This window comes from Falco punctatus (genome assembly GCF_963210335.1).
Source record: "Falco punctatus genome assembly, chromosome: 5".
In the NCBI taxonomy this organism is placed as follows: domain Eukaryota; kingdom Metazoa; phylum Chordata; class Aves; order Falconiformes; family Falconidae; genus Falco; species Falco punctatus.
This window is the reverse complement of record NC_137584.1, coordinates 4492909-4781266: the sequence shown is the minus strand read 5'-3', so window position 1 is coordinate 4781266 and position 288358 is coordinate 4492909. Positions and strand designations below refer to the sequence as shown.

At 40.8% G+C, this 288358-nt stretch overlaps 2 protein-coding genes and 1 long non-coding RNA gene across 8 annotated transcripts; 2 read left to right on the top strand and 1 right to left on the bottom strand.

Annotated features, from left to right (window-relative positions):
- Positions 1–51290: 51290 nt before the first annotated feature.
- MAP3K7 (mitogen-activated protein kinase kinase kinase 7) lies at positions 51291–99638 on the bottom strand. 6 transcript variants are annotated; one of them, XM_080389356.1, is made up of 18 exons: positions 98970–99638; positions 87869–87979; positions 86216–86281; positions 85280–85325; positions 84486–84624; positions 83200–83324; positions 79607–79735; positions 77355–77485; positions 76863–76944; positions 75541–75692; positions 74740–74899; positions 72362–72400; positions 72119–72199; positions 65741–65805; positions 59991–60099; positions 57102–57163; positions 56438–56553; positions 51291–54409 (listed from the first exon to the last, which is right to left on the bottom strand). In XM_080389356.1, exons 1-18 carry the CDS (start codon positions 99057–99059, stop codon positions 54229–54231), a joined length of 1884 nt encoding a protein of 627 aa, XP_080245482.1. In that variant the 5' UTR covers positions 99060–99638; the 3' UTR covers positions 51291–54228. The 6 variants fall into 6 exon arrangements, with proteins under 6 accessions (XP_080245482.1, XP_080245481.1, XP_080245483.1 ...); XM_080389355.1 differs by having other exon boundaries at positions 65741–65808; positions 98970–99637; XM_080389357.1 differs by lacking the exon at positions 72362–72400 and having other exon boundaries at positions 65741–65808; positions 98970–99635.
- LOC308064659 lies at positions 68443–71115 on the top strand. Its single transcript, XR_013928471.1, has 2 exons — positions 68443–69497; positions 70566–71115. It is a non-coding gene; the product is annotated as an uncharacterized lncRNA (long non-coding RNA).
- Positions 99639–104437: 4799 nt separating the features above from the next.
- LOC308064656 (uncharacterized protein) lies at positions 104438–254789 on the top strand. The gene is made up of 11 exons (XM_080389434.1): positions 104438–104518; positions 115715–116005; positions 132235–152240; positions 153581–153671; positions 167937–167976; positions 196018–196059; positions 197298–197421; positions 197538–204666; positions 244081–244143; positions 245669–246861; positions 251583–254789. The coding sequence occupies exons 5-8, from the start codon at positions 167944–167946 to the stop codon at positions 197663–197665; spliced, it is 327 nt and encodes a 108-aa protein (XP_080245560.1). The 5' UTR covers positions 104438–104518; positions 115715–116005; positions 132235–152240; positions 153581–153671; positions 167937–167943; the 3' UTR covers positions 197666–204666; positions 244081–244143; positions 245669–246861; positions 251583–254789.
- The last annotated feature ends 33569 nt before the right edge of the window (positions 254790–288358 follow it).

Genomic DNA, 288358 nt, shown 5'->3' with positions numbered 1-288358 from the left:
CTGAGAAGACAGACCAAGATGGCAGGAGGGAAACCGTGCGGTTGACAACAGTGGCATAACGCTTTTGGAGGCTTGGGTCTGCTAGGGTTCTTGCTTGGCAGCTGTATGGAGAGGTGAACCTTCTTTCTCCATGCCTTTAGTTTTTAGGGGTCAGATAGCTTAAACAGTATTTCTGGCTTTGGAGCTATAGGCGTGCAGTTTTGCCAGTGTCCAGGTACCTGTTTTGAAACAGATGCATCACAAAGGTTTTCCTGTCTCCTTGCTGGAAGTCCTCTATCAGCTTGGTGCTGCTGACAGATGTCATCTCATTCCTCTTCTCCCCTTCCTCCTCCTCTTGCTGCTGCTGCTGACCAGGAGTCTCACCCTCTTTCTGACACCCACTGCGTCGCTGCTTGTCAGGCTGACCGTGGAGCTTAAACAGCTACCTGATCTCTCAGAAAATGTCCTTTGCTTCTGACATTCATTTCCTTGTTTTGAGAACTGCTTCAGCTCAGTGAGAGATCCAAGAAGCACCGGTGCTGCAGGATGGGAATCAGTGCAACTGCATGACCAGGATGTAGAGGTGTTGAGAGGATGAAGTGGGGCATCACCTCCTGGCAGCAGTGACCCGGTCTGACAGCAACTCAGTCATGGTGCCCTACAAGAGCTCAACCACCTCTGTGGCCCATCACCAGGGGAGAGCTGGGCTGGCTGTTCAGGTTGCTGAGTGCTGTACAGCTCTAGCCCAAACTGAGATTTTCCAGAAGAACCAGAAGGATTTGTGAGTATTTTTGTAAACAGCCACATCAAGACACCACACCATATACCATAGCTATTAGAAAACAAGAAAGATGCTTTGGACAATTTAAAAATGAGTGAGAGGATACCCTTCACATCTGCAAAGGCATTATAAGGTAATCTGTCATGCAAGGTATGCTCGCTTTTGTGTTAGGCCAATCTTTCCGGAGAGGAATACAGAAACCTAGTGATAAAACAACTAAAGTAATGGGAGACTTCTTGATGGAAAGTTGACAAAAAGGCTAGGCTTGTTCAGTTAGACAGGAGGTGAATAAAAGGAGACAGAGAGGAGCATCGCATGGCACACAAACAATGCATATAGCACTGCCTGAGTTAAAAATGAAGTGAAACTGAAAGATAACCATTTCCAGTAAATTGTAAATACTTTTTCCACAATTTGTCAATTTCATTGCCTCAAGACATGAAGAAAGTTAAAGGCACTATTAAGCATTTAGACATTTACATCAATAAAAGAATACATACCGTCATTCTGTGTAGGATAACTGGAAAATCTAAGGAGAGAAATACATCGCAGATGATAAGCCACTTCCTTTTCCTGTTGCAGGTAAATTGGAAAGTGTTTTGGAGACCACAACTACTTAATAAGATCCTGGCACCTTTCTCAGAAACATCTAGAATTGGCCAGTCTCAGGCAGGACACAAAAAGCTTTAACCTTCTATGGAAATGCTCCTATTCCTAGCACAATAAAGAAATCCCATGTGAGCACAAGTGCAGGGAATGTCGGGAGCTCATTTTTCTGAGACGAAGAACCAGGGATGTTTGAAGGAATGGGTAATGGTGTGACCCCATATGCCCATCTCTGTCTCCAAAAACGGCGATCGTGAGGTGCAGTGACAGCCTCTGAGCAGCCATATAAAGGCATTCAGGGCAGAGTGCAAGACCCCTCCCCTCTTCTTCTCAGCTTTAACCCAGGAAATATTCAGCAAATCATGTAACCCAGAATTATAACAGATTGTCTCAACAAATGGCACTGCAGGGCTGTGTGATGTGAGGGTCTTCTGGCATGTATCGCCACAGAGGTTAAAAGAAGAACAGCACCCACCCGTGAACAGCATGAGCCGGGAAACTGAAATTAAGAAGGCTGCTTTGTGTTAGATTAACAGCTCTTAATGGCTTTTTGATCTGCCATTCTCTATGAATTTATAGTAAAGAACTGACTTGTTTTGGATCCATAAATAATCATAAACAAATGTTGGACCAGACAATCTTGCTCCTCCACGCAGAGGAGGATTTTGCAAACCTTTCAGAAACATCACGTCTTGTTGCATTTGGGTACAGCAATTAAAGTTGCCTCGAGGCAGCTTTAACTTGTGTGACCGACACTTACAAAGCGAATCACAGTAGGTTTTACTGACCTTGGCAAAATCAGAGGTCATATTTTCACAGATATAAGCCTTTTTAGACATATTCCCCTGGCGTATTCACTGTGAAAAGGTTTCTTTCTGTTACCTCTACAGAATGTAATGCATGTCCTCACCTTCATTCTTCTCTCTTCAAAGTATTAGTGAGGCTATCGAGAAGAAAATTAAGTTCCTTTTAGAACATTTCAGTACAATTATTCAGGGCAAGATTCTCTGCCACGCTCTCGGGTATTTTTATATTTATGAGTTCTCTTTAAGGCTTTAATGGGGCAGCAGCCACAGCAAGATGAACCAAATAGGACTCTTAAAGAGAGACGTGGTACATTAGGGGCAGATTCTCCTTCTTATTAGCCTTATAATTTTTAATCCTCTAAGCAGTGGCAGTGATTGCAATGTGACTTGTATCTGAGTGAGATACAATGTAGGTTGAATCCACCTTTCAGAGTCTGACCCTTCCCTGTTCCCCTAGAACAGCTCAGACCAAATGGCAGTCATTTCCTGCTGCAGAACAAGGGTGGACAAGGAAGGTTATTGGATCAGCATATCTTCATTTTCTCCATAAAGGAAGCATCACTGCTGACATTTCAAGTAAAATAACGAAGAAGACAAAACACAGAAAAAGAGTGATGTCCAGAAGGTTTGCAAAAGCCTAATACCAAATATTCTGTTTGCCTTTGTGTGTTCTGTGAGTTGCTCCTTTTAGTGCCAAGTAAAAGAGCAGGCAATGCCAAGGTGGAATGGAGTAGGACCATAACTGTGTGTGGGCTTTTATAAGTTTATGGTAAATCTGAAGCAGCTGATGGAGATTAGCTTTCAGTGAAAAACATTCAGTTATGTCACATATAGCACAGCCCGAGATCAGCTCCTATGGCTCAAATGATGCAGCATGAGAGGATTTTGCCCAGGCTGAAGCCCCAGCTAGCTCAGTACCCTGTCTCTAACAGTGACTGACAGCGGATGGGAAAATGGTTTTGGGGTGACAGTGATACAGGTATAATCCCAGCTCCTTACAACCTCTAACCTAGAAACTTCCTGAGCCAGAGGTGGCATCTTTGTGCATAACAGCTCAGGGTGGCCTTTTCCTGTGACTGTCCAATTGCTTTCTGGAACCCATGCAATCTTTTGGGATTTATAGCATCCTGTGGTAATTAATTCCTCAGTATAACCTTTGCGTTGTGTAAAAGTGCCACCTTTGTTTTGAAGCTATCTGGTAGGTTCAGATTTTGATGCAGTGTACATCCTGTTGTATAGGAAGAGTGAATTATCATTCCCTATCCATCTGCTCCATGCCATTCAAGGTTTCCTAGATGCCTGTCATCTCCCTGTTCATCTCCCTTTAGGTGAAAGACTCCTAGGTTGTTTACTTGCTTCTCGAATCTTTTTTTCCATACTTTTAATCGCTTGTGTTGCATGTCTGTTATTTTCGTAACTGTACCGTATGTTTTTTAAGATGGATGGGAGGACTGGAACTCCACAGAGGGTTCAAGGTATGGGAATAACAAGGACTTTTGGTCTCTGCTCCTTTCCTAATAGTTCCCGAGATGCCATTTGCTCTTTTGGTGCTGCTAAACCCTCAGCTAACATGTTTGTAGAAAAGGCTGTTGTAATGCCAGCCTTTTACAGGGCTAACAGGCAGCTCACAACCACCTCTTTTTGTTTCTTTTAACTTTAATCCATGAAAGAAGAACTTTCCTCCTAGTTTAGCATCTTTAAAAACCCTTTGTAATGGATACTGTGAAACCTTGCTGAAAATCCACTCCTACTTTATCAACCAAATGAGCTGCATTTTACATGCTTGTTACCTCCTTTAGAAAACTCTGGTAAATTTGTGAGATACGGCTACCATACTTTTCCATGTGTCTACTTGTTCTATGCTTTTTTTTAAAGTTTCTATTGATTTGTCCAGTGCAGCTGATGGTGTTACTGATAGGGCAGCTCCCTGTTTGCCCTGTCTTTACTTCATGAAGCCACATGCCAACCAGTGATGTCCGAAACATCAGGAAGAGAAGCCTGGAAGATAGAGTCTTTCTGAAATGTCCAAGGGATGCAAAGATTGCTACAGAGACATTTTCAGGCCTCCTTCCTGGAACTGCCATCTGCTAGCAGATATGTGAGCATCAGTTGCTATGGTAGCACACAAAATACTATGTCCAAACCTTGGAAACACAGAGTACAGGTCTAGAGCTGGGCTGTGGACCAAGAATCTCTGAGAGTTTTATCCCCTTCCTGGCCTATGCAAAGAAATCTTTTTACTGCTGTATAGTCTCACGGCTGTTCAGTGGCAGATATTGTCATCCTGGCTGGGGATGACAATATGTAGAGCTTCTTGTAAAACAAGCCTTACTTTTGTTTTGCAAATCTCCCAGAGGAGAGGCCTATATGGAGGAGCAATGGGCTGCAGTGAGACATTTCGGCTGTTTCCCAGTAAACTTATGCAACAACCATTGTGCTTGTGCAGCCTGTTGCAAAAAAAGGATGCCATCCCCAGAATGTTGGCTGAATATTGATTCAGCAATCGGGGAGAAAAAAGGAATGAAATAAAAGGCCATTGTAGCTGGTACTGCATATAAATAGCTGGGAGGTTAATTTATGTTATCTATGGAAATCTGGAATACTGGGAATGCTCTAACGCTTATCCCAGCTAGACTATTAGTGCTGTTCAAGTTCTTATATGCATGCATCAACATGTTATCTAAATGTCGCTAAGCCCTCTTTAAAAGCAGTCAGGCAAGGCTTTAAACAGACTAGAAAGGGGACTGTGAAAAAAAAGTATAATTTTCTGTATCTATTTATAAACCTAAAAGGATGCATGTAATACAAGTGCACGTAAGAAACACTTTTATTTACCAAACAGTAGAGAAAAACTGCAATAAAAGGAGGAGAAAAAAAAATAACATCCCTCCTCCAAAAGAAGAACAGTGCAGGGTGTTTTTTTAAAAAACACATATATAGTTCTTTCCTTTTTATTTTTCTTTTTTTTTCTTTCTTTTTTTTCCCCTGCTGGAAGGGTGTACATATGGCTGACGGAATCTCTCTGAACCAAAGAAAACAGTTCAGACCAATTTATGTTCAACACAAATTTACCTTGTACAAAACACACACTCCCCTCGCTCATTTGATTATGCAAATGAATTAAGAAAAGAAAAAAAGCAAATGGAATCTATATCTCATCTCTTACAGGGATGATAACCACAGCACTTCTACGAGGGGCACCATGATTTGCTCTCAAGCCTTCTCCTTTAACAGCTTGTGGGAAAGGTGTGACAAGGAGATCCAATAGTGAAATGGCTGTGCTACATCAGCTAAAAATACTCCCTGGTCAAAGCAAAGAGCGGATGAGAACGTGCCAGAGGTGGGGAGGGAGGCGAGCCTGCAACGTGTATAAACAAATGCCCTCGTGACAACCGGAATGTATACAAAGTTATTGTCAGAGATTTCCTACACCTTCAGGGGCTCATTCTTCTGCTGAGATGCACAAACATAGATGCTGTTCTGACAGAGTATCTCAAAGAGTGTAAAAGCAAAAGCCACTGCTAAATATAGATGGCTGTCACATGTTGCCTTTAGTCACATTTCAATTCATTGTAAACTGCAGCATGCCTCACACCACGCTTCTTTTAACCTTGGTGATGAGTTTGAGGCATTTTGTGTTTGTGCACATCCCTTCCCCCCCCTAATTTGGAAGTGCAAATGTAGATGCACAGTCAATAAACAGGCAGTTTTGATGGTCCTGTTGAGCTTTAAAATGTACAGGCATGTCTGAAACAACATGGAAAGTGCTGGTGGAAGGGGGAGTGAGTGGATGAGTCACTTCTAAAGCAAAGCAGGCAAACTGGAGAGAAAAAAAAAGAAAAAGATCTGTGTCTTGACTCAGTGCCCAAACTCTTAAGCTGATGCTTCACCGCAGACTCTGAAGTTCAGCTTATTTTTCTTCTCATTTGTTCTCTTATTTTTATGTCTTACATAATGCAGCTTTGATTCATAGAAATCTATTTATATAGTCTAGGATTTGGGCCAAACTCTAAGTCCTAACTCTGTCTTTCCTCAGGCAAAATGGCCATTGTGGTTAACGATATGAATGAGGATTGCTAGGACTGTGTGTTCGGAGCTGGATTCCTGGGGGACTATGCTTGATCGCCCCGCAACTTCTTATATTCTCGCTAGAGCAGTGATTTAACGTGAGGAACTCTAGGCTGTACTGCAGCTGGAGGACAAATTGCCCAATGAGAATGACAAAATATCCCGGCTTTTACTGGTGAAGCCAGTACGAGCCTGTGCTCCCTCCACATGCCCAAGGGCCACCAGTCAGATCTTTGGGTCCCAGCTTTTTGCCTTATTCCCTTCCTCCACCTCAGTCCTGCAGCAAGACAGATGTGGAAGCCACCCTCAAGCTGCTTGCCGGGAAAGCCCTGGCCTGAGGGTGGGGATGAACTGTCCCTTCCCATGGCTCCAACACGGGATGCTTGCTGCGGAGGAGGAATGGCTGGACCGTGAGGCACCGGCACCAGCCCAGCTGCAATATGTCTTTCCAAGGGCTGCAGCCGACTGGTACGATTGAGGGCAGTTTGCAACTGAGGAACTGAATCTTGGGAGTGGGGAGAAGGAGCTGGCTTCTCCTGGGGCTGCTTTGCTTGAGGTGGTTGGGTGTGAGCTGTGCTAGGTCCATCTGAGGAGCTGGAAGAGCCAAGCTGACCTTTTATCTGACAAGCTGGCAGCGAGGAGACGGTTGCCAGAGAGCGAGCTCCCTGCTGACATCAAGAGTTATTCTTGGGGCTAGATGGAAAACAGTGAGAGATAATGCTCTTTGCTGTAATGATGAGGCTGATTTCAAATACTTTGCATGAAAATAGCAACCCAAAGCCAACTAAGTAGGTCAGAGGAGCAGAACTGAGGGAGGTTGCTTCTCTGTGGTACTGTGACCAGGGCCTGGAGTTTCTGCTCTCTAATGAAGTGTGAACCCCAGAAGAAGCTCCTCTAGGGGCCAGACATGTCCAGGAATATTCTTAGCGGTCTGCTAATACCTCAGCTCGCAGTCCAGCATTTCTTCCAGTGCAAATGCTCTTATAATCCTGTTTTTTTAGTGGATGCTTGTGAGAATGCAGCATCTTTGATACTGCTGCCTCTTGGTCATATCTGATGACGCCACGTTCATATTTTAGCCAGACTAAAGGAGATCACTGTAATGATTTGGGGGAATCAGGGGAAATGTTTTCAGTTTATACTAGAGTACATACACACATATTTATATATAGCGTACTCTCTCTCTACATTTTTGTCTTGTGACTACTTTGCCACAGTTCAGAATGCAAAAGCCATAGGTAAAGTGCTACAGTTTTTGGCAATACCAGAGTAATGAAATAGCCAAACAAGCACTCCTTAGCCCTTCGCTCCCTCAGCTATTAATCTTTGAATGTTGGAGATAAATGTCTTTTGTAAATCCCACTCATTGCTAACATTAGTACTATGCATATGTACTTCCTTTGACAAGTAACCCTACTAGTGAAATCTGTAAGGCAGCAAACTTTAAACGGTTTTCTTTTAAGCATGGATAATTAGAAATTGGGGGCATCTGTCTCTGCTCCCCACTCTGCACCCACGCTCACTTTTCTTTAAGGTGTTCCAGATTGGTGACTTACAAAGAGCCTTGAAACGTTTGACATCCTTTCTCCTAATTATGAACTCCATTATCAACTCTCTCTCTGCCTGAGTGGCTTTTCCTTTCTCTCCTTTTCTCTTTCATTTTGCAGCGCAAACTCTGCCTATGTGGCTCGAGCTACGCTCCTTTTCACTTACAGCCCAGTAAATTAAGCTGACCCACAGGGTCCAGGACAACCCTGAAAGACTTGAGCCTGTTGGCTCAGCTGCTGCCTGGCCCCCTGCCAGCTCTCGGGGACCGTCACACAACGGAGAGCAAAGCTGCTCTTGTACGATGCCATCCCATGCCAAGAAATCTGAGGACCCCACTTGCGTGGGAGAAATCCTCCCTTTTTCCCTAGAAAGATGCTGCTCCTCAGGAGCCTGTTTCCTCCAGGTTGAAGCTTGTTTCTGGTTATATTGCCGGGATGGAAACAGATCATCCAGCCCAGTGTGCAGAGCTACTTTTTCCATCAGTTACTCTTCATCAGGGAGAAGAGTGCATTTTCTCCCTCTGCTTGTCTCCCAGGGTTTAACGTAACAAGAGGGAGAGTGATAACATTAAAGATACCTCAAGCCAGTGTCACTTGGCTCCTGCTGTGCTGGAGCACAGGGGCTCCAGAGGACACTCCAGATCTGAAATCTGTTAAGGTCCCCAAAATGCCTTCTAGATTTGCCTTTCTTTCTCCACTAACTCCAGCGGACCCTTGGGAAACTGGCCTTCAAAGTCGGCCTAGAGAGGAGGCAAAATTCTAAAAGGTAAAAAACATCTTTGCTTATATTAAGCTACAGTGTGAATTTATTTTTTTTTCAAAGTACAATGATGGCAATGCTGATACACAGAATTTAGGAAATAAATGTTTCCAGGCTGAGATTTTTATAAGTCAGCCATAACACCCTTGCAAATACTACCACAGTTGCCAAGCTATACACTTCTAAACCCAGAAGTTAATGAGAGACATTGTCACTGAAAGACCTTTGATGGTAACAACACTAACAGGTGAACAGTAATGAAAATAATAGCTTCTTGCAAATAAAGGATGGGTAATGTCTTTCCACGGTAGCCCCATACCACACTGAGCACACAACGCAGTCATGGCATCTGCACTTTTCAGTGATTTTATGAAAAGCAGTTTGCAATTCACTGACTACGTTACATTTTGATTTCTGAATGGATATTGCAAGGGATTCAGGTACCTCTAAACTGAGGAAAATCATGAGAAAATTATGTTTCCTTAAGTTTACTTGACTCCTCACTGTAATAATTTTTCTTCTTAACAAGCTTCAGCCCATGTGATCAATGAAGAATGCATGTAACAGCTCAGCGGTGTGGACCGTTTCATCAGCCGGGCAGCTCTTCTGTCCTGCCCTGGCCAGTGAGCTCCCTGCAGCCCTGACACACATGGAGGTGCTGTGGTGGCCTGGAAGGGACCTGCATGCCACAAGGACCTGCACGCCCCAAGTCAGCCCTTTGCCAGCTCTTTCTAAAACATGTATCGCAAGGGAAGCACCATTGGAACAACGCAAAATTACTTCACCTGATCCTGGAGGTGGATGGAAGAAGTATCCAACAACATGAATTTTCCAGAGTTGAGTGAAGAGGAGAAAGCAGGTAAGCTGCGGTGGACTCACCCATGCCGCCAGGTACTGCAAGAGCACACCTGGGGCCCGATACCCCTTAGAGTACGTCTGCCTGCCCCAAATGGTGACCCAAATGCATTTTCAACACATATTCACAAAGCAAATATAATTTATAAAAAAATATAAATAAAATTCTTCCTTTCAGCCTTGGCATTTCAGGGCTTGAATAAAGTTGCTTCCTGATACGTGATTTGCCAATCTTTTAAACACAAAACATGCTTGCCAGATGGGCAAAGCAATGGCTGTAAAACAGTTGCACCGCACAAAAGAGGTGGCAGTTTAGTAGTAGTGATGGAGGGCTGCAAAAAGCCCTGCCTCCTTCAGACTCAGCAGTACCTGAGAGCAACACCAAACATCTGCAGCTGCCGCCTCCTTCACCCCAAAGCATGACAATAGTCCCAGGCGATTTTTTCTTTTGCTATTAGCAAATCTGGTTGGTCCTATGGGCTGCTGCAACTGGATGCTTATGTGACACCTCTTAGTGTGAGCACAAGCTCGTAAAGAAAACAGCATGCCTGAACTGGAGATATTTTTGTGAAGCTGTGACTTATGTTTTCTTTTCTCAGTATGCTTTCCCCTTTGTCTTCCACTGCTGTTGCATTTTTGTTTTACCCTGCAGTAATCTCTGCAAGCTCATCTGTGGTCCTAGTAAATTTTTTTTCCCCGACAAGGAGGAGTCTGTTAGTGCTTCAAGGAGGAGAGAAAGTGTTAAGTAGCTTTTGGGCTAGGTAGAGAAATCCCTGCTGGGTATTTAACCTACATTAGTTTTCGATTTACAGGAGTGTTCCTGTCTAAATCTGCTGTTAAAGATGAAAACAAAGTAACTCAGGTAATTCCACAGGATTTAGCTGAATTACTGAAGGGGCTATAGTAACAACATTTGTAGAGCCTTTTCATAGAGATCACAGTGTCTTGAAACAGGGAGGAGATTACTGGAGAAGTTTAATTTCCTCAGAGCTGACAGTCTTACCTTTCCCCAGTTAGCAGCTCATTTTAATTGAAAAGGAAGATGTTCGCTGTCCTAAGCTCAGCATTTGACTGACAAATTCAACACCACGTGGGTAATATTAGTCCCTGGCAGCCCTAGGCAGGTTGATGAGAGAAGCAAATTCTGCAAAACAGGGAAACAAAGGCAAGTGGCAAGCCACACAATGCATTTTTTGTCTGCACGTATGTGAAGTTCATTGTCAGAAGCCATCCTTTCCTCCAACTGTAGGAGAAGGCTGCGATTGTGGAAATTCCCAACAATGGTTTTGAAGTAACAGGGGCTCTATCGCATCTAGGCAGAAGTACTGGATGTTCAAACAGACAAAAGGGAAGGCCCTCTAAAGCCCAAGAAACTGGAACAAGGAAGGATAAACACGTGTTCTCTTTATAAAGCCAGCTACTGAGCAACTCTGCTTCCCTTGTAACTCCCAGCTTTTTAAACTCTGCTGCCAGATCTGCTGAACCTTAAATTCAGCATTAGGTGCTGCATCTTGTAACAAGGAATGGGTTAAAGGCAGGGCAATCTTTTAAAATTCTGCTGAAGGATTTTGCCTAGAAATTGTCTGCTTAGGAACATCTTTTCATGCTATGGTCCTGTCTGTGCTTTCAGTGTGAGTCTGTAGTTTCACATCTAGGCTGTACTTAGAGAACATCTCTAGGCCCATGCATAAGTAGTTACAGAAATAGCTGAGAGTGGACAAAGCAGTTGCTTTGGTGTGTCAGGTAACTGTTGGGCAAGTTACCCAAAAGAAAAGCTGACTTCTTTCCTGAGAAAGGTGTAACAGTCCTTCTGGCTTAAGGATTTTCAGATATTAGTGAAAACACTTTTTTTTTTTACTTATTTTTTTCTGATGACCTAAGTAATTAACATTTTCTCTTTAAATAAACATGCCAAGTTTATGCCTTGCAGATTTCTTGTTCATACTCCATCTACATTTAACCTTTCCTGGCTGTCTGCATAGCTTCTTAGCATCCAGCATCTTAATGTTTTCATTGCAGCAGGAGCTTTGCTGCAATGGTCATTTCCTTAACCCATCGCTTGGACCACTCCATCATCACTTTTTGTTTGCTGGTTCCTTTCTCTCTGTGGTGATCACATTCTTATGCTGGCTCTCACCTCTTCGTGATATGAGGTGGAAATAATTTTTCTTCACTTGCAAGCTCTATTAGAGCTATCCCCACCCTGCCCTTAAACCTTTATCCACCATCAGGAGGCTGGCTTCCACCTCCATCAACCACAAGCAAGGACCTCTGCTATTTTCTCCTCGGGCTTGGGAGGAACTCCTCATTAAAAATGCGCAATGCTCTCTCCCTTTCCTCCAACCCCTGTTTTCAGAACGGCTCTGCTTTGAACACTGCAGGCCAAAATCTTGTCAGTAGTTCGCTGGACCTGCAAAATGGCTAAAATTGCCCTATGCTCTTTTGTGTCTCTGTCTCTGGGTCAAGATTTTCACGTTTGTGTTGTAAGCCAGAGCCATGTTCTTGTGTGTTGCCTAGTACAGTGGGGATCCCAAATGTGTGACAATGAACCGCCAGTGACTCACTGTATGGGAGCATGCTTGGGCAGAAGGAGAGGAAGGGAGGGGAAGGTACACAGGGATTTTAAGCTCCTCTCCCTCCCTTTAGACACTCCCTTTGATACACCTCAGCACCATCCCTCCAGCAGAGTGCCGTGTAAACCTCGCAGACCTTTACTTCAACCTCCAGCTCTGGCCTGGCTTTCTCCAGGAATGCAGGAAACTACACAGGATGCTTTCAGATATTGCATTACTGTCTGGAGCCGAGGCAGTGCTTTCGAGTGGAAAACCCAAGTCAGCCTCAAAGAATTGGGAATTTGGTTGGAAGCCAACTCCTTCTGTGCAGCTCTGCTTTTCACATCGCCCTGCCCTCCCTCTTCCTCTAGACTTAGTCCTGAGGAGAGTTAGGTTCTTGCTTTCTCCAAGAGTTTTACTATTCTGAACAGTGCAGCGTTTTACCCGGCAGGTGCGTCCTCCCTCCGTGACCATCCCCAAGAGGAGTAGCAGCGCAAGCAGGAGATAAGAACGTTGTGAAGGACAGTTTATAAATGACTTTAGTGAGGCAGAGTGATGTGTCAGTCTGGCAGAGAGCCCATTAAAGAGGAAGCACTGCTCTTGAATGCGTTCAGCTGGGGTTTCTGAGAACTCCTTTATACCCACTCATTATCCATTTCACATTCTGGAAGTGGATGGTTATGTTTGCCTATGTGACGCAGATCTTAATAGTTTTCTGCAGTACTACATCATTTAGCTCTCAGCTAATACAAAACCAAGCTAGTAATTAACATTAAATGCTGAGAAATGGATCTGATGTGATGAACACTCAGCACATAATGAGAACGCTGTGATTTCTTACTTGGAAGCCATTGTGGTCTTACAACGTAACCAGTTGTTACAGATGCCCAAACAGAGCCAGGATTAACAATAGGATCTGGTTACACTTGCAAACCTAATTGTTGCTAGTCTGGTAGAAGTTATGCTGTCGGGCTCCACTTCGACGGATAACAGCTCTGGCATCTATTGTCATTTCATAATGGTGTAATGCTATTTATGCCACAGAAATCCCAGCTGAGCCATGAATTACACGCAGATCAGGCACATCACAGAAAATGCAGCTGTGTCGGGGGACGAGGCTTGCAAGCAACTGCTCTGCAAGGCCAACTCGTACACTGTGGAGTGGGACAATGTAAGTCAACCATAACAATTATTAATAAAATGATTTGTTAGAACAGCCATTAAAGGGCCAGCAGAACTGGAACCCGAGTATGTCAGACACTGCAAAACCAGCAGCTGGTTCCTGCTGGACAAACAGACAGACAAAGCCAAGCCTTAGCAAGGGGTAGGCTGGACACCTTGCCCTTGATGCCACTAAGAAGAGGGATGCCAGGAGAAGGTAAATATGCCACAGCCTTTCTGGCTCCTGATGCTGTCCTGGAACTGGTGGTGGTAGTGACTGGGAGGGCTCCTGTGGGACCACAGCCTCCTCGGGGTCAAGGACGAGGGGACCAAATGTCCTGGGATGAGCCCTGAATACAAGAGCATGTTCCCAGTATCCTGGTTTTTCAGATTGAGGGGAGAGGCCCCAGTTTCTCGCCCCATGCAACCTTGCTGCAGAGCCCCAGCCCTCTCCATGCTGGGGGGTCCAGGCCCCTTAAAAAGCACCCAGGGAAAACCTGTGATAGAGAAATACATGGAGAGGCTGTCCTCCACTGTGGGATGGTGACCTTCCCCTCTCGACAGAGCCTTTGCCTCCCCCAGTTTAGCTGCTACTGCTGCATTTCTCTGTCAGGAGGGAGGAACTCATTGGGGCAGTGGAGATGCCCAAGAGCCATGGGGAGGAGAGGATCTGCCCCCCACCCACAGGGTGCCCTGTCACCCTGTGTCTCTCTGGCCTGGATCCTCAGTGCTTGTGGCAGGGGAGGAAAGGAGACACAAAGAAATGTTTAAGAAAAGAGGGAGAGTAAAGTGGCCTCAGTTGCCAAAATGTCTTCATCTAGCTCTGGACTGAGGCAGAAATGAGATGTAATGTTCAAGCACAGCAAATAATGTGACGGCAGCAAATACAAGACTAATTGCATGCTTCTTGTGTGCTTTGTGCTTTGGCTTTCGGTTTTGGGTGGGGTCTTTTGTAGGGTTGTATCTCCAGCTGGGAAGGCACAATCCAAGTGGAAATGAAAGATGGGTGGGAGGAGGGGTTAAGAAATGAGAATAGGGAAGAAACAGGTGAGGAGAAAAGAAGAGAGTGAGCCCAAGGTGAAGAGATCACAAGCAATTTACACAGATTTGAAACAAAGAGCTGATCAGCCCAGGCCAGCGAAAAGCCAGCCTGTACTACGGAAAATTTTGAGTGTGCTGTATCAGACTTTAACCTCACCCTGACCAAAACATTCCACGTCCATATCAGGCAGATAATAATGAAACTTCCTATAAAAGTTCACAGACAGCAATGCCTTGGAAAATACATTGATGTGAATCCTACGAGTGTAAAAATAGGTAGAGCGCTGACAGGTATTCACTTGGTTTACCTTGTAAAATTCAGTGTTGCATTGATTCTACTAAAATTGGAACTTGTCTCAAACCTGAAGTCTGGATCACAAAACTTGCCTCCTTGGTGAGCGTGAAGGAATTCTTTGCAAATGGTAATTAACTTGTGGCTTACCACAAAGTGCCTTATTTTCTCTTTTTCTGATAAAAGTACATTTTTTAAACTGCTGTAAACTGAATTGAATAGAAACTTTTCTACCAGATACAGGGTGCTGAACATTGAACATGCTACTTGATGGCCATCTCTCTTGGGTTTAAGCCTTTGCTTTGTGTGTTTTTAAGATTTTGTGTTGCTTAGAATAGCCTGCAGTTGAATCAGCAGGCATTTATAATATATCCACAGTCCTCGACCAAATTAATCCCAAAAGACACAGAAACAGGTTGTCAAGGGGGATTCTTCATGTACCGTTTCAGTCAGTCCTTCTTTTCTCTGTGCTTTTGTTTTTCAGTTTTTAGTGTAAAAATATTACATTTGTGATCTCTCTTGTTTGTATGCTGGTGATTTCATTTCCCAGATTTGTTCGGTTCCCCTTGAGCTATTGGATCCAAAATGCACAAAAGAAAAATAAAAATATTTGAGTCTAGTGGGGTAGGGCCAGCTTTGGGCTTGCAGTATTAATGAATGGGGAAAGGATAATCTCTGACAATGTGTCTTCCTGCACATTCTGCGATGGCATATATTAATTTTTAATCTATTAATTTTCTAAATTATTCATGTCAGAGAAATAGAATAAAGAGAGGAAAAGCAATGGCAGTCAGTACCTAAAAACTGAGTTCCTGCGCAGCTAATGGTTTCTTTCCCTCTTGGTATCCTCTATTTCTCCTTCTCTCCACCCTGGTACTCTTGCAGGCACAGCTGTGAATGGGCATAGGTTACCTGGCAGCAGCAGAGGTGCCCATACCTGATGCTCTTGAGGCTGAGCTTTGCAGACATCCCAGTACTGGTGCCAATGCCAACTTTGGGAGCCTCCACCCCATCTTCAGCCACTCTTTCCCCCCCTGCAGGGCTCCTTCCTCTCAGCTGTGCTTGCAGAACTGCTTGTGGGTCCACGCTGTAAAGTCGTCTTCTGTAAAGGCATCTCTTCTGTTTAAAAGAAAGAAGAAAATGTGTATTTTTGGGGTTCCTAGGCCTAGAAGCAGACAGTTCACCAACAGTTGTGTTGATACAGATGAAGAGAGGGTTTGCTGTGGTGTGAGGGTGGAAGATGGGGTAAGGCCGCCTCGTGCCAGTATTGCTACCGAAGCCCCTGCATTGCTACAGCATAGCCCAAGCCCATTCCTGCATGAGAGGTGTAAAGCACCCAGAATCAGGGGGGAAACAGCCTTCGAGATGTGCGGCTTTCCTGAATATTTCTTGGTAGGTGTCTTATGGCTTAGATGCCTCCACAGTGTAAACGAGTGTGTTGACCACGTGCTGACTCGTTGTGTATACATATGTCCAAAGAGTGGACTGAGGATTTTGGGTGTCAACCAAAATTCAGCTAAAAGTACTCCCAGAATGGATGCAGTGCATGGGCAGAGCTGTGATTTTGTAAATCAGATCAAGATATATTTTGACAACACCTTGTCTTAATAGTGTCAGTAGTGCACATGTGTGCAGATAACACTGTACAGACCTGGCCTCTGGCTTCTTCAGCCTCTGCTCTATCTGTCAGATGGGAGTTGATTTTACCTCAAGATGCTGTACAGATCAAAAGCAGCTAGTTAAATATGCCTACGGATTTTCAGACCTGCAACTGTATCTCTCTGTGTATTGGGGCGACACACAGCACGACTGATGCTGATCTTGATTGTGCCTTTTTTGCATTACCGACAAACAAATGAAAAAGCCACGACTGGCATCCTCTAAGGTATTGCTGTCTGTGTGCCATCTCCCCGCTTGATTTCTTCAGATCGGTAAGACTGTAAGAGCAATCCTCTGCAGGAGCTTTTGTTTTAAATTAAAGATGCTACGAGACTGTCATGAGGCATCATGAAAAATTTGATGCTTTCACCCTGAAAGTGCACAGTGCAACGGCTACATGCATTGCTGATGTTTGTGTAGGCACTGTGTAAGGTCCTTGAGGGCAAGCAGGGAGGCACTGCTTTGTTCTCTCACCTGTGCTGAATAAAGAATGTTATCAGTGCGCCGATAAATCCTGCCACAGAGTTTTGTTACATTTGGAAGGAAAATAACATGATGTGTTACAAAGCCCAGTAGGTGATAAGAAAAGTAAAAGGTTTGCTTTGCTTTGTTTTGAATAGGAGTTGTTTTGTGTGTAGGCATCTGCACAAGGGGATACAGCACCGATGAGGACAGCCAGGTGTGGAGACCGATAGCTGTGTTTAAAGACCCGAATTCCAACACCTTGCTCTGTGCTTATTTCTTGAGCCATCTTCAGCATAAGTCTGCAGGTAAAACACTGTCTAACAAACAGTGTCCCTCCTGGAACACTCGAGGCCATTTTACTTCATTGCCCAGGTGCCCAGCTGTCAAAGCAGTGTGCGATTCAGCTAGCATCTCTAGGGGTGAAACTTAAAGGAAACCTGGCCTTATGTTGCCCTCCACAGCACCCACTCTTGGAAAGAAGGACGGTGCTCTGCAACACCCTCTTCCCGAGCTGCCTCTGAGTCTTCCTGCGTGCAGCCACGAAGCTGTGAGCAAACGGTGTGACAAGACTGATCATACCCTCATGCACCTTCTGGCGGTTGGCCTATACAGAACCACTCGGGCCCAAGGCAGAAGGTGTATCCTGGTGTACGGCCTGGCTGGAGCCCGGTGTCCTCCTTGCCCTACCAAAAAAGTAAGTATAGGATTGCTGCTTTGGAAAAGACGTCTGCGACAGCCAGCACTACGCAGAGATTGCTGCTGAGGGTAACAGGGGGTTTTGGATCAAATCATGCCACAGGAAACGGGAAGATCTGAGGAGAGCGCAGCACCAGTCTAGGGAGGAGAACGGCCCCAGGGGTGAAGTAAGGGTGTGAGGAGGCAGCTCTGCCACAGGTATAAGGTGCTACACACAGCACCTAAGCCTGGCCCTATGGATAGCCCTGGGAGGGGTGAATGTCCCAGCTGGCACATCTGCAGGGTTGTATCCCTTCTTCTGACACAGCCAGACCAATACCCGCATGGAGACCCCCAACAGCTGGGGCCAAGCCTCTGCCTTGGCTTGGTGGCCTCCTTGTCAGGATCAAGATGGCTTCTGACCGTCTTGAGAAGTTCAGGTACACTGGACAGAGTAAATGACATCCCGGCTGTTGCTGAGGAGGCCCAGAAGAGTTACATTTGGAGAAGGTCTCCTGAAAGTCACATATTTAAACAATGAGCCACACCTGGACTGTTGAGAAAGACCCCGGGGAACAGCAACCCAGGCAATCCTGAGGACGCTTGGCAGCAACTTTACTGCCAGATCTTAGCTCTGCACCACCTTGTGCAAGGCCATGAATGCGTAGCCACAGTTGCCCCCCACACCCCCTCAGTGCATCAGAGAGGGGTCATACCGGCTGGTCGCACCACTGCGAGCCTGATGGCTCTGCCTAGGCAGCCCTGCCTGCGGGGCACTGGCCTCAGAGCCAGGCAAGTGAGCTGGCAGTGGTTCGCCAGGTTGGTAAAGGACAACATGAGAAATGAGAACAGGACCCAAGGGAAGACCATCAGGCTATTTTCTGGATTTTACACCCCTTTATTTTTCTTTTGGTAGGGTAAACTTTCCTGCCTCGGTTCTTTTATAGATGATGGTAACAGATCCACAATACCAAGAAGATGGATGTATAGCTCATAATCTGGATTTGAGACCTGACGTGGTAAAGTCAAGAAAGGGCTAGTGGCTGTAATGTTTTGTTTATCACACTTCTGCAAACCCCAAGTACATGCCAAAAGGGCAGACTACATTTTTTTTTCTTATTTTTAAGGCTTTGGCCACATTACAGTTTTATGCTTTCTGTGTTTCTGCACTAACTTATTCCAGCCATAAGCCAGTGACGGTTTGGGCACTTTTAATCAGAGGGGATTCCAGATGGCTGTCGTAATAGAGAGTGACCAGCCTTTCAGTGTGTGGTCTGTGCTTAATCTGAGCTGGTCCAAATAAAAAAGCGATACGGAAATACCTCTGTATCTGTGGATTCTCCAGTGAGAAAGTCTGGAACTTTTGTAAAAGTTTAATTTTATTTTTAGTCATTAATGGCACAAAGCTTTTAAATGTGGACCATTTTTCAGGTTTACCCCTTGCCAGTAGCCTCTCTGCAGGAAACCGTTAGAATTTTCTTGCATTTGAGAACAGCAGTTTTGGCATTTGACAATTGCAAAATATTTTTGCACTCTACAACATCTGCTTGTTATTTTGATTTAGGGTCTTGGGCAAACTCTTATTTCTCACATTGTCTTCCATCTCATCTGCATGAAAAGCAATTGAGGTTCATGATAGGTTCCCTGAATTTAACAGGTCTGAGCATGGTAGAAGTAGCTTCTAGAGATTTTCAGAGTTCCTGGTACAGGGCAGACCAGTCTGCCTGTAGCCCCCTGCGTTTGATCAAAACATGGATGGTGTTATTACCCTCCTTTTCTAAAAGGTGCCTTTTTGCTCACCCATATCCACCTACTTTAGCACCATGATGAGTGGGAAGCTGTGAGCTGCAGGGGTTTGAACACCTGACATGTCTGGAGTTCCAGGGGTTGGGTGTGAGAAGTGCAGGCACCTCAAGTACGGGACAAGCGGCAGAGTGACTCTTTGGGTCAGGTTGTTTGGTCAACCATACCCCTGGTCTGATAGCAGCTAAGGTATCCTAAGGGCTTGCACCATGGTGGTGGCCTTCAGGAAGGACCTCACCAAACCTTGTGGGCACTGCCTCAACCTCCTGGGGCCTCTGCTGTGAGCATAATGGAAGATAACAATGCTTCCGTACCTTACGGAGGTATTGCATTTGTGTTTGTAAGGTTTTCTGCAATGGAAGATAATTATCTAAGCAAGGGAAACCAAGTACCTAATGTAAGTAGACGAATTTTCTCATTTGCTTTGCCTCATGTCTGGCTGGAGTAACTCCAATCACCAGTCGTAATTCCCCATCTCCTTAAAAAATCAATACTCCACTAAATCATTGTCTTTTTTAACTCCAGACATGAGCATTTTATTGCACAAGGACATCTACCTCAAATCCAGGCATTCTTTCGCCCTGAATGCCCATGAATTTTAGGGGCCAACATCTGATAATGTTGAGAATAGCATAAATGAGTCACATTAGGTATTTTGGCTTACAGGTTCTTAAAAACACTGATAAGCTCGAAAGAAATATTCTGTCAAATGCAGCACAGAGCGTACACTGATACGGCATAAACACACCATCTACTCTCCCTGGAAATATGACATGACAATTTACTGGTCTAGCATAAGGTCTTTTCACATAACCAGTCAGCCCACACCATATGGGAGTCACCTGCCTGTATCTTAATTACATTTTATAGTCTGGCACCAGAGCCACCCTCACCGTGCGTCAGTAAGCAGCCCATTTTCTAGTGCTGTCAGACCTATAGAAAGGAGAAGAAAATAATTGTTAATGTTCTGGCAGAAAGGCTAGGAGAGTGATGGGGACTTGTGGGTTTATTGCTGGTAGGTTTCCAGCCCTCAGGGTGGGTGTAGCCAGGTACACTCCCAGGTACGCTGCCTCCAGATGGGGCAGGGTGGGAGACCAGGGCATCAGTGTGAGAGCCAGAAATGCATCAGGACTTGTGAGCTTGAGCTGGGTTATCATCTGCCCATGTGGCCACCACAGATGCTCAACGCAGAGCGATCTGAAAATCACTGTAGGACTGCCACGACTAAAGGTTTGAACTTAGCAGCACTAATCACTGCCAGCGTTGGTCCAGCAGCCCGCTTAGAGGCTGAATGAAGTGTCCTTCCTGTAAGCTACGGGACATGTCAGGACAATGGCTTGTTTGCATTTTGATCCGCTCTTTTATGTGAAGATGACAAATTTATTGAGTCAAACTGTGAAGCTTTTGTTCGGGGGGGGGGGGATGGGGGGGTGTCTCTACTTGACTTGAGGGGAGCTTTGCCAGAATAATTCCTGAATGAAAAAGGAGGCAGGGCTTCAGGTTTTGATGGAGGGTTTTAACTGACGTTTTAAGTTGAAACACATTTGTGAGGGGACTCTGACCGAAAGAAAGTTTTTGTGGCAAATGTAGCAATTTGGGATTCAAAAGAAGTTGCAGAATTATTGCCATGTGTGCTGAATCTTATTCCATGCAGGAATCCTTCAGATAGACTTTAACTAGTAGAGTGGGTGAGATTAATAATGATTTGAATAATTTATATCACTGACATTTTTGTGGGGGTTTTGCACTTCCTACAGATGTCTCAGTTGGACTTTTAGCCACGACATCTAACAATTTTGAATACATGATTACAAATGCTTAACTTACAACAAGTATGTAATGCTTTTTCATGCTATTCACCCATTAGTAGACATCCAGAATAATAAAAGCTGATCAGGGCATAAGGTCTCCTTTCATAAGATCTCCTGTGCAAATATCTTATGAAAACAAAGGCATAATGAAGGTACTATTATTTTCTCTTCACATCACTTGCACATGCCACAGAGATGGAAAGGAGGAAAATTTTACCAAATAAGGAGAAAAGGAAAGCTTTTAAGTGGGTCCTGAGTGGGTTTCTTTCCCAAATGGAGCTTATTTGTCACTTCATTAACACAGAAAAAGAGAGCGAAGGTGGGATCTCAGGGCAACCCTGCCTGGAGGCACACCTCAGATTAGAACGCCAGGTTACAGCTTTGTGGCTATGTCTACCAGCGGCAGGGGTGGAAGCCGTGGCACCTGTGAAGACTTGGCCTGGAGAGGTGAGGACAAAGCCTGAGCCAGCTGCTGACGCTGTGCAGTGCCCACCAGTAACCCACCTGAGAGCACCACATCAGTGCTCCAGGTCTCTCGCTCTTGCTCGGGGCCTCCTGCTCACAGAGTCTGTGTCCTCACAGGCATGTTGTGTTCACGTCTTACTGCCCACCAGATCTTTGAAAGAGGGATGGGTTTTTTTCCGTTACAGGGGTGTTAGTGTCTCACCGTGTTATGCCATGGTTCTCTTTTAGTGCTTACAAATCCAGCTGCAATGTGAGTAAATCTGCGTGCTGCTGTTGCTGAGAGGGTTAGCAGTGAATCTGGAGTCAAAAAGGTAAAGGTGAGATGCGGGCTGCGTAAGAGATATTTCAGGCATCAGAAAAGACCTAGGTGTATGAAGCCTCCTGCATCCCTGCAAGAGAGCCCTTGTCCCTTGCCGTCCTCCCCATGTCTTTGAGGGGAGGGGGACTGGGTAAGACCACATCGAAAAGCTGAGTGAAAATGAGAAAACGTCATTAAAATTATTCAGTGGACCTCAGTAAAAATGTACTGAGCAGTCCTGGCTGAGAGAGACATTTTTCACACTGTAATGGCCACATGGCTCCCTAAGTGGAAGAAGGAAGGTCATTTGCTTCACAGAAGAAAAAAAAAAGTCTATGAGATCATTTATAACATTACTCACAACCATTATCTATCCCAAATAATTCTTATGCCTTGTCTGTGATATTGGCTGCCTCGCAGTGCTCTGAGTCTCTCTTAACATAAAACCCTTTCTTATTCCTTAATGGCATACCAGCTGAAATATTTAAAGCATTTGCAGACAAATTATCTAATTGTATCCGAGATGCAGGAAGGCCCCGGGGAATGCGAACTGCTGCCACAGTCACATTTACCTGCCCTGGGGGAGGCTGTTGTTTCAGTAAAAACCCTGTCAAATACAGGTTGGTTAATAAGAAAATGCTTTTCCATAAAACAGAGCGTATTTAGACTCACGTCCCGCACTGACGCACTCTTTGGGGTGGTAAAAGCTTCCTGAGCTCTCCCACCGCCCGCTGGCCCGCTGCGCCCCGCTGGCAGTGCCCAGCCCACCTCCAACCACCCCCGGGGTCCTCCTTTGCCTGAAGAAGGGGGGGGGGGGGGGGGGGGGGGGCATGGACCGGGTTGTCCCCCAAGGAGCTTCCATGCTCAAAGCTGGCCCTGAGTGCGTGATTACATACAGGTGCAGAAGAAGGACCCACACGCTTGTTCAGGGTCAGGCAATGGAAGAAGACCAGATCCTTGTTGCCCCCGAGCTGTGCAGTTTCTTGCTGGGTTTGTACTCGTCCCCACGGGAGACTAGCCTCAACCCTCATGTGTGTGAGAATGGCTTTTCATGTGTGACCCCAGGGGATACCCCTGGCCTCCAGCCCACCGTGATGGCTGATCTACAGAACATTTTGAATAGTTTCTTGCCTGTGCACAGTTTTTAGTGGTTGGGCTAGCAGTTAAGGAGTGATGCCCGGTCCACCGCATGAGGGGCAGGTAAGGACTGGTCATGATCTCTTGAATATTTTTTTCCTCACTCACTGCCTTTATTTGCCTGTAAGTCTTGCCCTGCACTTTCCAAAAAACATTTGTTTTGACTCTGAGTCCAGGCTGCAGAGCTGGATTGATGCATTGCAGGGACCTGGGGGAGTATCTGCATTCCCCCCCCCCCCCCTCCCCCCCCCCCCAAATCATCACGTTTTCTTCAAGAATCTGGCGCAGTTGCTTCCTCTGACTGGGGCTAGCGAGTGGGTCTTATTTACCATTTGCTGGGAACATGAGAAATGGCGATGTGCCTGTGTGTGGTAGGGCATCCAAAAAGAAAAATGCTTTTTGGTGTGTCCCAGTGCTGAAGAAATTACAGCTATTGCTCAGGATCTCTGCAAACAAACTGTGAACCCTGTTTGTTCCCTAGCATGTTCAAAATAACCACCACACTAGTAAGACATTATTTGAATAGCAGACAACTGTGGAAATGTTTGGCAAGAAAATGTGTGGGAGATAACAAAGCAATTGCAAACTTTGGCTGCCACGAAGCAGAGTGTTTGAAAATCCTGCCCAGAAAGTCCTGAAGGGAAAATGTTACTTGTGGTGCCCCAGATTATTTCATATGAGACATTAATATTTTAGCTGGTAATGACTATTGCTTTTCCCGTGCTACTGACGGTGCCCTAAACTGACACAAGGGCAAAAATAAATTGTTTTGCCCAGCTCTTATAACTGCAAACCAGCATGCCCAGCTCTTATAACTGCAAACCAGCATTCCCTGTTGCCCAGAGTAAAAGTGGTTGAATGACCTACTCTAAGAAACATGACTCCAACTATTTAGTGGCAGCCATCTCAGATCACAGCAGTGCAGCCTCAATTAAAAAAAAGAAATAAGTTGAGAGGTGAGTGGAGAGCAGCTGAGAACACCGTGAATGAACATGGGTTTGTCCTAAACCTGGGTTAAGACTCACAGCCAAAGAATAAAGGAACTGGGGGTGGGGGGTGGAACATGTTGTTCTCATTATCTGCCAGTGGTTGCACATCTGCACTAAAAGTCAACAAAAGGGCATTTTTTGTACAATTGCACATTGTGTAATAAGATAAGAATAAAACTAATTCACATTTATCTAGAATGTCTCAGAATGGTTGTAGTCCCTGTAGACATAGCTGACTTTATAAAATGTGAAAGTCTGAGTCACACCAGCAGATTGTACATGGCAAAGGAAACTAATCTGATGTAATAGAAATGTTTACAAGCCCCATAACCCTTCTCCCTCCACCCTCCTCTGCTTCAAAAAGCCACAGAAGGCCATGGATCAAAGCGATGCAGTGGCAGCATACTCAACACTGAAACAATAACAGCCCTGACTTCCTCAGACGTCAATAGTACAAGTTACCAGAGGATTTTTGCATTCACTGAAGAATGAGGTAATATAATCATATGCATCAAAGGCTGGAAATGGAGCTATAATACCACCAACTCTTATCACTAAAATATTGCTAAACACGATTAAACACGGTTCAGTCAAGCTGACTACCCAGTGGGATCAAAAAGGCAGCAAACAGTTCAGAAATGTGTACTCAGTTAATGCTTACCAGATGCAATCAATTTAGACTAATAGTGAGCTCCAGTCCTTAATTTATATCTTTATGAAATGAGTACTCCTTTTATGTCTAATAGGTCTAATAGGTTTCCTGCCTCTATTTTTTTCTTTCTTTTCCAAGGAACACACCACCTTTGTTTTCTTGAACTCTTCGTCACTCCTTAAGCAAGCCGGAGGTTCCTTCCAGAAAGCAAATTTGCTATTGCTTCCTGAGCAGATCTCAGGTTTGGTAAGGGTAAATGTGATGACACAACACATTTAAGGTTTTGTAAGACATGTGAAGTCACTGCGCAAGACACTGAAAATAAATGAGAAGTGCAAAGTCAAAAGAGCCCATACTGAACAGATTAAATGTTGCCTGTAAAAGAGAATTTTTCACCCTGGGGGATGGATCCTTGCAGGGTTCCATGTGTTTCCTTTCTGGTCCTAGTGGAAGATCTGGAAATAACAAAAAACTGGTGAAGAAGCATTAGGGATAGGTCAGCTAGAAAAATTGATCTGGATTACTTGTTAAAAGAAGGTCAGTTAAACAATATACATTTTGACAGCCAGATGAAAGACCATGAAGCTAGGGATAGATAAAGGCAGCTTACCTACAGGAATGGGAGCTTTATTCTAGAAAGTGGTGGTTTAGCAAAGGATTTAGGTGAATAGGCTGGTGACCAAGCCTATAGGAGCTCTCAGGATAATTCATAGCATGGAGGCTGATTTGAATCTCAAAGAAGAGCAGCAATATAGTTAGCTGCCCTACTAACATGCTGGAGAAAGCCCAGACAAAAGCAACAAGAGTGATCAGAAGTCTAGTAAATGTGAACTTGGGGGAAAAACTGAAAGATGAGACTGTCTAGTCCAGAAAACAGAAGATGGCAACGGCCTTCAAATATGTAAAAGGTAGCTGCAACAGAGAGTGTAATAAAGTGTTGTCCATATCTGCTGGCAGTAGCACAGCAAGTAACATGCTTAAATTGCAGCAAGGAAGATTTATGTTGCCATCAGAAACAGTTTCTGATGATAAGGACCACTGACCACTAGAACATATTGCAGATTACCATAGGATTAGGAACTGATTAGGCTGGTGGCTTCCAACCTTTATTTTGCACCAAACCTCAACTAAGAGAACTGGCAGGGTTTTGCCTCCCATTGTTACATTGCAAAATTGTTTTGTCTCAAAACAAAAAGCCTTACAGGCTTTTGAATACTGGGAATAATGATGGCGATGAAGATGACACACAGAAAAGACATGACACAGGGAATGCACCAGCTCTATTAAAAAGAAATGAAAAGTCAGCTTGGGAGTTAGCCACCTCTTGTAATGGTCTTTAAGAGTGGGAGGGTGCTGGAAGACTGGCTGGGACGTGACTGGGGTGTGCAGGAGCTCATATGGTAGTGGAGGCTGGGAGGCTGTGCAAGAGGAGTCATTGCAGAAAACTGCGATGAATCAGTTTTCAAGCAAGCAAGAAATAACTGGGGTTTGGGATGAGTGGAGATGAAGGGGAACTAAGGACTCTTGTGGGTGGTCATGGGATTACTGGCATGACACAGGGCTGGGAGCAGAGAGGTCTGATGTGAGGGGCATGAGATGATAGTAAGGCAGAGGGCACAGCTGGAGGCATTTGCTGCTGGGTTGCGGCAGCTTTTCCTTCTCCCTTCTGCCACAGCTACGGTGACCCCACAGTGTACACCTCGCTGGTGGGACTCCCAACAGAAGTGGCCATGCACCTCTGAGGGAGGCTCAGACCCAGTCTCAAGGTGACAGTACTCAAGCAGACCTTTTTATGATTGCAAATACCTACTGAGCAGCCTTTGTCAGATATATTGCCCTTGCCAAGCCAAAAGTGATGCAGAGTGCTGACAGAGGGGGTTGTCTTTCTGTTTTCTGTGCTGTTTAAACTGTACCTGTCTAAAGCCTAAAAGTTGCGCACTGACGTAAATATGCATGTGAAAATGGGGAGGTCCTGCTCTGCTGCCCATTGAGGGGCTGTGCAGATAGTGCCCTCAGTCATTCTTTTCCCAAAAGCCTGGGGACCTGTCCTCACTCCTACAGCCCCAACAGAAATCTCTTATTGCTCATGTTTGGGAACTAGAGTCACGATCTCAAATGTTGTCACAGTAGCTGGGTAGAGAAATGCCAGGCCTCCCACTATGTATGTGTGGGTAGCACCTTTGATTAGCTCAGAATACTTTCTAATAGGAGTTAACCTTTGTGACATCCTTGGGAGACTGGCCTACTGTGATTAATCTTGAACATCGCTATCTTAGAAATAGGAAAATCATTACCAAAACTTGTTCGACATCATCCTCTAAATCATTGCTTAAGCCTGGAAAAGAGTATGCTCTTTCTTTTTCTTTCTTTGCCCACTCCCCCCACGCCCTCCACGAGCTGCTCTAGCAATTAAAATGCATTAGTAGATAAAGGGAAGAAGTTAATTGTTAATTTGGAAATGCGACTCCGTAACAGTATCTGCATGTTAAAGGTGGCCTTACTGGTATCATAAGCCCTGATGGGACTGGATGCATCTCTACATCCTCTCAGTTCCCGGTCCAGCGAGAACTTGAAATGTGTCTGGCTGAAGTCACAAGGCTCCAGTGCTTCCCCAGTGCTGTATATTCTGTAATTCCTCTTGGAGGGAGTCTCAGCCCATGCTCAGCACCCTGGGATTAAGAAATGCTCAGAAGTGTAAAAACACAAATCACAAAACAAGCTCAGTGAAGTTTGAAGAGCAGTTTTTGAACACCCCGATGTGGACGGTAAACCACAACAACAGTAACAGGAAAAGCAGCACCACAAACGAAAACGCAGTACTCCATTTGAAACTGAATTCATTTAATAAACTAGAAGAAATTCTCAGCAATGAAAAACTCCAGCACCACCACCCTGACCACATAAGATACATAAGAATTAACAGACTTGTGGGCACACCTCAAGCAAGCTTAAAACAGCATCCTCCTCCAAAACAGTCTCCACACTAGCAAGGTGATCTCACTGTCTGGTAGAAATAACACTCATCAGCCAACTGTAATCAATCAGTTTCACAGGAGTGCTTGCTATAATAAAAACGGAGGTTGGTAAAATGTACAGGACGTTTGTGCCAGACCACTGTCTTCTGACCTCGATGAACAAACTGAAGATATTTCTCACAGAAAACAGTTTTAGGTTACAGATCAGGTAATAACTTGGGAACTTCATCAAAGGACAAATCATAGTTCAGCAAACCCTCCAGAAAACGTCTGCAGTGATGCTTTAGATTTGGTAGCAAAATCCCTCTTGGGGTCTAGCTTTTGCAGAGGAGTCCAGGAAATAAGTTTTATTCTTAGGTCCAGGAAATGAGTTTTATTCTTGCTGGTGCCCTGGAATAACAGCTTCAGAAGGTGAACGATCTGTGTTGGAGAGGCAGATCATAAAGGGGATGAAGGTCTAATTGCTGCAGTAGGTAGCAGGCAACCGTGAACCCCTTTCTGATGCTTGGGCACAGGACTAATTGATTGAGCAGGGGAAACATCTAACTTCTCTGATAACGGGCAAGACTACATGTAGACACACAAGTGTCATATCAGCAAATAGTAAATTACAACATTACTTACTCACTGTGTGAGAACTAATTTTTCCGTGATTTGTGTCAAGCCAGTTGATGGGTGGAATTGGAAAGTCAATTAAAAGTACACAATTCAGATCTCTTACCATCATTTGCTATTAATAAAAGAAACCCAACTGTTTCAAATGTGCTAGGTGTTTTGTGGGGAAGGTTGAATAGATGAGGCATCAAAACAAGTTTTGTACTTACATCTAACGGACGTACTAAATAAAGGAAGTAGTAACTGTAGTTTATGAACGGACAGTCTGTTTCTGGTCACTGTGAACTATATATTCAAAGACATATAAGTGCTTAAAGACACAGATGAGCACTCTGGTGTTTCTCAAAGCATCTCACTGGAAATCAGTGACAGTTGTGTGAAGTGGGAACGCTACCTGCTTGAGTTGCAGTTTGGAAAATCTCACCCACATCCTTCATGTTTCTAAAATGAGTGTGTCTTGACCTTGCCCACCTGTTTCTAATCACAGGCTGGAAGAGGAAATGAGCTTTGCTGCTTCTTCCACTCCCCAGTGATTTCTTAACTGTGAATGAACAAGTCCAAATGAAGAAAGTGCTCTTTTCACACCCATTAGCTAAACTGAAACCAAAAGTCACTGCATGACTTTTCTGCATAACAGAAACCAAAAGTCTCTGCATTTAAAAAGGGTAAATACTGAACAGAAAAAATATTGATAATGCGATGCATGATGTTCCATACCAATCTTAAGAGTTAAGATGGTTTCCTCTTTTTTCCTGTGACTTTGAAGCTTGTCTTGAAAGTCAATGTTTTCAAACTGGCAAATCAAGGGCAGAAATTGCTGGAGCTGAAAGAAAGGTTTGTCTGAAGTCTCTTCCTTCTCTGTGTGACCTCTTCTGCTGGGCCACACAGATACTCTCCACCCAAGAAAAGGGCATCATGGCACTAGGCCTTCTCCCAGTGTATAAGATGTAGTGGAGAGTGCAGATGGAAAGGATAAAAAGGATGACCGATGAAGAAAAGGAAGGGTTCGTGAGGTGCTGGGAAGCTGGGTGTGTTGTCCGAGGCCACAAAAGAAATTTGTGGCGGGCAGGTGAGCCAGCCACTGGCACTAGTGGAGGGTGTGTGCTGTTTTCAGTGCCTCTTCCTTGAGAAGCTGCCAAGGCAATGATATGTGGATTATCAACTGTCATCCATGTCCCTTCACAGTGACATTATCATTCATCAACTGCTGGTAGAGTACATCCACAAGTGACTCGGCACAGAAAAAAATGATCTTTTGTGCTAAATGACATTCTGCCGTATTTTGCACAAAGCAGGGGGTATGAGGACATCTAGCAAAAAGTGAAGTAACTGGAAGTCACCTAGTAATACCATCAGGTTACATTTGATACTTAGCCGAACCCATCCCTCTCAGATTCTCAGATTATGGACTAATTCAGCTCTACCCAGGCACACACAAGCTGCCAGCCTGTGTCAGCATTTGCAAGATTGGTGCTGAACATGGTAAGCAACTCTAGTCTTCATGGTGGAGGTAATTTGGCAGAAGAGACAGTAAATTATCTCATAGTAGCCAATTAGGAAGGATTCTGTTTTGACAGCAGCTCTGCTACCAAGAGGGAACACTATGAATCTTGATGCAAGCGCAGACTACAAGTTAATAGCCCTAAAGGAGTTCTGCCATGTTCAGAATGCTTGTTAGCATAACTAGTCTTGGGCAGTTGTTATCGTTAAGTGGGGAAGAAAAGGCAGAGAGTTACCTGCCTTTGCTAAGACCACTGAGGTAGGTAGCGTTCCAACCAAATTCCTGTAACTTGTTTGCAGAGATGCACTGGGTCTCTTTGTATTGTCCTCACACATACTCCACAGCATCATACTCCAGCACCCCCCACCCGCCCCCTGCCAAGGCTGGGGAGTGGGTGGATGCCACAGGTGAACTTTGCAAATTAGTGAACGTCAGGGATTATTTAAATTCTACCAGGTTTGGGAAGGGGAAACAGGGAATGAAAGAAAACCACTATATGCTTTCACCAGAGGAGTAGGGCAGTGCCTACGAATGGAAAATGGTGGGGTTTCTTTTGCAACATTCATAAATCTGGACTCCCTTCCCTTACTCCCCACACCCTCCTGGGAGCTTCTGCTGAATTGTAGCTCCCTTGACATGGCCCTCAGAGCGGTGTGTGGCTTTCAGCCACAGTATTTCTAGCTCTCTTTGGGATACAAACTTTGGGTTTCATTCAAGAAAGCACTTAGGCATGTGTAATTCCTTAAATTTCAATGTGACTATTCATGAGCATAGAGTTAGCACATATTTAATTGCCTTCCTGAATACGGGCCAAAATAGACAGGATCCCAGGAGTGCACGGGAAAGAAACTTAGTTTTCATTGCTTTAATAGAGATAGCTGCTCCACTTATAAGCATTTGCAAATGGTTTGGGAAGGTTTGGGAATTCTTGCTAGCACATCTCTAGAGGGTAAAGCAGGCAACCAACCCTACTGCAAATGAGATGAGGAAGGCTTGTGTCTGCACCACCCCAAGGGGGAGGACTCACATGAGTATTGATACTTTTTCTCATTTTTTGTATGTCTGCCCAACAAGTCCTCAGCTCCAACGTTCTCCCCATTCATTTGTGAATTTATCAGGTTTTATTAATGTCCTTTGGGAAAGAGCTCTGGATCTAGAGTATTCAATCGTGCAGGTAAAAACAGAAAAGAAAACTTTTAAAGTGTCTCATTTTTAAGACTCGGCTTTCCATTTTAAAAATAACTGGAAGGTGATGAGGAGAAAAACACGCTTTTCATGTTAACTCTGACATGGTAACAAGTTAGAGGTACAACACCAGTAACGATGATACATTGCCTTAGCACTCAAATTGCCACCTAGATCCCACAGACCTCCACTGCGTTCAACTGAAATTGCTATTGAGTGTGAAAAAACACCAAAATCTTTAGTATTTACCACCAATTCTTGACCAAATACGCTCTTCCCTTTTCAACACCAGCTCTAAAACATAGTGTGGGTTGTCAGTGAGCAGCAGCAGTTTGCATTTGGCTTTTCAGTTGTAAATAGCGAGCATCTGGAACTGTGCTTTAAGTTCAGAAACGAAGCATTTTGCCCCAGATCTACATTCATTTATCCACATGTGAGTAATTATGGTGGATATCTCCACATCTGTGATGAGATTCATCTCACCTTAAAATAGACATCTCTTACACATCTTTTAATGGTAGCTTGGCCTGCAGCAGTCATGACCCATATCCACACATGCCAAGCCAGCTGAACCATGCTGAAGATTAGCAGACTGACCGCTGCTTAGAGGGTTTGGGGTTGAGTCACGTGTGGGTGGGGGTAAGGCTTTCTCTTTCACAACCAGTGTTATATTCACTGAGTGCCTGGGCAAGATGGGGGAGGAAGGAGGCTAATCAAACAGCATGTGTGTCCTGCCTGTGGCAGCATCAGATGTGACTGTTCAGCATGCTGGAGTTGAGGGGGGGTGTCTGGCCTCTGCAGTGGGCGAGTGGCTGTTGAAGCCTGGAGAGGGCACATGGATGGTGCCTTGGTAGCTTGAGGCCCCTGGGGTGTAGGATAGTCCTCTTTTTGTGGAGAGAGGCACAGCTGAGCCCTGAGATGGGGCTGGTACTTTCCTACAGCGCTGCAGAGTGCTAGGGACTCTGGGGAATGGCTGGGATGTGATGGGGGCTTGGTGCAGTGCCTGTGTGCTGCCCCGTCCCACACCTCCTTCCGCCCTCTCTGCAGCTGAGCTGCTCTTCTTGGCATAAATGCTCCTTCACCGAAAGGATCCCAGGCCATTCCCAATTTTGCAATGGGAAGAGATGCTTTGGGCCGTAGGGTGAAGACAGATTAAGCCATGGTCCTTCCCTGACGTGTAGGAAATGGTGTCAGTGTGCACAGGAGCGTGTGTCTGATGATGCTACACAGCAAAGTACATTGCTGATACTGCAATACTCTTCTCCACCCAAGGCAGCACGTGAATGCCTCCCGGATTTAGGCGAGAGAATTGCTTTTGAAAGACACATGAGAGAACTCCAAAGTTAATTTCTGTTTTGGCTGTCCTCAGGAGGGTAGCCTGGGAAAGGCAAAACACAAGGGCTTACTCGCATTTACACACAAGTACTTTTGTATGTGGTATGTGAGGGTGCTGATCATGCTTGGAGACAGGGAACAGAAAGTTTGCCCAGGAAAAATGCAATTCTAAAGCAAAGCTGAACCTGTACGAAGAAAACGCACTACAACCGAAAGGACTGTTTTCAAATTAGTGAACCTTGACGGTACACTTTGGTGGTTTTTAGTTTTTTGGGTTTTTTTGTTTTTTTTTTTAAATAATCTTATTTCTAAATATAAAGCCATGCTTACAGTGGCATCTAGTGGCTATTTTGTTTGTGGAGCTCTCTTCCCCAGCGGCTGTGAGTATAGGACTAGGAGAAATTTGTGACACCAGTTGTGTTTTTGTCCAAGACTGACTTTTTCAGAAGCACTTTTCTTGTGTGTACCTTTTTTTTTTCTCAGAATATTGTCTTAAAGATCAATGCTGAAGTCAGGGGAGTCCCAGACTTTAGGGTGAATGTCGGGTTAGAGCACCATAAAAAAAAATCCAGGTGAAGTTCTGGACTCAAATCTTCATTTTATTTCAGAATAGAAAATGAATTTGAGAAGGCAAAAATTTGGGGTGGTTCAGATTGACAAAAGCTGGAGGCAGCTCAGACCCAAGCTCTCATTTCATGTGAACTTTTAATGTTTCAGCAAATGGGAAAACCAAAGAGCAAGTGAGCTGGGTTCCAACCGTGCCTCGCTTTGTGCTGGCTGGTGGGACGGAGTCAGAGCATCTGCTGAGAGATGGGCCATGCCCTCTCCTGCTAGTGAGTGCCCTGAGGGGGACACTGACAGCCACGTTGCTGAGCTGCTAAGCGCTCCTCCTCTCAAGAAACTGAACTGGCAAAAGAGTGGTTTCCCACAAGACAGCAAGAAAAAAGAGGGAGGTCAGCACCGATGGCAGCTGCAAGGCCGTGCCAGAGAAAGTGCAGCTCTGCGGCCTTGCCTCCTGCCCCTTTCCTTCGCCTGCAGCCACCTGACACGGCGGACAAACACCCTCATCGCTCTCTTAGCCGCCTGCCCGCGTCGCCCCAGTGCAGGCTTCCCCTTCCTCTTCTCAGGGCTTCACCAGCGACCCCAGCTCTGCCTGCTCCCGTCACCCCAGCGCTCCTCAGCCCTCTAGCCTGTCAGCACCCCCACACTGGCGGCCCCCGTGACATGCTGCAGCCCAGCTCCTCGCTGCTCACAGCTCCCAGCAGCTCTTCACTTCCCTCTCGACCGGCTCCCCAGCTGCATCTCTCCCCTTCCCACGCTGTGGACACCACCGATAGGAATTTTAGCTCGATACTGAGATTTTCTAGTGCAGACTCCTCTCTGTTTCATCTGCCATTGTGCTAGCTGGTGTCTCCACCTTCACTGAACCCTACACCAGGAGCTGCAGCTCATTTTCACCTACTTTGGCCCATGCCTATCTCTTCCTCTACCGGATTCCCTGCTGCCCCTTTCTGCAGAGCTCAGCAGGTTTTGCTATGAAAAACAGAGCGCTCTGCTGTGACCTATCTCTTCCATTTGGCCCACTCTTTCCTTTAGTCACCACCACAGCTTTGACTAACGATGTTATTCTGGGGATTACGGCCTCTCCTGCGAAGTTCAGGCGCAACAGCCATGCTTCCGCTACAAAACTCAACAGGCCAAGGGAAAGGGCCTCAGCGGTGGCACGTCATTGTCCACACAGTTAATTAGCAGGGTTGTGGCACACTAACACTCTCTCATCAGTGCTGAGACATAGTCCAGGACTGCTCCCAAGGGGCTGCAGCAGCTGGATGGGGTTACCTGCATGGTGTGAGCGGGTGGGTGTCAGCCCTAAAAACCAGTCTCAGACCCATTTTATCTACCAAGGTAGCTGTAATCAGCATGATCAAAACTGTTATGACGAATGACTTATTGGCCAGAAGATGACACCAGTCCTCACTGAATAGCACTCTGGTCCTTCCTTCTCAGCAAGCAAGGGCTGTACTGGTGGGGCTGTGCACCTCCTGTGAGACCTGCCCTTCCCTGCAGTGCCTGTCGGGAAGGTGTGACAGATGTGAGGAAGCACTCAGATAAATTCATGGCAGAAAGACCCACCAAGGAGCTTCAGACCCTTCATGCTTTCTTCAGAGATTCCCCAAGCTCCAGGTGACTGAGGTGAGAGGAGCAATTGGGTGAGGAGGATCACCTCATACCTGCTCTGCTTCTGACGTGGTTCCCTAAGCATCCCCCACCAGCTGCACTCAGGGACGGGCTGGATGTGTCCTGGGTGGCTGTTCCTCTTTGCTTGCCTTGTATGCAGTAACAAAAGCAAGTTCAAGGGCCACAGCTCTAAGGATGGCGTTTTCTTCAGCGTGAGGACAGACTGATTTACATACTGAATTGCTGTGTTAAAACAATTCAGGCAACAACATGGGGGAAGACCTAGAGGACTCATGTGCTACAAAAACCCAAGGGACTTTTTTCTTATGTGCGCATACCTTATACTGTAATGTATGAAATATTGTAGCTAGTAAGTCCCATTTACCTGTGATGTTAATACATCCACATCCTGTACCACTTTATCTTTTGACATTTTAAAGCTGCCTTTTTTTTTTTAATGGAAGCAATAATTTTCTTGAGTATATTATCATGAATTTAAACACCTAAAAGCTCAGCTATAGTCTAATTGTGACATTGATATTGGTAATATGAAATCTGCTTTTGCAATGCAAATGTCTGTCTATTAGCAGATTCTTGTAAATTTGATTTTGAGTTTGGAGCAGCAGCTGTTTATTCAGTTCGCAGGTTTCTTGCGGTTTGTGGCTTCTTGTGGTTTAAACATCTGCAGGGTGTAGACACTGAGAGTACTGGATTGTTTATGGTGATCTTTGAAGCAGCATTGCAGATTTGTTATGAATTTTTGCCAGGCCAGCAGAAACATATTAGACTTTCCTTATGCAAAGTCCCATGTGCGGAGTAACCTCGCTAATCCAGTGCTTTGGGACCATGCCACCACGCAGGTCAGTGAGAGTTTATATTGCTACCACGTGGCAGTTGATCACACCCTTTCTTCAGATCTATTATTTGGAGGATTGTCTTTTCCCTGAAATAGACCATTCAGGCGCAGAGCAAAAAAAAACCCAAACCAAGCTATTTTAAAGTGCTTACATCAAAAGCCCATGTAAAGAGGGCTGGCCAAGGCAGCAGGTTAGTGGTCATCTCAGTGACTCATGAATTAGCTCTGTAAAGGTGACACTGCACCGGGAGAGCATGAATGGGCCCTCCTACTTGGAAACCCATCTCTTACAACAACAATCTCCTGCCAGAAACAGTGAGGCAGAGATCCTCTCACCTCTTCTGTGTACTTTTGCTCGTAATTTCATGCTGGTTCCACCACTGCCTGTTTTCCATTTGAGTAGTCAGCAAAACGACTTTCCAGGAGCCCAGTCAATTCGTGCCACACTCCCTTGCATGAGCTACAGGGAAAATGCGCTGGTTATCCCAGACTCAGAGAGCAAGTGGCCAGACTTGTCCTAACGACTCCTGAGTTCTGAGTACTGATTGCGGAGTGGTCCACTAGATTGTTATCACCTTTATAGGGAAGGAGCGGAAGCTTAGTTGAAATACATTGGGCAAAAGAGATATAATTGTTGAAACAATATTGCACTGTGGAGGAATAGGAAAATTAATTTCACAGGCCCTTTCCACCTAATTCTTGATGACACGCAGTCTTCCTTAGGTACATGGCAAAACGGAGCCCTCTAGGGTAAGTGCCGTATAGGAAGATGACAGTTTTGCAGTTGGTTTCATTTTGTACTTCAGCAGCTATGAAGGTTCATGAAAAACAATGATTTATGTTGCAGCCTCCAGCTCAAGGGAAATCCAAGAGGCTCACCCAAGCCCAGGACACTTTGCCAGCAGAAAGATCTCAGACTCTATGTCTTGTTTCTCTAAGCATCCTTAGAGAAAGGCTGGAAGGGCTGGCAAACCTTTGTAACGGCTCAGTGGCCATTCTCATGCTCCCTAAAATGGGGTATGGATGGATGGAGATGAATGAATGCTGGGGAGTGGACACCCCTCTTACCCAGGTCCCATGCTGGCCTTCACTTTTTGCACTCCTAGAAGTGTGTTACAGCTGCTGAAGCCCCATGTAAAGGTGCTGCTTCTCCTTTCCCCATCGTTACCCACCATCACACGCTGCTCCCACTCCCGGTACTCCACTCCCCAGTACTGCCAGCCATTGTGTCCTATTTGGCTACTTTTTATGTAATTATCATGTCTTTTTCTTGCCCTGCTCTTGGACCCCTTCAATAAATAAGCAAGCCCACGCTGCTTGGCTTGTGTGTGCTGCAGGGGGGTGAGGAGCACAGAAAGGCAGGAGGAGGAGAGCAGCTGTGGTGTCAGTGCTGGGAGGAGGAAAGAGGTGAGGGAGGGAAAGGGAAAACTGGAAGGAGTGGGATTGACTGCGATATTTAAAAATACAAGGAGATCTTTGTACCTAGCAAGTTAAGTGGCTTCTGGTTTATGTAGGGTCTTGTCCTTGCTGTTGACTGAACGCAAGGCTCAGACCGGCTCCGGTCCTGTGATGGCAGCCCCGAGGACAGGAGGATGCAACAAGTCCCTCAGCACCCAGTCGGATGGATGTCCTTCAGACCGGGCACGAGTGACCCCAGCCAGCAGCAGCTCTCCTGCCGCTGCCTCACCAGCCCTCCCGTGGCACCCGTCTCCGAGGCACCACATCTTCCGGGCTCTGCAGCCTCATGCCCTTTTCTCAGTAAGGATTTACTGTTGTGTCAAGTCTAATGATACTCCTTTCATTCCCCCTGCCATTTTGCTAAAGCACACGGCCGTAGCTCAGGTAAATTACAGGTCCGCAGCAGAAATTACTGGGTGTAACTCCCTGGCCTGAGTTAAAAGGATGATAGAGCCAGTGACTTCAGAGCTTCCTCCTGAGCCTGAGAAACCATGAATCGCCTTGTGAAGCCTGTGGTTTTGCACAGTACTGCAAAGTCATCTTCTTTTTTCAGTCCCTTTTGTTTACCACCCCAACGGCAGAGCTTTTACTGGCCTGGGCAGCTGCGCAGCTGAAGGACCATATATAACTGTATGTTCTCTGGTCTTTCCTTCTAATCCCAAAGTACCACAGACAGCAGGAAATTCTTGTTCAGAAATCACTGTCAGGGAGACACTGTAAAGCATTTTCATTTCAATAGGATTTTCCATTTCTTCTTTTTCATCTCTCATGCCAGAAAACTAGAAACAAGCGGTTTTGCCTTGGGTGCCAGCCTGTGGTTGCTCCTCTGCCATGCGCAGCAGCTTGGCCTCCTGCTGCCACTGGGACCGAGCTTTCTGTGCAGCGCCTGACTCCAGGCCATGAAATGTGAGGTGAGAGAGTGCAGCTGTTTGGGTGAGAAAGGCACCACAACTCTTGGATTGCTCTGCTTGTTAGTAATGGACTAGAGCAAGGGTAACAGTAGCAAAATTCATTTCTCTTTCTTTCCTAATCAGATGCCATGGTAGCATCAGGGATAGCTATGTGAAAACTTCCTCTCAGACCTCACTGCTGACCTGGAGTATGCTTTAGATTTCATTTTTTTTAATTCCTCTGAAAGTTTCATCCAGTTTTGAACTGGTTTAACCTGGGGGCCATCCCTATGTCAATGTGCCCCTCTGCTATCTGCGGGGGTGTCTGGTGAGTGCTGTGGCTAAACACGTCATGCTTCACCTTCTGCAAGGATACTTCACTCTGCCTGCCCAGACTACATCTCCTATCATTTCTCCCGGTCCCATCTGACTGAATTTCTGAGGTGCATCCTGGTAACCACACAAGCACAGAGGGGCTGCAGGCATGGGAGCGTGGCTGACGGGAGCAGGGAGGGCTACGCTGGGCAGAGCTTATGGTGAGATCCGGCTGGAAGAGAAGGCAAAGGGAGCACTCACCCACAGGGAAAAGTATTTTCAAGAGCTACCATCTGGCACGGTGCCCTTACCTTCCCCCGATGGCAACAGCCTGTTTTCATCAGAGAGCTGTGAAGGCTTCATCTTGGGTCACCAAATGCCATCAGTCTCCAAAAATACTTTCCTGCTTCTAACACAAACCTGGTTATTGGGTCAAGCATATTCAATACCCAGTAACCAACACAAGAGTCTGGCTGTGACAGATGCTGATTGTGAAAGGTTTCTCCTGATAAAGAGTTGCTCAATTAGTCAATTAGTTGCTCTAAAGGAACAGAGAATGATAAAAGACCAGATTTTGGGGTACTGGTTGCCACCTCTGGAGTGGCAGAAATCAGAAAGTGTAAAACACAGCACACAGGTGAGTTACACAGTGTTGCCAGACAGTGTCCTGGTCTCTGGACCAGAGAGGGGAGGTCGGAGCGTGACTGTCTTGTCTTTCACACAGGCTTTTCCATCCCAGCAGGCTCAATGTTTCTAACACATATGCTCCTTTTCATCCAAATACTCCCTTTTTGGGGAAAAAAAAACCAACAAAAACAACCAAACAAAAAACAAACAAAACTTTAAAAAGGATTGGCCAAAACCCAACCAACAACAACCAAAGAAACTAGCAAGTCAAACTCCATGAGCTCCCTCCGGACAACGTTTCTGTTGCCTCTTGAACTTGAGAGACTCATTCCCCATGGTGGTGGGGCAGCACTCTAATGCCTAGCTAGGTAGCAATGATGCCACATGCAAATTAGTGTCATCCACTGTTTTACAAAGATTGGTTCATCAGATGCTCATACAGACGTTGTAGCTCCAGAGCATTTACAAGAGGCAAAGAGTGACTTAACAGCTCCCAATTAGCTTGTAGAAAAGAATACATGGTGCTTAAGATATGCCAAAAGAACAGCATGCAACTCGTCTGAAAAAGCAGTGCTGCTACTCCTTGTGATGCTTTAGCCTCCTGCGGTGCCAGATGTAGCTAGTGTTTTACTGTTTCTTTCTTCAAATAGCAGTGCTCAGGGGGGATAAACTTTACTTAACCTAATTAATTTTAATCACAGCTTTCAAATCTCATACTGTGCAAAGAATTACAAATTGGAATACATTAATAGTAGGCATGGTTTATGCTGCAAGCTAATCGGGAAGTGCACATTTACATTTTCTGCATGAGTTTGCAATTACCATTAAAATAAAATTCAGTTATGTCCTTTTAAATTACTAAAATGTGAAGAACAGATTGAGCTGGTCCCATTTGTTGTAGAAAATGACTTCAAAATGGCCTACATTTCAAAGAATTAAATGATTCTTACTGAATAAGAGGGTTTAGAAAATGATTTCCAGTTGTCTAGAGTTAAGCTGCTTCCAGGCATTCTGGTTTAAACAATCTTCCTTTTAAAATAATGGATTGCTTAATGTTTCCTACCTGCTTCAGTACAGGTTCATGAAAGGAACAAAGAGAGTTCTCTCACAAAGCCTCAGCTACGTCTTCCTTTAAGAGTAAACCACAGAAGTAACAGCTCAGCGACCACATCCAAAACCTAACTCCAAGGTATCACAGCACTAAGGTACCACAGCACCGAGCATCAGTCCAGAAAATTTCCTTCCTAGTGGGGAGGTTTCTCCTCCTGTTGTGAATAATGGGGTGGGGGTGGGCAGGGAGATTTCAAAAATATCCCCAAATACTCAAATGTAGCAGATCTAGGGTTTCACTACAAACACAAAACTCCTCTGTGTGTCGCTGAAACTGTAATTCTGGTAGGACCAGGCTAAAGATTTTTGTACCCACTGATTTAAGAGCCTTTGTCCCATTTAAAAAGAATAAATGTATCCACTTGGAAGATTGATCCCTTCAGCCACTGATGGTGACTGGGACCTATTCCCCAGTGCCTGACTGTGGGATTGCTGGACCACTCTTCAGCAATGCCTGCTTTGGTATTGGGAAGGTTAGGTGCCAAATTTCTGTGGTCTGCGTCACCCCAAGTCTAGGGGCTTACTTTTCAGGGGTGCAGTGACTACAGAAGGGGTAAAAATAAGGTGGCCTTGGCCTTGCTGATATGTGCTGAAAGAGCTGATCTTTTCATTTTACAGGACTGTGCTGCCAGATCAAAATGATTTGGCCAATTAGTGCTCATCTTCAAAAGAAACTCAGTCTTTTAGGAAACTAAGTACCATTGACTTCAGCGGAAACCTATGCTTCAAGGTGCCAAACACCCTTCTGAGCATGCAGCTCAGACACATAAGTCATCTGGCTTTTCTGAGAAAGTGTTATCTCACTCAAAATGGCCTTGTTTGCCAGAAAAGTTGAATTGTTCCCGAAAGGAGCGTAGCCCTCAGGAGTGTATTCTGTGTTGGACAGTGCCCCAAATTTGTTTTAATATGAAGTTTTACATCACAATGTCAGTGTTCAAGAGAGTACAGCAGTGTTTGTATTTATTTTCCGGTGTAAACCTGCTGTAACTTCACTTTTTTTTAAAAAAAATTCAAGATCATGTAAAGCAAACAGTGCAAAATCAAGAGGAAAACCACAGTCTCATCATAGTTTGTACAGACACAGAAATAGCTTACTGTTTTGTATAGCAAAGAGGTCAAAATGATGCCTTTTGGGAAAACACAAGCAGATGTGTCTATTATAGATGATAACCTTTAGCTAAGTTGTAAACTTCATGCTTATTAAATAATTGATAGTACATCAAAGCTTCAGGAAAGCCATGTTTAACATGCTGAGTTTAAATAAAATGGCTTGTGATAACGATTTCTTGTAAAACATAATACAAAGTACAAATATTGACAGACACCAACAGGATGAAATATTTTATTAAACAGATTATTATAAGTAAAATAGCTCTGAACCTCACTAAAATCTCTGGAAGAGGAAAATTACCAATGAAATATCACTTCAAACTTGTATTCACAACAGAAGGCTTGTTGAGGGTTTCTTCTCTTTAAAAATGAAGCTTAAATGCTCTGTAGAGTGCTCGTAACCACAGAATGATATAAGCAACTTTAAGGAAATGGTGAGCTGATTCTTAACTGATGGAAATCACCGGAGCTCTGCTAGAGTAAGTGGAAATCTACTCAATGGACAATTTTAATTTTAAACATGATGCAGAGTGCAGGTCCACCAAAAGAGTTTCCATATACTTTCTTTAAATTGCAATGAGAAGAGAAAAATTTACTTTTCCACTCCTCCTGTTTCCACAGGTGACTGTGAGACTACATGTTCATTTGGCAGAAGGAAATGCAAAAATATACCTTGTTTTCCTTTATGGCACCCTCAGGTAAATCGCTGGTAAGTTTAGGAAGGTTGCAGTGCTGCAAAAAAATAGTCAGAGGGAGCATGTAGTTAGACACAGAGATGCCTCATCTCTAAGTGATTCATCTGCATCTTTTATGCCAGCCAGGAGGATGAGAGTGGTGCAAATGCCACACCTGCCTTCAAAAGAGCCTTGCCACTGCAAATTGCGAGCATCCTTTGGCTGCTTGAGTAATTTCAAAAGCTACTCCAGTAATTAATCTGGGTGATTTTGGCACTGTGTTTTTTTTCAAATGTGGAAAATCCTAAAGCAAAAGTTACGTCCAAGGTATTTATTAAAAATAAATAAAGGCTAATTTCAGATGCTTGTAAGATTACTTCTTCTTAACTGCTATAATCCAACTTCTTTTTTGAGTCCAAGCTTGTCCAGCTGCCATCAAGGTCAGTCTGGGTTTTCAGTAGGTTCTTTGTAGTAGCTGCAAAGCCCAGCCTCTACCCAAGCGCACATTTTCTTTTCTCTTAATTATTAGTGATGTCTAATTTCAGACACAAAGCCATTTTGCACCCATTAGAGAGGCTTTGTGCATTTAATGGGCTCCACGTGATGTTCCTTCCCAACAATTCTGGACCAGGAGGAAAACACTGCAATTCCCATTTCCAAGCCGTTAAGCAGCTTTCAGCACCACCAGCTGACTACTTACTGCATTTTAATTAGCTCAGGAACGTTCCCAGGCCGCTGCGTCAAATGAAATGTGCGCACAACTGAGGACTCACTCATTGGCGATCACATTTTTAAGTTACCGGCCTGCAGAGTTCTCTCTGCAGAGCAGAGCCGCTTCTTCAAAAGCAGCGATGCTCCTCTAGGGGCAGGGAACAAAAAGTAACACCCCACCCCCCCTGCTTTATCCCCCCGATATTTTTGCATGGTCACAGCTTTCAGTAGTACCAAATCTAATGCTCTGTGGGAAATGGCAAAACAAATAGTCTTGGTAAGTGCAGTGTCCTCGGTGCTCTGACATATTAATGCAAGGGGAAAATTGCCTTGCACAAAAGAGATTATAAGGGCTATTTGGCACCATTTTTCTGTTGCCAGGTCTTTTTTCAGGCTCTCATTGCAGAGACCCTCTATGGAGCAGAGCACCGTGGTTTGAAGGGCTCCGTGAGCAACAGAGATCAGAAAAAGCTTTCTCCTGCTGCTCAGCCCTGCTTCAGCAGAAGTTTCTCTCACCTCCAAGAAACCCAGGTTATAGCATGATGTAATTTAGCCCCTGCTGGCAGTCTCAGTATTGTTTAATTAACTTTTTCAAATTTATTGTGGTTTCTTGCAGATCCAGCGTAAACGCTGTGTCTTGGCTACTGCAAAGCTGACACTGAGAAACTTTGCAGAAAAGCTACATGTATTTATTACCACATACATAGTGAAAATATATTGCTTTTGGCTATTAGTATGCACAATAAAAAAATGGAACAACACATTTTTCTTTTTCACTTTGCTTGAATTTAGAGGCTGTTGTGTCTGTTCTGTATTTATTTCTAGATATATTTATTTCTATATATATATTGGCAAATAAGGTCAATAACTGGGTAGTTTAAAACCCATCTGTGCATATGTCTAGTCTTACAACAGAGATTACAAGTATGGGATGACTATGTAAGATCTCTGTACTTGCTTGAACTTCAGTAATGAAGAATATGGGAAAAAGAAACCTGAGCTGGGCATGAAGAAGCCACTGATCAAAAAATTTGAATCATAATTTCGGGAACTGGTGGTGCAGATCTCTGGCATGTTCCACTGGACAGGCATTGGCCTTGGCTGGCTCCCTGGATGGGGCTGGGCAAGAGTCCCCAGGGCAAGTAACAGCACCCCAAGTTAAGCAATTATAGAAATTTCAGCAAGACTCAAAAAGGCGATTCTCCCTGCAAGAGATGACAAATGGTATGCTGAGAGCAAACAGAGAACACAGTGCCATTCTGTAGTGTTGTGGGTTTTGGCTGTACCCTCCTGAATTCAGCTGTATTTTCTGGATCATTGGAAGAAACTCTGGTATTAATTTTTGGGTTTTTTTTTTAGAGTAAGGAGAGCTTGGCCCCGTTTCTCAAGCTAAGTAGGCTACAATTCTCTCAAAATGATGGGCCTCCAGGGAGCCAGGAATAACTGAGCTAAATCAAGAGACCAGCGAAATTTATTGGTTTGTAGAGCTTTAAAGGTTTTTCTCCAGATATAAGTGAAACATGCATTTATATATTTTTTCTCTGCTTTCTTACTGGCGTCACAAGTAATTAATGCATTTTTATTCGCGGCTTTGCAGTCACTGCTGGGTTCATAAACGGAAGATGGTCTTGCACTTCCTGTGTTCTAAATGGTAGAAAAGAAAGAATTTGAGCTTGGTGAGAAACTTTTTCTTTTTATGAGTACTGCATGTGGAGATGCAGCTTTAGGCACATTCTTTCCTAACTGCACAGCATTTTAATGTAATTAAGCAGTCACTTGTAAGGACCATCATGAAGTTTATAACATAAATAGGTTTCTGTTAACCTCTTACTTAACAAAAAATGATACCATAATTTTAAAATGCTTTTACAGAACTTTAAACAAGCAACAATGCGTTTGGTTTAGAATATTTTACTCTTTCCCTGAATGACAGCGTTATTTAGAGCATTAACAGAAATTTGCCTCTTAGATTGTTTTATTTCATTAATAATTATGACCTTGGGCAAGATTAAGCAGAGTCAGCTGGTTTGCAGCAAGCCCAAAATCCACAGCCTTTTATTAAAGCCTTTTATATGTAGGAGACACATTATCTCATACCAAGATGTAGTTTCACCACCCTGCTATGCATACCCAAAAGATGTACCCATTCATTCATTGCTATCCCGCTTTCACAACAGCGGCTAACCTGGTTTGTAATTGGTTTACTTCCATTTGTGTAAGTCTTATCAACTTAGCAGCAAACAGCAGGTAAAAATAAATTTTGTAAAGCACCCAATCCTTGCTAACTAAAAGGATGTACTCCAGCCAAGCTAGATCCAGGAAACCTCTCCTGAATTGTGCTGCTTAACTGATATATAACCAGGGACAGAATCACTGCAGCCCATTACATAAATTACTGGTTGGACAGGCAGGGAACTTGGATCTTATTCCCAAACTAGGTATGGACCTTCTGGAAGGTCAGTTACGCTCCCTCGGCCCTCTATTTTCCTGTAGTCATGCTTTTTGAAAGTGATTTGAAGCCTTCAGGTGAGAAATACTCTGCAAGTGCTATATATCAGTAATACAAGTAGGCCCAATGACCACAACTTGTTGCCTTAAAGGCTTCCCGTGGGGCCAGCATCACCCACAGAGACTGTTCTGCAGCGTTTCGCTCGTGTTTTCACCCTATAAATTGTTGCAAGATGGGCTTTAGTCACTGGTTTATCATTAGAAGCCTGGGCTGAGACTTGTGCATCTAAATACTGGTGAAAACCCCATCATTGCCGTAAATTTTCATATTATCTACGCTCTGTACATTGCCATATAAGCTATTGCCTCCTGGTTGCTGCAATGACGTTTTTCACAAGACACTGCTGCCCGTGAGACCAGATGACAGTGCTAACGATCCATGTCCTTGTTCTCTGCTTCCCTTACTTACGCCTCTTGTTTCTCCACACTCAATTACAGAAAGGAATTGAGGTTAATATTCCTGTCCTTGAAATTAAATCTTTCCTTGCCCCACAGTGCAATTAATGAAAACAGTTTGGATACAGAGCCTTTCATCTCTAGGCCACTGTTTATTTTGTAGGGGTTGACAATGACTCACACCATTTCTTTGTCTGCTGGGTGGCAAACAGAGGTGAATCAGCGACGTTAGCCTAGATTGTAGGCATTCCCCTTACAAAACCACTGCCACCAGTTAACACCTTTACTACTCTTTGAGATGAAGAACTGTGGTGGCTACAAGACTTCTTGTGTCACAGGTCCTCTGGCAGCCTGTCTGCAGACACACAAAGGGTACATATGGCCTGTGCTGCTCTTGATACTACTAATTCTAGGGATAATCAGAGAAACCTGGCTATTATACATCAAACATTAGCCTTGGTCCAAATAATAGGGCAAGTTATGCTATGCACTCTTACTGAGAAAACTGCAGGTCAATTATACATTTGGCTATTAAATGATTTTAAGGTCCAGAACATGTTCAGCAGCACAAACACAACAGGAAAGTCGAAATGGGGGTAGGTGTCAGCTCTGGTTTTCCCCACGAGCAGATGCTGAACAAACAGGGAGTTCTTAGGATATTCACAGACGCCAAAAGGCACCTGAGAGCAACCTCTTGCAGATCCACCTGTGCAGTCTGTGGGGAGGGTGACTAGCAAGGCAGAGATGCGTGTTCTGCATCACCCACTTCAGAAGCCCAGATTAGGCTCACGGCTTGAATTACTGTGGAGGAACACATCTCTCCCTCGCCTGTAAAGCAAGTGGGAGAAAGTGAATACTGCTACCGCCCCTCCAGTTACCGGCTCTGAGACTGAGCTCTGAGAAAGTGGTTAGTATGGGAGGAATAGCCATATACTGAGTAGGGACAGCACCATCCCTCTGCAGCCCTGATCCTTGTTATAGTGAAGGCTGCATAACTTCAAGCTCACAGCAACAGGAACTTCTTCGATTTGCTGCTGCCCTGCCTGATGGGATAGGCTTTCCAACCCCGACAAGCACACTCAGCTCTTGGAAATAAGGAGAAACTTGTAGTTTTCTTTCCCACGTCTCTTCAGAGCAAAACAAAAAAGATCCCGAGTTACGGCTTGCTTACAATCATATTGAAATTTTTTGAACTCTGCTGTGCCTGCAAGAAAAAGGAGCCGGCATTAGTGCATTACCATCGCTCACAGAACAACGATTAGGCCTGAGCAGATACCATGGGGAACATTAGTCCAAGTAAATACCAGTCACTGGATCAAAAAGGTTCAGGAGAGCTCAAAGTGCTTAGCGTTCATCATCTGATTCTTAAGGGATTTGTATTTACGCCAAGTGAATAAGTGAGCAGCATAGCCTGGATTCATTGCCATGCCGCACAGCAACATTTTTATACAACTGACTGCCATAACACTGATGTTGCATTCAATTTTTGACTGGCTTGCGGAGGCAGCCACATCTCTTGATGTACTCAGGCTGGACCGCAGGGCAGGCGACGGAGTTGGTAGCATTGAGATTTGAGAAAACTGTTGTGATGATCTTGCAAAAATCTCCACAACAGAGTGCTGCTGTGGTGGCTTCAATACAGATGAATAAATGCCTCGCCTGAATGCTTCTGTATTTAAGGCATATTTTAGAGCTACCACACGCTTGTCCGCTGGTGCAGCAGGAGGGACACTGAAACAGAACATAATCAGTCAGCACTTTTAAACTTCTTTTAAGCACTTTTAAAAACATTCAGTTCATTCATCCTGCAAGCAAAACAGGCTCTTGAGACCTGGCAGCGCTGGCTGACAGAGGGCTACTACAGAGAATTCTATATTACAAAGCCAGCACGGACAGCTCTTTTGTTTTAATATGTGATCTTAACCTCAGATTTCTTAAATATTAATTTATAGATTACTTTCTAATTGATTCTAGTGTATTTTTTTTGGGGGGGTATATAAATAATTATGAGAAATGCTGTCTTTTGGTGCCAGAAGCCAATTCAAACAATGAAACCTTAAGCAGCAAGCTGCTTATCATGCTAAACCATTTACAAGAAACTCAGCCATCGCAGCTGCTGCTGTGACATTAGTGAGACTTTCCTGGAAAATGTGGAAGAAGAAGATACCCTCTTCCTACCCCTGCCTGCACTGTCACTGATCAAGGACTGTATAGTCCTGGGAGCCTGATACTTGCTGAAGAGCAAAGAGCGTGATACTGTCTGTAGCTGACAGAAAGGGTCTCAGCCAGGCAGCGTTTGCTGGAATAGTAACAACCTCTCAAGACCAACAGAGCTGGAAAAAGCAATTTGGAACACCACCTCCCTCCTGCAGGTGTGAGAATAATAGACCAACCATTTGCTTCTCTGTCCAGCCAGTTTTAGACAGCAGGATTAAGGTGCCAAACTGACTGCAAATTCATTTTTCTCACTGCCTTAATTTTTCCTGCAAATTTTTGAAGTTTCAGCATTTCGTTTGATTTCAGAACGGGACTCTGCAGATTCACTTTCTGTGAACCCAAAGCTCTGCCTTTCCCCAGCAACTTCAATACCTAGACTAGAAATAACCACTCAGGCAAGTGAAGATGCATTGCTGCTTAAAAACTTGTAACATCAACACCTGCCATCAAACTGATGCTCTCCCTATTAAAAGATATTCTGAAAATGATTCACTTAACTGTTAGAAAATCCGCTCCCAAATAAATCAAGGCTAAACTTCTCTAGAGTTCTCTTCTTTGTAGTTAGGTTTTATGAGTTTCTTTAGCAACCATTTCATCTCTGCAGAAAAGCCTCATTGGCAGAGACTAAATTTGTAGGAGCTGAACAGAATACAGAAAAGCTGTGTGCAACTGGTTACATCAACTAGCTCCTCTTCAGGCTCTGAGACTGGGCATCAGGGAAGGAAAAAACCCAAAATCTAAGCTCTCAAACAATTAAACCGAGTTAGATTCCTAATGTCCATCCCTTTTTGCGCCTTCCGTGATTTATCACAATAGGACTATACTAAAGAGAGATCAAGTTCTTAGCCGGAGGTCCCACTCCAGTACTTGGATAAAAGGTTACGCTTTATGGAGGGGCAAACTCATCTCTCCCTCCACCTGGCTCAAGTCACTGACTTGGAGAAAAGAGGTTGCTGCTGCCGGTAGCCCTAACGCGAGTACACTGGCTCCTTCCACTCTTGGAAAGGGGCAGCCCTTTCAGCTACGCCTGCTCAAAGCCAGTGAAGGCTGAAGTTTCCCAGGAGGTGCAGGTTACCCATATAATAGAAACTGCTGAGACTGAAAACTCAGTTTGGCCTGTAGCGCTTTTTTTGGGGTGTGGTGGGGGTGGGGTTTGTGGCACGCCATAATATGCAAAACAAGCAACAAACCAGCCGCGTTCAGATTCCCAGCTGTGCTGGTAAGGCATTTTCTCCTTTCTGGTCTCAAAAGTCAGAGCACTCAGCAAAGCAACCGTGCAGGCTTCCACCACAGCCCTCGTTCCACCACGTGGTTCTTTTGGTAGCTTGCTCACAGGAGGGCTTGTGCCAAGGCTGTGGGTGTGTTTCCCTCATCAAGAAATGTGGGATACAGTGTGCTTAATGACCCTCACCCTAGTTTTTTTATTTTGTCCCCCCCCAACTACAAATCCCTCCCCAGCCATCCCTTGGTACCTAGCATTTTTGATGAGCATAAAAAGCTCACCTTAAACCTCACACTTTGCTACAGCTTCGGTGTCTGCCAGCACTCAAGGACACCTGGAGCAGCGGCTAAAGATCTCTAATGAGCAAGAGCAGCACAGCCCCCACCAGAAGCCTGCTCACATTCAGCCATGGTGCAGTGCTCTGATGTAAAGCACAGCTGCACTGACCAAAACGGCTCCTTGTCCCGTCCCTGCCTCTCAGGTCCCACCAGAGCACTTTATTGACAGAAGCAATTTGTGCCCAGCAGCCCCCCAGACCCCAGGCAGCCCTCAGAGGACGAGCTAAATTAGCTTCACCTCCTACCTCATGAACGATTCCCAGCTATGCTCCAGCCACTCTGCTAAAGATGATGCAAGAAGCTTTAATAAGACTCTGATTTGCACATACCAGGTTTAACTCTTTGGAGACAGCTGTTCAAAGACTCCTTTGGTGATGGGCACAGGCAGGCTCCTCTGGGGGCTTGAAGAACAAAGATGTTCTCAGGAACGCTTCTGCAGCGACAGCTTGGCAAATATAGACATCCTCAGCTGATAAGACAATTTATTCCCTCTTTTAGCCTAATCTTTGTAACTTTGCCCATTTTTAGAAGGGAGTCTGAGCAATCTTACACATATATTGTATAGATACCAGCAATGCTGCATAAAAGGCTCAGTGCAAACAGCTCTTCTTTCCTTAAGGAGCTTTTTGGCCATGTCTTTTCACACCGCAGTAGACACCAGGACAGTCATGGTGGCTTTGCACATCACTCAAAGGCAGCCCAGCAGGTGAAGTCTGTGTTTCTGCCCCTCATGAAAAAGGAGAGGAACAGACTCAGACAGAGCTCTTGGGCCTATCCACCTCATCATATGATCTTCGAGTCCCCTCAACTAGGGATTTTTTCCGATTTTCTGATATAAACTAACAGCATGCCCTATCCCCCATGCCGAGCCCATGGGTTATGTGAATGGAAATCACTTCTTGGTCCTCTGCCTAAATACCACGGGAGAACAGCCTACGTGCAGCTGCTCCACAGCCTCTCCCGCGCAACAGCAGTGGGGGGGAAGAGCACGGCCAGGAAAAGGGAAGACCATTGCATTTCCACCAGTCTGCATGTCAGCGTTAGCTGATTTTATTTATGCAGGGAGCACCCACCGCTTAAGGGCAGGAAAAGGTCTGAAGGAAGCCAAAACGCGCAGTTCAGCCTGTGCGCTGCTAGGGAGCTGGTCAGGGTGCCCTCCATCAGCCCCCACCACCCCCCCATCTCCCCCAGCACTGGCAAAGAGCTCACACCAAGGAGCCAGGGGCTCCGCTCCACCAGCTTCCAGGTCTGCCTCTCCCCGGCCTTTTGCTTCACAAGGCTGGACATGCTTTGAACTGCCTCCAGTGCAAGGATCTGCTCCTCTCCTCCCACCCACAAAAGGCAACAGTCCCCAGGTGCAGGAGTAGCTGGGCTGCCTTTACGCACGTCAGAAGTGGGGTATCGACAAAGCACATGGCATTATGTGAACACAAGCCTATTTTATCCTTTGGAGTACCTCAGCTTTTTAGCTGTTTGGTGTCAAGCACGCAGCTAGGAATAAAAACTTTCTCATTAATGCTTGTTTAGATTAAACCCCTAGGATTAGCGGTGCTCTTTAAGCATTTTAAGACAGCATTTTACTAATAATTAAGAATTTAAAATATTTGGTCTGAATTCAGTTTTGCTTTTTCATTAAGTACCCCTCCATGACCAGTCAGGATCTAGGTTTGAAGTCAAAAAACATTTGTAGCAAATCTCTCCAAGTGCAGCCAGAGATCTGAATTGTCCCTGCAAGTAGAAAAGGGTTACATGGGAATAGAAAATAACTGATGCACTCTCACATACTCACCTCTACTTACCTGCCTCTATAGAACTTGATCCTCAAAGGCTTAAGAGCACCAGTCATCTAGCGACATTATTAAAATAAATAAAAGCTAACTACAGGAAGGTCAGATTTTAGGAAAAAAAAAGACACCTATCAATTCTGACTTGATCTATGCAGCTCTCTACACCTATACGCACTGTACGCAACAGTGTGTATGTGTGCATATACATGTACACGGGCTTACTTTGATAAGATCCTCCTCTTCAACTAGTTTGCCACAGGGAAATCTGTATTTTGAGGGACTGAATGTGCCGCACTTTTTTTTGCCCTTATCCTTTCCAACTTCCCTGCAGGTTTGAGCAGGGCACCTGGAACAGCAGAGTTGTTCAAAGCAGCTCAGATCAGATCCGAAGCACAATTCCGTGCTCTTCACAGGCAGGGAGACAGTTAAGGGGGACTGTCTCTGTCTGGGGTATGGTAACGGAAACTCTCAAGCAGTAAAATCCATTACGAACAAAACAGAGAAGTTCAGTCTGGACAAATTCCCATTCCCTGGAACAACAAAAGATGAGCACTTATCTTTTTGTGGAACATCCGTACAGAAGATATGGCATTCTTAAAATATCTTGATACTCAGTTATGAGTAGGACTATTCATCCTACACCCTGCTTCTGCACACAGGAAGGGAAGAGCTAATAGCAGAAGAATTTTCTTTTGGTGGTGGGAACAACTGCATGATGATTATCCCCCACCCTGTGTGGGATTCCACTGGAGATAAAGGATGCCCTGGCAAGCGTTGCGGCATTACTACATGTTTGTGGAAGTCTCTCAGCTTTTATTAATTAGATTCCTGACAACGCAATAAAACCCTGTAGCAGAAAGCCACACTGCTCATTCCTGAATCATATGAAATCATTCACCATTTTATGTACAAGTTTTGAATTACAATCTTCAACTTCTCATCAGAAAGAAAACAAACCAAAAAGCCTAAAAGCAGCATTTTTGGCAGAACTGCACAGTGTACAGAAGCATACTTTCAATTACACAATATCTTACAGAACACGTACTGCAACAAAAAGCAGAGCTTGTTACCTTTTCTGAGAAGGCAGTGCCCAGACAAAACTAGAAGTTTTACCTCCAGAATTAGAGGAACAGCTTTAACTGCACAAAAGAGTACACGAAAAAAATTCCTGAACACTCCAGATCGCTTAACAGAAAAATAAAAGTACATTTGTAAACATCTTGAAAATGAGAGCCTTATGAAAATAATAAAGGTCACTGAAAGTCAAGCTGTTAAATTCTTCTTAGCCCAAACAGCTATATTCTACCCTTATAGTCTGGTGGGATTTTTGGTGGTTTTCTGTTGTGGGTGGTTTGTTTTTTTTTTTTTTTTTTTTTTCTTTTTTTTTTTTTTAGAAATGATACACAGATTTTGCCACACAGAACACTTCACTGAGAAATCGGGGCAAATATTTTAAAAATTTTTGGTGGAATTAAGAATGGCACAATTTAAAGGCAAAAGGCCAAACTCCGAATTCCCTCTGAAAATTACAAGAGCAATATAACCTAACTGTCGAATAGAGCCCAGTTCAACAGCGCACGGTAGCACAGTACTACTTTTACAATTTGAGACTCTTTCTGACGTAAACCCTGAAAAGTCATAAGCAACTGTTAAAACAGACTTTTGTATTATGTACCATTAAGTTAGCATTGCATTCATTTTCATTATTCAAACTTTGCCACAAAGTGACTTTTCATATGCAATACTGATTGACCTTAAGTGTATCTGCTTTACGCCAAGACAAACTGTAAAAAATGTCCTGGGAAATGATTTTGTGTATGCAATTATCAACCACATACCTGAAGCCGAGCGTTAGTATTTATGCTGCAATACTTCCTGCCTCAGCAGACGTGATCACCGAGCGTGCCCGTTTTGGTAGGCGGACAGACGTTTGTGAGCAGCAATGCTTTGAATAACTTGTGCTATTCCTAATACTACAGTTATTTTCTTTGCCAATTACATTTTGCTATAAATATGCATGCCCTTAAGTTGATCCCAATATCAGTTTCAGCTAACTAATCAAATTATCTGCTAAGGTTTTGAGAATGATAACCCTTCCTTTATTTAAATGAAATGAGGGAAGGGTTTTTAACTCCCAAAGGTTTGCCAACAATACATTTGTTTTCAAGACAGGATGACACTGCTCAGTAAACTGTTCATCATCTTTGATCACAGATAGGCACAACAGTATTAATGTTTTTTTTTTTAATCAGGTAAGCAGGAAGGGGAAGTGAAAATACCGTTGAGGTTTTCATCCTTAATGTTTTTCCAAGTTCTGCTCATGGGCTCTTACGAATACTTAGTAATTTGAAGTCAGCACAAGTCAAATTTCAGATTACTTATATTTTGAGGGCTCAGCAGCTAAACTTCAGTTTTCTATTTTCCTTTTGCGAAAGGGTGTTATTAAAACCCTGGCCACAACTGACTACACCAAGAGCTTACAGAAGGAATAGTTTCTCATTATATTTAAAAGTGCCTCATTTTTGTACCAGTTAAAAGTTAATTCATAATCCAAATAATCAATCTGCAATGTAAACAAGTAGTTATTTTCTCCCATGTAATAATGGTAAATAACGACACCGATCATTAGATATTCTGCTTGAGTTCATTAAATGCAATTCTTCAGTTACAAAGGCAGCAGGCATTCTGTGATGGACTTCCTTTGAACTATGTTCAAATGAGTGGACTAACTGAGATTCCTGACGGAGATCTAAGCCATTCTCCTCATTTTCTTAATAGCTTCTGCTATTTGCATACTCAACTCCATTTCATAATTTGCTATTTAAAATAAATTCATTTCCCCAAACCCTTCTCTCCCTATCTAAACCAAACTCATTTACATTTATGGTAAATGCTTTTCAGCAAGTAGTTGTAAGAAAAAAATAATCCAAGAAGTGGTGTAACGGGAGCAAGTATTTAAAGTTTTCTATTAATTTGCTTTCTGAATTTCCTTCCAAAGGTACTACACAGGGACAAAAGCTTTAAAGGTTTAAAAACACACTTTCACACATTTTTGCTTCTCTATTTTATACAAAGGACCAACTTTGCATAGTGAATCACCTTTTTAACTTTTGCCTGGTAACTAAATGAAGCTGCATGTCCTTCCCCCCAAGAAAGTAAAGAAAATACAGCCTTTAACTTCAAATATTTTATGAATGCAAGATTACAAGAAATATATTAGTCAAAATGCAGGGCTATCAAGCACTGAATCAAGGATGCTGGCATCAGTTTGCCTTCCATTTTGAATGTGGAAAAAAATATACTACGTCTACAGGTAAAAGGCATCACTAACGCATCATGAATTACTCTGGTCAGCCAACATCACCTTGGTGCATGTTTAAGTCCTGAAAATAATCATTATATTGATAGTCTGAGATGAGACACTGGAACAAAACCATTCTTAAACAGGAAACTTTTTGTTTTGCTCTTATCGAGGTAACATCAAAAACTAAAACCCAGATCTTACAATTTAGCAGCCACTTTAACACTTGTTAGGCTAGCCTTCACACAAGGAGCATGCATACAGCCACTGTTCTTGCTTTAAATCGAGGGCTGTTGGTTAATTCAAGCCACTGTTTTCTCACCTTAGTTGATTAACCTGTTGAACTGGATGTTCACCATAGGAAAAAGAAAATTAAATGATGTTAAGTGTAGCAGACAAATACAGATCACACCAAGAAGATAACACTCATGAGCTGTCATAATAAGGGATAATAATAACAATAAAAAAAATATCAGTCTTTTCTGTGCATATTTTTCATTTGGAAGGTCCCAGGAAATCATGATGTGCCTGGCCGTTTCTGTTGCTGATTTCTGATGACCTCTAATTGTTTTTTGCATTGCTGATAGTAAGTTGAGAGACTTTTGTTTTCATCTAACAGCTTTTTGTGTTCTTGTACCAGACGGGATGTGTTTTGCTGGTCTTTTTCATCCTGGTCCAGTTCTGCTATTAGTTCTTGTCTAAAAAAAAAAAAAAAGTTGTCATTTGTAATCTACTTCTATTTATGTACAGATGACTTCACGTGTTTCAAATCAGTATTTGATTATCAGTCTGAACTCATGGCTGGTGACATTTTGTGCAAAAAAAAAAAAAAAAGCTGACAAAAAAGCAGTCTTATTCTTTAGTGTAGTCTGGGGAAAAATTCTCTTCCAAATCAAATCCACATTTAAACTTTAAAATAGCTGCAAGCCCTAGCCTCAATCTCTGAAATTGTCCTTTATATGTCTTTCAGATGTAGTTCTATAGGTCACAGTCAAACATCTAAGGATGTATAGAAAATTTCAGAAATATATTCAACTCTAACTTTGCTTAGCTATATTTACATTTGAAAACACAAAAGGCAACTTAAAAGACAAAACTGCAATAATTTTGATAGCTTTTTAGTGAAGTGCTGTCTTCTATTTGGACTTGAATTTCTTAAAGCAGTGGAAAAGCAGAATCAAGCAAATTATTTTTGTAACTGTCATTTCACTTAATTTATGCCATAAGTGTTCAGTATGTTTTTTTAGCAACAATTTTAGAGGAACAAACACACTGATAAACTTGCTATAAATTATCTGGCAAAACTGATGTAGCAGTTTGTTTTACTATTTGTTTATGAGGTGACAAGAAGGCAAGCTGCCAGCAATATTTTAGCAACAAAATAGTAGAGGAGAAAGTTCATGTTAATTAATTGTTGCCATATGGTTTGTAACTACAGTTAAAGAAAACTTAATTATTCTATAAAGGTTGAACCAATAACTACCTTAACCAGCATTAAATTCATCAATCACAATACTATTTTTTGTTTTAACACATATGGGCAATTATGTTCTAAGAAGAAAGTTTCAGAGAAATGTGTATGCAGACTTCCAGAAAAAAAGCTAAATTAGGAATCTAAAGGTACAGAATTAACAGTTTTGAAACAGATACACATTTTTATATAATTTATTGATCCTTAGAGACAACAAAAATAAAACCAAAATTAAGATCTTCATGCTAGCTTCAGTATCTTCTAATGCAGCCTAACAATTCGAATTGCATTTGGAAAAAAAAACTGTTCGCAGAATGTCACGACAAAACCGAATAGATGATAGGTCAATCTTACAGTACTTTTTTCCCCTGTTCTTTATGCTGTTTCTAATATATGAGAGGTTTACATACACAGTTCTATCATTAGCTATTCCACAAACACCAAGGCAAGATCCTCAGCTTGCCTGCAGCGGCTCAGACACAGGCTGGTTACCTGGTCTAGCACAGGAGTATATACGACCTCTCAGAACTGCTCCCCAGCATCAGCAAACTGAAATGCTAAGCAGCAGAACACAACAAAACGTATTGCAAACTGAAGTTCTGAATCAGCAATAACTTTGGCTCTAATCCAACAATACACGCAGTTGTTTCACTTATATGCGTACACACGCAAGAGGAAAGAGTCTATTTCTAGCGCACAAGGGTAAGAAGGTACTCAATGGCTTTCGAGTATCAGGCCCTAAACCCCTGGCAGAAAAACAGAGGACGTGTGTTGATAAAACTGTAGTAATTGCAATGATTGACAGAAGTCAGATATAAGACAAAAGCTAACCGTAAAATGAGTTAACAGTGACATATTATTCAAGATTCTATGACCCATTATCCAAGTGATTATCTACAAATTAAAATCTTTAACTGGACAGCACTGAAAATAAAATTCCAAGGTTTTTCAACAGTCCAGGTCTTTCATTTGAGATGACAGAAACTAACATTACTAGTTTGTTACACACACAGATGGGCCACACACATGAAAGTAGGACTTGTCTAGAAGAGTCTTGATATTGATTAGATTTCTCAATTACCTGCTCTAAATATCTCACCTGTACTGAGAAGCCCAGTATTTCTGAGATTAAAGCTGGAAAATAATTATGCCCTATGAAATGTTACTTCAGAAAGCCAGAAATAATAGTCACAGGTAACAGACTCTGTTTAAGAGAAACATACAGAACATAAAAGGTTAAATACATTTCACTTACTTCCTCTGCAACAGCAATGCAATTTCTGTCTGAACTTTCATATACTCTTGTGCCATTTTGCAGTGCTGTTCAAACACAGCCATAGATTCTTTGGAGTTTGGGCACGGTGCTAGAGGCTGAAAATAAATCAGACATGTTAAAAACTAATGAACTGATATCTTAGCATATAGTGTGTTACAGTGTCTCTGCAGTGTATTTATAACATCTTTTAAAAACCAGTAAGCTTTTAAAAATAAGCATTAAACCATGCCCTGGAAAATGTTAGTGCACTGATGCCAAAGTTGTCTCAAACCTCAAATCTGCAGTTATTAATCTGACACTCTCTCTGTCACAAAAATCCAAGTAGTGTTTAATTCCTCACACAACAAATAAAGTGTATACAACAATATAATTCAATAACACTCCAAGAAATAACGTCTTATTTTGACAGTCAAACTCAGCTTATATTTGGTTTTAGGGATCATGTTTCCCAGGGCTTGTTTTTAATAGCTTGATCAAATTTGAGTCAACCAATCTCAGATTACATAATATATTTTTTTTAGCCTTGGTCAAAAGCTAGACAAGAATATAAACACAGGTAAATACGTAGCACTATATTTTGCAGCCCAAAATTTATACGTTAGAATGAAATGCAGGATAAAGGATCTAATAAAGCACTTATTACCTGTAACTGATGATCTAATGTAAGATATGCCATTGGGATGGAGTTATCTGACCCATTGGTCTCTGTAACAATACCAAGAAAATTTTAATGTGTTTTCAGAGTTAATTCTATTCTTACAGGACAAAAACAAGAATTCTAAATCATTTCACAATACACAATCTGAATGTGGAAAGGCAAATGGAAACAGCAGCGTTCCAATCCCAAGGCAGATGAATCATTTTGTTTTTCTAATAAAGTTAAGAACTTCAAAAGTATGGTCTATCACACTAAGAAGAAATAAAGATTAAGGTTATCATCTTACACTCCTAGAAGCCATATAACAGCATACAGATTTTAAAAATACTATATTTGTACAGTTTGCAATCACGTTCTCTATTTATAAAAAAATTGCCATTTCATTCTTGTTTATGAAGGATCAGCCAGCCAGCCCATGCATCTAATGATTTTAAAATTAGAAGCTGTGCAAACCAGCTCTGCCAAAATAAAATAAGCACAACCTCCTGCTCAGTTTTGAAACCTGTTCCCAGTGAGGTCTGTAAGTATCTTCCTCACAACATGCTCTAGGGCATCTTCTCTGCTCTGTAGAGATGCTTCGTGGGTAGCATAGAACCCAATAACCGATCTGTCCCCTGGGCCTGGCTGTTCTCTTCTTACACTGCAGTCACTCTGGATTTCTCTAGTGCTTTCATTCCAGATTTAACATGTTCTGAATTCTTACGGATTCTATCTTTTGGTAGCCCACAGCTGGGGATGACAAGGTTACTGTTAAGCTTTAAGAGACACAGGAGTAAAGACACATGGAGAAACTACTGATTTTATAGCTGCATTATTGCTACTAGAGGATTATATGGAGGAGGGTAGGTGGGAAAAAAAAGGGGCTGCTTACCCATACCCCAAAAGCACCTGCCACAGAGTAGTCGTGGTAGAGAAACTAAGGTGTTGCCCTCAAAGACTATGCTATCTCCAAGAGCAGCTTCAAAAGGAAACAGAAATAAGAGGGTGGGAATGGAGAAAAAGTGGTTAAGTGTATGCTTGTAAGGAAACTGGAAGGTGGTAAAGAAAAAAAAAAAGATAAAAAAAGAAAAACAACCCTAAAACCAGAGACTTAAATCACCACAGTATCTTAAATGAGAACAATATAAAAAGTCCTTCCCTAAATTAGACTACTGCCATATACGGAATACTGCTACAGCAAAGGAATTATTGCAATGTTTCAAATACATCAATGCATGCAAAATACTTCAGATGACATTCCTGAGCATTTCAGCACTGTGTCACAGAATGGTAACTTTTCCTGAGATTGACCAGATTTGGCTGCATCTTCGTTTTATCATTTTGGCTCATCAACTTAAAAATGTACCCTCTTTAACAGAAAACTAAAATTATTTATGTCGTTAGAAATTCAAACAACTCTTTGTTCATGGACTGCATAAACCTAACATGAAAAAACATACATGTGGTACATACCGTATTTACCTAAGTATAAGGTGAGGGGTTTCTGTGGGCCAGAAAAGAGACCTGACTTCACTGCTGGGCTGCATTTAAGGCCAAAGACTTGGGACAAACTGCCTTTGCACTGGCATATGATCCGCAACTTCAGTTCCCAACGAACTGTTAATTGGGTAAGAACTTGCTTTGGCGTGAGGCAGAGACTCCCATAAATGCTCACTGCCTAAAGCCAACTTAGGACCCATGCTGCACAAAAGAGTGCACAGGGTGGGCTGTGGCAGTGGGCCAGGGTTTTGGGAAGTTACGAGTGACAAGGTAAACAGTGTGATCAGCAAAGTGACAATGGACAGAAAGAAGAAAGTACAGAAGCAAAATACAAGAGCACGTAGCCCTCCTCCCACTAAAACGGGGTGGGGTGTTGGGGAGGTACACATCTTACACACAGAATCACCTTATATTTGGTAAAATACAGGTGTGCATATATATATATATACACACATATGTATACTTGTATATATACATATATATACTTGTGCAAGAGTCAGTCCACGTGTGAGTTTCCATTTTGCAGTTGGTTGCAGGAAAAGAATGAGAAAGTCTGATCAGCCAAAGATGAAACAGATCACAAGAAAAAGATTTCAGAATTTGAGGCACCATGAGGTACCAGCTTGAGACTAAGTTTCAGATTCAACATGTATATTTTGGTAACAAAAACATAATTCCTATTTATATTCGAAAAAGGAATTTGCGGGGATCCCTTGTTTTCACGCAGTCTAGTACTGGTTCCTTTTATAATAGAGTGCATTATGACTTTAAAAACTGAATTCAACTACTAAGTTATGTTCATTCTTAATCCTAGTTCATAACAAAAGAACAGTGATACAACAGTAGAAGTATTTACAACACTTCTGCAGACATATTCTAGTTCATTTAAAAACAGTAAGACTGTGTGCACATGTACATTCTGCATAAGCAAAATTAAAAACAGATAAAAATAGAATTAACTTATGCCAGCTGATACTCACCTACATAGCATTTCATTCAAAAAAGTCAGAGCAATGAAAGCTCTAACTGTGCATTCATAATACAAATGCACAAGACTAAAAAGCTCCAAGATGTCTATTCTTCTAATTCCCCCAAAACATACTACAGTCAAAAACTGGTGGTAAAAGATCGACATTAAATACTATCACTGTATATGTACAGTACTTTCTTACAAGCTGAACGCTTACAGGTTTATGTAACTTATTACAATCTATAAAAAATTTTCTTAAAGCCAGTGTGCAAAACAAAGCAGTAATGTAATGATTTAATTTAAGCAGAACTAAAATGGACTGTGACTTTCACGGCTTAACTTTGTTAATGTCTAAGCACATACCCCACATCATAATCAAATAAATATATTTTTTACAGGCAAAAAGTTAACTAACAAAGGGTTACCTGCATCATCAGGTGTCCATGGATTACGAGCTGGCTTTTCAGAGGTTGGTCCCGAGGTAGTGATCATTCTCACACTAGGACTAGATGATCTACTGCTGTTTCTACTCTCCTGAAGGGATAAAAGAAAATAAATTAAAATAACAAGAAAAAAATACAGAGGATTTTTTTGAAGGGTTGACTTAAAAAAAAGGTAAAGAAACCTCAACCTATAATCCTCCCTCCTCCCAAACCTTTTACCCTGAAAGCTCTCCAGATAGTTTGATAAACTTTACATGCATTGCAGGGATAATTTCATCCCCATTTCTACTCCACCTTTACCATATAAAAAGAAATGGATATAACTTGGCTATTCAGCGTAATAAAAAGCAGTGCCGAACAATGTGTTCATGATCTTTTATATAGAAGCGTGAACACATTGCCTAGTAATTTTCACACCACCATTCTGTGATATCTAGCAGCTTCATAACGTAAGGAAGAAATACAGTTTGTCTCCAATGTTTAATCAATGAATGGAACTACATTCAATTAAAGAAATGCAGTTCAGTAACTGTGCTAAACTGTGGCGTATTAATCTACAGTTTTCTTCTGGTTCTTACATTGATGCAGAGGTTATGTTGTTCATCTTCAGAAAACATGAAAAAAGTATTCAAATATATCGGATCAATCAATTAAAGCAAAGCAATTAGAAAATGAGCACATTCTCTGTCACAAAGCAAATTAAGAACTAAAACAAAATTCTGTAGTAAGTTCCTTTATATACAGCTTGACTCCTCTAATTCTTTTGTTTGCCAAAGCGCAAAACCATAATACAGACTTCATTACTCTACTGAGCTTCTTTTTCAGAATTATTATTTACAATATATATTTTCTTATACCTCATATACCCCTTCACTGACATAAAATTAACACAGTAAAGGACTTAAGACTATAAACCTCAGCAAGTTTCGCAGGAAAAAAATGAAGTAAAAAGAAAAGATCCTATTGCAACTCTACTATTTTCAATATGGTGTATTTATCATGAAAAGTTTTAATTAAATGTCCCTATTTTTCAAAAGAAGTATTCAAATATGCATTACCTAGAAACCATATTTCTTCATGACTAATTTCCAAATATCCTGCCTTAATTTAATTTTTAAAAGGCAGATTTCAGTCAAGTAACAATCCAAAGAGTAACAAGATTCTACACACTGAAACATCCATTATGTCAACTGTATTATATTTGTCCTGTAATTTTTATTAACCATTTAGTGTTTTTATGTTAGCCTGAAACAGGGCAATAAACTAGTGCAGAAATAATCCAACGGATAATATTATCAGGATGATGGCATCAGACATTTTGAAAAAGCTTTTGTTTTCAAGTCTTTGTTGATATTAAGCAAGGTTTAAGTTGTCAAGCTTATTGCTTGCTGTCAGTGTCCTCAGATATGAATGATAAACACACTAGGCTGATGTGAAAGGTCAGAAGACAGTGCAAGTACTTTTAACAGTGTTTAAGTCCTTTAAGCAAAAAGAGGTTTGTTGAGTATCCACAGCTGATAGCAAAGGGTACCTGAGAAGGACTCTAGTTACAGTAACTTCTCAATGCTGTACTAGATTGCTTGCTGTACCAGATCATTTTGATCCATCAACAGAAAAAAATAAAAGTATTCCTTGATAACATTGTTTAGACAGAATACTAGAAATAGGAATGAATGCTTCGGATATGAATCCTGTCTAAAGCATTGCGAGGTCCAAGGGAAGTTCCCAAAACTGAAGACCCATTAAATTACAGCAATTGAGTGCATGTTAAGCGAGATGCCTTAGGTCTCCTGGACACCAGCCCCTCTGACAGGTAAGGCAGTGATGACTGACTGTTCTTCAGCATCAGTTTCTGCTCCCCTTTCACAGGTACTCATCCTTGCTTTCTCCAGGTATCTCAGTACACTCAACAGAACTGTTATCAGGTTACTTTCAAATCATCTCTGCCAGGTGGCCAAACCCACAGGGCATTGTTAGCTTCTCAGCTTCCATTTCTCAAAGACTTTCAGTCTTGAAAAGGTGGTGTGCTCTGAGGAATAATCCTCCCCCTCAAGTTTAATTTAAATGGGCAACCCAATTTAAAGAAATCATTGTTACTAGCCTTTTAAAGAAATTTAAAGAAGAGAATTTAAAGAAAGCATTGTTATTACAGATGAGGAGACAGCCTCATTTGCAGATGTTTACCTTGCTGTGAAAAAAACAAACACAAAGTGTGTATGTGACCAATTTAACAATCTCATGGACAGAATGATTCATCTGTATAGTATCAGATGCCCCAAATTATCACACTTTGCTTGCATGCATGTGAGCACATGCATTCTGACCTTGCTCCTCAACTGTTCAATACAGTACATGTTTTTCTTTAATATAATAAATTTTTTTCCACTTCAAAGTAAACTGTGAGAGTTATGGAGACCCAGCACAGTTACTACTACTAAAAAAAAAAAAAAAAAAAAGTTTAAAGGGTAGTTTTGATATTACGATAGCACTGTGAAGGACGGTGTACCAGAACAACCGGACCACTAGAAGGTACAAAACCAAGGACATGGATACTTTACTAGGCATCTGATCACAACCTGCAGTTTGAGTGATAATGCCAAGTACGTTTCTCAGCATCTGTATAAAATATCTGTAAATACTATCCAGTGTAAACAGCAGGTTCGCTGTATTCCTTCAAGCCCACAAAAGTTTTTATGGCTGCAATTCAGAGCCTGCACATCTGTTTGTGTTACAAAGGTGCCTAAGCAAGAGCAGTAGTGCTGGACAGATGGCACAGTACAATGTTTTAAAATGCATGTACAGGGAAATGGGAAGGCAGAAGAAACAATTCAGTGTAAAAAAAATTATGTGGAAAAATGACTAGAGCATCACAGTTATATAGATGGAAACAAACTGTACAGAGAGGGCTGCATTAGTGCTGCTCATGTCACTGGGAGTAAGGTCCAGTCTAAGGTCACTAAACATTAGAGAAATCTGTGAAAAAACAGGATTTAAATAGATGTTCTCAACACCAAACCACTCCAACAGCTGATCCAATGACACAAAACCTTTGGCTTAGCATATTTACCTATGTAAACTGTTGATGTAAAAGGGTCAGTTGAGTAGTAAAATCATCGGCAAAGCACTATTACTGTCTGCTGTTGGTAACGTCAGTAAAAGCAATACTGGAAAATCCTTAAGTGTCTCAACAACATCAAACCAGAAATCACTAAACATACAAACCCCCACAAAAAATTCTGCTAGAAGTACAACACAGAAATAAAATATACACACAATCATAAAACACACAACAAGTTCAGATTAAAACAGACCAGTGGTTAAGCAGGTAGACGAAAGTCTTGGTTTATGCGTTCAGGTAAACGCTCCAAAGTGCAGTATATTTACTATTATCAAGTCCAGTGTTTTCCTCCACCTCAACAAAAATTCCATTATGAACTGGAAAAGCTTTCCTGATTAAGAGAATAGTTATAGCAGAATCATTTTCTATTGACACCGTGGCAATTTTCAGGAAAACCACGTTTAATAAAAAGATTTCTGATCAGCTTTAGTGTGCCAGTCAAGCAATTAAAAGACGCCAAGCGGCACCACGGCAATCCTTCAGCTTTGAGCAGGACAGGGGTGACGAGGCGTGCAGTGCCACGGACGTTAGTGAAGAAGCCTGCGCAGCAGGGTGGGTGTAAAGGAGGACGGAATGCGGGAAAGAAGGATGTTTGCAATGAAGGGAGGGAGGGGGAAGAGGTTTTTCACATTAGAAACTATAACCTATATATGGTACGGTGCATATGGGGATATATGATATAACTGACCAGAGCTACAATAGTCACAGATGTTTCTTTTGCTTTGGCTAGCAGATTACTTATATAGATAGCAGTTCAAGATTTTTAATAAAAAATTAAGGCAGTGAGGTCCAGAGCTATAGAAACGCATAAAGAATAATCTCAAGTCTTTTGCCATAATGACATTGCGTTTGCTTTCTGAATTATTTTGTGGTTTGGTTTTTTTTATATATAAACATACAGATATCAAAAGTTAGCATTAGTTTCAGCAGACTTTTCTTCCTCTTCTCACACCAAAAATGGGATGAAAATTCATTATTAATTTATATGGACAGTGCAAAAGTTTATTCCAAAATGCAATTTTAATGCCTCTTAAAATATTATGTTTTCCAGATTTTATCATAATGTATCCAAAACTGCAGGACAGAAGCAGGTAATTGTAATTCTTCCACTTAGACTTCAATACGCGAACTATCAGAAGCACGTAAGTGTGATTCTGGTACTTCTGTAGATCCTTATCAGAAATTGGTAAAGTAAATACCCCCCCCCCTTTCCTGTATCCTCCTGGTCACAAGGACAATTTAGCTAGAACATCCATACAAGCAGTAAAACAGGTTTCAAAGAAAGATTATTGTAATAGTTATTAAGATATGAAGTAAGTGCTGAAATTATGTATTTTTAAATATTAGCCATTACTTAAAAGGAACACAATGAAAAATTCTGAATAAAAAAGCTACAATTAAATACATTCATACATCGATCAGTGCACTTTGGTATAACCGATGTACTGTTGCTTAATTTCCTCCCCCCCCCCCCAAGTCTTGCATTAATTTTAGTTCTACAATTAACCAAACAGCCTGATCTATTTCTTTACTAAATTTTGCAGATTCAGTTCTTTCTAACAAACCTGTCTTCTCTGAAGATATTAAAATACATTTCTCATTTGTTATTTTCTGATAGATGCACATAGTAAATTTAACTAAAAATACCTGGGGGACTGCCGAGGTTTCTGTGGCTATCACACTCCACAGAATTAAAGAAGGATGAAATGCTGATCTCACTGATAACTACACACCCCAAAAATTACCACCAACTTTAGATAATCGGAGTGGGTTGTTTAATATGGAAACCTGATTAACCTGACATATAAGCTAAGCTCCAGCTTCCTACATCCAAATAATAGGGATCTCAAAATTGCCAATTCACACTAACAACCAAATAATCCTGTGAATTACTGAAACTGACAACAAAGCAATTAAAACTACAAAATAAACACATCTGAACGAAGCATTAGCTATACTGCTCTCATTTAACATGTTGTTAGTTTAATTTGGTTTTAGTTTAAATTCAATTTAGAATACCACTGCGTCTATTACCATGGTCGTTACAATACCAGATAAGAAGCAATGTTATTATAAAATATCTTACTGAGATAGTCTTTTTGTACACAACACTGTGTGACAACATCCTCCTGTAAACCTTTCACAAGAAATGGAGGGATATTACTGTAAGTTACTATTCAGGGTTCACAGATTAAAGATAAATAATACTACTGAACATGCTTTTTATTTTTATGCAGAAAGTGAATCTGTGGTGTGTATAACTGCTTCAGATGATCATAAATAGTAATTACAATTGTTTTCTACATATAGAAAGGTGAAAAGGCTTTCCTGCATAACATCTGTCCTCAGCCAAATTAAGTGATACACAAAACCTGCGTACATAAAAATGTAAATGCTGCTTAATCTATATAGAAAACACTTCTCATCTGGAGCTCATTCATAGATTGCCCTCATGGAATCTCCTTTAAATGCAATACAAATGACACTACAGTCTGCCAAGCTTCCACATCATTTCTATGAAAGCATCAAAGGTGAAGATTTCCAGACCGGTTTCCCTGTACAGATTTGGTGTTGACTTTACTGAAAGATAAAGAAGAGACAAGAAAGATGTTACCTGACTGGACTCTGTTCCAGCAACACTAAGATCTTGAATGGATCTGCGCCTCTGCTGTCCGTTTCCTGCTGGGAAAAAAAACAAAACAAAAACAAACCAGTGAAATCTATTCAGAACAAAATAAGAAGGGTGCGACTGTTGCAGAGGAGCTTGGAATTTGTACAAATCCACAGAGAGAAAGGGAGAGGGAGAGAGAGAGACAGCTGCAGAATTTTAACTCAAAACACGCTGGCCTGTCAACAAAAAGTATACCCTAATACAATAACCACTCCTACCACATGAATAGCTGCTGCACTCTACTCCACCATCTTCTGTCACATGTATTTGGTCTGGCTTAGTACTCGGGGCAGGAGCTGATGACGACATCTATTTCAAGTGCGTTACGTTATGGGGATTTCTAAAAGCTAGACCGCGAAGATAACAGGCTGCCAGCTTTAACCTGTTGCTCTTTGGCATGGCTCAAGGAACACAGCACGGACTTCTGCCCGTGTGCTGCTCCCCTCACGAAAATTAAGTGAAAAACTCTTTCTTCTGGTCTTTGTCTCCTTCAGATGAGCAAAACTATGTCCTATTCTCATGCTTTGAGAAGTGTGAAAAGGGGACTGTTCAGCTAAATCACATCTCACCATCAACCTCTGAGCACAATGCTGTAATCTTTTCCTCTTCTCCTTCCACCTGTTAGCAATTATCCACCAGTGACAGCTATATAAAACAGTTTAAATTTTAACACTGACACGCAATCAAAGGCATTTCCAGGAAACAGTCTCCTTAAAAATAAAAGGAGATTATGCAACAGAATCTCCCTGGCTACTTTGATTTTTATTATGGTGATTGTTCATATTGCCTCTTGAGAGCAGGTCAGCTGTCCAAAAGGAAACACCAAAACGTCCCGAGGAACAGCTGACAATGCTCAAAATTCTTGCTCTTAGCTCTGCATTACGTAACTTTTCTACCAGAGGGGAGCATCTGAAACATGTCCTGCAGCCGCGGCAGCCCCTCGCCCAGCGATCCGGCACGCAATGACCAACCCAGTTCACTCAAAGCCCTGCAACAGGCATCACATTTTTAACCTTTTAGATACTTCTTATTCAGCATCATTTCCACAAGACTCCACAGCCTAGCTTGACAGGTGTTTTGATTTGTAACAGTTACTACAAAAATGTAAGACTACTTAAAATTAATCAATACATTTAATGGTATCATACTTTAAATTTTAAAATACAAGTACTATTACATGTAGAAACACATTACCACAAAACAGCAATAAAAAATTCTCAGTGTCACTTTACTGATCTGTCATGACATTTTATAGTCTAAAATGGGAATATATTCTTTGTTCTGACTATAAATGACTTTGAATTGCAACTTTTCTGTGGTCTTGATCTTTTGCTTCTAAAATTCAGGGAAAGTACACACTTAACCTAAGCAACAATGGCTATATTATGTTTAATACTTCAATATTTGCGATCGTGTGAATGACAAACCTATGTCAAAATTTCTGGACTTGTTCGTTTGCAGTGAACTCTTTCACTACCTAATCAGTTCACAAACAAGATTATATATGTAATAGAATTCTGTGCTGTGGATACTTCAACTGGCTGCCACAACTCATCTCAATATTCAAGATATGGAAGATACACCCATGGCCAATACAAAATTATGTGCACGTTTCACTCAACAACACTAAGTTATAAAATTAGCTCAGCTGAAATAGACTTGCAAAAATATTTGAAATTCTCATTTCAGATTAGAAACATTTGTGAATTTAAAGAACCCAGCACATGTGTTACTGAAATATTAGAACATGGCTGCCAAAATGTTAAAATAATCAGGGTGGGGTGCAAGAAAGAAAAGAAAATGCCTTGGGGGGAGTAAGAAGGGCCAAAACTACTGTGTTGTAATAAATGAACACCTTTAAATGAAGAATCTTAAGTTAGTAGCATGAGGGAAGAGCAAGCTCTACTAGGCAATGCCATTTTAATTAGTATAATTACTGCAGACTTCTGGCAAATAGCTTAGACAAAGCAGAAACAGACTACGAATCAACAAATACTTATTGCTCCAGATTCAAGATAAATATCAGTTTAAAAACATACAAGATATAGTCTTTATTTGAAATTATCACTCCTACTTCTCTATGCTTTCCTGTCACAGTTTTGATCTTGTCCTAACGTCTATGTCCATTTAAAACTGATTTCTTCTCATTATAAAACCTAAGCTTTGTAAATGCACAGGAGTTAATATACAGTAGCTTGATGCACTCTGTCAGGATTTCAGTGGTTTACAGGATTTTAAGATTAAAAATCAAACATTACAAACATACTTCCTGGCCTCAAAAAATAAAACATTCCACACGCTGTTGTTTGTTTTCTAAAATGAAATTCAAAAGTAACAGGAAACTTCCATCACGTCCTGCCCCACATGCTCCAGCAAAAACAAATTCTACAATTTACGAAGGCTTTGACCACCCCCCTGCCAAACATCCAGACCAGCTACGAACTCTTCTCCTTGCCCTTTAGCAGACACTTGCGTCTCCTTTTACACTTTCTTATTTGCGCACAGTACTCTCTCTTCCTTACATACCTACAAGACCCAAATCTCTCTCGGAGCGCAGGACAATCCGTGAATGTAACAGTGTTAGAAGACATTTTAAAGAAGTTAAAACACTGATCAGAATTCCAGAAGAATGAAGTGATCTGGGGAAACAAGGGTAGGATTTCTGTCTTATATTGTTTTTAAAAGTACACGGAAAAATCACAATACCTAAAGCATCTATCATTCCTATCCACTTTCTAAAGACACTCAACAAAATGCGTCTATCCCAAGTACTCATTTATCCAGTGTCAATGCTGTGAAAATCTTAATGCTGTAGCACAGTTTCAGATGACAAAACTACAAAGCCTAACGCAGGTGTGCTATATGCATGAGATGTCTAATGTTGCCAGTGAAGAAAACGTTGTACTTGAAGGTACATTTCCCAGATGCTGCTTGACTGGTTTGTATTGAAAAGGTGTTCAGATTATTTTTCTTGATATATTACAAACTATACCTAGATGTTTGTTTGTTTCTTTAAACATAGCTACTTAAAAGCCTTTTGTATTCACTAGGGTTTTCATTTTTAATATACATCTAAGTAAAATGTTGGTGCTTCTTACCTATACTATATATTATATATAGTATATATTGAAAATAAAAAATAGATACTCCACTTGCCTAGCTGGCTGCAGGATACCACCACTGAAAACAACCTGGCAAATGAGTTACGTGAAAAAGGAGTCAGAAACTGAAAAGTGGATCAACTAAGTTTTGTCAGTGAGTAACACAAAATGCCATCTGAAATGAACGGAAGTTCTATTCACCCTTATTTAAGCTTATTTAGAAAGAGGAGCAAATACATGTTAGAAACTTGCCCTTCTGCCAACATTTTACCTTCAACTGACAACTTTGTGTTTTGCGACCTCAGTAGCATAATCATTTCATGGACGAAAAGCAGCTGAGGCAACACGTTACAAAACCCCGCAATGAGAGCAGATGTAGTACTCATACTTCTAAAATAGCCCTGCCCCAAAGCAGCTGACTCATGGTAACATGCCTGCATGGTGCCCACCCGCTCCTGGAGCAGCTGCTTCACCATGTGCTCAGCAGAACTTCAGGCAGCGGCACAAACTGGGCTGGCACTCGCGCTGCCCCAAGGACGGAGACGGGCTGCTCGCCCCACCGACAGACACGGCCGGCCAAGGAAGTTTGGAGGAGCTGGGTACGTGGCAGAAGTGCTAAGAAATCTAACGGGGTGGGATTGAGACAAAGGTTCCAGTTTGGGGGTCTTGGAAGTATAACTAGAAGGAGAAAAGCGTGTTAAGAGACCAGGACTGAAAGCCTTGTGCTGAGAAAGTAGGGCAAAGAAAGAGGAGAGAGACAGGCTATGTTATATTGTCTTTAAAAGAATAACTGAGCAAGGTCCTTTTGAATAACTGCTTTAAGTATACAGAGAAATACGATTAGTTTACTGGGCAGATGATCGCATCCCTATCATTTCATGATTAATTGCTTTTTTTCTGAATTTGGGATTCTTATGGGAGAGTTGTTCTGACAACCACAAAACTTCTAATAAATATCCTAGATCTATTTGGAAACAATTCACATCTTTTTTCCATAGTGCCAATGCTGTCTTTTAGCTTAAGTAGTTCTCGCTTCCTAATCTTTAACTGCAGATTCATTTCTCAGTTTTCATATTGTGGGCTAAAAAAGCCGTGCTTTCAGATCCTTCTTTATACTCTCCATACATACCATCCTAGAGGAGCTCTTACCATTATTTCAGAGTGCATAAACGTTTCTTGTATATTTGTACATTTCTGCCTAGATTAGTAACTTGGATCTTCTGATTAAACCTCAACAAAAGCCTGTAAATATACTTTTTTATATATATAAAAGATATAAAAATAGCGCTAGTGCTTCCTTATCTTTCCTGGAAATGAACCCTAACATTTCACAATTTTTCACAACTGCATCACGTTAGTGGCTCATACTACCTGGGATTGATCTGCATGGATCTGCTGTGGTCCCATGTAATTTTACTAAAAAACCCTGTTGCTGGTGTATGGCCCTCAGTGCACGACCCTGGATTTTACTCTATTTTTCCCTAGTCACAACAAAATTCACCCTTTGTGATACTCTAATCCTGCTCTTTATGAAGTTCCCTCTGATAACATATTAACAGTGAATTTCATTACTGCTTATTTAAGACTTAAATACCTTAAAGAGTAAATGTTGAGAAAATCATTAATACGCTCGCTCCAACATCCTGTACCTTCTTTCATTTCTACAGGTTGCTATTTCTCTTGTATTTATTCCAAATTCACCTTGGAATTCCCATCCTGTCAAGCTCAATTAAAATAGTCCAGGTGAAGAATATCTAATGGACTTTCCCTGACTGAGTATGTAAACCCAACAGACTGGTACAATCTATTTTGTGACAACGACACGGCATTTTCACTGACTCTTTAGTTATTCTCTAATGAAAGTGTCAAGGTTTCTTTGAAGCCTCAGTGCTGTCACACGCAGACAGCGTGCACAGACAGGAGGCACTCAGTTAGCTGCAAGCTTATGTACCAGGCTCTCATCATCTGTCAACGTTGCAAAACTCAACAGATCTCCACTTTCTCTTTCCTTGCTCTCTCAGGATTTCATTTATGTATGGCAGGCCAGGACTGTTACAAGATTAGTGGAAGGCTACACTAGTAAACTTTCTTGCTGATTTGCTAGCCTCAATGCCAAACAGGTTTTCTCTTCATGGGTAGTGCTATTATTCTTTAGAATCTGCTTTTCGACGTTCTGTATTTTTATATGTAAACTTCAATAAAGTTATGTGAAACTTTTGCACAAAATTATTTTTTTGCATTCAACTTTTAAATACCGATGTCAAGCTTTACAAGGAAACTTCCTCAGATGACACAAATTTAGAGTAGGTGTTCCATGTTTTTTAACGGATCTCTAGATTAGACGATATTACTTGCATCTCCTGCCTCTTACAAATCATTCTGAAGCAACTTGCGTACCGCTGATGGTATACCGATTACAGTTTGGGAGCGATTATACTTATTTTTAGGCTTTGAGAAGCACAAAAAGAAAGAAGGAAATCCACTTTGGTTGCAAAAAAAGGAGTGGGAAAGAAAAATGATATGCTGATAACTAAATATAGACTTGGGATAGATGAGAACTATTCATTAAAGTCCCAACTGAAATTACCAGCTATGGTGCCTCATTATACTGATTTTTCTTCCTGTCAGAAGACTCTCCTAATAATTTTAGTTTACATTAATTTAAACACAACAGAAATACCTCATGCAGACACATTTTGCTCTAGAAAAAGCGTAGTCAAATGTAAGAATAACATAGATTGTTATTTTTTAATCACAAGTATCATGTAAATCTGAAGTTCTGTATATAATATATTTAAGTTTTTTTCTCTACTAATATTTTATTAGATAAAAAATGAGTGCTCAAACACAACAAAGATCAGGGCAAGATAATTAACTAGACAGAAATTTTTCAACTTACTTCCATTTTCACCAGATGAGGTATTGTAATAAAAGACTGCATATATAGTTTTGCTCTACAAGAAAACTCTGAACATCATGATCATAAAAGGAAAAAATCCTTTATCAGTAAAAGTAAATTCAATCTAGATTATCAAATCCTTTACTGATAAAAAAGTAAGCTTGCAATAAAATACCATGCTCTTCTCTACAGAGACATGAAAAAAATATTGGAATAATTTCTAGTTCTGTCCTAGAGCAACTGGAGCAAGAAGTATTTTTAGCAGTCTGATCATTATTCCGGCATCTTAACCAATTGACCCGTTCACCTGGTCTGCGATACCTGGTATGATGATCTCAGGAACATCCAGAATGTTGCCAAATGAAGCAGTTTTACGATGGCCTCGTTTAGGCTTGGAATAGGCTGAAAAAATACACATATACAATACACATGCAAAACACTAAAATAGCAATAGCAAAATTATTAAATTCCTAATATTGCATTTTTCATAAACTTGGTTAAACTATAGTTCATGCAAAAATGTGTCATGCAGAATAAACTGCATTGCCTTCCACTCATGCTTACACATAGTAAAGCAACTGTTAAAAAGCAAAAAATGCAGAACTAGCCATCATTACAACACCATATAATTAGTTATAGTTAGCAACACAAAAGTCAAACACAGAAAGCAGCATAGCAACAAAGAAGGGAAAACCAAATGTAATTATCCAAAAAGAGAACAAAAGAAATTATTTCAGATCACCTGTATATTCAAAATAAATTCTCGATTGCCTGAAACTATGTAACATTTTCTTTCTAGCGTTGGGTACAAACTATTCTATAAACCAGATTACTCATTGTACTTCTGTTTCTTTAAATCACCTCCTTTTAAAGGAAATCTCGTCCATCTCTGTAAAAATGCTTACTCTTACTACATTTGACAAATGTCGCTGCCTTCTGTTCTTTTGTCCTATTAGTGAAGATTTTTTGTTTTGCAAACTGGATATCACTATCAACCTTGTACTTTTTGAATGATGTTCAAGAAATACTATAAGCTTTGGAATAAAATTCAATAATACATTTTTTATTTTACTGCTTGTGTAGTTTAAGGTAAATAGTTCCTATTTAGCAAAAGGTCTGAATGCATCTCCCAAAGGTAAAACACTGTAGCATATCCATCTCAAACTTAGTAAGTAATGGTGATGTGCATTATGTGATTTACTCTTACACTTAATCTAGCAACAGATGGAACAAGAAGACTAAACAACTCTTGATGTGATTTACTCTCAACAGCCCAATTCTCACCCAGCCACATAATTTTTTTAAGTTCACAACATGTCATTTCCGTCACACAGTCAACAAGATTAAAAAACAAGCAAAATGAATATAGTGCTGTTTCAGCTCTTTTTGAAAAAGTAACAATCAGATGGGTTTGATCTCACTTCTTTTTAGTGGTTCTTACTGCCTAAAGCGATTCCTTAAAAACCCACCCCACTCCCTTCCCCTAACTATTACAGTCAATATACACTTTCTTTCAAGAAAAAGAAATCCTACGGTCATTTCAAAAAAAGAGTAATCTTAGAATATTCTGAAACGATGATTACTATTCAGAGCAAGGTACTTAAGGAAGACAAACCAGAAAAATTAAAAACTCACACAAAGGAGGGCCAGGTTATCTCCACTAACATCAAAAACTTACATTGACTTTGGAGTGTCAGTGTCCAAAGTGAGTCCTGACACATTTAAAAATAAAACCAGCACGTTGTTATTATCAAATCAGTACACAGCTGCCTTCTGTGTTAGGAAACCTTTAGAGATATTCAGGGTGAGATGGGCTACACAATTATCCAGTCAAAGACTGACAATACAAAGGACAGACCTTGGAATAAGGCTTTAAAATAAGAACATAAGAGCAAAAAGTGTTTAGGGCAAAATAAATATTATTTCATGAGTAACTTCAGTATTTAGTAAAACAAGATCCTGGAGTGATCGTAATACAATGAAGAACAAAAACTAAATAGTCATGGTACACAAGAAAGCCAGAATATGATGCATATTTCCTTACTAATTACAGCTACTCAATTACCCTAATTTTCAGAAATAGTTGAAAAATACTAGAACAGCTAAATAACCTTGGACTAACCAAAGAAATTTTGTTTGATTATTTAAATCTGTGGTTATATATCATAACAAGTTTCACATATGAAACTTAAAACCTGAAGTTTGCATAGGTTAACAAACAATATCTTTGATGAAGAAAAGAGACAAGAAAGTGTTTGCCAAGTATAGACATGTTTATTAATTTGTTTTTCTGGAAGAATAAAGATTGCTTTCGTCATAAAATTATTAATACTTACACATAAATTCCAATTCACTCAAGGATTTAATATTTAGACACGAAAGTTTATAGCTACCTGAATGAAACCTGGCAAAACACCTGTACTTTTTTTTTTTAAGACAGCAATGCTTTGTTAATCTGATAAATAAAATCTACCTATGTTTCCCTTTCTGAAATCTGACAAAGTTTATTTTAAAACTTATTTGAGAACATGCTGAATTTTAAACCCACGTCGTAATTTCAAAATATTATAGGAATAACCTGGAAGGAAGTGTGATTTTAGAAGTATGCTACCAGAGACGGAGTAACATTATTTCAGATGCAAAGGAGAAAGTTGTGCATTTGGAATAGGAATATTTTTGAAAAGGTAAAAGCATAATTCAACAAAGGTAGTCTCTTCCATAATGTTAAAAGTACCCAATTACAATGCTCAACCTTGTTGAGTGTACAACTGCGAATGAAGCCGTTTTCCCCCACAATTCATACAAGGACAATAAAGACTACATGGGAAGTTAAAGTACTTTCATACGGCTAACGGCATTAACGTTTTGTAAGACTATGCATGTTTTACATCCTCCTTCCTTCCAATTCCTTAGGCTATCCCCCATACATCCTTTAATTTTACCTGTGATGGAAGCTATTCTTGCTTCAATTTCAGACATGTCAGCACTCATCCTTTTGGCTTCTCCTGAAACGAGGGCTGACTGTGGTCGCACGCGAACATCTGACAAGCTCTCTACGCTGCTCCCACGAGATGGGGGTAAACTCAAACGACCAGGATCACCCTGTTGCAACAATCACATTTTTGAAAAGAAAAAAAATCCTGCAGAAGCCCCTCCATGACATGCACAGTATGTAGGTTAAAATATGTTTCTATAACATGCCTCTAAAAAGTGACAGGATTTAAAATCTATAAATCAATAAATGGTAATAATTTAGCTATTATTGGCATACAAGAACCAAATATTTGCAACTTTCAAGAGAATCTAACCTTACACAGATAAAAATTGAGTAGAATTAGGCCAACGCTGTCACAAGAGAATCTTGTATTTTTTCACCCTACTTGAAAAAAAATAGTATTTCAAAAATTCATGTAAATTTTTAATCCTTTCATGTCATACTAATATTTTGGTTCTAAATTAAGGCAGCTATTTTCAAATATACTTTTTTTCACCTAATGAATCCCTTCAAATAAAATCAACTATTCTTTTGTTTCATTGCAGGTCTTATTAGAGCCTTCCAGTTTACCTTTTTGTAATCACTGAATATTTTTCCATCACCTTTCATGTTCTTTTCCTGTAACTAACTGGCTCCAATTTTGTACTATTTTTGAAAGAAGAGCATAATTTTTCATAGCAGTCACATCACTTTGGTTGATCTTTGTCCATTTCATTATTATGGCTCCAAAATGCATGCGTTGGCTTACCGGCTGCTTGGCTGTATTTTTCATTTGCTGTGCCAATTTTGACTCTAAACGTTTAATAGTGTCATTGGTAGAAGCTCCTTGGAAGTCACCTGGTTCCACATTAGCATCACTCTTGTTACTTGTGTTTGTAGAAGTGATGTCCATGAATGAACCTAGAAATAAGTAACAAGGAAACACATTTGAAAAATTTCATTAAAAGTACTAGAGTGCATCTCTTCACTTGAGCATTCTCAGAAATCTAACTGCTTTAAAGCAACACTTCTGAAAACTTTTAATGAAAGGCAAGCTGCAAGATTGCAACAGATCCCTTAATGTAAAAAGTGAAAAAGAATACACAATTGAAGTACTATGATGACATTCTAAAGTCAATCTTTAGCTTGCTCTGAAACTGTTGGGGTAGATTTTTATTAGCACCATGAGGAGCAACCTCATTCACAATTAATGACAAAGTCCATCATTAACCATAGAGGAATATATTCACAGTTTAAACAGATAGATCATATCTTCAAATCACCGGCTGAGGGGTGGAGAACAGCTAGTACAGTAAAATGCCACAGCTGAAAAGATTTTTGTAACATACAGGTCACAAAGTTGCAAAGCAGCCAAGGAAACTTTATCCAAAATAACAGCAATTTGTTTGGAGATAGTAAACAAACCAACCAAGCAGCAGAAGGTGAAGACACTCAAGATTAAGAACTACTTAAGTGGGAAAACTGTACTTTAAAAAAATGAGCAGACTGAATAATCTTAATTTTCCGTTATTAAAAGAATTTCTCTGAGGCCAAGACTACCTGAAAGCCTAGCCCACATTTTGTTCCATTCATCTTTCTAGAGATTTCCTTGATCACTGTATTTATTGAATCTTAACACAAAACAACTGTTTTTTTTAATTAATTTTAACAAAGGTTAAATTGTGGAGATCAAAACCAAAAGCAGATGCGGATTTCAAGGTAAGTAAAAAATTTTTAAATACCAACTCTTTAACACTACATAGGACTGAAAAGAGTGTCAATTGCTAGCAGCCTTTATTGGGAAAAAAGGAGGAGACTTTAAACCTAGACACTGTTATTATATGCTTGTTCTCCATTAAAGGTACACTTCAGCAAAAACCATTTGGCTGAGAATACTAAATATTATGTGGTATGAGGTCTCCACAAAAACAAAACAAAACAAACAAAAAACCCCCAAAACCTGCCAATACTTAAGATTTTGGAAAGGTTACCGTTCGCAATTTGAGTTCAAAATCTGTATGAGAATGTGCTTTATAACCCATCTGCACCACTTCATGTTGCCATTCTTTTCTCTTACTTATACAAGTGTACCTGTACTAGTGGCAGAGTTGCTTTGCCCTTCATCTGAATACTGGCAAGGATACTGCAGAGGTTCATCAGCTCCTGGAAAGTACTGTGAAAAAAAGCGCAATTAATTTGATTAAGAAGTAATTAACAATTGTTTTAAAATTATGTAAATAAGACTTCATAAAATAATTTATAAATACTAATTATATATAATGTTTATGGTAATGTATTTAGAAGATAAATAAATGCACTTATTTTTAGTAATACATTAAAATACATCTATAAATATTTTTATTAATTTCCCCAAATCTGTTATGAGTTAGTATACATCTGCCATAAGGAGAGGAACAATTTCCCTTCTCTACTGTAATAATCTGAAAATTTTTATCAACAAGAGAAAAGGAGAAAACATGCAAGCCTGCCTTTAGAGTGTGATAAAACACATACCCTTCATAATTCAATTTCCCAACTTAATAGCTTAAGGAATAATTAAGATATAAAAATACATTTTTATACCCGCATCAAGTGTGTCATTATTTTAACAATTTCTTCCATGGATGGTCGCTGTGAGGGATCCTTGGACCAACAACGGGTCATTAAACTCTCAATTGGTTTAGGTAAGTTTTTGATCAGTGGTGGCCGAGTACCTATAATTGAAATTAGAAAAAATCCTTAATTTGTTAAAACAGACTATAAGATGACTGACAGCAACTGATTTCTCTCTGGTATTTTGCTAAATAAATACAGGAAAATGTATAGTTAATTCTAGTCTGAAAAAAATGGCTTGTACTTAATTTTCTCTCTTACCAGCAAAAATCTGACAAAAAAAGTTCCTTTGCACTACATAGAAGTTACAATTACATACAAACAAGTAGAAAGAAAATGAAACTTTTCCTTCAGTAGTGGTCTGAAGTTCACTGACTGACCAAATACAACACATTATAATGGCTAATGAATATTACCACTTTCTGAAGAATAAAGCTTTAGGCCAAACTAGGAAGTAATTAGCAACAGTCTTTGGTTCCTAATGCTGTACTTACAAGAAGACCGGGTGGTGGTGGTGGAAGTATTTTTGAGGGCAGATTTTGCTCTTAAGAACTTCCTGAAAAATTATTAAGCACTGGAAACACCAATTTCAGGTGACTTTTTCATGGTCTATACATGTTTTTAATTACACATTTTACTTCAATTGTATCACTATTCATCCATTCTTTTGGTTCCAGTTTCTACTCTTTACTATTTCAACAACGAATACAGTTAACAGACATACAATTGTGTTTAATTTACGAGATGTAGTGACATTTTGCACAGAAAGCAGCAAGTATTTAAAAGCCTATTAAGCATAACAAGTAATACATCAAGTAAGAGTGCCACAATGGTTTCAAGTGAGATGAAGCGCACTAACATTTCCTTCCTATGAAAGGGAGGGTGGGGGATGGGGGGGGCGGGGGGAGGGGGCACACAGGGGAGAAAAGAAGAAGGGCAAAAAGAAAAAGAGATAAGTTTTTAAAACCAAACCAGGGACAGACAGGGAATCTGTCTTCCCCTAAAGGATACTTCTGCACCTTACTGAGGCTTTCTGATTTATGACTATTACATTTACACTTACTTTGACAATCAATGCTTTCATGAGAGGCACTCATCGCTCCTAATCTCAATGACTTATGTCCTTGAAAAACTGAAATGGAGAATCTCTCCATTCAAAAATGCCATTTGCAAACACTTTGTGTGTTATTATGACTGTAATGCTCATCCATCCTATCACTGTCCGCCTCTCTCTCCTCTTCGTTGAATAGGATGCCTGTGCTCACCTTAAGCTTGTATCATTTAGTACTGAAGCAATGACACTCTGGCAAAGTACTGGCTTTCACTGCTTGTTTGTTAATTACATCTTCCAAACAAGTTCGTGCTTTCTTTGATGTTGTCTTTCACAAACGGCAGAAACTCTTTGCAGACATTCACTGAACTACTTCACTATCATTACTTTATTCTTCTTAAAACTCTGCTTTGCCATGGTACCTAAAAACACACTGTTAAAAAAGTTACACTACTGGCATGAAGACACTACAGTCTATTATTTGGACCAATGTTGTACCACTGCTTTCTTTTGTCCATTTGAATCCAATCACTGTCTCCTGTTTATACTCTAAGCTCCTGAGAATCTGTTCTGTATAGTACCTAGGAGAGCTGAGTCCTGCTCCATTCCTGTAGGCATCTAGATATAAAACAATTCAAACAGCAGAACAAAACCACAAAAACCTTAACCCCAGCAGCAAAGACAAAACAACAGATGAAAAGCAAAGCAACATTTTTAATGCCTAGTAGTCCTGCAGGAATTTCACAGTTTCTAGCATTTCTAAAGACTTAAACTTACTTAAACTCACACATTTACTGTAGGCGCCCAATAAAAGACAACTTGGCTAATCATTACTCATCCAGAGGATGGGTTGTGGGTTTTTTTGTAGCACAATTCAGATCACTTTTAAAATGGAGTGTCATAACTAAATGAACATGGCCCTTTTCCCTTGTTTGTTCATATGCTAGTTACATGTAGCAGGAAATGCAAGCACTGTAGCAGCCAAGTAACATAAAACCCACGTGACATGAAAGCAGCAGTGTCTAACTCTTAAGTCCTCATGATAAAAATGCATATTTAATGAAGTATAAACCAGAAAAACTAGTTATTTAAAGCTCACAGTTAAAAATGCTTAGCAAATTTACAGGTCAAACAGACAACTTCAAATGTAATAAAAGTATTTTCAACTCACCATTGTGAACTGCCCACATTATGCGGAAAGCTGGACCACCAATCTCATCAAAAGGTTTCCTACGGGTGATTACCTCCCAGAGAATAATACCCCAACTGAAAACGTCACATTTTTCACTGTAATTGCTACCTGGAAGAAAGCCATTAATATGTCTCTTTTCTATATACCACATTACAAGAAGTACAGTTTGAGCTGACAAATAACTCTGTATGCTTCCTTTCATTTCACAATTGTTTTGCTGAGAAAAAACAGTTTTCTAAAGCTGGCTGATTCACACTAACTTAAGTCTGAAATCATTTGACAGGAGAATTGTTAAGAATGCCTCCCTCTGGAAATCAATCCGTTTCACTCAGAGTCATCCTTAAATGATAAAATGCCTTAGTTTTCTTATATAATTTAAACTTAATAAATTGTGGTTTATAAGATCTCTTGCATTCAGGATTTAACTGACTATGCTTGCTTCCTCCAAATATTTTTCAACTCATTTCTTCCATGCGTCACAATATGCCAGCCAGTAACATCTCTGTCATACCTACTGCTCATTTATTATTTACAGAACTTTATTATTTAGCAGAACTAGTAAAATAGCATATGAACACATCAGCAGATTCCTCAATTCCTCACCGCTTTATTTCCTCTCCATTTATTACTCTTACTCTTTCTGTCAGGTCATTACTTAAAGTTCTTTGACCATAAGTTCAGTATTTCTAAGACTCCTGTTAAAGGTGCAGAAGACACGTAGGTGATACAGAATAATGAATAAAAATGTTCAGAGACTGAAAAGAATGTATGCTCTGTAACCATAACTCACACAAATACTAAAAATACACGTGAATAGCTAATGACATGATCATCAATATGTGCGTATAAATAATAGAAATCTGTCTTCAAACAAGGATCAAAATTGGCATCCAGTGGCCAAGAGATTTCTTTTTGTTAATATGTAAACAGAAAGCATTGACACAAATAATTTCATAAAATGGTGGGATTAGAGAAGCGTAGTTTCATGTAGATACCCATCATATAGCATCCAGTTTCAACAGGCTCCACTCTAACTACAAGCCACCTTCCTCTGCCCCCATACCTCCAACAAACTGCACAAGAGAAGCAGCATATTCTCAGGCTAGTTCTTACAGACCCACCAGTCTGCAAGGGAGACAGGCTGCAGCACAAACCACAAGTCATCTTTAACTGAAGACACTAATCCGGACTTCTCCTAGGCACAGATTTTACAAAACTAAGAACCTGGCATCTCCAAAACTCTTTACACCTGTGTCAAAATAGCTGATGTGGCTAATGAGTTCAAAAGGTACTGAAGGGGAGTAACAAAATCAACTTCACCAGTCAGGTGTTTAAAAGGTGCTGGGAAAAAAAAAAAAAGCATCTGTAAACAATGGCAGATTGTTAAGGGAAGCAAAACAGTCTCTCTCATCTATGCAGCCGCAGCATTTCTGTGACCCACAGCCTATGACAAGGAAGTAGTGTTATTTTCTGGATTGAGCAAGGAAATCCTATTTTCTAGCTGAGAAGTCTTGGACTAATTCTGAAAACTGAGAGTGCAAAAAGAATGATACAGTATTGTGTATTGTTTCATTATGTAAAAGACCAAGGTAGGATATACACAGTCTGTCCTCAATTTATCCAATTATCCCCAAGCAGTTTTAAAACAGTTTCTTCTAAAGGGAGTTCTCAAATTAGAGCACTTGCTCTCTTTCACTTTATTCTGATCTAAATGACACTGTTTTTATTTAGACTGTTTGATCTGTACAAGGCTCTCAATACCCTATAATGCTAAAATGGGGGGAAAATGTTAATATTAGGGCAGCTACTTCAATGAGCACTCTGCCATCTACAGATAGTTCTAGGGCCTTTATGGCTCTCATCTGAAAGCATCAGTACTAGAACAGTACTAAAATGTTAGCATTTATTCCATTGTTGAATTCTGATGCAGTTGCATAACCAAACAAATTTTTAACAATTTTGACATTAGACATGAGTATTTTAGTAGTTTAATGACTGCTTCAAGAGCGATTTGATATGCCGCACCATAAAAGCTCACAGATTCCTTCCTTTCATTGATACTTGTTCTGGTGTAAAGATTTGTGTCGTTATCAGTAAATGCTTTCAGATAAAAGTACATAAAACCAACTGTAAACTGAAGGCTTTTGCTGCTGTCCAGCACTAAATTTGTAATACAAGATTTCTTTGTTCTGCTTTGTTGAATTCGTGCACCAGAGGAATTAGAATATGCACTGCAAATCCCTAGTATAATATACTTATTTCAAAATCCATTTTAGATTAAGGCTTTCCACTCAAAAAAATCTAACTTTAACAATGACTGTCCAATTGATTATTTCTAAAAGAAAAATATATCTCTTATTTATACAGTTTCATTTAAGAATAAATAAATGTCAAGAAAAGAAGCATTCCTAGCTAGATTTAAAGAAATAGAGCAGGTGCCTCAATACAGAGTGACAAAATGGAAAGTTTCTAGGCACCAGAATGAAACAGATCACCCTTAGGTGGGTCCCCTGAACAATATATCGGAGAAGATGGTACCTTCAAAACAAAAGCTCCAAAGGCAGCGTTCAGGAGAAAACCTGTTAAAACTGTAGATGGACACATATAATTTGCTGCTCCTCTCTACAATAAGGACACTAAGAGTGGCCACTTGGATCCAGAATCTGGGAAACCACTGCTGCACAGAGGTACTTGCCAAATCTCTCAAAGCCAGGACGCCTGCTTCCTAAAGCAGGGACATGACTTCTCCAGACCACTCTGCTAACTACAATGATAATTTAAGGTACTGAATGGCTAAAAGGTGCTTAATTTTCAATCAAATATTGACTGGATTATTTCTCTGATAATCATGCAGCAATTATATCTAATTATCAAGTGTCCTCAGTCTTTCCCAGCTACGCTCCAAGAAATAGCTTGTTCTCCTACTTAACTAAATTAACTGTTAATAACAAGTCCCTCAGTATGTAGGAAGAAGGAAGTGCATCAAACCTCTAGATTACACAAAAAGCAGATGAAGATGGAGTTACAAGAAAGTGGGGACTGGAAATGAAGGCAATTATGTTCAATTTATAGACACTAACAGGGGAATTCTAAAGATACAAGCTGATCAGAATAGCGAGTGAAAGTAATGACAATCAATTTAAATGTCAGAAGAGTTTGAAATGACTTAAGAGTCTCGGAAACAGCACAATCATGGGGAAATAGCCCTCTGGCTGCATTTTAATTACTTATAAAATGAACAGCGGTTGTCTAAAGGTACTCCTTATGTAAATCTCAACAATGACACAAATAAAGATTCCATATCTTCATGTAATTAACTGTCTAATACTATCACGATGGTCAGTTCAGTGCTCCACTTCAAAACTCAGCATAACTAGATCAATACATAATCATACAGATTTTGAAATAAATGCTAGATTTCCAGCAAGACTCTTTCAGCTGTTACTTCAAACGTTCATACACTGATTGAAATCAAGTAAGATTACATGATGCTCTTATTTCCTATATCAAATTAATTCACCGTTGCATCCCTAGGAAGAACATATAACATTGACACTGTAAATTATAGTTACCTTCAAAAACTTCAGGTGCCATCCAAGCAGCACTTCCCTTATTGTTGGTCATGTGTGTTTGAATATCACAGGCTGTACCAAAGTCACAGATTTTTAGAACTGTCCCCCCAGCTACCAAGAGCAAACTGTCAAAGAAAAAAACAAAATAAAAAATAAAACTGTAGGATGAAATAGTCTGGTAATAAACCACTGTTGTTGGGTGGATTTTTTTTTTATTATTATTTTTTTTAAACCCAACAACTATCATTCTAATATAGCTGAATATCTATTTGCTTTGCTTCTCAGTGCTTTAGTTTTGTAATTTGAGAAATAAGTAAGGTCATCTGAACATACAAAATATTTTAAAATAAGCAAATACATATTGCAATTTATTACTATTTCTACATGCTAGATTTTAAGTAAAAATCTTCAGCCATAGTAAACTGCTAAGCATATATTGCCAAAATTAGTCTTTCACATGGCAGAGGTTGAAAAATAACAAGTGCTGTAACAATTTTACCAAAAGAAGAACGATCAAGAGTCCTATTAATGTCAGTCAATTTAGCTATTTATTCAAATGAAAGCACTTGAAGTTACATGTTAACAGCTCTCTAAATCAAAACTGAGGATACAAGAAAAAATTAAAGCGTGGCTTCAAATTATAATTTTATCTTGTAGTAATGGCAGGCTACCATCAAAAGGGAATGATCCTGATGATCCCCAAATCTCTGTTTCCACCTAATCTGTGGAGCCAGATCTGAAGCTGTAAAATGAGTCAGATCAACAAACTGACTGGGTAGAAAATGTCTTTGTTTCAGTGGACAGTGATGGGAGATTCTGGCAGGGGTAGTGGAACAAGCAGAAGGAGGGCATAGAGGAAGATGGCCATTTGCAGAAGAGTTCTATTTTATCGGATTAAATATGATGTTAAAACCAAGCAACCAAACACCCCCACCCCCAACCTCCCACCCCATGTTCATTGAACACCACAACTCATTGTAAAATTGGGGCATTGTAAATGCCTCTGATTAGAAGCCCTATCCCTATCCAAATCCTCTTCTATGATACAGGGCAGGAGCAGGATGTTTTTCCAGTTTAACAGAAAGTAAACGAGTACAGTTCGTATCCTGCACCTTGCACCGTCATTCTGTAACTGCAGTTTCAAACGCACAGCTTTCATTCAGAATACACTACATCCAATAATGTCAGTAACAATTAAAGCTATTTCTTTCAAATGCAAGTAAGTCATTATACATTATCTTAAATTCCAATTGTGAGAAAATACAACGTATGAGCCACAAGCCTACTTTGGTGGTTTCAGGTCTCTGTGAATTAGAGCCTTTGGTTTCATGCTGTGGAGATAAGCCACTCCTTGGGAACACTGTAAACACCAACTCATGGCATGTGCAGCAGTATAATGAGGCAGAGGTTCAGCACCATGCAGCACTGCAAAACAAAGGCACAAACTAAAAAGAACTTTATTGCATATTACAACAGATACAATGGAGTTAACAACATACCAGTCAGAAGCTCCATCTAAGTAATTATCAATGCCTCATTACTCCAACTGAAAACACCCTTCTGCAGACTGTTAAATAATGGAAATGTCAAAATATTTCCCCTTTTTAGTATGTTTTTCGTAATTTTTCATGTTGAAATTCAATATGAAAGATGTTGCGTGTTCTTGGCTATCCCTGGTAAAGTATGTTAAACAAATGCTCAGGGAATTTACAAGTTATAAAGGAATCTGTTCCACTGGAAAACCTTAAATGGCTGGTATAAAACATAACAAACTGGTATCAAGAAACAAACCAGAGGACTGAAAAAGTGGGTTTTAAAAGCACACTCCTTTCTCCTTAAAATTACATTAAGAATTTTAAAGAACCGCAGAATGGCTAGGGTTGGAAGGGACCTCTGGAGGTCCCCTGAGCAGGGTTAAGCAGGCCACCTACAGCCAGTTGCCCAGGATTGTGTCCAGATGGCTTCTGAGTATCTCCAAGGGTGGAGACATATGTGTGAAGCAACTTTATATTTTACATTGTGTTTGCCCTAACACTAGTACTTCAGCTCCAGGAAGACACTATGTTGAAATGATACTCACCATTGTATAGAGAACCTCCTTCAGCATACTCCATAACAAGACACACCTTTGGGGGCAGGGAGGGGACAAAAAAATAGGAATGTTTTAAATGCAGGGGTGGAAAACAGTTTTTGTAAATGTAAAGTTCATTGAGATGAACTGCAAAGTCTCCATACCTAAGCTAATGGAAAATTTATCAAAGGGTCAGTCTGAATGGTATGTATTTACATATAGCAAACAGAAATCAGTTTTATACTTAGTTCCCACTGTAAGTTAGGAAAGAAGAGAATGGCCTCCCTCCCTCTCAGTCTTGAAAAGCAAACACCGTCTTCAAACTGCAATTCATTTGCTTATAGTGGCTTACAAAAAGATTTTAAACACCATGTCTAAAAAATTTCACTAGTACCAAGAAAAAATGGGATGCAGCATTACTTTAATCAATTAAATAGCCTATACTAGAACTAGCTAAGGATACATCTGTCCTGTCACAGTACTTGCTTTGAGAATTTGTGGGACTGTTTGCAGCTGTGGCAGAAAACAAGCAAATCCTGAAAGCTGCATATCTGAGAATAGGAACTGATTTACAAGCTATGATTCATGTGTTGCTAATGTATTTTCTTTTCACATTGCTAATTTGCAATTAATAGGGCTGTAGATGCGAATGACACTACAAGTGTAATACACCAGATGCCATTCTGACAAACTGAAGTGCAACCTGTGTTTAGAAACAACTTTGGGTTTTTCTTGAAAGAATTTATTTCTCATAGCAGGGGAAAGAAAAACCAAAAACCTGAAAATATCAACCAACCTACATATTTATGTATTTCCTTATTATGGCTAAACCATACAAAATTTATGTAAAATATACGCTTTTGTGTACAAAACACATTTTATGCATTGATGCTTGAAAACGTTAAGCTAGTCACCTTTTGTCATACTGACAAAGCTATGACTTACTGGGTTTAGACAGGCTCCATATAACTTGACAATATTGGGATGGTTTACTCGTGACAGTTGTCGAAGCTGCAATACAAATCACACTTCATTTCAAACCATGGGCGAAAAAGGCCAATGCTTTATTTTCACATGTATAATTCATACACCACAACAGCAATCACAGTTTTGTATGTCTGCATGACCCTAGACGGTGATTTTAGGAATTACAAGACTGACGTCCCTGTTGGCATTTTAATTTATGTAATTAGGTTTGTGTCTAACTGGAACTGTGTTTTAAAAGAAATCTTGAAGAAATCAAATTTAAAGAAAGTATTTTTTTCATGGTGTAGTAAAATCACTCAAGTCATAAGTACTGTGCAACCTCTACAGGTTTGGTGCTCTTCCTGGAGCCTCCCGTTTTGGAATCCTGATTGTCTGGCTACATATAAAATCCGAATAATACTGGCTTTATTCACAATATAATTACTGTTTAAAAAAACACCCCAACCCCACAATCCTATAAAATAAGCCAGCCAGTTTAATATTAATGTGACATAGTTCCAAGAACCTACTGCTGCTTGTATTGACAATCAGACTATTTTGCACTGAATTCTTCTTTACCAGTGGGTAGTAGGAGGAAAGGAAAAAGGATTTTTTTCCCCAATTTATACAGACTTCTGAGGCAGCTTATGCTATTCATCATCTAGGGAGTGAATATTATTTTTATGTATGTTTCAGATATTGTAAAAAAACAGAATGAAATATTACAACCGATGCTTGCACTGTGTAGGGTTTCCTGAATCCCAGTAATTACAGAAGTATTTCTGGGATTATCTCAGTTCTGTTTTGAACAACAAAAAAATGCTGATCATGTCTACTCAATGTTAAGTCAGATCCAGATTAACAACACTAAAAACTTTCCATGGTAATGAAAAACATATAAATATTTACACACAGAGGCCTACTACAAATATGCTTCCTTTAACCCTACAGTGTATTACCTTTTTAGTTTCAATTTAAAGTATTTATTTTTATCATGTTTTGTGTATCTTGAACATCCTAGATCCTTACTGACTAAATACTAAGCAGCATGTTACGATACATCTCATTTAAATTACTTGGGTACTTCTGAGTCTAGAATATGTTATGTATCTTGGGAAGTGTATCTGAACTGCTCAAGGTCTTTCTGAAGTAAGACATTGAATAGAAAGAGTGATTACCCTTAAATGAGTTACATGTACTAATAAACTTACACGTAAGAAAAAAAAAAAAGAAATTATTAGAACTGCTGAAAAAAGTAAGAAACAGTTTCAAGTGTGGACCTGACTGTACAAAGAACCCACACTGTAGCCCCTGGAAGCACTAATCAGCTCTTCGGGTGTTTCAACTGCACCCTGACTCCACAACGGGACAGAATCTAGGAAGTGGCATTTCCCTACCTGCCTGCCCCCCTCTCTGCCCCCCTGCCTTCCAGTTTCTACGGGAAGAGAACTAAAGGAGCTGCAGTGTGCTCTGACAGGTGTCCTGTTCGGCAAGTAAAAGGGTCTAGGCCTGTACCGTACTGGCTGCATTTACCTTGTAATACAGACACAGCTTTTAGTACACTAAATGCACCCATGAGTTTAAGAAAATAAGCTCTACCAAACCACGTATTTTCCAACAAACGTACTGTACCTCTACAATGAAGGCTTTTCTTTCAGATTCACTTTCTATTTGTTTAATAGCTACATCTTTAGCTCGCCATTTTGCCTTGCAGACCACACCAAAGGCTCCTCTTCCAACAACCTAGAATAAAAAATCAAACACTTGAATTAAAACTTGAAATGGTTCCATTTGCTGTACAGGATTTCACAAACAGAAAAAGAAATTTAATGTAGAAAACTGAAGACACACAGAATTGAGTTTTGCAGCAGCAATCTAATATTATGCTGTCACAGCATAAATGGTGCTTAGCTAAGCTTCTTCCAGAGATCCTTTACAGAAGAACAGAATGCAAAAGACACATACAAAACATTTTATTATTAACATGCAGTAACGGTATTTCAGAAATATATGATTTTAATTATTTCAAACAAGATTTGCTCAGAAGAAAATTAGGGCAACGATGGCAAATTTATTTTTAGATATAATTTCACTGGTCAGATCTATATCTACTGTATTCATTTATTCTTGCTAGCAACAGGAATGTAAACTTCTGAAATTTAAACACATGTGCAAACAACTACACAGGCCTACGATGAAGTCGGGATGAGGTGTTCAGTGTGCTCAAGGATATCCTTTAATTTTCTCTCAGATGCCTCAACAGTGTGAGGGCAGTAAATTCTACTGCGAGTCCTCCAAACAAGCACAGTATCTGTATAAACTATGCTTTCTCTATTTTTGTTGAAGTTATCTTTCTAGTTTATTTGGAATTAACACTGCCTAAAAATATACAAAACCAGACAAGAGCCATAACTCTTCACCGTAACTTCACAGAAGCAGTAATAGCAGCTTCTGCATACTACATTCTTTGAAACCAAGCACAAAAAAGGAAAGCAGGAGAGAGAAGTGTCCTTTTCCTAGGTGGTCACTTTCAGTTACTGGTGAGTTATAAACTATGGTAAACAGAAGTTTCACTTCTTTTTATTGTGTTCTTCAGGGGAAAAATGGCAACATACAGAAATAACAACAAAACATGCATACGCAATGTAAAGTTGAAAGCAGAGTGTCACCAAAACAGTGACTCTAGGTGCTACAGGAAAGCACAGACTGGCAAGTTGTTACGCATATGCTCAAAAGAAAAGTAGTGAGGACGAGGAAACAGAAGGCACAGAAGCAGCTAAGGGATAGGAGCTCCTCCAACTCCACAAAATGCAAGGCAAGGCAGAGGAGAAGGATGCGCCTAGCGGGGCGGGTCTCGGGACTCTGTATTTGCCCCTAGCAGCCTTTCTTCACCATTGGTTTTAACAGCGTTCTGTGCTCATGCTCCTAGTCCTTGATTTCAAGTAGTTATCATATGTGTTCTGAGGAGCAGAATAAACACTTCTTGGAAGGTGAATGAGAAGAAAAGGATAGGGAAGAGGAGTAAGGAGAGGGCGGAGTGGAAACATTTATAAATGTGATTATCACAGCAGCTTATTGTGGCAGAATTTAGGTTACATATGGATATGAGATGGACGCTAGGCAATGGTGATCAACAGCATTCTCCCCTTCTATTTTCCTTAACACAAAGAAGTATTTTCTTCTTTTACATTACAGCACGCACTTAGCCTTCCAGGAGTTCCTAGCTTCTCACCTTTACCCTCCACAACAGTGGTTCATAGACTGAGTCTACCACAAGATACCCACAGCAGATCCAGAGAACATGCCTCATTCCGCCCATCCAGTGTACAAAGAGACCTTGACTGTAAACTCCTCCCCCAGCTACAGCACAGGGGTCTTGACTCCTCTCTTGACATAACAGACACCAACTATTTTCTTGGCTTTGAATTTGTTTTGGCTTTGAGTTGAGGTTTTGAACACCAAGCTGTATGAATGATAGTCAAGCAGCCTACAAAAATAGTACATATAAACAAAGCAGAAACAGTGAGTCACTGGAAGACCTAAAAGTCCCAAATAGCCTCCCCTGGCATTTCCTCTTTGCTCTCAAACAACACTTTGAATAAAATTGCCCAATTTCTTGAGGTTGGTAGGCCCCTTCTACTGGCACAAGAAAGGGACAGGCAGTTACAAGGCAAGGATGCCACAGAGCAACCCAGGCAGCAGCAATTCAGTTCCAGGTCTGCTGCTCCCCCATGATATGAACGTACCCAAACTGATCAAGTAACTGGGGAGAACTCTCCCCTCCACTTAGGGAAAAGGAGGTGTGCATATAATGATTTCTCCTAGCTGGACACAATTGGACTTAGAGCACAAGGCTGGGTGAAGCTCCTTTTAGGATGCTCCTTCTCCTAACGTACCTTTTCTCATACTCTTTCACAGTTTTTTACTATACCTCTGCTACATTTAATTCAGTGATGTGGAAGAAAAATTGCTATTTAAAAACAGTGAATGTAATCAAGTTAAAAGATTGGTAGTGATACATCTGATAAAATTTAATGAAGCAATATGACCTTTTTTTTTTTTTTTACTTAGCCTAAATCATTTAGAAAAGTTTGTGATGGATCAGGCTTGCTTTTTGGCTAGTTGTATCTTTCCTTGCTGAAAAAAATTGTATATGCCCATATTTACAAATATATTATATGTATTACAGGTATCATTTTAACATTATGACTATGTAATATATGCTACATATTTTTATATATTAAATGCATTTATTTTTGTTATGTATGTAAAAAATAAAATTACATGTATAACTAAAACGAGAAAGTCCATGTACCTCTTGCATTTGATTCCACATGGTCAAATTTAGCCTGTAAGCCAATACAATTGCATATTGGTCCCCTGAAAATAAACCCACGGCTATAAGCAAGTTAATATCAAGAATTGGTACATGTATTTCCAGTTCATATACTAAAGAAACCACTATTTTCCAATTTGTGTGTATTTTTAAATAACTTTTCTATACAATGAAGAAACTTAAGATAAACGAGTACACTGCCCAATGTGATGGTTTACATCATGCCATAAATGTCACAAAACTTGGGCTCAAGTTGAAAAGTGGAATAAATTCCAAGAATAAGAAGCACTTTATGAAGTTCTGATGATGAGAGGGCAGAGAAAGGAAAAAAAAAATAAAATCAGTGTGAGGCACCATGAGGAAAATTTTACTATGTAATCTAAATCTTAATTATGTAACAGAAAGCTGTGAAAGACCATCAGATACAAAAATTTTATGGTTGGTAAAAAGAGTCTGATAAATGACTACTCAGTCGAGGTTTCATAACAATTTATCAGTGACATGGTGCCTGCTTAGACAGAGGGTTGAACTTGAGAAGAGGACACAAATGCACTGAATATTTACCTAGGATACAGGGAAAACAGAGAAGAGCTGATCCTCCGTTAAAGCAGCTCAGCCTCTTGGACAGCATATGAGAGAAGCAACAGTCAGAAGCAATGACGGATCTGATACAATCTTGAAGTTTACCATATGTGAAAGCCCACTATGTCTTTCCAATTTAATCTGGGAAAAGTATCTTAGTCACTGTAAAAACATCCCTTATAATCAACAGACCGCAGCTTGTGGTGGATTCCACTTATATTTCATTTTCTTTAATTATTTTTTAATTATTTAATTATTTAATTATTTTCTTTAAATTATTCTTTAAAGGAGTAAGTCTTAGATTTTGTCAGAATGGTTTAAACACTGCGTAGTTTCCTTCAACACCGTGTGCTGGAACTAAGTAACTTAATAGCACAGGATAGAGGCTCTGCCTGAACTTTAGTTTCTTCACGCTCATTCCTTCTTGTCCCCTGCTGCTGGTGCCACACCATATGTTTGGGCAGTAGTGCATATTCTGAATTATATGAAGCACAGTTAATGGAACTATTGACACAACAAATCAATAAACAGCAGTTGACCTGTAACACCGTGTATGTTTGGAAAATGATCTAAAAATAAACACATTCTTTTCGTAAATAATTTTGGCCCTCTAAATAACTTCTATAAGAAAAAAAGGAAAATATAGGGCAGATGACACATTTAGAAATAGAACAGCAGTGCTTCTGCTTTTCTACAGAATAGAATTAAGTTTGTCAAGAACCATTTGGTTAGTATCTGACACAGACACATTTTATGCTGACAGAAATGCTTAAAGAACTTTAAAAATTGAAAAGTTTATACAGATTTATTCTTCTCCCTATAAAATTCATACCAGTAAAAGGTTATGTTTTGCCATGTGACAAAATGACATGGCGAAAGAGAGTGACGTTTGCATGTTTTCCAGATAATGTCTTTAGAGTCTTATTTAAAGAATATGAACCACACAAGAGCCCTGGAACAAACATTACTTCTGCCTCTGTGTACAAATAGTATCAAATGCTGTACATAAACAAAGATACATGATATTGACTTGTAAGTATGGAGACTATACTGACTGGTAAGAATGTAGACTAGAAATCATGTGGGAAATAGAGGCTGTTATGTTAAGACTTTAAGGATGTATTTTGTCCTAAGGGATGTGACCAATACTCCCCTCCCCACGCTCAGTAAAACAAGAAAAATGCATCTCTGTTTATTCAGATGCACCCTATTCCCCTATCAAATGTCAAAACTCTGGAAGAATCAATTTCAACTTTGCATAAACCACACAGGTTTTCTATTCACTCAAAAGTATAAACATGCAAAATTTTCATCTCTATCCATGAACTTTCAATGTTAGTTAGCTCTGCATGCTGAATACTTTGTGCTTTTCTTTCTAAAAAAACCTTGCTGGATATGTAAGATATATAAGCAATAAAATATAATAGCTCCCTGGTTAGCAGATATAGTATTCTTTGGAGAATTGCCTTCATAAGTTGCAGTATCTACATGACATGTTTTTTTATAATTTTGGGATGCAAGACTAGCAGTTATTAAAAAAAAAAACAACACCACAACACAAAGCCAACAAAACTCATGCTTCCAAACAGCCAGCAGCCTCTAAATTGTCTTTAATATCTATGTCCCTTTGGTCACTGGTATATTTACAGATGAAAGGTTTATGCAAAATGGACTTTTGGATCTCTAAAGCTTCAGACACAATGCAAGATGTTGGGGAGTGGTGGTGGTGTTCTACAGTGCTCTGCAAAAACAGAAACAAATTTTTAAATTTAGCTCCTTCTATTCTTTCCGTCTTCCACAGTTCCAGCAGTACCAGTAAACCATACTAGTTATTTGCAGTTTTTCACACATCTGCCTGTAAGACACATGGAAAGCATATATATAAAAAAGAAAAAATGCCAAAAGAAGCCACGAACAACAGTTTACAGCCCCTAAAAATACATGCCTACATGTTCTACCATTCATTCAACCAGCCTCAAATTCCAACTTTGGTTCCTCTGTGTGCTATGCTTTATTAAGCAGGTTGAAGCAAACTGGCCCCATGCCACAAATGACTGTGGCCAATACCCTGGCAGCACTTTTAGGAAGGAGTTTAGATCTGCCAATTCTTACAGCTATATTCTTTGACTGGTTAAGTTTATTTGTACCAGTGCTCAACCCAATTTTAAATGTTGCTTTCCCTTTCTGGGATTCATATAGCAATGAAAAAACCACGAATCAAAAAAACACACACACACATCCCCCAATGCCCATAAGCGATCTCACTAATTTTAAGTAAACAAAATAACCAAGTTTAGATTTAATTTCCAAGTTTAAACTTTAAAGTTATGCAAAACACCACAGGAAAAATATTTATTGATGACAAAAATATTTAGTTATTAAAAATCAACTAATATTCCTAATAAATACCCATAACTTCTACTTGCCACAAACTATGTCCATTTTTAAGACATCACCTGTTAGAGCTGCACAACACTATACAGTTATTATTTAGTGTCTCGGCTATCTGAATTTAGTTCTGTTGTAAGAAATCATTCTCTTTTCAACTTTTTCAGAACATGTTTATGGAGAATCAAAGTACTATCATGTATGTTCCTAAAATTACGGGTGTTTCCAGATATTATTCTTTTGCTCTAAACACACAAGAAAGCCTCTTTTGCGTTTTGCTAGCTCACTCATTCTAAGAAACGCGTGCATCTCAAGCAAAGATAACAGTTTATCAGCTTATACTTTCATTCCAGCTTTTTACAGACCGATAGTCTTTTACACGTGTCTCAACAACTGAATTCATTTTAATTACCAGTAATCTAAAAACATTAACAAAACACTTGTCTTATGTTCTAGTATGAATCAATTTGTTCTGTTACAGCAGCCCAGACAGGAGATTCAAGTTTTAGACAGAAAATGCTGGGTCATGAGGCACTAAGGGTGAAGGAATCCAACATGAGTTGGGCCTGCTGGGCTGGTGCAGTCTAAAATTACTGGTCTTTAAAAAACAAATAATCATTCTGCAGTCAGTAAAATAGTGCTAGAATCCACTGGGTGGGGTAAATAAGGGATATGTGAAGCTGCTTCTGCTTTAATTTTTTTCTTAGGGAAAGGCTTCCTCCCCAGTTTCTGATAGCAGTTACACTGTCACTCAGTTGTGACCTTAGCTGCTGCATTAGACATGGAAATTTATTATTATCTCACAAATACAAATCCTGCTTTCATCACTGGAACAGAAAAGCCTGTGAGGTTTCTTTGCCATGCATTCTTTATGAGAGTAAAATGTAAGTAAAATATAAGTTTATTTTACAGGACACAAATTAAGTCACTGAATAAATCTGCATGTGTACAAATAAGTGTAAAGTCTTACATTAACAGTTTAACTAGCTTATTAGCCATCTTCTAATATTTATTGCTCACTAAATTTCATCCATGTGAAATTGGTGTTGTGCAACTTCCCCAGTAATTCACATTTCAGCTGACACTTCAGCTATTTTCTTATGTAGATGAATGAAGAGAATCTTGCACTGGTATAACTATAGTAAATTTAAGTAGTGATTTGAATTAAATCAGAAATGTATTTAGAGTAAAACCACAGAAAATTCTGGCATATGTTTTCACCATGTACTAACTTTTTTGCCTTTCTAGATCCCCGTCTTTGCACCTTGAAGTCTTAATTTCTGAAAAAGGCTCAGAGATTGTAGATGCAACTGACTTCAAACAGATTCCTAGCTACTACCCTTGGCTCCTGAGAACCAAGCCTTTCATACTCACGTCAGACATCAAGAATATTTTTCAGATCTCAAATCACACCTGCAGCTCTCGTCCAAACTTCTTCCAATTTTGCAGGACACAATCCCCCAGGACATAAAAACAACAGAGGTAGTAACTACTCCATGTTTAGCAGCAGCTTAAGCAAATCCACTTTACCTTGTAGTGTAATGGGACATAATCAGTCACTTGCATCTCATTAACTTTTAAAAAGGTAACCTACTATAAAGGGCAGCAAAACCCCTTGTCTCCCTGTATTCCTCATGCTCTTGTCTCTGAACTGCTCTGCTCCGTAATTACAAGGAACACATGCAGTTCTCAGCACACTTCTCAGACAGTTAATGAAATTATTCAACTGTTTCTAAAATGTCTAAGCTAGGTGAACATGCCATAAATTGCATCTCATTAGTTGCTGTCACCTATATAGGTTTTCTAAAATAAGTATTTAGAAATTTTACCTGTTCATCTTAAAGAAAAATTACCCTAAATCCCTAAGAATTAACCACTGTCGCTCAAATTAGATTGTTGAAAATAAACTACAGTGTGTACTACAGTATACCAGCAGAGCGTTAAACAACAATTTTCAAATAATTTACACTTTCAGACTGTTGAAAAGTGACTTGTAACTACGCAAATATGGCAATGGCTTTCAACCTGGCTACATCGGACAGTGACCAGGCAGGGCCACAGAACACATGACTAGACATGCATCTTTTCACTGTACAATCCAAGGCATGCTACACACACCATGTGCTGAAAAGATCTGAGTTTTGGTCATGTATGGGACTGTTATTAAGTTACATGATGGAGGAAGGGCTGTGGGATTTTCAGGAAAGAGTGGCAGGGAGCAGGCTGCCCGAACAACTCAAAACCAGTCTGTTCACTGCTTACACATGAAAGCTCCTCTGCGAAGCAGCAGCAGCAGCAGTATTTAGGCTAGATTTAAATACAAGATTTTAAGATAGGGCTATTAGGCTTTTTAATGCTAACTTTATTTCAGTTACATTATGTTTTCAGATTTATTCTGTCATTTTATTTATTCAGTTTCTAATGTTTCATCTATATAATATCTGAAAACTTAAGAGAGGACATTCTCACCGTCAAAAAAACCCACATGGTAAAGCAGGGAACATCTCTATTGAATCCAAGTTTATGTTGTTTTTCCCCCTCTCATTTTGAAGATGCTCCCACTGTGCCACATCAATTTTGATTTTACTCCAACTCATCCATAATAATCACCTCTATATTTTACTTCAAACTAAGCACTTTAAATAATGAAAAGACAGCTTGAAGCTGGAGACATGTTTGACTGGTGGGATGTAACACTACAGAATAGTTACTCACGCACATGGAAGCTAAAACAAAATATGATATATTCTTGATGTTATCAGGTAGAGTTCAGCCAAACCTAAATGAAAGCGCACTTATAGATCTCACATTTATTAGTAAGGACTCACGGCTCACAAGTATTCCAGAACTTCAATATCTATTAATATACCAGTGGCAGAGTGGGACTGCTATCTGCTGACAAGACAGCCTTGATAATACAACAGCAAAGCTATGATTATACAAGCATTCATTTGAGTTCCCAGTGTAGATCTGTTGACACTCCATTTTGAAACATCAGAAGTTTGCCAAACATATTAAAATCTGGCCATTTTGAGTCCTTACATCCATTTCAGAATCCTTGGAAACTTCTGAGCCTGAAGTGAGAGAACAGAAAATCCTCAGTAACGACATCAGTTTTGCTATGGCTCCAAAGTTGACCGTGCTGAAACTGCATCATGAGTAAGAGGTCAACACCCACAGCTGACAAAAGCAAGGTCTAAGTACGGTCCCTAATACACCTGCTTTATCATAAAGTAGATCTTATTTCTCCATCTCTGCAGTGATGTTGAGACAGAGCTCAGTGCTATGGTATCTCCATTGCCCATAAGAATTTCTGGTAGGACAGGTACACTGAGTATAACTCAAAATGCCACAGCAGCCACCACCAGATTTTCTCATGGAGAGAACACTTTGTCAGAGCTCCCCGGCTTACACCACAGGAGTTTTGTCATCTCCAACAGAGATACTGCTTTGAGGATAATGCAACAACCACATAAATAAAGCACAAGTTACTGCTTAGGCATCGTCTCTACATAGATTTTTGTGCATATAGTCCTGTCTCTGAGTGCTAGGCAGGTATGCAGGACACAGGCGTGTTCTGAAAACTAAACCTTAGAACAATAAATTCTAGTTAAACCAATTACACACTACGTAGCTCCACATTTCCTGCATGTAATATAGCAAGATAATCCCTGCTAACAGCCTTCCCAAGGGTGTCATGAGGATTCAAGATCTGTATAGCATTTTATTGATTCAAAGTGCTATGTCTAACATATTAGATGTGCCACTCACTTCTATGAGCCTTCACTGGGCACCTTTTTATGATGGATAAATTGCTATCAACTTTACTTTCTTCTTCAGGTGAGAAAAGCCATTTCTCCCCATAGCGTATGATTTGATCCCTGTCCATTAATAAGTGTTGCAAAAATGTCAGCGTATTATCAAATACAAAAATACTTTCAGCTCCCAAATACATTAAATTTTCTCACTTCAGAACAGCTAGATACATGAAGGCAAGAGGAATGATTAGACGTACACAGTCAATAACCTTCATGATTGCCATATTCATAGAAAGCGGAAAAGGCAATCTTTTGGAAGACACTGCCTTCTGGTAATTTCCACTGTCTGCTCTGGTGAAAGCCAAAGTTGCCACAACACTACCTGAATAGAGCAGAAAGTGTCCTGGTGTTCTATGGATTATTACAGATTTTATGTTCTATGAACTCTCCCAGGCTACACGAGCCCAGCTTAATGACTACAAACAAACCAGTATCTAACAAACCACTTTAAAAGCGTAAGATGCTGGTTGGCATACTTATAAAGGCTACTACACAAAATTAAATTTGTTTCCACATAAATTATTTCTTAAAAAGAGGGTAATTATTACTGAAAGAGAAAGACAATCTGTTTCAGAAAGACAAGACTGTTTCAGCAGTTTTGGATGTCTGTTAGGTCCAGACCCTACAAGCTGGCCTCATCAAATTCGGTATAGACCTGCATGATGTACCTTCATTCCTGTACAGAACTTAGCGTGGGAAGAAGAAAAAAAATGTTCAACACAAACAATACTTTTGTGTGATCCTGACAGTTAAACATTGTGATACATACACACTACCGAGCCCTTTAGTAAAGTATGTAAGCTATCCTAGATCACACCCATCCTACTTTCACAGGAAATCCAAACAGATTAAAAGGTATGTATGAAATTCTATACTTTATCCGTCCCATTCCATCCCCAAAGAATTTAAGGCAATAACTTTGATATGAAACTTTCTACAGAGGAAGAAATACTTGCTTCCAACTGTTACACAGTAACTGCACGGCACTTCCTGGGTAACACGCACAGGTCGCAAATGCAACGTTACAGACCCTCAAGTGCAACATCACTAGCCTATATTCAGAAAAAAAAAAATATAAAAAAAGATCAGTACGTCCTTACAGCTAACCGAGCTGTAAATTTAGTGAATAATTAACACCGGTACAATGATTATATATACCGTGGTTCAGTTAGGTGGCTGAAGAAGGAAGCCGGGGCATGCAGAAAGATCCGAAAGAAACATCAGAATTCACACTTCCCTCTCGTCACAGCGTTTGACAACTGTTTGACACCCATACTTAAGCGGGCGGCATAACCGGCGCTGAAAGCTTTACAACGAAAGTCCTGGATAAATCTATCCCGCTTAAACAAAACCCCACGGCGCAGCAGGCAGCACCAGGGCTGGCAGCAGCACGCTGGCCCCTCCGCTCCCAGCCACACCGCCTTTGTTCGCCGGTGCCACCCGCTGCAGCATCCGCAGCGGCGCGGAGCCCCGGGCAGGTACGCCGGAGCGAGCCGCCGCCGCCCCTTCCGCGCCCGGGGGCCGGTGAGGGCCAGGCCGCCCCTGCGGCCCGTGCCCGGGGCGGGGGGCGTGCGCGGGGAGGCCGCCCGGCGGCGGGGCCCTCACTCACCTCTTCCACCTCGATCTCTTTGTAGTCGATTTCTTCGAAGTTGAGGACCGGTGGGGTTTCAATCATTTCAGCGGAGGCGGCAGCGGACATCCCTCCTCTTTCACCCGGGGGAGGAGAGGCCGGGGCAGGCCGGGGCGGAGGGCCCGGCGCCGGGCAGTCGGGGGCCTGGGCCGGGGCTACGCGGGGCGCGGCGGCGGCTCCTGCCCTCCGCGCGGGCGCAGGTCGGGGGGGGCCTGGCCGAGGCGCCGCCTGGGCCGCCGCGCGGGGCGAGGCCGCATCCGCGGCGGCCGCGGGCCTCAGTGGCGGCGGGCGGAGGCCCCGCCGGCGGCGCCGCCGCTCCGCATCCCGCGCCTTCCCGCACCGCAGCGGAGCGCCGCCCCGGCTGCCCTAGGCCGCGGCCGCTGCGAAGCCTGCGAGCCGCCTCGGCCGCAGCGGAGAGAAGGGGGCGCCCCCGGGGCCGCAGCTGGCCGCCTCCGCCAGCCCCGGCGGCAGCAGCAGCGGGCGAGGGGGCCGCGGCGGGGGTGGGGGGCCGCTTAGAGCCGCGCCGCGGCCGCCGCCGCTGACATCAGAGCCGCTTCCTGCTGCGCCGGCCGGGGAGGCGGGGGAGGGAGCGCGGGGGGCGGGAAGGGGAAACGCGCCGGCAGCGGCTGCGACTCCAGCGGCCGCGGCGGGGCCACGGCCTGGCGGCGGCCCCGCCCCCGCTGCGCCCCGCCCCGCCGCGCCGCGCCGCCCGCTTCCGCCAGGGGGAGCAGCCCCGGCCGCGGCCGCGGTCCCGCTTCCTCTCCGTGCCGCCGGCGCTAGCGCCGGCCGGGCCGGGCCCGTGGCCGACGGCGGGGGCGGTAGCGGCGGGCGGCGCAGGCTGCCCCGAGGCCGGAGGGACGTCGCTGTCTCAGCCAGGACTGGCGGGGCGGAGGCAGGCGGGTTTCCCCGGCCTGCGCGCCCCGGGGCCGCGGCCGCAGGGTGACTCCGCGCTGCGGGAGGGCGGCGGGGGCGGCGAGCCGGGGCCGGGGCAGCCGCGCGCTGTGCGTTACCGCCGAGCGAGCGGGGCGGCGCGGCCGCAGCGCTGAGTGTGCCTTGCCGGCATACGCACGCGTGTCTGTGTAGTGCCCCAGGGGAAGACACACGCGTGTGGGGGACGCGCCTCCTGGGACACGTTCCCCCCGACGGCAGAAGCGCAGCCTTGGGTGCCCCGCGCTCCGCAGCGGCCCTGGCTGAGGGGGGAGCGTGTGTGGGGGTACCCGGGGAGCGGCGGGTAACTGAGCGAACGATGGGGAATCAGGAGCGAACATATACCGTAACCCCCTTCCTCTCTCCAGTTGCCAGCCAGTGGGGATCTCAGCCCACAGCTGGCGCCTGCTTCCACTTTGGCCGGAGCCAGCACATGGGTCTTACGGGGGTAAATATCCCAGGCCTGAGGCTTCAGGGTGGCCCAGGGGGTGACACCGGGGCTGGGGTGAGTGGACATAGCTGCTGTGTTTCACTGAAATGGCTGTGCTTCGTTTCGCTGTGTTTAGCCTCGGGGCTATATATAAAAAGTTATGTTATTGTACAATACTATTAATAGTATGTAATTTTAGTAAACTTTCCTAGATCTTCCTCTACTGAAATGCTGGTGAATGTCTGTACCTCACGATGAAACCTTGTAAATGGGAGACAAAACTGGTTTACAGAGCTAGCCTGAGAAAGCCACTTAAGCAATTAACTAGGAAAGAGAAGATCAAGGATGAACATGGGTAGAGACCTACTCCGATGATGGTTCAGCTGTTAGAAAAGCTAAAGAGAAAGTACCTCTGTCAGAGGTACTGCGCTGTGTGACAGGCTGTCATTTTGGGTTGTTTGCTCCCCTCTTGTCTTTTTCTGTCGTGTTTAGTAATTTGTCCAGGATTCCCAGATATCTAGCAATCCAGAAATCCCAGCCAAGCAATCATGGCGCAGGTACCAATTGACTGTGGTGCATGCAAGATGAAACTGCTCTCCAGAACAGGTTGGGTTGGTGTGATGACATCACCCAAGCAACCTGTGTGCGCGTGGGGAGCATACTCATATCCTGAATGCATTGAGTGCCTGTTGCTTTTTGATTTTCTGATATGATTTCGTCTAGAAAGATTTAAAGAGGCTTCTTTTAGACATGGGGAGGTTCCAGGTAGTGTAAAATACGGCTAGTATCTGCTTCATCCAGCAATGGTACTATTCAGAGGCCCTGGCCCTGGTTTCTCAGAGATTGTATATAGGTTTGACCCCACTGCTCTCCAGATACGTAGTTTATGGATGATTCTGATACGTAGTTTATGGATGATTCTGATCTAGCACCTGTTTATGTCCATGTTTATGAGTTTTGTTTTCATGAAAGCCACGCTTAGTACACATCTTGATCATATTGTGACATGAAGTCACAAAGTACCATGTTTGTAACTGGACCTGACAACTTCTTAAAGGAAAGTATTGCTTTTGCATAAGCAGCTGCTACCATCTCAGCTGCTGAGTGTGAGTATTGGTTTTTGGTAGATGAAGAATATGGATTTCTGAGGTATTGAGAAACTGCAGATCAGATCAAAACCAGACCTGTCTGAGATAAATTTATGGTGTTCAATGAATTGCTTTGGTTCTCTAAAAGCTCTTAAGACTGGGATTCAAGGCAGCCAACAGGACTGGTATTCAAGTCAACAGAAACCAAGGAACAAGGAAAAAAAGGAAAAAAAAAGTATGTGTGAAAATCTATCACTGCTGATCTTGATATGTAGTTGTGGTCTTGAGCTTGTTGTGCAGAATTCTGAACTTAAAACTTCTGGTTTTGGACATGTATGTTAGGCATTGGGGAAGGTGAACTACTTTAGTGCTTTTTAGAAAGACTGCAAGGTGGGTGGTGGTACTTTAGGTGGCAGTTGGTGATCTCTACTAAAAGTTACTCAATATTTGCCTTTTTGTTACATTTCACAGACCTCTCTTCAGGATATATATCAGGCAACTCACAGTTGCAGTCCTTTATATTTTAGTGGTGATATTTTTCTGTTACCTTTGTGGGTTTGTTTGTTTGGGTTTTTCTGTTACCTTTGTGGGTTTGTTTGTTTGGTGTTGTGTTTTTGTTTTTTTTTTTTTTTTTTTTTTTTGATTAGAATTAAGAGTGCAGAGAACAGCATTCCAATTGTAGTTGCTTATCAGGTTCATTTCCTTTCAGAAACTGATGTAGAAATATGAATCTCAAAAATAGTGAGTGCTCGCTTTGTGAAGGCAGAGTGATCATCATCAAAATGTCACTGTTGCGAAGATCAGGCAGGGTTTAAAGGATATGGTAATTTTGATGTTACTTCCTTTTGTTTTCTGACTGACACAATCTTACTTATCTGTGTTGGGGACTGGGCATAACTTGTATGCTCCCAAACCAGAATGTTTTAAATACCTACTCAACAAACACATTTGAAGTGCAAAGGAAAAGTAAAGCTGCATCCACCAGCTGTGTTTATCTCAGAGAAAAGCTGCTTTTGTGTTTAGAAGAAAAACGTAGAACCTGCAAAGCCCATGTTCTGGGTCTCAGTCACCTGTCTCTAACATCAGAAAGAGGTTACACTGCAGGGAAGGTGACCACTTAAAGATTGTTGGAAGTCTCTGGGTACTGTGGTCAAAGTGCATGTGAATGCTCAAAACGGAGAACTGCTGCGGAGCTGTTTGTAGCTCCTGTCATAAAGCAGGTTTAAGAGCTATATTTTTTCAGAAGATGAGGCCATAGGTCGTATGCAAAATATAAAGTCTTCATGGCCAGCTTAACAGACCTGAGGCTTAGCCCTAACATCTGCATATCTTAGCTAATATTTATCCAACATATGTAGAATCATACAGCTTATGATTGCGGCATTTTTCATGAGTACAGACAGAGGCGCAGATACATTATCCTGGCTGCCCCCTGTTCAGCTCCCTTAAAATTACTCCATGTAACTGTTGTAGGAGTTTTTTTTTAAGAAGAGCAAACCAGCATTATTTTATCTAAATTAATTTAGAGAAAGGTTATGTGATTTCTTCTTTCAAAAGATTTCAACTTGTATTTTCAATATATGCATTTTTTTTCCCGTTGGTTAAAATATCTTGTTTTAATCAATGGAAGAATGATACTAGAAAGCAGTGGTGGAAGGTGTTGGATGGTCTCAACAACTGGCATACCTACAAGAAGAAAGGTTCCCTCCTAGCTTTAAGCACAGGAATAATTCAGGTTTCTGACAAGACAGACTCTATTTTTTTTCTTGTTAAATATTTTCTTATAAATATGAAGTTATGTCATTTGTGGGAACCCTGTGTGATTAAAGAACTTGACAACAGCTGTAAAACTGGTTGCGAGTCATCAACCTCATCTCACCTGTGTGTTGGAAAGTGTCTGGATACACACTATTCATAGGAAACCTACGAGAGTTAAAAAAGAGAGGAATTAGCCTGGATGCCTGAGTGACAAGAACCGGTGTATGAACTGTCTTGTGCATTGCTTTGCAAATGTGAGGCCAGAGCAGGTCCCTGGTGACCAGTGGCGTGGTGCATACCATGAAACACGTGTAGTACAAATTCAGGTCCCAGCTGGTAGGGAGCCTGGAGAAGCACACTTCTTGTTCCTGTGCAGATGCAGTGAAAATACCTCACGAGGACAGCTCACCATGATGATATTGAAAGATTTCTGTTGCTCAGCGTGGCAGAGTTATTGCCCAATCCACTCTTCTCATGTAGCTCCTTAGTCTCTTGTGTTAAGATTTCCCAAGAGCAGGTTGCAACATCTTGTGTGCCAGATTTCACTGTGAATCTCAGTGATTTCACCAAGTCTGTCTTGCATTAGTGGTTTACAAACTCTTGCAAAGCAGCACGAGGGTGTCTTCTGCCAAATAACACTGAGATAGCAGCTCCAGCGTGCTTCATGTTGTCTTGTTACTTTTTTCCCTTTCTGGGAGGACTTCCCCACACTATGTAAAGTGTTCTAAAAACCTATGAATTACTTCAGATTTGGTGTGCCTTATCATTTGTAATAAAATGCATATATATACACACACATACATTAAAAAGTAATAAAAGCCTTGCAAAATAAATGCATTGGCTGCCTTGCTAAATACTAAATAGAAGTGTATGCAAGGAACTGTATTCACTTCAGTAAAAGGAAAAAGAAGTTCTCTGTATGAATGTAACAGGAACTTAGATGGTCACAGTTGTTTCTGGACCTTCATTTGCATCCTAATCTGAGGTGTGTTAGATCTCCCGAAGTTGTCCAGTAGTCTAAACCACTAAGAGAGCTAGGAAAGAGCTGTAATGCAGCCACTGTGCAGTAAGGGCAAAGTAAAGGTGAGATATGATCTAGATGCGGTCCTGAAACCAAACTGATGTGTTTCCCCTGTTTCAGTTATCAGCAGCTGGAGCTGGCCAAGTGGTGAGTGGGAAAAAGATCTCTACTAAAAGTTACTCAATATTTGCCTTTTTGTTATGTTTCACAGACCTCTCTTCAGGATATATATCAGGCAACTCACACTAAAAAGTTAGCACACAGAGAAGGAGACGCAGATGGCAAAAGACTGGCCTATCTTCAGGTGAGAGCTCTGAAAGACATGGTCCATGAAATGTCTTGTAGAAGATGTGTTAGAGAAAGGGAGAAATGATACCAGATAACAGTAGAATAGCAAGAAAGGTGCAAAACCTGATCCAGGCATCTAAGTATGTGTTGATCTGTTCTCAGTAGGCTTTAAAATAAAATGTGAAGGAGAGAATAATAAAGAGCATGGAGGTAAATGGAATAAAATGTCACATCTTTTTATCAAAGGTAGATTATCTCAGATTAATAAAAGAGCATTTTTGATAAATTCTGTGATATTTTTAGGCAAAGGGGATGGATAGAACTATTCTATCTTGATTGTATTTGATATATTGCCTTGTGGGAAATTGTTAATTAAGCTGTACATGATAAGAATCATTAAAAGAACTGAAGGTGGGTAAGGAGAGTGTGGGAGTAGTCAGAAGACAATGGGGACTATCAAAAGGGAAGTATTGGAATGAAGTTAGTAATGGTTTTTTTTTTAAGACTGAATTTTGAGAGCAACCTTGTTAATAATTTCATTAATGATATTGATAAGAGAATTAGGAGGGTAACAGTGATTCTGGTGACACAGGTGACGTGTTTAGACAACATAGTTAATGAAGAGGAGGATAAGAATATCAAATGGGAAAAATTAGACAGCTCCAAGGACAAGAGAAATAAAGTGGCTAATATTTAAAATACTGGAGTGCAAGTTCATGAGTTAATTTGAGAACTCATAACATCTTGTTATCCTATAACAGACCTCTTGGGAAGAGCTGAAGAGTAATAAAACTTGCATGTTTTAACTGGTTTTAGGAGGACTGTCAGTCTTGTAGATAATGCACCTAGAAAATGCAAGCTTGACACATCCTGTATGATATATCCAATAAAGCTATAAAAAGTTATACAGACCTCATCTGAAAGGCTTTACAGTGTTAGTTATCTGCATTCCAAGAAAAATTAATTGAAACTGAACTAGTTGCAGAGAAAAGCTACAAAGATGGTCAGGATAAGAGAGCTCTACCACAGAAGGGAAAATAAAACAACTTGGCATGTTTAATCCTGCAAAACAAAGACAGAGAGGATATATGTTGCCTCTTCTAAAAGAGATTGGAAAGCTGAAGATGCTGGGGAGGTAAACAGTACAGATGGAAAACTTGTTTAAGCAAAAGGAAACTTCTTTTGGCACAAGAATCTTATTAATGCATGCAGATTGGAAACCTGAAAAAAGTTTCTTGGCATTGGTGCAAAAGTTGCTTCATTGGATGGTACCTGATCAGTGAACTCATTTATTTGTCATAACAATCTGTGAGACCAGAGTACTGTATTAATTGCCTAAGAAGTTCTCTTCCAATCACACGTTGGCCAAACAAGTGCTATTAAAAGTGTAAATTATATAATGAATTATTATCCTGATCTTTCTTTAGCTGAGTATACATCGGAATTAACTGGTATGTTCTCAAGATTAAGTAAAAATTATATTGGTAGAAGTACCTGCGTGAGGCCTTGTTCTGAAGTAGGAGGTGAAGTTTGGAGGGAAGGGGGATTTTTGGCTTTATTTTATTTCTTGGAGAAGGAATATCAATCTCTTTTTCATCTTTTAAAGCTTCACGCTTGAATCAGAGCAAGTGGTGGGAATTCTTGCATGTGTTAGTTTTAAGCACTTTTAGGAAAGGGTGAAAATGACAGCCTTGTATGTTTGACACGAGACTCACAAGTGGGTGTAGTACCACAAAGCACTGCAGCAGCAGACTGGAAGCTGGGGGCGAGACTGTTCATGACTTTCATCGCATAGTGAGAACAAAGACTAATGTAGCCTGAGTGCACGTACACTGAGGCTTCTGTGGATGAGGTACTTTTTTTGCAAAATGTTTTTGTTCTACAAGATCTGTTTTGCTATTTAAATGAGAAACAGGAATAGATGCTATGTGTGCTTAGTTTTTGGTTTCATACCAGCTAGAACTGGCAGAAACAAGGAACGGGTAGAGCTGTAAGTCAAGTGGAGAACCTGCCCTATAAGGAAAGTTTGAAGGAGTTAGGCCTTTTCTGCCTGGAGAAGAGAAGGCTCAGGAGAGGACCTCATCACAGTATTTCAATACTAAAAAGGTGACCACAAAGAGAATGAAGGCTGTCTCTTCATAAAGAGCCACATGGAGAAGAAAAGGGGCGATGGGTACCAGTGGCACCAGAAGAGGTTTCATCTTGATACAAGAAAGATTTTTTTTACTGTGAGAACAATCATTGACTGGAACAACCTCCCTAGGGGAGTGGTGGAGACCCTGTCACTGGAGGTTTTCAAGATGTGACTGGGCAGGGTGCTAGCTAATCTCACCTAGCCTCCCTTTCCCACACAAGGTTGGACCAGATGATCTTTCAAGGTCCCTTCCAACCTGGACTGTCCTCTGTTTCTAGGAAGTACACTAGCAGGCTAGAAACATTTCTGCAGAAGGCAGCCCGGTTCATGTCCAGTTCACAGTAGCCAACAGCAAGAGTACAAAGCAGGGTCCGGCAGCTCCAGCCTGGCTGGGTGCACAGGGGTGCCTTGTGCGTGGCTCTGCCTTCTGGTTGTTTGTGGATGTGTGTTTCACAAACAGCCTGTGTATACATATGGAGGACCTAAAGATGCCATCAAATAGTCATATTTCTAATTGATGTGTGATCCACATGTTACGTAACCGTAACCAATGTGCTGAAAGTCAGTGTTTTGTAATGTAAATAAAAATCACAAAGTTCTGTCTCTTTTCAAAGAGGTACTTGTTAACTTGCTTTGCCACACGTCATTAGGATGGCATATCTTTCTAGAAGGTATCTTAAAAAATGGTCAGTCAAAATCATCCGTAATCAAGATAACATTCTTACCAGTGGAAGAATAAAGCAAATACAGTCACAGAAGAAGGAAGCAAGCCGTTTATATCATTGTATCGCTTGTTTGGTAATGAAATATGGACATTGTCACCTGATTTACTGGGAGCACGAAAAACATGATGCTCCCAATTAAATGAGATCGAATAGGAGCAAAAGTCAGTGTAAAACTGGAAGTGACAAATCACCAGAAATTTTCCTGTCCCCCCTAGAAACTTGCAGTCAGGTGGTACCTGACCACTGTCGGTAACTGAGTGTTTCATAAAGGCAGTTGTTCTTCAGGCCATTACTGTAGCCGGTACTTTAACAGCAAGATCAATATAACAGAAGTACCGAGACAGTTAACTATTTAAGACCTAATTTTTGGCATAACCTCAACAAGTTATAGTATTAAGCATATAATTCTTCAGTGAGCACAAATATATCTATCTTTTGGTATCAGACCAGTAGGTTAGATGTTAATGGCGCTTGAGAGAATTTCTGTTCAGTGAAGGTCAAGCTGCTGAATGTAAAATCATTATTCTCTTTTATACCTAGTAGTTCATAAATTTACTCCCTGCAGTAAAGCTCAATTTCTTTAAGATTTGAGATAATTTTAACCTACAGATGCTTCCTTCCAGTGGAGAATCCAGCCCCAAAGACACTGAATGTTTTATGTGGGAGCTGCTCTCAGTCATTACCCTTGATACTCTTCTACCCCATGTGATCAGCTTGTTTATTGAAGCAAGAGAAGGAGCCCAAAGAATGCATTGTTTCCTGCTGACTCGATTTTTTGAGTTTTTACTCAAAGTGAAACAAGAGAGGAGGAAGAACACTTAATTCATAATGCCCTAAAAATGGTATTTAATGAGGTCTTTGGGAGATGAATGTTTGAATCCCCTCAGGCAGAGGAAGGATTTCAATGGTGGTCTGTTGCACAGTGACTAAACTATTTAGATGAGAAGGGTTTGTAACAGTGATCCTCGCTTCTCCTCCATCTCCTGTTGGTCAGTCTAGCACAGCATTTGGCTTGATTTCCTTGCAACCCCCCTAAACCAGAACATTAATGCTGAGCAATTAAAAACCTGAAAATAACACAGTGTGCAAATATTTCAGAGTAGTGGCTAATTTTTCAAGTTGAGAAGCTTGTAGTACCTTGTGTCATGTGATGGAGGAGCAGAGGTGCATCTGCGAAGTGCTTTCACCACGGCTACACGGTGCTCTGCAGCTTTCTCCTCTTGCATCTAGGAAGAGTCTGCATTGAAATACAGTGAGATACCACTGACCATATCACTGCCTTCTGGGGTCAGGTAGATCAGATTTTCTAAGGCATTTTGTTGTCTAAGTCATTTACCTTGATGAGACCTGAAGATCTGTGCCCTCTTGGGAATCTAGACCTGTGTCTGTTGGTCCCTACTTGTGAAAAGGAAGGAATATGAAGTTTTGTAAAAAACTTAAATGCATAGATCTCATGATTGTGGGAGGAAAATCAAAAGATAGCTGAGTCTAGATTCAAAGCCAGCCTGAAATAGTAACTTCGAGAATTGCGTATTTTTAATCTGAGAAAGTCTGTTGATCTCCCAGGCTGTGGGGCATATAGGGCTAGTGGCACAGCAGTAAGTGCTGGGTGAAGTGCTGGGTAAGTGAGTCTTGGGTAAGTCCAAGTAAGTGCTGGGTGAAGGCAGCAGCCATAGCTCTGCATTTTGTAGAACAGTATGTACTGGGATGGGTGACAGATCCACCCTGATGGAGACTAGGGATGTGGAGATTGAACTTGGGGAATCTGGGGAGAGGCCATGACTTCAGGGTGTTGGTTTGCTGAGGTGGAGAACATGGTGAGAGGGAGGCACGTGGCAGGAATTGGTATTGAAGTCTTTCTGCCAGCTGAAATGTGTGTTTGGAGAAGAGGGGTGCTGCTTGCATTGGGTCCGTTGGTGGGTCCGTAAAGCGTGGGATCCTAAAAGAGCAGCTGGGTGCAGAGGCATTGCTCTTGCATATGAACACAGCCTGGCAGTCAGACCACAGTTGCTGATACTGCTGCTGATTAAGGCAGGACTTGCTGCCACCATTAACGATGGGACCTGAGCTGACTGCTTGGAATCCTTCCTATGAGGCTTGTGGTATAATGTATACATTATAGTTCAGATCACACTATCCAAACCGTATGTACAACGTGCAGCCCAAAGTGTATTATTGGGATGCAAAAAATAGGGAGAAAGTCTATAATCTGTTGTATATAGGTTTTGGATTCATCTCAGCAGAATGTGATCACCTGAAAGTTAGTCATCTGGTTTCCAGTTGCCTTTGGTCAGCAAGGAGAGATACGAATCTTCAGAAGGTATTCCTTCCCATCTGTCGAAGACATGTATATGTTAGGATGTGATGAGTTACTGTTTGGAGATGTCTCTTTGTTGACTATAGATGGAGCCTATATGACAAACTTCAGTCAGACACTTAGGGCTTGATTCAGCTTCCCACCCATAGCCATTTAGTGACTTCGGAGGCCCCCCAAAGATTTCTGTGACCTCTGCATGGGGCTGGTAAATGTGACATAAGTCATGAGCTGAAGGTCCAGGAAGCATATCCTGGGGAATCTGAAATGGTACTAGATAGGTACGTATGGGCAACTGGACTGATCACCTAATTTCTGGTTACTTGGAGTGAGGTGAGAGGAGTTCTACCTTTCGGATCTGATCCCAGCCCAGCTAAAGCCAGTGTCCGTCTCTCAGTAGAATATAGCTGCAGGTGGATCAGCCCCTGAACTCTAGATGTCTAAATTCACAGCCTAGCTTTGTGTGGAAGAGTAAACCTGAATACAATTTTGTTTTGTGGGTTTGATCCTGCATTGTTTCCGTTAATGGGAGGCTTTCCACAGCATGAATGCGAATGGGTTTAAACTTTGTTTTTATATTGGGAAAAACCCACAAAACAAAAATCCCCCAAAAGAATACACCCCCACCCCCCACACCCCCACCCCTGACAACATTATATTAAAGACTATTATACATGCTTTGACACAGTTTATCCCAATTTGACCCGAATGTTGATGTCCAGTGAAGAACACCCCAAAATGAAGTGTCAGGAAGTGCTGCCCATTGATAAAATGCAGAAGGAAGCTTGCCTGTTGGTTTGGCTGATACTGAAACCGCTTAGGAAAGAAAGGACTGGTTGCTGTGCTTTATTAGGGGCGTTAAATTCAGAGGTGCCTGTAAGAAGTTACATTTGAAAGTGTGAAAATTACATTTAACAGAGCTCTTAAAGTATGAGGACTAGGTGACTTTCTTCTGACAGCGAGCAATTACTTAATCATACACATTTCTTTCACTATGTGAAAGAAATGGAGAAAAGCAGGTGATAGTTCCCTTCGGGCATCTGAGAATTTGATAACCTTATTTCTTCAGATGTACTCAGGAATATTAGTGTCTCTAATCTCTACATCAGTCACAGAAAAGCAATAAAAAAAAGTCATCTCAAAGATCCTGGCATTAGTTTGTTTATGTCATAGCCTTTTAACTTTGTGAAGCATTTTGTGGGGGAGGAATTTGACATGCCTGATGCAATTGTTCTCTTGATTCAGTGTAACTAGAGAAATAAATTTGCAGCAAATGGAAGTCAAGAAAAGAAGGCAAGCAAATGTAAAAGGAGACATTTTTCTTCCAGGAAGTTTTTACATTAGACTTCTGAAAGATTTTGGCTGGAACATGGGGTTTTCAGAAAAAGTAATTTGACACTGAGAGAAGTCATGCATCGCATATGTTGCTGGTGCCTGGGTCTGTTTCATTTGTCTTAGAATTTTATGTTTATATGATGGGTATTTCCTGACACTGTGCGGTGAAAGAAGTCAATACTGAGGCCATTTTTTTTCCCCCACAAGGTGGTACTGTGGTACCGACTATAGAACTCTTGTTTTGGCTATAGTTGATTTATTTCTGGAACCCTTCTGCAGATGTTTTAAAGACAGATTTTTGTCTGCAAAGAAAGTTTTGGTGTTAGAATCAAATTTCGTAGCAGAATGGTCTCAAGAATTTTTCGGTGCGCTTTCTTTTCCTAACCTTTTGTCTCATTAAAACCAGATTTTATTGCAAGTTGCAATTGGCAGAAAAACTCCATTATTGCTGTTTGGTCTTTTTCACCTTTTGTTGCATTTTTAAAAATCCAATCAGTCCATTTGAGACTCCCTTGTTTTTCAAACTAAAACAATAGCTCTTCTAAGTTTATTCAGGTTAATTTCTTTTTTTTCCTTTAGTTACATGTAAGTAAAAAGGCACCTACAACTAATTACAGAAATGAAAATAAATTACAAACATGAAATATTCAGGAGAATGCAGTTTTCCCCCTGAAAACAGACCTAACCACTAGCAAGCAAAGAAACAAAACATAATTAATTGCTTAAATCAACCTCTGTGGCAGTACATTGGGTTTTTCCAATTGCTTGCAGAGTCTGTAAGATCTATTGTGAACAGCTCCGTGTATTTGTGCACCCACCGTCACATTTGAGAGCTTGCATAGTTTCTGTGGTCATGTCTATAGTACTACACTACCATAGTTTATAGCTTATATTAGAAAATGGAATAAGGCTAGGGTAGAAGCCTGAGCGCTAGTCTGGGGGTGTGCATGCTGTTAAATGGTCAGCATAGTCCTTGGCAGGGCTTTGGCCCAGGACACCAAGTACTCCCCCAGATGGAGTTAATCAGAGTTTGACCATAGCCTGTTTTACAAGTAAGAGAGTTATAACGATATGTGCTGTGCAGTGATTATTGGTCTCAAGACCGGAGGACAGGCCCTGGTCCATTTTATTCACCAGTATCAGTGTAACCACTAGGACCCACTGAGCCATGCTCGTGCTCAAAACTAAACGTACTCCGGTAGGTTTGAGGCTGCTTAGTTTTAGAAACATGAACTCCTGTTTTTTATGATCTAGCTTTTACATCCATTATTTTTCTGTGTGTGGGCTGTTTCTGTTCATGCCTTGTACATGTATATACTATGGATGGCTTGAAAAAGCGGTTACGCTACAGGTACTGGTTGTACAAGACATGAAGTGTCATGCACGATCTACAGTTAAAAGCAGGGGAGGACATCAAAATGAGCTCCAGTTATATAAAATGAAGGTTTTTAATGCATTTAGAGGACCACATTTAACTTACTAAAACAAAAATGATATTAGAAAACAGTGATTTATGCCTTAGTGATCACAGAATGACAGAATCACAGCGTGGTCAGGGTTGGAAGGGACCTCTGGAGATCATCTAGTCCAACCCCCTGCTGAAGCAGCTTCACACAGAGCAGGTTGCACAGTCAAGTCCAAGTGGGTTTTGAATGTCTCCAGAGAAGGAGACTCCACAGCCTCTCTGGGAAGCCTGTCATAATATATAATAGCTTTTTAAAAAATGTTACTTAGTTTTCTGTAGGTTTTCTGTATATTCTTCATGAGTGGAAGAAATACATTTGAGAGCTGAGTGTGGCTATCACCTTTCAGATCTTTTCAAATAGCATCCCACTCCAGGTTCTTGTGCTTCAAGGCAGGCCAGGGACTGCAGTGTGCATTAGGCAAGTGATAGAGACCCGAAGCAAGTCCTGAATTAACGAGGTGCGTCCATGTAGCATTGTACAATCGTTTATCAAGGCAGAGTGAACACCTTGAGTTCTCAAGCGGTCTAGCAGGCCTCATTTGCCAGTGTCCTCAGCCTAGCCTTCAGGGCCTCTAGGTTAGAGGATTGAGCTGGTCCTACTGGGGTGAAAATGGGACAGAAGATACTCCTCTTTTTAGGAATATGTGACTTCTCAACACAAGAGAGGATGTGGGAGGCATGGGAACAGCAGATAGGGGCTAAAAGAAGAGATGAAGGGCTACTAATTACCTCGTAAGTAATGTTTGCAAAGCAGATCATTGGGGTCTCTTGTCAATATTATGGTCATGTTATTATGCTGGAAGTAACATGAAAGTAGGATAGGAAGAGCACACAAGACACTTCTACTCAGACATTCTGTACACTCAGCAAACGGGAACCCTTTCTTTAGGTATCAAATGCCAAGCAAAGAATTTATCTAAGATTATATCTTCTCAAAGCATTAAGCTAGGGTCTCTTAAATGCCTGCACACCCTACCTGGAAAATGACCTAACAGCATCTTCAGCTGTTGGCTCTGATTTTGGACAATCTCCATCTATTTTTGTTGATAAAAGCTTCTTTATTCCTACTATTTTCCCCCACTACAAAGAAGGCCCCTGAATCCTGGGGCTTTTCTGCAAATGTGCATATTTAGAATACACTTTCCGTGGGTTCTTTTAGATTTCCATTTTTTCTTGATGGAAATAATTAAGAATATGAATTCTATATGAGAGAAAAACATATCCAATGCCATGGGAAGGTGTTCTGGACCTGGGAGCAATGTCTCAAATGTGTTTGAATGAGATTTAATAGAGAAGAATAAACGTGTCTTAGGCAGGCTCTTGAGACTGGGTGATGGGAGAAATACGCTTGGAGGAATCACACTGAAGTTGTTTGCCAATAGTACATAGATAGGATTGCTGGTAGGGATATTTAGTAACATGGGTATGGTTCTTGTTTCCAGGACTTAGAGTTCATAAAAAACAGGTGAAAAGAGATTAAATGCTTCTCTGACATCATTTTTCCATGTCAGAATTTGCTGTCGGTGCCACAAGTCATCTTTGCAGGGGGAAAAGTGAGCTACGTAGCTACAAGCAGGAAAGGGAGGTGTGCGTATGCCCTATAAACTGAGAATCTTGTTTCCCATGACACTGGATCCTGGTAACAGTATTTCTTTGTTATAAAAATGCACTTCAGAGATTGAATTGAAGCCATACAAGACAATTTTAAGAACTGTAGTTCTGAAAGCAGAGGAATGTCACACACAGAGTAGCAGACACTGAAGATACTTGCCCTATGGTTTCCAGCTTTGGTTTCTGTTCCTAAATGCTCCTTCTCTGAAGCCTAAGAAAATTGTTAAGTTGGACTCACCCCTTCACAGGCCACACTTAGCTCACATGCACTCTAAAACATCTGCAGACTGATGTAAACCAACCATAAACCCCAGTGTTTTACGAGCCATTTTGGGCTTTAGGGAACCTCTACTAAAGCACAGCTTTGGTATTATGAAAAGAAAATTAAGGGTCACCAATTTGAGATGGCCACCAAGGGGGTCGGCAGGATCAAGATTGTAAGGAATCTTTCAGGAATGCACTTAAGAGGTAACAGATCTAAGAAAATGACCTTTGGAAGGTCTCTTACTCTCCTGTTATTTGTCAGTTGTATGTCTACATGATGCTCTAGGGTGAAGTAGCTTGACCCTCAAAGCTTGGGAGTCCATATGCTTTCCTCTTCTATGGCTTTGTCATTTTTTTGGAATGATTCAAACATATATTCTAGTCACCCATAAAGAATGGATTCTGCTTTATCTAAAAAATGATATAAATTGCTGGTCTGTTCTATCTGGAAATGAAAAGACCTCAGATAAAAGCCTTTCTTTATTAAGGAGTCAAAGATATTTTAGATCTCATTTGGCCTTCACACCCTACTCATTCCTCCTCTCTTTATCTAGTGGTGCTCTGCTGATAGTTATTATCCTTTTCAGCTACTCTAAACACATATTATTAATTCTACAGCTGTCTTTCTACCTCCAGTCCTTTTAATAGTAAGCTCACTAAAATCCTCTAAGGCATCCTGTAATCCTTAGGATCACGCTGCATGTTTCTCACCTGAGCATGCATACTCCAGTTCCCTCTGAATGGTCCATTTGGGTCATCCCCTTCTTGCTCTGTTCCCTTGCTGTCTCTTTTCTCCTTGCTGTGCTTCACTATCTGCATCCCTTCATCTCCTGTATCAGGAAGACTTCTTTGTCCTCATTTTCTGAATGTTTTTTTCCATTCATCAGGAAGCAAAAAAATCAAGGAAATGGGCGATAAGGCTTGTAATTGAATCCCACCTGTGCGGTGGGTTCAAGACCTAGGTTGAAATATTTCAGTGAATGTCCATTTTGACACTACAGCTTGCTTTTTGCATCATATAAAATGGTTGGCCTAGACTACCGTAATGGTTATATTGGCTGGTTTTAAAATCCAGGGCTTCTTCTTTAAAGACTCACTTAAATAACCCACCACTTCAAACAATTACTTCTCTCTTTCTTGATTAGTAATACCCTCACATGCTCTTTGCTACAGTGTTGTTTCATCTTGCATTTGTTTGTCCTAACTAATTTAGATATTAAATCCTTGGTGACTGTCAAAGTGTCTATCTATGCAAAGCACACTTAAATAAATTAATTTAATAATAATTAATAATAAATATGCCAGCTGAAAGCTGTGCATCTGAGCTAGCAGGATGACACTGACATTGATTTATCTTGTTTCAGGAGCAGTGCTTGCTGTTCCTCTGCCATGGCTCTTTGGGAAGCGCTGTTATGGCTGCTGCGCTCTGGGGGATGTCAGGTCACCCTCTCACAGTCCTCCCCATCGGATAGTCACTCTGCCTTGAACCTCATCACTCAACAATTTGAAATCCAGCCTTCGGAGCTAACACTTTCCTCAAGAGAAGAGGAAAACCCAAGAGGAGAGCATGGAATCTGTTTTGGAGGAGAGGATCCTGCAAGTCCCTGATATATCCCAAAAATCACTTCACAACTAGTGCCAGTCCCTTACAGATGGTAAAATTTTTACGTCTTTATTCATCCTTCTGTGTGTGGTAAATTATTTTTTTTCTCTCTCTTCCCTCCCCCTCCTCCCTCAGTTTCCTATGTGCAAAAGACTTGCAAAGTAAATGAGTGCTTTTGTGAAACAGGCTCTGTAAACACTCAGGTAGAATCATTGAAGCTGGCAGGAAAGAATTCATGTGGTGTGCGTTAACAGTTGTCTAAGCTAGATCACTATTTAATCTGTTATTCCTGGTGGGCACTACCTTGTAGAAAAATAATATTATTACAGATATAATCTTCAGTTTGTAATAAACCTCAGGAGTGGTCTGGTGGAGAAAGGGGAGAAGGGAATCCTGACTCAACATTTGGCATTCATCACCTCCAAACCAAAAGATGTATATGGATTTGATGGAATGAGATTTGAATACTTTTTGGAAAAAAGAAAATTTAATGTCTTCCTGAGCAGAGGTAAACTGGGCAAAATCTGCCCTTCATGTGTCTGCCTTTAGGATTGTGACTTCTGATAGGAGCAGGTTAGTCACAGTATATATTGCCTCTATTTCAAGGGAAGAAAGGATTACTTTGCATGTATTTTCTCTGGTCCATCCCATAGCTAGAACTACAATAAAAGCCAGGAAAAGAATAGCTGTATAATATGTAGCAAAGGCAGAGGAATTATTGTAATTTGTATGATTATTAATCCATCTGAACATGACAATTTTTACCAGATAAGGCAATGGCTAGAAGGTGCTCACTGTAGTAGCAGTTTTACTGCCATCAAAATCATAAAGTATTTACTACCACAAGTAACGTCTGTCACTTGGGGTTTGTTCTCCCACTTCACCCCTGGGGAAGAGGGTTCAGTGCTCATGAGCTTTGTTTTTTGTAGAATCTTAAATTTTTACGTAGGTACAAAATGCACCTTGGAGGAAGTTGTGGGGTGCTCTGTGGGATTCAGGAGCTGAAGACCAGACCGCACAGCAGTTATTTCTCAGGGGAATAACTTTTCTTCTTACTACGTAAGGCTTCATTGTGACAGAACTTCCCAAGTCTGGGGAGTACCTGCAGTCTTAAGCTTAATTCAATACTTTGTGGAGTCAGTGGAGAAAGTAATGTAATTTGTTCACTGTAATCAGCTAGTAGGTGTGTGTCTCTGAGGGTCTGATTGCTTCGTGTTCAAATAAAATGCACTGTTACAATCCAGATGCGAGTTAATGATGGCATATATAACTAAGATGGACTTATTTAGGATGGAGTCTTTTAACCAACCAGAGATAAAAGAAAGCATTATCGATGGATATGGCTCCTTGGGAGCTTGGCGTGAATGAGATATCCAAACCTAAACTAAATACTTTGGGCATGTAGCGTCAAAGAAAGGATATTGCACAGTGACTACAAACTTTTTTAATATTGCTGCAGAGCCTCCAACACAACCTTCATGTCTCTCAAGTTCCAGCTTGTCAGTAATTTTTTCAAGCAGAAGCTACATTTGGCCCATGTGGTGATGCCAATGTACTCTCCCTTAGCTTCTCCCCAGCTTTTTCCTTAGCAATAGCAAAGGTGTGGGCACTTACGGCATCTTTTGCACTTTATGGTGATGTGTGGCTCATTACCAGTTTGGGGATACAGTCAGTGGGCTCAGCCACCATGCATATGCAGCTGTGATTTGAACAAAGGTGGGGGATAATAAAGGCTATGCAGAACTGCGTGTCACTGCTGGATTGTTGGCTTTTTAGTCTGCATCATCTGACCCCACCATTTCATGCCTGCATGTAGGTGCTGACAACGCCTTGAGAGAGAATTGTTTCTTGCAGAACTGAGTTTTTAAGAAGTCTGTTGACAGACAAGTGTTTTTCTCATTAGTACTTTTTAGGTGCTTCTAACCCTGAAATGAGCAACTATTTTAGCCTGTTCCTCATGATGACTTTCGCTTCTAGACAAGACAACAATACCTGTCAGACCCTTTAAGAAGGCACGTTTGCAGCTTACCCCAGGATCTCATACTTGCTATATTGAAGATCCTATCAGCTTCATATGAAGCAGAGAAATGCTACATAATGGTCTTCTAATTGTTGTTTCTTTTGACGGCTAAATACCAAGTCATTGTGAATGAGACTCGTCAGCTCAAATGCAGCTGTCTGTAGCTGAGCAAATCACCTTCCTTTATTAATTAATGAAGAAAACTAGGCAATTGGTTTTATACCAAAGTAGATACCTCAAACATACGAGAGGTGATGAAACCTGGAAATTTCAAAATTAGTGACCTGATAAGGTCACTAAAATTAGTTCAGGCCAAGAGATAGGCTGTTCAGGCTTAGGGGACAACAGATGACTATTTATACTTTACTTATTAAGAGGAATCTTGGTAATCAATATTCCCCTCTTTTGTAGTACTTTACAGGAATTGTTTTTCTAGTAATTTCTGTCTTTTTTTCTCTTTGGGAGAAGAGACTGAGGATTCCTTTCTTACTAATTCAAATGTGACTTCCATCTGCATTTTTGATAGGCAGTTCTACCCAGGGTTCCCTGAAGGAGCTGAAACTGGAGGATGTGTGTGACTCAAACAAATGCAGTGGGCTCAAGGCAGGACTAACTGGGTGCTATTTTATGGGCGGTACAGGAGGTCAGATTAAATGATTCGGTAGTCCCTTCTAGCCTTAAAATCTATTAAAACCCCTGAACAAGTTCAATAAAAATGTAATAATGTTTTACAGAAATTACTCCAAGGCCCCTAAGAATTAAACAATAGTCATTAATAGCCTTTTTATGATGTTTTCACTATATATTTCTAGAGCAACAAATCCTACAGAGAGGGATATATTTCTCTTTAAATTGATGATGTGATGGAGAAAAACATTCCTAACTCGAACAATAAGCCCTGGTAAAGCAAAAAACCTTGTTTCCTAGTGTGGGTGCCTCATATACATTTGCAAGTAGGAAGAATAGTAATTTAGAAATGAGAGAGGGATCGTACTTTAATGTGAATTTTCAAAGCATCACTCTGTGTATCATTTAGACAACCCTTGGCTCAGACCGCTGAGTGCAAATGCACGAGCCAGTGTGTGTGGGCAGTGCGAGTCATTCAATTTTCCTACTATGTAATAATAAAAACCCAAATGCTGGTTAAGCCAGCATTTAGGTCTAGAGAAGGAAGCTGTGATAATGCCATGAATCCTTGCACTCAGGGATCAACAGTGATGGCATACAAAGCAGACACAATGACAGGCAGACTCTTGCTGAACTGATGTTGAGCTGAGCTGCAGACACATTTATCCAATCTTATTATTATCTTGCAGCTCCTGTACCCTGACTAATACCTCTAAGAAAATGAGTGGTGCTTTAGAACATGGTAACTCAAGCCTATAAGTATTAAATACATTTGAAAACAAGTTAATTCATCCTGGTTAATATCACAGATTTCTGGCCTTTCTTCCTTCCTCTTAATCTACGCAGTTATGTCTGGTTTACATTTTAATGTAATATATTGTACTGTAAAGGCAGTAGTTTCAATTCATGGTAGTGAAAAAGAATAGAAACCTGGAACTGCTGCAATACCATGTGCCTTCTGGGGATCCCTGTAGCCAAATGTGTCTGGAGAACTTCCCTTCATAGGATATAGCTTCTGCATCATCGCTAGTAAGAGACATGATTAACAGCCTGAAATATAGTTAAATACCTACTCTGCATGCACAAACAAGTTTGTTGTGACAGAAAAAATACTTCTTACTGCTTTTATTAGTAATTACTGCACAAAGACTGGACTAAGAATTGTTCTTACAAATTTTATTTGTGGAGAGACATGGGTATTTAAAGAAGATCAAGTGTGGAAAGAGAATATGATTTCAATAATTTTTAATAATCAAACCATCACATTCAGGTTTATAGTCTGGTTGGCAATAGTGTGATGGTCCAAATGAAGAAAACTGACAGTGACGACTGTCAGAAAGGGAGTATTAAATAGACAGGGAAAGAGTCAATCCCCTAATTCCATTACAGTATTCACAGATAAAAAATAGCCAATTCAGTGGCACATAAAACACTGAGACGTTCACTCTAGAGAAACTTGGCGAGGCCATTCACATGAGCAGAATATTAATTCCAATGGCAGAAATTCTGTGTGTAAAATTGAATTGCTCAAGACTCAGAAAAAGTTTGGGGTCTGAAGTGCTTAAAAGTGAAGCATTATTTCTAGCTGTATATAACCTACTGAACTATGGAGACTTTAAATGCTAAAGAAATGTAAATACCTTTTAGTAATGTGCTGATGGTGATGCTTAGTGATGCAATGAGAGATGTGGAAGTGCTGATAATGATACTCTTGCATAATTTTTTTCTCCATGTAAAAGGGACCAGGATGTGAATTAGAAGCATGGGTATGGCACAGCAGTGTCCACAGTCCTTTCCCAGCCCTGCTGGGGTTGGAATACTATAAATATTCCTGTGAGATTTTGATTCAAAATGGAGCACAAATTATGGGAGGGCTGAAGACTGTTTATTGTTGCTGGAGCAGTAAGATACAAATTAATAAAGAAAGCAGCAGCAACAAAATGCTGCCGGTCACAATTTGTGATATAAAATTAAAGTAGACAGCCCAAAGGAGCTAGTGACAATAAGTAAATAACATTTACAAATATGCTGGAGGAAAAAAAAAAAAGGCAAAAGCAAGAGAAGCAGTCAGTCTCTTGATAGATGACAAGGGTAATAAAAACCAGAGGGATGAGGCTTTGCACAATTCTCTTATCTTTCTGGCCTTGTTCTCACTCATGCATCCTAAGCTGGAAATGGGATCCTTTCATGTTTAATGGGAAGGGACATATAGTATAAAGGAAATAAGAAGAGCAGACATATTCCAGTGCCTTCAATGCTGCTTGTGTGAGCTTATCACCATATGGGGAACACAAAATCTTCAACGCTGTGGCAAAGCTCAGCCCCAAATGTTTGGCAAGGCTCACAAAACTGCAGTCAAGTCCTGCCTTTCCTGCTAGGTCTTTACATGTGGCCCCTCCACCTTCCCACAGCATCTTCACCCTGGTATAAAAGAACCCATCACAGCCCTGCATGGGCACTCCGGGACTACATGGGTCAGGAGGCAAGCAGCTCTTGAGCTTCTTTCTGCCTCTGCTCTAGCTCCTCCACAAAGGGTTTATCTGCCTTTCTGGTATCATGTGCCCCTGTACTGTGGGTCGTCTAAAACTCTTCCTTATCTGCTAGAGATGTGCATCACACAAAAAGGACGCAACACACTTGAGTGACTTTTTTTGACTTCCCAGATTCCGTCCTAGTGCAGATGAGGCTTTTTTTTTTCAGTAGATCAAGCTACTAAACCAATGCTCCAGTCCTTGTATTTCCCTGCTCTTCTCCCTCTGGGTGCCTTGACATCGGCCACCTACTCTTGCAGGCGCTGCCAGGATTCCCATCGCAGCCTTGCCACAAAGCCTCCTTCACTGGTGCCTGTCTTCACCCCCTGCCCTCCCAGCAGCTGTCCCTCACTGCCTGTCCAGGATTCACGGATTTCTCAGTGCCACTCCTTTCTCCTGCCTCCCTCCCCCCTCCTCGGCCTCCTTTTCCCCCCATCTTCCCATCAGCAGCAGCCCCTGTCTCCATGTCAGCTCCGTGCCCCTGCCTGAGCTCAGCTGTTAACAGAAGTCCCTGGTGTAACATACAATTACATGGTTACGAATTATGGGGCTCTGTTTAGTAACCAGACCTTTGCTTTACTCCAAGTGGCAGAATGTAAGTACACTTGAAGCTTTACTTTCTGTGGAAGTTTAACGGCTGAGGCAGGGAGCTACATCTGTGTGGAGAGGAAGCTGGAAAGATTTATGGAAGGAAGGTAACAAGAGCTTGACAAATAGTGAAGTTATCCCGTAGAGGATCCCTGTGCTCCTCTCAGCCTGCCTTCCTCGGAGCCGGAGCAGCGCCGGCCTCCAGGGCTGTTCAAAAGGGCTCTGCAAACCCGCAGCGTGGCGGGAGCGTGACAAACGCAGCCAGAAACGTGCTGGCAGCTGGGACCTCCCCGGGCCCGTAAGCTGCTTCTAGCTGGAGAGGAGTGGGATGGAAGGGCGAAGGAAATAATCCGGGGGAACTCCAGATGAAGAAGGTGCCCGGGCTGGCTGCCGGGGCCTGCACACCGGCGGGCCCCCGGGGGCTGTCCCACCCCAGGGAGAGGGCTCAGGCAGCGCTGGGCTTGCACTTTGGTGCAAGATCTTAATGACTTTGGCGTATTTAGGAGTACCATAGAAATGCTGTTAAGTTTCTTTATGCAGGATTGAGTTCTTCTTAGAATGAGATGTTTACATTTTCCCCCAGCTGTTGGTTTTTGTTGTATTTTCTGTGAATGTGTTCAAAAATGCTTCCTGGGGTGTCCCGGTGCCTGTGGGGACCCGCGCCAGGGGCCTCTGGGCGGGAAGGTGCATGGAGGTGCCCGCGGCCCAGCCGGCCTCGGCGGAATGCAGGAAGAGTCTTCCACTCTGGCACGCCGAGTACGCTGTGCACGCTGTTTATCCTTCTCTAGCTGGTACTGGCCTAACATGGCTACGCTGCTCTTGCTAATGTAGCAGATTTATCGGGAGCAGATTGCCGGTGCTGCGGCCTGGGTTTGCCGTAGGAGCCTGCTCAGGTCGCGAAGCTCAGGAGAGCAGTGGGTGACCCGGGCAGCTGGCCCTTCACACCTGCGTGGGCTGACACTGTGCCCTCCAGCACCTTCACTCAGCACAAAGCTTGGAAAAATCAACAAGTAAAACCTGTAACAGGCTGAAGTAGATTAACTAATGCAAAGTGCTTTTCTTCCCCTGATGCAATTATGAGCTAGTTCTTCGTTTAAATAAATACGTTTTTTGCCACTAACATGCAATACCTACAATTCCTCGTTTGAAAGCTGTGGTTTGATCACGCATTCGTGTGTGCAGAACGTATATCACATATGCATTGCTTCTGTCTATAGAAAATAATGAATGTATAGAAAGAATTGTAGTGAAATTCCGTAATTTCACTACATAAAGTAAAATTCCCACAGCAGTGTTGCTGAGCAGCACTGAGAGCACACACTTAACATAAAAACCATTCCAGAAGAAAAAACATGTCATATGTATGATGCAATATGATAAAGCTAATACCTGTCTTGGAACCTGAAGTTTTGGATCTTGTGATTTCTGTGTGTTTAGCATTTTCAGATGTTGTGATAGCAATCTTTTCCATTAATTTGCCATCTAGTTGCAAAAACAAAGCACTGCTTTTGTTTTATTTGTTTACATTTTATTTACAGCATTCCTGCTTTACCAGAGGTGCGTTAAATTATTAACAGGTTATGTCCATGTTCAAAGAAAAGCTAAATTGAATCCAGTACAATGTGGGTTTATTAAAATACTGGCTAACAGATTCGCTTTGCCCACAAAACTGTGCACTGTAGTCTGGAATATTCCTTTTCCAATTAAAGCTATTTATTTATTTTGATTTCTAGCAGTCATGGTGAATTCTTGTCAGTGGTATTTTTTTCCACAGAAATGCTCTGTATTTTTGCAGGAGTAAAACTGCATGTTTAATTGGTTATTTTAACACCTTTAGTGCAATATCTTCATGCTTTAATAGGGCTATAATTTTTAAATGTAGGTCCGTTATTTTCTATGGCATGAACATTGCCAGACTTCTCAAGTGTCTTGCTTCTCACTGGTGTCTCTGATTTCACATTAAAATCCCTCTTTGTCCCTCCTCAGTCCCTGCTGATGACCCTTATTAACCAGAAGGATTTCTAGAGCTGAAAAGCTTATCAGGTTAGAAAAGGGCATGTTACAAAAACGTGGTTTTATCAGAACTTAAAGTAACCATCACGATAAAGAAAGAAAAGCCTGTGGTGTTGCACTGGGCTGCATAAAGATAAGCATGCCGTAAGTTAGCTGACTTTTTCTTAGTATTTTTTCTGCTATGGCGGGATGAAGCGTTAGGAAGCATTTAAGTTTTACTCCACTGAAGGGCATGAACTCTGCGCAGTATCCTGCTTACCTAGCACTTGACTGAACCTTCATGTCATCAGGTCAGTTCTTACAGATGGTGAGAACCAGGTCATTTACCTACTTTTCATATGTGTTTGGGGAAGCTCAGCTGAACTCTTGCCCTCTTTCTGTCCTATCTTGTAGAAAAGGATGTGAGGGATTGAGAGAGGAATATCTGTATGAATGGCTTATGCTGAATGCATGAGGACAGATACTGCATTTGTGTCAGCTGGTGTCACGCCATGGGCTGGCAAGGGGGACTTTGTTCATTGACACTGGTTGGAACCTGGGTTTTTGAGTTGTGCCTCTTTAGATGGCAGTTTAATTGATTTCATCAGAGCAATTAACGTAGTTTTGCACAACTTTCTATGAGTAAAGTTAGCAAAATAGGGCCAATTATGGTAAGAAAAGTGTTACATTCTAAAATGCAGTGTGACTGAAAAAGGCTAGGGCTCATGGTACGCTTAGCCACTGAATGGGGAACTGACGGGGAAGTGCCAAGGGCAGAGGATAAACATGATGTTAGGTGTGTAAGGAAGGAATATCAAGTATGAACAGGAAACTGATGTTTCACATCCTTCAATGCTAGGGAGATATTTGCCGGAATAATAATGAATCTGGCCAGAATATCGTCAAGAAGGATACTGAAAACCAGGGAAGTGTTATTACCCTCATCACAAATCTTTCACCAAGATTTAACAAAGGTAGTTTCAAGTCTATAAATGCACCATAAATTTAGACATGTAAGAAACGATGTATTTTGATTCTCCAAGAGGAGATTAAAAGGTGAACTGATTATGATTTACACTTAACGTAAGGAAGATATTTGTGGAGATAGGTCTTTAATACAGTGGAAAAGCCATAATGGGATCCAATAGTCAGAAAATAAGATGGACAAATAAGATGTGTGGTTTTAGTATTGAGGGTAATTAATCTACAAAACTTAACTGGGAATATGATGGCTTTTCAGTTGCCTGGTGTCTTTGAATCAATAGGATATTTTTCTCAGAGATGGGCTATAGCTCACCGAGACATTGTACACTTGATGCAAGACTCAGTTGTTAAAAGTTCTGTGAGGATAGGAAAGGTCAAGCTAACTGATCATATCAATCATATGATATCATATCACATAATAGCATAGCATAGCATAGCATATTTTATCATCTACCCTTGTACACTTATAAATCAATTATGTCATCTTGTCCAGCTCTACGTTTTGATTCCTGTTTTTATCTGACCTAAGTTTGGGTATAGAGACTTTATGCACAGTAGTCTATAAAATCACGGAGAGGGTCAGCATTATTTCTTGGGAAAATTTGTGAACTGCTCATTTTTCTGCATTTCCATAGTAGTGAACATCAACTGTAAAGCAAATGGACCTTGAAACCCACAGTAATCCCTTTGCTGCCCTGACCAAGTGGTCAGGTGGTATATGATAACGTGTGGCTGGGTTCAGGGTCCACTGTCTCAGCCTGCATAGACATCCAAAGAGGACGTTTTTGCGCAGCCTGAACCCCTATAGCAGTAGTTCATGCTGAGCTGAATATACAAGAAGATTTGAATTTCTTCTCTGTTAAACACTTCATTCTTTTTAAAGTATGTCTTCTTTCAAACAATACTGTAAGGGAGGAGTGGAAATAGAAAAGACCAGTCTTAGGAGGGTTTTTTCTTTGTAGCCACTTAAACCAAGAACATAAGTGAGGATTAAGCTATCTGAACAAATAGAAGGCTGATTCTCCATAAGTTGAGACATGTATCAAAGCAAAATTAAAATACTTCCTTTGCAAAAGTCTGTCAGTATGTTGCTGGTGCTTTTGAAAACACTTGTTTTATTCAAAAGCTTTGTTATAAAATCTTCATGGGAGTAAGGAGATGGCTAAGAAGTAGTCCCCATAAGCTGTAATTGCAGAATCATAGATGTAACAATTATTTTTCTGCTCTTGGAGTCTGCACAGGACTGCCTTTCTCTCATCAAGGATTATAATAATGAAAAAGTTACAATCATGTTGTTAGAGCATGGTTCATACTTTAATTCAAAGTATGTGAGCTTAATTCTGGCAGTGGTATAACTACAGTGAAGTTTATTGAAGTTACTCCACAGAGGGATTAGGTGCTGTTTGCCTCCTCATGCCTCTGCTTTCCACTCTGATAAGATACCTTTATGTAATCAGTCAGGTTTTTCAACCATGGGTGAAATATTGACTATAATATTGTTTTTATCATTTCAAGCCGCAACTTAATTTTTGTTTCAGTAATATCTTTTTTCAATTGGTGACAAACTGTGGTATGTTGTTTCTATTTAGGCTGCAAATATGCAATAAATACATACTCCTGGAGTAATCAGAAGCTGAACTCTAGTAATTATGATTAATACTGTTTGGAAATAAATTGTGTTAATTTCAAGCTTAATGAAATTCCAATAGTCGATTTTCACCAAAAATTATGCTTGCAAGATCGTGCACCACCCCCCATCTGTGATGAATGTATTCATGTTACAGTGCTTTTATTTGTGAGGAAATCTCAGCTTCATTTTGCTCTGCAATGCAATTTATGGCATGAAAATGCTACAATCCAGAACTGTGCACTCCTCCTTTCCAAAGAGCTAACACATGATTTTTGATTTGCAACAAATCCATTGCCTAAAATAAGAAGGAAAAATTGGGGTGGGGGGTGGGGTGGGGCGGGGCGGGGAAGTGGGGGTATTTCAGTGGGGGTATCTCTAATTCTAAAGTCTTTAACGTATTACCAGTGAAGAGAAGCAATATATTCTGACACCTCAAGCACAGTAATATCTCCTGTGTCATCACATTACAGAGGGATTACATGTATTTAGATATCCTTTGTGGAATTTAAGAAGAAATGTGAGGCATATGTTGTACTACTCTTAACCCTATGATGTAGAGGCACCTAGGGAAGCCAAACTGATAGCTGTGCACATTTATAGAGGTCTTCTGATGCTTGGTCAGTGCAGCACAGAGCGAGTTTTCTGGAAAACATAACTTCCCTGAACTGTTCCAGTAGCAGCACGGAGTGTTTGCGCACCCTCCGAGGACCATCTGCGGAGAGTGAAATGGCGTTTCTGGGGTAGGTGTGCAAGTGTTGGCTTGTCTGCAGGGGCAAGAGCACAGTAACTCACTACGGTGGGAACAGGGGAAGCAATGAATGGTGTACAGCCACCGTCCTGGCTATTTACGTGTTACTACCTTCTATAGGCCAAGCTGTAGGGTGTCATAGCCTCTTTTCTTGGAGCAGCTCTAGAGCACACCAACCAAGCAGGATGGGGGAGTGTTACCTGACAGTGGAGGGATAACAGGGGATGGTCCCTCCATCTTTTGCAGAGAAATAGGATTTTTCCTAAGACCTTGGAAATCCAGTCGTTAGTGGGTGGGGAGTGATGGGATTTTCTTGTCTATGTAAATATACTTTAGTTTTGACCTAAGCAGGTTCTAGTTCCGTGTTTGTAACACTTTTCCTGTGGCAATTAAAGTACTTATTCAGTATTTGATTGTATAAAGCTCACCTCAATGAACAGCAAAACTCCCATGGGTGTCTGTAACATCAGGTATTGCCTTCTGTTCTTTGGGTACTCCCAGTCAAATGTGTCTCGACTTTGGCTGTAAGGCAGCTTCCAGGCTCTAATGGTTACTCTAATAGCTACAGAGCATCCCCCACCCTGGGAGCTTTGTTTATCTTTCCTGCCCCTATGTCCTCTTTGTCTCAAACTCTTGACAATGCTGTCAGTTGGTGTGGCTATTGTGTTTACTCTCTTCAGTTTCCCTTTGAAAAGAAGGACTTGGAATTTAAGTCATCAAAACCATGGTTTTGACAATACGAAAACCTTCATCTAATAAACTGTATGTAGAACAAAAATAAATTCAATGCAGTAAGTGAATGAGTTAAGTTTTGTGTCACTGGGGGAGTATTCTATAAAAGCTGTGACAGAGATGAACAATATTTATCTGTTTTCATGTTTCATAGTTTCTCAAACTGCAATGCCAAAAAGGCCTATTAGGATCATCTAATCTGGGCCCCTCCTGCATAAATAGAATTTCACCCAGTAATTTTTAAAGTCAAGCCTGATAATTTCTTTCTCCAAAAATGTAGTCTTTTAGCAGCTTTGTGCTTCTTAATGGTTATTATTGATTTAAGCATCCTCCATCCTGCTCTTAAAAATGCTTTGTTTAAGGAAGGAAAAAGTACACTTTGTTTCTTGGCTGAACAAAATAAGCTTCTTTACTCTTTACTTACTTGGCATTTCTCTCCTTTCTCTGTAACAAGAAACTTCTGCATAGCAGCTCAGGGCATTTCAGGGAATATTCTCAATTGTCAGTAGAAAAAGCTCTATTGATTTCAGGTAGCAACTGGAGAAAAAAATAGAAAAAAGAAAACAGGAGAAGAGAAAATGTGAATACCTGGCATATGATTAGCAGATTCAGCAGCTTCACTCACTTCTGAAATTGTTTATAGACTGAAGGACAGGTTGATAGCAATCACTCACTTCCTCCAAAATAATTATACTGTCCATGTCAGCTTTGCTTATCCTCGCAAAACAGTTTGAAGAGTTGACTCTCTGAGATATTTATTCCTCAGTCTAAAAGACAGGAAAAAACAGTGATAGTGGCATGAATTTTCAGAATTGCATTTGAGGAACAAGCAGGACGAACTGGAAACGTAGGTCAGTTCCCAGAACTATGATATTATTGGTATTAGTGAGACTTGATGGAGGGAGTCCTACAATTGGGGTGCTGAGATGGTGGGCTACAGGCTGTTTAGGAGGAATAGGCAGGGCAAATCAGGAGGAGGTGTTGCACTATAGGTAAGAGAGAGGTTTGATTACACAGCCCTTATATTTAGTAAGTGGATGATGTATGGAGAGCCTCTGGATGTGGATTAGGGGGATGGAAAACAAAGGAGATGTTGTAGTCAGTGTCTACTACTGATGGCCCAGCCAGGATGTCAGCACTGATGAGTTACTCTATAGGCAATTAGGAGAAATTTCTGGATCAGTAGCCCTTGTCCTTATGGGGAGATTTCAGCTTCCCAGACATTAACTGGAAATATCATAGTGCTGTGATGAGCAGGCCTTGCAAATTCTTGAGGTTTGTAGGAGAGAACTTCCTGTCACAGGTACTCAGTGAGCCAACTAAAAGGCTCCCTCCTAGACTTGCTGTCTGTGAATAGAGAGTGGCTCGTGGGGAATGTGATGGTAGGTGGCTGTCTTGGCCACAGTGATCACGAAATAGCTGAGTTTAAAATTTTCAGTGTAATGAGAAAAAAGGACAGCAGCGTTGCTACCCTGGACTTCAGGAATGCAAACTTTGAGCTTTCACAGGGAGCTATTTATCAGAGTTCCATGGGAATCTGCTTTTGAAGGCTTAGGAGTCCATGAGTGCTGGTCATTCCTTAAGAACCACCTTTTAGAAGCACAGGAGCAGGCTATTCCACAGCGTTATAAGTCAAGCAAGCAGTGCAGAAGACCAGCTTGGCTGAACAGGCAACTCCTCATGGAATTCAAGAGGAAAAAGAAATTGTATGATCTCTGGAAGCAAGGTCAGGCTTTGCAGGAAGAGTATAGAGCTGTGGTTTGTTTATGCAGGGACAAGACATGGAAGGCCAAAGCTCACTTAGAGTTGAAATTGGCCAGTGTTGTTTCAGATAATAATAAGGGTTCTTTTAAGTATGTTAATAGGAAGAGGAGGTCTGAAGAAAACATTGGACAGATCCTTGTTGAAGATGGTCATATGTCTAATAATGATGAAGAAAAAGCAGAGCCATGCAATGTGTCTTTTGCCTCAGTGTTTAATAATACTGATAGACCTTGGGCTGCCAGTCCCCTGAGTTGGAGGACCACAAATATGGGAACAGCAGCTTTTCACTTTTGGACACTGAAACTGTAGGGACCAGCTGTGTCAGGTGAATGGACCCAAGTCCATGAGGCCTGATGGGATTAATCCCAGAGTACTGAAGGAGCTAGTGGATGTTATGGCAGGACCCTGTCAATCATCTATCAAAGGTCTTGGCAGTCTGGGGAGGTCCCCACTGGCTGGAAGGTAGCCAATGTTATTCTTCTACAAAAAGGGCATGAGGGAAGACACAGGGAACTACAGACCTGTTAGTCTAACGTCAGTTCATGGAAAAATTATGGAGAGGATTATACTGAGTGCTACTGAAAGACATTTAAAGAATAATGCAATCAACAGGCACAGTCAACATGGGTTCACAAAGGGAAAGTCCATATTGAACTAATTTGATGTCCCCTGCCTAGGGGATGAAGTGGATGTAGCTTTTCTGGGTTTTGAGTAAGGCTTTTGGTACTGTCACTCACAGCATCCTTCTGAAGTTGTCCAGCTGCAGGATGAGTGGGTTCATGGTGTGTTGGGTGAAGAACCGGCTGAAGGTTGTAGTGAATGGGGCTACATCTGGCTGGTGACCGGCCACCAGCGGTGTTCCTCAGGGTTCAGTTCTAGGGCCAGTGCTGTTCCATATGTTTATCAGTGATCTGCATGCAGGAGCTGAATGCACCGTTAGCAAGTTTGCTGATGATACCAAACTGGGAGGTGCTGGTGACTCTCTTGAGGAGCAAGAGGCCTTGCAGAAGGGTCTAGATAGACTGGAGCACTGGGCTATGATTAATGGGATGAAATTTAACCAGTCAACGTGCCAGGTGCTGCACCTAGGACGGAGTAATGCTGGACACAAGTACAAATTGTGAGAGAAGTGGCTGGACACAAGCCCCGAGGGAAGGGGTGGGGGTGCGGGCTGACAGCGGGCTCCATGTGAGCCAGCAGGGTGCCCCGGCAGCCAGGAGGGCAAACGGCACCCTGGGGTGCGTCAGACACGCTGCGACCAGCCGCAGGAGAGGTGATTATCCTGCTGTATCCAGCCTTGGTGCAGCCTCACCCTGAACACTGCGTGCCGTCCTGGGCCCCACAACTTGAGAAGCTGTGAAGGTCCTTGAATGCATCCAGAGGAGGGCAACACAGCTGGCGCAAGGGCTGGAAGGAACGTCCTACAGGGAGCGGCTGAGGACTGGGGGCTTGTCTAGCTTGGGGAAAGGGAGGCTGAGGGGCGACCTCGTTGCTCTCTACAGCTGCCTGAGGAGGGGAAGCGGAGAGGGAGGCGCTGAGCTCTTCTCGCTGGTGTCCAGCAATAGGGCACATGGGAATGGTTCAAAGTCCCTCTGGCAAGAAAATGGAAAAGGTGAGGAGGTCCACAGCCCTAGCTAAATAGTCTGAAAAAGAATATAAGGAATAGAAAAGAAATGGAAAATATAAGTTGTGAATACTAGAGGCTTTTATAGTGATATACATTTTTATACAGTTCTTTGAATTTCAAATCTTAAGTAGCATAATGTTACAAACTAACCGTCTCTAGAGTTAGGGCAAAAAATATATAAAACCAAAGGAACCACCAAGTAAATGGTGTGTGTGGACAGCTGTACTGCTTATGTTGATGTTTGGTTTTACTTATTCAGTTACAAATGGGAAAAGAATACAAGGGATAGCTGCTGGCATAAGGCATACCATTCTCTGCTCTTCGTTGCTTATTCTATGTCTCCTGGGAAGGATATAACAGGCTTGGCTGGACCTGATAATCAGGAGTACTGTACAGCAAAGGACCCCGTAAGTGACACCACTGCATTTGTGATTGAGTATCAGTACCTGTGCTGGCATATTATGAGGTGAATGCTGTTCTGCAGATTTGTACCTAACAAACATGAGAACAGAACAAATGGTTGCTTGTATATACATCTTAAATGTCACTAGATAAATTTGCAAATATTTATTACAAATAAATTATTTGATTTTGTAAAGAATTTGATACAAATGATGGCTCTGTAGTGAATACAAGATTTTATTTCTCTGGAAGAGCCCAGTTAAGTCATAAACTACAAACCCCCAGTGCAAATGGCTTATGAACGGCAGCAGAGCTCTAGGAATGAGTTCATTTGTTTTGATTTTGGGGCCATCTGTTGTTATTTCTAATATGTACTTCTTAGCTTTCGCCTTTGATCTTTGCAGTTTCCAGTTTTTTAAACTTTTATAGATAACGGTTACATGTTTTAGTGATGTAAGTGAAAGGATATTATCACTTTAAGTGACTTAGTGGGAGCTTATTATTAGTTTACTACCCTGAGAATTGCAAATAAATAAGCCGGTAAGTAAATATTATGGAGACATGGTTGTGTCTCTATACTTAGGGGTTGTGACTAACTCTGTGTTTCAAAGTTGATTGTAATGTGCTCCCTCACAGGAAAGTTCACTAAAACCAAAGCAAGATGCCTAATAAATCACACATGAAATGTCTTGCTGGAGATTAATCCACTGTGCAAGCTCTGAGGGTACTCAAAACAAGGCTGGACTGGAGTGCAGAGGTAGTATGTTACCTGCATGTATACTTAACCTTTTTTTTTTTTTTTTTTTTTAATGAAATCCTCAAAATTTTTTTCTGGAATAGTGCCAAATATATGCATGTGAACTAAAGCAGAATGAGTCACTCTTGCAGTAGTGACTGGGATACAAAACAACTGGTGGGATAGCAGTTAGCACTCAATCTTTTCTTCTCTCTATCTGTCACTTCCCACACTTCATTATGAACTGGTCATGTTCCTGAAATGAAAAACATACTCTCCAGGAAAGATAAAAGCAAAAGGAAGTGGTATTTATCTGTCTATCATCCTTTCATTGTTATTTCTTAGTCCCAGTCATCACTAGAGCTTATTTCAATATTCCTTTATCACTGGTTTATATTCTCACTAACATTGCTTTGCAAACTTAATGCTTCAAATACTCCTTGTTTTTTGCTAAAGGAACTCTTTTAAGCACACCTAGCCGAAGTCACATCTGCCCAGAAAACCTGCAGCCTGGATGAACCTATGCTGAGAACACGTCCCTTTCTTCTCTAACCTCTGCCTGGATCAAAACAAGTTTTAATTCACTGTGTGATGATTCAGGACTCCTCTGCTTAGATTGCTTCTCCCCAAAATCCAATGCAAGAAGGCAGGGAATGGGTTTGGAAATCAAAGTCATGCCAGGAGAGATTCTTCTAGTCAGCTGTAAGCAGCCACAGTCCAGGCATCCGTACCTGCCCTAGGTGTGTAGTGTACCTTTACAGGCAGCAGGAAGGAGCAGCAACACGAGAAAGTGCTGATTATTTCATCTTAGAACAGGTGAAAAAATAAATCAGATGACTCATGTCTGAAGGGGGCCACTCCCTAAAAGGAGGTTGGAGTGACTGGCTTGGATGCACATAGCTGCTGTAGGTGTGCCAGGTCCTATGGTCGCTGGCATATAAACAGAAAGCTCTGTGGCTCAGATCCTCTGTCACTCAGAACAAAGCAGAAGGCACCATTTTGCCATTATAACTTTGGTGTGCCCCATTTTTGACCACTGTGAGCGGTTCTGGCTCTACATCAAGGAGGACATAGGGGTGTTAGAGCAGATGCAGAGAAGGTGTAGGGCAGCTGCCTAATGAGGAGGGGTCAGCAGATGTGGAATGCTTCTTCACCTGGAAAGGAAAAGGCTGAGGAAGGATATGACTGAGATTTTCAAAGATTTCCAAAGTCACCAAGGAGCTAGATAAGGTAAAGGCAGAACTGTTGCGATTCACCAAGCCCTGTACAGTTGGATCTAGAGGACAGCATCAGGAGCAGAAACGTACCTTCCAACACCCCTACGCCAACAGCTGCAGGTGCTGGGGTACACAAAGAAGAGACTGTAGAAAGCAGCCTGGCTTGTGGGCTGTCCTTAGTAGCGTCTCTCTTCTTGTGCAAGTTAGAGGCATGATACTAGGCTAGATGGATTACTGGTGAGACCCAGTGGGGCACATTTTAACGTTTCCCTTCACTGACTGTGTAAGAAATGAAGAATAGCTGTGCTCCTAATTTCTATTTCTTGACAATTAATATTGTCTGGCATCAGTCCCAGGCTGGGTGCTCTGAAAGCAGCTACCTGTGATGTTGGTCTGACTTTCTGGAACCACAAGGGTCCACCAAGAGCTCTGTCTTTACTAGTGAGGTTTTGTTCATCAGCCTAAATGACCTGGGAGAGAGCAAGTTCTCTCTCCTCCTAATGAAATCAATGAGAATTACGGGCACTGAGTGTATTCCAGCAGGTGTTCAGCATCCCACAAGGTCAGCCACTTGGTTAATAGACTGAAGCTGTATAAAATGGTGTATGCTATTAGCAGCCAGGGGAAAAATCAAAAGGTAGAAAAGGACATTGGGCAGAGCTGTCAATTACATATTGGAACAAGAAAAGAGAGAGACTGTAGCACTTAGAGCAGAAGGGTTTAGACAAAATAGAAAAAGGTGCTAAATGTTTATTGCTGTCAAATTTATTCTACCTTCCAGAATACTAAGTATTTTTAGTAATGAAAAAATTCTGCAGCTTCAAATGTACTAAAGAATCTCCAGTGCACAGTCACATTGCTCAGTGATACTGAACCCTAACTTGCCTCCAAGTTTGAACATATTCTGGCTCAGGTTAGACCTACATATTTAAGTAAACTTGACTTGATTTTGAATGCTTGCATGCACAAAATAAGCAAGTCCCAAAAGCCTGGTCAGCTCAGGTCAAAACAACAGTCCATAAAGTTTTTGAAACGAGTAAAGAAATTTCATGGAGCTGGTAACCTCCATTTGACCATTCACCACACCAGTCATATTTGCTAAACTTAATTCATAGCATCTGTACAAGCCTGTGTCTCACAGTAGTGTAATTAAATTCATAGAAGCTTGTCATACTTTTAACTTTGCAGCTGGGTGTAGCATTCAATAAATAATACCAATCTCATACCACAAATTGACTCTAATGCAAACAGATACAAAAATCAAGCCTGTTCAGAAGAGGCTATTAGTCACGTAATGGAAACAATAACTGAGTTAGAATTGCTCAGCTAATCAGCACATGCTTTAGTATCCCATTGCTTTTTATTCTGAGTTCTAAGAGACCGTATCAGAGGTTAAGTTATCAAGTTCAGTTTAATTTTTCTTCAACAAAAGCTTTAACTGTGAAGGACTGCGAAGACCTACCCCATGCCTCATGGTCTGGGGAAGGCTGTGCATCGTCTGTCGGCAGCAGGAGCTCAGTGCAGTTGGTGCTGTGCTGAGGTGCTCATCATCTGACAGCAGTGGTGGAATGCTGCCCACAATAGTGCTCTCTGAGAATCAATTACGTGAGTAATTCTGGCAATTAGTTAACACAAACCCTGTGATATTGCTATACATGGTTTGGCAAGATATTAACGTTGGTAAATTCGTAGTTCCTTCATTAAAAGTGCCTGTGAAATGCATCTACCTCTTCATCAGAACTGTAGTGGTGGGTTCTGGGTTGCTCTGCTCTTCTGCACAGGCAAGGAACATTTTCCACCCCTTTCAAACCCTCTGGGCCAAGAAGAATCTCTCCCAGATCTCCTTCATTTTAACTCTTCACAGTACTTCTTGCATTGTGCTGGGCTAAGGTAGCTTTATAGTTTCTCAAGATCAGGTATTCCTTTCTCATATTTGATTACTGAGCCTGTGAACACTTCAGGGCATGCAATATCCATTGCCCTAGCATGGTGGTTTTCTCACTTGGGCTGAGGCTGCTGGGTGCTTCTGCAATAGGAAAAAGATGATATTTTTCCAGTTTTCTAATCATCTGATATTGCATTCCGGTATCAAAACTCCCCTGAAGTAATTGTTCATCCTTCTGATCCCTAATTGCATTTATCAACTCAGTATGGAACCTATTGCTACCTGGAGCTTTGTCTTCCTTTATCCAAATATTTCCTCGCAACTATTTTCATAATCTGCAAAAGCACCTAGAAAATATATCCTCACAGGAGGCACTGTTAGAATTCTTCTTAACAAATACAGAGAAAAAAAGTCATTGAGTTTTTATGTTACATTCAAAATTACTGTTAATATGAAGGAATATTTTTTTCAGCATACAAATCCCATGCAGCACTATAGGTTGTGAGATAAAAATTGTTTGTATATTATTAAGTTCATGCTGTTTTGAACCACAGAATCACTTTGGTAATATTTTTCTTGGAAAATCAATTATATATGAAATTGTGTAGCAATTTAGTAACATAAACTCAGGTAATAATATAATTAAAAAGAAAATACTTACTTGCTGCACAGGGTATTTTGTATGCATCTTAATTATGTACCTTTGCTTGCTGACTTGTATTATGTTTATAACCTTTGGGTAGGTTTAGCATCAGGCGGATAGGAAAATAATAAAAACTGATATCATAGTTAGACTTTAGTTGTAATTTGAAAAATGATTGGTATCTAGATCTTCACTGCCAGTGGCACTGTGAATTAGGAAAATGGATTAAAAAAATATTCCTCAGCATGTAGGTCTTACATACTAGTGTAACGAATCAGACCTCAAGTATCCAACTGATCGTGTTTTAAGTATTTTAGGCCAGATTGGTCTAAGTAGTGTAAATAGTTTGACTCCAGCAAAGTCAAATTCTTCATAGTATTTGTCTGCTGTGAGTCAGCTCTGAATTTGACCCTTTGTTTTATTGTTCATTTTAATGGAAAGGACTTTGGGAAATATTCTTCCAAGATATCTTTACAGCTGTAGACATGTACAGGGAAAGATTCCATTTTTCTTATTTTATCAGAAGTAATTTCTTTGGTTCCTATCTCAGCATGATCCTCTTTATACATCTTTTTGCTTGAATTAACTGTTTTATTAGGAGCTGAAGACGATGAAATCACTACATTCATTCTCAGCATCACTGAAGTAAATGAGGTAAGACTTAGCCAACTAGCCAAGTGAGGATTTCAGGCTGATATATCAATATTCGTCAAAGTATTTACAGACTTTCAGAGTCATTAATTAGCTGTGGCATGTTGAAGATTCAGTTCAGTGAAGACAAACAGGCTGTATTCCCTTCAAAAGCTGGATGAGGTTTACTGCAGTCCTGACCTGAGGATTTGTTCTGCGTTGCATAACAAATCAAGCACACTGTGATTATAGCTCCACATTAATCACTTTATGCATTGTTTCCTTACCAGTCCTAACAAGTTTTTTTTCTCTAGGTCTTTTAAATTAAGTCTAAAATCCCTGAAGAGGACATGTCTCCACTACTCAGAGAGCATGGGCACTTTCTTAAAGGAGACTGCTTCACTAACATTGCCTGAGTTTAGGTGGGCATGTCCAATGAGTAGATGCCTAGTTTCCTGTTGTGGTCACTGCCAGTCTAACCAAGATGATCGATGGAATTTATTCTTCTGACCAAATGCAGGCCAAATAAGCTGCTTTCCAGACACCCCTGATAAACTCAGATGTACTCATGTATGCTGTATAGACCTTAATATGAGATAAAAGCAACTTTTGGTGCCTAAAATGTAGGTGAAAGTCAGATACCCATGTTAGATAGACTTGTTCTTTAAACTTCACCATTATGAGAGGCAGCCTGTTGTTCAGGGATATATGATGGATGCCTTATGTGGCAAAGACATGTTTCAGGTATTGGTGGAGTTTGCTGATGTTGTCACATGCCCTTTTACTCATTTTGAACCTGCTGCCTTTTTTAATTCTGTAAAGGTGATATGTTATGGTTTCCTGTCTTTTGACAAAAACTTAGCCTGCATCACACCCACAGAAAAAAACAACCTGTGGTGGAGGTGGGTAGACCAGAAAAGTGGCAGGTCAGCTGGTCTAGATTCCATTGTTGTCTCTGTGCAGGGTGTTTTACTGTCCAGTTTGAGGTCTTTGGGGGTGCCTTACCAGCAGGGAGCTCTGTTAGTGGAACAGAGGCAGGTGGTGTGGTCCTGTCCGAAAGCTGCACTGAATGCACCCCTTCTTTTTGCCTGCTGCCTTTTTTTCAGGCTGTGCTTTTTTCATTGATAATGCTTCTTTTGTTTACATGTCCCTGTTGCACTCTGGTTTGAGGTGTTTCATTGGATTCTAACCTGAGAAATTTCTGCCAGTTTGTTCAAACTCTTACCACCAGTCTCTTCCTATAAGGTGCTGGCTTGAGCTGTGGTCTGACTTATTTTTCTTTAGGTTTTAATATTTGAAAGGACTAAATAGATCCTAGATCTCCTGGATGCTTTTTCTGTTGTAGGCATTGCAAGATAACTCCTTCGTTCCCTCCTAGTTGCGGTCTTACTTTGATGTAGTATTTTTCTCTTTACCAAGCATAGTGTATCAGCCTTAATATCTACCTCCAGCTGTACTATTTAACTCTGGTTTTAAGTGGGTATTACTGGATTTTCTTCCTTTTTCTACACTGCATACCTGTGGACTTTCTTCTATGCATCCTCCTTCTTCTTTTTAAGGTCACATAACTGCTGGATTGTTTTCATTTTCCCCCTTGGACCTTTTGAGTCAGTATTAAGGTGCTTTTTAAGGTCCATAATGGATCTTGAATTGAGTTGGAAGGAAAGGAGACTGGAAGGAAAATAACTTACTACTGCAACATTTTGGGTAGGTCAGCTTCCTTCCTGATGATCACCTACAATACAACATCTCTGTACTTACTCTTGTAACCCTTTCTAGTACATGATAGGAATTGATGGGGATTGGTTAACCAAAATGAGCGACCCCACTGTTATGTAAAAAGGAGAGGTACTAAATCTGGCAAGCAGTAGTTCTCCCTTTTTAAATCTCTACTTTGATTCCACAGCCTATTAGAAAAAGCAGCTAGGAACTGACTTCTGCTTAAGAAAGCCAGGTACTCAAAAATATTCTTTATCTCTTTGTATTCACAGTCAAAAATTCATATTTACAGATAATAGAAAAGCTCCACAGAACAACCTGAAACAATATAAACTTGCCTTTTGGCCAGTAGAAAAGTAATTTATTTTTGTGACCCAGAGGAGAGAAGGAAGAATTAATGCAACAAAGACAGATACCAGGACATGCTTTAAAATTCCCAGGACATCATTTCAGACCCTGCAAATCATTCTTCAGATACCACTGAATAAGAAGAGTATGATGATAACCTGTTTCTCTAACCTAAACTAGAATTCCAACAATGGTAAATTCACCTGTGTGCCCCCTTTTCTGTCTGCATGAGTGAATAAGCATTGAATGTGTTTCAAAAGTTTCTCCAGTTTCAGGTGGTTGGACAACCCAGTGCAAAATCACAAAATTAGGTAAACAAGATAGATTGATGCTGAGGACATTTAGGGTGAATAAGATCTTCTAGTTTATACGTGAGGCAGCCAGATAAATTAATAAGGGAAATTGAAAATCATTTATACATGCCACATCAGCAGGCGTCTCAGCAAAACTGCTGGTGAAAGGTCACAGCTCATCTACTGGTGAGATGACCAGCAGTCAGGCTAAAAATTATCCATTTTCAGACACTGCTTAGGTACTTTGTTCACTGTGGAGGCAGAAGACCTTCTTTTTCTTCTTCTTTTTTTTTTTTTTTTTTTTTTTTTTTTTTTTTTTTTTAGCAGGCAGAAGCAATAAATCAGCTGGTTTAAGAAGACCCAGCTAGCCCAACACAGATCGATTTCACGGGGAAGTCGATGGGCTGCTAATAGAATTACAACTACCTGTCAAAATAGGGAAAACATATCTGTGACAGTGACAAAGGGCAAATCAATTGAAGAAGTGTTGTGGGCTCGTTTTTACTTTTTTTTTGGAGTTATAGATGCAAAGTACATCTGTGTCTTTCAAAGCCTGAAGCTGTGCAAAACAGCAGTATGTTTATCCCTTTACAGGAGTCACCAGTCTTGCAATACTGAATTCTGTGGTTACTCCATTTCTACTGCAATCACTAGGCTACACCTGTGAGACAAAGCTAAGGAGCTGCATCCAGAGCTATGTGAGCATGTATTTCTTATGTATTATGAAAGCTATTTAAACAGGTTTTATTAACATCTGTAATAATTTGCTCCAGGTTAAAAGCCTTGGCACATTTTGTTTACCACAAACTGTGGGTTTTTTTTTTCAATTACGCACACAAGTTTGCCATTTTCAGGTGGTTTTTAGTGTTTGTATAGCTCAAGCAGAAAATTAGTTATAACAATGTTGTTGGCTTAGAAATTATGTTACAATTTGCGATAATTAGATAAAAATTGGGTTATTGAACAGTGGAAAGTTGCTGTTATGCTGCAACACTATTCTGCTGCCTGTATAGCGTGTATATAACCTCTGCCCTTCATACATTACGTATCTGCATTAGAGATCAGAAAAATTACATCTAGTTAAAAATGTAACTAAAATATGTACATACTTTTTGATGCAACAGTTTGTGTTGGCTCTGCAGATGTCATGGTTGAGTACTGAGGTTGTGAGATACTTCCCAAGTCATGCCAGCACAGGCTTCTGCTCTGCTGGTACAGCTCCAAAATATTGAAGAAATACTATAGGAAAATAAGTAGGGTGACGCTCCTTATTGTCCTTTCACTGCAGCCGTTCCTGAGTCTAAAACTGCCTCTGACTTTCTGTAGAGAAGACCACATAGCTTTATGAATTTTGCATACATGTGTGAATGACAACTTGGAAGAAAACTGTAATCAGAGTTAATTATCTGGGAATTTTCCTCTTATCCCATTACTTGCATTTATAAACCAAAGAAACAGAAGTCCTTTTGTTTCACTTCTTAGCACATGTCACTTTGGACAATGATTGGGTGCCGAAAACTGTCCTGTCAAAATTAAAAAAGCAAACATTTTTATTCTCCAAAATTTACTCACGTGGTTTCTTTCCAATATATGTATATACAGACACATATATACATGTGTATGCCACACATTTACAGAAGTAATGAAAGCAGTATTTAGAGCTATACTGCTTTGTTAAATAACCTGAAGGACAGTTGAGATGATACATTTTGCAGTGCTACCTGTATACAGGCCCAAATTACAACGCTGCAAAATATGTACAACTAAAGCGGGGAAACTTCCTTGAAGTCATTTGAATTTGCATTTAGATAGATGATAAAACTTCCATTGCCTTCCAATGAGAACAGGATTTCATACAAAGCAATTAAACCCCACCATAAGAGGAGTCAAGGTCAAAATTCTCAGACCTGAGTATCTTGCTTTTCTTGCATTTCCTTGCTTCCTTTGCCTATACAAAACCAGTGCCCAGCTGTGCTCTTTATCACATGCTGCAACTTTTGTTGACTTTGTTGGGTCCTTCAGGCTTACATGAGTATGGCAACAACGTCTCTGGAGGCAGAACCGTGTTTTAAATTCTTTGGAGCAAGGAACAAACTATAACATTAATCTTTTTGTAGAGCATTCTATGCATTTTTAACACTGTGATTTTTAATAGATAGTAATAATAGCAATTTTGAAGTACCCTGCAGATTCTAGTAAAGGACTTTCCTTCAGAAACACTAACCCCTGCTGCTAGTTTGCAAATCTTCTAATTCATTGCCACATGGAGTGTCCTATGTGAGCAACATTTTTTTACTTCGAAACAGATAAAGCTGTATATTTTACCAACAAAGGTTCCCTGACGGCATGTTACCATTTCTCCTGCGTGGGACTACAGCTACTTTAAATCATTTCCAAATAATGGTAGTGGATAGTTTAAAGATCATGTATAAGTCATTTATTTAAATTAAGGATTTAGATTACCCATCTGTATTTCAAAGCTTATAGATCTGTACTAAACCGGTATGTTTTTCCCAAACAGGGTTTTCATGATGCGAGCTATTCAGTGAGTCGCAGTATTCCTCAGAAAGTCACATCATCCTTAAGCTATATGTATCTGTGAGAAGTGCCTTCCTGTCCCCGGCACGCTGTGGGTGCAGGTCTTTGTGCTGCGCAGATCTCGGGAGCCCAGCGGGGAGTGGCTGGGCTGGCGGTTCACAGCTCCTACAGCAGGGAAAACAACGGGGAAGCTATTGCTGAAGCTCTCAGAACAAAAGGTACGAGGTTAGATCCAAGCAGTGAGTGATGATGGAGTAAGCGTCTCTTCGCTGTAGACCACAGCTTTCTGGAGCCTTACTGACCAAAAGTAAAACTCCAGGAAAGAGGGCAGACGTTCCCATTAGTTTCAAACAGGTATATAAAACCCTGGGTAACCGAAAAGGGTTTAACAACAGCTTTGCATTGAAACTCGGAAAAGAGCAAGTGGCTAGAGCTTTGTCATCATGGCTTCAGAGTGTGTCTGGTTTATGCAGCCCAGTTTGAACTGCGCATGCCGCTTTAACTTTGATCTATGTTTTATAAAGCAAGGCTTAAAACTCAAAGCCTTAGGTGGGAGAGTTGCCATGAACTTTTAATATCTCACAAATAAAAAAGCTTGAGGGAGGGTTTGTCTCTCCAGAAGTGCCCGAAAACCCAGTTGTATGTGTCTGGGAAAAATATGTGGGGGAATAGGTTATGGAAACAGTGAATCTTAAAATACTAGCACAACAAATACCCAGCAACCGCAGGTCTGTGCCTTAAAAACTTGGCATCCTTGTGCTGGGTGGTACCTGGGAGCAAAAGCTACTGGAGACAGAATGTGTAAGCACTGTAAGCACTGGTTTTTGCTCAGCATTCAGTCACTATCATGGTTATGTTTGGCCCACTTCTGTAAACTATGTGCTCTAATATGCATTATGGGCACTCCATTAACGAAGGTATTCACTTTTCTTAAATAGAATTTCAGTGAAATATGTCTTGAGAGGATGTATGACCCTTTAAAGGCAAGAACAACTATTAGTTACTATGGAAGCCTAGAAAATATTTGTTCAGTGCTCTCTTAAGCATGCAGCCTGAATGCCTCGCAAACACAGTGTCACCATTATAAATTAAGCAGAGACAAAGTGCCTGGCTGTCTTCTGTCGTTCCAGTTTGATACACAAAGTCCTGTGAACTCCAAGGCTTTTCAGCATCATCACATCGGTGCAACACTGGAAAACCAGATTCCTGGTTGGTTTGTTAGCACTTTTGAGAAGAGATAATGCTTCTACCCCTTTTGAGGATCATGCTTACCAGATCCAGTTTTAAAAGGGCTAATGTTTTAATGTTGTGCTTTAGCATGTGTAGCATATACTGAAAATATTCTAAAATACCAAGGGTAACAAACCCTGATGCAGCTTTTAAAAGACATTTTTGGAGCCCATTCTTGCACCATTCAAGCCACTGAGTGATTAAAGGAGTGTACTCAACACCTGCAGTGCAGTTACCCGAACTGCAGATTTCCACTGCATTTTAAAGGAGCTGAAGAGCTCATGTCTCCTCAGTGCTGGCTTTTGATATGTGATCTAAAATAATGCTGGCATTTGATATGTGATCTAAAATAACCCTAAACATTAAATAATGTAAAGCATATCTGAAGGGTTTTAGGCATCTTATCTGCATATTCAACTTTTGGTAATTTCATCGTAATTTCCAGATAAGAAGAAAATTTTGAAAGATGAAAAACTGAGGAAAACATTTTTTTTTTTACTGTATTTTTCAGTATTACTGCTACCTCCTATGACATCCCCCTCCCCGTGCTTCCACCGAAATAAAATTTAAAACAAAATTTGAGCAAAAATAAAGCATTCCCTCCAAAAAAGCTCAAGCCCAAAAGAAGGCAAAGTAATTCTAATTAATATAGTTTAAGACCTACCCACAATATGGAGGATTTATTTTCTACAAAGCTTTCACTCTAATTCATTAGTTCCTTCACAGAGTTATAAACTGCATTAACTCTCCTGTGCAGAAATCAGCACTGTTACGGAGCTCTTGAGCAGATGTGATACAAGAGAGCCTTTTGATATTTTTTTTTTTTTTTAACTCAAAGAGTAATGACACTGCAATATCATGTGGTGAAGGAGCAATAATTTGATAAACATTGTCTTTGCATTAGATTAGAGCAATTAATCTGATTCTAATTTAGCTGAAACATTACCATACTGGAATCCCTAGAGCCCGATGAATAATCTCTAAACACATTGACACACTCAGCAGACAAACATTATCTCCACTCATACTGTTATTCCATATGGTCTCCTCCCATTCTGATGGAGGGCACCCTGCTGTTTCAATCAAATAAATGTCAATTATCTGAGATAGATTTTTTTAGTTCACGAGCACAGGCTTACAATTCGGCAACAGCGGCTGTGGAACAATTGTCTGCAGTTCACCCCTGATTGCTGCTGCCTCCTTTTTCAGCTGCAGACCTTGCTGGGTTGTTGTCAAACTTCGTTGCATCATACACAGTTTCAAAGGCTCTCTCTTGAAAATTGTAGGCACAGAAAATGATTTGTACCTGGGGAGAAAGCAGCAAATCGTAGAACTGGCAGAAGGGTTTGCCATGTAGACTTCTTTACACTATTAGCTGGGATGGTCTTTATTGCCTTTTCTATTTGTTGATCTAGCAGGGTGCCAAACTCTCAGTGACTTAAAGCTGCTTAGACAATTTGATAGGATCTTACTTTTCTAAGGCAATAATGAAGTCTTTTGCTTCAATGGGTTATGGCACGTTCACCACTTCTCACTGGCTGCCTTGCACTTGTAATTGAAAGCACTGTGAAAGAAGACAGGCTGAAAACTGCAAGCCCTTGGAAGCCACAGTTTTGACCACTGCTACAAGTTTCAAAGCTTATCCAAAATACCCCTTTGGCATGGTAATCAGACTGCTTAGTATATTTGCCTAATGTTGTGGATGCTATGGTGTCTAATGCAGAGGGAGTGATGTGCAATTCAGGTTGCATAGTGCCTAATGCCATCAGCAGAAACAGTCAGAGCATCCAGGGTAGATCACTCTCAGCAGTGGTCTGAACACGGCACTTTGCAGGCTGAACTTGTTATTATATTGCATCATATATGACCCCTGTTATTTAGGGTAACAGTTTTCTTCTCTGGATGTGCCATGTTAGGCAAATACACCCAATGGGAAGGAAGGATGGAGATGGAAGATTTTGTTGAACTGTGCTCTCTTCAGCTTTCAGTTTGGATGCTCAAAGTAATGTAGCAGAAGCTACTCTTTCTTCATCAAAACACCTTAAACTGTGTCAGATAATCCTATCGCATGTGCTCCGAGGTATGTGGCATAAGTTGGTCAATTATAGTTGTTTATATAGATATGCCGTGTTAAAGAGAGTGTGTTGGAAAAACCACTTGGCAATCTGACATAGAGAAAGTTTTAAAAATTGAGAATTCTGCGCTATTTTAATGATACTTGGAATACAGCTTGACCTGAGTGACATGGCCATTGGGAGAAGAAAAGTTTGATGAATTTGGCCTGTGATCTATGTGAAAAACTGCTCCTCTGATCATATGTGTGAAGGCCAGTGCGGCATTCCTGTGGCTGAGAAAATCTTTGGCTTGAATAAGTCCTTTTAGGTCCAGTAGACTGAGGTAGTAAGTACAGTGTGAATGATTCTCAGCAGCTTTAAATCATGCCTGTGAAACTGGCCTATTCTGACTTACTCAGGTATAATCTGCTCTTCCCAGCTCTCTTCCCACTTGCCTTCCTCACCAAGTTCTCTTCAGCATGCATCACATAGACCTGAAATGCTGTACTATCTTACCACTCAGGAAAAGTCTTATTTTTCAAGATGCTGGCTACCTTCCCCTCTTCCTAGCATCAAATGGACTCCCAGATACTTCGGTACCTCAGGAGAAAATTCATTCATTGCCCTTCCACCAGATATTCCTCTTCCCTGGCACAGGCAGCTGGAAACACAGAGAACCTGTCAATAAAGTGTAGTGATTTGCATGCAGCAGTTATCCATACTTTTCAACAGCAGATAGGGCTTTCAAACAGCCGTATGGTTGTCAGTTTCTGATCTGGAATTTTAGGCTATCTGTAATTGTGTTATATAAATAAAAAGTGCCTCTTACTTTGGATTTGGACATTCTGTCACCATTAATGTGCCAATAAAGGCTTTGCTTGAGGGACATTGTGGAACAACATACTTCTGCTAATGTTGCTCAATAAAACTATTAATATGATCAATTTGATTTGAAATGTCTCTTGTCTTGTAAAGTATCAGATCATTAACAACGTCAGAGAGTTCCGACTATCATATTCAACTAAATTAATGTCCAAGGAATAGCTAAGAGCTCATGTTGCATAATGGAAAGTATTAACGTGCTGTAGTGGAAAGTATTAATGTGCTGCTGGATGTAAATAAACTCAGCAACCTTCAAATGCTTCAGGAAGGATGTAGGCTTGCGCTAGTACACGCCATAAAAGATGATGCGATGAAAGACATGAGGCAGAGAAGGAAATAATAATGATTCTTGAACTGAAGGTATGAGATAAAGAAAAATGGTACTGAACACCTGAAATTCGCTTGTAATTACAGGGATGTGTTGATTTCTCAGGGTCTCCGAGTGAGGCAGGTTATATGCTATTGGGAGACAAGAGTAGGGTCAGGAAGTGCCCAGAGAAGAAACTCTACTGGTACTGTTGCATTAGCATTTTAGTTCAAATCAGGACAGCACCTCTGAAACACAAATCTTAATCTTTCCAGTTTACAATACTTGGGTTCATATGTAGAGCTGCCTTGGAGTACATGAAAGTAAACTGAAAGACGTGGTTCCAGCTTGCACCTAATTCACTGTTTGTGGCTGATCAAGTCCATAGGAATAGACTAGAGCTAACCAGAAATAAAATACCCTGAAATTCTTGTAAAGTGTACAGTGACTCCTCAGCCCTAACTATTAGACACAGCTAATCCACCTTTACTGAGCCACACTGCTTGATTGTGTGAACATAGCAGTGAAATATACTGGAGATTCCTTTCTCTGCCCCATATATATGTTCTCACCATAATATGCTCTGGCTATATGGACACACATAACTATTGAACAAGCTAGCAGCAGTTGTCCCAATTACATTTGGGAAAGTCATGATTTTAAGCCTGTTTTCAAAAGTATCTGTGGATGCTCTTGTACTGGCAGTTCCGACAGCTGAAATTAATAACAACATGGGGCAGTGTGAGTACAGAAGGGGGGAAAAAAAGGGGATAATGGGAACTGAACGCATTATTTTTGAACTTCTATGGATGTGTAGTGCTTTGGGTATTTTTTTTTATCCTTGCCTAAAATGAACTCACACACCAAAAACACTGCGAACTGACTGCCTGAGTTGTAACTGCTGAAAGGACCAGGTGGATGCCAAACTGAGCAGGAGCTGGCAGTGCACCCTCATCGAAGAGGAGGCACATGCGTGTGGGGTATGTTAGGAGGAGCATGGCCAGTAGACTGAGGAATTTCTCTCCCCCAGTCCACGCCAGTGAGGTTGTACCTAGAACAACTCGAAGGCCAGTCACAAAGATGACAGTGCTTCAGGTGGTGGCAGATCATTTGACATAGGGCAACAGCCAGAGACCACATTCAGGTTTGTCATTAGCAAAAAGCTTTTGCTGTTGTAAGTGCAGCACTGGAGAAGGTTACTCAGGAAAACTGCGTAATCTCTGGTGCTGGGTATTTGCCCATAGGTGGGGAAAGCTGATCTAGTGCTTGTAGTGGCCCTGCTTCAATGTGGCCCCCTCATTCTCCCACCCAGAAGTAGCTGCTGCCCTGCACGTTTCCAGCTGCAGTGACAGCCATGGCTGATTTCCACCCTGGCAGCCTGCTGCCTGAGGCAACTGCCTACATCACCTCACCTTGACGACTAGCTCTATTCAGGGCTTGCAAACTTGCTCCAGGGAACAGAGCAGCTGTATAGAAAATATTGAGCAGACGTCTTCACCTCCACCTCAATACAATGAAGGCTTGCCTGTTCCTCCCCGTGGGGTGACTCAGTGGTACAGGTTGGGAGTGGAGACAGGTGTCAGCATGGCCTTCGTCAGAAATCTAAATTTTCACAGCTTTACTGAGATACTGGGAGATAAAGCCACAAGCTGGCCTCAGAAATGTCACACATATGGAACGGCAACTAGATGTGACCCACAGAGGCATAGCTGAGCAGGTGTCTGCTTAAAAAGCAGCTGCCTGGGTGATGGGTTTTCTTCACTGCCTGTATCAGTTTTCTCATCCAAAGTCAATGGGATAATGGCATTGCAATTACGGAGTACATTGTTTCAGCTCTAATTAAAAAAATTAAAATGTTTGTAATTAAACCGTTTTTCTTTCAAAATACAGGTTTTTTTCTAGTTTGACTTTTATTGATTATGTTTTTGGTTAAAATCAGAATTTAAATTATTTTTCTTAGAAATCTGTGACTTTTTTTGTTATTGAGTTCCTTTCTAATAGTTTTAGTGATGCAGAAGAAAATGCCTGTGTTGTGGGACTGAAGAAGCAGGCTCCATTCACAACAAAACCATCTGTTAGCAAATGGTAAATATTACCTATGGCTGTAAGAATCTAAATGGAGTTTTTCCCCTGCTCTATTTTCAAGATGTGGCAAAATTACTAGGTAGCCTATGTATCCAAAGTCAGAAATGCACTGGGAGCTGGATACTGTCAACAATACCGGGGAAGCCTGATTTTAACTCCATCGCAACACAGCAGAGTTCTACTTTCATGGTGCGTTAATTCAACACCTGCAGGCATTCTCTTTCCTTGCTGAAATTACAGGCTGTCTAGTGAGTAGCCAAGGCTTTGGGCTGGAGTGTGGAGCAAAGTCATGTCGTCTTTATTGATCTGCACAGGGCCAGATTCTAATAGCGTGATGTAAGTTACAGATGGTCCCTCGTGTTATCTAAAATGGAGAGGAAGGACGAAACACAGCTGAGATGTTTTACTGACACGTCCAGTTTTTAGAGTACTTCCACCTTTAGCCAGTCATCTTTAAAATAATAGTTTCTTTAAATTCAAAATCATCGTGCTGGAAAATGATCAGTATTCAAATCTCTTCATTTACTTATCGGTTGAAAGTATAATTTAAAAGCCATTTCAGCCACTCAAAAAATGTTTTGAAACACAGGACCACATGAACGAAAGAAAAGCCAAACCAAAAGCTTTGCTTTTGTTGTGTGCATTAATACATTAAATTAGAAACATTAAAGAAGCTTGATTTAATTTGAAAGTAGGCAGTTGACAGCATTCTTTGGCTGTCGGGACTATTGAACCAGCCTGGTTCCTGTGCTGGTACCGGAGGGTCTGGAAGTAACAGAGAGGCTGGAGGGGAGGCCATGAATAAAAAAGACATTTATTTCAGTATCTTGGGTAAATGTTTAACAGTTGTAATGAGACTGCTGTGGGGCACATTAATACACTCCAATAGGCAATGCGTTATTTTTTTTTTCTTTGCTTCCCTAACATGGCAGTTGCGTTACACGGTCTCTGCCCTGCAGAGTAGAAAACAGGGATGCTTCTGAATTTAGCGGAGAGCAAGAGCTGCTGCCTCATGCCAAGGGGGGATCCCACCTCTCTCCTGCATCTGGAGCAGCGGTGATGTGGGGTTCCTAAAGTGCTTTGTACTGCACTGAGTTATGTCTCTTGGCTGGTTTCTCACCTTCAGGCAGACAGTAGCTCTCAAGGCACTGTGCTGTGCCAGAGCTTGGAAATGAGAGCTGCTGTGTCACCGGCAGTGGGTACTTGGTGGTCTCTGTGGTGGAAGATCGTGCCGAATGCCTGCTGGTCTTCACACTGAGCCAGCTACCTAAAAGTCTGGACGCAGTTCAGTTTATCAATGGAGTTATATATATAGCTGCATATACTGTTCCACTCTTGAGTGTTGTACAACTTGCATAGACTTAAAGGGGACTAGTCATATGTTGTAAGTTTAGGACATAAAAAAACAGACTATAAGAACACTGAATGGGGTGGTACCACATGGCGCTCTAGCTCTCTGTCCTGCCCCTGGTGGCTGCCAAAAGGAGATGTCCAGGAAAGAGTATAAACCCAGGGTGCACGATACGTGATACTTCCCTGGGTACTCTCCCTGCTTCCAATCATTTGCAGCTGAAAGACTTCCTGACCTAGAGATGTTTCTTTGAATTTACAGCCTGAAATTATTTCTGATCTGTGAACTTGCTGTGCCTCTCCTTGAATCCATGTAAAGCTTTTAGCATCAGCAACATCCTGTGGCAGTGAGTTCATCAAATGCACGTGCTTTTCTAAGGTCACAGCCTCAGAGGTCAGGCCAATTCCTTGTGTCAACAGGACTCAGTCCCATATTGCCATCACAGCAGGACTGGGCTCCAAACCCAGCTCTTCTTCAGTACCCTCTCTCTGTACCTGTTAATACACATTAATATTGATTAATGCGCTCACCGCATATGGTGTAGGCACTTGTCTTACTCCCTCTCCACCCGGGATACACATTAATCAACAGTACAGCGTGGTATAGTATGTCATGTCTCATTGCTTAAACATTTTCCTACTCCCTTGCATTGTTTTTAAATTGAAGAAAACGAAGTTCTCAGACAGAAGTAATAGATCAGTATAACTGGATTTGTCTTAATGCACCCCAGATGAATTAGCCCAGAAGAATTTCACAGAAAATCTTCTTTAGCATACAAAATCTTTTTGATGAGTTATATCACTGAGGATTGCTTTCTGCAACTGCAGTAAAAGCCAAAAAGGCCCTTTGTTCTGTTCCTGTGTCTCCCACAAGATAAAGATATTCTTTCTCTCCCTCCCCTCCCCACTTAACAAAAATAATAATTAGATAACTGTCTTCAGAAAGAAAGCATTTCAATTTCCCAAACATTTAGTTTCCCAAACAATGTCCTGTTAATAGGTTATGGGCCAAGTACAACTCTGCTGTAGCTGGGTTCAGTTGAGCCCAATGATGGTGGCACTCAGCTTCCCTGATGTTCATCACCAGAAGTCGGGTGCCTGGTCTGAGACACCAGCTCTGTGGTGGACACAGAGGCATAGAGGGATGGGTGCCTCCTGAGAAACATTTATTTTACCCTGTAGTAGGTGTTTAAAATAAACCTCTGGAGATGTCTTTCCCGCTTGTTGTGGTTTAACCCTGGCTGGTAATTACGTACCACGCAGCCGCTCGCTCACTCCCCCCTCACCCAGAGGGATGGGGAGGAGAATCAGAAAGGAATGTAAAACTCAAGGGTTGAGGTAAGAACAATTTAATAATTCAAATAGAATACAAATGAAAGAGCAATAGTACCAATGATGACAATAACAGTTATCATGAAAAGAGGAAGGGAAAAATGGCATCCAGAGGGAGAGGCAGAAGGGAACATGTGGTGCACAGCGCAACTGCTCACCGCCTGCTGACCCATGCCCGGTCCCCGAGCAATGACCTGCCCGCCCCGGCCAGCCCCCCAGTTTATATACCAGGAATGACGCCCCATGGTATGGAATACCTCCTTCGCTAGCTCAGGCCAGCTGTCCTGGCTGTGTCCCCTCCCCGTTCCTTGTGCCCCTCCAGCCTTTTTGCTAGCAAGGCCTGAGGGACTGACAAGTCCCACATCAAAGCCAAAACACAGCACCGCACCAGCTCCTGAGAAGATAATTAACTCCATCCCAGCTGAAACCAGGACACTGCTCTATTGATTAGGGGTTATTGATTCATTGCCACCTTTCCTCTGGGAAAGTTAGACCCTGGAACCTGGAGCCTAGAAAATAAAGCAGCACAACGGAGAGTGATTTCAGTTGCATTTGGTATAACAGGCTTCAAATATACAAAAATCCATATTCAGTAGACATAAAAAAATGCCCCCCCCAAGTTTTAATAGAAGTGTAATGCACAGAACACAAGCCAAAAGGGCTCATGGGGCAAACATCAGTTCCCTCCAGTGTGAATGGCTACTGGTGTGAATTGTTCTCTTATAGGCCATATGACTAATTGGTATGTCTGACTGATCACTAAGTCAATATTGCTGATTTTAGTTTAAGTGAGGAGCTACTCACTGAGAGCAGCATGTGGTGGAAGCTATCTCATAATAAATAGATTTACTTGGTGTGTCTGTGACAATAATGAAAGAGCAAAAGAGCTGAAGATGATCACCAGAGGTTTTGCACTCTGTTCTGTGCTGTCTGACCTGCCTCTTGTGTACATGCAGTTTCTTTTACATTTATTTCTGACATTATGGACACAACTGTGTCTTTTACTACTTAAGAATTTTCTGAGCTCATACACAGCCTCTTAATTACATGCTGTATTTTAATGTACTTACACAAAATGACCAGGTTATTGTTGCTCATGCAGTCCTTACCGTACCGGACCATTTTATCACTTCTGAATGCAAGTTCCATGATCCATTAATATAGTTTCTGAAAATTAGTTTGAAATTCTGTCAAATAAGCCTGCAGCTTCCTTGGTGCTTTTATTTTCTAGATGTGTGAAGACCATTATCAATATGCCTTGCAGATTATTGGTACTCTATGAATACCAGGAAGAAACTATGATGTTCTTACATGGCCTGCATATCAGCTGCTGTGAAATAGTGAATACAGTCAGACCTTCTGACCATTGCAAATGTAGCTTGTGATGTGAAGGGTAAGTCCAGAATAACTTTCATGCAGGAAGTATTTTAGTATTTTGATGCGTAATTGAGAGCTTTTTCATGGAATGATACTTTCCAGAGTATTTACGCAGTGCCTTACATCTTTAAGCAACTGTATACACAATAAATAATCCTCCTCATCAGTGTCACTACATTGTATTGCGTAAGTCCCCAGGGCGCTATACGTAAAGGTTATCTTGCAGCCATCAATAACAAACAGAAGAATGTAGTGGAATGAAGCTGGGTTAATTATCATTGCTAATATACAACTGTGGGCTGGCTTCAGGGGCGGTGGGTTGGCCGATGTAGACAAGGTGCAGCTGTGGCTGGTTCTGTGAAGTGGTTGGGCAGCCAAGGAAGAGAGAGAAGCAGAGAGAGCGTGCCCTGGATGGGGCGAGACTAGGAGAAGGCAGCAGAGGGACTGGCATGAAGAGTGTGCTGGTATGTGATGGTAAAAGGCCTTGTTGCAGCTGGCTAGTTTGGGGAGTGCTGTGACAGAAGAAGAAGGATTTCCTCGCTGACTTTTATGAAGTTTTCAGTAGTGTTTTGATTTGATTCAGCATTTCTGATAGTGGTGTAGTGTTTGCCTGCCTGCCTGAGATGTTCAAAGGCAAGCAAGTTAGGTTGACAAACCCCACAGACCTCTGAAGGACTTCAGGAGCTTGCTGGGCTGTTTGGTAACTTCACTGCAATCCGCTGCTCTCCAGGGTACGTTTGAAACTGAACCCGTGTTGAAACCTGTGTCAGGACTGTCCCTGGGCGTGCCTACAGGATGAAAGTAGGCCAGCCTGCTCTTGCTCTAAACAAAGTTTTTTTGCTCAGGTTCAGAGCAGCTTGTGTGGCTTTTATTCACCTGAGAGTATCAGGCAGCATAAATTTGTGTCTGGCTCCCCTTACCTACTTAGACATCTGATGTCTCTTGATAAGTATACAAGCCCTCATCAGTGTATAATATGTACAACTCCAAATGTTAAACTATTACACGTTACAAGGTCCTCATGAAGTAAGAAACTACTGTAATTGTAATTTTACAGGTAAGAAACTGAGCCTTAGGGGCAAGATTGTTAAAGATACTTTTGTATCTTTTTGATATACGTAGAATGGGGCTCTCTTAGCATAAGGGATGTACTTAACTTCCCATGAAGGAGCCTGTTGGACAATGTCAGGGAATGACTTCTCCTTACTAGATATCCCAGATCAAGTTTGTTGTCCTTTTCTTGCCTTCAGTTTAAATCAATTAGAAGGAAGGGAGAGAAACTTGTTCACTTTCAAAAAAAAAAAAAATATTATATATCAGTTAGTATTCCTCTTAACTTTTTTCTTTTGTCTGCAGATGCCTCCTTGCACTTACCAGTGAAACAGGTGAAGAACCAACCATCTTCTGTGAGCACTTTTTGGCTTCAGGGCACGGGGTGATACAGAAGGTGAGTGCAATTTTCACAAATGATTAAGGACCTCTGGGCTCAAGTCACAGGCCCCTGCAGGTGCCAAAATTGCTTTGGAAATGGGGCTTGGGGTGTGAGAGTCAACTGAAATGGGTGAGGCTTTGCTGCCTTCAGACCTCTTTCAGACTTTGCCACTTCTGTGACAGTGCTTAGTGAATTGCACATTAACAACTCTGAACTGCCGTAGTTTTCAGATCTGTATATTTAAATGAGCTAGTTAGTTACTTGTTTTGACAAGCCACAGGAGTTTTTCAGTGGCAATCCTGGCAGTGGACATAGCAGCTGCAGCAAGAAGGATTACAATCCACCTCTGCAAATAGCACCACTGGCTCCTAAACTGGCTTCCAGTTACTTTGCAGAGCAATCCTTCTGAAAAAGCCAGAGTCTTGTGCATTTTTTGAAAATGTTGAAATTTGACATTTAAGAGTATAAGGGCAGATAAGGTGTGCCTCCTCCATTCACCAAGAGTGGAAGTTCAGGCTGATGGTGCAGAGACCCATGCTAGCAGGGTAAGATTTAAATCAGAGCCCACCCAATTGGAAAAATTAGTTTGGTGTGGGCTAATGAGTGGTGCTGACATTTTGAGATCGTCAGTTTATGTGGAACAGGCAGCTGCACATAATGTGCTCAAGGTGGATTAATTTGGGCAAAATGTGCACTCTGTTTTGAGCGCATCTGGTATGGCAGAGTAAAATCTAGTGAGCCAACCTGCACAACAGATCCTCTGTACGTCCATGGGAACTCCTGTTCCCTTTGGTGAAGTCCTTTTATGCAGATTATGTGACAGGGCAGGCTTTTGGTGTCACACATGGGCACTGGGATGGTTCTTCCTGGTGATCACCCTCTCTTACTCCTCTCTGTGCTCCAGCTGAGCTGCAGCCAGTCAATAAGAGCTCTCCACCCCTTTTTCCTTTCCTCACCTCTCTGCCCAGGAAAAGTGTCTTCCTTACCCCTGGTGCTGTATAGGAAAAGAGGTCTGTCTTTCATGCCTCTTCAGTGAGTAAATACAGAGGTGTGCAATTCAAAATTTCTGGAAGATCAAGTCATTTCTGAGTCACATTTGCAAATAATTTTTACCTGTCCTGATTTCCTTACTTATTCCTATGGTTCATAAATTGTGATCTGGCTTTCTAGAATCACGCGTGCTGGTGGCCTGTGTGAAAGGCTTTCCCTGGTCCTACATGTGCAATGACTTCAAGGTGCCATGGTTTAATCTCCAACCCCCGCCAGCAGCACTTTTCTGTTCCTGTCACTGGGACACGGAACTTGTTCTGTTTCCTCTTTATTTGTATGTTCCTTGTGCTGTTTTGTTTCCCAGCTGTGATGCATGCAAGACAAAACTCAAAGCTCAAGTGAAGGAGAAAATTGAAAAAATGCGATCAATCAGAGAAGACACAAGTAACCTGAGGAAGAGTTGAGTTGTAGATTTCCACATTCAGAGGGCAATGTTTGCCTTGTACCTTTCAAACTCATTAGCGCAGCTGCTGATCCAAGGAGTATTTCTGGCAATTCTCGTTAGGGCTTTCCTGCCCAAAGTTAATGGACTGCCTGTCATACAGCACAAGGACTAAACCCACCTTTGCACTGCATATACTAAAAACATGACTGAAATGCTACCCGTTCATAAGAGAGCAAAGGAATCAACAAAATAGTCTGTGTAGGATCTAGTCTGATATGAACTCCTTCAATGACCTTTATATCATGGAAATGATACTTCTGAGAGAAATAACCCAAAATGTTTCATAAACTTTTTTTGACCTTAATATGAAACATAACTTTTCAAGGGCTCCAAACATCAGCTAGCCCCATTGCCTTTTATTACCTCTGAAGGAGAATTTTTGTAGTAGGCTTTTACTTCTAAATTGATATTTTTTTTAAGAGAAAACAAAGCTAACATGAACAGACACACTAGGTCTAGAAATGTTCCGATTTGTTGCAACAGCAAAGACCACCTGTGCTTTAGCAGAAGCCCATGTTGAGCTGTTATGCCCCATGCTTTTGTCATGCTTTGTCTCTGTTTAAAATAAAATCCAAAGCTGCTGTTGAGTCAATCTCTGGTAGAGCAGAAGTGGCGTTAAGCCAGTTTTTCTTGGTTGAGAAGACACGTTCCCTCTGTGATAGTGCCTTTTTTTTAAAAGACAGTAATCAGTGAAGTAAGAAAAATCAAGGTAGATCCAACAGTCACAACAGAGAGTCTATTCATGTACGAGAAACCTGCCTACTTCTCATAACACCACCACAATAGACTGAATAGTTTTTGTTTTTAATTTTATGGCGACATGAGCTTTGCTGTCTTTACACAATATAGCACTCTTTGTACAGACAAAGTGGAAGTGACATCTATCCAAATACACTGACTCAATGAGCCTTGGTTTTGATGACCTTATGCCTTTTTGATTTAACATCTTCTGGTTTAACTGTGGTACTTTTACTGTTGGCTTTGAAGCAGTTAAATGTAGTCTGAAAACCTTTTCTTATTTCCTGCTTTTTTTCCTCTCCTCTTTTTGTATTCTCATTGTAGGAAAAATACTATGTCAAGGACAAACACTTAGGTTATGCTTTTTTTTCTTTTCTATTACTATTTTTATTACAATGCAGCCCTGAAGACCTTTTAATTCTCTTGATTGTTTAAAAAGGCTTCATGAAAACATGACATCTCAGATGTGAAGATAGGTATAATTGAGTGCAAAATTCTCTTTGCCAGGACTCTACTGTAGTAAGATCCTAAGGAATTCAACAAAACGGAAAGGGTCAGTAAGGGTTTAGTGGAATTTGATAGGAGGCCCCATACAAATATCCAGATGAAACTGTAGCCAATTATTCTGTGCTGAATATTATGCCCTGATGAAAATAAAATACCTGAGTTTAATCTTTCATTCAGAGTAAAGATTTGTAGTATAATGACCTGATTTAGCTGAAAAAAGGAAAAAATAAGTAAGTCTGACAGCTGAGAACAGAAGGGATATTAATCTCAAAAGTTGCTAGTCTTTGTTTCCCATCCTTTCATTATTGTGCAATCAGAGCAAAGAAAAAAGTAGCTGCCCTGACACAGCTCCAATTGCATTGCTCAGAGAAAGGGGGAGGCATGGTGGAGGGAGGTTTTCCATTATTTACAGACAGGGGAACTGACAGGCAAGCGGAGAGAGATGGAGCCAGTCAGTCCACCTCTCGATGTGCCTGGGGCTTAGGGCAGAAGCAGGCTAACAGTGCCTGCATTCACCGCCAGCCACAGCGAGGGCAGCTGCAGGTAGGTACCACAGGGTGCACCAAGCCCACTGAATATGCATCATTATCCCACTTTTCAGTCTTACATTTGACCTCCAGTGTGCCCAGCAAGAGGAGAAGGAGGGAAATGATGCTGTAGCATACATTAGGGTGCTGTCTGCTCTTCCAACCTCTTTGATGGCGCCTCTTCTTGGCACTCTCATTCCACCTGTGAACGTTTACAACCACCAGCTCCACTACACGCCCCTAATGCCAGTGTTTGCTGCAAGGCAGACTGCTGTGGAGCTGCTCACTCCAGCTGACCAGAACTGCACTTGAAAGTACCACAATATAGCTCGTACTTCTAACACCAGCTGTTCGAATTGCTGCTTGAGTTATCACATTCTCCATAATCACCACATTAAAGTAGCAAGGGACAGAAAGGCTAGCAAAAAAACTTCCCGTAAGTATGTTGGAAGCAAGAGAAAGGACAAGGAGAAAAAAGTGGATTCACTATTAAAAGAATAATAAAATAGGCTGCCAAAAAATGAGGTTGAGATGGTTGATATGTTCAGTGGTTTTTTTTGTGTCAGTCTTCACTGGTCAGCTGTGCTCATAAATATAACAAAGCTAACCTCAGAAGAAAATAATAAGGAAGGAGACAGGCCAGTCGGAGAATATTTACCTTTTGGATGTTTTCGGGAAGAAAACAGGTTACATGTCTCAAGAAATTCACTGTAATGTGAAGCCTGGCAGAAGCAACCTTAGAGCTATTAGTGGTTGTCTTGGATAATTCTTGGAAGATGCATAGGCTTCCAGAAGGCTGGAAAAGAGAGACCATGGTGTCTGCCTTTGAAAAAGGGTGATATGGGGAACTAAAAATCATAGTCATCTGCTTAGCTTTGATTTCTGGAATAATATTGGCACAAATATTCAAAGTATTTTTAAACACCTGGAAGACAATAAGGAAATGAGTTAATAGCCATTATGGATTTGCCAAGAACAAATTATGTCAGTCATCTAATTGCTTTTTGGAACTAAATAATAACTGCCCTTATGGATAGGGAAGAAACAGGCAATGACATGCTGCTTTCTCCTGATAAATTCTGGTATTATCTTTCATGACATTTTATAAACTAGCTAAGAAAGCACTTTCTAAGGTTAATTATAGTAAGAGTAGTGTGATGCTGTTTGGAAAACTGTATTTAGAAAGTAGTTATCAAAAGCTCACTCTCACCTTTCAGTATTTTCATGAACTTTCAGATGATACCAACATTTAAGGAGCGTACTGGAGGACAGGATTAGGCTTCAGAAAGAGTTTGACAAGTTGAAGATGCAGTCTGAGGCAGCACAATGCAGTTCAACAAGAAGAATTTCAAGATATTAGGCTTGGACAGGAATAATCTTCTTGCATCAATACACAGAGAGAATACGAGGTTGGAGAGTTGAGTATTCTCCTGATTGGAGAATAAGAGGTTCGGGTGGCTCTCCCTTCACAGTGAATCACATACTGAACAGGATTAAAAATGTAATTTTGTTGTGAGTTAATAGGATAGTTACACAGGGGTGTTACTTGTAGGGTATGCAAAATCATCTCCCACTCTGTTAAGTTTTGGTAAAGGTTTGTTTGGAATATGCCTGGTTTTGGGTGCTAACTTTTGAGAAATAAGTGGCTCAACTGGAGAGATTGCTGAAAACAGTAATTATAGGAGAAGAAAATGTGATTTATGAAGAAAGGCTTAAGAAATTGGGATGGTTAAATTAAGAAAGGAGAATATTAGTGGGAAATATAACAGTCTTTGCACAGCCTAAAGGAGGGAGGAAACTGTTCCCTTCATGTTCTATTGACAGAGCAAGAAATAGGAGGCTTTAATTAGAGCAATGAGGATTCACGTTGAAAGTTAGAAATAACGTAATAAGAGCAAAGACAGGAAAACCGTAGCACAAGCTATGAAAGGCTGTGGGATCTCCACCTGAGGAACTCCTCTGTCAGGCATGGCTTTGGTATAGTTCAGTGGGGAGAAGGGTTAGATGTACTATTGAGGTCACTTCCACTCTGATTTTCTGTAACTTTTTGCTGAGACTGTTTTTGGTTTCCTTTCAAGATGAGGTTCATTCTCAAGAGTGACTGTGATGTGAAACACATACTGTTTAGCAGAAAAAGTTTAAATGGACTTGATTTCCACTTTAGGTGCTCAAATATGTGTTTGTGATCGCTTCTTACAAGCTCAAAATGGGCTTTTTGTGTCCTGCATAAGCACGTGATGCTTGATGAACCTAGCAGGTAGATTTCAAAATACTCTTGCCCTACTTGCAAATGCTTAACAAGTCTGATGAATTATAACGCATATACGAGACAGTTTTCAATGAGTCAGAAGTCAGCCATACTCTTTTAAAAAATGCTCACTGTTTTGGAAAACCTCAAGCTTTGGTTCATCTTGAGATACCCAGTTGCCTTAAACTAGGCTGTACAGCAAAATGGTGCATGAAATTGGGTTCCCACTTTGGTGTTGCCTTTGCTCACTGTAGTTCAGCTTCCAAAAGAAAACTTCAACTGTCCTCACTGTAACCTTCTTACTCTTACAGCTGTAGGCTATGAATACATTGGCACTCAACCTATGATCCAAAAGGTTTTCTTGTTAATAAGTTTTCCTGTTAAATTTCAGGGTTGTAAGGTCAGGTTGCAAACACTTGGGAGTTTTTCTGTTTCATCAGAAGACTCTGAGCTCTGCTATTAGAATTGTTGATTTTGGCTTGTAATTGCAATCAAAGCTGAATAATTAAAAAAAGCAGCAGTGGTTCAAAATGATTGCCAGTTGTAATTACAAACCAAAATCAACAATCCTACAGCCTACTGGCACCATCTGCTTTTTTACGCTCACTACAACTATACTTCCCCCATTTCCTCTTCTCACGTAGCACTGGACACCTTCCACTTGCTGCTTGACCCCCTTGCAGGGCATCAGAGCTGGGATCTTACAGGGGGCTGTTGTTAGCAGGCTGTTGCAGGCATTCTGTTCGCGTATATGGGTTTTTGTCATCTCTTCTCCCAAGAACCTGTCATTTGAAGAATGCCTCTTGTTGAAGGAAACATCAGGTAGCCAACTGAACTGATTAAAAAACTTCTATTATTGTTTGTTAAACTGACAGCTGAAAATTGATTCTCAGTTAACAGTTCTAATTTCTATTACTGCTTATCTAACTCCTTCCTGAAAAAGTTCAGATTTCTCATTCAATAACTTGAATATATTATTTTTTCCTATGTGTCATATCCTGGATTTGCATAACGAGATTTGAAAGCATGTCCAGAGGTAAAGAACCCTGAAGATAACCTAGATTATGTTGAAGGAGACAAGGAGACATTAATGTATAGAAGCCAGAAGAGGGTGAAGAATAGCTTTTTCATGGCTGTTAAACATTCTGCAAGTTTACAGTATCATCTAGTATGACATTTCATCATGGGCTACAGAAGAAAAAAATACAGCATAGAACATTACAAACAAATGAGCCCAAAGTATAAATACAGAAGAAGCAAAAAGGATGGTTTTGAATATTATTCTTCGCACTGGTCAGGGGCCATAGTGTACCCATCTTCAGCTGCCCAAGTATCCCATTCCTAAGCCTGTACCTACTTTTAGGTTCAATTTTCTGCTTTCTGGAGAAAAAAACAAACAAACAAAACAAACCACACCAAACACCGCCACCAATTGTACTGGTTTCCAGTGATTTTTCACTAACTCTGGTGATGTAAGAGAAAGTATGTATTTTTTATCATGTTTAAATTCTTGATGAAATGCTCAGGAGAATGAAGTGACAGGAAAACCACTTAGGTTTTCTGACATTTAGCCCCATGAATTTCAGTACTGCTTATGAAGAAGCTGCTTGCTAGTCAAGACTTCCCTCTCAGGAAAAGAGCAAATAAAAGGCTTGTTGAACAATATAATCTATGGAGATACGGGACCTGTAACCACTTCAGTTTGAAAGGGAAGAAGCAGATTACCAGACCCAGGCTACAAAGCTGCAGGTGGTACTGAAAAATGAACTACAGAACTGAGATGCTGGTGGGGTGAAAGGAACATCATGTCCTGTGTTGTACAGAATTTGGGTGGCAACTTTTGTAATCTTTCATGAAATATCTGATGTCGCTACCTGATGTTAAGAAGTGACTGAACATCAGGCAGGGCATGACTAAGTCTGCAAACAGACCAGACAAATTGGTGTGTATTTAGTGAACACAATGATGTGTATTTCAGCTGTGCCACCTTCCTGTTCTGAAAAGAAAAAAAAATATACAATATATCCTTAGGATTAAACATTCCTATTTCCTTTCCCTTCTATTATATGTTAGGAATTTGAACTTTATTCTTAAAATCCCGTAATAAAGGATTGGCTTAATAATTTTAATAGCGTGGTAGAAACTAACTTATTTGATATGCTCTGTGGTACTTTGTATTCAAACATTTGCATAGTGGAGTGTTTTCTTTAGTGTTTGCTTTTGTGGGAAGACGTCAAGAAGGGTGTGCTGTGCTTGTGAGAACACTGTGTTCTTTGCTGTGTACATGCTTTATATTTGATGTGCTAGGGAAGAAACAGCAGTAATGAGGTTAGATTTGATAATTTCACATAAATGATGAACAAGAGCCCACATACTTTCAAAATAAAACTGATTGAAATTCATTCTAGTAGGTTCCTATTAATCGTAATTTTAATTCCATATTTCACTTTATTAGGTTGCTAGATTTTAGGAAGCTGTGTTATTGTTCTTATATACTTGGTTAATTTTTAATTCACAAAGTTTTCCTGACTTCTGCATCTGGAAAGGAATGCCAACGTTTTTTGTTTTTTTGTATGGGTGTTTATATGCTAAGCAGCATCTCTCTGATTCAAAGCAGCCAAAGAAAATTAAGGAAGTTCTGTTTAAGGACAGACTTCTGTACGTGGGATAGATTTGGTGGAGGGCTTCTTTTTGTAGTTCAGCTTTTAAAACAAAAATATTTCCATCCACAAAGAACAAGGGTACTGGTGGAACAAACTGACTGTATAGCACATGCGTAGCTTCAGAAAGCTGCATTCACTTTTTTATTGTCCAGGAGGAAGACCTGGCATTTGTAACGCAGTACCTGGGAGGACAAAAATCTCAACCTTGTTCTGTGCACCTTGCAGGACTGAATCCTTTGTAAACTTGCTCATGATTAATATATGTTATGAATATCTATTAAATGTTACAGTAGGTTGATAACACCCAGCCATATCACTCATTTATTAAAAGAAACTGTTCAGTCACCATCTGAACAGGGGGGTGAGAGAGCAACTCAACTGCAGTTAGATTGATGATGCTTCTAAAAACTGTCCAAGCATGTGTGCAGGAACCTGTCAAAATAAGAGTTTAATAAATGAGAAAGTGAAGGACAGGTAACTTTCCCAATACACAGAAGCTGTACACATGCATGTGCATGCTTCATTTATTCCCCACTCCCTAGCAGGTAAACGATACAGAAAGAGAGTCTGTTTGCCATTTTTGAGCTAGATTGTCTGGAAAAGAAATTTGCCAAGTCAGTTATTACTGGGGTTACAGCGGCATGCAACACAGTTTCACTAAAGACCGCTTTTGCATCAGCAGATTTCCACCAAGCTCAGTGTAGCAGTTCTTGCCTGTCACTCAAAGAACCCACTCCAGTCTTCTGGGCAGTGTCAGCAACAGCAGGATTTGCCCCCTGGGAGGACAGGCAGCTTCTGCAGAGGGGATGGGGAAGGCAGGGTGCGGAAGCAGGAGACAGACCTGAGACTGGGGAGCAACTGATGCTGTGGAGTTGCCTACCCCAGGCAGCCCCCCATCCTTCCTCTGCAGCAACAGCATCAACCCCTGATTTCAGTGGAAATTTGCGCTTTTGAGAAGTCTGTTGCCCAAGTTTATAGCTGATTTTGCCTATGTCGGAAGCTGCCCCTGTTTACAGCAGAGTTGTGAGGTACCATGGTATTATAAAACACTCAAAGGCAACAGGAGATGTGAGATACCAAAGCATTTTCTTCTCTACTCATAACCTGGAGGTGTTTCTGGTGAATATTGGGTAAACTAGAGGAGGAATAAATTTTGAAAAAGAATGTGCCTAATAAAGGATTGGAAGTTACCTTTAGGCATGTACCTGATGTGGAACAGACACCATCATCTTAACTCTAGGCTTTGATTGTGTAAGTCTCTGACAGCAAAATATAAAGCACTTGGAAATAGCACCCAAGCAGAAAAGGACTGTTGGCTGAGCAGTTCTCAGTGCCTGAGCACTCCATAAGGAGAGTCTTTTTGGTGCAGTCATCTGCTCCAATTGCTCTCTTATAGCTACAGAAATTATTGCATTTATGATTACATTAAGGGGCTTGACACAGTCCATGTTTCCAATAAATGGCTACAATACTCCTTAATCAGCTAGTTTTATTCATTACTAACCTTGTTTCAATACGTAATTAATATGTAAAGCTCCTGGTAGGTTACTGAGTACATATCTGGGAGTACAACCTCCTCTGTAGTCCATGTTGCCATTTTGACGTTATTAGTACTTATGTGACTGGAGTTCTGGCATCTTTTCTTAGCAGGTGGGCTATGGGTTGTCTATGGTAAAATGCTGTATAGCTAACTTTTGGGGTTCAGGGATTTTGTGGGAATAAAATTGCAAAGACTGAGTGAATTTTCTTTGCTTGAATCTCTGTTCTCGAAGCTGTGGTTAATATCTGGGGTGTCATTTGGTATGATGTGACACATGGTTGGCTGAAGGTGCTACCCTCCAGGTGATTATGATTACCTGTGTTCTGCTGTATGTACACTAAGAAAGCATCCTGGAAGCTGGCTGGCTAACCTTGGTATTTACTGCCCTTTGAAAGGGGACGGACTCTGCCAGGGCTGCGAGGGCACCGGAATGCCTCTGTTGCCGTCACCACCCATGCATCCCCTGCCTATGGACAAGGAGTCCCATTTCAGCACAGGTTCCCAATCCTGGCTGAGACGTGTTGGGGGCTGCTCTGTTTCCTTCTGTCTTGGCTTCCTGATGGGTCTTTCTGGAGGGACCCTATGCTGCAGTCATGTCCCCATCCCTGCCTCCCACTGTTCACAAAGGTCTTCCTGAATGGTCCACAGGTCCGACTCGTTCACCTTGTCTGATGGTCACCAGCTGGTTGGTATCTGTCATACTTACTGGGATGCCTCTTTTCTGATGTGGTGGGTCAGCACCTTGGTAGGAGAAGATACTGCCCTCAGCTCCTGTGGGCTCCTTTTCCCTCAGGAACAGCCCAGCTCCCCTGGAGGCAGTATCTTCCTCCTCAGTTGGCTCAGACAACTGGTCGTTATATACTGACCTCTTTGAATTGCCTGCCCCAAGTCTCATTGGCAGGAACAGGAGCCTTTGATAAATCCAAAATAGATGAGGGTCACTTTGCAGTCGTGGTCAGGTTGGCTAGGAACATCTGCTTCCTCTAATGCCCTTTGGTGCCTTCTATGGGAAGGTGGATTTGTCCGGGCATGTGACGTATTTAAAGAGTGTGAGTCATCAACAACCGAAAGGACTTTAGTGCCCTCGTGTTTTGTGCTTGGCAGTGGCATTAAATGTAAGTGAAGACAGTGTGCTGAGCCATATTGGAAACACTCACACCATTGTGCCTCCAGAAGCACTGGAATATCTCGGCAATCACTTCTCTTGGCTCAGCTTGCCCCTCTGAGAGTGAGGAATAATAACTTATTATCAGGTTCTGTGCGATATGAATAATGTGCAGTTCTTGCCTGTTCCCTGCATAATTTGTCCTGAAATTGCACTGTGATTTCTGCTGCACAGTTTAATGTATGTTAAATTAAATGTGTTTCTGGGAAAGGGGAAAAAAACCCCAAAACAAACCAACAGCCCTCAAACAAACTAAATGAATTGTTTAATAATTTACCTTGATGGAAGAGGCACATGGATGGGAAAAAATTAGCCCATCAGGGAAAAACGGTATCAGCAGTAAAAAACAGTAATCAATGTGAAATAATCACCACGGTACCTGAGTGCTTGTTCAAATTCCAAAACTCTGCATCAAGTCCCAGCCTCCTCCTGGCAGGACAGAGGTCACAGTATGTCACTTTCTGTCATCTTGGCATAAATTGCATAATATGAGTACAAAATATAATCAGAAAAAAATGGCTGAAGTCCAAGTTTGGGGTATGTGCCGTTTGTAAAGTATACTATGCAGAAAAAATACTCTGATTCATGAAAGATTTAAGCCAGTGCTAGATAGATTTTTAGTGTAGGTTACATAAAAGGCTGTATAATATGGTTTCCTCTCTTAAACTGAACAAACTTTGCATTCATCAACGAGTTTCTTGGCGTGCAAAAGGTATTCAGGAGCGCACAAGGGAAGGGAAAGGTGGGCCAGAATAGAGGTGAAGAATGAGGGGAACTTGGCATTGACACAAATGATACCAAAAATGCTGATTTAGGGAGGAAAAATGTAAATCATTTTTAATGTCTTTTGAAGAAAGGTGCTCAAGTTAAAGTTGCCTTGAAGGCATATGACCCAGCCTGACATTGCTTTGGCAGCAGAATGTGAAGGGTGCATATGCAGAGATGAAATGTCCTTTGATGAGGCATGCTCACAAACATCCTTTCTGACAATGACAGCAATGCCAGTACCTTTGAAGTTCCAGTTATTTTTTCTGTCTCTGGACAAAGAGAATCTGGTATGATTTATTAACTGTGAAGCAAAATGGATCTCACTTTCCATACATGTGGGTATTTTATTCCCTGATTTCTTCAAAAGCAGGTAGGTAAACCTAGCGCTAATTCTGAGCAGGTAACTAGTTCAAAGCCTTGTTCTTTCCTGGGGCAGATACTGAGCTATCACTTTGAAATCATCATGCCTGTCTGGGATGGAACCAGCAAATAGTTACCACTTCAAAATACTGAACTGGCCATAAACTGACATCTCTGCTGGGGAGCTATTGAGCAGGGGGGCTGTTTGTACCTTGTAGGGTATAAAAGGTCACATCACATATAGCCTACATATAGCTCCTACCCATCCTCTGACTCTCCCCAAATCTCTCTGGATTTCCCCAGTGTGGGCAGGAGAAGCCCTCATTTCTGCACCACAATATACAAGGCGGTGCAGCTTGGCAGATGCTAGTAGGTTCTTATCAATTCAGGTACTTTTTGTGCTCACCTAGCCATATATATATATTTTCTTTTATCCCTTCTGTTAAAATAGGGAGAAATGCATTTTTTTGCAGCAGAGTCCTTTATATGTGTTTTGGACCTTTGCAGTTCTGTGAGGTACATCACTGTGTAGATGTATGAATTACTGTACATCTGGGATGTAAGTGTATAGCAGAGGGGCTATTTTTTCCTTTCTTTGCTCAACTTCCATAGCAAAGCAACACCTGCATGGCATCACAGTTTCTCTCCATCTTCTCAAGCCAGATGTGAGGAGTACAAGGACCCTGTGGTGCTGTGCTGTAAGTGCGAAGGGTGCCTGTGCTGCTGGGGGAGCAGGGACTGTCCCTCTGGCTGAGCTACACACTGAAGTTTTGCTTTGTCACGTGCCCATTCCCATTTTTAAATGCACCATTTTTTAGCGTTAAATGCTTTGAGGGGTTGCTGGACCTGATCGTGACCTGTTATGGGCTTGAACTGGGACCCAGACTAGAAGGATTTTAGTCCCAGGTTGAATTGAACTAAGACTGGATTGAAAACGCGCTGGTTCAGCTCCCACCTGCAGGCTGTTTTCATTTCTGGAACCTGTGTCCCACTACACGCACTCAAATCTCCAAAGGCTGAAAAACAGCTGCTGGTGTTGGATGGGTCGATTATATTCTGCAGCAGCAGTTCCAGCCTGAAGAGCTTTAATTTCTCCCGGTGCTCTTTTGTGCAGATTGAAAGCTTCATGGACTATCATCACCATCCGCAGCCGTGGGAGCGGGAGAATTAGAAACAGGCTCTTTGCAGAGGCTACCTGGGTCCTGCTGGGAGAACGGGATAATTTCAAGGTGGAGGGGAGAGACTTGCTAGCTGTGTCTGGGAGCTGCTCCGGACCTCTGCGGGTTGCTGTGGAGGTGAAGCCCGGGACTCATGGCAGTTGTCTTGAAGGACAGGACTTCGGTTTGATTTCATCTTACAAGAATTAGAGGTGTTCCCTTCACTAATTCAGAAAATTCAACACTGCCAAGTTTACCTATGAGCAAAGGGCTCCCAGGAGAGGCTTAAGCCCGCTACTTGCCAATGCACTGCTTTGGCTTTTTGGGTCTACCCTTTGCAGTTTCTTCATGTGCTGTGTTCTGGGTAAAACTGACCCCCAAGGAGGCAGCCTGAAGTCCATGCGTAACTGACCTCTTTATTTAACCTTGTGTGGACCAGTTACACAGGAATAATTTGAATCCCTCCTGACTTCTGCTTTCCAATATGTGTTTTTTAAAAACCCAAATGAACCGAGACCTTTTCTCTTTTGCACAAACCTTAATAACATAGCCTCTAAATTCTTGGCTCAGAAACGTATTTTATTTCTGAAGAATTTTCTGACTTTTAATAATGGAGGAGCTGCCTGCCCCAAGCAGAGAAATACGGCAGCACTTTCTTTTTAGTAGTTATTCATTAAAATCTGGTCTCTAAAAGAAAGGTTAATAGCTTGTGACCTGGGTCTATCCACAAGGAAGCTTACTAGTATAATTTGCTTAGTCCTAGATGGAAACAATTTATTTATTTATTGGTATTCTACAAAAGGGAGATTTGTAGAACCTGCTTGGAGATTTAGGGAGATGTTCGTTGCTTCATTGCCAATTTAACTTTACTGTTTAATCTACACAGTATGTGGGCTTCTCTTCCATATTTTGCAGTGGATGCAGTGTAAGAATCATAATATATCACTTTTACAAGCAATTTAGCACAGCATAAGGGAGGAAACGTAGCTGTACTGTCTTAGTACTTATTTTCTAATAAAATTCTAATAGATTCTGGGTTAATGACACAGAAGATGACATTTATGTCCTAAGTCTTTTTTTTTTTTTTTTTTTTTTTTTTTTTTTTTCAGCAGCAGCACAATGAAGCAGGAAGTTACAAGACCAGATGATAAGGTAATACACTCCTTGCTTGTGTACAATAAAGTACCCTTATAAAAAGCTGGCTTTGCCTTTGACGCTTAACTAATGTCTCTCTGTGAGATAGTACCTGGCAGGCCAGAGTCAGCGAAACTAGTTAGGCTTTCCTTCACTAGAGATTGATTTGCTCTTTACTTGAAAGAAGAACTGCTTTAACCCCCCAACAAGGATTATCAGACTTTTTAGAGAAAGGCAGGGGAAACAACAATCATTTTTTTCTGTGGTTAATAAAGGAAGAAGATTAAAGACTCCCCTGTTGATAAGATCTAACCATTTATGTTCCTATGTGATGAAAGGTGAATACTATTTAAGATTTATTTAGTATTTTGTCATCTATAATGAATCTAAAGGGCACAACAATTTGTCTTAACATTCTGTAATGCAACAAAGCTCATTTTAACAAATAACTGTATAAACAACACATTTACTAAGCCCCTCGGTTGACTGATCTTGTGTTTGAGCTGTAAAATATTTATAATTGATAACAGAGTGAAGATGAAATAGCAGAATGGATTCTTTCTGTACAGAAGAATAAGAAAAAGAGTATAAGGCACTGCTAGCTATATGTGCATGTTTCTGTAAAACTTGCTGTGCATCTATGTAGGGTCTTATTTCATGCCTCTCAAAGTAACTATGAGGATTATTGCTAATTACTTTGGACATTACACTGGACAAGATCTAGTTTGAAGTGAAACCTCTTCAAATTCTTTATAACATAAATGAAGTAAGCATCACAATCTTTCTCTGAAATGTCACAAACTCTCTGATTTCCAGAGGTAGAGAGAAGGATTCTTGTTTCCTGATCCCTTGTTTCATATTCTTACTAGTAGTCAGTCCTGCCACTTGATACAAAAGCTCATCATCTCTGTACAACAGAAGTAAAGAATATAGTGGGGGTGGATTTGTTGTTTATAGGATTGTGCAACCATTAAAAAAGTTGTGAGACCTTAGTGCTATCACCCGTGACCGTCTTTTCAGTTCTCAATGGCTGTTTCAATTCAATGTATGTGATCTTTGAGTAGGCTTTTGTCTGCTTTTGTGAGTCACTCAGCTCATTTTTGTACAACTGGGAAACAGAAAATCAATAAGAACATGAGAATACACCATAAAAATATGCCCAGTGGAAGAATTAGTCAAGCTTCCCACACAACCGCATGAAGCATCTCTGCTCTGAGCTGTGCCTACCTACAACATAAGTGTGTTCGTAGATCTGAGCTTTAGTTTCTGGTGCAGAGGATATGCTTTCTTCAGCAGTTCAGTTTGGCTGCACTGGAGTTTAGAGGGAAGGAGAACAGGCACTAGGCTATGATATACAACTTTTTCCTTCCAGGGGAAGCCCTGGAGGACTGAAAAAGGCACCATTCATATGTCAGTGAGTTTACTGGAGTAAAACAGGTCAGCATGTTCATATTTAGCTTGAGAAATAAAGCTTGAGCTGTATCGGGAGAAAATCTGGTGCTGTTACTTAACTTCAGTTGGCTTTGGGCAAGGCCTAAATATTTTTGAAGTGTGCAATACTGAAAAGATTCATCAACATTCTTGTGGACCCCTGAGAATGGTACTTCTGCAGTACTATCTGATCTTTTATTATCTCTTTCTGAAGATTAAAGGAGTTATGTCCATGCCTATTTCCCTGAACAGACTATAAGAACTCCAGACAAGTAGCTCAGATGTAGATCTTTAGTTGCTAATTAGAGACCTAATGTTAGGTGTCTATATTATAGATGCTACCTAGCAAGTCTGTGAGTCATTCTGAATTTAACTAAATTAGAGTTTCATTTCCATTAAAGCATTCTCAAAAGTAAAATACATGAGGAGGACCTGCAGCTACAGTGCTGGAGCAGAGGAAGTGAGACTCTTCTGTGGTGGGACTCTAGACGGTCCTCTTGGGGTCTTCTGCTCATCTACATGCTCTCTTAGATGATGTACATGCATTTGTTAGAAACAACAGATTGAATGCATTAACCACGACCTTTTCACTCACCTTGTCTAAAAGTATTTGTTCTCTAATGCCAGTCACAGTTCTTTGCCTGCATCTGTGTAGTATTTTTTTTTTTTTTTGAAGGAAAAGAATGCAGTCAGTGCACAGCTGAATAAGTACTAAGAATTTGTCATAAGATATGTTGAAAGCTCTTCAGATGTTTAAAGGAAATAATCAGAATTCAGAGTGTATATTAAATTATCAGCTATCTAATAAGTGTGCTACTTCCCAGCTGGGATCCTTCTGGTACATTCATTCATCTTCAACCAGTGTAATTAAAGACGAAAGGTGTAACACTGATGATCCTTCTCTAGAGATCTCATCAGTTTAATTCTAGAACTATCAATGGAAAGGGAATATCATATAAATTGTTCAGGCTTAATTGGACACCTGCTGGAGGTCAAGCAAAACAACCAAGGTCTACTGAAATAAGGATTGCCTTCAGTAATTCAGTAATTTGGTAGGAGGGATTTTGGCAAGGCAATGCAATCTTTGTCTCATGTCTGTTAAAACCAAACTGGATTTGGCTAGCAAAGAAAACACTAGGAAAAAAGAAGAAAACAAGAAGAACAAACAGGAATGCGCTTAAAATCTCACCATGAGAACTGATAACCTCATGCATGCAGCACGTGAAGCAGAAAGTGTAGTGCCACGGTTGCATTAAATAGCTTCCTACTGGTGCAACAAGGGTATGCAGAACTATTCCTGGTTTAACACAACTTCCTTGTAACCTTCTACTCTGATAAGTGTACCATAGCTGACTGAGTGAAAGAAGAGTATTTTTTTTCTCAGTTGTGATTTTAAATCACATCAGTGTATTTTGATGTAGTTAAAAAAAAAAAAAAAGAAAAAAGATCACACCCGTTTAAATAATTTTTCATCTGGTGCTGTCAAAGATAATTTTTCATTGTGATGATGTCACCAGACCCACTTGATCTGTTTATAGCTGTTACTTAAATTGCTGTTTCCATAAATGTATATGACTGCCCTGAGGGTGTCTATATTTGTTACAGAAGGTGTCTCAGGAATCTTGGAGCAATCTCCCAATCTAATTAAGAGTGCTATAATTACAGCATAAAGAGCTGTGTTGCTAATACTAAAGGTTCAAAATTCATGAGTCAAGCCCATGATTTGAAACTGGTCCCTAAATGTGAAGATTTGCTTTTAAAAAGAATAAATTATGTCTTGGGCTCATTTTTAATTTTTGAACTCCCTCTGCACCTTGCCGTGGTTTGTGTGTGCACATGCGTGCGTGTGTATGTGCAAGCGTGCAAGCTGCTGTAATTCTACCAATAACGCTACCTTTTCACCACATCTTTAGGAGGATGAGGCAGCGCTGGTCCCTATTCTCATCCTTGCCTATCCCCTTACCTTTAAGCCCCTGCAAGAATTGTTACTCCGTGTATCCTCCTATAGTACCTCATATTATTCACTCCTTGAGAAAGTGACAAATTGCAGTGTCTTGTCTTCTTCCTCAGCCTGGAAGGGAAAGAGATGGGAAAAAAGAACACAGGGAGCCTTCCCACATAGGGGGAAGGGATGAGTATCTTGAGTTCCCAGACTCTTTTTGCTTCTTTAACTTCTCACCTGAGTAGAAAAGAAACAATCTCACTGGCTTTCTTTTTCCCCAGAGGTGGGAAAGTACATGGTGAATGCAACAAGTTCTGAAATGGGACCACCATCTCTGGATTTATCTAGAGATTAAGCCAGGACCTTCCTTGTCCTGGCTACAGCACAAAGCTAAGATTTGGTGATAAAGGACTGAGCTCATGTGCTGCAAGAAAGAGGATCTATTATGCAGTGTTCTACTTCTGTCAAGATTGTATTCAAGTTCTGTATGTACAAAAGGTGCTCAGCTACAGCACTGATAGGTACAACGTATGCCAGTCTTCCAGACAGAACAGAGGAACATCTGCTTGGATAGACTAATACAAGAGTTAAACTCTTCATTTCTTACCAGTTTGCCGTAGTTTAACTAATTCCTGGTATAACTTATTCCAGCTATCCCTGGAATTTCAATTGGTGAATTACCATAGAGCATCACCATGTCTTGCAAGGGAATTTGAAAGTTTTGTCTCAGAAATGGCTGCATTACAACTTCATATAGGAGCTGCTGCTAATGGGTGGAAATATTTTTGATTTCCCTCCGCATGGCTGTGACATAAAGAAACCATGCAAGACTCCCCACACACAGCAGCAGGGAGCTGCCTCACTAGAAAATGTTCTTTGCTGTGACACTTCAAAAGGATCTTGTACTAATTGAGATGGATTTTTTTTTAAGAGGATAAGAAGCTTTCCAATATTCTTTTAGATCCCTATAAATGCTTCCTCATACTTCAGCCTTTGCCTCATCCTCTGAATTGCATGGCATCATTTCATATGGCCTTCTACTTGCAATCCTCCTTCAATAATTTATCCTTTTTATATCAGCTAACTCGAGGTCCCTGGGTGCTTTTCTCCCTTCATGGTATGGGTAATTTTTGAAGAGACAATGTTACCTAGTAACGACTAATGGGAGATGTCAAGTCTGACAAGACATTTTCTCATGCTAGTAAGTGTGTCTGTTACTTGATTTTCTTTCCTCAATTTTGGCTCCACTGAATGGTGCTGACGGTGTATCATCCATCCTTGTTGACTGGGCCGACCACAAAGACCACATATCCCCATTCTTACCTCTTGTTTGCATACTGTCTACGTTGCACTTGAGCAGTGAAGTTCTTGAGCAGCCTCCTCTAATTACTAAGGACTATATTTTTAAGCTGGAGAGCTTGGGTGTCGTTCCATGGGACTCTTGCTGTTCTTTTGCAGTCTTTTGGAATAATGCAAAACTATGACCAGGATGGGGACTCCTTTAACATTATCTGAATACAGGCAAGTCATCTTTTATTGTCATCTAAACTCCATCTGTAGTCAATAGACAGAGAAACAGGTACTACAGAGAGTGGCTCATTTTGTCCTAAAATAATTAAATTTGTCTAAGATAAGTAGGAGAAACTGTCCTCTACAAGTACCCTTAGTCCTTCACTTACATCTAGGGAACTGTGATGTCTAGTTTGTGCAGCCTAACTTTAAAGACACGTCAGGCCCATGCCTTCATTGTCCCCTTTTCCTACACTGAGCAAATCCTCACGGGATGTAATGGAGCACCAAGACTGTGATCTCTGCTCCAGGTCCAGCTCCTCCTGTCTCACTGGTGGCACACACCAGGTACCAGGTGTCTGAGAGACGTTTAGGGTGCTTTAGTGCCTGAACAAGACAGTGCTTTAGAACCTGGTGCATCACCTTGTTAAAGGAAAAAAAAAATCTTTTACCTGGAAATATTGCTACTTATGTTTTGTCCTTTGTTCAGGATGCAAGTGTTGAGTGTTAGCAGTACATCTTCATCGTATGAGCCAAACACCATTCCTGTTCCATCAGCTTCCTGTGCAATGGCACAGGGATACCACACGATTCCCCCAGGTTCAGCCAACCATAATGACTCAAAACAAAACTGCATTCTGCTACAAGTTCTTTTTTTCTTAATAAACACGGCCAAACCCTGAGAACTACATATTAACATATTACCACTAGTGGGACAATTGTATTGCTGAGCCTTAACAGTGCATGAGCTGTGATTAAACCCTTTCTGTTAAAATTCCTCAGTTCCAGAGACTTCCCTTGTACTGACAGTTTAAGGTGAATTTGTCCTTGAGAGGACACAGTTCTTTCCTCCAGACTTCATGCATTTTTCTAGAACTCCCCAATGTTATACTTAGGTATTTCAGTGTTGCAAAGCATCAGTTCAGTTCAGCAACGCTATTGAGTTATTGTACTGCTTAATATAGTGAAATTTATACACGCTTAATCACATTTATTATCCCTGACAACAATGCAGATGTCCTGAATGCTAAGTGAGTTTTCTATAAAGAATATAATTAATTTTTCTGGCCCTGTCCAAAAATGCTTAGTGGTCAGTTTTGCCTCTGAAATGTATTTAATAATATGTAAATGTGGCATTTTGGGAAGTAATTAAAAATAAAGTTGCTGTAATTTTAAATTCAGCTAATATCTGTATTACTCGTGTCTAAAGTGGTAGTAGGCTAAGTGCTTGAACTAATCGATTTTTAAAAGGGTTTGGTTAGTGATCTCGGGGGAAATAAGGTAGATTGTATGAAAACATATTAATTATAGAGCCTTCTTTTTTAATGATGCATGCCCTTTTTAGAGTACAATATATTGATGTAGCAACTTCTTCAACTTAAATCATCTAACAAACCTTTCTAGTTTTGTCTCATCTATCTTGATTGTTTGCTATGTTTATTACAGAAAGAAAATAATATTTTAGATTTTTAATTATTAGCTATAAAGTATTCCATAGTAGCTCAATGAATTAATTATACTTTGTAAAAAGTATACAACTTCAGCAAATTTTTGCTGACTAGGAAATTTGTCTTTCTCAAAGATTAATAGTACTTTCCTGTTCAGTATGTCATATTTTGCTCTCAAGTGTACAGGTGTAGAGAAAGCTTATTAATGAAAAAGTTTTTACTCTTCTAATAATATTTGTAATTATGTTTAGAATGTGCCTGTTGCAGCCTTGTTTGAAGTGACTCAGTATTTTAGGATTTTTATTTAAAAAAAAAACACAAAACCAAACCGTTGCATTTAATGCAGAGATAGATGCTGTGCCTAGCTCCCAGGTTGGAGATACCAGATCATGTGGCAGGGGGGCTGGGTTTTTACCTGCAGAATGAAGGGCAAGGCTGGAACTGCTTCCAGGGAATGGGGTCAAAGTTGTTGCTGATGGGCAGGTCCTCTGTGAAAGAAGCTGACCTCCTGTAGTCATGGTGAGACGTGGCAGAAGCTGCTCTGCAGATGGGAGGACGGGAGGTCAGGATTTAGGGAGGATAGCATGGGAGGTTAGCAGTGGGCACAGCCTCCTGGTCTAACTGTGACAGGATGCACAGTGAACCAGAGCGCTGGTGTGGAGCTGCCTGCACCTTTCTCCTCCAGTGAGCACAAAAGGGCATTGGGTATCCAAAAGCTTCAGTTTAATGGAACACAGCTTCAAATGCAATAGTTTTGAAAGTGAGATAATTCATGTCTGCTCCATAAAAAACAAAAGTGAAAAGCTTTGAAAACAACTATTTCTCTTAACCATTGCTCCTTGAAGGACAAGTCCTTTCCTCCAGCTCTTCTCTCAGTTTTAATGACTTCCCAGGTTACAGCAAATGCTATATAAAAAGTCTGGTCTTCAGTATGACCCATGGTCCTGTGTCTGCCCCTGCTCCTCGGGGCATCTGTTTTCCTCATCCTGGGATCTAGAAGGTCAGTGTGCTTGGGGAAGACCCCCACTCCATACACAGGGTTGTGTTTGACCCAATGAGCACCTTCTCACACAAATCAAATGGACAGCCTTCCCCGCTAGCTTCTTCATAAACAAAGCATGATATACAACAGTGAGTGAACCATGGACCAATGGATAAAATAGAATCATAGAAACATAGGGTGGAAAAGACCTTTAAGATCATCAAGTCCAACTTTAACCTGGCACTGCCCAGTCCACCACTAAACTGTGTCCCCAAGTGCCACATCTACACATCTTTTAAATACCTCCAGGGATGGTGACTCCACTGAGCCCCTGGGCAGCCTGTTCCAATGCTTCACAACCCTTTCAGGGAAGAAAATTTACCTAATATCCAATATAAGCCTCCCCTGGCACAACTTGAGGCTATTTATTCTCATCCTATCACTTGTTACTGGGGAGAAGAGACTGACACCCACCTCGGTACAACCTCCTTTCAGGCAGCTGTAGAGAGTGACAAGGTCCCCCTTGAGCCCCTTTTTCTCCAGGCTAAACACCCCCAGTTCCCTCAGCTGCTGCTCATCAGACTTGTGCTCCAGACCCTTCCCCAGCCCCGTTGCCCTGCTCTGGACACGCTCCAGCACCTCAGTGTCTGTCTGGCAGTGAGGGGCCCAAACCTGAGCCCAGGGTTCGAGGGGTGGCCTCACGTGTAGGCACCAGCTTTCCTGTTTTGTGTAATAGTTGCTGCAGTTAAGGTTGAAGGGTGTGTTTTGCTAATATGTTTCTTCAAACTCACTCACTAAGGTAAGATTGCCTGACTTTTTTGTGTGTGGAACACATTTCAAAGAGTATGTTATTTTAGGAATATCTCCACTGCTAGGTGCGATCCTGTGCTGTCTTTGTGACAAATGAAACCACTGCTTACGCAGGTAAGGCAGTATTAGGCAGACATTTCAAGTCTTTTTAATGATCTTTGCAGCTGAGAAAGCATATCTTGTATCATGGGACTGGTCAAATTCTTCACAGACCATTAGAGAATGTAGCTTTCAGCTAAAAGAAAATAATTTATTGAATATTTACATCTAACTGTCCTTCCTGAGAGGTGTGAGAAATATGAGTATCTCAGTTACTGATTAGATAATAGAGTTCTGTTTGTGTTCAGATGATCAAAATCTTGAGGTGTTTGCCTGAGCTTAGCAAGATGGTGTCTGGAGAGTGGAGTACCTGAAACATACCTGAAGATGCCCATATTATCAGTCCCATTTTTAATGTCGGGATGAAGATGACAAGAAATGCGTGTTTCAGAAGATGGTTGTGCTAATTTGGCAACACAAGAGATCCTGCGCCTCCTTTTCCCATTGCACTCTGGCTGTGTGATCCTGTCTGTTTTCTTCTGCTGCCTCTGAAGCTGTCTCTTGATGAGACATTTTGGCTTATTCAACAGGCAGAAAATTATCTCCCTTTTTTGTTTGCTGAGTGAGCTGAATTGACTCATCAAACTGTTGGAGCTAGCACAAAGGAAGTGGTAAGTACACACAGCTGGGAGGGAGGAAAAGGGGAAAGCTGAACCATATTTTAGTGGTAGGAAGCTGTTAGACCAGCTCAGCACTCCTGTGAAAACTCATTCTCAGCAAAGAACTCCTGTGTCATATTCATTCTGCCTCTGGTGTGGTGAAACCTGAATATATTGGCTGCTAAGGCTGGTGGTTCTGCAGAAGCGTTTGCCAGAAGAATGGTCGTTTGATTTAAGTGGGTCCCTCGGTGGAGATGTCATTGGCAATGAATATTGATGGGTTGGAGCTAATTACTAAGTTTTAGTGCATAACCTTTCAGTTCTTACATGTATTTTTATAAGTGTAAACCTGGCTGTAATTTGTTGACTCTTGCAAAAGATTTTGCCATTTGCACTTCAAAAACATTCATGGAACTCCAGAAGTTTTTGTTAAAACTACAGATGTATCCACTTACTGTATCTGTTAGTCACATGAACAGGATGGGAATGCCTCTGAATCTGCAATGCTAAATAATGTGGGACTTACCGAAGAGAATACTTGCTGGAAAAATGTAAAGCCACAGAGAAGTGAGCATATTGGAGAGGTTTGGTTTTGTCACTATAGATGAATGCTAGTGATTATGTCAGGATCTTCAAGTTTTTCAGTGTCCAGCAGCCACCATTAAAAAACCCCACCATAATAAAGGTACAGATTTTCAAAATAAACCAGGTCCTGTCTAGGCATTACAGAAAGAGACAAATTCTTGAAACTATATTCAATACCCTTATATATGGTTCTTCTGGGCAGTTTTCAAACATAGTCATTACTGAGATTTCAAGCTCTTCAGCAAGTTTTGGTTAAGCTCTTCATACCATGCTGAACAACCTCCACGCAGAAGCAGGGCCGAATTGACTACCTGTTTACAACAATAGAACAAATGATATATCCAGATTCAGGCTGGAATGAATCAAAACAATAAAAAAGAGAAGGTTTTGGTGACCTTCAGTGAAATGTTTCATTTCCCTGAAAGAAGTGCAAAGAATGACAAAGTAACAAAGATCAAATCATGGATCAAAGGTGGGTGTTTTAAGAAGGCTTTTAAAGTTCAGTCCCAAGAAGACATTCACAGGAAAATACCTTTCTTTGTAGATGGATTTCAGCTGAGCAACTGTGTTACTGAGCTTCCGATTTGCAAAAATGACAGAAAGGTTTTTGAAACTGTAAAATGACAGAAGATGGCTCCGAAAAACTTGCATAATCCTTATAGAAGATTATTGTTACTATAATTTGTTACAGGTTTCTTATATGGATAAACAGGTATAATATAATATATAGAAACTGGGAAAGTAAAGAAAAAGAAAAGAAACTTATTAGTAGGTGAGTACTGGATTGAGACTGGCCACAAGGGAATACGTGAAATAGCAGTACAAGGAGTGCAGGCCAAAAAATGCAGACATTAGAACTGCTAACGTACAGAATGAAATTGCATATCACAGAGAGAAGAGTGGTGGCCATGGGTGGAGCAGTGAAAGATATGAAAGGTCTAAAAGATCAGAAATGTCAGAATCAAATAAGTTACCTTCATTCAGTATTTATCTGTGTGATAAACTAAATGAAGAAAAAACCCAAAACCCAAACAACAAAGACAGTGGATAAAACAATCTTGGAGTCAAAATTATTTTTGAGGAAGATGATAAAAGTCATAATATTGATTTCAGCACTGGAAATTTAACTAAAACTTAACTTGTCTGGGATAAATTAGCGAACAAGGACTGTGAAAAAGTCCATCACCATCTCATTTCTAAGAATCTTCCTAATTTTTTTCCTAAATAGTTACTGAAACAGAAAATGCTGATGCTATTTTGAGCTTGATTTTGCATGAAGGGGAGATGACTGAGAAAAGAGTATAATAGAAAATTACTTTGAATTGAAGGGCCCTGCTGCCTTTCAGTCTGATGAAAGAACAGACAAAGGAAAGTCTGTGGCATTCTCAGTTGGAACGGGAGAAAAGCTCTTTCAACGGAGGGGATTTGGTCAGGGAGAGCAGCAGAGTGAGATATTCATAGACTTGTCTGTGGAAGAAATTCAGAAATAACTTGAACATTGAAAAAGAGTTTAGAGAAATGCAATGGTGTTAATGTTCACTGTAAGGGGTATCCTAGGAATGTCAAATGGCCTGTAAGGAGCTATGGACTCATAGTGCCATGACTTCTAGAGGTCAGCTAGTCCAAATCTGCTCTCAAAGTGTGATCAGCTAGACGAGGTTGCTCAGGACCTTGTGCAGTCAAATTTTGAGTATCTCCAGGGATGGAGATCCCATGGCTTCTCTGGGCAATCCTCTCGGCAATAAGATTCTCTCCCTTGCCCTTCTCTTCTTAAAGCTAAACAAACCCAGATCTCTGCCTCTTCTCCTCCATCATCCAGGTAGCTAAAAAGGAATGGCCTGCAAATAAAGAGATCTCGGAGCTCAGAAAACATAGGGATAAACCACAAAATTCCAAAAGTCAAACTGAAGAAAACCTTGCAAAGTATGTTAGAAAAGAAACAGTTGCAAGTTACTAATTGAACCTTGTAAGGAGATGAGCAAGAAAAATAGAAACAAGGCTCACCAGGCACTATGAGGGCATTAAGATTACAAAAATCAGTGCTATGCCCCAATAGCCAATTTTATGTTCTGTTTTGGGTTGGTTTTTTTTTTGTGTAAAGATGACCTAGAATAACTACAGACCTGGATAATTAGGAGGAGTTAGATATGGAATGGTCTTTTCTGTTTCCAAAGTGAAAGAAATGGATAATTTTGAGCCAATATATAATTCTTATTGCAGAATTGTGAAAAAACCAACCCATGGAATCTCAGGCCCAGTATCTAGTTTTTAAATGGTTTTCTTGATTTTCGAAGTGGTTCTATAGTGGGTAAAGAATCTGTTTATGGGGAAAAGTAACCAGAGAAACCTACATCTCCTAGCTGAATACTTTATAAAATTCAGAACATGTTTTGAGAGAAAGAGTTAATTAAGGACATTGAAACAAATGAGAAACTGGACAAAACATCACAAAATTTTACCAGAATAGGAAGCTGCAAACCCACCCTCTCACCTTTTTTAGTATAATGAATTATTTTCTAGGCAAAGGAAATACAATATACTTAACTAATCAGAATTGCAGTAAAATAATATGTGACTTTCCTATTAGTAAAACCTGATAATGAGGATGGTAAAAAATCCCCAACCTGTGAGGAGAGGAACTGGGTAAAAAAGGAGATAGCCATGTTTGTGATACAGGGTAGGAGTTTAATGTTAGAATTCCCCTGAAGAAACTATTGGAGTGTATCTCCTGCAATCTTTTCATTAATGTCTGTGTGAAGGCTCAGTGTTTAGAACATGAATTAATGAATTTTGCTGATGTGTGAGTTGTGGGAGGGAGGGGCATCATTAATGCAGAAAAGAGTTGTAATATGACAGTGGCAAGGCTGAATGACCTTGAGAACTGCGATCACAGAAATGGGATGGAACTTAAAATTCAAAGTGCAAGGGTCTCCTATAAAGATTTTCTGCTGTGATTGGGGACCTCACCATCAGAACAGACAGAATAGAAGAGATTTTTGCTTGATCAAAGAATGGCACAATTAGCAGAAATGATGCAACGCTACAGAACAGTTCCAGCATGTGCCTGCTGAGGAATGGCTAACAGCAGAAGAGTGGATGTGACTGGGTGAGGAACATCTTCATTATATTCAGCCCTAGTGACCTGTGTTTGAGAAAGATAGCTGAAGCCAGAAAAGCTGCAGAGGAAGGCTAGGAAGATGACTGAGGTTGTGGAGGGTGAACAAAAAGACCGTATTTTTCAGCCAAACAAACCGAAGGCTGAGATATTACTTAGCATACGCCTGTATTGCTTGAATAGGTAGTTGTCTGCGACTGCTGGGAATGAAACTCTTCCAGTCAGATATTCCTACATCTGCTGATTTTGGTTTCTTCACTACTTGCCATGGAATTTCTCTTAAAATGCAGCAGCTATTCAGAGACTAGGCATGGGGAATTAAAAGAATTTAAGTAAAATAGCATATGCCTAGATGCTTTCATCCTGTCTTGAACTGCCATTAGATGCATTTAAGGGGAAAAAGCTGTGGAAAATGTGCAGAGTGAGTTCCTGGCTCCAGTGAAGACAATGGTAAAACTGAGTGGTTATGGTTTCCCCCAGCAGTATACCTTGTTTGAAAAAAAGTAGCTTGGAGAGAACTAGTTCATTTTTATGGTCATCTGATCTCTCCATTGTTCACATTCTCTGTTCAAATTTAGAAGTGTTAACATAACTGTTTTTTAAAGAATAAAAAGCTAAGATTATAGAAGACTAATATTCCTAAAATGAGGAAATCGGGACAAGTCCTGTTTTTTTCATCTGAGCAAACGATTAACAGGAATTAAAAAAAACCCTCACAAATTCTTAGGCACACTTTCTTTGGAATGAAATGTTCTTAGATTATGGGAGAGAGGAGGGCTGTAATTTTGCTACGTCTTTCACTGTCACTCAATAAATTTCAAATATTATTGGAAGCAGGTTCACACAAGCCTCTGCTATTTGTCTTTTGAAATACACACGAACTCTTCGGACAGTTCATCTAAATCACTCTGAAACACCCGGCAGCCTGGTACTGTAATGCAAACAGAACTATTTTATATATCAGCCAGGAGAGCTCATTCTTTAAAAGATATGCTGCATTACTGAAGGCAAAAAGCTCTCTGTTTTGTTATATAACAATAACAATAACTCAATTTAAGTGTATAATGACCCAAGTCAGCAGTCCACGGCAACAAAAATTTAATAGGAACCTTATCTAGTTTGCTGACATGTTCTTCTCTAGAAGCCATTATAGGCTTTTCAGTATACAAAACAATTGGCTCTAATCTTTAATATTGCTAAGCAGCAGGGGGCAAACAGGCGTTTTAGCACAGCTTTGCTTTTTACAAACAGCGTTTAATATATTCACATGCTCTTGGCCATGGAGCTGTATGTCAAACGTTTCTGGAGTTTGGTCATTAGAACAGGCTTCCTCGAAATAGAGGAGTGTGCCTGCGCTCCCCTGATGCCCTTTGAAAGGGACCAGATAGCACCGTGTTGCGAAGGTGGAAGACTCCAGCACTGGTCTCCTTTGGGAACAGCATGATTTCCAACTGTCTCCTGCCTGACATAAATTAAAGACATGATAAAATGAATGGGCTCCAGAGGACCGTTATAAAGAAATTCACTCTATTAAATGCAAAACCAAATGTAATTTCCTCCCTATTTCTTTCGTTGGTTTTCTATATTCTATGTTTAGAGAGCACAGACTAATGCCTATATTGAGTAGGTTGTAATGGCCACTTTGTTTATGATATGGAATATTATTCTTGGGGTAGTAGTGCTGAGACAAGGACAGCAGCAGATGAATAAGCTGTCAGAAGTAAACTGTATTTACATGTCAGTCATGGGTGTTCAAAATTCAGGTAAAATTCATTTAAATGCCATATTTTTACTTTTACAGTTTATGATGCAGAGGACATTAGATATAGATACAATGTATAGAGATATAATATATAATATATACTATTAATATATAATATTTATAGACAATACATAATAGATTAAGAGAATATGATTAATAGATAATACAGATAGATATAATATAGGTAATTTTTTAATGAATCTGGTATCATTGCAATGCTTTAATGGTATATATTGTCCCTTCATTGAAGAAAGGTGGAAACTAGTGCACAAAAAATCTACTCTTTGAATGAAATGCAAGATTTTATACAGAAGGCACTGCCTTAGTCACTACAGTCCAGTCCCCTGCCGTCCCACACTGCTGATTTTTAGCTCAGAAGGCTCTTCAACAGATGTGTCTCACACACGTCCTTGCACTCAGACCCACAAAAATCTTCCCAATACCCTGTAATAAAGTGAAAACCAACAGCAAAGGAGGAGGCATCCTTAGAAGAGAAATGGGAAAGAAAAGTATGTGTGGTAAAAGGAGTGGTGATAAAAGAGGCATTGAAGGATGCCAGCCAAAAGAGACTGGGAAATCTAGAGGTAAGAAATGGAGAGGGAAGGTGTTTGGGTATGCTCGTGGAGGTCCAGCCTCAGCTAAGTCACACCATATTTTCCACGGGGTAATGTCACAGACCTGGACGGTCATTGCTCCTTACACGACCCGTGGGGTGAGTTTTATTTTGCTTCATATGTTTGTGAAATAAACTACTGTGCCTGAGCTAGCCAGCCTAATCTCACTTTATCCTAATGGAGAAAAATAGGCAGTTTTAAGGTAAGACCAGTTTCCAACAGGTGCTTTAAGATGGGATGTATTGGCCTATGGATGTATCTGATTCTCTCCATTGAGTCCTGTAGGCTTTTTTGATTATTTTCATTCAGTGCATGAGAAATAGATCTTGCTGGTATGAACATTTTCTGTTGGAAATTTTATTACGATATACATCTTCTGTGTCCAGCCAGCGTAGGCATGGAGCCATTCTCCCATGCATAATGATACGGTTGTGTGTGATAAGTGCTGCCAGTGCTCTGTTGTGATGGCTGTGTTTGCGTCCTCCCTTTCTCTTGATTGCTCAGCTAGCAGAAAGAATTCAAACGGTTTGTGTTTATGCAGCCAGAAGTGAAGGGAACGGAAAACCAGGAACTTTGTGAAAAATCATCCTGTAGAAGGAGGATTTTTGGGAGTTTCATTCCATTATATTATGTAATTCTTTTCAGTGGCTGCTGACAACTTCTTATTTAGCATTGCCAATTTTTTCTAATGTTTCTTTTCTTTAGAGCTCGTGGAGCATTCTTTTTATTTTAAGTACCAAATAGTCATCTGACACCTTGTGAAATAGGACCTGAGGACTAATGAAGTTGAAAGAGTGTGTCATGCGAGGATGCTATTTGACAAGATAACCGTGCTGTTCCAGCAGCTTCCAGCTGCCAATGGGGGCAGTTCTGCTCTTGCATTCCCTGCTCCATCCCCACTCTCAGTTTTCACTTGGTTCAGCACACTGAATGGCCAAAGCTAGACTAGCAAAAGAATAAAAAAAAGAAAGAAAAAAAAAAAAAAAGAGGAAAAGGGAAGAGGTCATAGAGCACCAGAGCTGCTGAAGTTGAGGCAGGACTGTGTGTGCTGAGGGGATGTGCCTGCAGAAAGGAGGAGGCAGAACCTCTCCATTTGGCAGCAGCATGTTGCTGCCTGTCTTAACTGAGGATAAATGTGATGACTATAGTGTGAGGCACCTGAAGAAATGAGAAAGAAGCTGCAATGACCCTGGAATCATAATGTTTACTTAGAAGCTGGTCCAGGCAGGTGGGTTTCACTGCACGCAGTCCTGAGGTAGGGCTTGCCCCACTCTGCTGGTGCTGGGGACACTGGGGGCTTACAGGACTTGAGGAAGGGCTGCTCAGGTGGGTTTGCTGTTTTAGATGTGTGAGTAGGAAGAGTCTTAGAGGCTGAACGTAATGTTTTGCATCAGGTTTGTTGAGAAAGGTAAATGTGTGAAAGAAAGAAGAGGTTCTGGAGGTTTTTATGAAACCAGTCCCACTGAGTTTCCTTTGGCTATTTTTCTGATTCCTCAGTGGGGACCCTTGAAGGTTAGGAAAACGCCCTGGTAAAGCATTTCCCACTTCTAAAGTAATAGTGTTGTGCTGGCATTAGACCTGTGAGTTGGCCTTAGGTCTTGCTGTCTGTGATAAGGAAGGAAACTTGTTTTACATGCACTAAAATGCCTAAGGAGAAGTTGTTACTCTTCCTCCACTTCCCCACCATGAAGCTGCTTTTATTCCAATTAAAATGTCTTTGGATTTTTGGAAACATTTAACATTTTTTGCATGCTTTTCTTTTTCCTTATGAAAAGTAGCATGGTCCAGCATCCCTGCACAGATGAGCCAATGTCTGAAAGAGTGCTTTTAGCTATCAGGTGGTGAAGTGTGAACTCAGCTTGTCTCACTAAGGAGACTGACAGAGTCAACATCTCATTCTCCTCCGTGTAGCCATCATTGTAAGGCACAATGATTTTTTGAGTCCTGGGAAAGAAAAAATTCCCGTGAGAGTAAGTATTACTGATTTTATCATTGCTGACCTCATAAGGGGCTGCTGACTGAGTTGTTACCAGCCAACAGGAACATTCCTAGTTCTTTTAAGAGAAAATGGGCTTAAGAAAATGTCTGTCATGGAGCAAAACCATAGGCTCAGAGGATTTGATATTGTTTATTTCCCTTAGACCTCATTCATTATGTTTCCCATTCTTTTTGGATTTCAGAGGCTTATTTCAAAAAATGAACGGTTGAACACTGATCCACGCTAAAGCAAACACAGGGTACATCTGGTGTATTGTACATCTGTCCTCAGACAACAGGAGGCGATGGGACATTCTCCAAGAGGGTATTATGCCACAGGCCGTGCTTTGTCTTGTGTTTTACTAGAGATGTCGGACTCTCATTTTTATAGCAGTGTCTTAATTTAGAGATGTTTCATTTTCTACTTTACCCTTAGCATCCTTCAGGAGATTTTATCTGTGTTATCATATGAACACAGACTGTAAAATGAAAATATGGTATAAAGCCAGAATGCTGTGGTCGATTCAAATAGCTAATCATGGGATTCTTCCTGCACGCAACCATTTGAAGGTTCAGGGCCCTAGTCTGCGATATCTACAAAGACAGAGATTGGAGAAGATTGAATAATTATATAATGATGATTAAACACCAAAGCCTTTCCCTAATAAAGAAATGAGGTATGACCTCATTACTACTGTTTGCTAGTAAAGATTGACCCATTTATCATTTCAGTCTCTGCAATGGTTAAAGCATTTCCCCCCAATTTTTAATCAAGTGGAACTTCTGAAACCTTTTGAAACTTTTAAGTTTAAGGAAAAGGTCACATCACTTATTTGGGATCAAGTAGTCACAATCAGATTACAGTGATCTGAGAACTTACTCTGCCACAACTACTCTTGTGCTTTTAGCCCACCTCAGTACAACGTAAAATGCTAAAAGTTTAAGGCTAAACCTTAAGCTTGTCAGTCTTTTTCACTGAAAAGTAAGTTAGCAGTTGGGACTGGAATGCACCAAAAGTATTCAAATTATGGACTAGGTTGGCTCAATCGACGGACTAACCCATGAGGCCATCAAAATTTGGTCATCCTTCATCAAATGCCAGAGTTTCAGCATTCTTCTCTGATGTCCTGGGAAGAGCAGGGGAAAGTTACATTTAACTCCTTGCAGTGTCCCATGCACAACGATTTAAATGTGGAGATATATCTGCTTTCCCCACCTGGTTTTGAAGGTCTTTTTAGGCATCAGCAACAGGAGAGCAATAGCATTGTGGTGGTGTGGGTAGTGGTTGAATTAGATGACACACTCTCATTTTTGTTTAAGACAGGACTTTTGTTTCAAAATATGATACCGACTAGATAGTAAGGCCTTTGATAGCCATGCCAGAATTGAGCCTTTCCTTTCTTGGGCCAACTGTCTCTTGCCACTAGTGTCTGTGATTCAAGTAGTTTGCCTGTGTTTGGATGAGGGTAAATGTGGCTCAAGAATTCTGCCTTGCAGTGCTGTGACAAAACTTGTGCAGTCGATGGGGCACCAATGGTACAGAACACTTGAAGATAAGTCTGTAGTCCTCCTTGGCTAGTAAAATTTCTATGAAGAGGTTATCCTAAGCAGAATAACTGAGTGAATACATCCAATACAATGAACCCTGAAAACTGTCCCTTGAAAAGCGAGGCTGACCTACAGGGTTGGGCATTCATAGAAAATTCCAACACTTCCTTACCATAGGATGACTTCCTTCTGTCCTGTGCGTACCTTGTCTGAGTGATGCTGTTCATCCTCAAGGCACAGAATGCAACAGATTCTTTTCTGCATTTTAGGACTCTTGTCCTAAAACATCCGTAAAGCCTAGCCCACAAGTGGCTGTATTTTTAATTTCCGTCTCCATTCTTCCTCTTCAGCATCCTTCTGAAGAATGTAATACAAGACATGTTTCCTATAGTCAGTGTGTCACAGAAGAGAAGGGAGCCTGGCCTCCACACTGGTGTCCTGGACATGATTCAAGTGAAATTGTAGGAAGAGGTATAAACAAGGATATGAATAACAGGGATACTCATCATGGAAGTGTGAATGGCTGTTTCAGACCAATGGTGATGCTGTGGAGGTACTTTTGGCTGTCTTACTTCATGTCAGACCCCAGAATGGCCTGGCTTTTTCTGTTGTGGTGGCTGTATCATTCATGAAGAGGTGGCACACTCATGCAGGACTATTGTTTGTTTCTGCTGGTGCATGCTGGGTTTGCCTGTCTCACCTCTGCACTGTGGCACAGCTGAAACAAAGTCAAAAGCTCTTAATTGGCGCAGGCCTCTGAGACAATCCAGAGTAAAATTTGGCTCCTGCATGCTGCCTATAGGTGTGATTTCTGGGGTCAGTCCCATATCTGGCTGGCTGGAGAGCCTTAACCAGTACTTTGGGGTCTGCACAGTAGTGACTTAACTGTGTTGGGTTCCTCTGCTGCAGAGAAAGTGTTGCCCTGAAGAGAAAGGTGAATATACAATAAGCTTTTTGCCATAAACCTGGCTCAGCTTCAGACTGCTGATGAACAGGGAGAAAGGTGTCTTTACTATAAAGCCCAGGTGAGATTGTATATGTGGAAAAGTGAAGGTTTCAGGTCTTGTAAACTTCTAACACCCAGTGCTTTCCAGAAGGACAAGTTCTTAATCACAGTCCCTACTCAAAGTTCAAACTCTTTCAGTAGACCTGTTTTTATGTATCCAGGTAGTTATAGGAGAAGAGGATTGTAGACAAAGAGATCAGGTGATTTACCTGAAAACTGCTCTCAAGATGGCAAGACGCACACTTGGAATGTGCCTATTGCAATTCCACCAGCAGACACAGAACTTTGTCAATAAGACAACCATTGAAGCTAATTTCCACTGCTCCCACGGAGCTGTAGAGTCTCATCGTGTCTGTTGAACTGACCTTTGGAGAAATGTAATGGAGTAAATGACAAACTGCAATTGTGTGTTTTCAAATTTCCCAGTAAAAGGGAAATTTCTGATCAAAACTTTATCAGGACATTTTAACCTCTTTACATAGACTTTGGAACCTTCAATAAAAAATGTTTACTACTCCAACTACTGATGAAGGCATATTAAAAAAAAAAAAAAAAGAATTTTACAGTCTTTTCCTGTTCAAACAAGGATCAATGTACGGACTTGTCCATATGAAAAGTGTATTGTTTTGTGTAGTTCCTGTTGCTAGAAGACCTGAGGTTTTGCTAGCAATTGCAGTGAACATGTTAGTTCCATTTTTCTGAAATTATAAATGAAGAGGGTGATAAAATGTAAAAGCTTAGGTAGGACAAGTGTAGAAACTATTCAACTAATTGCTGAGTTGTTCTCCTTGCTAGGCCTGGTATTGTTAGAGCAGGAAAAGGAAAGCTATGGGCTTGTGGTCTGCTTCTCTGCTGGTGCTCGGGTAGGCATGTGTCCTTTCTTCACAGGCAAGCCAGGAAATTTGTCTCGCCTCTCCTTTTCTCCTCTGTCATTCATTTCTACTACCTTCACGTTTATCTCTGCTGATGCTAATGCTGGAGCAGATTGGATGGTGCACTTGACACTTAGAATTTTAGATGTTCAGTCTAACTTTAGACTTAAATCTTTTAACAAATAAAAGATGTTGAGTGAGGTTTGTGGTCCTCTGGAGAGCTGAAATTCATTGCTCCATAAATGTGTACAACTGCAGCCACAATAAGGTACTCCCTACTCCTTTCCTCATGCTATAGATTTTATGACTTTGCAATATACTGTACTGCAGCTATAGAACCCCCCTTTTATTTACCTTGGTTTTTCCAAAAGATCTTTGCAATGGATCCTTTATAACCTCAGACAAGACCCATGGTTCCAGTGGCTTGCCTGTGTTGTTCTCTCTTACCCTGGCATGTATTGCGTGAGGTCCCTGAGAGTTTCATAGTTCCTAGGTCCAGCTGAGCCCCACGTACTCACTGTGCTTCAGGGGGCATCCCTGCCCCTTCTGTGTCTCTCCGTTCAAAGGAAGCCCAAGGTAGACTTGAGCTGTGCTTATTGAGTCTCCTGATGTGGGTGATCAGAAGACTGCAGGGCACATTGTGAAGTGCCTTTTGCCTCCAGTCTTGAAAGTCTCTTTGGGCTGAGTCTAAATTGTGTTTTATTGAACTGGGTGAACTGTTCTTGTGTTCCCCAAAGAAAACAAGAGAATGAATGAAGAAAATAGCAGTGAGTTCCAGATTGCAACAGATCAGCTGGGCTACTGTGCGAGAGGTCTGTTTCATTCATCACCTGCAAGACAATGATGTGAAAAGACTCTGTTTATATTAAATCATACTCTCTGTTTGCTAAAGCTATTATTTTTAGTGTTTCTCCAACTATAGCCACAATTCCTCTCCACTGAGGTGAGGATTGACTCTCAGAAGCCTCCCACAGACTCTTTCTCCTTGAAAACATATTATTCTTACCCCTTTTCATTTAGGCTAAACACCAAGGAAAAGGCCAAACTTCTGTAGGTCTCTGTCTGTCAGACACATGCACAAGAGGACAGTGAGTCTATTTCATTTGACCATGCAATGAAAAAGAAAAAAGGCATCTGTTTTCAAGATAATTGATTTTCATACATTTTAAATATATAGTCTGTAAAGGGCTGACTTAGCATGTTAAAGAATATTAACCATTTTCCCTCAATCCCATCCTCCAGTTCTGATTATATTTTGCATGTAGAATTGAGTATTCAGTTAGGCATAAAGCTATGGAACCAATTTTGCTGTTTCTAATTGTACTGCTTGCTTCAGTTCCTCTTAAAATAGTATTGTATGCAGTTGTATGCATTTTATCCTGCATGTTTAACATAAACTACTGGAATTTTTTTTTTTATATGTATATATATATACACACACACATATGAGAGTATTTTCTGAGTTTTACAATGATCAGACCCTTGACTCTAAAATGCCAGCGAGGGTGAAAGAAGTAACTATATAATTTATCTTTGCTAGCATCCTTGTATTTATTTTATTTTGAAAGAAATCCAAGGCAACAAGCAATTCAAGGGAAAAGAGCATTGCAGTAATAGAGAACAGGAGGTCACCGATGAAAGTTTAGAACCAAATTTCAAATATGGCAGAGAATAAAATATTTTTGATCACTTCTTCTTTCAAAAACTATCAAGTCAAAGAAATCTGACGTGGAAAAAAATCGAAAGGCATTAATGCATTTAAATATGTTGTGTGTAGGGTCTAGTAGTAGCCATTTCTTATCATATGCTATTTTCATGTTTTATAAGACCCCAATAATTCTAGCAGAAAAATAATGCTATTAAATTGTGTTATCATTTCACTGTTTTGACCCTCAGCTTCTGGATAAACCCTGAAGGCTACTGTAAAACCGCCTGAAAGGAAGTATCCTAACTCCCCATACATGTGTCAATTTTCTTGTGCTTGCTGAGGGATGCTGCTTTCTGCACATGCTTCAGGAGAAGAGCTGTGGGGAGCGCAGCCGGAGCCCGGGGATGCTGCCACAGCCCCTGCTCCGGGCTCCCTGTTCTCCTCCCTGCGGGGACATGCGGCGCCCAGCAGAGACACGAGTTTACAGCTGCCCTGTGGGGCAGGCAGAGCATTCCTGTGAATCTGGCCAATGCCCTTTTTATAGGGTGAAACCCTATCCTTGTGAAATCAGTGGGATATTTGCCATCACAGGGCCAGGGTTTCTCCCAGAAGCTCCTCATTGTAATCTGAGATAGGCAGGCGGGCATCACTGGGAGTGTGGAAGGAAATTCCTCAACTTGCTCTAGTTTGCTCCTGCTAGGCTCAGTTTTCCGCTGTCTCGTATGTGAAGTTTAATTTTTCACTGTGCCCGAGGTCTGGCAACCTGGGAATTAGTTAGGACTACCTGCTCTCTTTATGCCCCCCAGGCATCAGCTGAAATTGCAGGAGGAAGCCTTTGACTCGGGCTGCTCCAGCGGGCTGTCTAACAACAGGAGGGGCAAACTAGAACTAACACTTCACCTCCTGGTTTTCCTTTTCCAAATCCTTTCCTCCCCGCTTGGCTGTTTTTTTGTTTTGTGGTTGTTTTTTTTTTTTTTTCCCAGGGTGAGGGTGATACAGGAGGTCTCTTCCCTCCCTCCTTCCCCTGGTGACGGTGCTTCTTTTCCCCTTGGTGCAAGTGGGATGGCTGCAGGGGAGGCGGGCGATAAAGGGAAAAGGACAGGGTTTTCAAGCACAGCCAAGCACATCTGTTGTTTCTCAGATTAGAATTGAGCCCATAATAGTTGTCTGACAATTTGCAAGTTGGATTTATAAATCTGCCCTTGTAAGAGGCTGAGTTATAAATGCACTGTGCAATTTATAGAACCTGCCAGCAAATCTTAACTGCAAAGTCTTGATTTATACGCCATCCTTTTAAACAGTGATTTTTAGTTTGGTTTTTACTAAAGTGTTTCAGTACATGGTAAGTCAGAGAAAAAAATTTCGTATTCAAAATGGGATTAACAAATCTTAAATCAGATGTAAGTCCTACAACAGATTTACAAATCATACCAATAAATTAAAAATAAAACCTCTTTTTTTATTCCTTTTTTTTTTCTTTTCTTTTTTTTTTTTCCCTTTAGCTTGCAAATTCTGGTTTTGCAGCTGGTTGGTAAGGAAGTGATTTATAAAGCAAGAATTTAAAGCTCAACTGAGAGGTCTGGCTCTCACATCTTATCTGAGTGCTTTGATTTACAAGCTGTAGTCAGGCTCTCTCTATCACAGATTTTCTCCTGAAATTTGGAGTTGTTTATTATGAGATCTACAAAAGGTTAAACTCTCTGTATGCCACAGTTTGACTGGCCTGGCAGTGTTATGGAAAAGGTGATACCTAATCAGATTGCAGCTGGCAAAAGTGCCCTGCATAACATTTGGTTGTCAGAGAAAACAAACAGCAGCTGAGCAATAAATTCTTGAAATGTTAATAAGCTGAGATCCCTCTTTCTTCTCGCATGTATCTGTAAGGCACAATGCACACCTTCAACAGCTACAAGAACAGAGATGCAGGTCCTCATGCCACTTTGCACCTAAGCCCCATTAGATGCAAGATTAAGCGTAGGTTGTATGCTTTACTGAGTATGGATGGGCTTAAAACACATGCATCAGCTTGTATTTTGGTACACTGCTGGATGGGATTGTAGCGGATTCTTTTTCAGATTTGAGATTGGATTTTCTTTCTAACTCATGTCAATACCTGCTTTTGAAATTCATACAAATAAAAATACTAGACAATTAAAACTGGATAATTACAGAACACATTCTGGATACTGAAATAAATGTAATGAGCTGTCTCCTTCCAAGGAAAGAAAAAACCCCACTGACAATCAAAAGCAGCTTCAGTGACAAGGGAATATTTAATTTACGGAATATTTATGTGAATTTGTTTCTACTTGACAGATTAGCTCCTACTAATCAGATAAGTAATTTAAAAGTCACTTTCTGCACTCTAGAGTGATCACTTTAAGTGCCCATTTTTTCTTTATCAATAGTCAAGCTTTTCTTTATCTCATCTAACTTGTTTTCCTTCTACCTACTCTTCACCTCCTCTTTATTGATTTAATACCAAGAATCTTTTCATATTAAAGAACTTGGCAAATGTCATGTAAGAAGCCTGCATCCCTGCTACTGTTTGGATTTGCTCGCTGACACAGGCATACAACATCTTGTAGCTCAGAGGTTGCTTTCATTATTGTTTGAGCTGTTTGAGAGGGGCTGGGCATCTGCAGCCAGAAGACACAGCAGCAACCAAGTTATAACGCAACCTCTAGACCCACGTTAATATTCCTGTCTTTTTAATAACGTTAATCAGTATTTGCCTAAACTCAAATGCAAATGCGTGGTTGTGCTTTAGGGGTTCAAAAATGTGTTTAATATATTAGGTGGTGGAAAATAAGTGAGCCAATACAAATAAAATTGGAAGCTGAATTAATAGTATAAAAGGAGATTATTTTAGATTTCTGAATTATCTGCCTAATATGATTATTTTGCTGAGTTTTGAAGCAGTTATTGCCTCATGTTAAAATTTAATTAGGATCTGCTATTTTACACACAGATGTATTTGTATGGAGTAAGCCTGTACCTGCCAAACCCAAATGATACTAGCTGCAGCTGTTGGAGAGGTGTTTAATTGGGGCCAAATGTTGTTGTGTTATTACTTGATTAGTCTAATATTCCCTCCAAGGCACAAAACGGGCTGGGGGACAGCCAGTTAATACTGCACTGCACGCTGGCCTCATTACTCCCGGAGTTGCTTAAGACTTTCACGCTAAGTTCAGGACAAACCTGACGTGTTGCAGCAGAATCCATGCAAAACCAGAAAGTCCGTTGCCCTTTTCCAGCAAATTCACTGAGACTCCTTAAAAAGTGGGCAGGATGATGCTGGTGCAGCTAAACATCTAAGTTTTAGTGTGATAAACATTGTGATTTGACAGACAGCTGCCTGGATTTGAAGAGATGAGATCCGAAGTGCTGGTGCCTACTGATTACACAGTGATTATTTTAAATCCTTGTTTGTTGTTGGGAGCTGTTTGCTGAACACAGCAGCCTATCAAGAAGAGACTTCCCAATCTGAACAAATAAACTGTGTAATCCTAATAGCTAACAAAGTGTTACAGAAATAATGAAAAACTTCAAGGAGGGTGTGGGGGCTGGAATGTGGGTGAGTAACTGTCGGAGCGGAGCGTACATCCCTCACTAGCGCCTGTCGGTAAATTTTCAGGGAGCAAGCAACTCCTCGGCGGGGCAGCGGGTTGTACTGATAACAAGATAGCTCGTAAAGGTAAATGAAATTACAGTCATGGGTCTGTGTCTTTTTTTCAGAAAAAACTAATTATTATAGGAGTAGGGTTTTAATAATGCATGGGGCTGTTCCAGAATAAGTAAGTATCTATTACTGCTCACGAAAACTGTGTTTTACTTTACTTGCGCTTGGTTTTACCCAAGCATACCAAAACTACTTCAGGAAGAGCTATGGGATTTGAAGCGCTATTTGACCCACGATGAAAAGGAAAATAAGAATTCAAAAATTTGCTTTGTGGCTTCTGTGGCTTTAACAAATTGGAAGAAATCTCATATATACCATGACATAAATATATTTACCCTTCTGCCTTGGAGTAATGGGCACTGAAATCTGCTCAGAAAAAGCTTATGTAGATCTGGGAAATTGTGAAGTAGACAAGTCGTCTTTGTTTTTATTGTCGCAGTTGTCATACAGACAGACCTAAAGTGGTGGTTGCATTTCCTCAACTGCAGATCAAAATTTTCTAGACTTCCTTAAAAACCTTTGCCTGGATAAACTAAAAGCCCTGGAGATTTTGTACAAGGAATGGCATAGTAAGGGATTTGAAGTGAAAGTGTTTTCTGCGTTGCTCTGCACTGAGCTGGAGGACTAGAGCATCCCAGGAACCTTATGTGAAGTGCTGGTGTATGGCATCCAGGAGGGGCAGTTTAGGCCACATTACTGAATTTGAGGATGGACTTTTTATGGTCTGAGTATGAAGTGTCATGTGCATGGCCCAGAATTTGGTTTCACAATTATATGCTGGGATTAGTTCCAATTTGTACCAGAGTAAATGGGTATGGATTCAGGCCCAGTAGGGCTTATTAAAATATGTCTCCACTTTTCTTGGAAAATTCTATTTTTTCCTTTAAAGCATGGAAATACTTGGCTGCAAACAGAAAGCAAAACATTTATCTCAAGTTGCTCCAATGTGATTTACAATGTCTCAGTTTATCTAAACCAAACCAAGAGGTTTTATCTTGGGACAATCTGATGTTAAAAAGTTTACCTTTAATTTTATATATATATATATATATATATATATTTAACTGTAGTTTACTAGGGCACCACTGTGATTTTCTTACCATTTGAAGTGCAACCAGCTTGTACCTCATTGGGCTGCGTGGGTCAGCCTGCCCTGCCTGTACCGCAGCACGCGTTAGTGCAGGGACTTGTCGTGGTACAGAATGGGAACCATTGTTGGGAAGCAGTTCAGAGGAAGCGGGTTGCTTTGGGAAAACGGGGGTGTTTAGCTCTTGAAATACAGTTCTTATGAAGCATTGTGACAACTTACAAGCATCAAATTGAATATTGAACTGAAGTGAAACATTTGCTTATAGGACTGCTAAGATGTTTTGCTTCAGCAGAATGACATATGTTCATATTTCCCTGGAAAAATCTTCAGCCTTTGGCTAAAATAATTTTTTTTTTCTTTCTCTTTGCTTTCACGTGTATGAGCTCTTTTTTCCCCCCCAAAGAAGTCAAAATTATATGTGGAAATAAGACATTACTATTGGAAAAGTATATTTTGAGAACATTCCCAGATATACAACTATTTTTGATGAAAATAGACCTGTTTTGGTCTATTCTTTCCACCATCCTAATGCACAGTTTTGCAGCTCTATTCATGGACAATCATGTGCAAATATAAACAGCCCTACTTGGCTGATGTACTCAAAGATGTTCCAAGCATTAAAGATAAGATGTTGCATTTTATTCTGGGTTATAAAACACTAACAACCGTTTTTCAGCACAATAAAAAGAGAGATGGGTAAATGTGTTTTATATTTAACTTTTGAGGTTTTCAGCTTGTTCTGGACAGGAAATACTTGAACGATAAGCTGTTGCTGTCTGTTCTCAGCTCTTCCCAACCCTACCTCCACACTCCCACTAAGAAAGAAGTGAAGGGAAAGAAGAAAGCTCTCTTTCTGGGTAGCTGGAAGATGGAAAGGCTCCATAGGGAGACAAGAGAATAGCAACCGTCCATACTATTTTCTCTGTGTGAGAACAAAGACAGTTTTCCTGGCCCTTTGCCTTGCCTCCCCCTCTTCTCCCTTGGTGGTGGAAATCATCCAGCTCTCACGTCCCAGCAGTCCCTGGCAGTGGGGAGGAACTGCTGTGACTTCTCTCTGTGTTAGGTCCCTTGTGAATTAGTCTCAGATTTGATAGGGATTCTCTGTTTCTCAGAAAAAATGCATGTTATTGGAGCAAGTGTTCAAATCTGCTGGTTTATGGAGTTTAAAATTATTGTTAACCTTTCATGGGAATTCCCGAAGAAGAAAAGAAGTAAACATTTTATGAACTTATCCAGCTCTTAAAAGCTCCTTTGATGAGTCCTCATGTCAGAGGAGATTTAAGTAAAAAAGAGAGAGACTCCTGATGGGATAAACTTTTTCTTATGTCTTTGAATTACAGGTCAGGCTTTGCTTTTTAACAACGAAAAAGAAGTCAAAACAGGTATTGACTTCACAATGATGCGGATCAGGTTTGTGTACTCATGCAGACATAAATGAGAATTCAAAGCCAGACACCATCTCACAGAGGGAAGAAATGGAAAATTAAACCTCTCATTATTGCATTGGAAATTATAGGATTATATCACCCATAGCATGTAACAAATGTTGTAGCCAGCTTGGCTGAGTGGATTTGCAAGACTCTTTGGAAACTAGAAATTTAGAAATACTAGTTAAAGAAAGAAATAGTAATTGCAAGCTACTTTTTATCTTTGTGATACATGTATAACTTAGAGCTTTCTTAAAAGGAGAGTTATCTCTCCAGCCTCATCTGCTTTTTAAGTTGATTTCATTGTGGGCTAAAGGAGCAGCTTAATGAAGACCATATCCTTTAAACATCTGCATCCATTTGATCAGTAGACCATAAACCTGTGTTTCCCTTAGGTGTATTTGACCTGACTCTATCCTTACTGGCTTCACTTGCAGCAGGGATTTAATTCACAGTGTTTAATTTTCAATTCTTAATACTCATCTATGCTGTCTGTTTATGTAACAAACATTTAATATTAATCTAATTCAACAGAATGTTGTTTAAAACTGAGGAAGTTCTGATTTTTTTCTACTGCTATCATAAATTGTCCTAAAAAACCCAGAACATTATATAAGAAAGAAAAAAAACCCAACAGTGGCATTTAGAGCTTAGCACTGAGCATCACACAAGCTGTCAAACATTTGTCTTTGACTTCTTGACACAATAAAAAAAGACTTAAAGATTTTTTTTTCCATTGGCACTTACAAATATCCTGGAGTTTATGTGTGTTTCTGAGGAAAAGAAGAACTTGACCTAAGTGGTTACTTTTACTATTTTGGATTCTTATCCATTACAAATGTGAGTGCTTCCAAACGTGATGGGCCATGGAGTGTAGCCCTGTCCAGGCAGGGTATGCGTGTTCAGGTTTCTCGGGCATCCGTGATCAGTGAATGGAAGGAATTGTTAAACCGTACTAAATGAGAACAAAAGCCTCAGTGAAGTATTCCCTTACTCAGAGGCAGCTTTCTGTTTCAATCTCCTTATTCAATTACATCATGGGATAATATGCATGAGACATTGAGCCAGAATCACTTTAATCAAATAAAGAAACTGAAAAGGACTTCTACTCTCAGTATCATTTTATTGAGATTAATACTGTTATTGTCTACAGTGTCCATATCAAAGCATCTGGATTGATTTAATCATTTCAGGCAAGGTTACAGAGAGTATCCTCAGTACGTGTCCATCAGCATATCTTTATGGAGATCAGTGCCCTCTTTACTGGTTTACATCAGCCCAGGGTTTACCTGGTAACTTCAGACCCCAGCCCTCTTGGTAAGTTTCTGGATGAACTCTGACTCACTATTCAATAATCATGAAAGGGAGCACCGTTATTTGAAAAGAAGTGGTATATACTGTTTCCCATGTGAGACCTGTCTGCTTTTTACCAGATGAGAGGTGGCAAGAGGCTCTGTCATTGCCCTTGCCCTCTAGGGCTCTGTTGGTGCCTCTGCTGCCAGCACAAGACAGGACCTGTTTCCAGGCTCGGGGAACACAGAGGGCTGCCAAGAGCTGGTGACTGCCAAGGGTAAGTGATTACTAAGAATGTAATGAGGTAAGGAAAAGCTTCTTGGTTTTCCCCCTTCTCTAGTACTCCCATATGTGGTCAGACATGAGCTGGACTGAGTACAACATTTCAGCCAAGCCAGATGCCACAACCCTTAAATCAGCCTGTGACAAGGTGAGAGAGAAACAAGGACGTGGCTGCTCCAGTTTGGCTGGAGCTTGGTTGATCCAGTTTGAATCCTTTTTTAAAAAAACATGAATGGACTGATTTAAGTCATTGCTGTGATTAGGCCTTTGGTGATCCTAATTAGGGGTTTGTCAGCTAACGCAGAATGGTGTTTGAGAAAATATGGCTAGGGTCTGAATGCCAAAATGTAAGGGCTTGATTTGTGCATCTGTGTTAACAAGCTGCGTGAGGGGATTTTCATCTGCAACATGCCTTCCTGGTAAGCCATGTGCTCGGTGACAAAGATAAGGAAGGTGGCATGAACAGGGATATCTCACTCTTACTGCTCAGCCTTCCTTTGTTCAAAAGATTTCTGTTGCCAAACCAAGGGAGAAAAGTGTGTGCTATTGCACACGCTTATCAAGCCACTGTGACATCAACAGCAAAGATGAGATTGAATCTGAGTGTTATCTGAGCAGAACATCAATAGAAGAGGTGGCCAAGGACCTCCACGTGCCAATTGTCTCTCCAAGTGTCTGGCTGATGGTTGTAAGTGGCAAACACATTCCCTGTAATACACATCAGTTCTGGAACAATTTGCGAAGGGGAACAGGTCACGAATAACTTAACTATCACTAATAGTAATCTGTAATTAATACCTTGTTAGGCTCTATTCCTTTAAAGCTACCCCCTGGGAGAAGCCACTAAGTCAAGGGCACATCTTGGACAGAACTCCCCCTACAAATCTCTCTGTGGGATTACCCTTGTGTTTAGCCTTGCTGTTGAAATAATCAATTACGTTCATCTTCTAATTAATGAACTAGTATCCATTTCATAGAACATGCTCATGCTGTAATTACTGCAATTGTGTTACCAGTGGAGCACTCAGGGAACAAACGTGTATGGAGTGCTGTTGAGCTTGAATCGCATGCTGCGGGGAGGCGAGGGTAATGTTGCCTCTGCTGTTGAGTAGACACGGTTTTTTTGATGAGAAAATAGAGAAGAATTTGACCAAAATGCCACTAATGAGATATTTTTTCTCTGTTTTCCTCTGTATTAATCATACCTTTCTCTTCTATAATCAGAATTTATTCAGGTTTTGGTTTAAGCATTTGTTTTATCTCAACTGCAGCAGAAAGTCTATGCTGCACAGTAGGAAAAGTCTCCAATGCACATTGTATGTGGAGAAAGAAAAAGACGTTTAGCTTCCTTCTATTATTTTTTTTTTATATATAATATACTGTCAAACATTTGTGTGTATAAGATTTCAAAATTCCATGGTATCTTGAAAATCTTTAATAAAAAGTATAACATCAATATTAAAGATGTCTGAATAGAGGCTTTATGTGGAGTGAATTAGATGGACAGTTTGATCACTTGGAAAGTGATACTTCCATTTGAAATGAGTTTACCTGATAATATTTTAGACCGTGTATCAATTAAATTCCATATTGAAAATCAGAGGGAAAAAATATGTACATAAAACTTTATTAAAGCCAGGTAGAAATGTCACAGTGAGTTACTGGGGCAGTTCTCTAACCAGTGTAAATTGACCTGGCTCCATTGAATTAAGAGAGGACCTAGCTCTTTAAGTTCAGCCTTCCAGTGAATCTAAATGTGACTCATAAATATATACATGTACACATGCAATTTCTTGTACGTGTTTCTAGGACTAGTTATAAAACCAGCTTTTCTATGTTCCTTCTGGAATCTGAGAATAATATACAGATTTATTTCAGTGAATCAGGACATGCAGCAATGAAAGGTAGCTGGGAGGACCACGTAAGGGGCTCTTTGTACATTGAAACAAATGAGTAGATTCGTAATACACTTTTGTCAAAATGTGAAACAACAAAAAAGCAAAGGATTTGTTTTGTGGATTTTTTTGTTTTGCTCTGTCACTTTTTCCCCAGTTGGTTTTCTTGTTATCCTTTGAACACCTTAGACCTAGTTTAAAATTTGCATTTCAGTTGGTTATACAACTGGTATTTATTTCATAACACCTCTTTGCTACTGATCATCTGGTGGAGGAATGTTGCTGTATGCTTAACAAGTTAATGTTCTGTTATGTAGATGATGACAGAAAATATCTGCTTTATATAATTACAGTTTTAGACCAAAGAAGAAGAAAATTCCATTAATAATTTATGCATATGATAATCAAAGCAAGTCATCTATTCCATACTCCAGAACAGAAGCAGTATGTAATAATTTTTCCAGAAATTAAAGCAACTATTTCTCGCATTGGCTTCCTCATGCATTTGTGTGCCAAGTTTCAGCCTGAAGCAGATTTTAATGGTTGTGTTATGAAACTCTCAAAGCGGCTGTGATGGAGACACTGACAAACCGAGCAATACTGGTGTTGCCCAGTTACACTGCTAAAGTTACACACAAGAAGTTATATAAATCATTATGCAGTTGATGTATGTCAGCTGCCAAATGATGGGATTTGAAAGGAAATTCTGTATGTGCAGCTTATTCCAGAATTTTCTTCTCCAATGTTTCTTTTACCTGTCAGCAAAATCACTTGTCCTGTTGTGAGAGTATGAATATTGAATTAATGGACCTCTGTCCCGATCCAGACAAAAGTTTCCCGATGGAAATTCCTATACTTTGGAGCAGCCAGCTGTACTAGGGCTTTGAAGTGGCGTGTACGTCTGGATGTGTGTTTGCTTCATCAGTGGGATGCACAGAGACAGCACTTCAGAAACCTGTGCTGGCTTGTGCTCTCCCTCTTTCCCCTGGATCTATCAGGAAAAAACTTTCTCATGAAGAGGCATGTGAACACCCTGTATGGAGCTGTGATAAATTACAGATGCATAGTAGATTAAATTTATGCTAGCTACCCTTGACCTCCTCCTGTATGCTTTACTTGTTGATCTCTTCTGGGATCACTTCTGCTGAACAGCTTCTGGGATATCCACATTTTAAAACTAGACTGCTAGAGGTGTGCATGAATATATGATGCTACTGAAGGAGGGAGGAGATGTGAGTTAGAGACCTCATCAAGGAGAAATGTTTTGCTGGTTTGGAAACCTGAACTAGAATGGAGGAAGAGGAGGAAAGTTACATCTCTGAGCAACACTAGATTAATGTCAGTGCCTTTCAGCACTGCTTCCTCTTTCTGTCTGTATTCTGGTGGTGGTGTGCTCATACACAGACAGGTATCTAATCATGATTAGGATACAATGGCCAAATCTCTGCTCCATTTTGATCCAATTCTGGATTCAGATCTTAGATGATAAGTCAGTGAAGTCAACCTCTGTGCTACCCTCTCCCATGTCCTCGTACTGACATTTTCATCCTCAGCACAGAGGCTGTGAAAAGGGGTCCATATAAACTCACTCAACGTGTCAGCTCTGGGAAATTGTGCTCCTTCCTTTCATGAGCCAGTGAAGATAAAAATACTATCCCACCATCATCCATTAAATGCATTCTCTATATATAGAGAATATATTAGAATGATACTACGGATATTGAATTTATCTTCATGAGATGGGGATGGTCTCATCAGTCATGAGTGTCACAACTAAGCAAAGACACAAGTGAATAATGAAGCCACCCTTATCGAGTACAGATGAATTCAATTTCCTCTGCACTATAATGTCATATTTGATTCAGTGAACTATAACATCTACTTTTTATTTTTTAAGTTGCCCATGGGTTCTATCTTTTTCTCATTCTCCCTCTCTAAAGTTGTTTATACGATGCATTTTTCTGCTTTTATGCATCTTGCATGTCTTTTTCCTCTGTCTGACATAACAACTAAGTTGGATCATAAATGGCATACACAGAATGAGAACACTTACCATGTCAGGTGCCTGAATTCCCTGCCCCTACTAGCTTTTCTGGAGGACTTATCCCTGGCAGTTATTATGACAACACCTCAGGCACAGAAGTGCAGGCCATGGGTAAATGGGCTTATTCTGGGGTATCTGTAAGGCTATGTTCTCTTGTATTTTTTTGAAAAAGTGTGTGAGTCTGTCCACCTGATGGACAGAGTAGCATGAAGGAACTAACTGTAGGAGTGCCCTTGGTGTTAAATAACCTTAACTGTCATGAACAGAGGCTGCAAAGAATAAACCAAATGTATTCAATACTGTGCGGCAGTAGGTCATTACTGTAGCCTTTCAGTAGTCAAAGGGGGCTTGTAAGAAAGATAGGGACAAACTTTTCAGAAGGGCCTGTTGCGGTAAGACAAGGGATAATGGCTTTAAACTAAAAAAGGGTGGATTTACACTAGATATAAGAAAGAAATTTTTTAAAATTAGTGTGGTGAAACACTGGAACATGTTGCCCAGAGAGGTGGTAGATGCCCCATCCCTGGAAACATTCAGGGTCAGGGTGGACAGGGCTCTGGGCAACCTGATCTAGTTGAAGATATCCCTGCTCATTGCAGGGGGAGTTACAGTAGGTGACCTTTAAAGGTCCCTTCCAACCCAAACCATTCTATGTGCAGAACAGTCCCTGTGAAAACAAAGAAGGAGCAAAAATTCCCATGGCCTTCCTCTCTCTTATCAGGACAGTTTTTAGTATAAGTAAAGCTAATCAGAAAGCGTGCTCATCTCCACACCACATGCCACCTACCCTTTTCCCTAGAAAATGCCTTCCCTGTGTGCTGCCTATCAGCCTGCCCAGTACACTGCTGTTTCAGGATGCTTTGGATGTACCGGCAACAAACGCCAACCGCACAGCGCTGCCGCAGCCAGGCGTTAGGCACTGCTAGAAGTGCACAGGGGCAAAGCATACTCAAACCCTTCTCCACTCCCACCACTGAAGCTGTGCTGACGTGCTGGCTGCAGACAATACCAGATTTGTTTTCAGACAACTTAGCCGGTCACATAATCCTGCAAAACTGAGGTCTATCTGCTTAAACAGGAGAATGTGCCACTTAAGCTACCAAGGGCTGAGTGTAGCACTGTCTCTGGGAAGATCTCCTCTGGGCTGGCACTGCACTTAGCACAGTGGCGACATGGCCTCTGGCTCAAATCCCTACAGATTGCTGTAGTTTTTCCTCCTTGCAATACAAAGAATAAACACAAATGTGTTGCATGAGCAATGCAGCTGCTGCATTGACTCTGAGCATGATGCTGTTTTGTACTGAGACCGTATATTCTGTATTGCTTAATACAGAAAAGAGCACAATAGCTCAATTTCAAGCTAATTATAGCAGTAGAAGGTTCTGTGAGAATGCCTCTCCAGGTTTTACCAATAAACTCCTTAGAGAAACAAGGAAACGTATTCACATTATATTTATCTAATAGATGAGATTCAGTCTATTAGATGAGATATGAAGTAAATTAAATTCCATGGCAGGTGAACACCCTGAGGGTACTGTAGTTTATAACACTATTAATATTCTGTAAGACCACTGCATGAGCTTAGTACAGCTAACTTCAAAATTAGCTTTACAGGCCACCTGCAGAATTTTTTCTGGTTGCTTTCATAGCCAGTGCTGCAATCATAGATAATTTAACATAAATATTAAGTAAATAATTGGTTCAGAATATTTCAAGGTTAGGGACATAAATCTCATTCCCATTACAGAAATGCAAACCATAAAAATACAAGGTGGTACTTAACCTGGCAATTTTAATTTCCAATGAGCCATATTCCCTTCCATTTCTTGAAAAATAGAAAAGACCTAAACAAATTCTACAGAATGCAGTTACAGAAGGTTTAGAAGAATAATTATGGAGAGGAGATATTAATTCAGAGCTCTATGTAAAAAATGCTCAGGCTGATAAAATTACTGTAACGAGCACTACTAAGGTTTTAGAGTGCATTTCTATAGATTTAGTGATATACATATAGAGTGAAGCTTTTTTGTCATGCTTTTCTGAAAATGATTTCTGAAGCTGAGCACTAGCTGAGGTAACAAGACAGAGGTGGTAGGTGTGCCTCATTATGACAGCTGTGGTTATGAGATGCTTTCTAATTAGCCTCCGGAAGCTTACAACTTGCAGGTTAGCCAGAAGCAATCATCACAATAACTAGGTGGTCTCTTAGGCGGAAAAGTACATTTACATTTTGAAGGGGGTAAGCTCTTTTTCTAATGCAGTTCTCTAGTGCCAGAACTTGGGAACGGGATCAAGAGGAACTGATCTCGGATGTCAGACTTCTGGCTGTTTCCAAAAAAACCTTAGCAGTTTGTAGCAGTGATATTTGCGGAAAAAGTCAGCAAGGTACTATGTCTATTATGTACATTTTCTCAACATCAGCAGACATTTTATTTGATTTTCTTTTTAGCATACTGCTTGCATTTTTTTCTGACTGTAGTGTGTCTGTATAGATTCTTGTTTGATGCCCTTGTTTCTAATTTGTCCTTAAGGGTACAAGGAAGCTTGTATTTTAATTATAGCTTCAGAGAGTAAGTTGGTTTAATTAGCCTTCCATTGCTTTCCAGGTTCTTCTCAAAACATTTCCACTGTTATTATTGCCAAATTGTAAGAGGTGGCTGAGGAAAGAGAGCTGCAGGTGTTCCTCACAGACCAGGCAATGCCTGTTAATGTGAAACTGATCTGAAGAAATAATTTTATCAGCACTTGTCATAGAAAAAAATGCAATCAAAGAATCTGCTCTCTGAGTTCAGCTCTGTTGGCTTTTACCTGTTGCTTCCTTACTACGTATGGCAATTGCTTTAGGTTTAGAAAGATTTTTATGTGTTCTCTGTATTTCAGACCATTAAATATTGAATCTCAACAAGCTATGTCTCCTTTAAGTGACTCCATTAGAAGACATCTGCAGAGGATACCTGCTGACTGTTCCTCCGCCGCAGCAGGGAAATCTTGTGCGGATATAGAACCGGGATAGCAGCGTCTCCCTCTGGGCTTTCTTTTCACAGGCAGGTATGTGGCGGCACTGGCTTTGCTGGGGAAGGCCATGCTTTGAATCTTCTTGTCACGGTAGCAAAACCCACCAGAGATGGTTGCTAAGACTGCGTCTGAATATTTAGTAACTTAAGCAACTGTTGGGAATGCTGCTTAAAAGTAGTTGCAATGGATTAAAAAGGAGTCAAAATCCACTGAGATCCTGACAAGAAATCTGAGACTTTTTAGGCAGAAAGGTTTTCACTGTCTTTTCTCATACATGCAATGGATGTTCCTCTTCCTGCATGCCCAGCAGTGACGACATCTCCATGTGAACTTTTAATTATTAAGTGATGTATTGATTTGGACATAATTTCTCTTTCAAAATTGAAGTAGTCTTGTGTATACATAGTGCTAAAAACCCTCTCACATAGGAAAGTGTGAACAAAACTCAAACTTGGAGCAGGGAAACAAAGGATAGAAAACAAAGGTGGAAGAAGGATATAAAAGAAAGGCAGGGATTGTCTTGCTGCTTCTGATAACTTTCTCCTCAGGTTTATTGAGGTACTAAGGTGTGTCTTGATTACATTTTCCTGTGTCTGCTAACATTCTGATTTTGCTCTTTGATACTATGCGGACTCACACCTACTATTAAACTTTCATGATTGAATAATTTCAGTAGGGAAAAGTCTGCTCCATTAAAGTGCATAGAAGTTCAATAGCTAAAGTCTAAGGCAGACATATGAGGTAATATATAGTGTAACTTTTTATATTCTCAGTTCTTCTTACTACACCCTGGAGATGCTGGGACACAACGGAGACAATGTGTAGTGAATGACAGAAAATGTGTGTAAAAGCATCGTATGGTGAATAAATTAAAGCCTTTAGTCATAAGACCAATAATAGGAGAAGTGTGAAATTAAGAAGTATAAGCAAGGGAGACAAAACATCTAGCAGAACAAATGGATATAATAATTTTTGAACATGTCAGCTCGCATCAACTAAGGTAAACGACTGGAGTCTCAGTGCATGCCTGGACTAGGCAAGCTTTGGCACTGAGTACTGTAAAACGGAAAGGAGTCATAAAGTGTTGGAGAACAGAGCAGGAGTATGTGTCTGACCATTTATAATTTTTTAATCAAACATGGAGCTCATAGCTGGAGTCCGGTAGCTTTGGAGACTACTTTGTCTGTGTATTCATAGACCATTCACAATGCAGTGAGCCATAAAATGCTCTCTCACTTTCTTGCTTCAGTAGTTTCAACACCTTCCTCTGGGACAAATTTCTTTAATAACAAGAGGTAATTCAATTTTGCTCTTGCTCCATCCTAAGCAAACAGTTCTGGCTGTTGTGACTTACCAGATTTGTAGAGGTTGTACAGGGAAGACAGGGTAACAGTCGGAAGCTACTGGGTGCCCTCTCAGGCTGTAAATTGACTGTTATATGGACTATCATGGATACTGATGATTCAGAAACCTGAAGGTATCGCTGTGCTTTGTGACATGGTGGAAATCAGTGCCTGCCCCACCACACCTTCGTTTATACGGGTGCTGTAGGCGAGCCTGCGACACAGGGAGCCCAGCCTCCCGCTGTGACAGCTGGAGGCGGTCACTGTCCATGGGGTTGTACGGTGTGAATACCTGTGGTGATGGCAGTGGGGAAGATGGTTTCAAGGGTGGCAGCAGGGTCAGAGGTGGAGGTGGTACATTCTTCTGCTGTGTGTGGTGGGGACGGTACAAGGGAAGGGCTCTAGAGGGGCAGCATTGCTTTCCTACAGCAGCCAGGGTGCCTTCCCCTCCCTCCTGCCACCACACTGCTTATGAACTTGCTGCTTAGCGTGTGCTTTGCTGATTTTGGGATCTATTGAACAGATAAGTTGAGTAATGCTCTTCATTCCAATAGCTGAATTTCTGTCACAGATATAAGGCATCGGCCAGTGGTAGTGCAATTCAGGGGACGATATGGCTGTTTGAGTATTCACACGCTGTTCTAACTTGGATTTTATACATCCCTTTAAATTTGCAAGTCGAGAAGTTAATTTAATTTGTGAAACTGTTGAGTCTGTGAAGAATATCTTGAAATTAGCCTTATCCAGTCCTTTAAGATCCTGTCTTATAACTTAGAAAGTATGCTTGTCTTTGTTCTTACTAATAATGAGTACTTACTGACTTGTATTTATATTGCTGCAGAGAGAATGCACATAGCTATATCAGGGCATGAAAATTGATTTAGAAATTGAATAAACTTTTTTTCTATTGTGTAAGAACCAAACATTGATTTAGCTGGGTTAGTTTAAAAAGCAAACAACAAAACCCTCAACAGACAGATTTTCTTTGCAAAGTTTCTCAAGCCTTCCTTTGAAGCATCTGCCCCTTTCAGAAAGAGGATAGCAGAGAAGCCCACTGGTGAAATTTGCCTTGTCAAATCAAATATTTTCTTCCTGTAGCTATTTTTCTCTCTAACCTATTAATTTGAGGCTCATCTGCAGGCCACATGGTGCCAAAGCTCTGGTCCTGTTTTGTAGTGACTGGGAGTTTCCCTTCACATCGGGGTTTGACAGAAAGTATCCTTACTGCTCCTGAGGATTTCCTGGTGGAAGAGGTTCTGAATGCTTCTCTGTTCTAAAGATAGATATATATATATATATATATGTTTTTTTAATTCCAAAGCAGCTGTGTTCACCTAACATTTTCCTATATTTTCCTTTTTTCTGCTCTAGATGGCAATGTAACACTTTTTCATCCACTGGGAGCCTCATGTTTCTGTAAAATTTGTATAAACCTAGTAAGCGAGCAATAGATTTATCTTATTATGTGTATACAGTACTAGCTGTAATGGCTCCCCTGCCACTCAGCTGTGACTCTCGCCCCATCACTTGTATCCACTCTCCTTCCCTGTCTTCCTTCCATCCTCACCTCACAGGCTCCCTCTCCTGCTCTTGCCACTGTTACTCCACCAACTTATTTTTTTGCCTGCATCGGATCAGGATAACTGTGCATGAGGTGGCCTTGACTTCTCTTTTCTTCACCCTTTTTGTGACACTGGTCCGTATCTTGGCTTTCACACTCTTAACACACTCCTACATTTCCACCTGTACCTTGATGCCCATATTACTGGTTTTGTACCCATTCCTTCTTTGTATCTTTTTTTTTTTTTTTTTTTTTTTTTTTGTTCCAGAGCAAGAACTGAATTTCTATGAAAAGCTCACTCATGATGCGCTAATAATGAAAAAAATCCCTGAGTAGACTCTTCTATTTTGCCTCTGAAGTAAAATGTGCTATACTGCCAATCTGTGTTACTGAAATTAGGAACCAGCTAATAGCACAGCTTTGCAGTTATTTAAAAGCAACTGCACTGCATCAGACTAATATCTACCTATTATTCTACTTTAAGAGTGACCAGTGGTGGATGCTGATGGAAAGAATATTAGAAAAGTGATGTATAAATTCCCTTCAGGTGACATTCAAGATTTTAAAGATTACTTGAGCCGAAGGTTGTTGTGTATTGTTGCATCTAATAGTTTTGATGGGATTTGTTATATGAATTGTGGAGTTTGTTCCATAATTAAATTATGAAAATACATAAACAGCTCTTAGTTTTCAGATACTTTGAATCTTCTTGATAATTACATATGGTATCCCTAGTTACTGGGTTATAAGACACTGTGAATAATTGTTATCCTTATTTTTTAGGGGGGGATGAGGTAAAGTGAACTGTATGCAGTGTAACAGAGTTGTGTAATGATACCCTCCGCTTTGTGCATTTTTCCTTTCCTGTTAGTCCCCAGTGGTCCATTTTACCTTTTTCAATCTGCTGCCAAGCATGAAGACAATGTTTTTTTGGGATGAGTGCAAGATCTCTTTGTAAGGTGTAACCGCTAATTTGGAACTCATTTTTTGTGTTTACATTGTATGGTTATTTCCCTCTCCTGTTCTTTGCTTTGTGTTTAGCGATAGTGGATTTAATTTGGCATGTTGTTACTTATTCACTTAGAAACATGATATTTCCTCCAGCTCTACACAGTCAGCTTGCAAGTGAGTAATTCTGAATAATCAGGAAACTTAGCCATCTCATTCATGAATGTGTTGAGGAGCATTAGCTTAAAGTACAGAAGACCATTGTTAGTAACCTTCCTGAAATGTGAAAACTGACTATTTATTCTTACTGTTAAGTTTTTATCCCTTAACTAGTAATTAATCTTTGATGTCCTTGAGAGGACCTTCATTTTTATCCCAGGAGAGCGTAGTTTGAAAGTCACACATGGTGAACCTTGTAAAAGGGCAGGAGGAAGGTATCCTCTGGATTACATTTTTCCATATGCTTTTTAACTCTTTCAGAGAACTCCAGTGCATTCAAATGCATTTCTGGGGCATGACTTCCATGGAAATCTGCTGACTATCCCATTGAATTTGCCCATTGTCACCTGAGCTGACTCTTTACTATTGTTTCAACCAATGACTGATCAAAAGTTTGTCAAGAGTATGAGAACTGGCCCTCAGTTTTTGGACCTGTGACAAACTTTTGATTCAGAAAATGGGGAAAGCAATGGTGGAGGTAATGAACCAGTGACAATATTACTGTTTGGAAAACGTGAAAGTGGAGAGTGCCTTGAATGAGAACCACCACAAAAATGGTAGCATCTACTTAGGAAGGGAAGGAAGGATAAGAGCAAGAAAACAGATTTATTTATTTTTTTTAAGTAAACTTAAATACAGAGAAGTATGTTCAAAGAGGTGGTGCTGATGACACAGGCAGAAAAATACAGCAGTGACAAAGCATACTAGGAAGTGTATCAAAAGCCATCTTTGTGAAATGGCAAGGTCACTGCTGACCTCTAATGTGCACACACACACACTGAACCTGTGAGTTAGTTTGGATGACTATAACAGAGCACAATGGGTATGTAGGGACAAATTCCAAAAATCCAAGGCCAAGAATAAGAAGCACCTGGTAAAATACATCAGGAGTAATCGGAAATCCTTCCATGGGTATGTAACTGCTAAGAGAAGTACCAGTGAAATAGGTTTCCTTTCTCTTCCATGCAATAAAAGTACAAGAAGGGGTTGAGAAGGCTTAGTGGGATGCAAAGTCTTTTTTGCATCAGTCTTTGTAGAAAAGAATTCTTGGAGTAACTTACATCATAATTAATACTAATTGTAAAAGGAGGTAAGATTCAAGACTACAATAGGAAAGAAGAACCTAGAGAGTTCTTAGAAAAATTAAACAACTTCAGGTGGGTGGGGCTGACCAACATTGTCCTGAGATATTTAAAGAACTCGAAAATACTACCACTAATGTTTAAGATATAGAAGGTAACCATAACACCAGTTATCACAGCAAGTAAGCACTGAAAAACTAGAAAAGTTTTATATTTACAAAAGGGAAAAAAAGGTCTTCATTTAAGTTCCAGAAAAATTCTGGAACAATTTATGAAACAGGTTGTGCTACATTCACCTTGAAGATACAAAGATATTTAACAATTGGAAGGACTTAGCAACGGAGGGTGGGGAGGGAAATCAAAGAAATCCAGTATCTTTGTGTGATAAGAAAACAATCCACATGGGTAGGAGAGAAGCAGGAAATACATCTCTTTAGATAAACATGGTGTTCATGAAAGTTTAGAAGGGAGAACGTGAAATTGGTTGATAGCCAAATCTAGACCGTAACTCTTTGTGGTTTTTGTCTAAACAGAAACAGACAGTACTATTGAGATTTGTTTGGGGTCTTTCTGGTCAGATTTTATCCAGGACTTTACCAATGTCCTGAACTTGGCCTTGACATGAAGCTGGGAGGCAGTGCAAATCCTCTGGAGGACAGAGTTGGAATTCAAAATTATCTCAGTGAACTGATGAAACGGTTTCTAATAAAAACCTGTAAATCAATAGGGATATTCAGTTAGACAGTGATAATCACCTACACAAATATGGGATGGGAAAAAAACTGATTAAGCAACGGTCCTTCAGGAAAGAGTCTGTGAGTATAGTGATAACAACCTGAACATGAGTCAACAATGTCTTGCTGTTACACAAGGACAAACTTCATAGTGAGCAGCATAAGCAAAAGGAAGTTTGCAAGTCATGTGACGTAACCTTTTTGCTCTATTCAGCCTTGGTAATGACACTGGAGAACTATGACTGGTCTAGAGTATCTCATTTCATGGTTACGGGATTACGACAACGGCCTTCGAAGATGTAAAAGCCTTCTGCAAGAGAGTAATCTGTTACCTGTGTTTGTGGCGTGGGCAATGGGCATGAACTGCAACAACGAAGGTTAAGGTTAGGTATGAGTTCCTAACAGCAAGGACACTGAATCGCTTGAACAATGTGCTTTCCCAATGTTATAGAAGCTATATTGTTGGAGGCTTTCCCACCACATCTGTCAAGGATGATCTTACGAGGTCATCTTACAGCTGACCCAGCCTTGAGGCAGGGGATGGACTGAGAACATTTCCAGTCCTGTTCTCTGTTACCCCTCACTTTACCTCTTTCCCCCAGCTCCCTTGTTTTCAGCACTTATGAGCTCCTTACCATCTGCTTCAAGGCCCTCTGCTTCCTGTCTCAAGTTTATTTTTCTTGAATTCACCATGAAGAGCTATTGAGGCCAATGTCAGACCTCACTATTCTTTTACTTTTCCAGATCATTCATTGGTTTATTGAACAACAGTGGTCCCAGCATTGATTTTTGAGGTACCTGTGCTGGCAAATTCCCTACCTTCTGAGAATGAATCATTTGTTCCAACCTGTTGCTTCCTGTTTTCCAAACTGTTATTAATCCCTGAAAGGTCTTCCCCCTTATCTTGTGCCACCTTAATTGCTCTTCAGAGCTGTTCCCAAACAGTCTTATTTAAAGTGTGTGGTTGGGTGTGGTTTCATTTTGAACCCCTGCCGCGTTATACCTACTGAAACCGTTTTCTCAGCGTCCTGAATCTCTGTTTCACGAATTCTAAAAATAATGTTGATTCTGCCTGAGTATGTTACAGTTATTCATGTGCCCACCTGTTCTACCTTCTATTATATTTTATGCTAATTAGCAGACATGAATTTTCTGGTATGTTAATCAGACTCATTAGTCTGTAATTCCCAGAATTGCCTCTGTAGCCCCTTACAAATCTTAGTTTGACATTTGTTTTTTCTCACTCTGCTGGAAAGTACTAGAGATTGCAATAAGCAGAAGGGGGTGTACTTTTGTTAGTTATTCTGTTTCATAGCTGAATTTCTTTAGAACTCTTTTGGGGGGTATGCTTTAAATTTTCCATTGCTACTTAACGGTGCTGTTTAATCAAGTTGTCCATAAAAAAAGGCTCCTGAAGACCACCCAGATTTCAACTTCTGTTGATGAAAAGAATTCCTTATAGTGGTATTACCTCTCTTGAGTAAGTGTCTTTCAGACTGAGCATCATTTTGCCCACTGTCTAGTTTTTTTTTTTTTAAAGTATATTTTATATCCTTAGCATTGCCCTTCCCTCCTGATCGACCCTTGCAGCCAGCCTTCAGGGAAGAGTTTCCAAAAATTAAAAATAAGCTGCCTAGGGAAAAGAATATGGATGCCTTCAATGGCATCCTCTAAGTACCTAAAACATTAACTTCTTTCTCTTTGAATGTATTCTTTGCTAAAAATTCAAAATCAATTGGCATTAGTTAATCAGAACCGAGTAGTGTACTAGCTCTTCGTGGGACAGCATTTGTTTATATATGGCTTTACCACAGTAGGGTCCTAGGTTGCCGATGGGGCTTTCAGCCGTTCTAATACTTCTACTGTTACTGCTTTTACTAAATCCAGCAAGAAAGGTATGGAACTGCAGTCCTTCCCAAACCAGTGAAGTGTTTTAAAGATATATAAAAAGACATCTATGAAGAAAGAACACAGACCTGTTGGAGTGGGTTCAGAGGAGGGCCATGAAAGCCATCAGAGGGCTGGAACCTCTGCTGTGAAGAAAGGCTCAGACAGCTGGTGGTGTTCAGCTTGGAGAAGAGAAGCCACCAGGGAGACCTTACTGGGGAGACCTTTCAATACTTAATGGGGCTTATAAGAAAAACAGAGAGACTTTTTACCATGGCTTGTAGTGATAGGACAAGGGGTAATGGTTTTAAACCAAAAAAGGTAAACTTAGATTATATATAAGGAAGACACCTTGTTGGATGAGGCTGATTAAGACAGTGGAACAGGTTTCCCAGAGAAGTTGTGGATGTTCTACCCCTGGAACTGTTCAAGGCCAGGCTGGACAAGGCTTTGAGCAACCTGATCTGCTAAAAGATTTCCTTGCCCACGGTGCGGTGGGTTATACTAGGCGATCTTTAAAGGTCTCTTCTAACCCAAACCATTTTGTGATTCTATGATTTCAGTTTGAACTTTTTCACCTGATTAACATTATTCATATGAAAATACAAAATACATAAAATAACCTAATATATAAGGCAGCACCTAGAAAAACTAGGACATGCGTAGCTCCAATCATCAATTTCATGTAATGAGTTGGGATCTCTTGATCAGAGTATCGCAAAGGCACTGGTCCCATTGGAAACTGTCTCTGTAATATGATAGGTCCTTCAGTGAAAGATCTTGTTGGAAGAGTTTAACTTCCTAAATTCATCAATTATTTCATCTGACACCTGCTTTACCAGTTCTGTTCCCCCTACAGTACAGATGCCAGAAGGAAAAATGACCATATCATGTCACCTGAAAATTTTGCTTCTCTAATAAAGGATGACTCTAAATGGTACAGTGCAAATCTAAATATGTTTTGGAGAGACGGGGGGCTGTTTCTCCTCATAGCAATATAAACAAAGGAGAATTAGTATGTTGTATAACTCTGTATGTTTTGGAGTGACTTTCTGTCACTAATCAGCTACCATGCAGTGCAAATATCAAAAGAAAAAATTATGCACGTTGGATCCTTTCTCTAAAAGAAAAAGTGAAGTAAAAAGTATCTGTGAAGCAAATACTCCAATAAATAACTGAGGCTTGATTCTGCAACTCTGTATGGCATCCACCACACCTAAGCACTACAGAGCAATTGAAAAGGTGACTGTCCTGTGACTGCTGGCTTAGGTACAGCTGAGAATGTGATGGATTTAACATCAAAGAGCTAATGTGAAATTTCCATGGTTTATTGGTCATGGTTGGTGATTCTGGTATACCTGATGGTTGTTTTGAATTGCACATACTGTCCCACTGATTTGTGTTGCTCTAGCAATGCAGAACAAAAGTAAACTCAGCTTAACTACCCACCTAAAATAATTTTCTGACTGCTTCATGTCAAAGGAGTGGCAAAGCAGCCAGACCATGCTAGTTTACATGTCCTACCCATGCAGGCTGGCTGATCAACAGGAGGACAAGCATTTTGGGATTAGAGCGAATCTGTGATTTTTTCATTGCTTTTCCCAAGGAGGAATGTTGTGGACTTCAGTGCACTGGTGTACTAGCAGATAGTAGAGGATGAACCATTTGTAAATAGTGGCAGCAGCTTCCTTCAAAAAAGTGAACTCTTGAATGTCCTGTGTCAAGTCTTATCCTATGTAGTTTCTCCTAAACTAGTTCTTTCCCTTTTCTTTCACTTTTTTTTTACCATTTCTGCATTACTAGATGTCATACCACCCTTCAAAGTAATTTTTCAGCAGATTTATGCTGATACATTATTAAAGATAAATATTTCAAGCGATGCAAACTTCTTTTGAACTATATTTTTAATATCTAGGAAAGTTGATGTTTCAAATCATCCCTGATCTTAGTGCCCTAGGGCTTGCAAAACATCACCAGTATTAATGAATGTAATCTGAGGAAAACATTTGTCAGAGGGAGCTGGGAAAGGGACCATGAAAAACGTGTTACGTAGACCGGAGCAAAATGGCTAGCCTTCTGATTATAAATCTAAAATATTAAAATAATGAATTCATGGAACCCCTATTAGACATCAAAGCTGGTGTCTTATTGGGGTATGCTTTTAATTTATATGCCCTCTTTCAGGCCAAAAGCAAACCTGATAAATTGAACAGTGAATTCCTAACCTGATTGAAAAAACCTGACTCTGGATCATTGTTGTCAATAGAAAGGAGACTGTGCAAGCTGAACTCTGATCAAGTAGATGCCTGTGGTATAATTTAATGGCACATTTTCAAACCTTACAAATTTTAAATACAGAGCTAAACTTTAAAGCAGCAACTTAGTAGCCCTTATGCTCTTTTTGCTTTTTTATCTTATTTCAGTTTTCTTTGTTTCAGAAGTCTGCAGCAGAGGCAGCTGTAGGAAGAGAGAATTTAAGTGCTTTCAGTTGGCAAGAGCAGCCAGTATTAAAGCTAATAAACATGATGCCTTTTCCCCCTTGCTTTTTCCATAGGGGTGAGGAATGCGCTGAAATGAATAGGCAGGCTGTTCATAGTCTATATGTTACCAAACCCAAATCTCAGTTTAGCAGCGTTTAAGTGCTCTTCATTACATAACCTTCCCTTTTCAGAAAAGTGAAGATTTTGTTATATTCCACCTAGAAGCACATACCAGAGATGACAGATAAATATAGGGGATGAAGCATGTTAAATATTAGTAGTGAGTGCACAGGATGAGAGAAAGCAACTGATTACGGTGCTGATGTGAGATTTGGGAGACCTGCTTTTAATTCCCTCACCCAGCCACAGGCTGCCTCTCTGAACTGGAGCAAATTTTCCTCTCAGGCTTAAATTTACAAATGTGTTTAGGCACATAACTGCCTCTGTTTAAAGAAATACATTGCTGATAAAATGAATGGTAAATTGTTGATTACTGCATTTGGTTCCCCAGGCTCCCATTTTTGCTCTGCAAAATTGGGGATGATGTTGCTCCATTAACTTAGAGTTGTGCTAGGAGCACAAACGGCTTACTAAACTCTTGGGATGCTGATTGTCCATCTGTAGGAAGTGTCAGATAATCTCATATGATTATACCCCTGTATGAATTCACGTTGAGTTCCTTTCTGATACTGTATTCAGTTCTGATCAACCCATCTCAAAAAGCCTACAGCAAACCCAAAGAAGGGCAGTGGGAATGATCAAAGGTATGTAGTGGTTTCTGCAAAAGGAGAGCTTGAGTAGACTAGCACTCTTCATCCTGATCCAGAAGTGACTGAATGGGGGGGTGATACCGATCAACGCTGCTGTGAACAGGACACAATTACTGAGAGTTTCTCCCCATGTAAGTGCTGTAGACTTATTTTTTTACCCAACAAACAAACTGCAGGACTCTTTTCCAAGGGGGTTGTGGGTGACAAAAGTCATGTGGTTTTAAAATGCATACTAGAAAAATTTCTGGATGAAAAATCCATTCTGGATTATGGAACACAAATGAATGACCTTGGGTTTAAGAAGTTGTATAGGCTCAGGCCACAGAAGGCTGTGGGGAACTGCTGCCTCCTGTTTATCCCATATATTTTGGGCACGTTTGGTACTGACCACATCAGAGAGCATTCTAAGATAGATGGACCTTTCATCTTGCCTGACACAGCCATTTTTATGTTCTTCCTTTCTAAAGGGAAACAAATATAGACAAATTTGTGCTTCTGTGCACATTGTTGTGTTTCATTGATTCAATGACAGCTGGTAGGTGTACCCTTCGCTGAGAAAGCTGAGGGGAAAATGATGAAAATATATTTTTGCATTTATGTTTTATCTTCTTTCCGTGGAATGAGAAAGAGCATGTTCTCCTTCAGTGGCTGAATGTGTCTAGATTGTATCTTCAGGGTTTAGTATAAATGAAAGTCAAACATAGTGACAACCATCTTAGCAATGGACCAGAGAATCAGCTGTGACAGCCTTCTGCCACATGCCATCTTTGCTCTAGATGGGGAGTAAACCATTACTTTCACACCATAACTTTCATCCTTCCCCTACCCTTGTCCAGTTAGTTCTGGTTAATAACAGAGAGCAGAGCCTGCTCACCTATGGCTCTTGGTTGTTGAAAAAAAGCCTGAAAGGTCAGCAAAGTATCCCTATTTTCCCTAACCATGCTAGCTAGTACCACAGCCACAGCAAAGGGGGAGTTACACCTTTTGCAGACACTCGACAGTAAAGGGAGGAATGGTTCAGTCTAGCCTTGAGTGTTTTGAGTATTTTGCTCCTGAGGCAGACTCTGGGCTTTTGGGAAAAGGTATGTCACAGTTTGAGGATGTCCCCATGGCAATGGGCAGCACCACCTACTATCTCGTTACAGGAGAGGAAGGTATTTTCTGTGTTTGTGTTTTTGGTTGTTTTTTTTTTCTTTTTTTTTCTCTCCCCTCAACACTCTTCCTTACAGAAATGCCATTTGCAGCAAAGCATTCTTCTAGGTGAACTGAAAGACATGCATTTCTCTCTGTGAGGCTTATGAACACGACTTACCATGTGGTAATAGGGCATACCAAGCAGCAAAACGCAGCACTTTCCTCCCAGCAGGACTGGAATACAGCTTCCAGGCTTGCCATAGCCCCGACAGTCCTGGGAGGGAGGAACTGAAACGAGACAGTTTATTTGCAAGACAGGGAGCTGTATTGCTAGCCATGAAATGAAGAACAAACAGAAGACTTTACACAAATGTGACACTTGCTCTTTTCAAATTACAGCCATTGTATTTTTACTACAGATGAAAAACAAACAAGCTGCTCTGTCTTGTCTCTCCCAGCTTGCTTAGAGACTCAGCTCAGCTTGGCTGCATGTAGATCAATTTGTTTCAAGAGATCAGCATTCCCTTTTTAACCTTTTGAACTGTAAGTCCCCACAGGATCCTGATGTTTTCATCAATTATATATTTTCATTTTGTACTGGTAGTCAATAGCACTTTAGAACACTAATGTCATACCATATCTTTGTCTTGAGCTAGTAAATGAATAATAACTAAATAATGCATTTCAAACAAGAGAGCAAATGAATATTCTCCCTCCAGCGCACAAAGAAACATGCAAAAAGAAATCACTGAACAATAGGACATTGATTTTTGCAGCTCCAAACTTTCCAGCTGCAGGCAGAAAAGACCAGAGTAGAGTTGTAGTACATTATCTTACTCCTGAAGTTGCACTTGGTCAGGGAACTTCAAAATACCTCTCGTTTTCCCAGCATTACTGCTAGATAAAGGTTTGGTGCAGACCAAGGTAATGCTGAGAATTCACAGTTACAGGAATATTTGGAAAGGAAACCAGATCCTTGCAATCCCAGCATTGTTGGCAGGGCCTTTTCAAGCACTAGGTGTTCTCAACAGACAAAGCTTTCAAACAATTGGTATCTGGAAAACAAGGCTACATCTGCACTAGCAGACGTGAGAGGGTCGGGGAATAGCCTTGGACTCTGGTTTGCAATCATACATGCTGTTACATTGTTAGCACAGGTTTTGTCAGGATTTTGGCTGGTGCTAAGGAGCACTCTCCCAAGCAGTGCCAGAGTGTACGTAGATTAGGAGTTAATTCTTTTGGCAAACAGCTTGATCACGAAATCCTTATTTTGGGTATGAGAACTTGGCTGTGCAGATTGGAACCACGCTGTGTCAGCTGGCCTCGAGGCCAAAGAGCAGTCTATCTCTTGTTTCATTCGCTAATGCAGATATAGTCAATGGGTACTAGCTGTATTTTGCTACCAGCAGCAGCAAGAGCACCTCATAGTAAAGTGTTGGACTGCGACTAGAGAGAACCAGTTCCTACACATTGCACAGATTGTCAGTGTAAATTGAGGTCACTTAGTCCCCCTGTGCTTCTTGTTTCACTTATGAAATGGAGATAACAGAACTTCCTTACTTTAAGTACTGTGCTGATGATGTGGAAAGATGTGATAGATGGAAAGTAATCTTTTAATATGGCAAACGTTTTTTACTAGAAGTGTCCAGAAAACTGTGGAGTTGATCTGACTCAGAAGTTTCCAGTTCTCTCCCTTTCCAGTTCTTCCCCAGCTGTTTATTTCTCCAAATCAAACTGTTTTGCTCAAGCACTGAGGCCTCCGGAGGCCCTGGTATCTGGACGGGTTATTTTTGTCTTCTGTGAATTCAGCCCACCACTGTACCAAAAAGGGTTGAACCCCTACTTGGAGTTTGTCAAAATATGTTTTGAGCCTGAAATGTTTAAAAGAAGACAGGCATATGGCATTTTCTAAGTAAAATTTGTGTCACTGGAAAATTTGGGACCAGCTGTCGGTGACTAGGTGATACAGTGCTGCACCATCATCATCATCATCATCATCATCATCATCATCATCATCATCATCATAAACAATAATAAACAACAACAATAATAAACAACAACAGAAAAGAACAGTGAAAAACTGAAAGATGCACAAAAGAAGATAGTTGTATTTTGCATCCTCATTCAGGACAGTGCTTAAACTGTCCAAAGCAAAGCAAACATTCATTTGGACAAGTTTCTTTCCCAAAATCAATATTCTGCCTGGTGGAAGCTCTGCTGGAGTTTCCCGTCCCTGGAATTTAAGATACTACTCTTTATCAGTCCTGTGGTTCCTTCTGTCTTGTTTGTCTTCTCAAGAGGCAAACCCCGAGGTTTCTTTTTCAGCAGAGCATTCCCAAATATGCGCTAATGTATTGGTGTATGCACTGATAAAATTCTTCAGGCAAATCAGTATAAACTTGCAGGTGCCACCTTAGTTTAGGCATGAATTTGCTGAATTTCTCGTAGAGGTGGTGATGCATTTGAATAAAGGGCCCCTGTCTTATTCTAAATAAACTCTTATATCATGACTGACTGCATTTGCTAGCATGATGACTGAGTTGTTGAGAGCATCATACGCTAAGTATGGATGAGTTATTGCACCATACTGTTTTCATTTATTGCAATGCCCTGTTGTGTGTTCCTGATGCCAGCCAAATTATGGTCTCCTGTAGCAGTGGAATGAGCAAAGAACCTGTGCTTGGGGTATACTCACATATATTAATACACCCCAGGATCCTTTGGCTTGATTCCTTGTCATAAGACAAGAGGTGTCCGTATCTACTTGCTTTACCTGGGTACGCTTTGTGTGCTGACTTTGTAGAATTTCATTATTCTTTTACATTTCACATCATGTTTTATGTTTCACTAACTGACCTGATTCTGAAAATGCAAGTGAAGAAATTTCTGTCTCAAGGCATATTAATAGTAAACACTTCAAATGATTCACCCTCTAACCCTTTTTTTCCAAAATAGGTCTTTTTTGATGCAGTAGGTTAAATACAATTTTAACAACCGGTAGGCAGCAAATGTCTGAAGCTCTAGACATGAAGAGTGCTTTCTCTGATTCCATGTGTTAAAATTTCTAAAGATCTAGACAAACCCTTCTTCTTTCTTATGCTCAAAAAGTTAGAACATGGAGTAGCATGTTTAATTTGGCTAGAAATCCTTTCTTTTCCAGCTTCTTGCATATATCTCCAGTCCCTGTCAGCGTAAAGAACATAATTCTGTAATGAGTCTTTCTCAAGATTGCCCTTTAGCTTAAGACAGCCCTTAGCTGCTGGAGGGCTTTCTGCCCCAAAAGATTTATCTGTTCCTCCTGCCACCTCAGACCTGTGTGCTAGTGCAGGTGGGAACTGAAGGAGTTTTCAGACTTTCCAGCCAAACTTTCTGTACAAAACCCATTAAGATTTCTGTGCAGATGGGGGTAGAGAGGGGACCTGTTGAAGTGGATATGCTTCTTTTAATCTTGACTACAATACAATCAGATCTTTCTATTGATCTTTGATCTGAAGTACAAAACGTCTCTTAAGCCACGGGAATTCAATGTATCTATTGAATTATCTATCTATCTATCTAGCAACAGTAGAGTCAATTTTTAGAAATAGATATTCACTAACTGTATCATTTTAATTATGTTATTTGAGTACCTGACATACATCTTTGGTTTTCAGAAGTTTGGAGAAAATTCTGTCTTCACAGGTATATGCACAGTGGAGCTACTTTTTTAGTCAGGAGTTAAATTTTATCCTCAACACTTACATGCTCTCAATTCATCCTACTGATGTTACTGAGAGTCTTTAAATTCAGTAGGAGTTTGATCAGGCCCTAAAGAAAGTTGGCTGAAAAAAACAACAAAGGACCATTTATACAGAGAAAAGGCACTGTGGAAAGACTTTCAAGAAACCAGCAAAAATTATGTAATTAAACATCTATCATCTCAGACAATAGGCATTTGTACAGTTCTAGATTATTTTAATTCTTTTATTTATTCTCTGTACAATAGAATTTAACAAAGTGATGCACCCATGTAATTCTGTGTGAATAGCACCTTTCTTGCGGATTACAACACAATTTTTTCCAATAATGAAGCTTTCATGAGGCCAGAATAAGTAGAATCTTCTGAAATTTCTTCTCCCCCATTTAATTCCAAAGTTCCCAGAAGATTTAAAAATAACTTCATTCCCCAAGGTGCTCCAGGGCCCAGCTTTCCTGATCATTCACAGATGTTTGCACCCAGGGTACTCTCTGAAGCAAACCAGTTGTCTGGGTTTAAGAATGTTTTGCCTTGTGGGCAACATGGCTAAGACTGAAAAAGCTTTGGATTTCTCCACTCCGTGAAGACTTCCAGCACCATTCCAGAAGGTCTTCTGTGCTCAGACCTCTCTGATCTCCCACATGATGCACCTTGGCACGAGTAGCGTACGCATCACACTATAAAACCTCTCTCCCAGCAAACCATAATGCAGCCCTCCCATCATTTCAGTTATTTTGCCTTAAGAAGTAAACACCAAACCAGCAATGTACCAGTGGCATGCAAGCACTCTTTGGGGCTCATGGGAGGGCTGTTTGGAGACCAAGGAAATGTACTACATGTTAAAAATGCAGTCAACATGCTCCTGCAGATGTGTGTAGAAAGCATGGATGGTAACTAATAGGCTGCACTTCACCCAGGGTCCAGAGGTCTTTGCGTGGACTGGATTTCAGGTTTTCCAAATGGTGATCAACAGGTACAACTGGCTGCATGAATTTTTGTTGATTTATTTATTTGCAGTAGCAATAAGGCAACTCAATTTTTGCTTAGGCATATATTTTCTTAGCAAATTAATAGATGGTGGGTGTAAATGCTGAGTAGGAAGCAGCCTTTTTCTTCTTGATGGTTTTCAAATTCTTTTGTGTAAACAGGAGCTGATTTTTCTTACAATACTTATGAGCAGAAAATAACAGTGAAGTCATTGTTTAAGAGATGCAAAGGTACAATAACAACAGAGCAAACACCATATAACATTCTAGATGCTGAAATGCAGAGGCCTGTTTTGAGAACCAAGTTGTCTCCTGTTGGTGTTTGATTTATAATTTACATCCATTTGGGAAATGAGCCCTCAGGAGGTTGAAATATAATTATCCAGTTACTTGTTCTTAGTGAGGGGAAGAAAGAAGGCAAAAAATGCCCACAAGGAACAGTACAATGTCTTACCAAACCATCTGAAAAAATGTTTCCTTCTTAACTTTCAATGAACTAGGTTAATACAGTGACATTTGTATTAATCACTCAGTAGGGGCATAAAGAAGAAAATATGGGCAAATAGCTGACTCGGTATTTCAGTGTGTGTCCGTGCCTGTTATTGGTCTTGAACAAAAGAGTATTAGTTGGAGAAACAGACTATATTCTGGGAGGGGAGAAGAGCAAAAAAAAATAATGGTAGAAGATTACAATGTTTCAGCAGTAATTGCTTGAGATAGTTATGTCAGCAGTAAAGTGAAATATTTTGTATCCTGTTATTGCTTCTGTAAGAAAAAAGATCTATTCTTCAAAGAGGTGAGAGCACCATCTGTGGCAGTAATGTGGGAGCGAAACTTGTGAGGAGACATCATGTTTCCATCTGTTTTCAGAAAGCCTTAAACCGTGGCCAAATCTGCCAAATAGTTTCTGCCGTGCGAACTTGCGAAGTGTGGTTTACAATGTTTTATGGCTTCTGCATCTGAACTTATGCATGCAAGTCCAGAACAACTGCCTGTCAGGTGCAACCGCCTCTGTGTAGGGATGTGTCTGCACTGGAGGGCACATGCAGCATCAAAGGTCTGCTGCGGCAACTGACTTTCATGTTGGTCATGTACAAGATCCTATATATCCTGAAGCAGAGAGCACCTAAACTCTTTGTCGAACTCTTCTGTTTCCAAATGTTGGCTTCAGGATGTATTTAACAATGGGTAGTTTAAAGAATAAAATGTGGTAATGTCAGGTTATCATCCTGTGGTACCTTTCATCTTTTTTTGTACCCAGTAAGTTGTCTTGTGGCATTTGTATCTTTTTTTCTAGCAAATCATATTGTCTCCAACCTGCTTGACTAACTGGGTAAGTTATCACTGACCTTTGCAGTTAGTTTGTGATGCTGGCTTTCAGGGAAGCTCAGGAGGACATACCTTTTTGGGGGATCAAGGATAGCTAAAGAGCACCAGAGACTAGCCTTTAAATGGAGAGGCCGTTTATTCCTGATATTTTTTAGTCTGGAAATTGCACTTGCTTTTGTTGTTGTGGTGACAAGGCAGTCCTTGATAAATTCACTGAAAATGAAACAGCATTTTTTATTTTATTTTTAATGGAAATGCACTCAGAACTTTAACAGACCCCAAAGTCCAATGGCTCTGGCCAACTCTGCCATTACCTGCAGCCTGGCTGAACTTCTACCAAATCCAACAAGACTTTGGAGGAAGTTCCTATACAGATAATTTCTGGAAAATGTCATCTTTCAAAAGCCCATTATTTTCTCCGCAGTCTTTCCTAATAAATCATACTGTAGCTAGGCACTCCTTTAAATTAGTGCCTGTGAGCCAGTGAGTGAAAGAGCCTCCTTGGAGATGTCAGTTTATCATCTTGGAGAGCATCCCCTCAGCCCGGTAGCTGGGAGGGGGGTGATCTGAGTTCCAGTACAGTAGTTCTGCACCAGCAGGAGATTTCTCTCGTGAAAGGGAAATTCTCAGGAGAAAGATGGAGAAAAGGATTTGAATCCTAAATCACCTGTGAATCCTTGGGGGGCCTGGGTGAGAAGCTTGCTGTGTCCTCCTCTCTGCGCTGCAGAGGCAGCCTTACAGGAGCCAGCCCAGCCAGCCCTCCCAGTGCGGCTTCGGCAGCACACTGACCAGGAGCTGGGGCAGGGTTTCTCTGCTTTGCTGAACTAGGGGTGTGACATCAAATTTAATTTTTGCCTTATTTAAAAAATACATATCTATATATCTATACCTCAGGTTTTCACCTCAAAAATACACTGACAATAAGCAGTTTTGATTGGAAGGCATGTATGTTTTATCTAGGAAATCCAAAGAGAAGTTTTAAAAAAATGTAGCTTCAAATGAATGGGAAGAAGAATGAATGGTAATATTGTGGTCTTGTAAAGGTAACAGAGAAAAAGGAAGAAAGGCTGAACACTATATTTTGTTTATACAATTTTCTTTTCCTTTTTCAGGATATATAAGGACATTCTCCCCACCCCCACCCCAGCCCCACCCCACCCCCCGTGCACAGGAAAATCAAGAAACAAGGAAATACACGAAATAAACTTCCAGACTAATGGGAATGGATTTCTTGTGATTTTAAATATATCCCAGTACTGTGCTAATGCATGCAAAGGATGAAGGAAACAAGTTACAAATGGGAAGAGTGTCAAATTCTCAAATCAAGACAGAATAATTCATCCTAAGAGATAATTTATACCGACTAAGCTGTCTGAGGCTTTGGAGATCAGCTTTTGGCATGTGTTTCTCTACAGCTTGCATGGTGGACCACAACATAGTATATAGATGATTCATGGGCTGGAGTCTTTCTGCACATGCAGGGTCCGAGGGGGGTTGGCTTGGCTACAGAACAATTTTTTAACATTCCTTTGCACCTTATGTCTTGGGCTTCTTTTCAATGGTTTCAAACTCCAGCTTCTCAATAGCTGAGCAAGATATTAACAGGATAAATTGCTCACTGCATGTAAGCAAATTACAGGAGAGATGTGACTTACAAAAGCAGTTGTGTCTCTTATGTGCTTAAACTCCAGCTATAACGCTGGTAAAGATGACAGTAACAATATTAATAGGGAGAATGAATCGCTATTAAATAGACCGCAGCCACTCCTTTATTTACTTTCAAAGCTGTGATTTGCCAGTACTGTCTGCTCCCCCGCCACCCTGCAAAAGAGGAAAAAAAAAAACCAAGAAAAAAAACCCCAGAAAATGCAGAGAGGGACCCAGCCAAGCTGAGCAAAGGGATGCAAGCAATGTCATGACTATTCCCTGCCATCGAGAGTACAGGGAAACACTAGGAAACTGGTTCTATAATATTTTCAAATTTATATCTTAAAAATAAATTTTAAATCATTTAAATTGTTCATATAACTTTGCAGAAAGACTTTAGTAACTGTTCTGATTAGTCATATTAAGGATCAGATGGAAAATTAATGGTATCCCCCTATACCAGTAAAAGCAGAGGCTGAACTTTTAAGTTTGCTGCCATTAAAGTCTGCAGCATTTGAAATATCTAATAAAGCTTACCGTGATAATTCTCCATCCACCACGGCTCTTTCTTTTTTTAATCCCTTTTTGCTTTCCCTGACTGTTTGACCTTCTTGAACGATGCTAAAATTTAGCGGCGGGTCAAAAAGTCACAGGGGCCCACACGAGACCTAAAGCAAGACAAATGAAGATAGGATTTCTAGGCAAAATCAACACATTTCTAAAGACTACTTCACACTGTGCAAAACACACCAGCGCTGTTTATGAGAAGGGTAGGTGGAAGTTTGCTTTATACAGATTAAAGGTTCTTTTTGTACTCTTACGGGGAAAAAAGTGTTTGCAAGCTTTGCATTCCAGGACCTGTAACCAAATGCCAAGACTTTTCGGATCTGCAAAGTTCAAAATCTAAGATTTCAGGTCCACTTGCCAGCTCACATTTTCCGTTTGGCAGCAGCACTCTCTCCAGCCCTGTCAGTAGCTGGCCCCTGAGATGCCTCCTTACAAGGCCGGGGATTTAATTTTAATTTTTGTTTCTTTTCAAACATTACTGTTCCATAAAGATGAAAGTCCAAAACTTCAAGAGAAACCCAGGCTGAGCAATACCCATTTTTTCTTGCTGAAACGTCTCCAAGACAGCACCCACTTTGAGGAAACCTTGGAAATTATATCTGACTTGGCCAAGGGAGCCTATTTGTTACCTGCGGTGATATTTCTTTGTGAATACACATTTGTCAGGGAAATCCTATTTTTTTACTTAGCATAGGATTATTATTATTATTATTATTATTATTACTAATTCCCCTTACTCTTAATAAGAGTTCGATGTCCTCTTTTGAAATGAAGAAAAAAAATTTCTCTGCAACTGATAAAACCGAGCTTAAAGAGGCAGGGTGACAACGCTCCAGAGCAGAGGAAACAGGTGTCTGGCTGTGAGTTTAATGCTTTTCTGCCACAGGAGTCAAACCAAAGAAGATTGGTGAGATTCTTTTTTTCTTTTTTTTTTTTTTTTCTTTTTTTCTTTTTTGTATGAAGATAGTGCTTGAAAGGGAGAGACAATAGCGATGGGGTGGTAAAAGAACTGTGAATTTTAACTAGTGGCGGTGTGTGAGCAGTGGAGTGATTCCCTAAAATAAATAAAATAAAACTATTTGGTACAGAATAGTGGAAAAAAATGGTTTGCGTGAATAGTACTGACATTCCTCCAGAGCTCATCCCTTTTCTGTATTGTGTTCTCATTTTGGTGGTGACCTTTCAGACCAGATCTGGACAATTTCAATCAAAAGAATGTTTTTCCTTGTTGTTCCACCCTCTAGTAGTCCATTCATTCAAACTTTAAGGAAATTTTGTGGCAACAAATCACCGTGACATACTTATTCTTGCAATCCCCCTTGTCCACCCTTAGAGAAGATCCATGACTTAGCATATGAAGTGGATTACCTTTCACCCCAATTAATGTTTTTATAATGAGTACCAAAGGAAGTAATAATGTTTTGGCACTTATTATCAAGTGTTGCTGGGGCAATCTCTGAAACTCAAGACTTAGGTCATTGGCAGCACTGACATGAAGGCAATCATGCTGCTAAGGTTTAAGCCCTGCTACAGTGATGAATAAATGGGTCAATTTAATTTCCAGTACTATCAGTCTGCAGCTTTGAGGAGCAAGAATGAGTGAGATACAAATGTCCAGGGTTTTTGAAGATTTGGCAGAGGTTAGACTTGCAATTCCAGCCATTTTTGAGTCTATTCAAATGTTAATTAAAAGAGAAACAATGAAGTAATAAAATAGGAAATTATAACTGTGTTTTGTCTGGGAACTGGAACTACATAATTTTTAAGTGCCGTGATAGATATTTTTTTGTATTATAGGATAAGATGATATGGTATAATTAATTATATTTTGCAGCTTGTCAGTAGGTTGATTGCATTGCACAGCTTACTAATTGGCAAAATTAAGTGGCCTCAGTTTTAAAGAATGGGTACCATTTGAGATGTCATTGAACAGTCTAGTCCTCCCCCACTTTTGTTATCTTTTAAAATTGTGTGGTAATGGTGAAACATACTTTAAAAATACTGGACAAAGAAGCAAAGGCAGTTGAAAGCCACCCAGCAGGTATGATGTTTCTAAGTCGTTCCTTGGACCTCTGATATAGGGACAATAACTCTGTTCCTGGAAAGCTGTGTTTTAACAGGAAGAATAAATGCCTTGCATAGGAGTTCAGCAAGGAGCCACAGCGATTTACCAATAAACCTTGTCCGCTTGAGGTACAGTGACTGATAGCACTGGATGGCCACGTAGGTGCCAATTACATCAAGAATACCCTTGCAATCTGTTCTTTTTCTGTTGTCTTTTTGTTGTTGTTTTTTTTTTTTCTTATCGCAATTACAAAAAGTTGTTTATACCGACAGCCAGTTCCACCCCACCTCAGGCTTTCTATAAGACCTAAGGAAACGCAAAGAGAAGATGGACAAAGAGTATCTATGTGTGTTTTATGACTCGGATATCAATGTCATTTAATACTATTCATTCATTTCTCAACCTCTTCTTTACATTACAGAAGTAACTTACCCCTTCTCCTTTGGAAAAACTTCAGTAACCCCCTTTGAATGTCCTCCCACAGGGAAAAACAGGGGGTCACATTAATGGAAAGAAAAGTGTTTTCAGGAGAGGAAAGCCTTCCCTCCAGCCCCTGTGTTATGTAGGGCATCTGCTCAGACTGTGCCTAATTACCAGCTTGGAAGTACCTGCCGGGCATTCTGGATCCTGACGAGCACTGCAGCCGTGTCACTGCCCTTTGGTACAGGTGAGACTGGGGCCACAGCAGAAAGCCGCTCCTGCAGCACAGAGATTCCATGGCACATGGAGGAGGCTGGAGCCACAGTGATCTTTACCTGGTGTGGCGATCTGTAGCATACCAGGACTGAGACTATGGGCCACTATGTGTCCCACCCCACTGGGTAAGATTGGATGCGGATTTTAGTGTCTAGGATTCAGTTTCCTTCCCTATAACAAGTGACATTTACTTTGCCTCTCAGGATTTCCATGCACTTTTAATTATTTGATTTTACAAATATTTTTGTGTTGATAAACTTAGAAAGATTACATAAATGCAAAATACTGTGTTGTTAAAAAATGACTGGTCTTGAAGAGGTTCTTTCAAAGCTGACAGTTGTAAAATCTCAATATTTGTTAAAAGATTACTTTTTTTATTTGGACTAATGCAGTGCCACAACACATAAACAATCCCAAGGAGAGGAGTGGTTTTTTCCATGGCTGCATGCCAAGATGCGGTACACCACCTCTTTGCTCCATGTCCCTGTGAGTGTGTGTCTCTCTCTATTTTTGTCACAGGTAGGCTTTGAAGTACACCGAGTGTTGGCTGGGTTTTGTGCCCAGACATCTGGAAGCTCACACACACTGCGCTTTGCAGCTGACTGCACTGGTGGGCAGGCGGGGTCCAGGACGGCATCGCCTGGCTGCGTGTCTCGTGAGCAAAACCGGGAGAAACCGAGTCAGGCTGATTTTAGAAAACACTGGTTTTGACATTGGCATTTTAAAACCTGATCGTTCACAGATGCACACTGCATCTGAAGCCCTGTGGGCAAATTTCTGTTCCTTTCTGCTCTGTGGCTCAGGCTTAGTTCTCTGAGCTTGGGTCTCTGACTGTTTTACAGGTCTCTGACATTCATCCAGCTTTGCAGACTTGCTTCCTACCTGTGTTCGTATCGGAAAGGATGCCGAAACAACTGGGGGATGAATTATCTATTTATTTATTCATTACAAATGTTTCTTTGACCTGGCGAAATGTGGTGAGCTGGAAAAGCCTTTTTTTGTCACTCATGTTACCTCTTATCCTCCACGGGAGTTTCAGAGGATTTAAAGGTCATTTGAAAAGCAGTCTTTTGCTCTTTGACAGCCCTTTCAATATTAGCCTCCAGTTCTGCTTTACAAAGTCATCATTATTAACTGTGTTCATGACTACTGCTATATTCCTGGGATTGCAGAGAAACTTGAGATACTAATTGCAATGAGCTAATTTGGCAACACCGTGCAAACTTCCTTAAGGCATTAGTTAAGAATATACTTTCTTTTACACAAACAGTATTTGAAAGAGGGAGCAGACTGCAAACGCAGCAGAAGGTATGCTTCTGTACTCCTATACTTAAGAGTAGATGGTATAATTAGCTTACAAAGGCAGTTGAATGTATTTCTCAGAACGAGAAGAGAACATCCAGATTTAAACAGCAGCTTTAGCTTGATGATAATCAGTGATAACGATGATAATAATAATAGTACTTAGAACTTTAATGTAGAGATTTGCATCTTGAAAGTGCTATGCAAAACATTGACTTAATTACTGTCACCTCTTCAGGGAAGGTAGGTATTATTGCCCTGACTTAATAGATAGGGAAATAGAGATATAAGGAAATGAAATGACTTGCCAAAGGCTCTGCAAGAGCCTGTACAGGGATTCAAACTTTCTAGGTCCCTTTACCGTATGCTCCCTTATACCAGACTAATTATGCACATTTTATGGTTGCTCTGTGCTTTTGGAACTTAAACCGAAGTCTTTTGAAATTAGAACTGTGTGTAACATGTTTGGAAGGTTGTATTTTTTAATCAGTAAGTGATTGGAAAAAATACTTTAATATGAATTTCCTCTCTGGGTCAACCTGAATAGTATAGTAGGAGGCAAATTGGTTTGTTTTTAAATATTTTTTTTTCCTTTTTAAACAGACCAACTTCTAAAAGAAAGGTCGAAATTTTGTACAGAGTAGTACAGGAAACAAAAGAGAGTTTTCTGAAATTACTTTCATTATTATTTTGTGGGGGAGCAGGAGTTGCCTGAAATTATTTGCCAAAATTCAAATTTATTAATGCTTTCTCTGACATGCAAACTGCATATTTTTATTTTTTTTTATCGGTAGATATATTTTGCCTGGTTCTTACTAAAATAATTGTGAAACTTTCTGCCCCAATTATTGCTCCTCACGGAAGGGCTGGAGATCAGCCTTGTGATTTGATTACTTGCAGAATGTATGGTGAACAAAAAGGTGCAATGTTAATATAAACAGCTTTTTGACCACAGCCAAAATTTAAGGTGATGATGAGATATTGTAAGATGAACTGTTTTCCATAAGTATAAAATGAAAGCATCAGCTTTCAGGTATAATTATTCCCTTGAGTGAGAGACATTAAAACTAGACTACAGGAATGAGTTTTGCTCTGACTGCGTTCGCTATGTTTTTAGCATGGATCTTATAGGCACTGCAGTTCTGGTTAATTAAGTCTGAGCCATAGTTCACTTCTTCGATAAGAAACGTAGTTCCCTATCTGTAGAGCATAAGGCAATAATAGATGTCAGCGCCTGTGTTTGTAGGATTTAAAAGGAGCTTTTGATAATTGTTTTCTCTGCTTCCTACCTTATCACCTTCACTTACCAAGCGGATCGGTGCACACGAGCTTACAGGCATTTAAAACCTGGATGTGCTGGGCACCTTTCTGTGAACAATGTGAGATGAAATGCCCCTCTGCCCTGGGAGGAGAGCCCTTCTGGACACAGTTGGTGTCATATTTATGTGTTTTGGTACCTACAGTGTGCGTGGGCATTTGCTGGTGCTCTGAAGGGACATGACATCCGTAGGTAAGAACTTCATGTAGCGCTATTGATTTTCCCATTGTACCAGCAATCATATCTGGGCGTGTGACTCCCTTGCGGAGCCTTGCATGATGGTCTGACCTAAAGCTTTGGAAGCTTGTTGCGGATGAATTTCAGGAATCCTTTCCCTGTTTCCAGCACAAGATAGTTGAATTCATTCAGCTAACCAAAACATCAAAAATTTTTATCCATCAGGCTTTAACTGGGGTTTTAATTAAAGGCTTTTGCTTCCCCCCCCCCTTTTGATTTTTTTTCATGTTGTCATGACTGAACATAGAAGCAGAAGTGAGGAACACTGAGAAAACAGTGGAGAAACTTTCTGAAAGACTACCTTTGTATTTGCTTTCCGCAGGCATTTTACATTGAAAGCCAAATGTTTTTCTAACAGTCACAGTTCTCCAGTCAGGGTAAGTGTGAAAGAACTGTTTCTATAAAGGGGAAATAGACCATAAGAGAAAGAGTGACTAGTCAGACAGCTCCAGCTTTGAAAAACGGGGTTGTTTTTTTTCCAACAAATTTCTTTGAATGAATGATATGAACTAAAACTATTCCCAGGCAATATTTAGCAAGTAATTTCAAGAAAGTTATATGCTCAGGAGAACCACAGTCTATCAATAAGCTAACAGAAATGTGCATTCTTTCATATAATTGGTAAGAACTATTCACTGCTCTAATTATTAAAATTAAGTGGCTTTTTGGGAGGTGGAATATGAATGGAAAATTTGGTTCATCCTGACAATCCATATTAGAATATTAGAGATGAGTTGTTGTCCTGACATAGTTTAACTGAATCCAGGCTTGAGTAGTACTAAATAAGAGGCGAGACCTGCAGGAGCAGATTAAAATATGCACCTGAAAATGAGATTGTGCTGTAATGTATGTTGATCACACAAGGTGGCAGAATGAGCTTAGGGCTACCCCAGAAATAAGAGACAGTGAAGCATCATTGATTTCAGTCAACAGTATATCCTTGCTTGCCCTATGAATATGCCAGGTTGCTCCTGCACATGTAGAGGGATGGAGGAAAAGAGCATTTTTTGATAATTATCCAAGTTCTTCAATTTCCTTTGGAGATTTAATGGGAACTGTTAAAAGCTGTGGCTAACTTTGGAAATTAATAATCATACGATGCTGATTCTGCTCACATCTTCAGTTTTATTGAAAACACAGTCTACTTTCTATCGATACATTGATTCTCTAAGTGGGGCTGAACTCTTCAGATGTAGGACAGCTACAAGAACAGGCACGTAGGGAACATTTTGCTTTTCATTATCAATTTATGGCTAAATTCGCTTCTATTGTAACTGAATGAAGCTCTATTGGCTTTCCTCATGTTGCATTTACTTATAGAAGGCCTGAGCATGGCAGGTAGATCTGTGTGGCTGAACTGAGGGAAACCCAAAGAGGAGAAATGGAAGACCAAGGCAAAGAGAAGGGATTACTCTGCAGCAATTTCCATAATACTGCTTTGGCCAATGAGTTGGGGAATAGTAGTGACACTTCTTTCTACACCTGTGCAGCTGCCAGATGCTCTCCTCCACCTCTCAGCCTGCCCTTGTAACGCTCACTTCCAAGGGCAGGGCTGAGCTGTGTCACCAAAGGAGCCTTCGGGTGCAGGACACAGGGGAGCTCCTGTGTGTGCCTGCTCCGTTTGCCTCTGCGGGGCAGCCAAGCTGTGCACCAAAACGGTGGAGAATTTCAGCTGTGGTGGGGGACTCCTTCCAGTCTTACAAGCTCCTGATGTGAACTGCACCAGTAATGCATAATAGCAGGCTGTGTGTTGAGCCCAGTTAATGGCTGCTTGGAGAGAGAGAGATGTCACTGCAGGATGCTTTTTAAAAGTAGCTGATAACAGATTTTGCATCTGAATTTACACCTGTCTGTAACTGAATTAAGTAACTGACCAAGACAGTCCTATAAGTAAGGGCTTAAGGACTGGGATGTATTTATTACTCCTTATGCAATATATTTCTGGAAGCTCATTAGAAGCTATTAGAGCTTATTCACCCTTGCAACCTTTTCAGCAGATGTTCAGCTGTTTGTTTTTCCTTCACTGCCTTAAGATATTTGGCTAAGCATTAAAACAAGACTGGAACCGGTCAGGAAAGTATTTATTTCCCAGAAAAATAAAGTAAGTAGTAAAATAGATGGCAATTAATAGAAAAAGTAATCTATTAATGAGAACTGAAAAATAAAAATTAACTGAAAATTTGAAATTTAGAGCTATAGCAAACACTGGAATTGCAGCCTTTCTCTTTGCACAGGCAGAAGGTTACTAAATGATAAAGAAGGTAAAAAAGAACCAAGAGAAAAAGGAAAAAAAATATTGTGAGTTCTGGAAAATTTCTTTTGCAGCAGCTGCATTTGCCTTTGGCCCTTCAGTCATTCAGGGGAGCTGCAGTCCATGAGACTCTTGAGGCTTTCTGAACGAACTATGGTCGCGTCTAAGAGGGTTTTTTAGCCCACACCTGAGTGCTGGGCTTCAGGCCTGAGAACTCACTGGCCCCTGTGTCCAGCCTTCTCCATAGTCATGTCCCATCTTTCAGCTGTCAGCTGCTGCCTCTCAGCTGCGCCTCCGCACTTGTGTGACATCTCCTCCACCGTACCACTGCAAAGCCAGCAAGGTTATTTTTAATTGCCAGTGGTTTTAACTTACCTGCTCAAATGTACACTGCACAGGCTTGAGTCACTCACACATACTTCTCAGCCTAGATAAGGTAACTGAGTGGAGACAGCATCTCAAAATGCCTCTCTGTTGTGACTGCCTGTGAATCCTCCCTCTTCTTTTCAGTACAAAGTCAGGCGCTAACAGCCTAAACCACTGCAGGGGATGCTTTGAGTTAAACTGCTAGCCTTGCACTGAAATGGGCAAAACCGCTCACTTATACCTGCTCCTTACCACCTCTCAATTGCTAATTACTGCCTTTCCATCCGATTTGCCGTGCAGCAGCATGCTGCCATTAGTGCGGCGTACCTGGGAAAGTGGAAGCTCACTGGAAGATCCAGGCTGGGGGCTGTGGGGTGGCGAAGGGTAGCGGTAGGGATGGCTGGTGAGCTGGGGCACGCGTTTGGCCTCAGACTGGCAGTTTGGGTGCTACCTCTCATGGTACACCAAACCCCATGTAAATCGCTTAACCCACACTGTCCAGAGAGTTGCAGTGCAGTGCGAGAGATAGGACTGAAACAAGGCTGAATACACCAAATAGACACAAGGAGCAGGGAGTAGGAAGTCACCTTTATATAACAAGGAATTTTTTCATGTCCAAAGAGGCATTAGAGGCTGTTTGCACCCTGACAGGGTAGCCTGACAGTGAGACGGCCATGGCTGAGCCAGAGCAGGAATGCAGAGCTCTTCTCTAATGAGTGGGTGACATGGGGCAGCTCCCTTTGTCATTTTCCAAAATCATTGCACAAAGTGATGTCTGCACATTGGTTAAATAAGTAACACTGACTGGGTGTCAGTCAATATCTAACAGGCTCAGTAGCCTCAGCCACTGCCCCTGGAAAGTGGAAAGCAAGCAGAAGTGTAGCAGTACTGAGAGAGCTGGCACTGACAGCAGTGTGGTGAGTCAAAATATTAATGGCAGTGACACAGATGCTCACATAGACTCCGTCCTGTTAGATGCAGGTGTCATTCATGCTTGCACAACACGTATGGAAACAAAGCATACTGTCTCTGGACACACACGCATATACGCACCCGCAGGTAGATATATGTGATACTGAAGTGATGTGTGGTTAAACATAGCGGATGGGATGAGAAAGTGCTGTGGGGTTCATGTGGTCACTGAAAATATTCTCTTTTGAGTGTGTTGTTGGAAGGCTTGCAGGGCAAATGCATATGGATGCCTCCAGTGTCTGGAAGAATGTGCTGTGGCACCGCTGTATTGTACTGGAAGCTACAGACGGTCCCTGACATCCTTTGTAAAGTGATATGAAGCAAAATACCTGTGAGAGCAAAGAAAACATTTTGTGTTGATTAATGCCAGTGCTGTTGGTATTGATGGCTTAGCTGCCTGTACAAAACAAATGTGGGCAATCAGTTCATCTTGAAATAACTTGCACAACTGAATAAAGAAAGCTGTTGCCTAATCTCTTTCGTACTAATTGCTCCATGCCACAAATTCAGGGCCTGATCCAACATGAACTGACACCAAGGAGAGATACTCCATTCACTGCGGTAGTCTTTGGATCAAGGCTTCATTTTAAGGGGAGCAAACACAGTATGCTAGATTAACATTCGTCTGAGTCGTCACTATCTGTTTCTTTAGAAGCAGGCAGGCTTGATATTTTCAGTGCAGCCAAATGAGTCTTAGCACTTATATGTGGGACTGCAAGCCAGCAAAGCCAACCTGAGCACATCAGAGTTTCAGTAAGAGCTGGGGCCCCGGAGGCTGCTGCCTGCGACGGACGGCCTCCGTCAGGTGTCTGACACGGGGCTCTCGCTGCTGCGTTGCTGCAGGGTCACTTACCACCCAGCAAACACTTAGTGCTTATGAGACATTTTTCAAAAATCACACTAGGGCCATACCTGGGGATTTAGCTATTTAAACATCTTAAAAAATCTGTCCCTCAAGAAGATTTAACTCGGCAGGATTTAGGCTGCCAAGGCTCGCATCATCAAAGGGACCAAAGCATCGATCCATCTTTTTTTCACGCCTAAGGACATTATAGTATCATGCCCCCTCCCATGAGGGGGTACTGCAGAGAAATTTCCAAGCTCTCAGCACCCAAACTAGCTAGCTCTGGAAGCAGATGGAGTATAATTATAGCAGTGTTGAGCTGCACCTGAACTAATTAGCTCTGCTGAGAAACAGGGATTGAATTTAATAATGCATGTTCTGCCATACCAAAAAGGCTAGGCTGCCTTTGAGACCCATGCGAGCGTCTCTGCATGGTGCTGTGCTGAACTCTGTGGATGTACTATGAAAGTCAGCTCAGAGCTTCTTTTTTCACCGTAATCCACTGCACAATGTAGATATCACCTTGTCCCAGCATTCAGGTGCCATTGGCATAATTACTCCTCAGCTGTCACTTACCTCCCGACTATTAGTTTAGCATGTTAAGTTCTGCATATGCTCAAGATTTTCTGTCCAAACTCACCTAAATATTAAGATCTACCTCAAGGACTGCTGTGGCCTAAAGCCTTGAACCCTTCAAAGTGGAACTGTCTTCACTGTGGGCCTGGTGTCGCCGGCATGGTCATCACATGCTCAAAGTAGATGGTAGGTGTGAGAGAGGTAGAAGACTCAGGTTCAGATCCCTGCTCTGCAGCAGTTAAAGCTGTCAGACATGGACTTGAACTCTCATCTTAGGTACATTTCCTAATTGCTGAGATTCAAACCAGACTCTCTGGCCCCAGTCCTCTGCATATCAAATTATTTCTACTAGGAGGAACTCTCGTGTTGGTGACTGAGATATTTTTCCCACTGCACAGTAAGCTGGGTGTTGGGATGCTGACTTGGGGCACTGGTTTGCAGTCAAGCTCTGGCTACGATTTAGGCAGAGGGAGCGGTTTGACCCTGTCCCCCACACCCTCAGGGGGTGACTTAACTCTAAAGCTCTCACTTCTCTTGGTCTACCACTATTACACTTAGAAATGGAGACCAGATGTTTTGTGTCATGCAAGGGGATGGGATTATTTAGGAGCTTAATGGTTCTGAACAGAGACACTGTCTCTCCGGACACATGTAAGCACTGTCCCTTTTTCCTGAAATTTATTTCTTGCTAGTTTGGTCCATGACCTGCTCAGCAGCTTTCTGTTGACCCTGCACTTAGGTGCCTATCCATGGAAAATTTGTGTGAGTATCTTAAGAGGTAGGATCAGCACTATCACCAAGGTGTTGCATTTCTTAATTCTGTAGCGCCTAATTACTACCTAGGAAGTGCAAATGGAAATTAGACCCTTGAATTACTTAAAGTCTTTTGAAAATTTAAGTCGTGGTTCGTAACATTTGATGATTTTTTAATGTAGTTCCTTTAGACAAATTTAATGACTGTGTGCTGCAGACAACAAATTATAACTACTGGATCAAACAGGCACACAAATCCAGAAGTAATTCTATTAATTGGTTCTTCGATTTTTAAAAAACCACAGACTTCAATGTTTTGAGCCAAAGGAGATTTTCAGTAGCTACTACTGATGCATCTTACTGGATCTGCTGTTGCAGTCTCTCACCAGAAACTAAAACCACCTTTGATTTTGGTGCAGAATCATTCTTTTTCCTGCCATTCTGCTAATAGGGACTGAAATAAAATCCCTTAACTAGAAAAATATCTGATTTACAAGATTTGTAATACCTGTGTTGAATTCAATTGCCTGTGCAGGAAACCTGTGAGTCCATATTTCCCCTCCTCTTCCTCTATTTGCTCCACAACATACGTGGATCAATTAAGCTGTGTCTGAAAATACTAGTGCTAAGTGGATGAGCAATACTGCATTTGTAATAAGGGGAAAGGGATTGATGCAAAGAGAGGAAGGAAAATCTCAAGTCAGAGATCTTCCTGGTGCTTCTACTTCAGAGGAGAAGAGACATCTCAGAGAAGTCTGAGATCTTCATGCTTTTCCTGGCATGGTGCTGAGACACGCTGCCTCTTGTACAGATGAAGGAGTAGAAGTACAACTTCTCCCTAAATAATTGAATGAATACTTAACCTGCAGGTTTAAAACTTATGGCATATTATAAAACAATTATGTTTCCTTTGCATGAAAAAGCTGAATTAACATTCAGCTTCTTTTGTCATCCGTATGCATGAGTTTGGAGCAATTAGGATGAATATATTGCAGGTGCAGTATCTCAGGAAATTGCAAGAAGCTGTGCTGTATTTTTGTACCATAGAGGAATGCCAGAGCTATAACTCTTGGAAGAGTTGAAAACTGGAGAGATGTGAGCATCTGAAGTGTTATTTTATAATCATAACAAGCACCGATAGCCGTCTATATAATAGGCATGAAATGAATGCCATATTTTCTCAGATTTTACTGCTGCTCATTTAATTTAACTGGAGATAGCAAACTATTAAATTTTAGATTGTGGATTACCTTTCTCATGTGCCCAGTTTATCTTTCTAACTGTAGATAGTTTTCTGAATGGTAACAGCAGTAGCATTGTGTTAGCTTTGATGTTATCTCCAGATACATCCTATTCCAGTGAAACACATTTTTGCATGTTCTTTAAGATAAACTACTTGGGAATTCATCAGCCTGAATTTTGTTTGGTATCATTTTGTCATATCTAATTGTTCATGTAAAAATGATCCTTGTACCTAACTCTGAGATACAGTTTCATTTTTAAGTGCAAGTTCTTCATAAATTCAGGTGAGCATGGTAAGATAAACACTTCCTAAAGCCAAATCTCAAAGCAGCATAAATGGTGATTTTTTTTCCTCAGTACAGTGATAGCAATCCACATCTGCTGAGGATCTGACCCTTATTTACCTGACCTGATAATTTCTGCTGATGCTCCACTTATAAAAGTAGAACAGAGGGACCTCAAAGACCACAGTGATTATTCATATATGGTTTGATGCTCTTTTATTCCACCACAGAGGCTTAAAGGAGCCACTGTGGTAATAAGATTCATGCCCACCATTTTACCTATGTGAAACCACTGACTTGACAAGCGACAACGATATGGAACGTTTCCTTCTTTTCAGGTATGAAGGGAAAAATTAATCCTGGGGACTGAAATGCAAAATCCTGTTACTCCAGCCCAAACTGTTTGTAAATAGGAAAAGTTCTGATAACTGCTGCCACACACAGAGTGACACAGGGGCATGACCACTTGCTTTGACTTCTGGGAAGCGGCAAAGGAGGAGGAGGAAATGCAAGTACCAGATCAAAAAAAACCTGCCTGTGGGGGAAAAAAAAAAAAAAAAAAAAAAAAAAAAAGGAGTTTTTAGGCTGTCAGTGTGGTGAGCCATCTGCATAGTATTTCCATAAATATGACAGCATCAGTGACTACCCCTTACTTTTAGCTGCAGTAACACACACAGCCTTCAGCGGAGTGGGAGAAGGTAAGAGGCCTTACTCTAAAATAGAAATAGCAGAAGGAGGATATCACATGAAACAGACTCCAGGAGCAGGCAGGACTTGTACAGGATAAAGATTATTTGTTCTGTACATAGAAGCCCTAAAAACATGGTTGCTTGGTGGGATGTTATATGAGAAAAAGATACGTATTAAACCTCAGCGTTGTGCTATGTGATGCACAGACGTTTTCAGAGTGCTAGTTTTTAATGCTGGAGAACAGCACACTGTCAGCTCCCCTGTAAAGTTTTAATGCTGACAGGAAAAATATTTTTTTCATATAAACTTAGTCTGAAGATACCCCTTTTTCTGTATTGGTTATGAAGTAAGAAAACATGTGGGCTCCGCAGCATCGCCTCTCCCCTCTGCCTCTGGGTTCTCTGTGTGGGTCTGCAGCTAATGTGGCAACACCTGTCCTATATTTCAAGTGTAGCAGGAGGCCATTTGAGCAAACTATCATTTAGAAAAGAGCTAGAGATTGCGTAGTCCCCTGTGGCTCTGGGAAAATTTAATGGAGTTGGAGACTAATCCCTCCACCATTGCACCGTGGAGCATGGAGAGCAAATTCCCTTACCTCCGAGGAAGAAGTCAGATGTTCTCAGAGGGGGCCCTCAGCCAATTTTTCTCTTTCCCTCCCTCTTGGGTAGTTTTCTATGGGAATGTCTGAGGACTGACCCTATGGAAATTAGAATCTGAGAATACTTTTTATAAAATTGATTTTATTTCCTTGTCACTGTGAAGTTGTTCCCTATAGCATGTTCTCTAATGATTTATCAAGGAGTTTCAAATGTTGTAAGTACCAGTGGTTCTGTATTTCCCTGGCCTGTCTCGCTGATGGATGGCATGGAGTTGGGGGTTGCAAGATGCAGCACAGATGAAAAGAGAGATAGCCAAATAAGATAAAGATGAAATTTCTTTTTTCTTATTGTAGGAGTAAACTGCTTGGGAGGATCAGGAGTGAGACCAGCAGCTTTTGCAGTGTAAATTCCCAGTGATATAGTAGTTTAGATCTAGGCTACATTTAAAGACAATTAAATTTGCCTCAGACATAAACGCAACCACTTTTAAGGTGATCTTCCTTTAAATCTATTGAAACTCTTTCCCCACTTTTTTCTTGCAGTATGTTTGCACAATATCTGGAAGAAGAACTTCTTATTTCTCCTCTTTTCCCCTCTGTTCTCTTATTAGTGCCTTCCTCCACGCAGGCCCCTGCCCACACAGGCTTCTTGGGAGGCAGATGTGATATGAAGTGCTGAAGCAGCACAAGAGATGATGTTCTTGAAGAATCTGATCTGCTGAGCAATGTCTTGCGAGGTTTACAACTCCAAAGGTTTTGCCATAAATAAATAAAACCTTTCAACACCTTAAAGCTTCTGGGAAACAAAATCCAAAACATTCTGAGCTTCTCTTATCGCTTCTTATTGCCAGCATTACAGGTGAATTTGCTGTCTGTTCTGTCCCACTGTGCTGTCCACCTGCCTCTTGCGTTCTGTCTCAAGCAGCCACGGAAATATCCTGTCTCTTCTGCTACTCATCTGTCCAACATAGCAGTGCATGGGTAATGCAATCCTTGAGGATAATAACCTGGTATCTTTTCTGTTGTCTACATATGAGATTTGGTATTTTCTACTTTTTTTTCTATTTGGTATTGACTCTGGAGGTTCTTATACAGACAGCAAATGTGGTTGTGAATTCAATCTCCAGGCTTCTCTTTTCACGGGGCACCTCTTTTCCTTCATTGCTTTTGCTTTGTTTGTTCAAATTAAATATTTATTGCATTTTAAACAAGAACGAACTTTCAGTACAAGATAATAAAGGATTTATCTGATGATAAAACATGTAAATCTTTCCAGAAAGTTCAGAAGGATTTTAATATTAATGCAGATCAAATATAGAAATGTATGCAACTTGTGAACAGTTCTATGGAAACAGGAAGAGCTGTGGAGTCAGTGTAGAAGTAATCCTTATTAGGATGAGTTTCTGATATTGATAAGACAAAAATACAGTATCTCAATTTTCTCTCTTATTTTCTCTCTTGCTTAAATCTCTTCATTCTTTTCTGAAAGGACAGGAAAGAATGACAATTTTTTTTTTTTTAAATAAACTGCTGAATAAATCATTAGAGAAGAAACTATAGGGAACAAGTTTGTAGTGACAAGGAAAGAAAATCAGTTGTTTAATAGGTCTTCTCAATTTCTAATTTCCAGAGGGTCAATCATTAGTCCCCCCTGTAGAAAAAATAGATTAATTATAGATAATTAATATTTTGCTATTTTTAATATTTTAATAAGCATGAATACCCCTCCTCCTGTGGTGCCCTCAGGGTAACTCTTCCTTTCTCTTAGTATGAATTTCAGTACAATGAGGAACTAATACTCACCATTCCTAACCTAATGCAATATACTAACTAAAATTAGTGCTTGAAGTACTGAATTTTTTTAATCTCCCATTTATTCTTTCCAAGTTACCACTGAAATCATGTCATGTACTTATTCAACAGCAAAAGAGATATGGTAAGTTTGGAGGAAAATGAGAGGAGAAAATCAAGAGGTAAGATACAGGTGGATTTTTAACATGACAAAATTTTCTCAGGTGTTTTCCAATTTTTAGAATTTTTTTTCAAGATTGGAACATCATATAGGTAGTGCAGTTTCATAGCTCATGCTATAACCATTAAGGAGAAGCATGGAACGAAGGGATATTGGGGTTCTGCTTCATGCCTAAATGGGATATTCCACTTTGGCATTATCTGATCACCACTTTTATCACAGAGATGTCCCAGTTTGATTTGGCTAACTTCTGCACACAATCATAGCTTATACCAGTCAATTTAACAAAGCTGAGCATGACTGCAGGGATTTGTGGTTGAAAAATTCACAAGATCAAGGACTTAATAAAATAAGATAGGATTTTCAGAAGGTCCTCAAAGACTTAAGTCCTTTGCTGCATGAAGTCCAGGGTTCCCATGCCCAGAAATACACTGAGCAAAGAGCATGACAGAGGTCACCCTACAGAGCCTCTATTTTTCAGGGCTATGGCTCTTCTCTGCAGACTTTGCTTCCCTCAGCAGGAAATCTTCAAAGACCCACAGTCATCTTTCAGAGCGTGGGGTAGGTGGTACACTGCCCGGAGATCCAAAGACCACCTTATTCTACTAACATGTCCTTGTAAGACCATCTCTTCTCAGTGTTAGCACTATGACTTGGAACGAGATTTCAAATCACCCATTATGATGGTTTTGCAAGCCTGCATACGAAACTCATCTGTGCTGTGCTCTCAAATAATTTCTGAAAACTCCCTACTCCCATTTATCATTCAACATGCAGGTTTCTTTCACTTACTGTGTTCTAGGACATGTTCTCAACTAACTAGTGAAAAACCTCTGCAGGATGTTTTGCTCATTAGAGAGGCATTTTGATGTTAAAGAAATATTTTCTTTTTTATTCTAAAATGTCTCATTGGATAAATAGTATACAGATCCTCCTGAGATGTGCTTTGAGCTGCTTGGAAAATGAATAACAGAGCCTTCAGATCTCTGAGATTAATGGGAAAGTTCAGTGAAATTTGGATTAGACTTCGATGATAAAGCAATCTGAAACAGAAACATCATTAAAAGATACTGGTAATGGAATTGTGAGTTTATTTGTCTGAAAAACAGCTTGCGAGGTAATAAGTAATGAATTATTGTTAGGAAGTACATCTGTCTCTAAGGGGAAAAATGTCTTGTTGAATGCATTGTACATCTGTATTGATGAAATTATTAAAATAAGTACCTTTGAGATAAGAGGATGTACTATAAAGACGACCAAGTGAACAGAGGGCTAGGGGGCTTTTATGCTAATTAAATGATGGACACACAGTGAGAAGACAAATTGTTAATATATGCTAAACAGAAAATCTAGAAGACCATCTGATACATTCTGTCAGAGAGAAAACATGTCTGTTTAATTAAAGGCTGTAATATTGCATGTATGCTTGCAGGCAGAGATAAGGTAGCTAATCTAGCTTTTCCTGAGCCACACTCTGTCTTTTTAGTGCTTAAATTTCAACCTTAAGATTGCCCTAATGCTGCTGTTTGTATGGGATTGTTTCTCGGTTTCTGGCACGTAACTGATTCACTGAGAGATAGATGCACCTTCAAATAATGACTGCTTGTCAGGAAGATAGTTTTTTGTACCTGGCTTTAATGCAGACCTTTATTGTACAGACAGGGTTTTTTTAGAGGCTCATGCTGTCTTATTTTTAATGGATAAAAAAAAAATGAGACTGGGAAATGCTGTCATGCATGTTCCAGATGAAACCAGGACAAGATTTCATTTGAATAACCACCCTACGGATCTGTCAAGCTGAGCTGAGACATGCCTCAGCAACCCGACATCAAGACCGAGCCCTCAGACCGAGGGTGGGATGCAGGATGCCCGCAGCCTGCGCGTGCCTTGGCTCCCCTCGCCCTGGCGCCTCCGCCGGGGAGCGCGCTGGCATGGGCAGAGCATGGGCTTGTGGAGGAGCTTAATTGTGCCTTTGCTGTATTACACAGAAACATATGGCTCAAAAGCCTACAGGAAAATATCAGAAGAGGAATTTTGTGGCAATAATTATTTTGCATGAAGTAAAATCAATATTTGCTGTCTGAGCACCCTCCCAGGGTTTGAAAGCCACGCGTTGTTCAATTTCACTGAGTTTGGGGTATTTGCCTCCGTTCCCTCCCTAATCTAGTTGTTTTTTGAGGAAGCTGCATTTTCCAGGGTTCTGTTTGTAGACTGTGGTACATGAATTTTGCTCCTAATCATTTCCCGTATAAAACATTGGGGTGATGGATATCTGCCCAATGGAAATTCAAGTGCCATAAATTCAAAGCAAATCTGGCATGATGTGTACCTCCCTTACAAAGCTCTCACAATTATATATATATATTTTTTTTAGTTTAGTAAGTTCTAGCAGGACCAAAACAGCCCCCCACAAGCTCTGCAGTGGTAAACCTGTACTAGTAGTGACCACTGTTCTGAGAGATGTGAGTAGTGAAATTGGTGCAAATAGCACTGGGATTCATTCTTCACTTTTATTTTAAATATTCAGGTCCCGATAAGCACCAATGTCTTGTTGGTTCATGCTGCGAAGCCGCTTGCAGCTAGGAAGTGAACCGCCAGGTGGATGCCGTGGAGGAGCTGGTGGAGCTGCACTCCGCGATGGACGGTCACCACCTGTGCAGCCAAACCGATATAACTCTGTGCTTGAGCGACAGGTGTTTTCCCAAACAGATTAGCGCTGATTAGCAATGAATTATCAAGTGTAAAATGAGTTTCTTGGCTTCTAGTCACTGGACACATACAAAGAATTTGTATCTGCAGGAGGAGGGAAATGAGTATCCATGCTTGAGTAAAACGCTTGGCTGTGTTTGTTGTTGCAGGTTATTGCCAGCTCAGAATAAGAGTGGTGATGGCCAGTTAAATACACCACCTCTGTCCTTACAGTAAGCAGGAGCTCTTAAATTATTTCTTTTTTCTTGATGTGATTTTTAAAATATCCAGCAAGACAGTATTTGAGCATTTTTGACATGCAGAAGCAACTTGCTCTCTAGATGGGCCTGCCTGCTTAAAACGCTGGTGTTGATGATGCTGAAAACATGGGGTGAGGGAGAACTCAGGCCCCATCCTGAACAGGCTTGCAGACACTGGGTTGTTGTAAGAGAAGATAAAAGATGTGTTAAGTGCTTAATAATTATTTAGAGGGCAAGTAAGCAGTTGGAGTACTTTCCCTAAAAAGAAACATTATTGGAAAGGGAGCTGCTTCAGGCAGGGTGAACAAGAGGGAAATGGGTCCACCGGATTATGAAAAAGAGAGTGGTCAGTGAAAGGGTTGCTCTAGAGTCTGTGGCTTCTGCTCTATAAGATAGGAGGACTCTTACATTTCATTGATGACAGGACAAGGCTGTGAAGCTTCTCTTAGCCAGCAGGACCTTGCAGTCTGCTCAACCCATCTACCAGTTTGTTTTAGTTATTCTGTGCAGTATGATGGTAGGCACAATATCCCCACAGTGAACAGGTATATTGCCACTTTAATTATCTTTAACTACGAGGTGTGCTGTGATAGCAGTCACTGAGAAATTCAAATATATGGTAGATCTGGTAAAACCTGTCTTGAGTGGACTCAAATGCTTGGGTTTTGCACACAGGAGTTAATGTTTGTTACTAGTACTCATCATCTTGCTTATACATGAAAATTAATTTGCCAGCAGTGGTATGGTTCACATCTGAAAAAAAATTTATGTAGAAACACAGATGATGTCCTGCATTTGCTTACCAAAAGGAGATTGACATTTTCAAAAGAAAAAAGCCAAACAAATATTTTTAACTTTTGTTATCAAACCAGTTAAAAAAAAAAGAAAAAAAATAATAAGAAGCCAATTATGTTTATGAAGATGGATATTTATATCTTATTTTAGTCTCTGTGTGTCTACAAAAAGGGTGCTTGCATGCTGCTGGGACAAAGGAGGGGAAAAAGGTTATTGGATCTTTGAGTTTTTGTTAAAGAATTTAGCTTTTCCTGTTGTCTGTTGAAAGCAGACACTATTACAGAAATCTCACTGAATAATTCAAATTTCTATAAAACCAGTTTTCAAAATAAAATTTTCTAATAAACTGATGTATATCCTTTATATGATATACTCCTTTATGGCCTCCAATTATTTGACAATTTCTTATTGTATTCCATTTGTTCCATTATGCATTTTTCTCTCTTCCCTTTATTAGTTCCTTGTTATCTGACACACATTTTACCATTTCTTCTCTTTATGCATTAATTTTCCATGGCTGCCTCATTTTCTACTTTCCCAGCTTTTCCCTCTCTTGTTGTTTTTTGGGTTTGAAGCTGCTTAGAAATGTGTGCCAGTAGTATTAACTCACATCTTCAAAACCCAGCCTCCCCATGTCTAGTTCTTAAAAGCAACGGGCTAATGAGAAAAAGATGCATGACTTCAGCTTTTTATTTATTTCTAGGCTCAATGTGAATCCTAAGCCGTGTGATGCACCTGGGTACGCTGACTTTACTGGAAGATTCATGGGCAGTTACTGTAATGATATGATGTTTCCAGAGAAACACTTACGTTACAGGTGTGTAGCGTTGGTTTCACTGCAGTTTCTTGAAGGGTTGTAAAGAGCATCCGTGTTGTGGCGATGCACCAGCATTCAGCCATTGCTGGAGTATTCAGACATCAATGGTTAGCCCTTGCTTGCCTTTAAGTGAATCCATTCCAAGCAATTTGTCATCTCTCTGTTTCCAGCAATATTAAATACATAGCTTTGCACCGATCTTTTGGTGCAGGAGAATGTCTGTACTTGGAGCAGTGTGTTCATTGAAGATGTTTTTTTCACCCTTCAGCCTTGTGTGGATCTTTAACGACCTGCTATATGCTGCCTCTTTCTCTAATCTTCTGAGAGAGTCAGTAGGCACAAACTGTACTGAGAGAATTATACTATACCACACTCTGAAACTGTGAGTTTGATTCCAGCCTGTCTGGTGGGACTGCTGCTAAAAGTCAGCATCTAAAGAAGCAGCTCATTTGAATTCTGGGTGTACATGTGAGTTAATACGAATGTGCTCAGAGACTGAAGGCTGATGTATCAAAGACACCGTTCAACACCACCTCAGGAGTGCTCCTAATAGTGTGACCATTTTTTCCTTTCACTTCTGTCAAATTTATAAATGTCTGATGTCATTCTTTCTCAAAGAGAGAGCTTATTAATATGTATAAAGTAAAAAAACCTGTTAATCCCTATGCATTAACATTTAGTCATGACAATTATGTCTGAACTTATTAAATTCATATACTCCCCCCTTTTCTTTCTTTCTATTCCACTCCTACAAAAAGTGGCACCAGATCTATCAATTTTTATGAAACTGTGTTCATGCGTGAGTGTGCGTACCCCTGTACATATATTTATATGTACATGTATATATATATGTCTCTATATACATACTTCAGTACTAATGACTGAATAATTTTACCCGCTTTTTGTATTTTACTGCTGGAGCATTTCCTAAGAAAACTAATGACTGCTTACCTGAAGCTAGGCTGAGCTATTAGGCAGGCGCACAACTGCATTGCCCCGGGACGTATACACGGAAGGAATTGGATCTGAGAGCAACATGGTTTGTCTTGCCTCTCCCTCCTCGTTTGTGAAATGAAGAGGTAATTTACTCTTTTCCTCTTTCACATGCCTTTTTCTGGTACAGGTTAATTTTCCGATGCAGTGAGCGGCATGCAGGAGAAGGAACTGAACAGCTCTCATCTCTTGCTGTCTCCCTTGTCCCTGCAGTCCCCTCTCCTGAGCCCAGATCATCCCGTTCTGCTGGGCATCCCCTGGGGACGACCTTGTGCCAGGTTGTGCCGGATAAATATTCTTTGTACGTGGAGACAGCCGTAAGGTTAACTGCTGCACGTGTCCTTTCATGAAATATTTGCCTGCCCGCGTTTGCCGAGATTCCCCGTAAGCGTGCCAGCTCCCAGTTCCTGACCTCCGCTGCTGGCTGCGGGATGGGAGGGGGCTGCGTGCCCCCCGCGCTGCTCCGCTTGGCTGCCCCTCAGGGGCTGGGGACACAGTGGCTGGTGAAGTGTGTGCATGCAGGACCTCGTGCCCATGGGATGTCTGCCAGTGCTATTCCCACCTGCAGCAGGAGAATGTTGTGCCACAGGCTGGGGTTTGCGCTGGTTTTGGTGGAAATCACCCCTCGTGTTAGTCAGTGGATGAGCCACACTGGTGAGGAGGCCCTGTGTAGGGTGAGATTTTTCTGGAAATGAATGGAGTGCCTCAAGGCACCTTCCCAGAAAGGGGCTGTGACTCCAGCTCACATCCTCGGTTTGCTGCAGCCTGCATCTGCCCCCCTTCAGCAGGGCTGGCCAGTTTCTGAGGGACTAGAGCAGGTAAAGTGTGAAGATGGTGGACAAAAGATAGAGAGATTGTGTCTTAAAGCTATGTAATTCTCCACATTCCTCCTATTGCAGGGGTAATTATAATACAATTAAATCCCTTTCCGTCCCCTTCCATCTCCACACTGGGACCAGGAACCTGCAAATAAATGAATCTTTGCAAGAACTTTAAACTGCAGGCTTTAGGTTGGGGGATGGGACTGCCTTCTGCTCTGTGGCAGGATAGGATGGAGGAGGAAAGACCAGAGGAGCTAGACTCCTGTTTCAAGGAGTAAGTTCAGAGTTACTGGCTCAGCCAGATCAAAAAAAAGCTGCTATTGCAGTAATCACTACAATACCTAGAGGCTACAGTCAGGATTGGAAGGATGCGGCTTTGATGTTTTCCTAAAATAAATACAAACATTTTTTACTCTTTTAAGCTGAGTCAACAAAAGAGCAGCTAACTGCTCTGTTAAACAAAAGGCCCCCAGCAGTACTTTGGTCACTTTTTCTTCTGTCATGCCTTAAATCACATTTTCAATTTATTTCCATTTGTTCTCCTAGTGATGCACTGGAAATCAGAGGGCAGAAGGTAGATAAGAAACAGGACCCATGGCTTTAAAAATAAGACTTTGGTACCTGTTGACTTGTGTTCTGCCCACTCCTGGTTGGACCCTTGCGTTTGCAGTTGCTCACAGTGAAATAAGCAACACCCCTGCTTGGCGGGAGGCTAGTCAGAGTGGGCGGCCTTGTCCCTAGACATCACTCCATTGATATGGAGAAATAGTGTGAAATGGGGACAATGGACACCGACTGTGATTGTATATGTCTGCTCAGGAATGTGGGTACGGTGACTGGTCATGGGTGCGGTGTCTGGTCACATAGGCGCACAGCTCTGAGGAGACAACTACAGTTTTGAGGAGACGCCTGCCCCTCTTCCTCTAACAAAGGGGAGACGCCTGCCCTTCTTTCTCTAACAAAGGGGCTATTTAAAAGAGAATGAGAAAAGGATGAGAGATATTCCAATGCTATCTAGAGGGAGGGAGTGCTAAGTCTCCTTGCTGGAGAAGATTGGATGATCACAAGAACATGAATCACCTACAAACCTGCAAGACCACCACATTCCAGGCAACGGACTGATAAGCTAATTAACATACGAAGCGGGGTTTAGGTAACGAATATGTATAGGCATTAATTGAATATTCATTTGTTTCATTGTATAAATGTGGGATGGTTCCTCACTTCGGGTATGCACGCTTGTGGAGGAGCGATCCCCTGTGCATCTGCGGCAATAAACATACCTACTTTATAACTTTCGAGTTATAGAGTCTAATTCCGCATGTCACCATCACCTCATGACAGCCCCACTTGTCTGATGTCTTCATGCTGGTGACACCTCAGCTACCTTACGAAGCCCTGTGGGCTTTCCTGGGTTCAAGTGAACAGTTTCAATCCAGCAGTCATCAATAATAACTGCATTTATCATGGTCAAAACAAGTTTGTCTTCAAAGAAGCACTGTCTATGTGTTTCTGTTCATGTGACTAACACACAATTAACTTCTACTGTGCTTCACATCTGTACAGTTGCACAGCTGCTGAAGCCCTTGCAAGCTGGGTAATTTATAAGCCATTTGTGTGCCATTTGCCTGTCCCATTCAGCAGGAATCTATAACCTAACACTTTCCCTAATGGCATTAAAAGGTGAAATTAATCAATAAAAGGAATCTGGTAATATTCCCCACAAATTAGTGCAAAACATCAGAATAATATACTATCTTGTGGCTGGCATCCCATTATTTTGTGGTTTAGCTAAAAAGGAAATTGGCAGGACAACCACAGTGTCCACCATGGGATTGCTCTGCATAACCGGGCAGTTGTTACATCTGCTGCAGAGAAATATGTTCTCTGCTGAAAGAGTTCTTTCAAATAAATAGAAAAGTTAGTAGGGAGTAAAATTTTGCTTGCCATGGTATGTGAAATTTCCCTCCCTTATTTCAAAGACTTAAATGGCATGGGGGAATCCCCTAGCAATCATAGGCCCCGGGAATTGAATTTTCTCCATCTGTTCCCTATTCCCTAAGCAACATAGCACGAATCCTACTACCATCTATTTCTCTAAGCAGCCTCCTGTGGGAAGAGGGAGACTTGATTAGTGCATGTGCGTATGCTTGCCCGTCCACATTTGGAAAACTGGCCACTTAGAGAACTGTTGGCTTGCTACTACCATCCTTGAGCTCTGCACTGTATGTATGAAAAGATAACATTTCCATTGTGTGAGGCAATACCTGTGGGAATAAAGGATTGAGATATTCTTACCAGAAACCAAATCAATTCATTTGCTATAGAGTTCTCAAAACAGTCCTCTTAATAAAGGACTGACGTGGCTTCAGCAACTTTCTGTCTCCTGTGTATCACCAGTGCTCTGCAGATGATCTAGAATAGTTTACAGGTAGGTGCAGTCGTCTCAGCAATACCTTCTTCTCTCAAACTGTTTCACAGATGCTCATAAAGCAGTAGTATGTATCTTCATATTTCTTAATCTTAATTCCATGTTGCTCTTGACTTTTCTGACTGAAATGGTTTTGAATTTTTCTTCAGCTGTTTTTTGAATTGGGAATATTTTCGTTTTCCAGAAAATGCCATTACAAAGTGAACTTCTCTGATCTTTCAGCTTTCTGGTGAGTAATTAAAATGGACTCTTCAGTTTTCTTGTTTTTTATATGAAGTTGCTGTGAACATAGAGCAGCTTTTCACCCCAGGCTGTTTTGTCTGTGTCTAAATGCTAACGATTCATTTCAATTCACAAGCTACTGTTTTCTTCTGGAGCAGAGGCCTTTCTGTCAACACAAAATTTCATCAGAGTTGGCCTTCCTTATGCCTGAACATGGGTCATTTTGTATCTGACTGAGACCATTTGGTACAGTGGTGGGTTAATTTTAAGATTTGGTACTTGTTTAGAAAGAGCTTTGCAGGATATGGCTGCATCCTATGTTTCTTATTCACTAGACTGCTCTTTTTCATTCACCTTTAAAATGCCTATAATGTGGTCCATGTGTGTAGACTATGTTTTATGGATCAAGTGAATTGGCAAATTAAGCTGCCTGGCTATGGAATTCAGTTCCTTGAAGTGCAGCGCTGAGTCTTTCGTTCCAGCGCAGAAAGGGGAAATTTATAACAGACGTCAATAGATTTGAGATATTGCAGGACAGTTACTTTTTATCAGTGGTGCCTTAATAATGGAGAGTTTCAAAAAAAGCACTGTTGCAGAACTTCAGTCACCGTCTGGACACAGGCTGGCCTAACATTTGGTTAATGGTAGTTTTTTTTTTTTCAGGGACATGGCTGAACAATGAAAAATGAACGTCATGAACACCATAAGAAGTTGAGGGTCTGATGTTGTTTCCTACAAAAGCTTTTAAAGAGCCTAGTCTGTGAATTTTTAAATTAGTAATTGTTATTATTTCTTCTAATTTTGATCAAGTATGTGATTTTCAAATTGTGTGAATCAGTTATAAACCATTTTCATCTGCAGCTGTAGGTAGACCAAGAAAAAAAAAGATTACTTATAGTATTTTATTACAGCTGTTTTGATTTTAAAAGTTCAGTTAAAACAGCACATGTAATGAAACGTAGGTATGATTGTTTTCAGCTAAACCCTGTGCTAAAAAATAACTAAAATGGCAGTGACTGATTATACACCACCTTTGTCTATGAGAGCCTGCAGACAACTTTCTGTAGGAGGGGTATTCAAATCAGAGGATGTGGAAATTTCTCTCTAGTAACCTTTTCTGGAGTGAAAAGCAACATATACATGATCATGATCTTTAGTAGCAGAATCGTAGTGTCTTTGATCTCTAACAGTTGAAGAGAAGCCCCATGCTACAAGCTATAGAAACGTGGCACCAGAAGGAGCACCCTATCTTGCTCCAAGCTGGTCAAAATGAGGTCACCGGCAATGACAAAATGGCTATGCCATCGTCAGGTAATCTCTCTTTTTCTGACAGAGTACAATGAACGTTGTCGTCACCGTGAGGAGATCTATCCTGACTTGCAGGTCTGCATAGGTGTGACCCAGCTGTCCAGTTTTACAGTGCCTGAGCGACTACCCTGGAGCTCACCCAGGTCGTTGGTTGCAGTTGTATGGGCCGGGAAGCCATCAGCAAAAATATTTTCTTACCTCATGATACTAAGCTGTTTCTTGATTGTCTCGCCTCTTTCCCTCAAAACTTGCAATGAGTTTGTAAAAGAAGATGGCAATATAAAAATTACTTGGAGGGATTTTCTAGTAATAGCTTGTAACACATTTTAATGATGCTTTTCATTCACTGAATAACATTTCAGGTAAAATCTCATTCCAGACACACACAGTTCTGCTATTAATGCCATGGCTGTGTTACAGCAACTTCTCATAACAAGGTATTATTTTATTAGGGTAGCTTCATAAAAGAAGTTTCTTTTTCATTTTCAGTTTGTTAAATTATAGCTGTTTCTGAATCTGATGACTAAGAGATGGGAGCCTTTTATTTGGCTACGGTTTTATATAACTATATTATTTATGAAAGTAAGCATTTCTCCTTATAATGTATCAGGAAATATTCTGCATTAACTTCTTGCAGAAATCAAAACATGATTAATTTCCTTTTCACAGGTTTTGATGGTGTAAGAATGTAAGAAAACCACTTCTTCAAAATACAGCCTCTGAGGCCAGAGACAAACTCAATCCCTTCTCAAACACTTTGTTTAGAGGGACTGATCCACAGGGACTGATGCCAAAGGAAGGTGCTCAGGGCCCAGGGCCTGGCATGCTGAATGTGGCACCTTTTCAAGGTGGAATAGCAACGCAGAAGGAGGATATTTTTATACGTAAAAATACTTGTCTGATTCTCCTGTCACTGCTCAATGACATGCACTTATGTATACTATTTAAAGTTGCATTAAATGCGTAAAGGTGTGTAGTCTGTGACACTCAGATCAACAGATAGTAAAAGATACCAGACTGTGGTAACAATTTAACTTGCTCTTTAAGACACTTGCAACTGCTTCACATTTTCTATGCCTTTTTAGCGTGTGAGATGAAAGCTGGATTGTGGTGATGGCTCAGAGCGCTACCCCTTCCCTTCTCTTCCTGCTTTTTTTGAAGAAAGAAGGACTGGTTATTTTTATTATTATTTTATACTAACACCAAGTTTAAGACATTTGTAGTCATTTAACTGCTTAAAGAGGATCTGCTTCTTACCTCGGGGTAAGACAGTAAATTCTTCCATGTGTTGACTGCATCAGTTATCCCTACAAGCTTTCCACACGCCTGAAGGGCATTCAGTCAGACCGACTCTCTGTTCTAGAGAAAACACCAGCAAAGGTCAGCCAAACCAGCAGCACTTAACAACAATGTGATGGGTGCATGTGTGTGAATGGGAGGTCAGTGACATGGTGCTGAGGATAGAAAGTGAGGGTATCATTTTCCTTTTCACCTCCTGGATGAGAGGAGGTGGTTTCAGAACAAGAAGAGCTCTGTTTCAGCTCTGGTTTCAGAACAGAAGAGCTTTGCTTGCTCTGCCATCTGCACTGCAAGCAGCAGTGAGAATGAGGTCCTTCCCCAAAACTGAAACAAGGCTTTCATCCTCCAGACCTTTTAAAGCTTCATCTTTGCTAATTTATAAGGAAACACTGGGCAAGATCATGCAATGGGGGATGATGTGTCTGGTGAATTCACTCAAACACTATGGTGCAGAATGAGAGTTTGCCATCTAGAAGGGCTCTACAGACTGAGGAGCCTTCAGGGTTCCATCTATTTCACTCCTCTCCCGACATTCGTCTTTTCCTCCCTGAATCAGGCAGCAAATTCAGCTGTCAGGTGGACATGAAGAGTCCCCTACCCAACAGCATCTGATATGTAGCCTCACAAGGTGGGGGGGCAGGCTGGAAAGGGGGACATACGAGCCTATTTTTAAGGGGAGGAGGGAATTTGACATGGGGAAAAAACAGTTCAGGTCATACAAATCATACTGAGCAAATGAGATCTGCCTCTCCCTATGGCTTCTGAGTGCTAGAAAAGCTCTCGCTAACCACAAAGCTCAATATTCAAATGTCAGTCCTTCCCTTACCACTAATTCACTTTAACAGGGTTATATATGTGAATAGCCTCACTGTGATCAAAGGAGCTATTTACCTGCATGCAGTGTGGTGCATGCACATTTGCAGGATCAGGCCCTCTAGGCACACAGCAGGTTTTATTGCCCTGCATGTTGCTAAGTCACAATCTGATGTGAATTAAGGAAAGTGAAAAGAAGCATATGGTTACGTGGTGCAGAATGGTTTAAAGTGTTAAAGGTTTAAATCACACCAAGGCTATAAAAATCAACTTTGTTTATGGAGCGGTACAGAGACCTATTGTACTTGGTATCGATCAATCCATTGAACACTTGATTCAAAATGTTCAATTGAAAGCTGCGGAAAAGTGCTAAATTGAACCATCTAAATAACCTGTGAACCTGACAGTCATAAATCAATGGCAATGTTACACATAGTTAACCCTAACCAGTTAGCAAGTTGTCCCAGTTATTAGCTGGGTTACCTGCTTAGAAGTTAGTTTACCCTTTCAGAATTGTATAAATAAAGAAAATATCTTTGTGCTGAACGTTCCTCTGTGAACCGAGTACCAGGCTCACTGAGAGCCTTTCTCCCTTGCTTCTCTGCCAGGTAAACCTTGAATATCAGTAGGGAGAAAGGACTTTTGAAATTAAGAACCAGGCTTACAAAAAAGCCACATTGTCAACTTCAGGGAGCTGAAAAAGTGTGGCCAGAAAAGATGTGGAGTCCACTTTTCAAAGGTGCTTTATTCTGCATGGAGGGTTATTCACACCTGTATGGCTCTGCCAAACACTGAATCTTTGTGATGCCAGTGCTGTTTTGTTGCTTTTGTCCACAGGCTCTTTGCAGACTTGAATGGACTGTGTTTTGTTGGCCCATCTTGTGTTATACATGCCTGGCCACATTTGCCTTTCTTTACTTCCTAAGGATAGTAAAAACTCTGAGTTTTTCAGGAAGGCTTACAAGAACTTCTTGTTTTCATTAAACCATTTTACTCAGTGTTAGCTGCATGACATACCTCTAGTTCCTTGCCAAATTACTCCTCCATTAGCTTTTACATTATTTTATTCTTTCAGCTCAGGCTGAAAGAGCTGTGATTGCCTGGGTTGCATATATAACTTTTAATAACAAACAAACAAACAACTGGTGCTATATTGGCTTTGGTTTTGTTGTTTTCTTTTTTTTTTTTTTTTTTTTTTCCCCCTGTGTTCTCCATTGGAACTTTTCCAGTGTTCTCAGACTTACTAAAAGGAATATTCATGGTTTTGAAATTTCTTCAGCCAGATTTTCTAAAGCTTTTGGTTGCAAATTACGCAGGCCTGCTGATTTAATTTGTTATTTAACATTCTTCTGATTTACTGCCGGAATAAACTACATTGCATTGTCTTCTTATAACAGAACTGTTTTTTTCTGTTTGTTCTTCAGAGATCAGATTTATTTACAGAACATACAGACTTTTGCATATGTTATTGACATAGTTTCACTTCTGTGTAGTCAAGACCAAAAATCTTTTTTTGTTATCTTTAGCTCTGATGAAAAAGCTTACTTCTTGCTTCCATCCTTACCAATTTTCTGTAGTTCTTATCTTCTGTCTAATACTAATGACTTCTAATAAATGTCTTTTTTTTTTTTTTTTTGCACAATTATTTTGATTTACATAGCTGTTTTCACTTTCATGTGAGTCAACATTTAGGCTAGCCCAGCTTTGACTCTTTTTTTTAAACCTCGGGTAAAATGTTTTTAAACACTTTCCAGTTATTATCCACATTTCCTGTCTAATTTCTTTCTCCCAACTGATTTAGCTCATAATTGTTTTCAGCTTTGCAAAATTGGCTCTTCCAGTCCATCAAGTATACATATTACTGGTCTGGACTTAATTCTGATTATATATAACAAACAGAAGCAAATCATGAACACTTTTATCTAGGCTACTGCTCATTTCTTTAGTCTATTTCTGTGACATTTTATTTTCATCTATAAGGAAAAATTAATGCAATACAGCATTCCAAAAGTGTTGGATGCAGCACTTTTTATGGAGTTCATAATTTATGGCATATTCCAAGGATATATTAATTTGTTGGGAAATCAAATCATGCTATTCAGATTGAAGTGCTGACATTGCATGTTTTATTTTTCTTCCCGTTTTATGGATGTTCACTTAAGGAGACAGTTTTCTTCTTTTGGTAATTACTTGCAGAAGGCAGTAATAACAGGAGGAAAGCATACCTTTTTGTACCACTCTTGTAACAAACGCACTGATCTACGTACTAAGAATTACTTACATCTTTGCATCTATTTCCTAGTTTTGTAGCAAAAGTATTTCTTTTACCTTATTTTGATGATATAACAGAATTCAGAAAGGACAGAACTGGCTTCCCCAGAATCCTTCCCAAGGAAGAGGGATGGATTAGCAGTGGAATATGTTTAACAGCTCCACCGTGACTGACATTTTAAGAAGGGCATAGTGCCTGTCTCAGTTTTTTATACTTTCTTGATGCTTTCCTCAATAGACTGCCAGATGGTAAAGTGGACTAGAGAGTCAGGCTTCAGTACAACACATACCTTAGAAACTAGGAAACTGGCTTTTGAGTGGGAGACACTAATTTCAGTGGATCTAGGATCTGGCTCCGTATTGTAATTGTTAATGGGCAAAGTTAGAAATGATGGGCAACTTTGTGCCCTGAGCTAGGGAAGATGATCTCATTTTGAGTAGGTTCTTCATGTTTGTTTCCTGCTAGGGATTTTTCAGAGCACTTTGCAGCCACCTCATTTATGATTCTGTTCATCGTCGGTTTGTTGACGTTAAACACTTACAATACACTTGTGTATTTTTTAATTTAAAACCCTATTATTTTTTTGTGCAGTTATGATTCCATCTTTCAAATTAGATCAATGTTCAACAGTATTAGTCAATCTACCTTGTCAAAAATGTATTGCATTTCTCATTGAGACCCTCTGCTTTTCATAAAATGACCTTTTTGTTTAGGACTATCACTATAATTAATACAATAAAATGGTATTTTTCTGTGGCCTCTAATGCTCAAGTAAATGCATTTCTTGGAAAATAGAGATTTGTGAAATTACTTTTTTGATGAAAAGTGTAGACTTGCTAGTGCCACATAGTTCATGAATACATGTCAGTCTTCGCCACATTTTATTTTCCTTGCTTTCAAAAGCTGAACATAAACTGTTCTGATCCTTCCAAAATAACAGGTTTCTATTTATCTGTTTGAAGCAAACCCTCCTCCCTGAATTTTTGCTGTATTATCTCTTCTAACAGAAGACTAGTGTGCTTAACAATGCAAAATTTAATGAGATGGTAATGTAGTGCTCACCTCCTTTCACAAGCGTCTAGCAAAATGAGAACTGGGCAGCCTGGTCATGCTTCTGATGGCGGTGATGTTGTGACAGTAGGCATGGAGTGATGGACCAGTGATAGATGGAGATGTTAGAGAGACAGAGTGGTGGGGTAACCACAAGTAACTTCTAGGCAATTGGGCCTGAAAAGGTTTGGTGACCCCCGCGATGCTGTGCTCCAAACGGAGGGTGAGAATTTAACACAGTGCCTTCCTGATATCTGCAATGGTTTTTAAAATGGTTTTTAAAAACTGCAATGGGTTTTAAAAGCCAAGGTGGTATCACTACTAAGTGTTTCACTCTGAGGAGCTGCCCTCTGGGCTTGAAGAGGTTTGTCAGAAGCCCTGGGCTGTAACTGCTTGAGAAAGGAACTGTGTTTGTGCATTGCAATATGGTGGTGTTTAAGCTGTGGCTTTAGGTGTAGGACTTCTGATGATGATGCAAAACCCCCACTTTAATTAGCGATGACAGAGACTTCCAGTGGTATGAGTCTTTCTGCGGGACAGTTTGCTGAACATAGCCCTCTTCATCTTTCACATTCCTGCAGGAGAGAAAAAACTATGGCTCAGATTTTAGCAAAGCAGCCAAAATGAATTTCCAGGGATTAATTACGGTTCAGAATTTGCATGATCCTTTTCCTGTAAATGTTTACCTATCCCTCTGTACCAGTAGAACCTGTGGAAAGCAGGTGGGTTACAGAAATGAAGCTCTGGATTAAAGGTGGATCACACTGGGAATAGTGGCAGTGTACCAGGAGGAGGCCACAAGCTCACTCTTCCTGCACTCACCCATTGCTCTGTAGGAGATGAGTGGCTATGCTAGTCACATACCAAGCCAAAACATTCGCATCCTCAGAAAATATGCTAATGCAGTGTAGGGAGAGATTGACCAGGTGCATTGGGTCTGCCTGAGATGGAGTTACGTTTTCCCCACAGCAGCCCTCATCCTGCTGTGCTTTGTGTTGGTAGCTGGAAAGGTGCTGGTACCACACCAGTGTTTCAGCTGCTGCTGAGCGGCGCTGGCGCGGCGTCAGGGCGGTGTCTCCAGCATTGCCCCCTCACCAGCAGGCTGGGGTGGGCAAGACCTTGGGAGGGGACATAGCCAGGACAGCTGACCCAAACGGACCGAAGGGATATTCCATACCATCTGATGTCTGCTCAGCAATAAAAGCTAAGGGAAAGGAGAAGGAGGTGAGGGACATTTGTTATTGTGATGTTTGTCTTCTGAAGCAACTGTTACATGTCCCGAAGCCCTGCTTCCCAGGAAGCAGCTGTATGTTGCCTGCTGATGGGAAATGGAAACTAAATATTTTATTTCCCTTTGCTTCTGTGCATAGCCTTTGCTTTTGCTTTATTAAACTGCCTTTATCTTGACCCACAATTATTTTTACATCTTATTCCCCTTTCTTGCCTCTCCCCCCACAAGCCCAGCAGAGGAGGGGAGTGGCAGAGCAGCTTGGTGGGCACCTGGTACCCAGCCAAGGTCAACCCACCACCCCAAGTCTGCCTGCAATGTGCTAAAACACGGTCATTGTGCCACTTGTTTGGGTCAGTGCTACTAAAGCCTTAACCGAATCACCTTCCATGTGCTAACCCTGCTGATGCTACATAGTTTGTTTTCCCTTGGTAACACATCCACATTGGAATTAGAACAAGAAGCTGTAGAGAGAGCACCGTGAAATCAGACAATAACATGACTTGAAAATGTGAAGGATATTCCATAAATAAGCATCTGACTTGTATAAAAGTCAGTCTTGCTATGGGAGTTAATTAACAAACAAGTCATGTCTGTGCTCCTTGCTAGTGGCTGCAGTAATCTTCTTGCTTGGTCCAAAGAGGTGAACATAAATAAGACTGTCACAAAGTATATGGTGTGAAGGAGAATTTGGCATTTGGGAAAACAAATTTAAAGCAAACCCAGAAGTATCACTGTGAAGTTTTCCCTTTGCAAATGTTGTCACAGTTGGCAGAAAGGAATCAAGAGACTTACTTACAATTTAAATGTGAGCTTGGTCATAGAGGACGATTTTTGCAGGGAGATGTGGATCAAATATGTCCACTGGGTTGCAACGTTGAGACCACCCAGGCTTTTGCTAATGCTAGTGTTTACATAAAAAGTTAGAAACAAGCTTCTCTCCAATTAGAAAGGCAGTATCTAACTAGATGCTAACTTGTTATATACCCTGTAGTCTAAATGTTAATAGCTTTGACCTCCTTCAGTTTAATCTTAATCTCCTTGACAGAGCAAGTGAACTTTGGGTTATGCTTTACCGAATTGCTCCCTTTGTTTTCTTCCCCCCCTTATGTTTCCAACAGCGAGTATGTCACATATTGCAGACCCAAATGAAAGCCTGTCTTCTTTTTCAATCAGTCATATCACTAAGTATATGAGCAGAAAACCCCTTGTGATTGACACTGCTTCAACAAAAGCAGATTCAGTCTGCAGACGATAAGAGGCAAAGTCATACAAGCCGTGTTTACAAAGCAGTGAAGGAGAAAAAAAATTAATGATAAAAGGACTAATCTTATTGTTTTACTAGATGAGAGAATGGTTCTTTGTGTTTGCTCTAGCAGAAGCCTGCAGATTGTCTCCCACCTCCCTTGTACACTTTTGGCAGCAAAATAATTTCCAGATTCTGTATCAAATGCTGGCTGTTAGATTAAAAAAAAAAAAAAAAAGGGCTCTGGAATGCTTGGGAAGCCTCAGAAAGCAGAGGAGTGCCCGCACATGATAGCATGGGCATGTGTTACCAACTATGCTATGTAATTGAATATTATCTCCCTTATGAAGGGGGCGATGCAATACAAGAGTAAGGGAAGTGCCTTTAAAAGAAAAAGAACCAAAAATACGTGAAAATGTATTGAACTGGCTGATCTTGTGTGTTTTGTGTGGTATGGCAATCTTGCTGCTATTAGGAGAGTTCTTCATGATTTCTTCCTTTTAGGGAGATCAGACCCATGTGAGCTCTAATCAAAAGGAGCCCCAGTTTTCAACCCACGCTCCTGGTGCTGGACTGCTGGTATGATAGCATGGCCAGCACAGGGCACGGCAGTGCCATTCCACTTCTTCGTGCCAGATTCTGGAGGGGGGTGACTGGGATGGATTCACAGAGTGGTGGAGTAGTTTATGTTGGAAGGGACCTCTAAGGGTCGCATGGCGTGGTCTCCTGCTGAAAGAAAAGCCGACTTCAAAGTCAAATCTAGGCTGCCCAGAGCACTCCTGATATTCACTACTGGAAGGCATTGGGGTGGCCCACTGGGACTTTTTCAGAACAGCACATCTGTAGAGAAATCTGTTTTAACCCTGTGTGGTGGCCATTACTGACTGTGCAGGAGGCAGGACTGAGAACTGGAATCTAGGACTATCTCAACGGGCAAAGGACAGCACAACCTTGCTTTCCGGCTCCTCTACTGTTCATTAGTTTCATGGCTTAATTCCTATCTCTTGCTAGCAGGGCCAGGCAGCTTTGTCCTTGCAGCAGCTGAAGTCACACCGCCTCACCACTGTTCACCAAGGGCTGCTGAATGAGTGTTGCCAATTTCTTTCTCTTCAAGATGAAGCCTGCCAGCTCAGTTATATCCTTCAGCGTGGATGAATATCTTGCTGTAAAACAATCAGTCATCGTAGTCTTTACGGAGATGCGATGGGTTGCACGTACAGTAGGTAAGGCCGTAGAAGGCAAGGCTAGGCTGTTTTAATGATTCTTCCCTGAAAGTCTCTACGGAGTACGCTCAGTGTCTCTGTCTAATCTAACCATCCCCACAGGCAATATGAGAAGCAGCACTGGCACTGAGGGAATAACACACACCTTTCATTTCATCCCATCCTGCCTCACTAGAAAGCCATTGCCACTTTTAAAGAACATTACTTGAGTTAAAGACAGGAACTCTGTTGGGAGATAAAAATTGTCTCCAATTGATGAAACTCAGGCAATTTTTATCCTATCCAGGACAATTACAAGTAATGGCAAATAATGTAGTGATTTTCATAGTGAGAAAGAGCATAAAAGACACTCTGGCATGTATTTCTGAATCATATTCAAATTACTGGTGTTTAGCAAGTTACCAAACATCAGCAGACCCACAGAAACTGCATCTACATATGCTTTTAGCTTATGGAAAATGTGAATATATTTGGTTTAGTGTAAGCTTCTTTCACTATGTATTAAGATAAGCCAGCACTTTAAATATATATATATACGTGTTGCTGGTAAATGCTTGCATATGGATACATTTAACATCGCCACCACAGTTCAGAAGATGTAGTGATTTGTTAATTTGTGGTAATGTGATCAGGTGGCTGAACTCCATCTCTCATTTGTTCTGCTTCACACTCATGACTTATTCTTGCAAACTTCCATGAATTAATAAATAAGGACAATGGCAAACTAGCCCTCAATGATTTTTCCATGGAAACATCTGCATTGAAAAATAAAGCTGAGAAACATTTTGCATTGTCAATTGCTAACAGTTACAGTGCTCCTCTGGTACATTAGTTAGAGTAATTCGGGTTTTAAAACAAAAATGAGTAACTAACACAGGCACATGCAATGAATATCAGAGAAATCAATCAAAGTGTAATAAACTTTTATTAAAAAAAGACATCGCCCTCTGGCAATTCATAAAACAAGTCCCCAGATCTGTATAGACAGTACAAATAAGCATAAAAAGATTCTTTAAGGGCATAATGAAGGGTTCTGTCAACAACAATAAGAAAACAAAGCATAGATGTATGTTTGTGAAAGATATTGCACATTTTCTGTTGTTCAGAAAGCCTTTGGCATTTCTTTTTGATAAAAAAGGGAGTACAAGATGCAAGAAATGAGTTCCCCATCTGAGCAATGTCTTTTTAGTCTCTGCTTCCCATTCTATCAAATTTTTCATCATTGCTCCGAGTGGGTCTTGGTATTCTGTGAAGGTTTTGAACTTGCTATGACACAGCTGAAGTACTTTGAGCTAATCCTAAGTGTCTGGGACTTGGCCGTATACCTAAGTTCAGCAGAGTCCACTCTTGCACTGTATTCCTAGTGGACTACTTCTGAAAGATAGAGGCCTCCTTGTTGCTTAAGCAACATATTTCAAGCTAACTCTTTTCCAAAAATTACAATTTTTAATTCTATGAAACAATGCCGGTATAATGTATGTTATTAAAATAACTCTTCTTTATTTTGTTTTCTTTTTGAGTTCCTTTTAAGTATAAAGTTACCAAAGCCCTACATCGTATTTGGGTCAAAAGATGATCAGTTGAAATAGGATGTTTATTCAATAATTATCTGTGGAAAATGAATATGAGGGCAGAGGGGTGAATTGCAGGTCACTTAATCAGAATTTGAGCCTGATATTAATTGGACTCTTGAATTTTGCTCCTCACTCACAAAGGACTCTGGCTTTTGAACTAATAGGACCTAACATGAAATGGAGTCTATTATTTTATCCCAGGAGGTATTTATTTTAGAGCAGGTCCAAACTGTAGGGAAAAAACCCTCCACCATGAAAGAAAAGTGAGCAATACCTGAATATTTTCTGACAAATCAAAGGGAAAAATCAAGGCTAAGAGCCCAGCACTACAAAGTCCTTGGTGCATCCTCAATCTGGACCACACTGAACTCTGTGCTGCTGAAACAGAAGTTGGAAAAGACCTACCTGGTCATCACATCAATCCTTTTGGGATACACGGTATTTTCTTACATTCCCTCCCTCTCATTCTCCTTACTTTCTTCTTTTCTTCCTGCTTCCCTTCTTTCCTTCCTTTCTTCCTGTCTATCTTGCATCCTCCCGAATACCTTAATTCCCATCTTTGTCAGCATTCAAGTAACAGGGCAATTAAAAGACATTTTCAATGAAAAAAAGACTTTTTCTTGGAACTTGTCTCAGTTGCCTACTCAATGTTTTCTTCTCATCTGCTGTTCCTAGTAACAGCTCTCTGGGTGACTGCAGGCAATTTGTTTTCCTTCCCTGTGTAGAAGCCCTTGGGAATTTCCCCTTAGTAGCTATGTAAGAGTTTCATTAGCCCGCAAATATTTTTAAATTTTTGTCCACATCCTTATATCCAGGTATTCATCATCCACATGTGACAGCTCCTTCTTTGCATCAGATACCTGAAAATGCAGTCTTCCTACTTCAATGGTTATTGTAAAGCCACACCACCAGTACTCTGTAGTTTATTGGCAAGCATCAGTTTTCTTGTGTGTAAGAAAGGAATAAGGGCATTATACAACACAATAATTATGGTCTGCAATTTCAGATCAGATTCTGAAAACATTAAGTGCCAAGTAAATGTTAAATGTGTAAATATTAGTGTGATTGCTTTGTGACAAATTTTGAAGTGTAAAAGCTATAGGTACATAAACACACACCTGTTTGTCTGCATGTTCATGCTTCAACTCAGTCGTTAATGACCCTGGCTTGCTTTCAATAGGAAATTTTGTATTTCTTGCAAAACTTTAACTCCGGTAGCTTTTGAATAGCTAATTGAGCCATTCTTCTATTTTTTAATATCATACCCCCTGCTCATTTTAGTGTTATAATTATTGATATTATTATAAGGGAAAGATTAGTGTTATTGTTATTGAATGCAATGCAAACATATAAAGAGGTAGCCTTAACTTCAAGGACAGATCCGTACACTTGAAAAAAAAATTAGAAATTCTTGCAATCTTCTAAATCTGAATGCTGTTTGACATTCATCAGAGCCGAGAGGTACTCAGTACATTTTAAGTCAAGGTGACTAAATATGGAATTAATAGCTCAGTATGAGGCACCTCTTTTGAACACCTGAAGGTTATAAGAAATAAGGACAGGGACCTAGAATGCAAATTGTCATGCAGCTGTTACGAGCTGCTGCTGTAATAAGCAAACTTTATTATTATGTTTGCTAGCTAACTGCAATCTTTATAGAGACCAAATGTATCCAGGGTTTATTATTGTTTTATTTATGGTATTAAGAATTGATGGAACATAAATTAAGGTAAGGCACTTGAGGCAGTTGATAGGATTGTATGGAAGAGACTTTGGAAGCTGATAAATCAGAACTCCTACACTATGGCTTGCAAAAAGCACCTGTGGATTTGGGATCCAAATTTGCCTTTGCTCCTTAGAAGAAGAGTGGGAGGTCAGACCTTCAGCTGTTTACAGGAAGCTGCATGGGTTCTCCTCTTTTCAAAGCTATGGCCAGTGACAGAAGGAGTCCAAGAAGACTCATGGCCAAATACTGCAGGATCCTTTGCATTGCTACCCACACAAATTCTGTTCTTGGCTTGTTTTGATGGCATATGATTGTCTTGTGCCTAGTCCTGGGACAAGCTCTCATCCCTTGCCCTGCATCCCCATACTGCTTGGACATGGGGAAGGTGAATTGACCTCTACTCATGAGACAGCAATGGACAGTATTTTGCAAATTCTGAGTTCCTGCTGGACTCTAAGGGGCAACAGATTTCCTTCTCTGTTTGCATATTCCTTTGTGCCAAAATGGGCTTTGGTGTCAGCAGTGCAAGTTTGCTCAGAAGATGTGTTTACCTTATCAGTACTGAGTTTTGACACTCTCATTATACTGTTTGGATACTGCGGATTCAGCAGTGTGCTTCAAAAGCAGAATAAGCATCTTCAAAGGATTGCATGGAGAGAGCTGAAGGGAGAGATACCAAACACAGACAGTACAGCTGGTGACACACTATTCTTTCTCTGTGGCTAAGGATAGTTGGGCAAGTTACTTAAGCTTTAGAGATGTCTGGGAAAACTAGCTACTAATTTTGCACTGTGACACCTTGACAACAACAAATTCTTGCTGCGTATTACAAATTGATATTCAGTCCACCTTCTCAGGAGTGACTTCAGACAGTAACGGAGCCAAGTGCTGATAAATGAACAGGGAAGCCAGGGGAGAGAGGTATAAATCTCTCTTGGGATGTGCTGCATCATGTGAAAAAGTGAGAAAAACTTACTCCATCTGTGAGGTGAGGAAATAAACATGGCACTGAGCTGCTACTGTGAGTCTGCATGTGTGAGAAGTATATTAAAACCCTGTCAAGCAAGGGACCTGGTCTGTGTAAGATGCTTTGTTTTGTTTCCCTGCCAAAAATGTCTGTAACCCTCACCCCAAGTTGAGAAATTCCAATCCATGTGACAATGTTTGAGGTCGACAATGAGGATGTGAGAAAATCACAGATGAGACCAAAGACTTTATTTTTAGTTTTTATTAATTATTTTTAGAATTGTAATTTTGCTAATGAACAAACCTATAAATGCACAGGAACTTGTACATAATGCATTTCATTGCTCTCAATCATTTCTAGTCCTGCTTCAAGCCTACCTGTTCTTTGAAAACGTGTGTAAAACCTTGGGGGAATAAATGGTCAACAATTTCCTAAATTATAGCATTTTCTTGCAAATTACATTCTAGTTCACTAGAAGGTCCTGTAAAATGAGTTTAATAAGCACCCCATCTCGTTTAGAAATGGTGTCAGAGGATAGCACAAAGTAACTGGTGAATTTAATTATAACTTTAAAAGGTTAAACTCTCACGTATAAGGAACTGGTTAGAATTCGCTGAAGTCAATAGAAAGACATACTTGTGCTTACAACGGATTGTATGAAGTGTAAGCAGAGCTTTGATGCCATTCCTTACGTGCATGTGTTCACAGTTTCATTTGCTAGAGCAGAAGGAGAAAAAAACGTAAAATTATGCCAGGAATATGTTCTGCATATCAGAGAGAAACCTGGAGGCACATCTGCCTTCCATCACAATGAGCTGCTCTCCTGGTCGCTTGTGGCAAAGCCATTACTGAGCCCTGAAACAGCCATAGCCATCAGGTTCTTAAAGCCAAGGTCTGAATCAAAAGAAATACCAAAATCCCTTCAGACAGTGCTTCAGTGTGGGTATCAGATGGTCAGCCTAAAATCCTTTGAAGAGCCCTCCCACATTCCAGGGTAGCGGTGCAGCCTAATAACAGTGCCAGAGATGAAAGGTTTGGAAGGTTTGATCCAGCAGCTGGAAAACAACTTGTACTATGTGAGGCTTACAGAGTTCAATCTCTTCAGCTTATCTGAGAGAAGGCTGAGAGGTGGCTTGATCATTATGTCCAGGTACTTACACATGGAAAAGAGATCCAATAGCAGGGGCTTTCAGAAACTGTTGAGAAAGACCTGACAAGGTCGGTGGCAGAGTTAGACAAATTCAGCCTTGAAATAAGTCATAGCTTTCTCGCTGAGAGGATAATTGAAATGTGGAACAGTCTCCTGAAAGGATTGGTTGGGGGACAGGATAGGGACAAATCAACATGGATTTAGATCTTTAAATTCAAAATCCTTCTAGGACATATGATTTAATCCACTCTCTGGGAGAAATTCTGCGTCCAATAGGTCTAGGTGCTCAGGTGAATAGTTGTGGTGTTCCTTCCTGACCTTAATGCTTGTAAATATATGAATCCTTTATTCATGTCATCCTTTTGTGGACCGGGGAAAGGACAGTAAGTTATGCACAGCCCTCAGAGTGCCCGTAACACCTGGAACTCAGTATTAAGACAGCTGCTGCAACCAAAGCTTATCAAGACTTCAGGGGATCAGTGAAGAGAAAAGATTTCCATTGTGCACGGTGCAGATGTATTCTCAGGGCTCATGTCTTAATTTGCCTTTATTTCTTTTTCACCTCATTCAGAAACATCAGAGGTGTCTGCAGCTGGAGACAGAGCAACAGATGGACAAACTGCTGATGCTGGATTCTATTTTCCACTTATTTACTCAACAGATTTGTATTTACTCCAGATTTGTATTTTCTAAGTTATATCAAAAAACACCTTGGTTTATATCGCTTTTATTTCTGGAGTTAGTCTGAAACACTTTGAATGTCCCGTTTAGTCTGTTTCCTGTCCAAAAATGCTTGGTTATTGGAAGCTTTTTTTTTTTTTTTCTTTTTTTTTTTTTTTCTCCTTCTAAAACTAAGAGGCTGGACTTAGTTAACTAACGATCCCTTCCACTCTGTGTAGAGAAAACCTATGAAAGTTCATATACCTATAAGAATAGATTACTGAAGTGGAGAAGATGGGGAGGTGATGTCAGCACAGCAGAGTATGTAAAAAAAGAAAGAAGCAGAACCACACCCTAGTTTATAATTTCCAGATAGCTGAGCCAGTACAGAGCAGAAAGGATAGAAAAAAACCCCAAAACACCAACCTCTGAAACCGAAATTACATTGCTTTTTGAGAAACAATTTTCTGAAATGCTAGTCAAATCTTAATTTACTGTGTTGCAGTTTCATTCTGGAAGAGGCAAATGTGGTGTCTGTAGGTATGCTTGCTTTGGGAAGTGCCACTGTATCTGTACCTCGTTTGCAGTGAGAGACCAGGGCTACAATTTGTTCAGTTGAAAGGAGTCAAGGGACCCCAAAGGGAATCACGCTTTGAAGCAAATCAAAGCAAATAAGCAAAGTGACACACAATTGAAATCACTGAACCAAAATCCACAAATTAAGCAAATGGAAGACTCCAGTGCTGTCCCATGCAGTGACAAATCCAAAACGCATACAAGTGGAAATTCAGGGTCACTAGCTGCCTGAAAAGAAATAAATTATGTCCAAAAAATAAGCCATTTCTATTCTTAGAACTCAACACTTCACTAATTCTTTAATAAGCAGTGAACTGTTGCTCAGCTCTGGCTTGCTATGAGCTGCTACTCAGAAGCCCTATTCCTGCATTAAGATTTCAGGATGTCCCAGATTCCCATCACAATTTCCTTTTCCATCAAGGGGAATGCACTCCAGTCTTTGAGGGAAAAGGCCATCCATTTTTCATTTAACAAACTTTTATCTACCTTGCCTCTTAAGTATCCAAAGTCACACATTCAGGTAAGGTCACTAACCTTGTCTCCTCTTTCTGAAAGCCACCCTAAGATGAAATTCAGTTCTGTCATCATGGTCCTCTGGGAAATCAAACATTAATGACGTTAGGCAGTAATAGTTAATAGTATCTTATTTATTATGTATGAAGACTGAGATTTTTCAGAGAAATAAGCATGAAGTGCACACATTTTTCTTAATTTCATTGAGATTTGAGCAGCAAAATCTTTTAGGCTCCTTTAGGAAATTCAGACGATAATAATAATAATAATACATAATAAACAGAAATACTGCTGGAAGAGGAAACTCAATAGCCAATTTCTTAAAGACCCAGATTTTAGTACAGAAATATGGGTGCAGATTGCTGCATATACCAGACTAATGCTTCTTCATATACCAGACTAATGCTTCACTTCAATTCTTTTCCTAATCACTGTAGACTGAGAATTAAGCAAAACTGGAAAAAAAAAATATGCCACACATTTGGAGTGCTGCAGCAGATGTGCCTGTGCCTCCATGTTGCAGGAGGCCATGGGCGCTTTCCCAGCCAATACCAAAAAGAATGATTTGGTCTGTTTGCTGATTGCAATTTGAAAATTAAAGTTCCTTAAAAAAATGTAAGGTCAAAATAAAGGGACAGGAGGACCTGGGATTCCTGTGATCCTAGAATCCTTGGAGGATTAGGGAGTTCTATTTCTGCCAATTCACAAAGATTGAAGCCCCCTATCATGGGAACAAGTCTGGGTTATGCACTCTTAAAGAGGCTGACTAAGGAAGGCTAGCTGGAAACTCCCCTAAAAAGCATTCTTAAATCCTTAGTCAATTTAGCGGGCATTTGGTGTCCGTGAAACGTCCAATTTGGCTCTATCTGCAGAGAGTTCAGCCTGAGAACCAGACACAGAATCTAGTGTACTAGCTTAGCATCACTTGCCTTCTTGCAAAGTAAACACTAAAAAGAAAAAAAGAAACATACATGTATGTGCACACACACACACACTCTTCTCAAAAGATAATTGTCAAAGTATATCAAGTATTACAAAAGCAGAAATTAAAATCAAGTTGTTCAAGACAATCTTCTGAGCCACTGCCCAGCAGCGATGCAAGTTCCACAAAAGAGGAGGCAGCCTGTGATGAAATAACTTGGAAAGAAATAAAGGAAAACACCTGTGGGAGACATTGCGTCTCAGAGGGCTAAACTGTCCTCCAGACAAAATGGTTAGGTTGGGATAACCATGTGTTTTCAGTGTGAGGGGTGAGAGGAAGGATCAGAATTATTTTGACATAGGCACAAAAGACTTGGCAGCCTCTCTTCTATTACAGAATAATTTTGTAAAAAGCCAATATCTCATGACAGTATCAGGAGGCTGAATGCTGCTGACAAACGTGTGAACAGAATTAAGGAAAAGTTTGAGTGATAAAATGGGATTCACCAATTTCCGTTCCCAAGGCACTTAGATTAAATAAATGCTAATATAACCCTTATTTTTTTCGAACATTCATTAGAGTTTTCAAAGGTATGCTGAAAATGCCGGAATGAATCAGCTATTTGGCTTCAAGAACTCTGAGAGTGTTTATATCACAGGGTTTTTGAAATCATGTTCAAAAAAGAGTGCGTTTCCCAAGGACAGTCATTGTTTCATCTTCAAAAGGGGAAATGCTCTTGTGAGGAAAATCAGGCCAGAAGGAATAGGTTAAAAATGTTAGATTGTTAGACCTGATTCTCATGACAATTAATTTTTTTTATATATATCTATGACAAATGTAGATAATGCATAAACATACACATTACTTAAATGCTTTAATTATTCCTTAACTTTACATTGAAATATCTTTTTCCACTGAGAAGAAAAATAGCAATTAGTTGTTATCTGATTGGAACTACATAAAATAGAAAGATCTATTTTTTAATTTTATTGGCAACTGGATACGTTCCCTAGGACAGCTACGTTTATTCAATAGATTTAATACTGAACAGAGGTACTGGTCCAAATGCACGGGTAAGTCAAATGTCTGACATCTGTGTGACTTAGACTGTCCCGCTTTTAGCTTTCTGACCACTCTTAGCTTCAGTGCCTCTGCAGCATGCATTGCGACCCACTGCATCGTGACGAAATATGCAAAGGCAGGGATCGGCGATCTCTTGCTAAGTAACCAAAGGCTTGGTGAAAGCAGATGTCAAATGGCACTCTGCAAGACTGGAAATTGAGAGCTGCTTCATCTTGAGGGAGTCATCTGTAAATATTACCTAGCTGCTGGCTCTCACCGTGTATTGCAGTCAGACACAGGAACCTCTGTCTTACCTACTGTTTCTCTTCAGTCTTATCACAGAGCACGCAGCACTCCCCAGATCAGGAGGTGGAGGCTGGAGTGGCAGCAGTATGCCATCACATGGGAGCTGTCTGCTAAGTTCTGTGCCTCTAGCAAACATCTTGACCTACCTCGTGGATACCATGAGAGCACATTTTGTATCGGGGCCATACTCTGTTGTCCTGGTTTCAGCTGAGATGGAGTTAATTATCTTCTCAGGAGCTGGTGCGGTGCTGTGTTTTGGCTTTGATGTGGGACTTGTCAGTCCCTCAGGCCTTGCTAGCAAAAAGGCCGGAGGGGCACAAGGAACGGGGAGGGGACACAGCCAGGACAGCTGGCCTGAGCTAGCGAAGGAGGTATTCCATACCATGGGGCGTCATTCCTGGTATATAAACTGGGGGGCTGGCCGGGGCGGGCAGGTCATTGCTCGGGGACCGGGCATGGGTCAGCAGGCGGTGAGCAGTTGCGCTGTGCACCACGTGTTCCCTTCTGCCTCTCCCTCTGGATGCCATTTTTCCCTTCCCCTTTTCATTATAACTGTTATTGTCATCATTGGTACTATTGCTCTTTCATTTGTATTCTGTTTCACTTATTAAATTGTTCTTATCTCAACCTTTGAGTTTTGCATTCCTTTCCGATTGTCCTCCCCATCCCTCTGGGTGAGGGGGTGTGCGCGAGCGGCTGCGTGGTGCTTGGCTGCCAGCCAGGGTTAAACCATGACATCTGCATTGTTAGTTACCCTCTGCAGCAAAAAAATAGTCATGTAGCTTCCTAGTGCTGCTGCCCCTGGGCAGTTTAGGATCATATTGTGAACCTGGAAGATGTCCTACAGCCAGGACACTTCAATGTTCTTGTCTCCAGATTGCGGTTTTGGACAAGATAGACCAGCATTTTATGGGGAGCTTTAAATGTTGCTTTTATCATGGAAATATGAAGCTTTCAGCTAAAATTGGAAGTGTCTGCAGGGTTTTGTGAACCAGCATGGCCAGCAACAAAGTATAGGTGTGTGTTCACAAATGTGCTCTCAACATATATTCAACAGGCCGCTGCTCGGTGTGATGGCATAACCTTCCCATGCCTGCCCCACTCTGAAGAGCAGTGCTGGTAACGATTGCTACTGATGCATGCTAATGCTTAGAGTGCTAAGGACCTTTTAATAGATGCCACCAAAGGTAGGAGTATTGAGCTTCAGCAGTCTGTCCTGGATTTTTGTCATGAGAGGAACTGTGTGTGAGCTGATAATTTTCAGTGTAGTGGGCCAGAGGAAAAAATTCCAGAGGGAAATGGAAATTTGCACCGAAAGCCATCAAGTGCCTGATTGATACCCTTTAATGACTCTCATACTTAACTCCTTGTATGGAGGGAGGAAGGGAAAAAAATCTCTCACATCACCTGTTTGTCAGGTTTAACGGTGTGCATACAGTAGGCCAATTTTTTAAATTTTAGGATACTTTATTTTTCCTAGATGCAATTAATTCCATTAAAATAATGTAGAAAGTCTTTTACGTTGATGTTGAATCTAAATGTCACTGAATTCAGGAAAATTTCCTTTATTTTCAGTGGGCTTTGCTTTGAAGCTGTAAAGAACCTGAAAGGTGAACATATATTTTAGTCTAATTTACACCTTATCACCTTATTATGCTTTGTTTTATTTCTGAGGGTGCAATTATGTAAAAAGAACCCAACTTTTACCTGTTAAAAATCGGTTTTGGATTTAATCCAGAACTGTAATGGTCTCAAATTATGTGTGTCATGTAAAATGTCAGAACTTGATTATAGTATAACCCTTGCAAACTGGTACAAATAGGATGGTTGTGTCTAGCGCCTGGATTATTTATGTGAGTAATAATGTAAAAGAGAAGAAAAATCACAGAATTTGACCTGAAAAAAGGAGGTTTGGAATAGCATCACAAACGATTTAATGTATAGTCTCCACTCAAAATCCGTTGTCAATATTCAGCTTGAAATCAGAAGTTTTCTGAATTTTCTGGGTTTTGTAATTTCTGCAATGAAGAAGAAAACAGTTTCCTATCAGTGGAGTCCATTTTATTACATTTCTTGTGTATCAGAGACCTGAAGACCATCAAATAGAAGATACATTGTGCAGAAGAGTGTATTTGTATGTAGATAGAGTTTCTGTGCTGAAAGAACTTTTGTTTAGTGAAAAAAACTGACACATCCAGAGCAGGAAGCAAAGATTCATCATAATGTGCACAAGTCTGTGTTTATTCTTTTCTTCTTCTTTTTAAAATATACCTAAAGGTCAACACTTTGTATGTCTTCATTTCTCAGGTATCACTCAGCCAAAAAGTCCTTCAACATATCTGTTTTTTCTCCAAAGAATGAGATACTTCAAAGTTTTATGCAGGCATCACTATGTGCATTTTATAGGACTTGAGATAGTAAGAAGGCTTCCACTTCTTGTTAGCATGCCATTTTATTTTGATTATATGCATTTGAGCATAAGATTTGTGTTTTAATTTAGTAAAACCCTTTGAATCCTGTTCTCAGTTAGCTCCACTTGTCCAGTCCTGAAACTTCAGCATTCTCAATTGTTGTAATGTTGTGGCATTACCAAAAAGTGAGTCAAAGCAGTAACAGAGATGACTCCACATTCTGACAACAAATGCAGATGATAAAGAAGGCATTAAATTAAGCAGCCATTGCTAGACATAGAGGAGTCTAGGGCCGTGGTTTGCAGGATCACTCTCAGCAGGTGACACCTGCTAGGCAGGCGGTTCTTCCTATGCTGTTCTGATTTACCAGATGTACAGACTAAAACTTCACATTCCCATAGCTCACATTTCATCCTGTGTAATGTCAACAGACAGGCACTACAAAGCCACACCAATCTTGCAACTGGAGACAAATTCTAATCGAGACATGGGTTTGAGTTAACTCTGGGGAAACCCCACATTCGAGCCCTTTTATATCAAGGGGCAGAAAATGTTCCCAGGCTTCTTTTCTTTGTGTTTTGCTCTGCAGCTCAACCTTGATTTGAAGAGTCTTATGTTCAGTGGTCACTTACTCCCTAATACCTTGGGAGCAGGCAGAATGTTGTAAGTGAAATTGAATGGAATAAAGCACCAAAGGGGAAAGACTGTCAGGATCAATTGCTTAAAACTAGAATAGACTACTTAAAAAAAGATTTTGAAGCTAGAACATAAGGTAGTTATTTAATTTTTTGGCTTACAGCATCAAACTTGTCACTACCCTTTTAGGAAAAGTCTAAGAAAATTGTCAAGTACATGAAGGTATCAAAAGTAATTTTATTTGATAGAAGAGACTGCGTTAGTAAACAGATACATTAATTCAATGCATCATTAGTCCCAGATAACGATTGGATTCTGGCTAAAATGGAAGAGAATTCTACTGAGAAAGGGAACTGATCACAGCTAGATGAATTAGACCTATTGTCTAAAAAATGGGAACTTGTCAATTGTGATAAATTATCATTTAAGATATTGGAGAGCCTGCAGGGAGGCATTTGCTTATATGACAATGCAAGATAATCACACTAGCCACTACAAGTATTGCCAGAACTGGATCCCTATGCCACAAGTCACAGCTCACACAGGCAGCGAGATACTCCGTGCCCTGAGATGCCTCCAACAGAAATGGAAGTGGCTGAGGAGGGCAGTAAATCCAGGAGCATACCCAGGTTTAGAGGAACGTCTTGCTTGTTCTCTCACAGGAGGGCTGTTTTCTAGAACGCCGCATGGAAAGCAGGTCTGCTGGGACTTGCAACAGGTAGAAACTGTACTCTACCACAAAATTTGGATGAAAAAAACAGGGACCCTGGGCAATGTGTCAGCCTGCCTTTGAGGCACTGTGCAATAATAGCGCAGAGGGTAAGGAGAGGAAGTGGAAGATGCAAAAAGAAGAGAAATAGAGGCAATTCCTGAAAAGTTATGAGCCAGCATAGAGCCAGCTGCTTGAGACAGTAACAAATTCAACCTAATTTTCAAAAGAAGCAACAGAAAAGAGGATCAGCTTTTGATAGAGCACAGCAGGGAAAGTGTATAAGTCATCTGCAATCGATAATTTTGCCATAAGGCTAAGCTACTTCCATGATAAAGAGCTGGCTTTGATGTCAAAAGGAGCAGGTGCCTGTGGGAGGTCAAAGTTTGAAATGAGATTACTCACAAGGATCAGAAAGATAATCAAATCTGCCCACTTCTGTGGCAGTGACATATCAGTACAAAAGACTCAAGTTCTAAATAGCCACAGTTAGGAATGAAAAAGGATAACTGCAAAATCCTGATGAGAGGACAAAAGGGAAGAACGGTTTCTGAGGGCAACTCATTTCCGACTGACTTGAAAGGATCAAGCTCACTGGCCTGTTAAATGGCTTTTGCTGTTCAGTTGAGAGGGAACTGGAAGCAAGGACGCTCAGACCCAGATACACAAAGAAACATGGGCCTTGCAGGGTTAGTAACTCTTGCAGTTTTAGGAGTGGAGTACATGGAGCTCAAGTAAGAGCCCGTGGCACTGTACAACGAATGGAGAAAGTGGGACACAGTGACTGGGAGAAAGCCAAAGCTAGCCAGGAGCAAATGTTCAGAGAGGAAGAATGTGTCTTAAATCCCACTTTTCTCATAAAATTACCCACAACCCAGAACGGGGCACTTATGTAAAACTGGGATTTGCATACAAATGCATCCTTCTGGCTTGCGGTACTAATTCATCCCTGTGCGGGTGGCTGGCTAGCTCCTTTCCTCTCCTTGGACACCCACTAGAGGAAGAGCTGTGCACCTTCTACACGATGTTCTGTGATGGCAGCACCTGCCTAGCAAGCACGACATCTGAGTTCAAGGATTTTGTGGTTTAAAACTGCATGTCCTGCTCTCCTGAGAGTGTCCTGGCCTCCACAGCAGCAGCCAGGCTGGTGTAGGGCACACATTCCACTGGAGTACAGACCATGATGGTGAAATTAACGTAGGGTTAGCGAAGCCAGAAAAGGGAGTAAAGAAGGAAATACTCTGATCTGGTGCCGAGTTGAGTGTGTGCTCCTGGGCTGGCACGATCCTGACATCCTGGAAAGAAAGAGCCAAACAGCTTCACTGAAAAGCATGGCTCAGTGTCACCACCCTGAAGTCCTTTATGGACCTTGATCATACAGATGTTTGGGCATCTGAGCTCAGAGGTACAGCTACACTATACAGACAGCTTAGTACAGTGTTGAGTTCAGGGTTGTTTCAAAATCATTCTCTGTTCAAATCCTCTGGCAGTGGTGACCAAAGTAACTCAAGGATTTACAGACAGGGTCCAGAGCACTGCCTCACAGCCTCATCAGCCTCTGGCTTGCAGCCAACACACGACATCTATTCTGCAGCTCTCCAGATCACATCCCTGCATCGGTTTCTGTGGTTTTGTCTATGCTAGTAAACTGAATCAGGCCAGGCACAGCCCGGGGCGTTGCTGGCACATCAGCAGCAGTGGTGTGGCAGGGACGTTTCTGGCCAGGGCCAGCTGGCACTCTCCCAGACAATTTCTGGACATCATGGAAGGAATAACACAGGCCTGGGATTCTCTCTTAACGGGCACTACAGAGGTGCTCACCTCACTCTGTGGGGGGAAAAGAAATATGGACTTGCACCGTGTCGTGCCATTGGTCAGCAGCCTCTTTATTCTACTAGTGTGAAAGCAACACTGTGTTTACACAAAGGTACATGCTTGGCCTCATTGGAGCTGTGGCCTCCTTTCGTGACTAAGCATGAGCCTGTGCACATGGGGGTGACGGTAGAGGGGGTGCAGGGTGTGTGATGAATGTGCCATCATGCCAGAACAGGCTTTGTCCCATGCTAACGCTGGGATGTCTAAGTGGGCCTTTTCACAGCATCCTGAAAGCAAGACAAAACGGCCTGGATAAGTCTGGCTGAGCAAGCCGGGTCAGCCTACTCTGATGGCATCAGCCAGACAAAGTTCAGTGTAAGAGCGTCATGACCGTCTCTTTCAGCTCAGAACAGCCTCTTTGTAACTTGACAGCTGCCATGGAGCCTGAGAACATCAATAAAAGCTGTATTTCCTCCACCTTTATGTATCTTTTTTCCCTTTTGTAACCATGTCTGCCTGTTTTTTCAAAGGCAGGGAAAGGAACTATCATTCACAGCTCATACCTGAACAACAGAACTAACTCTTTCATCCCGACGAAGAAAGATTACTTGACAGAATCAGAGAGTGTATCCAAAATCCTGTCTCTGAAAGAAGGGTTTTGATACAGTTTGATTATTCTTTTGCCTTCATGCAGAAACTCTATTTCAGTTTCAGAAGACTCTTTATTTTGTTTTGATTCTTTTTCTTTTGTGTATCTTGGTCAATAAATGTCCAGACTTTGGCGCTGATATCTGTTTGTCATGGCAACTGAGTAGTCCTTATTCTTCAGACCCTGAGTCTTGTTTCAGTGTTTGATGTTGTTCTGTAATATAAGCATCTTTGACACCCCGGGCTTAACTATTCTATCAAAATTAATATAACACAGTCTTATTAACAATTGTATGTAACAGCTAATCAACAACATTAATACAGCTCCAGGTTGTAGATTTACTGTCCCTTGTTTCAGCAGAGCTGACCCCTAATGAATATAATATATATATCCCTTTATTATCTTTACCTTTATCTAAAGGAATAAGGCTAACAAAATAATTGGTTTGAATTTAAAAAAATCGATTGATTTCAAGTGTTTGCTTTGAACATCACTTCTGCATTCTGAAATGTTATTGAAAAATATACGCGATGTTGCAATATATATTTCTAAAAGAGTACTCTAAAGAGTAGCGCTTCTACTATCCCTGTCTTGTGAAGAAGTTTAGGACAGCAAACCAGGCTAGCGAATCAGTTATAAACTCAGCAGCTACAGCCATGCCATTTTCTGTCCTGCCACTAAGTGTGCTTGTGGAGTTTCGACAGCAGCAGGTCAAGGTTGTGTACTCCTGCGTGGCCCTGCTATAGCCTGTCCCTGTTATCCTCCCGTCTTCTGGAGAAGCACAGCTGTTCTCCTGCCTTTCAGGACTGTGTTCTCAGCCAGTGCACACTTAATTCTCTAAAACCTTATGCAATTTATATGAAAACAACTTCCAGTAAATGACCTCATAGTACAATTTTGCCCCAGTTTCATAAATCCTTCTGCAACCTTTCTTGATGCCCTCGGTAAATGTCTTCGGTGTTTGTATCTTCCTCATTGGTAGTTTACTCTACCTCGATGCTTCGTGCTTGGCACTCATGCAGATATCTATTTAAAATAAATTTTTAACACAGGGATTTAGCCATCTGATTCCTATTAGCCGTAATGGGAACTGCATGGCTAAGTCAATTACCATGTACTGTGTGCTGAACATTTGCCACTTAGTACCTTCCCTTTGTTTTCCCTTTAAAATGTTTTCTAGACTTTCTGAAGTTAATGTACTGATCTGGGTATTGGAGCAAATATGGGTCACTAAAAATGCTGCTTATATTGATGTGCATTTGTTTGTTTCCACTGACTGAAGTGAAATACCTCTCCTGGAATTGCATGGCTTCAGCAATAGACCTTGCTTGAACTTTTCATTTCGATGCTGCTTCACCCACAAAGAAACAGAGGAGCAGTGCGAGCTGGGCTGGGGATACCACCACAGGACTCTCACATGAGGGCTCTTACTGAGTGTACCACGGCACCTCTCAAATTCAAGTGCACATTAAGTACCCAAGTGAGAATAAAAATGAGCCTGAGCTCAGCTCTGGTGTATATGACACAAACATCTCCTTTCTTTCTGCTGCTGTTTCCTTCACTGACAAGTGCAAATAAAGGTGGGACTGAGTGAATTCAAGAGGGCAAAGCCAAGTTTAGCAGTGAAGAGAATAGCTGGCAAAAGCCACAGATCTTTGGAAAGATCAGTGCCACAGCAGTAGTCAAGCTTGTGTGTGGTCTTGATATCCCAACACATGCGGTTTTGCTTGGGGAGACAGTACTTTTTGCCAAAAGTGTTTTTGTCTTCTTTCTTGGCTCACAAAGAGACTTTGTCCTTTCTGTTTAGATAAGGACCTACTTAGCATGACCTACATTTTCATTTGCCACTGTAAAAAGAGAACAGAATTTCTCTCAGAATGGTTAAAGGAGGCAAAGAAAAAATACGCCAACAACTGTCTTATTTTAATTTCAAGAATTAAAAGTTTTCTTTGCAAACTATTTTTAACAAAGTAAAAAATGGGCAAAAAAAGCAAAGATGTTTATCAGCTTTGTCAGAAATTCTTTTATTTTGTTGGATCTGATTCAAAGCTTCCCAGATATGTAGGCAAAATTTTATGAGGGTAAAATAACCTAATTAAAATGAAGAGCTGGCAGTGCACTACTAGGTGGGTGAAGAGAGAGGGGGTAAAAACTCTTTCTGCCTCACTGTAGTAGCTGACACTTTCCTCAGCAGGAGCAGCAGCAACGAGAAGAGAGGGCTGTATGGATAAAATGTAAGTATTATCTTTCTGGATGGTACAATGTTCGAGCAGCTTGCCCTTGGATTTTATATGCAAAGGAGGTGGTCTCTTACCCCTGTTTCTCTTACATATTCAGTTGTCTATGCCTAAATGTGGCTTGTCAGAAGCAGTTCAGAGCCAGGAAGAATGTCTAGCAGCACAGTTATTCACCTCCTCCAGATACATTTGTCTTTTGTTTGCTTATCTATCCACAAGGAGAAGTAGAAATACCACAAAACCACTGTCCTCTTGCTGTGATTAATATTCTGTGTTTAGCTTCAAACTTGTATCTAACAGCACTGCAATCTCTCTGGTTCTACTGAACTTCAGATCTCACTAAACAAAATGTATGCATAAAAAGTTGTAAAGGCCCTAATAATAATTACATTTAAAATAATTTTAGTCAGCACAACCGACAATTTCACATAAGAGAACTTTCTGATTCAGGAAAAAAATGATCAAGGAGCTCCCATAAACCATTGATTTTACCTCTTAGCGAAACCAGTAATACCGTGGAAGTCTTAGAAGGTATGTTGAGATTTTGAAAGGATGAGCTGAGAAACTGTATCCTGCTCCTCCGAAACCAAACCTGACACAGGCTTGGTAAAATTAATGTGGAACATGGTCTGTCATGAGTTAAGGAATGGTTGCATAGTTAGTCAATCAGCATGTGCTTAGCAGAAAACAGATCGTGTTGAAGAGACTTGTAGCATAATTGGTGTCAGTAAGGCAGTAGGCTTAGCACAGCATTCCTGTGAACAAGTCTCACTAGTCCTAATCTGCCACAAAATTAATATGAGAAATAAAAAGGTTTTAACTGAAACATGACCAAAAAACCACTGTTGAAAACAAGGAATTCTTCCAACAGTGGAAGATTTAAGCCCTATCTGACAATTTGGTAGATACTGTGTTATGGTAGGGTGCAATCTCTCGTGAGCCTGGCTCATACAATTGGGGCATAAGCTACAATTCTTGGAAGGGAATGCATCCTAGGGAGGGTATGATTTCATGTTTTTGTTATGACATGAAAGCATGTAAATTATACTGAAGCAAGTATCCATTTAAATTTCCTAACAGAAAAAAGAATCTATGAAAAAAAATGAACTTTTTCCACGACAAAAATAGATTCTATGGAAGATGAACTTTTGTCTCCTAATTATCTGAAATGAAAACTCCTTATGAGTTTTCTTTACATTCATTAGACCTGTAACTCTAAATATTCATGGTCATACATTTAAAAACAGAGTTTAGGTCTGCATTCCAAAATGAGAGACTGTATCCAGGAATGCAGTGATACCGGGAAGGGTCTGGTGGCCGTGAATATAAGCAATTTCATCTTTGTTCTCAGTGTGGTAGGCTAACATCAGTCTTGGCTGTACAAGAGCAGGAATGTCAATTAAGAATAATACATGCTTTTATATTTTGTATACTACCACTGAGACCATAACTGAAAAAATCATGACCATTTCTGGTGCTGCAGTTTAAAAAGCATTCTGAAAAAGTGCGAAACATTCAAAAAAAGCTAAATCAAAGATTTTGGGTCTGGAAAACACATTTCATACTGAGAAACTTAAGAAGATTCACCTACTTATTTTGTTGAAGGGAAGGCTAAGGGATGGTTTGATCATCATCTCTGAAAACCTATCTGAGGAACAGATTTCTCATAGCCAGCTCTTTAATCTAGCAGTAAAAAGCATAATGAGATTCAGCAGTTGGAAGCTGAGGCAAGACAAATTTAGATTTGAAACACGGAACTCATTTTTAACACTGAAGGTAGTTAAACATAGGCATAACTTACCTAGGAATGTGGTTGATTCTCCACCATGTGGATCCTTTATTTTGGGATTGAATGTCCCTCTGAAGCATATGCCATGGTTCAAGCAGAAATTACTGAGAGATTTCTGTGGCTATGTTCTGCTGAAAGTAAAACAATATAAACTTTTTATAGTGACTTTCCAACTGAAAATGTATGAGATTTACCGAGAGTATAAAAATATGAACTGAATATTGAGCACTCCCAATGTCTTCCTGAGACCACAGAAAGCATGAAACTTAGGATCTGAAATGCAAACAGCATATTTTTAAAGGAGTGATGATTCACATGTACATAACTGTGGAAATGTCGACTCCTTCGCTCCCTATCAAAAAAAGGAAAAAAATGAGAGGAATGTTCATACTGTGTCTTTAAAATCTAACTCAAGCAGTGGGTCGTTAAAGCCCTATTAAATATAGGTTTGGGAACTGTTATATGTGCCAAACCTATGCAAATGGCAATAAAAATCCTTGTACCACAGCAGACTGCTGGGCACTTATCTTTCAGCATGGCTTCTATCAAAACTGCCTTCTGAAATCCTAATTCTAACACCTAAATCACACCAGGGTTTGGTTTTTTGTTGTTGTTGTTTGTTTGTTGTTTTTTTTTAGGCACCTGGCCTCTCTGTTGTAATGTATTTCCTATTGCATCCCTGTATCTTTGACAGCCAGGCCAGATGCTCATTTGCAGTGGAACTGATCTGAGGATGAAGAGCTGTGACAGAAGTGTGTAACCAGTGCTTGACATTGCCAAAAGATCAATGACAAAAAAGCTTTATTTGTTTAATCATTGCATCTATGCCTAAATACTTAAAAAAGTTAGCTAACCTCTGATTTTTTCTGGACTAATGCATGTTAGTTGTGAACTACGAAGCTGTGAACCACCTTCATTTTTTCTTTGGCAGTTTTTAGATCTTCCAGTGGGTTTGCTCTTCTTAGGGGAACACATATATATATTTTTAAAAAAAAAACTTGGGAAGTCTGGTGGCTTTGAAATGAAACAGAACAATCTCATGAATCTTTCTGTGAAGGACCTGGATTTTTTGGGGTAAGAAAATGACAAAGGCATATCTTGAAGACTCAATCGATGATATTGTTAGTGGTCATAGTTTTGAATGGAAGTGGAAGAGTCAAAACGTACAAGTTAGGTGTGGATGTTAACCAGATTTTATTTATCACTGGTCTATTTTTTTGGAAAATCACTTCCACTTCTTACTCACCTTGCCATTGCTTTCTACAACTAATAATGGGAATCCCTCCCATAAGGCATAATGTTATCACTTGGGATTTAATTTAGTCAGTGCCATGCTTACTTGGCTTACTTGATCTTGGCAAAAGGTGGGGGGAAAAAGCAGTTACTCCTGAAGGTTTGATTCTTCAGTTTAAGTTTTATAAAGATTGGCAACATTGTGATAAACAAAGCAAAGAAAGCAAAAGGAAGTGAATAAGTGCTGCTAAAAAGAGGTGACAGAAGGGTAAAGGTAATTTGTAATTTGTATTTTATGGATGAAATTAAAAGGAAATATTGTGAAAACAGAAAGGGTGTTTAGTATGAACTGAGCCTGTGTTTGGGCGATAGCTGAGAGATAAATATAATGTGGAACTTGGCACAGATACACAGACGCCTGAGCAGCTTCTGGAATCACTTCTCTTTCAGTATTCACCGCATACATCACAATGGAGCTGTTTGAGAGGCATAAATAAATGTGACTCATAAATTTGACTTTGTTAGGCTAACAAGTTGCACTAAACTAAATAAAATAAGGGAAGAAATCTGTTAAACACAGAGCGCTGTAGTATTACACAAGAAATGAAAAATGGCTCATGTCCCCAGCTGGAGGAGCGCTTGTGCCTTATCTTCACAGGTTATTTGGGAACAGGTTGGCACACGTGGCCCATGAGAGCTTAGAGTAGGCATCTGCTGAACAGGTATAAATCACTGCAAGAACGCGTAGTGTAGCTGTATTTCTGAAGTGAGCAAGCAAGACGCACTTCCATTGTATTTTCCCTTGTCTCCCTTCTCTGTGTCTTTGGTTTAGTTTCTGTGTTTTCTAAAAGAGGCAGGACCTGAAGCATTGACCAGGGCTGTGGGAAAGTTCAGCTGCAAGCTCGGACTGTGGCCAGCTCTACAGACTCCAGCATGTTGTTTCAGTTTTCTTTGCCTCTGTTCTCATGTAGCCCCTGTCTATACATATTTTCTTACAAGTCATTGGTAAGACTCACAAACTGCACCTGGAGCGGGGACAAAAACCGTAGGAATCTCACAGTCTCATTGCTTGGTGATGGGAGAACTGTGATGCATAAATAGTCTGATTTATGCAACATGGTCCAGTGACGAGAAGAGGTTAAACCCTCTGGTTGTGCTCCTTCTCATGTGTTACAACACAGCTTATGAAGCATGTCGTGAACTGCTTTAAATCACAGAGATGGTCACTGAAAGAAGATGAAACCCACAGCTCAGTATGATGGTCATCCACATGTGGTGTTCTTCACAGAAGCTCAGTCACTACCCGGCCAGGACTGAGGGTTGTTGGAGAAGGCAGGGTTTGCTGGTCTGCTCCCACCCACCTTGCCCTGCCCATTGCCGCCAATGGAAAAGCCTCCCTTCCCAAGAGTGTGACCCGGTCCTGTCTCTTGCTTGCCTGAAACCTGGCAATTAAAGGCCTTTCCCTGTTAATTGAACTGACCTGATCTGTTGTGCTTTGCATTGCACTTGAGGCTAAGCGAGCTGTGCTCAGTCTAACAGAGCATGCCGAAGTGTGCGTGGGAAACTGCCTAGGTAATTGTCCAGGAAATTTTTAGTTTGGTTTGGTGGGTCTGTTTTTTTGTGTGTTTGGACATTCGCACTTGAACAGAGTTTAGGTACTTACTGTCACTGTTTCTCCTACATAAATCTATTTTTGGAGATATTACTTCTTGACTTCCATTCCTTGACCTTTGAGGAGATTCCTCGAACTTACTGGGGCTTTACAGAGGGTCAGGTATCTTAGTCTTTAACTTTAGCTCAAACCAGCATTTTAAATGTGCAGGAATTTACAATGTTTTGTAGATCCAGCCCTGCACCCCTTCTTCATGAAAGAAGAATTATATTATTATCTGCTTTGCAACAAGACAGTAATTATTGCCTCAGTCCTATAAGGCCTGCCTCTGCCTCTGCATAATTTTCAGAAAGAAAGCTAAACCTAAAATGTCTCCATTGGTTCTAATGAAAATTTGGCTTGAACAGAAACTGTGACTTTGGCCCAGGAGAAAAGAAAAATCATCCTTGAATATTTTGCAAATCACAGGGAAGAGCTTTGTTGATGGAAACTTTTTTTTTTTTTTTTTTGGCTTTTCTTTGAAATAGCACTGAAGCAGAGTTATCAGAGACATTAATTTTTTTGTTGATCTGACACTCAGAGTATGATTTTGTTTTGTCCTTTTGTTACAATAAGCCTTTACCTTAAACCCTTACTGTACTGATATTATTATTGTTTTGCCTGTTTATTATTTGTTTTGGCTGGTTGTTACTGCTTTGCTTATTAATGCTGTTTCCACTTGGAACCCTTTCTAACAACAGTGTTTTCATAATGCATAAACTGATGTAGCCAGCTGCATATTTCAGAATCTTCTGCACTTTGTGTAATTTAAATTACCTGAAACAGTTTTTTTGCAGATATTTCAGTCAAAAAACTCTGGCCAGCCAGAAGATGGAGAGTAGAAATATCACTAGTCATCTTCCAACCATCTTCTCTTAGTAATTTGCAATGATAAGGGATTGAAAATGAAATTAAAATTCTTTTGTAATTTCATTATCCTAGAAGTGATTTTATAGCCTGCTAAGAATTAAATGTTGAAGTACAGTACAGTGTACAAAATAATTCCTCTTTTAATACATTTTTATGGCCCTCAGAGGAGCAGAAGCACAGCTCAAGTCAGCATTAGCCTGCGTATTACTCAGCTTTCCAGGTCTTTAATTCAAAATGAAAATTAAACAATATTCTTTTTACCAGAGTAGTTCATCCAGAACTAGCTAAGAAAATAATTTTTCATTTTGAAGGGCTCTTACTCAAACCCTTTTCAAGGTGTTTTTTTTAATTGTTTAATCCCAAAATTGAATCCCAGAATCCTCTGTAATGAAAGATGCGGAGCCCCTATGCACTAATTGCATTGCCTGCCCATTACAGCTGATACGCACTATTTAAAAAGCTATGATACTGCACAGAAAAACATAACACCTGAAACAAAATTCACGTGGTATCCAACCCTGATGAATTTTTCCAGAGGTTCTACTACACTTTCAGGTATCTGTGTAAATAAAACAACAGTATTTTAGGATAATTTTGATAAATCCACCATTAAATCCTAATGAATAGTAGAAATCATGTGTTTGATTCACCAAGTTTCTGACCTCTGCAGCAGACGTAAGGGCAGACAGCAGTGTACTTGGTGCTGAGATCGCTATAGATGGCAAGAAACCAGTTAGAAAGGGACGGTTCAGCTGATACATGAGAAACAGAGAGCTGCCTAAGTTTTTTCACAGGATTTTCTCCTAGGGTCTGGGATGAATCCAGCCCAGAAATATGAGTTCCCTCTGTAGTTAATCCCTGGGCTTGCCTGTGGCTTCCTTCTCGGCAGCTCACTTCCCACATCCCTCTGACCCCTTGCCAATGGCACAGCAGAGCTCCCTGTGTACGTGATGGCTTTGCCTCTGATTTCTCCAGCATCAGGCCCCTCCAGGCCCCTCTGGGGCACTGTGCTGCCTTCTCTGCCCTTGCTCCACAGCCTGTGGCACCAACAGGACCAAGGTTTAGGAACCAGCTTGAATATAATGCAGGCTGGCAGAGGACCTAAGAAATAGTCACCAGCTGATGCTGTGCTGCCACCTTGGCCTCAGGTAGCCATGGAGAGAGCCATAACTAATGTCCTGTCTCCTTCGTATATGCTGAATACAGCAGAAAATTTCCTTTGTTTGCTGCACACTAATTCCTTCTTCCCTCTGTGATTTTTCCCTCCTCGGTTTCTGTTTGTTTGTTCATTTTTTATATTCATTTTAATTCATTTGAAATGAATGAAGCCAACATGCTTTTGAAACAAATGAAGATATTCCACAGCCCATAATCTTTGCATTCTCTGCTGAATCCAGCATTTTCAGTGTCAGCTCCAGCAGCAGTATCTGCTGCCTTTGAAGTCTTTGAAGTCTCCACAGCTCAGGCTGAAGGCATTCAAAAGGTAAAAAGTAGCAGGTCGGGGGAGGTAAGGGGGAGAGGAAGGATTTTTTTTTCTTTACCTACAGCCACTCTTTACACTGTGAACAGTAGAATTAGAACACTTGAAAAAATAAAGCAACCCATTGATTTTCCCTTCAAAGGAAGTTTCAGCCTAAGCCAGGGTTGTTTGAAAGCTGTCTTAGGTAACAGACAATGTGTGACCTGATGAGGTTGGAAGCACAAGTGCCCATTTTAGGGGTAAAAGAGAAAGGGAATGTATTTTCTAAAGATCCTTATTTCCAATGTTTTAAAATATCCTGGATAAGAATCACAGTGACTATATATTTTTGGGGAAAACCATGAGAAGAAATGCACTATTAAAAGAGATTGTAATCTGCACATCATTTTACTGCGAATTTGTCTTGCTATTCAGTTCCTCAAGATGGGGATGCACAAGATGGACAAGGGGGTTACTGAACAGCCTTGTAGGGAAAACACCTTTCAGAACCATGCTTGAGGTGGGAGGTTTGATAGAGCAAGCTTGTGAGGGGCAGCCATGAGTGGAGGGCATTGGGTGTTCAGCTAATGCCACACAGTGCAACCAAAGGGCAGCCATGGTGCAAAAGGAAGGTATGCAGGCAAACTCACATTGTCTCTGGATGTGGATATGGACATCAGAGGCAGGGTACATGTGACATGGAATTTCAACTGAAAAACCCAGTGGAGAGGATTATTTTCTCTAGATGCCACACTGTGCTAATGTCATCACACTGCTTCTGGACCCTTGATTCCTACTGTAAGAGATGTGCGTAGCATACCAAGTTCCTGAGCAGTTCAGTGCAAATACTTGACAATTTTTAAAAAAATATTTTGGGCAATAGTATTGAAATAAATTCTGAGAGACTGGAGACCTACTGATTTATTCAAAATAGCAGCTTGACAGCTTGAGTTAGAGGAGGACTAGAATTTTTTTTAATATTGGCACTGTTTCATTCAAAGCTGAAAAACCAATATTTTCTAAGAGCTAACTGAAAATCCAGAGGGGAGAAATATCAGATTGGGACTATCGGAATGTTTCATTTAACTAAATTCAAGATCTTTTGTGTGATTTTTCTTATTTGGAAACATATTTGTCTGTTTGTTTAGTATCTCCTAAAAGGCATTTTGACCAAGAAAAGAGACCTTCATGATTCTGAAAATGTCAAAATAAAATTTAGTGAAAATCACTAACCTTTTAAAAAAGATAATGAGAACAGATCATTTCTGAGGAATTATATCAGCAAAGGCTTGGGCTAGCCTTAGTGACGTTTTCTAAGAATTTCTTGGTCACTGGAAAAACTGCAATGTGCTTTAGGCAGAGTCCAGTGACAAGTGGCGTTCCTCAGGGGTTGGTGTTGGCACCGCCACTGTTTAACATTTTTGTCGACAACACGGACAGCAGGTTTGAGTGCGCCCTCAGCAACTTTGCTGACGACACCATGCTGTGTGGTGCGGTCAACACACCGGAGGGAGAGAAGGCCATCCGAGGAGCCTTGACAAGCTTGAGAGGTGGGCCTGTACAAACCTTATGAAGTTCAACAAAGCCAAGTGCAAGGTTCTGCACATGGGTCAGGGCAATCTAAAGCACAAATACAGGGTGGGCAGAGAATGGATTGAAAGCAGCCCTGAGGAGAAAGACTTGGGTGTGTTGGTTGACAAGAAGCTCAACATGACCCAGTGATGTGTGATTTCAGCCCACAAAGCCAACAGTATCCTGGGCTGCATTAAAAGACTGTCCAGCAGAACAAGGGAGGTGATTCTCCCCCTCTACTCCACTCTTGTGAGACCCTACTTGCAGTACTGTGTTCAGCTCTGGAGCCCTCAACATAAGAAGGACATGGACCTGTTGGAGCGAGTCCAGAGGAAGGCTACAAAGATGGTTAATGGGCTGGAGCACCTCTCCTGTGAAGACAGGCTGAGAGAGTTGAGGTTGCTCAGAGTGGAGAAGAAAAAACTCCAGGAAGACCTCATAGCAGCCTTCCAGTACCTAAAGGGGGCCTACAAGAAAGCTCGGGGGGGGGGGGGGGCGGAACTTTTTACAAGGGCAGGCAGTGCTAGGACAAGGGGTAATGGCTTTAAACTGAAAGAGGGTGGCTTTAGATTGGATACAATGAAAAAATTCTTCACTGTGAGGGTGGGGAGGCACTGGAACAGGTTTCCTAGAGCAGCTGTGGGTGCCCCATCCCTGGGAGTGCTCAGGGCCAGGCTGGATGGGGCTGGGAGCAACCTGGTCTGGTGGAAGGTGGAAGGTGTCCCTGCCCATGGCAGGGGGGTTGGAAATAGATGATCTTTAAGGTCCTTCTAAGACTTTCTTTCTAAGTTGAAAGAAAGCTGCCAGCTAGAACAGAGACTGGAACAGAGTACTTGGAATCAGTAAGGAGCATGTCTTAAAATTAGAGGCTACAGCCTGTGGTACTTATCACCAGGGGCAACGGCATTCATCAAGTAAAAGATACTATGATCCAAAGAAATTGACTGTTGGGTACATCCTCAGGCAGAAACTGACTTTGGTTATTTAAGGCAAAAATCAGAACAAAATCACTATCTTTGCTATCAACAATGATGACAAAAGCAACTCAGAAAAATTCCCCAACAAGTATATAGGAGTTTACTCAAATATGCTCAATCATATTTCTTTTCAGTGTTAGTGAGATATAACAGGAGGTAGAGAAACCTTTATAAATATCATCTCCACGGCAATGTTATAGTAATAG

Coding starts and splice junctions, on each gene's coding strand:
- MAP3K7 (XM_080389355.1), bottom strand. CDS start 99,059: ATGTCCGCTGCCGCCTCCGCTGAAATGATTGAAACCCCACCGGTCCTC. Junction 77,486..79,606: donor AATGTGGGCAGTTCACAATG/GTGAGTTGAAAA, acceptor TTTCAATTATAG/GTACTCGGCCACCACTGATC. Junction 72,401..74,739: donor AAGAATAGCTTCCATCACAG/GTAAAATTAAAG, acceptor AATGATGGCTAG/TTCTGCATTTTTTGCTTTTT.
- LOC308064656 (XM_080389434.1), top strand. CDS start 167,944: ATGAAGCAGGAAGTTACAAGACCAGATGATAAG. Junction 167,977..196,017: donor TTACAAGACCAGATGATAAG/GTAATACACTCC, acceptor TTTGAATTACAG/GTCAGGCTTTGCTTTTTAAC. Junction 196,060..197,297: donor CGAAAAAGAAGTCAAAACAG/GTATTGACTTCA, acceptor TAATCATTTCAG/GCAAGGTTACAGAGAGTATC.